At 45.4% G+C, this 288,358-nt stretch overlaps 1 protein-coding gene across 1 annotated transcript; it reads right to left on the bottom strand.

Moving 5' to 3' along the window:
- Positions 1–165,859: 165,859 nt before the first annotated feature.
- On the bottom strand, positions 165,860–287,987 carry ARTN (artemin). The gene is made up of 4 exons (XM_069227821.1): positions 287,882–287,987; positions 197,957–198,045; positions 180,337–180,553; positions 165,860–176,694 (listed from the first exon to the last, which is right to left on the bottom strand). Exons 2-4 carry the CDS (start codon positions 198,029–198,031, stop codon positions 176,261–176,263), a joined length of 726 nt encoding a protein of 241 aa, XP_069083922.1. The 5' UTR covers positions 198,032–198,045; positions 287,882–287,987; the 3' UTR covers positions 165,860–176,260.
- Positions 287,988–288,358: the final 371 nt, after the last annotated feature.

Here is a 288,358-nt window from a genome sequence, read left to right as displayed (position 1 = left end):
AGAGTGGTGCAAAGTATGGAAGTGTAGAGTGGTGCAGAGTAAAGTATAGTGCTGTAGAGTGCAGTGGCATAGTGGAGCTATGCAGAGTAGAGTGGCATAGAGCGCATTGTGTAGAATGCAGTAGTACAGAGTAGAGTGGTGTAGAAGACAGTGGGGGAGAGTAGAGTGCAGTGGCATACAGTGCAGTTGTTTAGAGTGCATTGGCACAGAGTGCAGTGGTTTAGAGTGCAGTGGTATAGAGTGGAGTGGGGCAGAGTAGAGTGGCATAGAGTGCAGTGGAGTAATGGCACACACTAGAATGGCAGAGAGTGCAGTTGTGTAGAGTGGTGTACAGTGCAGAAGTGTGCAGTTCAGAGAAGACTCGAGTGGCAGAGTGCAGTGGCATAGAGTGGTGCAAAGTAGAGAAGTGTAGAGTGGTGCAGAGTAAAGTATAGTGCTGTAGAGTGCAGTGGCATAGTGGAGCTATGCAGAGTAGAGTGGCATAGAGTGCATTGTGCAGAATGCAGTAGTACAGAGTAGAGTGGTGTAGAAGACAATGGTGGAGAGTGTAGTGTTGCAGAGTAGAGTGTCAGAGTGTAGTGGGGTATAGTGGAGTAGAGTGGCATAGAGCAGTGGACTAGAGTACAGTGCTGCAGAGTAGAGTGCAGTCACATATAGTGCAGTTGTTTGGAGTGCATTGGCATAGAGTGTATTGAAGTAGAGGGCAGTGGTTTAGAGTGCAGTGAGGCAGAGTAGCGTTGAGTGCAGTGGGGCAAAGTAGATTGTTTCAGAGTAGAGTGCAGTGGCACAGAGTGGAGAGATGCAGAGTAGAGTGCAGTGGCATAGAGTGCAGTGGTGCAGAGTGCAATGGCTTAAAGTAGATTGTTTCACAGTAGAGGGAAGTGGAGAGGTGCAGGGTAGAGTGCACTTGCATAGAGTGGCATAGAGTGTAATGGCATAGAGTGAAGTAGTGTAGAGTGCCGCGGCATAGAGTGCAGTGGTGCAGAGTAGATAAGAGTGATGTACACTGTATTGATGTAGAGTGCAAGGCCATATAGTTGAGTGTTACAGAGAAAGGTTCATTAGTATAGAGTGAATTAGTGCAGTGGTGTACAGTGCAGTGTTGCAGAGTGGCACAGAGTGGAGTTGTGCAGAGTAATTTGTGTGCCCTAGACTGAAGCAGCGTAGCGTGCAGCGGCACAGAATGCAGTGGTGTACAGAGGCGTTAAGTGCATTGGCATAGACTAGAGTGGTACAGAGTAGAGATGTGTAGCGTGAAGTGGCATAGAGTACAATGGCATAGAGTGGAGTACAGTGCAGAGTTCCAGAGTGCAGTGGCATGGAGTGGTGTAGAGTGGAGTGTTGCAGAGTAGGGTGCAGAGGTGTGGAGTGGTGCAGAGTGGAGTGGAGTATGCATGGTGTGGTAACACATTGCCACTACAAGCAACACGTTTTTTATTGAAATTACCATTACATTTGCACAGACATACAGTTTTTCTAGTAAAACTATACAGTGCACAGACGATGTGTGGAAATTGCATCACTTAATGTAATGATTTGATTTAATAATATTAACGTATTTGTTTCCAGCACAGTTCAGAATTAACAAAAATATGCTTCATTGGTGTTCCTAATTCTGATATATTCTGAAATCTTTGCACAGTTCATTTAAATGTTATTGTGTGCCAGAAAAACCTATTTCCTACCCCCAGTATCTAGCAAGATTGTCCCATAAATCCTCTCATTTTGAAGTCAGAGAAAGAAAACTAAACACCAAGCTCCTACCGAAAACACAGCCTGAAATTTGACCTTGTTCTTTAAATGCACAGCAACTGTGATGAGATAAGAACAAGATTTACAGGCCTGTTTACAGAAAGGGAGCACTCGGAAGGATACTGTAAATAAGGTTTGGGTAAGGGAAGGAAACCACTCAAGTTGGACAACCTAAAACAAATAAAGACAGCAAATTGAAAGCAATTAAATGTGAGTTACAAACCACAAGGCCAATGGCAAGCAACGGGCGGAATGCATTCCAAGGGAAGCTCTATGAATGTAATTAATGTGGCATCCACAGGATACTTTGTGGGGAAAGTCCAGAATTTTAGCCCAGTCCGTATCTTGCAGAGGTTTGGCCACATCAAACTCCCAGTTTGTATGACAAGAAGCCCTGGAGTGGTCTCCATGTTGCAGGAAAGGTCTGTACACTCATCTTATCAGTTTGCCACCAGTCCCTATGGTATAGAGCTTCTGGTACATCTCATGTGGGGTTAGTGCTGGGTGGCAGACATGAAATAGGGCATTTAATGATTGTTTAAGGTGTTTGTAAGTAAGGAGTTGACCCGGGTGAAGATGGTAGTCTGCCAGAAGGATTTGGAAATCTAGTAGCTCACCATCCAGAAAAAAATCTTTCATTTTTAAGATGCCTGCATCATGCCACTGACGGAGTTGCTGAGCGCAACCATCTGAGGGAGGCCTAGCAAAGGTAGTGCAGGAGCACAGGGTTTCTTCATGTCAGTGAGTTTCCAGGTTCTAGCAAGGCAAGAAAAAGCCTTGCAGGATAACCCCAGATGGTGTTCTGTAGAATGGTTAGTAGGAAAAAATGAGTAGTGCGGTAAGCCCTCCTTAAAGTCCTTACAGATAAACCCCAACTCATTCAGAGGGCGATCAGGGAGCCAGCGAGCCACCCATTTGACCTGTGCAGCTAAATAATAGCGTTCTAAGTCTGGAAGGCCTACTCTACACCCAGACACAGGTAGCTTTATAGTGGAAAGAGCTACCCATGGGCACCCCAGCGACCAAATCAGATGTGTGGCATGTCTGAAGAAGGAAAGAGGGATGAGCAGGGGAAGGTTTGCAAATTAATACAATAATCGGGGTAGCACATCTTCTCTAATGCCATTTGGCCCACTACAGAAAGCAGAAGAGAAGACCAAAAAGCTAACTGGGCTCAGAGAGACTGTGTTGCTCTATCGAGATTTCCATACTGCAAATCAGTGGGGAAATGGTAGATATTAATCCCTAGGTATCAAAAGATAACTTGTTCCCAGTTCAATCTGAGGTCTCATTGTATATAAAGGGGAAAACAGTGCCATATGTTAAAGAAACGCGAATTACATTTTTAAAACCTTTCTCATGTTCTTACATTTTGTTTGTGAAATTTACATCCCAAATATTTTGAAGATTCTATGAGTACTTTGACACTTAGGGATAAGTCAGATCACTGGTTTGGCTTTTGCTCAATTGTAAAACCGTTTCAAGACATAATCAAAGTGGACAATTGCCTTGCACAACCTTGCAAGGGGTCTGGCCCCTGCTCACCCTTCACAAGCACGAACATTGGACCATTGCACCAGAAGAGTTTGCCAGGGTGGATGGGTGCTGCTTATTCAACCACTTGACAGTGCCTCTTCTCTTTCCCTCCTGTCTGCAGGGATAACTCCCCAGGTTCGAATAACTCATGATACTCTTGGTGGACCCATCTTGTCTGATTTTAGGAATTGTCCGACCTTGTTCTTCTTTTCCCTATTTATCCAGTTCTTAGCAACAACCCTTTGACTTAGTTGCTATGGATCTCCCATCTGATCTCGATTTCATCCTCCTCTTTTATTATCTTTGGTAGTTCGGGCTCCCAGCTCTGAGATAAATGTAGAGTCTCTGGCATACACTCTAGTGCTGCAAGACTTCAGACAAGCTGTGAGTACCTCACATCCTGACATTAGGTGTGAGACTGTCGCCCACACCATCTGCTCTGCTTCATTAAATGTTTTAGGTTGAAAGTCCATTGGAGGTTGAGGTGAGCCAGATGTTTTTGTTCAACTTGTTTAAGGGAGCATAAGGATACTTGACCTAATGTATACCAGGAGGCAATCACAAAAGACTGCAGTGAATAAATAGTGCTATGAGATTAAATGCACTGATAACGTAATAAGGTAAGGCCTATTTTGGATGTGTCTGTAAAACTGATGTTTCTTGTTGAATTTTGTCCTGAATTTTGAACCTTCACCCTGAATTTTCTGTCCTGAATTTTGACCCTTTGTCCTGAATGTTTTCCAGTCCTGTCCAGAATTTACCTCCATGTCAGGTGGTCACCCTATTTTCACCTCTACAAAGATTGGTTGGCGCCCTGGGCCTGGGCCCAGCAAGCCCATACCACAAGCAGCCCCGATGTGCCCTCTCCTGGAAGTTTGGTTCGTCTTTTTTAGAACGTCAGAGACTCTCCGTAAAACTTTCGAGCTTCTTTTTACGGGGGACCCGTTCACTTGATATTTCTGTCTGTTTTCTAACTGTAGAATTTATTGTAATAGTAAATCGATGTAACTATACATCTTAAAAGTAGTTTATAAAACGATCGGGTGAAATTCCTTAAGATTATCCGTCTCAGGGCCGAGCAACGCTCCCCACCAGCAATCTCTGACACGGTTTGTCATCTATTAGATTCCGCGAAGCTGCATTTCTGCTTGTGAGCACTAGGTGGCAGACGGAGCTCGCATTCAGTGAATAGGTTGTCAATACAAGACGGAAGGTAAAGAAATGAAATATCCAGGAATGCCACGATTTATGAACTTTAGTATCTGTGATTTAAAATCTCAAACATCTGCATCTGGTCTCACACACACTTTTTCAAAACTACCAATTTGTCGATCAATCATGCGATTTTCAGAGGAAATCGGTACCCATGGGTCCTCAAAAATGATTATTCTATCATGGTTACCTGGTGGGGATAATAAAACCCCATCTGTAAATGAAAAGCGCTTAGACTAGTGCTTTGAAGTGCTGTCTTTCCTGGCGCTTCCAATGGGAACTGAGTCACAAAAATAGTTTCCTTGCTATTCAGGTGGGCGATTTGAGATTAAAAATCGTGTCCACTTTTAACAGCAAACAGTGAAAGCAAAAGAACACACCTCCTTTTACCTACACGAACTATATGCACATTACTTTGCAAGTTGTTAGTTATATAAAGGGCACATTCCATCAAACTCAATAGCAACATGACAGACGCCATGCTCCTTTTCCATGTCCTGGAAGTGACGTCTTCTATTGACTCTGACCTGGAAGTGACCTCACCTATGCCTCCTGATCCAGTAATGATGTCCCTCGTGGACTTGACTTTGGTCCGGTGGTGACCTTACCCACAGATCCTGACCCTGAACTGGTGTCTCCTATAGATCCTGACCCGGAAGTTACTTCATCCATGGACCCTGGCCCAGAAGTGACATCACCTAGGAACCTCACCAAGGCATGACCTAACATGTATTTTCTTCCTAAAATGTGCACCAAAAGTGACTCGACAGGAAATGACATAGTAGGCTATGACCCCAACATCTCACCTGACCATGCGGTGCGCAGAAAGTGATGTCATTGTTAGTGCAAGATAAAAAGGGCAGGTCACATTGGACAATAAAGTCCCTTGTTTCAGAGTAGGGAGTGTACCCTTCGAAGGAGCTCGACCATCTACGCCAGGCATGTCAGCAAAGTTTCCAAAAAAGCAACATCTGTTTAAACTTGCCATAAAACTTGAGGTACACGAGAAAGGTGGATGACTACTCCTGTCCTTAGTGCAATGCTGAGTCCATCATAGGAGGGGACCCCAAAACCTTACTGCCAAGACCTGCACTCTTTAACCCACCCCACCATGCAACGTGTAGGAAGTGGTTGTATGAAATGCAGTAGGTGTCTGAACCCCTTGTCTGGAGCCCCGGAAGGATACATAAGGAGTACAGGCCGCAGTCATAGCCCAGTACTCACCACCGGAAACAGAACGTGCCACAGAACAGACACCCTCCTCCCCACCCCCTCTCCCAACCCCCCGTGGAGGGGTGAATACTGTCAGTGATGTTACTGAGACTGATACCTCCGTCACTCTCAATGAAAGAAGAACCCCAGCAGCTGAGGGGGTGATGGGAGCCAGGTTGCCTCACTGAAGACAAGCTCTCCCAGAGGTTACCAAATATGGGCCTTTGTTAGGGTGACCAGGCGTCCCGGATTTGCCAGGACAGTCCCGGTTTTTCACCAGCTGTCCCGGCAGATTTCAGGAAATTTAGCTCATGTCCAGGTTTTTAAAGAGAGTCACCTGAAAACTGTAAGAAGTGATTTTTTTGTTTTCTAAAGCAGAATTACAGAGCAGGTGCCATTGGAAAGCTATTTAATTAACAGGCATTATACTGGCTTTAAAAATGGCATTTGATTTGTGTTCTTAGTGCCTCTTCTATAATTCTGTGGTGATGACCGCTGTCATTCTCGGCGCTCGGTTGAAGAAAACTTGTTTTCCTTCTTCTATTTTTGTGAAAAATCCCGTTTTTTGGCTTTAAAATTCTGGTCACCCTAGCCATACATTCCAGATCATTTTAGAACTATGACAGTAGTTTGGTAAAAACAAAATGATCACAACAAGAAAACCTACTGTTTTCCCAACTACAGTGCAAATGCACAAGTGCAAATTAGCAGTAAAGTGCAGTTTCCATCACACAACAAACCAGGACTTGAAGTGCCGAACATCCACGACCTGTAACACATAGAAGTAGCCCTAAGTAGTTGGCTTTTAAAGTGCAATTTGCTTAGGGGCTAAAATATACCTTAAAATATGTATAAAACATTGCTCAACACATGTTAATAACAATAATTCATCAACAATAATAAATGGATGTTTTACAAAAAACTAAGACAGGCCTTCCAGAGAGGTCCAACGATAGTGCAGGATCAGTAAACAAAACACCTATGCAACAAGAATTTGTGTCATTGACTGCTCTCTAGCTTGGATACATTTAGGGGCAGATTTAAGACAAGTGGTGCTGCATCCAATGACCACCATGTGTGAGCTGTATTAAAGATACAACGCACCGTGGCAGTGGTTAGGGAACTAGCGTAAAAAATGTGGATGCTAATCCTTCAAAGCACATTGAGGCCTATTATAAATAATGGTGCGCCTCCTTTCAATGCCTGCTCTGAGCAAGCCACAAAAATGCCGCAAAAAATGGCGCAAAGAAATCCTTTCGAATTCTTTGCGCCATTTTTGTGGTCCCCCTAACGGGGGATCGCCCCCTTGCACACATTATGCCTGGCGAAGGCGTAATGTGGCACAAGGGATTGCAAAGTGGCACAATGCAAGCATTGCGCCACTTTGTAAATCTGGTGCGGCGATTTTGGCCTCGCTAGGCCACATTTCCTTTAAAAAAATGACACTAATGTGGCGCAAGGAGGGGCTAGGCCCTCTTAATTCTAGGTATTTGATCACCAAATCCAAGCTGACATAAGGTGGCTGCTCTCACTTTCCGATTATTCGCTGTTATGGGTGATCTTTATTTGGCTCATCTGGGAAATTTTTCAAGACAATCAAGGATTGGGGAAGACTTCTAAGTTCTTTCGTGACTGCATATTTCAAGCGAACCAAGTTAAAAACTCTCTGTGTTTATTATTTGGTTTGGTCTAATATCAGGAAACTATGTGGAATTTTTTAGATGCAATAGATGTACTTTAATGGGCTTTGACTATAATCCTCCAGAGTCTTTACACTTAAGCGTTTAATCTTGCTGGCACGTCAGTAACTTTGCTGCTCTGGGCCATAAGTTGGACGAGGGGCATCTTCCTCCTTTCGAAGAACGGCAGAAGGCTTTTGTAATTCCTAAGCAGGGTTTCTTCACATATCTGCAGCTTCGAAATCTTCTCCAGACTATCCCACCAGGAAAAATTGATCAGTAATATGATGGCCTTCTGGACGTTTTTCTGAAGGTACCGAGTCAGGGGTACTTAAGGATGGCGCCTAGAGTCCTCTGCCAGGCAGGGGAGACTAGACTGAATTATTTGGTCCTTAAATGGGGGAGGCATTTAGGTCACGTGGTCACTTGTCAGGATATTCAGAAGAGCAATATGCTGACGCAGAGGGTTCTTGATCTCTCTCGCGTCAGAGTACATCAGTTTAAAATTCTCAGTGACCGATATCACACCCCACTCCGTTTACATAAATCGGGTACAAGAAATGACTCGCGTTGTTTTCTGCAGCATGGTGGAATGAGTTTGTCACCCTCCGTGGCCTGGTATTGTCCATCCTACAAAATCACACAGCAGGGCTAGGGTTTTGCCTATTTGGGATGCATTTAAAACTTGGCTGAATAGGCTTCTTTCTGGCTACTGCCCAGATATGGAAGGCCACAGGGAGTCTCCAGGGGCACAGGCTGTGCTCCAAGGTGATGTGCATTTTATATTTCAAATAATTCAAAATTTGACATGGTTGCCACTGTAGGATTTAATGGACTACTTGACCTGGTTTTCTGAATATATGAGATTTTATATTTTCTAACGCACGATGCACTTTATCATTTTTATTTCCTTTTGCCTCTCTGTATTTATATTTTACTTGTGTAAAGAAAAACAATAAAAAAACAGCTCTCTGGAGGGAGGAGCCATTTTTGAATAAGTCAAATGCTCAAACTTAACCTCACTGAAACTAAGGAGGCTGCAGTGTTCTGTGTTTGCCTGGACACACTCATTTGGTGCATCCAATGGAGGGGGGTTTGTCGCCTGTTTGTTATAACATTCCCTACAGGCGTCCAGACAATGGTATAGTCTGGCATCCTTAGTGCAGGGGTTAATAAATAAGAGGGCTGCACGCTAAGTGTAGTTCAGTTTATTACTCACATACTCACATGACGGAGCTCTCTCTCCTGGCAATACAGCAGTTCAGTGATATGGCCTGAAGCTGTGTTAACTGAACTGCGCATGTCAGATTGGCTGGAGTTTTCACTGTGGCCAACCTGACATGCGCAGTTCTGGCTTTGCCAATTGTCAGCTGAGAAGCAGAGGCAAAGCCCTGTAGGTGTTGGATGGGGCGCTATGTTTGCCTGCTCCGGCCAATCCTAACACTGCTCTTATGCTGTTTTGCATGGTAGGCAGCATGTGAGCAGTGCTTGGATTGGTTTGGATGCTATTGGCCAGCAAACAGCGCAGGCAGGAAGAACTTCCGGTGTGTTTGCAGCCGAACGTGCGCTGCAGAAGAAGATCATCAAGTAAGGTAAAATTATTTTTAAAGGTTTGCTGCATGTTTTGCACCGTTTTTGTTTTCATGGTTCTTCCTGGAGTGTGAGCTTCTTGTGGCTGAATAGCTATCCTGGCTTCGCAGTCAGCATAACATGCCCAAGCAATACTACCCGTTCGGCAAAGGCAGCCCTCTGGAGTTCAAAACTCAGTGGGGCAGAAGCAGCTTTGCGACAGTGTGTCTAGTGACCTTTTTAAGCAGGAAATCATCGAGAAGATCAAGAAACCTCTCTTCAGTGGTGCACAGGCGTACCTGGATCCCACGTGGAATGGCAATAAAGCAGTTGTCAACTGTGACATTCCCCATTCTCCTGACCATGGCTCTAAAAATAAGGCCCATATTTATACTTTTTGATGCAAAGCTGCCTTTGCGCAGTTTTGCGTCAAAAAGTATAGGGCCGGCTTGTGCCATTCCAGCATGTGCCATATTAATGGAATGGCACAATCCGGCGCAAAGGGTAGGCTAGCGTAAAAAAAATGATGTTAGCCGGGTGAGGGTGGCGGTATGAGAGAAGGGGGTTTTGCACCAAAAAATGACATTAGGCTGGTTAGAGGCAAAAAAAATGCCTCTAACCAGCCTAGCGTCATTTTCTGACACAAAACAATCCACACCCCATGACTCCTGCCTTAGAAAACACAGGAGTCATGCCCACCACCCCAAAGGCCAGCACAAGGGACCACGGTCCCTTGGGCATGGCCACTGCACCCTGTGCCATGCAGGGGGCCCCAAGTTGGGCCCCTGAAGGCACTTTAAATTAAAAACAAAAATACTTTCTTCTACTTACCAGGGATGGGTTTCCCCATCCTCTGGTGTTCCTCTGGTGTGGGTGGGTGTGTTCCTGGGGCTTGAGGAGGGCACCTGTGGACCCATTCCATGGTGTTTGACCATGAAATGGGTCCACAGGTCCCCTAACGCCTGGTCTGACGCAGGTGTTAAATAATGGTGCAAAGCAAGCTTTGCACCATTATTTAGCCCCTCCTCCCAACTGTGCGTCATTTTAGCACGGGGGGGGGTTAAATATGGGGCTATGGGGTTAGCACCATTTTTTAGATGAGAACGCCTATCTTGCATCTCATTGACGCAAGGAAGTTTCACGCATCTAAAAAATTGGTGCAAACTCCAATATTTTGACGTTAGACATGGCTAAATATAAATATGGAGTTAGTTTTGCATTAAAAAAATGACACAAATTTGGTGCAAATGTAGTATAAATATATCCCTAAGTCTGGTGACTCTTGTGAAGTGAATGGTATACTGCAAGGACAGACCCTAATCAGCCAAGATGGGAAGATACTTAAGGGCTCAAATGTTCACAAAAAACAACTCTGCCTATGGGAGCTTCCAATGCCAGCTTTCTCTCTTTTTAATGGGTTGAACATATTTTGTTTACGAGCCCCACCACTTTTAAAAGGTAGCAGCCTCCACTGAGGCTCACTGTTAATGCGCTAAGCTAAGGGGCCATTCTAAAGATGCCACACCACACCGAAGACGCCAGTTAATCGGTGTTTGTTTTGCCTACAAAAATTGTGCAATATAACATAATATATATGCCTCTAAAAATGGGAATAAGCACTCATTTCATCTTTCCCATGGCACCGCACCACCTGAAAGAAGAAGCGAGAAGTGAGGAGGTAGAAAGGAGTTGGCTGCACACCAGCCCTTCCAGGATAAACAGGTTTCAGGCTTCAGTGACAGAACAAGCCTCCAATGTTTGAGGCCTAGAGCACTGTTCATCCAGCTGGGAAGTGCCCCAAATAGGACAAAAACCTGTCACAAATTCCAACAAGTAACAACCTCACCTTCTAAGGCAAGGAGGAGCCATCTGAGGTCTTACACATGAGCACGGCATGCACCCGGGGCAGGGGAGGGGACTTCTGAGAAGCAGGAGGAGGTGAAGGTCATAAAATAACAAAGGCATCTTGGGGTTATTAAACTGGTTAACTTTAACACTATGAGCCTAGGGTACTGGGTCAATGAGACTTATCGCCCGTGTGCAGGTTGTATGTTGGACACCAGGGGTGCCAGGTGGACCAGATGTGAAGAGCGCTGCTGTGCCGATCGGGACGTAGTCTGTGCGCAGAGCGAAGTCAGCAACCCCATATGTCAGGAGAGGCTGCCGTAAAGAAGTATTGCAATGCCGAACGAGCCATAGCCCACGTGTGGCGCTAAGTCTGTGATTCCCTATTTTATATAAGGTTGTGCAAAGAGCAGAGTCGGTGACCTTGTACACAGCGGGGGCCCTCCAGGGCAAGAGAAGGAGCGTGGCCTGTTGGCAGCATCGTCATGAGGAGGAGGCTGCAGTTGTGACCTGAGCGGGCCCACACCTCGACTGAGTACCAGCACCAAGGGCGTTGCAATCCCCCACCCCACCTTTGGGGAGGATTTTATGACATGTCTCTGATAGACTAACCCACAGCAGTAGTAACAAGAGCCCACAGTTATTACATATTTTATGCAGCACTCTGATGATGGACTAACCCATAGCAGTAGTAACAACAATCCACTAATAGTACATGCTTTATGCAGCACTCTGGTGTTGGACTAACCCACAGCAGGACTAAAGATACCACTATTATTACATGCTTTATGCAGCACTTTGATGATGGACTAACCCATAGCAGTAGTAACAACAAACCACTGTTACAACATGCTTTATGCAGGACTCTGATGATGGACTAACCCATAGCAGTAGTAATAAGAAACCACTGTTATTACATGTTTTATGCAGCACTCTGATGATGGACGAACCCATAGCAGTAGTAATAAGAAACCACCGTTATTACATACTTTATGCAGCACTCTGATGATGGACGAACCCATAGCAGTAGTAATAAGAAACCACAGTTATTACATGCTTTATGCAGCATTCTGATGATGGACTAACCCATAGCAGTAGTAAAGATACCACTGTTATTACATGCTTTATGCAGCACTCTGATAATGGACTAACCCATAGCACTAGTAATAAGAAACCACCATTATTACATACTTTATGCAGCACTCTGATGTTGGACTAACCCATAGTAGTAGTAAAGAAACCACTGTTATTACATGCTTTATGCAGCACTCTGATGATGGACGAACCCATAGCACTAGTAATAAGAAACCACCATTATTACATACTTTATGCAGCACTCTGATGTTGGACTAACCCATAGTAGTAGTAAAGAAACCACTGTTATTACATGCTTTATGCAGCACTCTGATGATGGGCTAACCCATAGCAGTAGTAACAAAACCACTGTTATTACATGATTTATGCACCACTCTGATGATGGACTAGCCCACAGCAGTAGTAACAACAAACCACTGTTATTACATGCTTTATGCAGCACTCTGATGACGGATTAACCCACAGCAGTAGTAACAAAACCACTGTTATTACATGCTTTATGCACCACTCTGAAGATGGACTAGCCCACAGCAGTGGTAACAACAAACCACTGTTGTTACATGCTTTATGAAGCACTCTGATGATGGACTAACCCATAGCAGTAGTAATAAGAACCACTGTTATTACATGCTTTATGCAGAACTCTGATCTGCGATTAACCCATAGCAGTAGTAAAGAAACCACTGTTATTACATGCCGTAGGCAGCACTCTGATGATGGACTAACCCATAGCAGTAGTAAAGATACCACTGTTATTACATGCTTTATACAGCACTCTGATGATGGACTAACCCGCAGCAGTAGTAACAAAACCACTGTTATTAACTGCTTTATGCAGCACTCTGATGATGGAATAACCCATAGCAGTAGTAAAGAAACCACTGTTATTACATCCTTTATGCAGCACTCTGATGATGGGCTAACCCATAGCATTAGTAACAAGAACCCACTGTTATTGTAATAACAGCACACTGATGATGGACTAACCCATAGCAGCAGCAATAAGAACCCATTGTTATTACATGCTTTATACAGCACTCTGATGATGGACTAACCCACAGCAGTAGAAAATAAACCACTGTTATTACATGCTTTATGCAGCACTCTGATGATGGACTAACCCACAGCAGTAGTAACAACAAACCACTGTTATTACATGCTTTATGCAGCACTCTGATGATGGACTAACCCATGGCAGTAGTAATAAAAAACCACTGATATTACATACTTTATGCAGCACTCTGATGTTCGACTAACCCATAGCGGTAGTAAAGATACCACTGACATTACATACTTTATGCAGGACTCTGATGTTGGACTGAACAGTAGTAGTAGTAATGAGATTACTGTAATTACATGCTTTATGCAGCACTCTGATGTTGGACTAACTCACAGCAGTAGTAACAACAAACCACTGTTATTACATGCTTTATGCAGCACTCTGATGATGGACTAACCCACAGCAGTAGTAATAAAAAACCACTGATATTACATACTTTATGCAGCACTCTGATGTTCGACTAACCCATAGCGGTAGTAAAGATACCACTGTTATTACATACTTTATGCAGCACTCTGATGTTGGACGGACCCATAGTAGTAGTAAAGAAACCACTGCCATTACATGCTTTATGCACCACTCTGATGATGGACTACCCCACAGCAGTAGTAACAAGAGCCCACAGTTATTACATATTTTATGCAGCACTCTGATGATGGACTAACCCATAGCAGTAGTAACAACAATCCACTAATAGTACATGCTTTATGCAGCACTCTGATGTTGGACTAACCCACAGCAGGACTAAAGATACCACTATTATTACATGCTTTATGCAGCACTCTGATGATGGACTAACCCATAGCAGTAGTAACAACAAACCACTGTTACAACATGCTTTATGCAGGACTCTGATGATGGACTAACCCATAGCAGTAGTAATAAGAAACCACTGTTATTACATGTTTTATGCAGCACTCTGATGATGGACGAACCCATAGCAGTAGTAATAAGAAACCACCGTTATTACATACTTTATGCAGCACTCTGATGATGGACGAACCCATAGCAGTAGTAATAAGAAACCACAGTTATTACATGCTTTATGCAGCATTCTGATGATGGACTAACCCATAGCAGTAGTAAAGATACCACTGTTATTACATGCTTTATGCAGCACTCTGATAATGGACTAACCCATAGCACTAGTAATAAGAAACCACCATTATTACATACTTTATGCAGCACTCTGATGTTGGACTAACCCATAGTAGTAGTAAAGAAACCACTGTTATTACATGCTTTATGCAGCACTCTGATGATGGACGAACCCATAGCACTAGTAATAAGAAACCACCATTATTACATACTTTATGCAGCACTCTGATGTTGGACTAACCCATAGTAGTAGTAAAGAAACCACTGTTATTACATGCTTTATGCAGCACTCTGATGATGGGCTAACCCATAGCAGTAGTAACAAAACCACTGTTATTACATGATTTATGCACCACTCTGATGATGGACTAGCCCACAGCAGTAGTAACAACAAACCACTGTTATTACATGCTTTATGCAGCACTCTGATGACGGATTAACCCACAGCAGTAGTAACAAAACCACTGTTATTACATGCTTTATGCACCACTCTGAAGATGGACTAGCCCACAGCAGTGGTAACAACAAACCACTGTTGTTACATGCTTTATGAAGCACTCTGATGATGGACTAACCCATAGCAGTAGTAATAAGAACCACTGTTATTACATGCTTTATGCAGAACTCTGATCTGCGATTAACCCATAGCAGTAGTAAAGAAACCACTGTTATTACATGCCGTAGGCAGCACTCTGATGATGGACTAACCCATAGCAGTAGTAAAGATACCACTGTTATTACATGCTTTATACAGCACTCTGATGATGGACTAACCCGCAGCAGTAGTAACAAAACCACTGTTATTAACTGCTTTATGCAGCACTCTGATGATGGAATAACCCATAGCAGTAGTAAAGGAACCACTGTTATTACATCCTTTATGCAGCACTCTGATGATGGGCTAACCCATAGCATTAGTAACAAGAACCCACTGTTATTGTAATAACAGCACACTGATGATGGACTAACCCATAGCAGCAGCAATAAGAACCCATTGTTATTACATGCTTTATACAGCACTCTGATGATGGACTAACCCACAGCAGTAGAAAATAAACCACTGTTATTACATGCTTTATGCAGCACTCTGATGATGGACTAACCCACAGCAGTAGTAACAACAAACCACTGTTATTACATGCTTTATGCAGCACTCTGATGATGGACTAACCCATGGCAGTAGTAATAAAAAACCACTGATATTACATACTTTATGCAGCACTCTGATGTTCGACTAACCCATAGCGGTAGTAAAGATACCACTGACATTACATACTTTATGCAGGACTCTGATGTTGGACTGAACAGTAGTAGTAGTAATGAGATTACTGTAATTACATGCTTTATGCAGCACTCTGATGTTGGACTAACTCACAGCAGTAGTAACAACAAACCACTGTTATTACATGCCTAATGCAGCACTCTGATGATGGACTAACCCACAGCAGTAGTAATAAGAAACCACCGTTATTACATACTTTATGCAGCACTCTGATGATGGACGAACCCATAGCAGTAGTAATAAGAAACCACAGTTATTACATGCTTTATGCAGCATTCTGATGATGGACTAACCCATAGCAGTAGTAAAGATACCACTGTTATTACATGCTTTATGCAGCACTCTGATAATGGACTAACCCATAGCACTAGTAATAAGAAACCACCATTATTACATACTTTATGCAGCACTCTGATGTTGGACTAACCCTTAGTAGTAGTAAAGAAACCACTGTTATTACATGCTTTATGCAGCACTCTGATGATGGACGAACCCATAGCACTAGTAATAAGAAACCACCATTATTACATACTTTATGCAGCACTCTGATGTTGGACTAACCCATAGTAGTAGTAAAGAAACCACTGTTATTACATGCTTTATGCAGCACTCTGATGATGGGCTAACCCATAGCAGTAGTAACAAAACCACTGTTATTACATGATTTATGCACCACTCTGATGATGGACTAGCCCACAGCAGTAGTAACAACAAACCACTGTTATTACATGCTTTATGCAGCACTCTGATGACGGATTAACCCACAGCAGTAGTAACAAAACCACTGTTATTACATGCATTATGCACCACTCTGAAGATGGACTAGCCCACAGCAGTGGTAACAACAAACCACTGTTGTTACATGCTTTATGAAGCACTCTGATGATGGACTAACCCATAGCAGTAGTAATAAGAACCACTGTTATTACATGCTTTATGCAGAACTCTGATCTGCGATTAACCCATAGCAGTAGTAAAGAAACCACTGTTATTACATGCCGTAGGCAGCACTCTGATGATGGACTAACCCATAGCAGTAGTAAAGATACCACTGTTATTACATGCTTTATACAGCACTCTGATGATGGACTAACCCGCAGCAGTAGTAACAAAACCACTGTTATTAACTGCTTTATGCAGCACTCTGATGATGGAATAACCCATAGCAGTAGTAAAGAAACCACTGTTATTACATCCTTTATGCAGCACTCTGATGATGGGCTAACCCATAGCATTAGTAACAAGAACCCACTGTTATTGTAATAACAGCACACTGATGATGGACTAACCCATAGCAGCAGCAATAAGAACCCATTGTTATTACATGCTTTATACAGCACTCTGATGATGGACTAACCCACAGCAGTAGAAAATAAACCACTGTTATTACATGCTTTATGCAGCACTCTGATGATGGACTAACCCACAGCAGTAGTAACAACAAACCACTGTTATTACATGCTTTATGCAGCACTCTGATGATGGACTAACCCATGGCAGTAGTAATAAAAAACCACTGATATTACATACTTTATGCAGCACTCTGATGTTCGACTAACCCATAGCGGTAGTAAAGATACCACTGACATTACATACTTTATGCAGGACTCTGATGTTGGACTGAACAGTAGTAGTAGTAATGAGATTACTGTAATTACATGCTTTATGCAGCACTCTGATGTTGGACTAACTCACAGCAGTAGTAACAACAAACCACTGTTATTACATGCCTAATGCAGCACTCTGATGATGGACTAACCCACAGCAGTAGTAATAAGAACCCACTGTTATTACATGCTTTATGCAGCACTCTGATGTTCGACTAACCCATAGCGGTAGTAAAGATACCACTGTTATTACATACTTTATGCAGCACTCTGATGTTGGACGGACCCATAGTAGTAGTAAAGAAACCACTGCCATTACATGCTTTATGCACCACTCTGATGATGGACTACCCCACAGCAGTAGTAACAAAACCACTGTTATTACATGCTTTATGCAGCACTATGATGATGGACTAGCCCACAGCAGTGGTAACAACAAACCACTGTTGTTACATGCTTTATGCAGCACTCTGATGATGGACTAACCCATAGCAGTAGTAATAAGAACCACTGTTATTACATGCTTTATGCAGAACTCTGATGTTCGATTAACCCATAGCAGTTGTAAAGAAACCACTGTTATTACATGCTTTATGCAGCACTCTGATGATGGACTAACCCATAGCAGTAGTAAAGATACCACTGTTCTTACATGCTTTATACAGCACTCTGATGATGGACTAACCCACAGCAGTAGTAACAAAACCACTGTTATTAAATGTTTTATGCAGCACTCTGAGGATGGACTAACCCATAGCAGAAGTAAAGAAACCACTGTTGTTACATGCTTTATGCAGCACTCTGATGATGGACTAACCCATAGCATTAGTAAAAAGACCCCACTGTTATTACACCCTTTATGCAGCACACTGATGATGGACTAACCCATAGCAGCAGCAATAAGAACCCACTGTTATTACATGCTGTATGCAGAACTCTGATGTTCGATTAACCCATAGCAGTTGTAAAGAAACCACTGTTATTACATGCTTTATGCAGCACTCTGATGATGGACTAACCCATAGCAGTAGTAAAGATACCACTGTTCTTACATGCTTTATACAGCACTCTGATGATGGACTAACCCACAGCAGTAGTAACAAAACCACTGTTATTAAATGTTTTATGCAGCACTCTGAGGATGGACTAACCCATAGCAGAAGTAAAGAAACCACTGTTGTTACATGCTTTATGCAGCACTCTGATGATGGACTAACCCATAGCATTAGTAAAAAGACCCCACTGTTATTACACCCTTTATGCAGCACACTGATGATGGACTAACCCATAGCAGCAGCAATAAGAACCCACTGTTATTACATGCTTTATGCAGCACTCTGATGATGGACTAACCCACAGCAGTAGAAAAGAAACCACTGTTATGACATGCTTTATGTAGCACTTTGATGATGGACTAACCCACAGCAGTAGTAACAACAAACCACTGTTATGACATGCTTTATGCAGCACTCTGATGATGGACTAACCCATAGCAGTAGTAATAAAAAAACACTGTTATTACATACTTTATGTAGCACTCTGATGTTGGACTGTACCGTAGTAGTAGTAAAGAAATGGCTGTCATTACATGCTTTATGCAGCACTCTGATGATGGACTAACCCATAGCAGTAGTAACAACAAACCACTGTTACAACATGCTTTATGCAGCACTCTGATGATGGACTAACCCATAGCAGTAGTAAATAAACCACTGCTTTTACATGCTTAATGCAGCATTCTGATGATGGACTAACCCACAGCAGTAGTAACAAGAACCCACTGTTATTACATGCTTTATGCAGCACGCTGATGATGGACTAATCCATAGCAGTAGCAATAAGAAACCACTGTTATTACATACTTTATAAAGCACTCGGATGTTGAACTAACCCATAGCAGTAGTAATAAAAAACACTGTTATTACATACTTTATGCAGCACTCTGATGTTGGACTGACCCAAAGTAGTAGTAAATAAACCACTGTAATTACATCCTTTATGCAGCACTCTGATGGTGGACTAACCCATAGCAGTAGCAATAAGAAACCACTGTTATTACATACTTTATGAAGCACTCGGATGTTGGACTAACCCATAGCAGTAGTAATAAAAAACACTGTTATTACATACTTTATGCAGCACTTTGATGTTGGACTAACCCATAGTAGTAGTAAAGAAACCACTGTAATTACATGCTTTATGCAGCACTCTGATGGTGGACTAACCCATTGAAGTAGTAACAATAAACCACTGTCATTACATGCTTTATGCAACACTCTGATGATGGACTAACCCACAGCAGTAATAAACATACCACTGTCATTACATGCTTTATGCAGCACTCTGATGTTGGACTAAGCCATAGCAGTAGTAAAGAAACTACTGTTATTACATGCTTTATGCAGCACTCTGATGATGGACTAACCCATAGCAGTTGTAAAGAAACCACTGTTATTACATGCTTTATGCAGCACTCTGATGATGGACTAACCCACAGTAGTAGTAAAGAAACCACTGTTATTACATGCTTTATGCAGCACTCTGATGATGGGCTAACCCATAGCAGTAGTAACAAAACCACTGTTATTACATGATTTATGCACCACTCTGATGAGGGACTAGCCCACAGCAGTAGTAACAACAAACCACTGTTATTACATACTTTATGCAGCACTCTGATGACGGATTAACCCACAGCAGTACTAACAAAACCACTGTTATTACATGCTTTATGCACCACTCCGATGATGGACTAGCCCACAGCAGTGGTAACAACAAACCACTGTTGTTACATGCTTTATGAAGCACTCTGATGATGGACTAAGCCATAGAAGTAGTAATAAGAACCACTGTTATTACATTCTTTATGCAGAACTCTGATCTGCGATTAACCCATAGCAGTAGTAAAGATACCACTGTTATTACATGCTTTATACAGCACTCTGATGATGGACTAACCAGCAGCAGTAGTAACAAATCCACTGTTATTAAATGCTTTATGTAGCACTCTGATGATGGAATAACCCATAGCAGTAGTAAAGAAACCACTGTTATTACATCCTTTATGCAGCACTCTGATGATGGACTAACCCACAGCATTAGTAACAAGAACCCACTGTTATTGTAATAACAGCACACTGATGATGGACTAACCCATAGCAGCAGCAATAAGAACCCACTGTTATTACATGCTTTATACAGCACTCTGATGATGGACTAACCCACAGCAGTAGAAAATAAACCACTGTTATTACATGCTTTATGTAGCACTCTGATGATGGACTAACCCACAGCAGTAGTAACAACAAACCACTGGTATTACATGCTTTATGCAGCACTCTGACGATGGACTAACCCATGGCAGTAGTAATAAAAAACCACTGTTATTACATACTTTATGCAGCACTCTGATGTTCGACTAACCCGTAGCGGTAGTAAAGATACCACTGGTATTACATACTTTATGCAGCACTCTGATGTTGGACTGAATGGTAGTAGTAGTAATGAAATTACTGTTATTACATGCTTTATGCAGCACTCTGATGATGGACTAACCCATAGTAGTAGTAACAACAAACCACTGTTACTACATGCTTTATGCAGCACCCTAATGATGGACTAACCCATAGCAGTAGTAACAACAAACCACTGTCATTACATGCTTTATGCAGCACTCTGATGATGGACTAACCCATAGCAGTAGTAAAGAAACCACTGTTATTACATGCTTAATGCAGCATTCTGACGATGGACTAACCCACATCAGTAGTAAAAAGAACCCACTGTTATTACATGCATAATGCAGCACCCTGATGATGGACTAACCCATAGCAGTAGCAATAAGAAACCACTGTTACTACATACTTTATGAAGCACTCAGATGTTGAACTAACCCATAGCAGTAGTTATAAAAAACATTGTTATTACATACTTTATTCAGCACTCTGATGTTGGACTAACCCATAGTAGTAGTAAAGAAACTACTGTAATTACACACTTTATGCAGCACTATGATGGTGGACTAACCCATTGAAGTAGTAACAACAAACCACTGTTATTACACGCTTTATGCAACACTCTGATGATGTACTAACCCACAGCAGTAATAAACATACCACTGCTATTACATGCTTTATGCAGCACTCTGATGTTGGACTAACCCATAGCAGTAGTTAAGAAACTACTGTTATTACATGTTTTATGCAGCACTCTGATGATTGACTAACCCACAGCAGTAGTAATAAGAACCCACTGTTATTACATGCTTTATGCAGCACTCTGATGTTCGACTAACCCATAGCGGTAGTAAAGATACCACTGTTATTACATACTTTATGCAGCACTCTGATGTTGGACGGACCCATAGTAGTAGTAAAGAAACCACTGCCATTACATGCTTTATGCAGCGCTCCGATGATGGACTAACCCATAGCAGTAGTAACAACAAACCACTGTTACTACATGCTTTATGCAGCACCCTGATGATGGACTAACCCATAGCAGTAGTAACAACAAACCACTGCTATTACATACTTTATGCAGCACTCTGATGATGGACTAACCCATAGCAGTAGTAAAGAAACCACTGTTATTACATGCTTAATGCAGCACTTTTATGTTCGACTAACCCATAGCGGTAGTAAAGAAACCACTGCCATTACATGCTTTATGCACCACTTTGATGATGGACTACCCCACAGCAGTAGTAACAACAAACCACTGTTATTACATGCTTTATGCAGCACTATGATGACGGATTAACCCACAGCAGTAGTAACAAAACCACTGTTGTTACATGCTTTATGCACCACTCTGATGATGGACTAGCCCACAGCAGTGGTAACAACAAACAACTGTTGTTACATGCTTTATGCAGCACTCTGATGATGGACTAACCCATAGCAGTAGTAAAGATACCACTGTTATTACATGCTTTATACAGCACTCTGACGATGGACTAACCCATAGCAGTAGTAAAGAAACCACTGTTATTACATGCTTTATGCAGCACTCTGATAATGGACTAACCCATAGCATTAGTAACAAGAACCCACTGTTATTACACCCTTTATGCAGCACACTGATGATGGACCAACCCATAGCAGCAGCAATAAGAACCCACTGTTATTACATGCTTTATGCAGCACTCTGATGATGGACTAACTCACAGCAGTAGAATATAAACCACTGTTATTACATGCTTTATGTAGCACTTTGATGATGGACTAACCCACAGCAGTAGTAACAACAAACCACTGTTATTGCATGCTTTATGCAGCACTCTGATGATGGACTAACCCATAGCAGTAGTAATAAAAAAACACTGTTATTACATACTTTATGCAGCACTCTGATGTTGGACTGTACCGTAGTAGTAGTAAAGAAATGACTGTCATTACATGCTTTATGCAGCACTCTGGTGATGGACTAACCCATAGCAGTAGTAACAACAAACCACTGTTACTACATGCTTTATGCAGCACTCTGATGATGGACTAACCCATAGCAGTAGTAAAGAAACCACTGTTTTTACATGCTTAATGCAGCATTCTGATGATGGACTAACCCACAGCAGTAGTAACAAGAACCCACTGTTATTACATGCTTTATGCAGCACGCTGATGATGGACTAACCCATAGCAGTAGCAATAAGAAACCACTGTTATTACATACTTTATGAAGCACTCGGATGTTGAACTAACCCATAGCAGTAGTAATAAAAAACACTGTTATTACATACTTTATGCAGCACTTTGATGTTGGACTAACCCATAGTAGTAGTAAAGAAACCACTGTAATTACATGCTTTATGCAGCACTCTGATGTTGGACTAACCCATAGTAGTAGTAAAGAAACCACTGTAATTACATGCTTTATGCAGCACTCTGATGGTGGACTAACCCATTGAAGTAGTAACAACAAACCACTGTCATTACATGCTTTATGCAACACTCTGATGATGCACTAACCCACAGCAGTAATAAACATACCAGTCTTATTACATTCTTTATGCAGCACTCTGATGTTGGACTAACCCATAGCAGTAGTAAAGAAACTACTGTTATTACATGCTTTATGCAGCACTCTGATGATGGACTAACCTATAGCAGTTGTAAAGAAACCACTGTTATTACATGCTTTATGCAGCACTCTGATGATTGACTAACCCACAGTAGTAGTAACAACAAACCACTGTTATTACATGCTTTATGCAGCACTCTGATGATGGACTAACCCACAGCAGTAGTAATAAGAACCCACTGTTTTTGCATGCTTTATGCAGCACTCTGATGTTCGACTAACCCATAGCGGTAGTAAAGATACCACTGTTATTACATAGTTTATGCAGCACTCTGATGTTGGACGGACCCATAGTAGTAGCAAAGAAAGCACTGTCAATACATGCTTTATGCAGCACCCTGATGATGGACTAACCCATAGCGGTAGTAACAACAAACCACTGCTATTACATGCTTTATGCAGAACTCTGATGATGGACTAACCCATAGCAGTAGTAAAGAAACCACTGTTATTACATGCTTAATGCAGCATTATGATGATAGACTAACCCATAGCAGTAGTAACAAGAACCCACTGTTATTACATGCTTTATGCAGCACGCTGATGATGGACTAACCCATAGCAGTAGCAATAAGAAACCACTGTTATTACATACTTTATGAAGCACTCAGATGTTGGACTAACCCATAGCAGTAGTAATAAGAAACCACTGTTATTACATACTTTATGCAGCACTCTGATGTTGGACTAACCCATAGTAGTAGTAAAGAAACCACTGTAATTACATGCTTTATGCAGCACTCTGATGATGGACTAACCCACAGTAGTAGTAACAAGAACCCACTGTTATTACATGCTTTATGCAGCACCCTGATGTTGGACTAACCCATAGCAGTAGTAATGAAACCACTGTTATTACATGCTTTATGCAGCATTCTGATGATGGACTAACCCATTGCAGTAGTAAGAACCAACCACTGTTATTAAATGCTTTATGCAGCACTCTGATGTTCGATTACCCCATAGCAGTAGTAAAGAAACCGCTGTTATTACATGCTTTATGCAGCACTCTGATGATGGACTAACCCACAGCAGTAGTAACAACAAACCACTGTTATTACATGCTTTATGCAGCACTCTGATGATGGACTAACCCACAGCAGTAGTAATAAGAACCCACTGTTTTTGCATGCTTTATGCAGCACTCTGATGTTCGACTAACCCATAGCGGTAGTAAAGATACCACTGTTATTACATAGTTTATGTAGCACTCTGATGTTGGACGGACCCATAGTAGTAGCAAAGAAAGCACTGTCAATACATGCTTTATGCAGCACCCTGATGATGGACTAACCCATAGCGGTAGTAACAACAAACCACTGCTATTACATGCTTTATGCAGAACTCTGATGATGGACTAACCCATAGCAGTAGTAAAGAAACCACTGTTATTACATGCTTAATGCAGCATTATGATGATAGACTAACCCATAGCAGTAGTAACAAGAACCCACTGTTATTACATGCTTTATGCAGCACGCTGATGATGGACTAACCCATAGCAGTAGCAATAAGAAACCACTGTTATTACATACTTTATGAAGCACTCAGATGTTGGACTAACCCATGGCAGTAGTAATAAGAAACCACTGTTATTACATACTTTATGCAGCACTCTGATGTTGGACTAACCCATAGTAGTAGTAAAGAAACCACTGTAATTACATGCTTTATGCAGCACTCTGATGATGGACTAACCCACAGTAGTAGTAACAAGAACCCACTGTTATTACATGCTTTATGCAGCACCCTGATGTTGGACTAACCCATAGCAGTAGTAATGAAACCACTGTTATTACATGCTTTATGCAGCATTCTGATGATGGTCTAACCCATAGCAGTAGTAAGAACCAACCACTGTTATTACATGGTTTATGCAGCACTCTGATGTTCGATTACCCCATAGCAGTAGTAAAGAAACCGCTGTTATTACATGCTTTATGCAGCACTCTGATGATGGACTAACCCACAGCAGTAGTAACAACAAATCACTGTTATTACATGCTTTATGCAGCACTCTGATGATGGACTAACCCACAGCAGTAGTAATAAGAACCCACTGTTTTTGCATGCTTTATGCAGCACTCTGATGTTCGACTAACCCATAGCGGTAGTAAAGATACCACTGTTATTACATAGTTTATGCAGCACTCTGATGTTGGACGGACCCATAGTAGTAGCAAAGAAAGCACTGTCAATACATGCTTTATGCAGCACCCTGATGATGGACTAACCCATAGCGGTAGTAACAACAAACCACTGCTATTACATGCTTTATGCAGAACTCTGATGATGGACTAACCCATAGCAGTAGTAAAGAAACCACTGTTATTACATGCTTAATGCAGCATTATGATGATAGACTAACCCATAGCAGTAGTAACAAGAACCCACTGTTATTACATGCTTTATGCAGCACGCTGATGATGGACTAACCCATAGCAGTAGCAATAAGAAACCACTGTTATTACATACTTTATGAAGCACTCAGATGTTGGACTAACCCATAGCAGTAGTAATAAGAAACCACTGTTTTTACATACTTTATGCAGCACTCTGATGTTGGACTAACCCATAGTAGTAGTAAAGAAACCACTGTAATTACATGCTTTATGCAGCACTCTGATGATGGACTAACCCACAGTAGTAGTAACAAGAACCCACTGTTATTACATGCTTTATGCAGCACCCTGATGTTGGACTAACCCATAGCAGTAGTAATGAAACCACTGTTATTACATGCTTTATGCAGCATTCTGATGATGGACTAACCCATAGCAGTAGTAAGAACCAACCACTGTTATTACATGCTTTATGCAGCACTCTGATGTTCGATGACCCCATAGCAGTAGTAAAGAAACCGCTGTTATTACATGCTTTATGCAGCACTCTGATGATGGACTAACCCACAGCAGTAGTAACAACAAACCACTGTTATTACATGCTTTATGCAGCACTCTGATGATGGACTAACCCACAGCAGTAGTAATAAGAACCCACTATGTTTGCATGCTTTATGCAGCACTCTGATGTTCCACTAACCCATAGCGGTAGTAAAGATACCACTGTTATTACATAGTTTATGCAGCACTCTGATGTTGGACGGACCCATAGTAGTAGCAAAAAAAGCACTGTCAATACATGCTTTATGCAGCACCCTGATGATGGACTAACCCATAGCGGTATTAACAACAAACCACTGCTATTACATGGTTTATGCAGAACTCTGATGATGGACTAACCCATAGCAGTAGTAAAGAAACCACTGTTATTACATGCTTAATGCAGCATTATGATGATAGACTAACCCATAGCAGTAGTAACAAGAACCCACTGTTATTACATGCTTTATGCAGCACGCTGATGATGGACTAACCCATAGCAGTAGCAATAAGAAACCACTGTTATTACATACTTTATGAAGCACTCAGATGTTGGACTAACCCATAGCAGTAGTAATAAGAAACCACTGTTATTACATACTTTATGCAGCACTCTGACGTTGGACTAACCCATAGTAGTAGTAAAGAAACCACTGTAATTACATGCTTTATGCAGCACTTGATGATGGACTAACCCACAGTAGTAGTAACAAGAACCCACTGTTATTACATGCTTTATGCAGCACCCTGATGTTGGACTAACCCATAGCAGTAGTAATGAAACCACTGTTATTACATGCTTTATGCAGCATTCTGATGATGGACTAACCCATAGCAGTAGTAAGAACCAACCACTGTTATTACATGCTTTATGCAGCACTCTGATGTTCGATTACCCCATAGCAGTAGTAAAGAAACCGCTGTTATTACATGCTTTATGCAGCACTCTGACGATGGACTAACCCATAGCAGTAGTAACAAGAAACCAGTGTTGTTAAATGCTTTACGCAGGACTCTGATGATGGACTAACCCACAGCAGTAGTAAAGATACAGCTGGTATTACATACTTTAGGCAGGACTCTGGTGTTGGACTAACCCATAGCAGTAGTAAGGAAACCACTGCTATTACATGCTTTATGCAGCACTCTGGTGATGGACTAACCCATAGCAGTAGTAATGAAACCACTGTTATTACATGCTCTATGCAGAACTCTGATGATGGACTAACCCATAGCAGTAGTAACAAGAAACCACTGTTGTTAAATGCTTTACGCAGGACTCTGATGATGGACTAACCCACAGCAGTAGTAAAGATACAGCTGGTATTACATACTTTAGGCAGGACTCTGGTGTTGGACTAACCCATAGCAGTAGTAAGGAAACCACTGCTATTACATGCTTTATGCAGCACTCTGGTGATGGACTAACCCATAGCAGTAGTAATAAGAAACCACTGTTATTACATACTTTATGCAGCACTCTGATGTTCGACTAAACCATAGCAGTAGTAAAGATATCGCTGTTATTACATACTTTAGGCAGCACTCTGGTGTTGGACTAACCCATAGCAGTAGTAAGGAAACCACTGCTATTACATGCTTTATGTAGCACTCTGATGTTGGACTGACCCATAGTAGTAGTAAAGAAACCACTGGTATTACATGCTTTATGCAGCACTCTGATGATGGACTAACCCACAGCAGTAGTAACAACAAACCACTGTTATTACACACTTTATGCAGCACTCTGATAATGGACTAACCCATAGCAGTGGTAACAAAAAACACTGTTATTATGTGCTTTATGCAGCACTCTGATGATGGACTAACCCACAGCAGTAATAAACATACGACTGTTATTACATACTTTATGCAGCACTCTGATGATGGACTAACCCATAGCAATAGTAATAAGAAACCACTGTTATTACATACTTTATGCAGCACTCTGATATTGGACTAACCCATAGCAGTAGTAACAACAAACCACTATTATTACATACTTTATGCAGCACTCTGATATTGGACTAACCCATAGCAGTAATAAAGAAACCACTGTTATTACATGCTTTATGCAACACTCTGATGATGAACTAACCCATAGCCATACACGCAACAGCCAATGGGCTGAAAGGGCTTCAGCCCCCCATCAGCTGTCATGGTCTGGCCTGGGGTTGCCGGATGCTAAGTCGGCTTATGGCACTGACCGTACTAGAGGCCGAGCATTTATAGCATAGGAAACTACACCCTGCAGTTATCTTTATTTTTTTCTTTGTTTTGTAGCTTCCCTGCTGAGCCCTTTCATGACTCAACCGCTGCATCTGCAAGACAACAGTGATGGACGAAAGACTGCTGACTTCAATGCTAGGAGCTCTATGATTGCGCTTGAACCTTTTACATGCATCCACAAATGACACAGGAGGCAATTCTAGTAGTGGAAACGAATTATGTCTGTGATAGTTTAGATAGAGATTCGTATAGACCACTCTCTATGCTGAACTTAGACAATAAAATCCTTGGAAAGGTGCTGGCAAATAGATTTTGCCAAATAGATTTTTTTTGGCATTTACCTACATATTGTATTCATCATTGTAAATATAGCTTTATTTTAGGCGGGTCCTTCCTGAACTTGGAGAGACTGATCCACTTGATGATAGCCCTCCGATGCCGACCGCATGTTTGCAGTAGCACCTTCAGACACAGAAAAATAATTCAGCTGCCTGAGATCGGAGCATTTACATCAGGTCCTAGAATCTATTGATTCTGGCCAGGAATGTGTGGGATGGATCAACCGCTATTGACGGAACCCACTGAGAGATTCAAGATGGGGGAGGTCATCTAACACCAGTGGTAGTTGGGTGGAGGAGTGGGACAGGGGTGCCCTATGATTGGTTGCTGATGGTGTTATCTTAGGTGTAGGGGTGCTTGCCCGGAGCCAGTGGGTGTTGGGGTTTTTGCTCAGTGCTGTAGGCACTGGGGTGATTGCCTTGGTGCGGCGAGTATGGGACGCTCCTAACTGGGTGCAGTGGGTGGTGGGAGATGCTGTCTGGATGCAATGGACTCTGTGGATGATTGGGTGCAGGGTGTGCTTCTATGAGTGCAGAGGGTGCTTGTCTGGGTTCCGCAGGCGCTTGGAGTCCCTGCCTTGGTTCCGTGGCCACTGGGAGTGATTGCCTGAGTGCTTTGGGTACTGGGAGTGCTTCTCTGGTCAGTGGGTGCTGGTGGAGATTACCCTTGCACAGTGGATTTTGGAAGTGATTGCCTGGTTCAGAGGGGGCTGAGAAGGCTTTCCTGGTTGCAGTGGGTGTTGAGAGGGCTTGCCTGGGTGCATAGGGTCCTGGGAGCGCTTGTCTGGGTGCAGTGTGTGATTTGTGTGCTTGCCTGTATACAATATGTGGTAAGACTGTTTGCCAAGGTGAAGTGGATGCTTGGTGCGCTTGCCTGGTTGCAGTGGGTGCTGGGAGTGCTTCTCTGGTCAGTGGGTGGTGGTGGTGGTGATAGTCCTTGCGCAGTGGGTGCGGGAACATCTTGCCTGGGTGCAGTGGAAGCTGGGAGGTCCTACCTGGGTACAGATGGCGCTGTGGGGTCTTGTCTGGGTATAGATGGCGCGGTGGAGTCTTGCCTGTGTGCAGTGGGCGATGGGAGGTCTTGCCTGGGTGGGTGCGGTGGGCGCTGGGAGGTCTTGCCTAGGTGCAGTGGGAGCTTAGAAGCCTTGCCTGGGTGTGGATGGCGCTGTGGGGTGTTGCATGGGTGCAGTGGTTGCTGGGAGGTGTTGCCTGAGTGCAGTGGGCACTTGGAGGTCCTTCCTGGATGTGAGCACTGGGTCTTGCTGGGTGCAGTGGGCGCTGGGAGGTTCTGCCTGGGTGCAGTGGGTGCTGGGCGGTTCTCCTTGGGTGCAGTGGGTGCTGGGAGGTCTTGCCTGGGTTCTGTGGGTGCTGGGCGGTTCTCCTTGGGTGTAGTGGGTGCTGGGAGGTCTTGCCTGGGTTCCGTGGGTGCTGGGCGGTCCTCCTCGGGTGCAGTGGGTGCTGGGAGTTCTTGCCTAGGTGCAGGGGGCTCTTAGAGGTCTTCCCTGGGTGTAGATGGCGCTGGGAGGTCTTGCCTGGGTGCATGAGGTGTGTGAGATCGTCTACGTTTTCACTGCCTTATTTTTCTCTATGTGCCCGTCTCTTGTTACCTGTTCCCGGGGCTTGGTTCCCATCCTCTGCTGAAGTTTCTTTGTTGCTTGGCACACGATGAAATCCCATGATCCTGGGATACAAAGCGCTTTCATGCTCCTGGGCCTGGACGTCTTCAGCCTTCACCTCATTAAGTGGAGCTGTCAGAGGCGCTTGTAAGTATGCCAGGTCTACATGGCAACCTTGCCAGGGAGAATTGGGCAGGGGCCATGCCAATGACAGCCAGCTTGGTTCACACAGTGAAAAAATATGCTCTGAAGTCACCTCTTTAGATTAGAAGTGTGCACATTTTTTTGCATTGGAACTCTGTGAAGTTTGTTGTCAAACTTTGCACTTTGCAGTCTCTGAAGCACTGTGACGGTTGAAAAGTTGAAAAACGTGCCCACAAAGTAGGTTTATCTTTTAAAAAACTTTCTTGTAGTGGACATGGATGAACTGTGGAAAGTTAGAAAACTTTGGAACTTTCCTGCAGTTTAACCACTTCACCCGACTTTGCGAGCAAAATTAAAACGTGTCACTGCCCTGCTTTCCACGTGTAATTTGGGGTATCCTAGGATCTATTTTCCTTCCCGAGCTGGTGAGTACCACTGAACTGGGGCACAGTAATGCTGGAACAATTTTCAGTGTGGGGGTCTTGCCATCAATGTTACATTGCAGAACTAATGGGGATTGTAAAAAATCCAAGTGTCACCCGAAGAACAAGTGCAGTAAATGAGCCACGCCCATTCCGAGGGAGTGTGGAGGGGGCATGGTTTGTATGTGGTGGTGCTTTTTGGAGCACATTGTTGCAAATATATTGCTAAAGCATTGTGTGGTTGCACACTACTGTTTACAGACAGCACAGTTTCCATTGACATTCCCACTAAGTTTGTACAGACCCGCAGAGTGAAAAAACACACTTTTTTTGCGGGTTCACTCCCACTTTTTGCCCCCATCTGGACTACTAGGCACTGGTGTAATGGCTCTGAAATGCCCTGAGCACGGCTAATCAGGACTCAGTGCATGTGCTGTGACCCATTTAAAAAGGTAATTGCTAATTGGCATATCCCCAATTGGCATAAAGTGACTTACTTGTAAGTCCCTAGTATATGGTATCAGGGGTACCTAGGGCCTGTAAGACAGAGTGTGCCTTTGGGCTGCGGCACTAGCTGTGCCACAACGAGGGAGACACAGCAAACAAACGACTCCCAGCGTGCACTGCTGGCTGGCAGAGCAGTGTTACACGGCTAACTCAAGTTTGCAATTGCAAAGCACAAGCCTTCCTTTTCAATATTTGTAAGTCGCCCCTAATGCGGGCCTACTGAGCACTAAAGGCAGGGTGCATTACATTGCAAGGCTGGGCCTGTAGTTTCATGTCTTTATGGTTCTAAAAGTGAAGACCAGTATTGTCCTATTTACTGTTGAAATGATGGTAGCCCCATCAGTGGGTGCAGAGTTACAGGCTGACAACTCAGCCCTGCTAAGTTCTCAATGGGACCACTAACGTCTGTACTTCAAAGTATGAAAAGGAACAGTGCATTAAATCCGATTCAATGGTTAAATCTAATTTAATGTCTCAGGTGGGCAAAGTGCAACCTAAATAACTTGCCACTTTCTTGCCCAAGGTTTCCAGTGCCCATTTACGGTTGCACACAAAGACAGCCTTCTGGCCTTCTGAAGAGAAGTGTAAATGACTCCCAGGAAAGCCTACAAAAGGTCTGCTGGGAAGGAGATGTTATATCTTCCTGGCACAACAAGGTGTGAGTCAGAAAAGGCAAGCTTCAATGTGCAAGCCACCTTTGTGGGCAAATGGCAAGCACACGCGGAAGGGGCTGCTCCTTTGTTTAGGGAGACAGGAGGGCACCAGGGACAGCCAGGGGGAAATCTGATCAGGCTGGTATTCCTATGAGTATGTAGCCAAGAGGTAGCAACACCTTTAGGGTGGGCTACCAAGCTCCACACACTGAGAGAGGGGTTCGACCATCTTGGGAGTCGGCAGAATAGAGCACTCTGGAATAGCTACATGCCATACTTCATAGGTAGTTGGCTAGTGACTGCAGCCTCCCCTTCAGGGACTTTCTGGGCATAAAAGAGGTACCTCTAGCCCTTAGAACTCAGATCTCATCTGGAATGGAGAAGAGGACTGAAGAAGGACCATCCCCCTGACCTTGGACCTGGCAAAGAGATGCTGCACCAAAGTTGGACTGCACTTTCTGCTCCTTGGGCTACCGAAGAGAGAAGTGTGTTTGGGGTGTCCTGCTTGTGGAGAAGTCATCACTGAGCCCAGACAGGAGCAGAGATACAAAGAGTCAGTTGGCTCACTCCCTGTTCCAACACCAGGGCCACAGAAGCTGGAGAAACTTGCATGGTCATGTTGGTCGCCAAGATCACTGAATCGTGGCTCACCGCCACAGTGCAGCCTTGGAGACAGACTCTAGATACTCAAAAAGTGCATCCAAGTCTGCTAGACCCAGGAGAGTCATAGGAGCGCAGTTTGGTTGCCCAGAAGGAGCGCTATCGCCAGAAGAAGGGAACCACTGATTTAGTTGTGGCTGGACACCAGTCATCCAGTGGTGACTGGACCAATGAGGACTTTGAGGGACATTGGCCCCTGTGGCCAAAGTAGCCTCACCAGGAACCTGGACCAAGGAATAGCCCCAAGAAGACCCCTGTAGACCGTGCAGCATCCTTCAGCATCCTGTATCCCTGAGATCAGGACCAATCCATAGAAGTCAAAAGCAACTTGCCATTAACGCTGGAAGTGGATTAAAGACTGAGACTGCATCTTCTTAGAGGTAACTGTTCTCTGGGACTTGGTTAGCCCTCCTGACCTGCTGCCTGCAGAGTTGGTCACCCAAAGTAACTGGAAGTGACCGCATTCAAATTTGAAAAATGTTTCTTTAAAAGAAGTGTTAACTTTGTTGAATTTACCAATGCTTGTTCGCAGTTAAATGAAAAGTTGTGATTTACTGTTCTTTCAATTGATTGTATTTCTGGAACCCTGAGGTGGATCATTTTCATTTTAGAGTTGATAAATTCATTGGAATACAGTCCTTTTTAATAAGTTGGTGTTGAATTTTTTGAGAGAAGTGTTTCTTTCTTACCCAATTGTTTTGGTTCTGTTTAAATGCTTAACACTTGTTCCTTTGTTTAAGCTAGCTTGACTGCTCGAATCCATAGTTACCCAGGGTTGAGCTAAGGTTTGACAAACCAGGCTGACTGGACCAAAGACAGGGTTGTGAGTTTATTACACGGGTAAGGTCTCACAGCTACACCATATAATAAACCACACGTCCTCACATGCAGTTTAGAATGAAGGACACCAATCACCCTGCCTCTTGACCCTGATTGGCTCAGTATTTCCAGAGAGATTAAAAGGGACAGCAACTGAATTACTGAGGTGTGGCCTAGACTGATGGCAACAGAGTGACCTGCCTACAAAGGTCCTAGCAGGTATCAGCATGGTAAGGCTTGCTGCTCTCCTACACAGCACAGTGGAATCCATGATTTTTGTTTTGCTTCACCAGTTGCCATCACCCAACAGCCCTGGGAACCTTCGGCAGAGGGGTGTTTGAGAATTGAGGTCACACAGAGACGGGTGCTGCACATTCAAACTTAAGCTCATGTGATAACCTAGCAAGAATGAAATCCTAGTGACAAGGGGGTTCAAAAACCCCAGTTCCTCTGAAAATGTCTTATAACTTTGACCACCTTTCTCCCCCAAGATAAACCCCAAGCCCCTGGGTAAGGGTAATCCAGGGAAAGTCTCTGAAATGCTCTCAGGCAACAAACGCACCTGTACTGTACGTATAATCCAATTAGGTATGCACTCATATTGTAATTTTTACCTTATCAGGTAACCCTTTTCAGAGAACTCATGCTTTATACATTTACAGATAAGTAAATAAATATGCAAATGCTTATAGTGGCTGGAATGTCACTCACATTAGCAAAACTAAATTGAACTGACAACCCATTACTTTGCATGAAAGCACGGGGAAGATCTCAGCTAAAGTGGTTGAATAGATGCAAATTTTAGTTGAGTTTGGAAGAAGATCAATACGTCTTAAATGAAAAGCCCACCCGTGAGCCAACAGAGAGCGGTGTAGTAGAGGCCATTGAAAAAGTGTGTGGAAGGACACTGAGGAGTCTCATACTTTTTCAAAATAGAAAGTAGAGAATTTAGCCCATGCTTGATCCATGCACTAGGAGTTGGAGAAGAGGGGTGACTGTGTTAGAGGGTAGAAGATAAGGATATGCTTTCTGGATGATTCCTGTCACATTTCATCAAAGACTCTATTAAGACTGCCTTAGATAGGTGTTCTGAGTGCATCCATCATTAGAACCATAGGGTTGGCCCTCAGTAGCTGACGCCTCATGGCTGTTCCTTGGATAAACACACCAGTCAGACAATCAAAATGGCTTTGATCGAAACCCTGACCACTCAATCCTCCCTCATCAAAGTGAATAAAGGCTAATAATTCATAGAGAGAAGTTAAGATAGAATTTAGATAACCTGAATACACTATTATCCCCCCATCTGAGCATTGCTCTTTTCGTCGCTCTTACCATCTCTTTCTCTCTCTGAGGCTCTCTGAGTTAGGTCCTGAGCTCACTCGCAGATGAAATTCTCAGACAAATCACAGCACAAAGATGGCATATGTCTAAAAAAAATGATATTGTAGAGATGCAAGCCACAAGACACCTTAATCAAAACTTCATGAACAAGGACCAGACTAATGATGCTGTCTCAGAAACAGAAATTCTCATGTCCAGACATTATTTAATAATCTTATTTTACCTTATCTTATGTTATCTTATATATTTCTTTGTATGGGAACCACACAATCATTTCCATTCCACTATTTGGATTATTTTAATCTATAGAATTTATGTATTTCATTTTTTTACTTTATAATTTAATTATTTATTTTCTTTTTATATAATAAATTCCTTATGACAGTTACATTATCCAGAGTTAGAAGTAGCTAACATGTTTTTACACTAGATCAATTACTTCATCTGGGCCCTTATACTTACAAAAATATAAACTCCAGTGTAGCTGCAATTTAGATTTATAAAAGAGTATCAAAAAATATTTTTAAAATTAAACATGTACTCTATTTCAGCAGCATTAACTGAGCTAATTATTTTGAACCCACACACCCACTTTAAAAACATATTTATATTGAAAAAGCATTACATTATTGTTTTTGTAGCAAATCAGTTTCAAAACTTCATTACTTTAGAAGTTGCATAAACAGTAATTTACACATTGAGAACTCAATATAAAGTGATATTCTTAAATGCTATAATTGTATATGTTCTTCAAAGCAATTGTAGCATTATTGTTGTTAATAGGCACTAATATATACTTAACACAGTTAGTTAACCTCACAATACTGATTAGCAATTATTTCAATTTTTTGCCACAGTCACGTATATCTAAATAATGTGAAAAAGTAATCACTGCTTAGTATGACTTAAAAACTACAATATATAGAGGACATAGTCCATTCAAAGTAGTGACTAGGTCCTTGCCTTAGCTTGCGTTTGAGCATCTCTTATCTCATGTATGCCCCTTGTAGTGATGCATTGTGACGCCTGTGGATGAGACTCGCAGCTGATCAGCCTTGGTTCTACCAAGGCAGCGGCGTGGTCCTCTAGTTCTGCAACAGGGTATGATGAAGCAGCGTATCCTTCGGGTGCTTCTCCGCTCTCCAGGAAGTCTTTGCACTCTGCCTGCAGTGAAGGCTCTGGGCTTGCACCACTCAGGTCGATGGTGTAAGCGTAACGGAATCTCATCAGGTCCCTGTTGGTGTTCCTGCCACTGTGGTGGCTTCTGAGGGTTTCCACAAGTGGTGGGCTGCTCCGCGTATACAGCAATTTAATTGTGCAGCATGAGTGAATGAATGATCGAAGATGTCAGAGGGAAAGTAGGCAGGATTTTAAATACACCATTTCTCTCCATGCCCCGCTCCTGTCATACAGAGTCTATGCATTTTTCTGAGACAGTGGGCTTGGGCAGCCTTATAGGAATACCAAGATAGCCATCATTCCAGTATTTGCTGTCAGAGTTTCCCTATCAAAAATGGATTCCCACCAATATTCTTGAATGTCACTTACTGTCTAACTCATGTACATATACTTATCTTTGGGCAATCAAGAATGGAAAAAAGGGAGTCCCTCTGCGTGTCCACCCCTCAACACGCATGCTTTCTTTCATTTACCTGTTTGGCTCACTGGGAGTCAATTGGAAATATTTTAATGTTACGCAAGTATCTTGTTTTTTTCATTGTGTTCACTTAGTTTTAGCCTGACAACATGCTCAACTGCACCAGTTTGCACAATGATGGTGTGCTTTAAGTCTAGCGCCTTCATAGCTAGTGGCTCTGGGAGAGCTTGCTTCATCTGTTCAAAGGTTCACTGACACCAAACTTGAATAGCTTCTAGGAGGTCATGACCTTGGAATGTAACACTATGGAGCTATTGTGCTCTACCATGCTCACCAGTCTTGGAAAGATGGCAGCAGTATTCTTTGATCCAAAAAGTATGATGACAAACTAGAGCAGACCTTATGAATCGAGAACAAGTCTACTCTTTTATGCAAGGGCAATTTGCCAATAACCACTTGTCAAGACATAGGCACTCAAACAGAAGGCAGACTCAATTTGTCTATGAGCTCATCAAGTCTAGGGATGGGGTGGGCATTGTGATTTGGTAAAGGCACTGAATCCTCTCAAATCTATAGAGAAGCTGAGATCAATCGACCTCTGCTTCAGCAAGAGCACCACCGGGTTAATTCATGGTCTCTGCAAGGGTTCAAAACTGATGCACAACATGTGATGATGTTCACCTTGATGGGCTACTGGGCCAATCAGACATCGTGCCGGTCTTGGGCATTCCTAGTACACTAAGATGAGTATTGATGACAGATGACATTGGTGCACTATAACATGAGTCTAGGGGGGTTATTCTAACTTTGGAGGAGGTGTTAATCCGTCCCAAAAGTGACGGAAAAGTGACGGATTTACCACCAGCCGTATTACGAGTCCATTATATCCTATGGAACTCGTAATACGGCTGGTGGTATATCCGTCACTTTACCGTCACTTTTGGGACGGATTAACACTCCTCCAAAGTTAGAATAACCCCCTAGGTGTCACAGAAAACTGGTCAGAGAATTGGTCTAGCAAGACCTTGCAAACCCTTAATATTAAAACCGACATTGCTGGCAGCAAGCGCCAACCCATGCAGTCTCCTATACCTTGCAAAACATTTATACAGCGTGTTTGTACAAGTGCAGAACAGCCTTAATTTGCAAACATGGGCCACTTTTTCAGCTATCTGATTCACTGATGGGGCAAATTTGATTTTGGAGGTCATGCCTATTTTCTGTGGAGTCGAATCCTACCACCTGGCCCTCTTAAAAGATGCTGTGCCCTCTTTGGCACCGATCTCTGAGCCCCTCTGGCATGTTTCGAGGAGAGATGCTAAGAAAAGAAGGTTAAAGGTTAGATCAGCCTGTCAGAAGAGTAAGGAACTGATTGGAATCAAGGGAAATATAATGATAAATTGTCCAGATAATAAATACCTGTCGGGATAATGTGGAATTTGAAGATGAGCTACTTTACAAATTGTTTGCTAAGTTCAGTCATGGCTGAATATTCTAATTATAATCATTGGCATACCTACTTGACATACTAAATGACAACTTTAAATAATAATGTGGTTTTAATTAAGTGTTCTGAAGTAACCAAAAGGTGACACAGAGCGTTAAAGAAGACTGACAAATAATTACACTGAAATTCAAATGTGAGTTAAATTGCCATCTCCACTGTGACTGGTCCTCTGAAATAAATGTTTGTCAATTCCCATCAATCCAAAGATCTTTGGGCGTTCATGTATTTTGAAAGGCGTTCATGTCCTGGAAGAGCAGGATTCACTCCTATATACTATTAGACCCTGCTATTGTGATATTGTATGAGAGTAAATTGATTCAAGAGATTTGAGTACTGCAAACATGAACATACAAGTGTAAATCACTCTATGCACATATTATTTGAGCTTAAGACCCAAAAAGATCTGTGTGCGAATCAGCCGCTTGATGGCCCCACCCTGAAATAGACATGATATTATAGAAGACGCCCCCAGAACTAGACAGTGTACTCCAGGAGAGGCCGTCAGAACTATACTCAACAGTTAATATGTGGCCGGCAAAATTGAATACAGTACACCAGAGGTAGCTTTCAGGGCTGGGCAGAGCACATCAGGGGAGGTCTCTAAGTCTGTGTCCCAGAAAAGGGCTCAGAAAGAACTGGACTCACAACTCTGGATGTGACCTGTAGAAAGGAACACAATGTGCCCAAGGAGAAGGCCAGACATGGACACAAAATCAAGGTGGGGTCACATGATCTAGACAATACTCCAGACTTCAGCCTCAGAGTGGGTTACAGTCCTTTACATGAGGTTCTAGAACTGTACATATGATTCCAGATGATGCCTCCAGAACTGGACACAACATTCAAGGTGGGGCAGCATGACTCTAGACAATTGTATGTATGTATGTATGTATGTATGTATGGTGTATTTATTAAACGCATTCCGGCCCGGGGGCATCGAAGTGCTAACTAAGGTGAGGCAGTGCATTATCTGTAAAGAGAAAGGTGCCGGCTATCGAGGAAACAGCCAGGTCTTAACCCGTTTCCTGAAAATAAGGTAATTGTGCTCTTTCCTGAGATTCAGCGGGAGAGAATTCCAGATCCTGGTGGTAGTAAAAGCTTTGTCCCCCTATTTCACCTTCTTGGCACTAGAATTTGAAAGGTGCTGGCAGAGCGCAGTAGGCGTGTAGGTCGGTGCCACTGTAAATAGGTAGTCAAGTACTTGGAACCAATCCCGTGAGTGGCTTTATGTACGATGCAGAGAGCCTTAAAAGAGATCCGTTGGGCTATAGGAAGCCAATGTAAATTCCTAATGCTCCCCGTAGCGGAGGCTGATTGTGGCAAGTTCAATATTAGTCTGGCAGCTGTGTTCTGCATCAGCTGCAGTTTTTTTAGTGATCCTTTGTCCATATTGAGCAAGAGAGAATTGCCATAATCCAATCTGGACAGGACCAGGGCCAGGGTAGCAGTATTTCTCCATTCTTTTAAAAGGTAGGGGAAGATTTTCTTCGATTTCCTCAAAATCCACATGCAGGATTTAATGGTCTGGTTAACCTGAGGTCGAAAAGATAGATGATCATCAAAAAGAAATCCTAGATTCCTTGACGTGGAACCAGGTAGAGGCAGGGTGCCACACTCTTTAGGCCACCAGTTAGGAGACTACCGTGCCCTATTTATCCCAAAGCAAAAATCCTTGGTCTTATCGCAGTTCAATTTTAGCCAGTTAGCCTTCATCCAGCTGCTTACCGCCAGCATACAAGCATTAAAACGGGCTGCAACTACCTCCATGTCTTTGCTAATAGCGATGATGAGTTGCGTATCATCCGCGTATGAGGTAGGGAGGAAGCCAAAAGAGCGAATTAGTTCTGCCAGAGGAGCCACATAGATATTAAATAAAGTGGGGCTGAGCGACGAGCCCTGAGGAACCCCACAGGGCAAAAGGTAAGCGGGGGATCTAAAATCTCCACAGCTTACCGTGGACCACCTGTTAGAGAGAAAGGATTCAATAAGCTTCAGGGCTAGATCCCTAATGCCTGCCTGATGTAGGCGTTCGAGCACAATGTGGGGAGCAATGGTGTGAAATGCTGCTGATAGGTCCAACAGGACCAAGAAGACACCCTGTCCCTCATCAACCATCCTACGAATAGTGTCTGAAGAGGAGATGAGGGCAGATTCCGTACTATGAGATTTCCGGAATCCATATTGAGAAAGATTGAGCCCCTCTGAGTCTGACAAAAAGCTGACCAATTCTCTATTAATGTATTTTTCAAACATTTTGGCTAGAAAAGGGAGCAAGGCTATGGGGCGAAGATTGGTTCAATCGTCATGTTTCCCCGTTTCCTTCTTCTTTAGGGGAATAATAATAGTTTCTTTCCAGGCAGAAGGGTAAATACTGGAAGTGAGGACCTCCTGAAATATGGGGACCAGCGCAGTTGCCACCAACTCCGGAACCAATTGCAAAATAGCCGGAGGGCAGGGATCTAACGGAGAACCAGATTTACATTCCTGAAGCAGCTTGCAGATTATGTCTTGGGATGGCATGTTGAACTTAGAGAGTAAACTACCATTATTAGACGTGGCTCTAGGAGAGGTGGAGGAGAGCAATACCAACATGTCGGTGGGAAGAGAGTGCCCCTGAGTCTTATCTAAAAATAAAACTTGAATGAATGTTTAAAATTTTACTTTCAAAGAACTTTGCTATTTTGTTGCAGAAATCTTGAGAGTTCTCCAGCTTAGTCGTGCAGAGGGGGGTGGTAAGGGCATTAATAACTCTAAATAACTCTCTAGAAGAATTGGCAGCTTTCCTAATTTTTAGCGTGAAGGAGTCTACTTTAGCTCTGACACAAGCCTCCTTATTGTTATTTAAGGCTAATTTTAAATGAAATTTCTCGCTGGCACCAGAATTGAGTCTCCAGGGACGCTCCTGCTGTCTATATTTCCTCTGGAGTGCTTTAAGGTCCTGGGAAAACCAAGGTTGGATGGGTTTTTTGCCTATACGTGGTGCATAAACCTTCAGAGGGGCTAATGAGTCAATTGCCAGAGTAATTCCATGGTTAAAGCGAGCCAGTGGCGGTAAAACAGACATTTTAGGATCCTTCCAGCTGAGTTTTAGTGCCGTTTCCAGGGATTTGGCTTTGATGGTTTTCCATTGTCTTAATAGTTTATTCGGGGGTGTGTGTGTAAAAAAAGACTGTTTCTCAGTGAACTTAAAAGTCAAAAGCGAATGATCCGTCCAATTTAGCGGGGCAGTAATAAGCTTTATTTCTTCCTCAGGACAGGTAAAGATCCCATCGAGGGTATGACCGGCTATATGAGTAGCCGGACCTTACTTTAGAACCCAGTCTAAAGAGGCCATGAGATTGAGAAATTCAGTAACCAACGGGTTACCACTGTCATCAAAATGAATGTTGAAATCTCCTAGTATGATCGCTTTAGGGGCCATAACAAGAGGTTCCAGCAAATCTGTGCATTCCAAAAGGAACTTAGGGAGGGGACCAGGAGGACGGTAAATTAAAAGGCCTTCAGAGATTATGAAATTGCCATAAAAAAGTTTAAAAGCCATTGTTTCACATACATCTGAAGTAGTGCTCTTGACAGTCCAAGTGCAAGTGAGGTCCAACCTACAGATAATGGCCACCTCCTGTCCCCCTCCTCTGCCCGTTGTCCTGTCTGACCTATAATACGAATATCCTGTGGGGGAAGCCTCAATAAAGTCAGGGTCCGAGTCAGGCCTAGCCCAAGTTTCCGTTATGAAAAGGCAGTCCATGTTAAGGGTGGAAATAAGTTCCCTGATTTCGAATTTGTGCTTGGGAAGGGATCTGGCGTTGATAAGAGCAAAAGACCCCATTTCTCTAAAGCCCCCTGTATCCCTACAATTGGCATAATCCAACTTACTTCCAGCTGCCCTCAAAACTCTGTGCTCCTCCACTGTTAGAGGCCTCGCCGGGGACCATTCACAGCGTGCACATTTCCAGGGGGCAGAGTGACCCGGCATAAACGTATGACGGCAAGGACTACCTGCCAAACTACGAATGTCTGGATAGGCGAGCAGGCCTTCTTTAGGAGAGGATGTAGGGTTCCTGGCCCTCTGGCCCGTCCTGGCGCGGACGGGCGCAGACGGGCTTGCCTTTGGCGCGCCCACTGCGCGGCCGTGTTGCTGCTCCCATTTTATCCCCCAGAGAGACAACTGGACCGCTACCCAGCAGGAAGCGACCCTGCTGGTAGACAGGAAGTGGGCTCTAACAGGCCCAAACTTCCTGCAAGGTTCACCAACAAAGATGGACCCCCGGCTAAGAAATTTAGTAAAAATTTAGTAAAGCAGCCCCCCACAGCCCCTACGCAAAGCGCTAGTGCAGAAAATGGAAGGCGCTTGTAACAGCAGCAAAACGGGTAAGACGGGGTGAGGTTTCAGACTGCCATAAAATATTTAAAATTATGTGCGTTAAAAATTATATTAATTAGAAGGCTAAGAAAGATGCCATAAGAAATAAAATCACGCCTAAGAAGCAACAGTACAAATGTGTCACTCCGTAGTGAAACATAAAATATTTAAAACGAAAATAGAAAACACGGGCACACGTGCTCACCTTAATCGGCGCGGCCGTGTTGCTGCTCCCATTTTATCCCCCAGAGAGACAACTGGATCGCTACCCAGCAGGAAGCGACCCTGCCGGTAGACAGGAAGTGGGCTCTAACAGGCCCAAACTTCCTGCAAGGTTCGCCAGCAAAGATGGACCACCGGCTAAAAAATTGAGTAAAAATTGAGTAAAGCAGCCCCCCACAACCCCTACGCAAAGCGCTAGTGCAGAAAATGGAAGGCGCTTGCAACAGCAGCAAAATGTTCCATTCCTGGGCCCCAGAATGGGACGCAGTCCTCTTGATGGGGCTCTAGAACTGCACATATTGTTGCAGATGATGCATCCAGAACTAGACACATCATTCAAGGTGCGACAGCATGAATCTAGATGATAGGTCTTCAAACTGTGGTACCCGCCCCCCTGGGGTCCGTGGCTGCAATTTCGGGGGGGAAGGCGCAAATGCCTCTGCAAATGTTTGTAAATGAAGAGGGCCTGGAAAGGCGACCTTGTTTATTTGTCACACTTCCAAGCTGCCTTTGCTTACAAGCAGACCTTGAACTGTAGACAAAAAAGCAAATTGAAATAATTCGTGGGAAATGTACCATTTTACGTCATGATATCTCAATTGGATAATGCAATCACTGCAAATGTCTGTGTGTGTCTCTAGAAAGTCACAGAATATAGGGCCAGATGTAGGAACCGGATTGCATGTCGCAAACTGCGAAAAACGTCGTTTGCGCCATGCAAAACGGCCATCGCGATGCTGATTCACATTTTGCGAGTCGGTACCGTCTAGCAAAATGTGAATCCGACTCGCAAATAGGAAGGGGTGTTCTCTTCCTATTTGCGACTCGCACCACGATGCAGAATTGCTTTGTGACTGCGAAAGCGGTCGCAAAGCAATTCGCAGTTAACACCCACTTGAAGTGGGTGGTAACTCATTCGCAAACGGGAAGGGTCCCCATGGGAGCCCTTCCCCTTTGTGAATGTCGCTAAAAATAATTTTTCAGAGCAGGCAGTGGTCCAATGGACCACTGCCTACTCTGAAAAAATTAAACCAAATGGTTTCATTATTTTTTTGTATTGCAACTCGTTTTCCTTTAAGGAAAACGGGCTGCAATTAAAAAAAAAAATACTGCTTTATTAAAAAAGCAGTCACAGACATGGAGGTCTGCTGTCTTCAGCAGGCCACCATCCCTGTGAATGCATGGACTCGCTATGGGGTCGCAAAATGCGACCCACCTCATTAATATTCATGAGGTGGGTCTTTGCGACCCCATAGCGAGTCGCAGAAGGTGTCTGAGACACCTTTCTGCATACAATTTTGCGAGTTGCAAATTGCGAGTCGGTCTGACTCGCAATTTGCAACTCGCAAAATTTTCTTTTGCTACATCTGGCCCTTAGTCCTGGTTGGGGCAGTGTGGAATACTGACTGTGTATTTCTACCTATATATATATATATATATATATATATATATATATATATATATATATATATATATATATATATATATATATGTACATATATATATATATATATATACTCTTAAATTATAAAAATGATATATTTTACTAATAGATAATTACATAGTACCAAGTGCCAAAATGTTTATAGGTGTCTATTAAAAGGCCAAATTGTCAAGCTCTGCTCATAAGGCCATTACGTAAAATCTCAAAAATAATAAATCTTCATCAGCATGAAACTTAGAGTGACTCAGTTAACGCACGTAGTGGCTCCTAAGAAGCCTTTAGTCTTGATGATTAGCCTGTTGCGTGCATTTACACTTCTTCCAGGTAGCAGGCACTGTGGTGAGAAGGCCTGCTTCGTCTTTACTTTCTGCGCCTCCCTTTGGCTTCACGGCACAGGAGACCTTCCCTCCTATTCACTTTCAGTCTGATATGCCACAAGGTCACCATTCTAACAAAAAGTGTGGGGGCTTGTTTAATAAAATGAATGAGTGTGGGCATGTCAGTATCATAGCGTCTGGTTAAATTCAGATTATCCTTCTTAGAATTAGGGCCCATATCACCCATGCTGTACAGGGAACAAGGACATGAGTTTTTTTTTTCTTCTGTTTTTTCTTTACACAAAGGGGCAGGCAGCCTCCTTTGGATCTCAAGCCTAGGTGTGATGTCCCAGTGGGCAGAGCAGGCAGCTTGCAGGGCTGTCGGTGTCATTGGTGATCTTGCTGCAGTGGTACCGTGGCCCACCTCTGTGAGGAGCTAAACCCCACTTATAGCTATTTCACCACCTTTCCTTGCTTGCATTAGGGCCCACCGCGCCCTTGCAGTGCAGTGTTGCATTGGCCCAAGTGAGGTGAAAATTTAAGCAGAGAAGACACCTTTACTTGGTCATCAGAGAGATGGCGGGAATCGGGTATCAGAGAAGATGGGGATCCTATGTTTTAACAAAGGGAATAGGAGGTGAATAAATGAATGAGTCAATGTAGTAGTTTGTGAAGTGAACAGCTACTCCAAGGAGTGTCCCGGCGCTCAGGGCCGGCTTTAGGGCAGTGTGAGCGGTGCAGCCACACAGGGTGCTGACTGGAATTAGGAGGGCCTGACTTCAGGGGGGCACTGTGTTTAGCAATAACTTAGAAACTTGCAATTTAAAAGCATCGGCTGAAAAGTTCCTATTTGCATCCAGCCTTCAGGAAACAGTCAAAATGCCAAGATACCTCTTGTGATTAATGTTCCTACTAGGGAGAGAGATGGGAGTTTTGTCTATCGGCAGCTTTGACTCACCATAAAGTAGCGTAAAAGGTTAACATGCCTGCTGCAAAAAACAGAACTATATTTTATGTGGATAGCTGAGTGGATTAGTAAAACTAGCCTTTACAAGCACTTTAAAACAAATGAATGCATGTGAAATGGGGGCTAAGGAGAGATGAGGGACACATTTGCCTGGTGGTAGTGAGGGAATTCGAGGAGGGAGTCACGGGGTGGAAAGGCGCCAAAAATGTCTGTCGCAGAGGGCGCCACCAGAGCTAAAGCCTGCCCTGCCGTTGCTATAACTGCAAAAGGCCCACTCACTGCTTGCTATCAGCAGAAAGAAAACATATTAGGGCATATTTGTGAGCCCCTTTGTATCACTGTTGCACCACAAATGAAAACTGAGATTTATTAAGCCACACATTGCCACCTTGCGTGGCTTTGCATGGCTTCATAAATCTCGAATAACGTTACACAGCACAAATCACTGCGTTGCATTACTCTGAACCAGGAAGGCGTTTCCATGGGTATTGTGCAGGAGTTCCTAAGCAACATCCATAGACTTTGATGCATTCTCAGATTTACAAGAACAGGTAAACCTGGGAATGTACCAAAAAGATATGCCTCCCTAGGGAGACAGCTGAAGAAGAAATATCTCCATTTCTCCTTGTTCAGCATTCTGCTGCACACACAGAAAGAACAAAAAGGCCTCTCAGGATTGTTTTTGTGCAGTATGGTTCCAATCCTGCATGCAAAGGCAGGCACCCTTGCACCACGGTGCACGGGTCCCTGATTTGGTGCTTGGACGCCCATTGTGCTCCAGAGCAGGAGGAAGGATGGGAATGTGCCATTTTGCTTAAAAACAGCACATTCCTGCCCTTTACCTGTGATGCAGCACAGCAAGGTGACTCGCTGCGCTGCAAGGTGACTCTCTGCACTGCAAGGTGGCTCGCTGCACTGCAAGGTGGCTCGCTGCACTGCACCACCTTTTCATAAATACGGTCCATAGTGTTCTAGCTCTGTCCTAAAAGGTCATTCTAAGGAGATCGAAGTGATGCTGGAAGCTTATTGCATCATAAGCGCAGCAGGTGTGTGGTAGTTGGTCCCTGAAATGTGAGGGGGTCAGCAGACCCTAATTAGGGGTAACAGTATTTTTGGTCATTTTATGTTTTTGCTTCATATATGGATATATGTATCCAAGGACTGGCCCTGGACTGGATCACCTCTTTCCTCTCCAACCGCTCCCAAAGAGTCTACCTCCCTCCATTCCGCTCAGACCCCACCGAGATCATCTGCGGCGTCCCACAAGGCTCCTCGCTCAGCCCGACTCTCTTCAATGTCTACAGGAGCCCCCTCGCCGACATCGTACGCAAACACAACATCATCATCACCTCATACGCCGACGACACTCAGCTGATACTTTCCCTCACCAAGAACCCCACTGGCGCCAAGACCAACCTGCAAGATGGAATGAAAGACGTCGCAGAATGGATGAAACTCAGCCGTCTGAAACGGGACTCAGAAAAAACGGAAGTCCTCATCCTCGGAAACACCCCGTCCGCCTGGGACGACTCTTGGTGGCCCACGGCCCTAGGCACCGCACCAACCCCCTCAGACCACGCACGCAACCTCGGATTCATCCTGGACCCGCTTCTCACCATGACCAAACAAGTCAACGCTGTATCATCTTCCTGCTTCCTCACTCTCCGCATGCTCCGTAAGATCTTCCGCTGGATCCCCGCCGACACCAGAAAAACTGTGACCCACGCCCTCGTCACAAGCCGCCTGGACTACGAAAACACCCTATACGCAGGAACCACCGCTAAACTCCAGAAACGTCTGCAGCGAATACAAAACGCCTCCACCCGCCTCATCCTCGACATACCCCGCAACAGCCACATCTCCGCCCACCTGAGACACCTGCACTGGCTTCCCGTCAACAAAAGGATCACCTTCCGGCTCCTCACCCACGCACACAAAGCCCTCCACAACAAGGGACCCGAATACCTCAACCGTCGCCTCAGTTTCTACACGCCCACCCGTCAACTTCGCTCCGCCAACCTCGCACTCGCCACCGTCCCTCGCATCCGCCGCACCACAGCAGGTGGGAAATCCTTCTCCTACCTGGCGGCCAAGACATGGAACTCCCTCCCCGCCAACCTCAGGACCACCCAGGACCACCCTGCATTCCGGAGGCAGCTCAAAACCTGGCTCTTCGAGCAGCAGTAACCCCCTCCCCCTAGCGCCTTGAGACCCTCACGGGTGAGTAGCGCGCTTTATAAATGTTTTTTAATTTGATTTGATTTGATATACTGTGGTTTATGAGCCACAGAAAAAGTATATTTGAAATGAGCTCATAAGTCCCGCTCCGGTGCTCAGCCCCGACCCGCTTCCTCCACTAATTCTTGCCATAAAGTTTTGAAGGGGGACCCGACTTTAAAATATTTTGTTTAGGGGGGCCTCTGAACAAAAATGTTTGAAGAGCTCTCCCCTAGACAATACTCTAGACATGAGCATCAGAATGGGAAACAATACTCTAGGCGAAGCTCTGGAACTGTAACCCTGATTCCAGGCGATGCCTCCAGAGCTGGACACAACCTTCAGGGTGAGGGGTCACAAGATTCTAGACAACACTCCAGACTTCAGCTTCAGAGTGGGTTACAGTCCTCTAGATGAGGCTTTAGAAATGCACACATTATTCCAGACGCCTCCAGAGCAATACTCCAGGTAAGGCCTCCAGAAATGGACTCAATAGTCTAGATATTGACTCCAGACCAAACACCGTACTCTAGATGAAACATCCACCACTGAGCGCAGAACTCTGGATCCAGCCTCCAGAACACTTGAGATGAAAAATAATAACATTGTAATTCTCCAGTGAAGTCTGGCCAGTGATTAATACTGTACACCGTCTTTATTTTCTGGTCAGACCTCACCTCGTGCACCCCAGCTTCCTGTGCCTCAAGTTCTCACATCCACATATTCAGTGTTGTGCAAAGTGCTTAATTTGAGGCGGGCTTCTGGTGCTCAGCTCCAGCACTCAATTGTCAACACTGGTACTTAGGACAGTCTGCCACATGGTGGTGCTGTCTGTCTAAATTAAAAATGGACATGCCAACAGTTGTTTATTAATTCAAAATTCAATAAAAAGGACTAATACCCGGCGCCCAAGCCATTCTTATAGATTTGGGGGCCTGAAATGTTCTTAATTGTCACACATGTAGGAGCGTGATGGTCAGTGGATGTGTTGGTACGGTCACTGGCAGCGCTTGCAGGAGCAAGGAGTAGTGCAGGCTGCAGTGGCCTCCTGATGAGGGCCCTGGCACTTTTATTTTCATTTTTTTTTTTTTTTTACAAATTAAGCAGTGGTTGTGAATATTTCCTGCTGTCGGTGGAAGGGCCTGGTCATTCATTCCTTTACTGGCCCACTCTTTTCCTGGTTACCTCCGTTCATATATTTTGATGCTCGTACACTCTCTGCAGAGCATGGAAACTTCTCTGTTATTAAGGGGCTTGTGTAAACCCAGGCGTCCCAGGATCTTTTATTAAAATTCGTGTTCAGAGCCCCTGCGCACGAAAAGCCAGCAGCGAATCACGCCCGAAAAATGTTCATTAATAACTTGTAGCTCTCAAGTGAGACCAAGAAAGGCAGGGCCGGCGCAGTCGCGTCTTTTTCCCAGAAGTGCACTTCATTCTGGAGGAGAAATAAACATGGCTGCCTGAGGGGTGCCTCACCCCGGCCGCTGCTCCATCACTGACAGAGGCGCGGGCGGCTCTTGTGGGAAAGCGCTCTCCGGCATCCCAGGAATGGCCCAGTGTAAACTCCGGCCGGCGACCTCACGCGCAGGGGCGCGCGCCTCCAGCGAAGGTGCGCCGCTTTTATTGTCTGGAACAGTGAAACACGGGGCAGGTGTTTGGCAGTGCCGCAGTGGTGTAACAAAACTTGAGGGCCCCCCTGCAAAGTATCTTGAGGGACCCCCTGGACATAGTCAGAGGTCTGCCGCGGTGCACAGTGTACTGTGCTGAGGGCCCCCCTGGAGCTTGGAGACCGCCCCCCACCCCCATCCCCCACAGCCGGGTCTGCGGGGGCCTTTGTTATGCCACTGCAGTACCTCCGCTTTAATATGTAGATCACAACGTCCTTACTCCATTCTTCCCTCAGTGACGCACTTCCTCCCCCCTTCCCGCCATTGCTAATTCGTTCACTCGCTCCCTCCCTCCATTCTTTCCATACTTTCTTGATTCGTCCCTTACTTGTTTCTTCTTCCTCACAAATGCTCCCTCCGTCACCTCTCCAAGCTTTCTACTCCCGTCGCCCCTTCTATCCCGGGCGTACCCCTTCTCTCTCCCTTCCCTCCATCCCACCCTGCTCTCTGCCTTCATTCCTTCTTTATTTCGTTCCCCTTATTCTCGCCCTGTCTTCCTTCCATGCACTGACCCTGCTCCCCCCCCCCCGCCCTTTTCCATTAATTGTATCTCACTTCTCTGCCTTCCTTCTTGGGCCCCTTGGTGTCTTCTCTCGTCCCTTCCTTCCCTGCCATGCATTTGCTCTTCCTTTATAACTAGCCTTTTCTTCCTCCCTTCTCTCGCCCTCCCCCATATCCATCCCATGCCCCCCTCCCACCTGAGTCTACCCCTCACTTATGCATTTTATCTCAGCTTTAGACTATGTCCACTCACATAAGTCTGCATTTTTGCATTGTCTGTTTCTATAGGAAGACAGGTCAGCTGAGGGGCTAGGCTGGGAGTAAATGTCTGCAAATGTACCTCTACAAATGCCTCAAAGCGCTACACGAGTGTGTTTACGCGTCGAATCTTCTTTTCTCTACAGGGATAACCCTCTCCTGCACCGCCACTAAATTTAGGGGTGTTCTACCCCACCCTGGATATGTACTAACTCCTGCCCTAAATGAAAGTATTTGCACACCTAAGTTCATCCACGCACTGGGGTCTCCCTCTGGCACAAGTTGCACGCCAGTATACAATCCTCCGTCGCACAGTTGCCCTTTGGTGTGTTAGACGTATTAAGAACAAAACAATGTAAATTATACAAAAAATATGAGACACTTAGATATATTAAAACCAAAAATAAAGCAAATTATACTAAACTATTAAACACTTAGAAATATTAAAAATAACAAAAATGGAAATTGTTAAAAATTAAATAAAACACAATCATAGTAAACACAACAAAAATGTAAATTATATAACAAAATATAGAAACACATTTTAAAAGGAAAAAAGTTGTGAGTTTAGTAAAAATAGGAAAAACCCGGGAGCGGCTCCCACCAGACGGTGAAATGATGCTATAAACAACATACAGAAATAAGTGATCCAAAGGGGGCGGCCCCAAGACTGAGGAGGAAACTGGTGGACAGTCTCTCTGGTGTTATCTCATTGGTGCATGTGGGCTGGGTCACTAGGCACAAAGGGGCATATGTACAAGAAATTGGCGCATCATAGATGATGCGCCACTTTTCTTGCGCCCCATTGTGTCCCCCTAACAACACCATGTGTGTGCATATTTACAATACGGCGCACCATGGCGCACGTTAGGCCAACGTCGTAAAAACTTCTGACGTTATTGTGGCGCTTTGGTGGATTGGCCCCAAAAATGATGGCGCTAATTTACCAAAGTCAAGGAAGGCCCATTGAATACGATGGGAGCGTCAATTTAAAGCCTGCCTTAAAAATTATGCTAAAAATGGCACAGTGAAATCCTGTAAATATCACCGCACCATTTTTCCGGGCCTCCTAATGGGGAACGCCCCCATTGCTTAAATGATGCCAGGAGCAAGCATAATGTGGTGCAAGGGGTTACAAAGTGGCGCAGCGCAAGCATCGCGCAACTTTGTAAATAAGGCACAACAAAAATGCCTCCTTAACGGCACATTAGTGTAAAAAAAAAAAAAAAAAAACGCTAATGTGGCGCAAAGAGGCGCAACGGGCTTGTACGTATGCCCCAAAGTTCTTTCCACTTAGGTGTTTGGATGCCTAGATGTTAAGGGGTTTTCAAGAAAGCTATTCAATCAATCAATCAATCAATCACAATATTTATAAAGCGCGCTATGTACCCGTCAGGGTTTCGAGGCGCTGGGGGGACGGTGGGGGGCGTGGAGCGCTGCTGTTTAGCGGTCGAAGAGCCAGGTCTTGAGGAGCCTTCTGAATGCGAGGAGGTCCTGGGTCTGGCGTAGAGGTGTGGGGAGAGAGTTCCAGGTCTTGGCGGCGAGGAAGGAGAAGGATCTGCCGCCGGAGGTCTTGCGCTGGATTCGGGGTACGATGGCGAGGGCGAGGTTGGCGGATCGGAGTTGACGTGTTGGAGTGTAGAAGTTAAGTCTGGTGTTGAGGTAGGAGGGTCCGGTGTTGTGAAGCGCCTTGTGAGCGTGGGTGAGGAGTTTGAAGGTGATCCTCTTGTCTACCGGGAGCCAGTGGAGTTCCTTCAGGTGAGGGGAGATGTGACATCGGCGGGGTATGTCGAGAATCAGTCGGGCGGAGGCATTTTGGATACGTTGGAGTCGTTTGATGTCTTTGGTTGGGATGCCTGTGTAGAGTGCGTTGCCGTAGTCAAGTCTGCTGCTGACGAGGGCCTGGGTCACCGTCTTTCTGGTTTCTGTTGGAATCCACTTGAAGATTCTGCGGAGCATTCGAAGGATGTTGAAACAGGAGGAGGAGACGGCGCTGACCTGTTTGGACATGGTGAGGGCGGAGTCCAGGATGAAGCCGAGGTTTCTTGCGTGGTTGGCAGGGGTAGGCGGGGGTCCGAGGTCGGAGGGCCACCATGAGTCGTTCCAGGCCGAGGGAGTGCGCCCGAGGATGAGGACTTCCGTCTTGTCGGAGTTGAGTTTCAGGCGACTGTTGTTCATCCAATCGGCGATGGCTTTTAGTCCCTCGTGGAGGTTTGTTTTGGCGGTGAGCGGGTCTTTGGTCAGGGAGAGGACGAGCTGGGTGTCGTCGGCGTAGGAGATGATGCTGAGATGATGTTGGCGGGCCAGTTTAGCGAGGGGGGCCATGTAGACATTGACATAGCCATGCTTTACACGCTTTGAAGGGAGAAGTAATGAACAGATGTTATGTTTTGTTATGTTACGTTATATTATGCTATGTTATGTTATGCTATGGTATGTTGTGGTATGGTACGTTATGCTATGGTATGATATGTTGTTAAGATATGTTATATTATATATTATGCTATGTTATGTTATGCTATGGTATGATACGTTGTTAAGATATGTTATATTATGCTATGTTATGTTATGGTATGTTATGCTATGGTATGTTATGCTATGGTATGTTATGTTATGCTATTGTATGATACGTTGCTAAGATATGTTATATTATGCTATGTTATTTTATGCTATGGTATGATATGTTATGCTATGGTATGATACGTTGTTAACATATGTTATATTATACTGTGTTATGGGATGCAATACTATGCAAGGCTATGTTATGTTATGCTATGTTATGTGCATTTGTATAGCGCACTGCCACCAGTTGCATGGTTCCAAAGCACTTTTGGAATCAGGGCATCCTTTGCGGCTCTGAAACTCTTGTTGATCAGAGCCAGCTCGGTCTCTTGGTATGGTGTTTGGCTGGGGTTGTATTGTTTACAGGTGAGTCATACTGAATAGTGGCCAGCAAGGATGGAGTTCACTAGTGCAATATGTACTGATGGATTCCATTGGACAGCGGGCAGCTACATCCTGTTATGGGTCTGTGTGGAGTATTATTTTCATGGATGCGTGTGTCGAAGGATATTGTGGTTTATTCCATTCTGCTGGGGTGTAGTGTTACCAGTTGCTTATTTCAAGGGGCTGTTATGTTTTCAGGCATCTCTGTGCATGATGAGGCTATGATGAGGCTTTGATGCCCTTCTATGTGAGTGGGGACACTTTACGTTAACGTCTTCAGGATGGTTGAGGTGGTAACACTCATTGAGGTGATTTGGGGCTGGGTTGAGTGTATCACGATGCATCAGTTGTTTCTAAGGTCTACTGTTGGTGTACATTTTATTTCCAAGGACCTTCCAGGGTTCATGGCTTAGGATCTTGGAGATAATCCTGCTAACAGACTTGTATGGATCTTGCATTTGGGCTGAAATCGTGTGGTAATTTACCAATGACATCTTTTGTTTTGTTGGTGTTATTTTTGTAGGACTTGGACTGGCAGCTGGGGAGGCGATGCTGAGCTGCACTAGTGAGACCTGTGATTTACTGGGCCTTAACTCACAAGAAAGTTTGGTGGCTGCATATATGAGGTCACTGAGCTGTCCTTGCAACACAGGCCAGGAGACCTTAATAATGGCCACAGTTCTGCACAGTGGTCACTTGCCGGAAAATGGAACTGATTTAGAGTTTGGCACATCCCGCCCGCCGTATTAAGGTTCCCGTAGGATATAATGAGATGGTAATACGGTGGACGGGATATCTGTCACATTTGTGATGGAGTAACCGCATCTGCCAAACTCTAAATCTTTGCCTGGGTGAGGCTGGTCCAAAGTAGGGCATTTCAAGTTACTTGTACACTCAGGCCCAGGGATCAAAGTTCAGAAGAGTTGGGGATGCACCAGCTCTTTAGGCCAGCGAAGCACTAGACTCTGGAAGACCCTTATGTAGGGCCAAGAGAACACCAAGGACCATCCAAGACTCAGAAAAGAACTTGAAAACACACTTGCTTAGACTAGTTATTGGACGTATCCTAGAAGTGTGGTCAGGGCGTTGGTTAGGCTGGGTGCCCCCTCATCCAGAAATACAAGGTGCAAAGATAGGAGTGACTTTAGATTAGATTAAATTTCATCCGATTAGATCATCACAATACCACAACGTTTTTTTCAATAAAGGAATTACATGTCTGTGGCTTTCTAGAGCTCTCTCGTGTCCCACTGATATCCTCTATGAATTCACAAACATATTCCTCCCACATTCACTTTGAACATGATGCACATTTAAGTATTTCTTAAAGGTCCTTCAGATTTATTCCATTGCTTTATTACTTCAAATTATCTTCATACTACTTTATTTTCTCACATAATAAATTATTTCTGGTTGTTCTCCCTAAAGTTTATGTTATAGCCCTGCACGACATGCTTCTCTGGAGCAGCATGGGATTACTTGCATAACCAGATGGTTCTGCCCCAGATGATTCTGACACTTTGTAAAGGCATTTATAAGGACACACACTGATTCGTAGTGAAATATCAAATTTGGTCCATCGCTGGATGGATAACAATTGGCTGCCCTGGGATAGAAAGAACACTAAACAAATCCTGGTAGGTTCTCCCAACATGGTCTCCACATTAAAGCCAAACTATGAATTTCTGTGGGTAAGTGATGTCCACGTCCCAAGATCCCATAAAGTGAAAACATTAAGGACACGATTCTGAGTGCATCAACATCAAGCTGCTATTTATCACCCCTCTTGAATAACGATGCCACAGGTTTTGTTATCTATCGGCTCTGAAAATTAACACCATCACGAGTTTTGGGGGAATAACATGCAGGTTTTACATGATACAGTAAGTGTAGGAGGCTAGCCCTCTATGATTGTGAAAAACCAGGCACACTGTGCAGAGGGTCCGGGCAACCACACGTTGGTTTACAGCGGTAAAGACTAAACCGCCTAATGCTCTATTTTTATTGTAGGTTGGTCGAGCAGTTAGGCTAATCTTGGATAAGTGCAAAGCATTTATTGTACTCACCGTATCAATAAAGCAAGGCACACACTCAAAAGATTAACTCGAGGCCAATTTACAAAAAAACTTCAGATTTTTATAACATTTTTATGACCAGAATCATAAAAGTCGGGTAAGTACTTTTTAAGTTATGAATTCTTAAAGTTTAGCAAAAATAGTCTTTCTGTGCGTAATTATGCACTATAGGAATCAATGGAGAAATACTTTAAAAATGCATATAAAATCAGGCGATGCGTTTACCAATGTCTCCTTTTGCAGGTATGTCGAGGTCAACAGTGGGCACTAAGGGCCAGCTGGAGAGGATCGGGTGACTCCCGGGTGCGTCAGGAGTAGCTGCAGAAGGTCGTTGGAGCTGGTGCCAGGCCACTGCGGGGAAACCACTTGAAAAAGGACTCCACAATCCGGTGGGTCCCCTTGGAGTGTCGAGGTTGCAAGTGGTGGGGGACCCATAGGACACAGCTTGTTATTCGGGGCAGGGCACAGAGCGGCCGGGTGCAGAGCGAATCGGTGAGCCAGGAGCTGTGTGCAAAGCTGCCCTTGGAAGCAGGAGGTAGGTCACTTTGAGGGTCACTTGCAGGCCAGCAGGGGCACTTTGGTGGGAGGTCATGGTGGTTTCTGAACTCCTCTTACTGGGGCTTCCTCCTGGTCCTTTTACAGTCCAGAATGGGACGTCCTTCAGGGTGTCCGACAGTAAGTGACCTCCTCCTGGGGCAATGGGGCGGTTCGGCCACTGGAGGGTGCAGTGCCACCAAACATGGCATACTTGCAGGGTTTGTCCTCATGGTCTGACGGGTGGAGTTTGGTTTGGCTGCAGCATCTTTTTTTTTGGTTAACAGTCGGTCAGTAAAGTAGACTTCACTGGGTCTTTGGGCTTTTGTTGCAGGTGAGTTATGCCTTCACTCTGGAGAGAGATCTTTGGCAATTTTCAAAGTGTGTAGGTCCTCTAGGGGTTTGTAGAGTCTGTCTAGCGTCCAAGCAACCCCTCAGCAGCGATCATCAAGTCCTGGGTGCAGCAGACAGAGTTTGGCACCTTTTTCTTGGTGCAGCAGGACTTCAGTTCTTGAGCCTTGGCTCTTCTTTGTTGCTGGTCTTCTTTTGTCCTTTGAATCTGAATCTCTGGTCTGGAGTGCCCACTAAATACTGTATTTAGTGGGCGTTTAGGGGAGTACCTAGTACTGATCAATGGGTCATCTACCTTACGGTGGCTTCACCCATTAAGTGACCTCTTCCTGTGGGCAGAGGTCACTTCCCTACAACTGATTGGCTATTTTCCTTCCATGCAAGCTGGAGGAAAATGGAAATGGAGGGGTCACCTCACATGCAACACCTTTGGGGTGGTGTAATCTGGGGATGGCCACTCCTCCTGTCCTTTGTGTGTTTTCCCACCGTTGCTCCCACCAAAAGTGGGGGTTTGCACCGGGGGCAGCCATCTGCTGCTAGCAGCAGGCCTAGGGGTCTAGTGTCAAGGGTAGTAAGCCCTTGAAGGGCAGTGCACATCCCTGGAGGGGGGGGCTGTGATAGCACCCCTGCCCAGGTAGGGCTTTGTTCTGGGACCCAGAGAGCAGGATCTCTCACCCCAGGGTTCCAGAATCTTGTCTGGTAGTGGCAGGCTGGTTGTAACCAGCCAACAACCATGCCAGGTTAGTTAGCTTTTGCAGGGGACACCTCTAAGGTGACCCCTGGGTACACCTTGGAATAAATCCAGTGCTGGTACCAGATTGGATTTATCATTCTGAGTTGTTTGACACCAAACAACTCAGGGTTCAGAGTAGCCATCATGTAGCTGTGAATCTCGTACTAACCAGTGTCCAGCACATGTATTAAAATGGCTGCTCTGTTCACTTACTATGTCCCAGGTATGGCAAAGACACGGTAGGGGCATATTGCTTATGCATCTATTCCCTCACATACAATATAGTGCACCCTGCCTTATGGATGTAAGGCCTGCTAGATGGGTGACTTACTTATATTGCATGTAGGGTATCATGGACACTGCACACAGGCTATGTGCCAATTCAAGTTTGCTTTTTAGGATTGCACCCGGACACTCAGCTTGCAATGCAGTGCCGGGGATATCTGGGTGCATGGCCCTTCAGGGTGACACAATCTGTGCTGGTGACCTCAGGGGCCTACCCTTACTAGCCAATGCCCTGGGTACCTAAGTACCATTTATTAGGTACTTATAGTGGCAACTAAAGGTGTTACCAATTGTATCAATACCTTTGCAATTTTAGGGAAAGAACACTGGCACTGGGGACCTGGTTAGCAGGATCCCAGTGCACTCCAGTCAAAGTTGCATCCAGAAACCAGGCAAAAAGTGTGTATGTGGGGGTACTGCAACAGGGTGCCAGTTTCCCACAGTAAGTACGTTTTACTTTTTCCCTGTTAAATTACGGCAGGTTTGACCTGCTGAAATTTAAGGAAGGTTAAGTAAGACATGTAGATTCCCTTGGAAATTCTTCACTAGAGTAAACTTGTTTAAGTGCAGAAAGAATGTCTTGAGATCATTTGGGCTTTGACCGTGTTAGGTATCATCTCCACAGTCGTCCACCTGCAGTTTCATGGAGAGCCCAGGAAAGCAATGGCTCCTTGCATCCTAAAAACTTCTTCCTCTGCTCATGTGAGGATGTACTGTTAAAGTGACTAATGACCATGAAAGAGGAAACCCCCCAACTTGCAGCAATGGGTTACTTTACCCACAGGAGCTAGATTTCATGTATACCCCAAGTCCTGAATCTCCCAGATAACATTTCAAGTGTATGGCCTCTGAACATTGTTTGACCATGTTTAACAAGATCATATATATGAAGTACAAAAATAATGAAATGTTAAATATTGAGAGAAGTACATCGCTTTTTAACAATATTATTGATGTTTAAATTACTGTTTATTAACATACCATAGTGTGCAATATAGTTTTTTTATTTTTAGATATATAAATATATAACATTATTGTTTTTAATAATATACATTTTATACATGTTATTAATTTGGAAGGAGGGGCTTATTAGGAAGTGAATTAGTGATTTATAAATATATATATAATTATCTTTAGGGCACAGGACTTAATTACCGCCTTTGTCTGTGTTTCAGATGATACAATCGGATCATGATTTAAATTTCTCCGTCAGTGCATAGAATTGATGTTGATCATAGGATGTTGATTGGTTCCTGCTCAAATTAACATATAGGGCCTGATTACGGCTTTGGGGGAGGGGATTACTCCATCGCAAATGTGACGGATATCCCATCCGCCGTATTACGAGTCCATTATATCCTATGGAACTCGTAATACGGCGGGCGGGATAGCCGTCACATTTGAGACAGTGTAATCCCCTCCGCCAAAGTCGTAATAAGGCCCAAAGTCCCTTTAGGTCCTGGATCTCCAAGTCAGTGTAAAGATCAATGATATCTCTTTGCATGGTTGGGACAAATTTCGATTTAGACTTAAATTCTGTTGGTTCCTCACCATATATATCAATATTTTGATCAATACTTAGTGCTTCTGCAGACACTGGTTCATCAAAGCCAAGAGTTTCATTCTCCAGTTCCTGAAGCGTAGTCAGTAAAGTCATGTCAGCCACTCTTTGCCACATGTTGTGCTGATGTTTTTTTAGGTTGCATCATGAAAAACCTATTTAATTTAATACCTCTGGTGAACATGAAGAGATCTATTCTTGTTTGGGTATAGTCCATGTGATCAGCAGGGCAATATGGCAAGCCCAATTATCTTAACTAAAGAAGAAGAATACATCTTGAATTGGTCAAAATATTGATGAATATGGTGAGGCACCAATGGAACTTAGGCCTACAGCGAAATGGACACCCTGACACCTTAGCCCTGGGCGGTGGGGCTCCCAAGGTGACCCCTCCCCATCCCAAGAGCAAAAAAGCATTTTTGAAAACAATTATCTTGCTGCGGAATTGCAATATTCGTGAATTTGCAGCTACGTTTTTTTAGAAAAAACAAGCGTGGGCTCCCACACTTGTTTTTGATAGGCCTCCAGATGGGCCAGGACCCGGGCGCATTAATGATTTTGAGTGGTGGGGGACTCCAGGCCACCCACAGCCCTGGGCACCACCACCAGTGCAATTTTTGTGATATTTGTGGGTGGGGGCCGCAGCCCCCCCTGCATCCTGGGGCCCACCATCTCCCTGGGGCAAATGTTTTCAGTGTGTGGGGGAGGCCCTTTGTCCTCCCCCCCCCAAGCCCCAGGAACCACCACCTCCCTGGGGCAATTTCTAAATTTGGTGGGGGCCATTGCAGACCCACCCCCCCGCAGCTCCGGGGATGACCGACTCTCCAGGACAAAAAAAATGAAGAAAAGGGGTCCGTTTTGGACCCCTTTAGCACCAGGCACCACCACCTCCCCATGCCTCCGTTTTGGACCCCCTTAGCCCCGGGGACCAACCCCTTCCCAGGCCAATGTGAACATTGGAGGGGGGCCGTGCAGCCCTCCTCAAGGAGCCACTGATGGCCCTGGGGACCACCACCCACCAGGGCCGGCTCCTGCTAGGTCCTGGGTTGCCCACCCTCAGGAGAAAGTTGTCTGCTGTGGCTTGGATGCAAGTCCCAGGCGAAATCAAATCCTCCGGTTTCAGACAGCGGGACCAGCTTCAGCCGAGTCCCAGGAAAAAAAGTTAAAAAATGAGAAAAGGGGCCAGGTTAGAGTCACCCTGACCCCCTTAGCTCCGGTGCTGGGGTCCCAGAGGGAATCTGCCCCCCACCCAGAGTAAGAAAGGATTAAAAACAAAAAATCACAGTGGTTAACGGGGGATCCAGCGAAAATCCAAAAAATAAAAAAGCGCGGGCTCCTGCGCTTGTTTCTGTGAGGCCCCCAGGTGGGCCAGGTCCCAGGGAATTTATATTTTCAATGCAATCCACCGTAGCCCCGGGGACCACCACCTCCCCGGGGCTTCAACATAATCTAATGCAGGGGTCGCCTGGCTCCCCCGCTGCCCCTGGGACCGCCATCTCCCCGGGACTGTTGTTCTAATGGATGTGGAGGGGCTGCCTGGACTTTCCGCAGCCCTGGGGAGTCCCACCTCTCTGAGACACTAATGATAACCAGTGCTGGGGGGGGCAACCCTGCCTCCGCACTGCCGTGGGAACCACCACCTCCCAGGAGCTTTAAAGAATTGTAATGGTTAACCACCCAGCACCCCCCCCCTGCAGCCCAGGGGACCACCACCTCCCCGGTGGGTTACATAAATATGACCCAGGGCCACTCGCCCCCACCAGCCCCAGGGACTGCCACCTCCCGAAGGCTTCCAAGAATATAAGCTGGGGGGGCCTCCCAGCCCCCCTGAATCCCCAGGGATTGTCCCTTCTCTGTTTTTTTTTAAAGAATTGTAACAGGGGCCACTTGGCCCCCCTCTGCAGCTCCAGGGACTGACTTCAGGCTCCCCCCACAGTCCCTAACATTGTGACTAGGTGCCCTAGAAGGCACCCAGGTCACATGGCCACGCTCTGGGAATGGGGTTCCCGGGCTGAGATCAGCCTGGGGAAGAGAGCTTCGTGGCCCCCCTCCTGCAAAAAAAAAAGTTTGGCCGTGCCTGGGGCCAAGATCAGTCAGGCAACCCCACTGGCTACAGTGGAAGGCCATGCGCAGTGCAGGGATGGGTGGTTATAAGGGTTGGCCACAGGGTCTTGCTTTAGGCCAGGCCCTGCGGACTACCCTGCTGCGCGCGACCAAAGGCCATGCACAGCGCATGGTTGGGTGGTTATAGGAGTTGCTGCGTCCAGCCACTGTGGCTATCCCCCACCATGCATGGCTGAACGTAACTATATATATATATTTATATATTTACTATACTTAATACATACCTGTAAAACTTTTACAACAAATATGCCTTTACCAATCATTCCTTTAGAGTGAAATTTGTTATAATGGCATGCGTGGTAAAGACATATTTGTTGTAAAGGCATGTGTGGCAATGTGGCATGTGTGGTTAAAAACTGCAACCACACAAAGTGTGTGGGGTGGTATAGGGGAGAACAAGTCTCTCGTGGCCTGTTCAATGTACGCAGGTTGAGCGCTCGCCATAATGGAAGAGGATGTATGGGTGTGACGGGTGGCTGGACCTTTGAGGAAGTTGCTTTTACGGATTAGGTGGTCTCACACACATTATAGTGTCATGCTTCATCATATGACCACCTAGCCCCACTCAGGTAAGATGATACTACCTGGGCGGACTCAACCTCGTTGCTAAAACAACTACAGAGGGAGTGCTGGGATTAAATCTTGCTTTACAAGGGATCCAGATAAGGGTAGTGAAAGATAAAATTACCAAACAAATCACCTGTTTAGTTAAGAAGTTTTATCGTAGGTGTTCGTAGGTAAGAGTAAAAATGGGGATGGGGACTCCCTAGAGTATGATGACTCAAGGGGTCTAAAAAATGGGGACCAACATGTTTCTGCCCACACTAAGAGCCAAAAAGGTCTGGGGCATTCATCAGGGTCAAGGATCCCGAAAGGCGGGGAGCAGAATTGTATGCTCGTTGGGAAAGATAAGTGCTCTAAGAAAATAGGCCTACGTGGAATATTTGAGGGGGTATGGCCTAGAAAAAGAAATAAGAAAACAAGTAAATGGTCGTGAAATGTCTGTGCCATTTCACTCCAAACCACAGCACACTGATGGTGTCAGAAACATGCTGTGGAAAAACACACATACACATGCAAGAATTTTGAGGTCTTTAGGCAAGGAAAGCCTATTAAAACGGTCTTACCCTGTGAAAAAAGGCAGATAGCCTCTGGTCTGGGAACTAACAGAGGGAGGGTTGCCCCTTGTAGTCACACTCTATGGGGGAGACACGGATACAAATATGGCTAAGGAGATCGAGCTACCACTTGCTAGCAGGCTGGTAATTAAGAGGTGATTGATAATGCGGAAAAAGGCTGCTGAGTGGTTAAGCCTGCATGGTAATGGCATGCAGGGTTCAGCCTTCATTGTAAAGGCTGTTTCCCCTAAAGCACTAACCATAATTTCTATGACAAAATTGACCCCCTTATTTTGATCCTTTCTAAATTAAATGCTTTAAGTTTTACCCATTTGACTCAATCAAAATGGCTTCAGTTGTGCCATACTTTTGTCATAAGTAAGACTGTTAGTGCTTTAGTTGTTGTTTAGACCACTTTGGGAGGCTGCAGTAGAACACAAGGGAATCAATTGACAGGCTGCTCCTGTTGGAAGTACATGTTTTACTGAGAATGTCAGACTTCATTCTCATGTGGCCGATAAAAATAGTGTGAATTTACAGAAAATATGCTCTCATTTTAGCTTCTGGAGCACCTTCTGTGAGGCGTGCGGCACCGTTTAGGTGGCATGCCGGGTGCCGGTCCCTTTAAGGGTGGAGCACATAGCCTTTAAGGCTACGTGTTGCACTGTGACAACTGCCCGTCATCAGTTTTCCCTCCCCTCCATGTATTCACCTGTTGTTCTGGCGTCTTCATCATCCTCTAGCTTTCTTTTGACTCTGCCCGAGCGCTCGGCATTTTTTATTTTTGAACTGTGGCAACCTCGTCTTTGCCGTCGAGTCGGGCTTCTCAACATTTCTATGGATTTACTGATAACCTGCAAAAGAAAAGACAAGAAATAACATTAAAGCTGCAATCTTTTCTGGTAACACTTAAGACTAATACAAAAAACGTTAAGAGGATTACTTATCTGATGGACTCTTCTTTAAAGGCCTGGTGAAGTTAACCAATTTCATTTTTGTTTCTACAAGTGAAAAAGAAGTATATTATTTGTTGTTTGTATGGAATTAATCTAAAAAGTGGAACTGAATTGAACGAATAGACTATTAAGGAGTTCCTCATATAAGGTCATCATATGAGTATGATTTCACTAGATATTGATTATTGAAAAGCAATTTATATGAATGTAATTTATAACCTAATGAATATTTACCATTCCAGGAGATGACCGCTGTTTAAGCTTATGAACTAACATGAGCATATGTTTCATTGCCATTGCTACTTACAACTTTAGAATCTAGACACCTTAGGTAGGTGGTAGAAAGTACTGGTTATCTCCATATATATATGTATATATATTTGTGGACATATCTTTCTTGTGTGTGTGCCTGTGTGTGTCTGTGTGTGTTTGTGAGTGTGTTTTAGGGAGGGGGTTACAATAATTTCATTTGATTTGCTTAGACAGTATTTCAGAAGTACCAAAGCGTCATTTTGAATGATTGTTTATGTTCAAGATGGGACACCTTCCTGCACATAAACAATTGTCAATGGCATTTTGCTTCGTCTATGTGTGCTGCAGAATGCAGCCCACATAGAAAAAGCAAACAACGAGGTGAAATAAAAGTATTCCTCTTCGTTCAGCACTGCCTCAGGTTTACAACAACTCGTAAATCTGAGCCAGCGTCAAAAGCAAAGGGTGTTGCGGTGGAAAACCCACAGCAACACCCATTGCACGCCCCTCTGAATCACAGGGGCCCATATTTACAAGGAGGCTAATGCCACAAAAAAGTGGCGTTACGCCTCCTTGCAAATATGGAGCAGTTCTTAGCGCCACCGAAATATCATGAAAAGTGACGCTCCAGTGGTGCTACAGGCACTTAAATATGCCCCTTAATCTGACAGCGCCCTTCCTAAATATAGGCATATTACACAATGACAGTGGGACTGGAATTAGAATAATAGATCTGCGCTTCCCCAATAATATGGACTTTCCTCAGTATTTGTAGGACTGAGGTTAATATTGTAAAGCTGATCCATCCACCCCTACAAATATAATCACTTTACTCAATTTTTTCTGGAATATAGTTAGATTGGTATATCTGAACCCCTTACTTCCCACATAAATATACTTTCCGCATTACATTATATATTTTTATAACTTGTTTTAATTTTTTTTATTATTTCATATTTCTATATTTTTAAATTATTAACAATGGTTGAAGAAATTTAGAATATGTGCTTAGAGCTATGTATTTTTTATTTAAAGTTGTATATTTTTAACTAATATATGGTTCTATACTGGTGATGTTTTTTAAATTAAAACACTGCTTTCATGATGTAGTTTTCTTTATAATTTTTTATTATGTGTAATATTGTTAAAGTATTAAATGTTATTCATATGGTTTGATTTAAAAAAAATGTTCAATATATTTCTTTTAAAATCTTAATTTTATTTTTATTTTTAATAAATATGAAACACATAATGTATTGCAAAAATAGAAATATAGTTTATGTTTATTAAAAGTTACATATATATTTGATATTATCATCTTTATGACTTTAATTACTTTTAATAAAAAATGTATATATTTAAATATTTTAACAATGTTTTGTAACAGTATATTTCTGTAGCAGGTATTTTCTGTTAATTCTAATGTTATTTTAAAAATAGTATACTATCCTAGTAGATATTTTTATACTTTCTATATAGTGTATTAGAGATAATATTTTGGTAGTAGATGTTTAGACATGACTATTTTGCTACATAGATATTTTGTAGCAAATTAGAAAAACAAACCTTTCAAGGAAGTTCAAATGATTAGATGAACATGAAACTCCTGGAGGAGAACAGATTGTCACTTCATGTCTCATTTTAGAGGGGGAAATGTAAAAAAGCCCACAGCTGCTTTCTTCAGCTAGTCAATCATGCTAATCTTTTCCTTTATCCCCAGAGTTCTCTTATTTTTCCATTCTTTAGCTCTGCTTGAAGTGTCATTAGTTTAATGGGACACCAAACAACAATTCCGAGAACCTTAAGTGGTTTCCCTAGTTGTTGGCTCATGCTGATGTCACCTTAATCCATATACTGCTGGCATTCTGGTTGGTGTCAGTTTTGGGGGGTGGGGGGGACGAAATTGCTGTACCCTAAGAAGAGATGTCTACTGGTATTTGCCATAAAATCTAAGAGCCTTCCTGTGCCTTTTCACCTGCAGCATTGCCTCAGGGGTGTGGAATTTAATAAAATATCTACTTGTCCATGGGACAGGTTGCTTCTTAAATGTACTTGTCCTGTAAAAAAAAATCTACTTGTCCCTTGCCATGTAGTGCTGTGACAAATTATGGCAGCAATTCTATTATGTAAGCACTCTGACAATAGCCTCTCTGATTACTATAGTAGGGCTTGGATACTTGCAGTTTCAATCCCTACTATAGCAATTTCCTTATTTTTCCACCTTTCTGCAGATCTACATACCAAGGCTGGAGGAAGCAGCAGAAGTTCCAGGGCCGGTATGCCTTTGAGTCTGCAAACCTACTAAATTGCATGTTTTAAGGATTTTCACCAGCTCTTCTCTAATCTTAATGAGAAACGTTGGAAGTTTACTCCTGACAATGGAAGAAGTAGAGGTTCTTCCAGGGTTAGGAAAAAAGTGGTTGGAGGAAAAGTGAACTTGCAAATGCTCAATATATTTTCACATGAGCAAATCCACACATGCATATTTGCTTGTGCTAAAATACAGTTAACAAATATTTTCTAGGAGTACGATTTCCTGGTCTACTTCTGTAAGTTCTTCTGCATTCATGAACGCCACTAATTCAAAGACCTACACCATGGGTGCACTTTTGAGACTTTTTTAAAGAATTGGGTCCCTAATTAGGTCTGGCGTTAACAAAGACATTTTGTTTTAATTAAACTTCTATTTCTCTCTCTATTTATCAACTGGCTTTACTGTGAATGATCACATTCTGCTCTTCCACAGGAGCATATTGGCACACAAAGTAGTTTTGTTTAGTGCCAGGAACTACTGTGGCAATCAGTGGCGTAAGAAAACTGGAGGCCCCCCCCTGCAAAGAATATGGAGGGGGCTCACGCAAGGAATATAGAGGGCCCCCCAAAAAACTATAGAGTGGGCTCCCCCCAAAGAATATAGAGCCCCCCTCAAAGAATATAGAGGGGCCCCCCCTACAGACCCACTCAGGGTAGGTGCCTTGCTGAGTGGGGGGGGGGGGGGGCTGCAAGGGGGTGCAGGGCCTTTGTTACACCACTAGTGGCAATGTGTGCTTTTTGGGAACAAAAGCATTTTTCTTTTTGCCAGTGTTTGTTACAATGGTGAGGGCTGACCTCTCCCACAACAATGAAGTGTTACAAAAGCCATGTCAAAACAAGACATGCATTGACGAAACCAAACGACTCACAAATATGTCGGATTGCGTGGCTTTTCCAATGCTTGTTTATTTTCATGCTTCCTAAAATCTTGTCGAAAATGGTTACACTGATTTTCCATTAGGAATATTTTTGGGGAATACTAACATGCATCAACATTTTATTAAATGAGGCTTCAGAGAAATAGCACATAAAATTTCATTGTAGCGAAACATTTTTTTTCCTACTTGCTTTTTTTTCTGAACATTTTATTTTGAAAGCAAAAAATCATGACTCTTGCTTATAACCTTCTGAAAATATTTGCATCTAATCAGAGAGCATTCTGGGAGGCATTATACTTAGCATCATATTGCTAAACTTTTCAAACGTGTGTACACTTTTTTTTTATTTTTTTTACTGGAACCACTGTCAGTAGTGCAGTGTGACCTTAAAACATTTATTTACAGCGCGCACCCTAATAATGAAGGATTTTCATTAATGAACCCTAAATACAAGTTCAAACAGCATTAACATGTGGGCACACATTACCTCAACTGCAGACAGTTCCCTCCTGTAGGGGGCTGGGCCCACCCATCCCAAGAACCAAATAAACATGAAAATGTGTTGCCCTTGACCCCAAACAATATGTCCCAAGCAGTAGGAACTTTTACATCCCTGCTGACTACTCAATTGTCCCAATACCGCCTCTATGCACAGGGAAGGAGGCATGTGTATTTGCATGTCCAGGACACACTAACCATAGTGCAAGAGACAACCCTAAGCAATCTGGAATTGGAAATTCTTCATTGTGACAAATGGTTCAAAAGGTATAGAGTTTTAAATTTAAATCTAGTGACAGATTTATTTGGTTAGCTGAGGCTTCACTGATAGGTTTAGGGTTCAGTTCCCCAACATTTGGCTAGCTGAGTCATACATGATGGAATATTCAGTATTCAGTTCCCCTAGCTCATTTCTTAAAGTCAGTACTTGTGTCTAAAATACAATGTTAAATTATTGCAGTTTTCTGGAGCGCTCTGGAGATATCCATGCTATGGATACTCTATAGGTAGAGTAACATTGGTCTTTACTTTTTAATTTTGCTAGTCCAGACCTCCTTGTAGTAGATTTTAGGATATTGATTCCAGATGTTTAGGTGCCATAGAATAATGTAAGAAACGTATCCACAAACGCCAAAGTCTGCAGTAAAGTCTTTCTATATAATCCAATTTACATCTTAATTATACAGTTTTTCAATTAGGCTTGCTTTGTAAATTATATCCAACAGGGTAAATATCTTGGCATAAGTATGAGTGTTCAGTTCTTTATTGACACTTCTTAAAGTCAAGAACTTTGTATTTGATGTAAGGTACTCGAGGGGTCATTCTTTAGTCACCAAAGGTGCATAATTTCATCACTCTGTACAGCTCTGCAGCTATTGGTTATGATGGCACTTTATAGGATATCACAGTGTGATGGTGCTTTGTGGGAGACAATTATGTACATCCTTTGGGGGTTTGCACATTTGAGTTGCACAATGACAATAGATTTACACACTTACAAGTGTACTCCAATTTACACAAATTTACAATTTGTGCCAGAGGTCGATAAGTGATTTGTCAATAATCAAATCAATTCAATGAAATGCCAGAGCTGGGATTAAAGCACATATCCTAAAACCAGTAACTTAACCACTAGACAGCATCTTATGGCAACAATTGATAAGGAATACAAGTAATAAATTGTTGTGTTGGAGAGTTGTGGTTTTCATTCTTTGTTTTAATTTTTAATGTGTGACAAAAACGTGTTATACATTTTTATTCATGCTCACTGGATAATCCACCTTTATTATGAGTGTAACAATGTTATACTGTATTCATGCCATTTCCCATGAAAAAGGTTTTCACCCGTTGAATAACCTATGCCAGATACTAAAATAGGCTTTGAAGGATATATTTCCATTCCAGACTGAATACACCGCACCCTTGTCAGCAGCGACCACATGCAATCTTGCAATTGGTATTGATGGGCGGGCCCTACATGGGTCTGAAAACAGGCCTCACAAGCTGGCACTCATAGAGACCTCCCTGAATCTTTTAGGTAATATTCCCTTTCCAATCTAGTTTTGTGCAGATGGTTGCATCCTTCATATGACAGAAAAGGAAGACAATCAATTTAAAGACAATACTTGTATTTATCATAATCCTGGTGATGATGTAGTAATTTATGCATGGCCTGAGTTTGTCTACTTTCTTGAGCACAAGAAAAGCTGCAAAGGTAGCAGGAGATGTTCAATGCTGGATAAAACCTCTCACTAGTTTCCCCTTGTGAGCCTTCAAATGCTTCATATTCCTTTTTAGTAATGACACAGAATTGACTGCGTGGAACAGGGAGCAAGACTTCAAGTTTATTCCTCAAAATTACATGATGGGTGTCATGTTCTTACTTAGCCCTGTCAAATACACCCCAGAAGTGTTAATACTGTTCATGTAAGAGAAGCCTTAAATCACAGCTGTAAGCTCCCTTGAGCTTGGCATATGTCTTGGCAGTGATATCTAACTGAGGAGCTGGTATGAGCTGAAAATTAAGGATTTCTTTGTGTCCTTCTGGTAGCATTAAAGTAACAAAGACATCTGTGTGGCCCGATCTTACTTCTGTCCCATCAGTGGGATGCACCAGCTCAAGGGATCACCCTTGCCCTTCTCACATTTATGCTTGGATAGACAATAGATACATTTCTAGTGGATGCTTCTAACTGTAGATTGCTTACCTGTTAAATCCTCCAAGGATCCACACTGAATTTGTAAAAACTTCTGCCATAGTTACCTCATGCGAGTAGATAGCAACATCAGAGTTTATAGCAACATCATCCCACCTACAATAGTGACAACATGGAGCTCCATATAGGTGCCACCCCTACATGCTGACACCAGTTCCTTTTCTGCCAAGTTTTACTAATTTTGACAAAATTGCTCTTTGGCCAAATGGTTTAAGGTAAGAAATAGATGTCAGTCATGGACCCAAATGATGCCTTTCTTTGGTACCTTAGTTTCAAGCTTGACTCTAAGCCCTCTGAAAAATGCTCCCTGGTGCACCTGCGTGATGAGGGGTGAAGCCAAGCTCTATGTTGCTAACCACAAGAAGCAGCCCGGGTCAAAGTCTAGTTGCCCTCATTGGGTAAGTCCAAGACAAAGTCAAAAGACTAGCCTGGACACAAGCACAAAAAGGTCAAATAGGATTTAACCCTATTGCACAGTTCCCACTCCAGGGAGACGTTGGCACTTGAAGGCTTTGACTCTGACAGCATCATACAATTTGGACCAGATTCAGACACTGGAGTCAATGTGCCTCGACTCTCCAGGCCCATCGTCACTACTGCAGCAGATTGAGGTATTTAAAGAGATGAATCTTGATAGTTTCAGGTCAACTCTATTGTGCCTTGGGGCCCCCTGTATCCGTCAGGCCTTCCCCAGTTCCAGCTTACCCCGTTTGGCCTCAGCCAGGACGTGAGCAGGTGCCAGACTGCATCTCAACAACTTTGCCTCAGGCCCTGCAGGTGATGCCCATGTCAGGGAGAGCCTCAGTTCCAAACGTACCATTTGTGAACTCGGGCTGATTCTGTTGATGAATCTGGAGTCGACTTCAGCCAGATCCTTGACTATGTTTTTCTACGAGATAACAAAAAATAGTTTGTGGGCTATGAGGATTCACCTACTGTTCCCATTACTCTTTTTCAGCATTATCGGAGATCAGTGTCTTTTTTGAGTCTGACTCCAATGCCATCCAGAGGCTCTAAAAGGATTGCCTCTGCAAAGAGGATGATATGGAGTCAGAGAGCTTATTTTCACAAAATTAAATTGATTGTTAGACCCTATTCAGGGACCAAGGGGAGGCAGAAGCCATGGGACCACAATTTACCATTTACCACTAATGTCCTCAAGCTCATTTCTCAATGAGTTGTAAGAAATTACACTATTATTTGGGATGGGTGACTACCAACCTCAGGGAGCAATAACAACCTTCTCAGTGTGAACCCACAAAGCCACACAATTCACCAAAGTTCAACCCACTGGTAACTATGGCACAGAGCAAACAGACTAAACTTAGTAGAATCTGTAAAGTATGTATGCAATACCAAAACAGAAATAAAGTCAAAATGCAAAAGAATAAAAAACCCAAACCGAATTGGGAAAAAAGTGTAACATTTAATAAACAAACTTACACCAAATTGGCAAAAATGCAAAAAAGGGAAACCAAGATATTAATTTTGAAATAGAAAAAACATCAAAAAGCACAAAGTACCAATGATAGTCAATGGTCACAGTAGACCAGAACCTAGGTGCAATTTGAGGCTGACCATGATGGAGCATGGATCGGATACACTGACCAGGTTCATATTGAACAAAGATTTTACTTCTGGCTTAGTGTATTCAATTTAGAGTTTGGCAGATGGGTGACTCCCTCACAAATGTGAAGAATATCAAGGCCACCATATGACAAGTGCCATTGGGTATAACGCACTTTTAATAAAGCAGATGTAATGTCCATCATGCTTGTGATGGAGAAGCCCGTTCACCAAACTCAAAATCAGGCCCATAGGGCCAGATGTACAAAGCATTTTTTTGGTCGGAAATTCTATGTGTATCTGGCTTTCTACAAATCGGACCGTTTGCAACCGCAAAAATGCTTTTTCAAATGTACAAAAGCATAAATTGTGATTCAGTAACATGTTACTGAATCCTAATATGTGTTAGAGAGTCAGTATTTGGAAGATGCGTGTTTAGAGCATCCCATCCAAATATCTAATCGGTTAGTATGTTTTGCTGTTTTGCAACCGAATTCCAGTTGCAAGACATCAATACTTTACCACCAGTTTAAAACTGGTGGTAACCCATTCACAAAGGCGAAGGGGTTCCCACAAGACCCCTTCCCCTTTGAAAATGTCAAAAAATATTTTTAAGAGCAGGCAGTGGTCCCACTGACTACTGCTTACTCTTAAAAAATTAAACTTCAAAGTTCCATTTTTAAATGCATCCTGTTTTCATTTAAGGAAAACAAACTGCATTTAAAAAAGAAAAAAGATTGCTTTATCGAAAATCAGTTACATACATGGTGGTCTGCTGACCAGAACAGGACACCATCCATGTGATGGCTGTGATTCGTAATGGGTCGCAAATTGCGACCAGCCTCAAAAATATTCAAACAGTAGGTCAATTTGCAACCTACCAGAAATCCCTCTTTCAGGATGTAAGCTTTCTTACATAAGGAACTGTGATTTACTAATTGTGATTTGTTAAGATATGCAAATAGGAAATCACAGTTCTAGATTTTTGTATATCAGGACCAAAGCCTCTAAATTCCAGTCCACCACATGAGTACACTTCCGAAGCCTCCCAGGACCTCAGGGAGGCACAAAGAGGCACTCAGAGGCTCATAGAGTGTCAGGCAGTGACCAACACCAGGGTCTAGTCCAAGTCCAGTTTCCACTGGTCACCTGGACAGTTGCAGGAAAGGACTCTTGTAGCTTGTTGTATCCCTGAGGCTTGAACAGGACATCAGGCTTCTGATCCCTGGAGTTATCTTCTTTGTCCTGGGTATAAGAGGGAGCGGGTCCAGCCCTTCAGGGCTCCTCTGAGGTCACAGACAGCAGGTCTGGTCCTCTTGTGCTGTTCCTCAGGTCCCACAGTTTTCTGAAGAAGGTGCCTGTCGTGAGCTTGGGTGGGTGTTAGGAGTGGGTGGACCTTGCAGTTTCACTCTGCATAATTTCACAGAGTTATACGAAAACCCTGCGAGATTCTGCGGAGTTCCGCGAGTGGGCGGAAATCAGCATGTCGCGCTGCCTGCCCTGATTTATAGAGTCAGGAGCTTGTTACGTGCTGAGAAATCAGAGCAAACTGCACCACGTGATGTACCAGAGGACGCTGCTGGCTCAAGCTGGTTTTGCTGCCGCTTCAGTAGATTTTCTTCTCGAGCTGCAGCTTTCCCAACGCGAACAGCCTCGACCGCCTACGCTGGGAAAATTTCACCGGGTGCCCTTCTAGCACCCAAAAATCTCGCTGGGAGATGCCAATCCTCACTTGCACATGCCAACTTACTGTTGGCGAGCTGCACATGAGAAAAAGCTCCTCCACGCGGCGGAGTACAGAATTAGGCTGGAACTCTGTGCTACAAGCGTACCACAGAGTGGCCAAAACTTTGCAATCTCTGCAGGCGGAGTGGAATTTATCACTCACCCTTAGTGGGAATGACTCCTAGGCATGCTCTAACAAACGAGATAAAAGTTTCTAGGGACAACCCTACACACCTTGGGTCTTTTCAAGATGGTTAAAGTCTTTTGACACACTAAACATGGGCTCTGGGCTGGGGCTGTGTGGAAGTGTACTGTGGTAATCCTATTGTACTTTCAAATCTAACAGTAAAATCTACCGGCAACCAACTCAAAGACAAAAGTCTGATTGGACAAAAACAGGATTCTTCAGCAACCAGAGAGTGGGTACACAAGACATGTCTTGGCATTGTGTTCTCTTCCTTTCAAGTGTGCCCTCAAGTGTTTTGTGGAAACCCAGCAGAACTGTCAGGCAGAATTTTACACTTAAGTAGGATTTGACACTGCAACATCAAAAAAGATGCTTACAGTCGACACCCTTCTGCTGAGCTCAAAGGAGTTACCCCTGCCTATTAAGTCTGACTTGTCAATCACAGTGGCATATTAAGCAGCTCCTGGGAGGAATCTCTTTCCAAACCTATTCAAATGCTACTCACTGGCTGCGAGAAGTTGGAGAGTGTTGGAAATGGCCCTTTTTGCAGGGTTATCCCCAAACCTTTTGCCTTCTTCCTCCTATTTTTTCAGGTCTGTTTTTGCTGGTTTATTGTCTCTGCGCACTTTACCACTGCTAATCAGTGCCTAAGTGCAACTGCTCCCTATAGAAATTGTAATGTTGACTGATTTATCCATGATTGGCATATTTGGTTTACTGGTAAGCCCCTAGTAAAGTGTACTAGAGGTGCCCAAGGCCTGTAAATCAAATGATACTAGTGGGCCTGCAGCACTGGTTGTGCCACCCACATAAGTAGCTCTGTAATCATGTCTCAGACCTGCCACTGCAGTGTCTGTGTGTGCAGTTTTGACTGTAACTTCGACTTGGCAAGTGTACCCACTTGCCAGGCCTAAACCTTCCCTTTTCTTACATGTCAGACACACCTAGGGTAGGCCCTAGGTAGCCCCAAGGGCAGAGTGCAGTGTATGGTTAAGGTAGGACATATAGTAATGTGTTTTATATGTCCTGAAGTGAAATATTGCTAAATTTGTTTTTCACTGTTGCAAGGCCTGTCCCTCTCATAGGTTAACATAGGGGCTACCTTTAAATCTGATTAAAGTGTTGAGTCCCTTTGGGAGCAGATGGACATATGGAGTTTGGGGTCTCTGAGCTCACAATTTAAAAATACATATTCTAGTAAAGTTGATTTTAAGATTGTGTGTTTGAAAATGCCACTTTTAGAAAGTGAGCATTTACTTGCTTAATCCATTCTGTGACTCTGCCTGTTTGTGGATTCCCTGTCTGGGTCACTTTGACAGTTGGGCTGTTCACACCTCTCCTCTAGACAGTGACACAAAGGGGGCAGGGGTGTAGCCTGCATATCTTGATTAGCCATCTGTGCTGGAGGGGAGGGGAGGAGTGGTCACTCACACTTGAAAGGACTATGCCTGCCCTCACACAATGCCGTCTCCGACCCCCAGGTGAGTGTCTGGGGCCTGGGCTGGACAAGGAAGGATCTTGCAAACACTTGAGACTTTGCTTTGAAGTTTGCAAACTTCAAAGGCAGAACTGGGTATAAGAAGCAGACCCAAAACCCCAGACTTTTAGAATCTTTCTGGAATCAAGAGGAACCTCTGCCAAGGAGAAGAGCTGAAGAGCTGGAGGAAGAATACTGTCCCTTTGCTGTGTTGCTTTGCTGGACTGGCCTGCAGTTGCTACTTCTGCCTGAAAAGAGTGCAAAGGGTGAACTTTGCTGTGTGTCCTGCTTGAGAAAGTGCTCCAAGGGCTTGGAGTAGAGCTTGCCTCCTGTTGGAAGTCTCAGGGACACGAAAGACTTAAGTTTCCTTGACCTGCAGCACTGGGAACTGTGTGTTTTGTGCTGTTCAAGAGGAGAAACCACCGCAACGCCGCCAACGACGCCACTGGCCTGCACCGTGATCTGCGAACGCCGCACAGAGTTGCATTGTCCCGCTTCGTACTGCGACCCTGGTCTCACCGACGCCATCATCGGATGACTTCACCGAGCCGCTGCTCGCACCACGACCTGTGGGCCCGCACTCTGGCATCGCCTGCTCACACTGCAGCCTGGGCATCCCCGGCGACGCCGCACCTGCTGACACCGGTGCCACTGTCTGCACCTTGGCCTGTGGACACCACTCGTGAGGTACACGAAGCACCACCCCGTCCCGCACCGCAGCCCCCTTCCACTGACGCCAGCATCATCGACTCCTGTGTCATCACCAGGCATCCTGCCTGCACCGTGGCCTGTGGACACTGCTTGTGAGGGTCACGAAGCACTGTCCCGTCCCGCACCGCTGGCTTGGGCCTACCGACGACAGGGCTTCTGCAACGACGACGCTGCTGTCTGCACCGTGACCTGTGGACACCGCACGTTGCAACGCCCTGCTTCACACTGCAGCCCTGGTCTCACCGACGCCGCTGGACGCCGTCACCGTGCTGCTGCCTGCACCGTGACCTGTGGGCACCACACGTTGCATCGTCCTACTTCGCACCGCAGCCCCGACGCCATCAACGCCGGCGCACCTGACTTCATCAGCCTGTTCGATCCGCAACGCGTGTGACTTCAAGGGCCCGATGACTCCTGCACCGACTCCAGAACAGACACCGCGACGTCAGTGACGCCGCTCTCCAGAGCTCACTGCAAGGATCACGACGCCCTGCAAACCCAAGGAACTGTTTGTGGGTCTTCCCGACACCGCAGCTACCCGCAATGCCGCGGCCGGCCTGAACTGTTGGTTTTGTTGATCACGACGCCGTGATAGCCCCAGGTGGAGCTATCGACTTCAAGGAACTGTAGTTTTGAGTAAATCTTGCAGAATTAATATTTTTCTTACTGTATGTTGGATTTTTATCGTATTTGGTCTTGTCTTATATAGATAAATAGTGGCTATTTTTCTAAAACTGGTGTGGTGTCCTTTTGTGGTGTTTTCACCTATTACTGTGTGTTATGTGCAAATGCTTTACACATTGCTCCTGAAATAAGCCTGACTGCTCGTGCCAAGCTACCAAGGGGGTGAGCAGGGGTTATCTGAGCGGGTATCTCCCTTATCCTGACTAGAGTGAGGGTCCCTACTTGGACAGGGTGCAAACCAACTGCCATCAAGATACCCCATTTCTAACATTGGTTGTCAGCGGTGAGGATAGGACTTGCATTTGCACTTGACCTACAGTGATTGGTGTACACTACTACCATATCGCAGACCATTACGTGCCACATACATTTTTTTGTTTCAGATTTTTTTCTCTTTGACCTATTTTTTATCTTGAGTTCAAGTGAACCCCAACGACATCATGTCTCAATCAAGAGCATCTTCAGTTGCATCCCAGGATTTGGTTTTTGAGGAGGATAGGTTGGAAACATATTCCATGAAAGAACTGAAGGCAGTTTGTAAAAACCTCAAAGTTCAGATCAGAGGCCTCACCAAAAAGGAGGCGTTACAGAAGGCGCTGAAGGCCTGGGTAGCAGCAAGAACTGCCAGTGGGCAGTCTGAGGATCCAAATTGAGAGTCTACTGACAGAAATTCTAGGGAAGATGTACTGAGGGTGCAGGAGCGGCCGGGGGGGGGAGGTACCCTCTGTGCCAAGCAGCAGTGGTAGATCAAAAGGATTGACTCCAGAGGAGCTGAAGGACAGGAGAGAAGCCAGGAGGCACCAGATTGAGTTGGAGAGATTAAAAATGGAGGCTCAGAGGGAGTAGCGAGCCATGGAGGAAAGAAAGATGCTTTTGGACCATGAGCTTAAAATAAAAGAGCTGGATGTGAGGAGCAGGTCCAGCCAGGATGGTGGCAGCAATTCCTCGGTGCAGTCAGACAGAATTGTGCACATTCCTAAAAACGTAGGGAGAGAGTACAAGAAGGGAGATGACATACAGAGGTGGTTTCAGGGACATGAGGCATCCATCCACATGAATGGGGTCCCTGAGAAGAATTGGGGAGCAGGATCGTGGAACCACTTCACAGAGGAGGGGAGGGACACTTTGCTAGCTTTGGGTAAGGGGTACAACCTCACCTACGCTGACATGAAGGAGGCCCTTCTCACTCGGTATGGTCTCACTCCTGACAAGTACAGGCATCAGTTTAGGCAGAGTAAGAAAACTGAGTCCCAGACCTGGTTAGAGTGTGTAGATTTGTTTTGCAGAGCACTGGATGGTTGGGTGAAGGGCAGTAATGTGACAGATTTTCAGGGGCTGTACAACTTAATTGCGTGGGAGCACTTGTCTAGTCTGTGTTTTGCAGAGCTGCGCCAGCACTTGACTGATAGTAAGCTGACCCCAGGAAGCTTGCTATGGAGGCGGACTGCTGGATGAGTACCAGGGTCCACAAGAAGGTTTATGGGGGAGACTCCTCCAAAGGTGGGCAGGGTTCCCAGAAGAAGGAGAGGGAACTCAAGGGAGACGCAGACAGGTCCCAGGATAAGGAGGGAGAAAAAGAGTCCCAGGCCCCTTCTGACAGGAAGGAGGGAGGTTCTGGTAGGCGGTGGCCCAGGGAACCCCATTTTCAACCCCGGTGCTTTGAGTGTTCCCAGTTAGGACACATGAAAGGGGACTCTGTCTGTCCTAAGACAACCCACATTGGTGGCCCCTCTACCGAGGTAGCTAATGTGGCCTTAGGGGGAGGTAGCCCCCAGGGGCAGGTCATAGACCATGCCATGATATCCCTTAGTTGGGAGGTTGACTCAGAGGGTGAGTTGGTGATCCCTGAGGGTGGGAGTCGTCACTTCCACCAGGTAACAGTGAATGGGGTCACAGTCACTGCTCTGAGGGACAGTGGGGCTAGCCATACAATGATGGTGGAAAGGCTTTCTCCCCAGAACAGTACACCTGCCAAGTGTGTAGGGTGACACCAACCCATGGGCAGGACTTCTTCCGTCCTATGGCCCTGGTATCCCTAGATTGGGGTGGGGAGGTGACCCAGAGGCGGGTCATAGTCAGTCCCCAGATGCCCATAGACTGCCTTCTGGGGAATGAGTTGCCCCAGGTGTCAGGGCAAATGGGAGGGGTGGCCCCCAGAGGCACCCTCACTGTTCAGTTGTGTGGGGGTACCACTCCAAAGCAGAGCGTACCGGATCCCAGTAAGAGGGATAGGAGGAGGGAGAGCCCATCCCTGTCCCTTGCTCAGCCTGAGGGTACAGACCCAAGGGTGAGTGACCAGTCTCAGGACACCACTCCTGAACTGGTGGGAAGGGAGGTGGAAAAATGGTGCAAGTCACCTGGGGTTACTGCCCCCCACTTTTTAAAACCACAGAGGCTAGAGACCCTAGCATGGCCTGGGGCCTGGCTCTTGACACTGACAGCGGTCAGTCACCTCTGTTGGTTGTTATGCTTGTGGTCAGAGTTTTCCCTGGGAGGGGAACTGAAGTCAGACCATAGGGGTGGAATGGGCCACATCACACTGTTGGCTCTGGTGGTACTGTCTGCCTACTGGGATGCATCTGTGGGCAAGGTAAGGTTAGGTGCTGCACAGTTGGAGTTCTCAGATGAGGAGAAGAGGTCCCCCAAGGTTAGTTCAGTGGGCCCTGAAAATGTTGACCCAGGGATCAACCATGGTTCAGAGAGGCGTAGAACTGGCAAGAGCTCCTGCAGTGGTGGGCCGTTGTCCAGGTTCTATCGCCCTGAGCAGGGAAGTCCAGCAAGGTATTGATTGGCCTACCCTGGCTTTAGGCTGGGAGGGGGTTGTGTTGGAAATGGCCCTTTTTGCAGGGTTATCCCCAAACTTTTTGCCTTCTTCCTCCTATTTTTTCAGGTCTGTTTTTGCTGGTTTATTGTCTCTGCGCACTTTACCACTGCAAATCAGTTCTAAAGTGCAAGTGCTCCCTATAGAAATTGTACTGTTGATTGGTTTATCCATGATTGGCATATTTGATTTACTGGTAAGTCCACAGGAAAAGTGCACTAGAGGTGCCCAGGGCCTGTAAATCAAATGCTACTAGTGGGCCTGCAGCACTGGTTGTGCCACCCACATAAGTAGCTCTGTAATCATGTCTGAGACCTGCCACTGCAGTGTCTGTGAGTGCAGTGTTGACTGTAACTTCGACTTGGCAAGTGTACCCACTTGCCAGGCCTAAAGCTTCCCTTTTCTTACATGTAAGGCACCCCTAAGGTAGGCCCTGGGTAGCCCCAAGGGCAGGGTGCAGTGTATGGTTAAGGTAGGACATATAGTAATGTGTTTTATATGTCTTGACAGTGAAATATTGCTAAATTCATTTTTCACTGTTGCATGGCCTGTCCCTCTCATAGGTTAACATAGGGGCTACCTTTAAATCTGATTAAAGTGTAGATTCCCTTTGGGAGCGGATGGACATATGGAGTTTGGGGTCTCTGAGCTCACAATTTAAAAATACATCTTTTAGTAAAGTTGATTTTAAGATTGTGCGTTTGAAAATGCCACTTTTAGAAAGTAGGCATTTTCTTGCTTAATCCATTCTGTGACTCTGCCTGTTTGTGGATTCCCTGTCTGGGTCAGTTTGACAGTTGGGTTGTTCACACCTCTCCTCTAGACAGTGACACAAAGGGGGATGGGGTGTAGCCTGCATATCTTGATTAGCCATCTGTGCTGGAGGGGAGGGGAGGAGTGGTCACTCACACCTGAAAGGATTGTGCCTGCCCTCACACAATGCTGTCTCCGACCCCCTGGTGAGTGTCTGGGGCCTGGCCTGGACAGGCCTGAGCAGGGGTTATCTGAGCGGGTATCTCCCTTATCCTGACTAGAGTGAGGGTTCCTACTTGGACAGGGTGCAAACCAACTGCCATCTAGAGACCCCATTTCTAACAGAGAGCAAGTGCAAAGTAGCCTACAGAAACTTCAGGCGGGGAAAAGGTAACTCTTTAAAGGTTACTCTTCCTTAATATTTATTAAAATCCAATACCATTAAACTGAATTTGTAACACTTATTAAAATAGTTGTTTATTTTATTTCTAGCTAGTCCCATTCCCAAGATACAGCACTAGGTTTTTAATCTCTACTCCAGTTTTTGACATGGGACAACTAGGCCCGACACAGTGAATACTAGCTTTTGGGTGTTTGTCACTGTAAGGACATATCAACGTGAAATTTCTACATGCCTTAGTTTTAAATACCATGCAGACTGCCTTGTGGGCTAAAAGGCCTACTTAGGGAAGACATTAATATTCAAAAGGGAGGTTTCCACCTGTCAAATGAGTTTATTTTGACAGGTCAAGGTGCAGTTTTTACACTGCTACTGTCAGGGTACACAGGGTAGACCTGAAGACCATGTTTGCAGTGCCAGTGTAGTGGATGGCACAATAGGTGCTGCAGTCCACTGATGGCATTCAACTTCCAGCGCCTGGGTATACTTTGTACTGTATACTAGAGACATATAGGCAAGAATATGCTAATTTGACCATGTTTAAAGAAGGAGTACGGGTACTTTAACTCTGGTTAGCAGGGGTAAAGTGCACACAATTCTAGGGTCCTGCAAAAGGTAAAAAGTCAGTGGTAAACACACAGAAAAGGTGGATTTCCTACAAGAATCATCAGAGTTTTCCCTTCAGTTAACCCTTTAAAAATAGACAGAGGTTTTGTCTTTAAGCAACGTAGTTGTAATTTTCCTTATATATTTTGGTGCAGTGATGCTAATTCGTATGAATACATGTTTTACATAATCAACTACCAATTAACTATTATTACTCTCTTGAGTTAATTAAGCACGAAAATTGATCCAAGCAATCACTCTCTTCTACCTAAGGGCTCAAAGTTCTTGTTTCAGGCGTATTGATTAGATACCTATCTCTACTAATACACTCTGGTTGCCTCAAAGTCCAACCCTCAAATTTCTTAAAGTCTAGCCCTGGTTCTGCAACAACACTGGAGTCCCTGCTGGCATTCACACTGCTGACTTGTAGCAAATTGGTGGTTTTGCTTAGAATGGTGTTCAAAGGTTTGTTAGAGTAGCCAGTTCGTTAACTAATGCTACTTCTAATGAGATGGTATATTCCTTCGGGGGACTGGGTGCACATAATATGCTGTTCAACTTTGTAGCTGAATGAAGATTCCGTAAGTTTAACCTCCTATAGATTTGGATGCACAAGTCTCTGTGGAGCAGATATGGGTGGGTGAAAATGTTGTCTCCTATGCATTCCCCATTATCCTCTCCACCGTAATGCAGAGTTCTCTGCACTTTTATGTGATATGATATACTCTTAAAAGGCATGTGAATGCCCAGAGGCGTCTTGGCACTAGCAACTGTGAGAACAAATAATAAACTTAGTTGGCCCAATACTGGTTGGAACACAGCTAAGTTTTTAGTGCCTTCCTAAAGTGAAGTAAATTGGTCAAGGATTTTAGATGTAAAGGAAGGCTATTCCAAATTCTGGCAGTGCAGCAAATAAAACTGCTACTGCCCCGGGATGTAGGCTTAAATTTAGGGACAACTGCATTTTTAGTAGAGGTGGATCGAAACATCCAAATAGGAGTGTACCACTTGAAGCTGCGCTTTAGGCATCCTGGGCCACCCTCGTGAATTGCCAAGCGGTCATGGAATGTTGCCAGAAATGTGATTAACCGGAACAGCAAAGGAAAGCGAAGTCATGGGAAGGATTGTTCTTTGATGAATATTCAGGTGATACATCCAGAGGCAGAGGAAAGGCAGCGGAGGGCCTCCCTCCACACCATAATCCCATAAAGTTAGTGGGAGGGCTGTTGAAACAAACCCAAATCCCAAAATGAAGGGCCTGATTTAGAGTGACAGATATCCCGTCCGCCATATTACGATCTACGTGGCCTATAATGGGATCATAATAGGGCGGGCGGGATATCCGTCACGTTGTAACAGAGTAACCCCCTCTGCCAAACTCTAAATCAGGCCCTTAGTTTTTGCCCTATTGGGGTGCCATTTCTGAAGGAAAGGGAAGGAGGGGCAATATTCTGACTGTTGAAGTACATATATATATATATATATATACATATCCACATGTATGAACCTATTGATATGATACTTTAGTTCCAATTCTCTCCTCCATTATCTGAATCCCAGTAAGCTATTTATTCTTTTTTCTTACCAACATGCTTGCTCCTCTCATTCACAGAACGATTCCATTCATCCACATTACTGTTTTAGCACTGCCCACGACTTCCCTGCTGACCTCTCTGACACCTATGCCAGCTCTGCAAACAAACCTCTCCAAGCCATGTTGTAAAGTTTAGCTCGGTCTCACAATTTAAGTTCAGCCAGCCAGCAACCCAGACCCCTTTTTCTTAGGGTCCACCTGTTGCCTGTTCTGTTCACTTGTTCATGCTCACACTGCATTATGTATATTTGTACTCTGTGGGCTTGAAGTTTTGTGTATGCAGCATTTCTTTTGTGTATGTATGCCCATGCTTGGACTATATCCCCTTTTGGGGTTTTGCTGTGACAGCACTTATTAACATATGTAACTGCCTGACTTATATTCTTCAGGGCAGAAGATGCCAGCTTGTAAGACGTAACACTGGGATGTGCGTCTGCCTTCTGCCTTGGCCTGCCAATAAACCTTGGTACCTCAACAAACATTTCATCTGTTCCAGAGCCTTGCCTGATGTTTGTGTTTTCTTTGCGTGACTCTGAGGAGGGTTGGAAAAGTGGTTTCCCTAACACTGACCATAGATAAGGGTCTTCCACTGTCATATTGGTGTTTCTCGTAGTTACCTGTAACCTTCCTATAAGCCTCCTTATTGGAACCCTTGGAGAAAACCTTTTCCTCCACCTCCTACACTCATCCTTATTAGTTGGATCGTAACCAGATCAAAGCGCCACAAAAGGTGATGGAGTGAAGTGAGATGCAGCATAACACAAACCAGAAGGACTATATAATAAATGCCATTTCCCATCCAGAGATATTTAATTAGAATAAAATATATTGAACTTTGATAAATAAGCCACTTATTCAAAATAATACAAAAAGTCAATTAACTATTGTGTGGATGCTACATGAGATAGATGAGGTGTTAAATGGGGGTGATGGGTGCAATGGGAAATTATTTAAAAAAGACCACTGGCTGCTCTTAAAAAATGTTTTTGCATACATTCACACAGTGAAAGTGGTCCCTTTGCGAACGGGTTAGCACCAATTTGAAATTGGTGTTAACTGCAATTGTTTTGCGACCGCATCACGGTCACTAAACAATCATACATACCTCTGCGATTCCGTATTAGGAAGGGATGCCCTTGACACGCCCCTTCCTAATACCAAATCGGTATGTAGTCGCAAATCCAATTTACGATGCAGTAACAAATTATACATACCAAAATGCATTTTTGCGATCGCAAACGGCCCCATCGCAAAAATGTTTGATACATCTGGCCCTAAGCTAGGAATGTTACTTCCCAGGGTGCTGGGACATAAGGTATATATCACGGATGTTAGGAGCCAAAGGAACCTTAAGCCTCTTATACTGCAATGTTACAGTCACAAACCCTTTGATTCGCAAAATCACAGAATTTGCAACCGCAAAATTACATTTTTTAATGTATCAAACCCCTTTTATAATTCGGAAAAGCCTTTCTGAATCACAAAGAGATTTTGTGACTCATTCCACATGGCAACTAGGTGAGAGCATGAAAAGGTCACCCCTTCTAATTTGGATTTTGCAGTCGTATGTAGCAATGGTTTGCAAACACAGTGTCTCCTGAAAGGGGTCTGTTTGAAACCTCCCCATTTGGGACTTGTATTTGTCATCCTATTGTGAGCAGAGTGGTCCAGGGAGCCACTGCTTGCTGTCTCTGATGTGTTCTTAATTAGGAAACATCTTTATTTTTAAAACAGCACCTGTACCTTTAAGGAACATATCATCAGCTATTTGTAAAATAATAAGTGACGGAGCCACAACGGCTGCTCAGACACACGCAGCTGGTACTATAAAAATGTCAGAGCGCAAAACGCAAGGGTGTGCAGTTCCGAAGTCTGCCTCAGGCCTCTTTAATTCGCTGCCAGGCGCTCCCTGGCCCGCTATCTCACTCTTACAGATGTCTGCTTTCTCTCCTGGTGATAGATTTTCTGTATTTCTGTTGGCCTCAGTAAATGCCCCTCCTCCATCCCCCGCAACCACCTGCTCAAATTAAGCACTGGGAGCACTGCCTGCTTGCAAAGAAGCAGCCCTGTACTTTTCAATATACATCACCAGTAGAGGAAATCTCCTCTGATTCTGTTGTGCTGAGTGACATATATATGAATTCCTCTTGCTGAAAGGAGGGAGGCCCTACTTGCCTGTGACTTGCATTTCTGGAAAGGCCCCATAAACTGTGTAATTGGCCGTTTAGGCTAAATTGGCCGCTGTAATGTGCAGACTAAGTACAGCCATTTTTTTCTGGGGTAGGCAGAACTAATAAATAGATTAATTAACATTCCTCTGTCTGGGGAACATTCGGGCCTTTTACTTTTCCTCTGAACTCCAGCAGGAAGTGTCTTGGCTGAGATCCAGAGCCCTGTTTGAGTTTGTGACAGGCGGCTGACAGATCCAACTTGTAAATAGTTCTTTTTTAGGCCACATCAACGCTCAGAAATTACCAGAAAATGAGAGGCATTTATATAATGCATCTTTCATTTCAGGCTTTTGACCTCCAAGTTTTTAAATGGGATTTTAAGTTGAAACATGTGATACTTAGTTACAGAATACAGCTTTCAATTTCAAGATGTGATCTACAGTTTGTGTTTTAAGGGCCTTGTTTGTAATAGTAATGCAGTAGGCCTGCAAGGTCTGAAAATAAGTAAGGGACTACGCCCTCTAGAGTTTACATATATTGTTACCCTGCATTAGTTTCTGCCATTCTGTCTTCATGCCCTCTAGGGACTGACTATATGGTTACATGACCATATTTCTTACAAATGCTATTTTTATTATGGTGTCCTCTATGGGCTATTCTGAGCAATACAATCAAGATACTACAATAGTCACTGCACTCGGAAACTTACCCCATAATGTTTTGCAGGGCATTCCTTTTACAAAATATTTTTGCCCATAACTCACCGTGTGGTGGTCCTCGGACAATGGGACCACCATTAAAATGTTCAGCACGACGCGCTCTTTCTGTCTATGTCATCTCTGGGGTCCCCACACTATGTTGGGGGGGTTCTAAAATAGTAACCTCTCCTACCATTCAATGTCTTTTTAAGCTCTCTCATGGCTGAAACTTTTGTTTTAAAGGTGGGAGTAGTTTGTGTTTCAAGGGCCTTGTTTTCAATAGTATCGCAGAAGGTCTGCTAGGCCTGAAAATGTGTAAGACACTTTGGGCCTGATTACAACTTTGGAGGAGGTGTTAATCCGTCCCAAATGTACGAATATACCACCAGCCGTATTATGAGTTCCATAGGATATAATGGACTCGTAATATGGCTGGTGGTATATCCGTCACTTTTGGGACGGATTAACATCTCCTCCAAAGTTGTAATCAGGCCCTTTGTGCTATAGAGGGTACATATATTATTACATTGCATTACTTTCTGCAATTCTGTTTTCATGCCATGTAAAGGCTGACTATATGGTTACATGACCATGTTTCTTACAAATGCTATTTTTTATCACAATATCCTCTAGGGGCTATTCTGAGCATTATAATCAGCTATTACAATATTCGCTGCACTTAGAAACTTGCTCCATAATGCTTTGTGGGGCATTCCTTTTACAAAATATTGTTGCCCATAACTCAGAGTGTGGTGGTCCTAGGACAATGGAACCACCATCAAAATGTTCAGTGCGTCAGACCCTTTCTCTCCAGGGCAACTCTGGGTCCCCACACTAGGTTGGGGGCCTGCAAAATAATTACAGCTCACACCATTCAGTGTCTTTTTAGGTTCTCTCATGGCTGGAAGTTTTTTTTTCCAGCTGGGAGTAGTTTGTATTTTAAGGGCCTTGTTTGTTATATTATTCTAGTAGGCCTGCTAGGCCTGAAAATGTGCAATGCACTACGACCTCTAGCGGCTAAATATATGGTTACACTGCATTACGTTCTGCCATTCTGTTTTCATGTGGTTATGCTCTCTAAGGGCTGGCTGAATGGTTTCATGACAATGCTTATTACAAATGTTATTTTTATAGTGGTGCCCTCTAGGGGCTGTTCTGAGCATTACAGTCAAAATACTACAATATTTGCTGCACTCGGAAACACGCCCCATAATGCTTTGCAGGGCATTCCTTTTCCAAAACATTTTGCCCATAACTCACCGGGGACCCCAAAATAATATTATAAAAAATATAATCAATAAAGGCAATATTTTCATTTTTTGCTGCAGATAGAGGAAGTAGGTAAATGGAAGTGCTTTAGTTATATGCATGACCACTGGAATTATGTGGCAGAGAGGACCAAACTATGTGGCAGGGTTGACCAATTTATGTAGCAAGAAAAGTCCAGTTATGCATTTACAACGTCAATAGCTTTAACTCAAGCAAATGTGAGACCTATTGCACTGCAAATTCTTGTTCTCCATTTCGTGCAGCCTGGCAGCCCGGCAGAATGGGGTTGGATTTTGCCTGCTCGAATAGCCTTCTTGTCTCCTGCTTTTACTCTTCTTTATCTTTCTTTTTGATGGTTTTAATCTCACTGTCCCCGTTTAATCTAGCCTGTAATGGGCATTCCATTGCAGTTGCTCTTTACTTGCTAGTTTTGTGTGCCTCTTTCCTGTTGCATTTTACAAGGCTAGTGGAGCTATTGCGTGCATCTGTGCAAGTGCCTCACTATCCAAGCATCCCTTGCATCAGTGTGGCGCTAACTGATGCACTGCCACACCCCCTTCCATCACGTGGTTAACCTTTGACTGCTAGCCCTACAGGTCTCAGGAGAGCTCCAATGTCCTTGGGACCTGGCATCCATTTTACTTTGGGCTTACTCCAGAAAGTCTTTAGTGGACTTTTTACATTGGTCAAGTGCACTCACATTCTTGAAGCCTCACTGTACTGCTGTTGTTCCGTATTGGTGTATTAAACAAGCCCGAGCACCAAAAGAGAAGAGAATTTATGGGAACTTCTTTTGGTCAGAGTAATGTATTTTCAAACATATTTTTGCTTCAACACAAAGTTTATTAAATCCTTGTCTTATACTAAATTTGTTGGGCGCAAACACAATAAAGTAAAAAATTTGAGCTTTCAGGTTTTCTGTTTATTTCTAACATATCATAGTTAAAATATTTTCACATATACGGTCAGACGATTGTCTTAAGTATTTCCATGAGATCATGCCAATATAAAGCAAATAACCAACTAAACATCATTGTATTCTAAAATAATAGCTTGATAGTTTTCAGCCAACACTTACAATGCAGTTTCTTCAGGGCTTCAAGAGCACAAATTATGAGCATTGATCAATAATAGGACCATGTGAGTTATCAAACCTAATCTTCATCAATCCGTTAGGGTAGAAGAGGCTTTCTAAGGCATTGGATTAGTACGGACGTGCAGCACGGGATCTTCCTGCGGTACTATGGATGAATTGTGATGGAGGAATGTATTTGGAGATTTGGCGTGTGGCAAACACCAGTTATAATTGGTATCTATAATGTTCTCTGGTTTGTACTGATGAGAATTAGGTTTGATTTCACCAGATATGTTAGAAATAAAAAGGAAAAACTGAAAGTAAAAATTTAGTATAAGACTGTTAAATTTTAAGTGAGATAGGGCAACTGGTGTTGTAGGCGGATGCTCAGGGCCACTTTCATCTTTTTGCCTTGAGTTTATTAGATCCTTGTTAACACAAAAACATGTAGTTGGAAACCTTTGCTATACAAATTGAGTAATACCGCAACAGTTGAGAATATCTGGTAATGTCCTTCTTCATTTAAAATATACATTTACATATTGCTTGAGAGAATATTTGGTAGTCAATGAAAAATCAGAACAACAGGAGGCAATTCAAGTAATTTATCAGGTCAAATTCAAGGTTTTAGAGGTGCCCTGTAAACGATTTAATCAAAAACTTCTAAGTATCTGGACCATGTAACAGTGAACCCAGTTTCATAATTCCCAAGACAGCATGTGACCTGCTGTAAAGATCCCTGCGTGATTAACACTCTGGCCCGCTCATCATTATGTACCTGCCGTGCTGATTTTCAATGACTTCAAAAATATTATTTTTGCATCTGCTGGACGTTTAGCTATCCAAAGTTGACACAAGTTATCTGGACGGTGATGGAGGAGAGGTCATTCAGCGTTAGGCTCAAAGGTAACATCTGGATCTCCATGTTGGTGACTATTTTGATTCTATTCTGGATTTCTTTCCACCTGGTCTGGACTGTGAAGCATGCAGAAAACATGTAGAGATATCTGATATTTTCTTTCTTCCAAATCCAAAATTGTAAAGTCGCTTTTTTCCAGATGTTAACATTTCAGTGGTGACCAATAAATCCTAGGAAATACTTTGGTTTAATAATGTGAAGTTGACATTCATGGCAGAGTTGTTGTAAAAGGCTAGAGTTTCGATAAATTATGGACAGCTGTCCAAAGCTTCGTGGTTGTCCTTGATGTTTGAAAGTATGTGTTGCATGTCCATCCTCCCCTGAGGCACAGGGTTAGGGAGAGATAATATGTGTAGCTAGGTGTGATGATCACAGTGTAGATGACAGACATGTAATTCAAGCATTAATGTGTTCAAAACTACAATGCCCCCTCATGATTACCAACTGCATACCGTCCTAGCAGTTCCATATACAAATCACAGGTCTTGTGTGCCTTGATTTTTATCTTGAAGATAGTTATTAGTTGGCCTGGCACATGTGGAGTACTTGCAGCATTTGTTATGTGACTAATAGCAGTACAAATATGCACAGACCATTTAATTAGGTGCACACCTTGTTGTTCATTGCTGCGCTGTTAGATAGTTGATGGGTAGGCTGCGTTGGCATGTCATTCCTCAGGGATATTCTATCATCTGTACTGTGATTTGGACTGTATGTGCTATTTTTGATGAAGTGTTAGAATATCATCTTTAGAAGTATCACACAATGATGTCACTAATGTTTGGCTGTCTCTATTTTTACAGCTGCCAACATAAATGCTCAGGAGATACAGGAGATACGGGAATTTCAGAAGCGGGCAGTGTGGTACCGCCACATACTCGATGTGGAGGCTGGGTTCCGCAATATGGCACGGAGATATCCCCATGAGAGAGTCACAGGGGTATGGAGGGCATTTGCTCAAGGGGGGCCAGCATTGCCCACAACTGCAACCACTACCACAACTCAGACCACAGTGGCCCCAGAGATGACAGCCACTCTAGCAGGTCCCTCGACTTCATCAGCCCAGGGCCCACAAGCAGCACCCCCTGCACCTCCCCCTCCAACCATGGCACCAGCACCAGCTTCTACAGGTAGTACCCAGACAACCCCAGCTGCTGTAATGGACATTCAAGATTTCCAGACACTAAAACGTGACATGCAACGTATGTTGCACCAGATGGACAGGCTGCAGCAGGAGGTGGCCCGCAATAGCAGGCGACTGCGGGATATTAAGAAGATCCTGCGGAGGGCCAATTTGTGACTTTTGGATCCTCACCCATGATTCCCTTCCCTCCCTCGTCTTTCCTCATTCTTTTCTTTAGTGGGTTTAGGGGGCTTAGTGTTAGGTTAGAGTAGGCTGTTAGTTTAGCTAGTATAAATGGGTTGGGGGGGTGGTGGGTGTTATATTATTACATGTTTTTTTGCGGGTGGGTGGGGGATGATGTTGGGGTTTATGTGTATAAAAAAAAAAATATATATATATATATATATATATATATATATATATATATATATTTGTTTAGGATAAGTTAGTATGTGTTTAGGTTAGTATATGTTGTCCTACACGTGTCCCGTCATATAAGGGGGTGGGTGATTGATGTTTACCGTGTTTAGTTAAATGTGGTAAGTAAGTTTAGCTTAGGGTAGTTAGGGCCAGTTGTGGGCAATGTATAGTTAGGATAGGTTAGGTTAGTTAAGGTGTTTCCGCTAGTTTAAGTTTCCTTTAATACTGTATAATAAAGTTTTAGGTACTCCTTTACAGTATGTGTCATATGCTTGGGGATCAGGTTCTTTGCATGGGTGTACAGTGTCAATTTAGTATTTGCATTTGTGTTCCATCCTGCATCCAAATCCCATTCTTGACATGGTTATTCCCACTTCCAAATGAGCTGTCACATTGGCAGCCACAACAAAGCTACTTCTCTATGCATCTGCCATCCATTGCACCCACCACTCAAGGCAACTATGGTTCCCAATGTGTTGTAAAGGTTGGTGTGTTTTTAAATTTGTCATCGTTTGAGTCCTGTATTGGAATTTTGGGCACTGTGGGACGTCTGCCTGCAGCCTGATATTCATGTGAACCCTGATAAGCTGAGTGATGTTATAATCTTATGACGTTCTGTATAAATAACTCACACCTATGATTTCTTACATTGTACTCCCAGGTGACTTTATTGTCCACAAACTCATACACATCCATTCCTGCTGTATGATGTGGGTGTGTGATTAAAGTTTAGAGTCAGATGTCACATACATAATGATTGTCTTGAAGGGAACGTGGGCCACATTGAGTTTCATCTTGTACATACTTTGGAACTGACATATTTAGTTCTACACAGCATTATACTGCTTGTGATCTATTAACTTGAGAAATAAGCCTAAGGAAGCACAGATGATGATAAAATCCAGACCCTTGTGCATAGTTATCATCCCACATTCTTTCTACACTATTGTATTGACATTCTGTGGCCATTGACATGTTACATGCATCACAAATCTCCTACACAGTTGATGCGTCACATTACACAGAGACAAAGGGGTTGTGTAAGTGCTATTTATTTTAAAGTGCTGTAGTGCAATATTTACATAGTCCAGGATTGTAAGTCCATTAGTGTGGCACCTTCTATTGTGACGCAACACAAGTGCAATGGGGAGGGACATGTCATTGGACATGCTGTAGTGAAGTGTCATTCAGTGCAGAGGAACATGATTTGCCAATGAGGTAGTGAGAGACAATTGCAGTGCATAGTGTTAAGATAAACAGTGTGCTGGAGAACAGTGCATGTTACCAACTGTAGCAAGACTTGCATGTTAACAAGCACAGGACCTAGGAAATCAGTGCCCACGTGGCATGGACTGGTGCTACTGGGTACTCCTACGGGTTAAGGTGATCTGTTTCACGTCTTCATCTTCTGATGTGTGTGTTGTCTCCTCTGCCCTTGGTTGTGGTGGGTTTGACGAGGAAACACACACTTCAGTGTTTAACAATGTGGAGTCAGAATTCCCGGTAGCTGCCAACTGTGGGGCTATTAAGGGCAGTACTGCAGCAAGGAGGAGCTGCTGGTTCCTGAGTATAGCAGCTACATCACTGTGGTAGGCAGCCAGGTCGGCCCTGAGGGGGTCATGATTGTAGTCGTGCACGCAGTGAAATGTTTGGGATGCCAGGTGTTGTGGCAACCCCCTAACTGCTGTGGTCAAATCCCTCACACACTGTTGTAGTCCTTCCAGTAGGGATTGTTGCACTTGCGTGGCTCCTGACTGTTCTGCAGATGACATCATGCACATGTGCATCCCCTCAAGGCTGACTCCATATTTTGCATCCCCACCGCACCTCCTTGGCCAGCTCTCGCTGTACTCCCACTACGGTCCTCTCAAAGGTGGTACCAGTGTCATCAGTCTCCTCAGCTGGGTTAGAGCTGGCAGGTCATACTATTGGGGTGTGTGAGAAAGTAGCCTCTTTCTAGCCTTGTTACCCCCACTTTTGGCCTGTTTGTGAGTGTATGTCAGGGTGTTTTCACTGCCTCACTGGGATCCTGCTAGCCAGGGCCCAGTGCTCATAGTGAAAAGCCTATGTTGTCAGTATGTTTGTTATGTGTCACTGGGACCTTGCTAGCCAGGACCCCAGTGCTCATAAGTTTGTGGCCTATATGTGTTCCGTGTGTGATGCCTAACTGTCTCACTGAGGCTCTGCTAACCAGAACCTCAGTGGTTATGCTCTCTCTTTACTTTAAAATTTGTCACTAACAGGCTAGTGAATAAATTTACCAATTCACATAGGCATACTGGTACACCCATATAATTCCCTAGTATATGGTACTGAGGTTCCCAGGGTATTGGGGTTCCAGGAGATCCCTATGGGCTGAAGCATTTCTTTTGCCACCCATAGGGAGCTCTGACAATTCTTACACAGGCCTGCCAGTGCAGCCTGCGTGAAATAACGTCCACGTTATTTCACAGCCATTTACCACTGCACTTAAGTAACTTATAAGTCACCTATATGTCTAACCTTCACTTGGTGAAGGTTGGGTGCAAAGTTACTTAGTGTGTGGGCACCCTGGCACTAGCCAAGGTGCCCCCACATCGTTCAGGGCAAATTCCCCGGACTTTGTGAGTGAGGGACACCATTACACGCGTGCACTATACATAGGTCACTACCGAACATGGCCATGTAACATGTCTAAGATCATGGAATTGTCACCTCAATACCATTCTGGTATTGAGGTGACAATTCCATGATCCCCCGGGTCTCTAGCACAGTACCCGGGTACTGCCAAACTGCCTTTCCGGGGTCTCCACTGCAGCTGCTGCTGCCAACCCCTCAGACAGGTTTCTGCCCTCCTGGGGTCCAGGCAGCCCTGGCCCAGGAAGGCAGAACAAAGGACTTCCTCTGAGAGAGGGTGTAACACCCGCTCCCTTTGGAAATAGGTGTGAGGGCTGGGGAGGAGTAGTCTCAGAAAATGCTTTGATGGGCACAGATGGTGCCCATCTCTGCATAAGCCAGTCTACACTGGTTCAGAGATCCCCCAGCCCTGCTCTGGCGCGAAACTGGACAAAGGAAAGCAGAGTGACCACTCCCCTGACCTGCACCTCCCAGGGGAGGTGCCCAGAGCTCCTCCTGTGTGTCCCAGACCTCTGCCATCTTGGAAACAGAGGTGTTGGGGGCATACTGGACTGCTCTGAGTGGCCAGTGCCAGCAGGTGATGTCAGAGGCTCCTTCTGATAGTCTCTTACCGCTCTTGGTAGCCAATTCTCCTTCCTAGGTAGCCAAACCTCCTTTTCTGGCTATTTAGGTTCTCTGCTTTGGGGAATTCTTTAGATAACAAATGCAAGAGCTCATCAGAGTTCCTCTGCATCTCCCTCTTCACCTTCTACCAAAGGATCGACCGCTGACTGCTCAGGACGCCTGCAAAACCGCAACAAAGTAGCAAGATGACTACTAGCAACATTGTAGCGCCTCATCCTGATGGCTTTCTCAACTGTTTCCAGGTGGTGCATGCTCTGGGGGTAGCCTGCCTTCACCCTGCACCAGAAGCTCCGAATAAATCTCCTGTGGGTCGACGGAATCTTCCCCCTGCTAACACAGGCACCAAAAGACTGCAACACTGGTCCTCTGGGTTCCCTCTCATCCTGACGAACGTGGTCCCTGGAACTCAGCAACTCTGTCCAAGTGACTCCCACAGTCCAGTGACTCTTCAGTCCAAGTTTGGTGGAGGTAAGTCCTTGCCTCCCCACGCTAGACTGCATTGCTGGGTACCACGTGATTTGCAGCTGCTCCGGGTCCTGTGCACTCTTCCAGGATTTCCTTCGTGCAGAGCCAAGCCTGGGTCCCTGACACTCCTTCCTGCAGTGCACAACCTTCTGAGTTGTCCTCCGGCATCGTGGGATTCCTTTTTGTGACTTCGCGTGGACTCTGGTTCACTTTCCTTCCAAGTGCCTGTTCAGGTACTTCTGTGGGTGCTGCCTGCTTCTGTGAGGGCTCCCTGAGTTGCTGGGCACCCCCTCTGTCTCCTCCTCCAAGTGGCGACATTCTGGTCCCTCCTGGGCCACAGCAGCACCCAAAAACCTCTGCAGCTAGCAATGCTTGTTTGCGGTCTTTCTGCGTGGGAACACCTCTGCAAGCTTCATCGCGACGTGGGACATCCATCTTCCAAAGGAGAAGTCCCTAGCTGTCTTCTTTCTTGCAGACCTCCAAACTTCTTCCATCCGGTGGCAGCTTCCTTGCACCCTCAGCTGGCATTTACTGGGCTCCTGCCCACTCTCGACACTGTCGCGACTATTGAACTTGGTCCCCTTGTCTTACAGGTACTCAGGTCCGGAAATCCACTGTTGTTGCATTGCTGGTGTTTGTTCTTCCTGCAGAATCCCCTTATCACGACTTCTGTGCTCTCTGGGGGTAGTAGGTGCACTTTACACCTACTTTTCAGGGTCTTGGGGTGGACTATTTTTCTAACCCTCACTGTTTTCTAACAGTCCCAGCGACCCTCTACAAGCTCACATAGGTTCGGGGTCCATTCGTGGTTCGCATTCCACTTTTGGAGTATATGGTTTGTGTTGCCCCTATATCTATGTGCTCCTATTGCAAACTATTGTAATTCTACACTGTTTGCATTACTTTTTTTGCTATTACTTACCTAATTTTGGTTTGTGTACATATATCTTGTGTATATATCTTATCCTCATTCTGAGGGTACTCACTAAGAGACTTTTGGTATATTCTCATAAAAGTAAAGTATCTTTATTTTTAGTAACTCTGTGTATTGTGTTTTCTTATGATATTGTGCATATGACACCAGTGGTATAGTAGGAGCTTTACATGTCTCCTAGTTCAGCCTAAGCTGCTTTGCCATAGCTACCTTCTATCAGTCTAAGCTGCTAGAAACACCTCTTCTACACTAATAAGGGATAACTGGACCTGGCACAAGGTGTAAGTACCTCTGGTACCCACTACAAGCCAGGCCAGCCTCCTACAGGGTGGTGGGTGGGTCCTCTGTGACGGCTGCTGCATCTGTGCTCCTCCTTGCGACTGAAGGTGGGGTCTGGAGGGTTCCAAGGACATCTTGGAGGGTTTGCTGGCTAATGGTTGTCAGCTCGTCATCCATGTCATCAGGGAAGTCCAGGACAGACATATCCATAGGAGAGCCATCGTCCTCTGCAATGAGATATTGTACAATTAGTGTGTCTGTGTTGTGGCAGTTGTAATGTGACGTCACTGACTTCCTATTAGTGAGACATTGTAATCTTGGTTCCTGTTTATTGTTCCTGTCATTAATATTAGCATTCTCACAGGCCTATGCCCCACCTGTATGTCACATGTAGTGTGGGCAGTTTGGGGAATTGTCTGCGTCACATCTTCTAGGTGTAGGTTCTGTCCAAATTGTGTGTTGCCACCTTCTATCCTACTCAACCCTCCCTCTACTTCCATTATCATGGTGAGGCCTTGCAATGGCTGTGGGTGATCTGATGCCACTTGCACCACACTTAACAATATGGGACTGACCCAGTCCCTGAAATTTCACATACACCTATACGTTTCTGAGACCAAGCACATACTATGTATAGCATTGGCATGGCACAATACAGGTGTCAGCATTGGTAGTGTGTCATGTTGATGTTGGGGAATGTGTGCTACATTGGATTGTACTGATGGTCCTAGCAGTGTTCCATTTCCTCTTCTGACTGTGCGGGTGTGTTTAACTAGCTAGACACATATGTCCTCCCCCTCAATGCTGTTGTCTTAGCAGTATGACAGTTGGGATGTTGCATGGTGGCATTGCAGCTTTTGTAACACAGGCACGGGGTGGACCCTGGAATGGGCAGCAGGAGTATGACATTACTGCTGTGTACTTCATAATGTAAGTAACAATACCTGATGTTTATTGTGCCTGTAGACATGAGCATTTGACAGGATTTACACTTTGTTAGGAAATACAGGGGATTGATCACGTCGTCACCCTGAACCCCTTTATTTTGGGTGTGTTTGATCCATGGACACCTAACTGCCATTGGCTACTTGACCTGCACACCCAGAACAGGTGGTAGTGGCAACTGTTGTCAATGGTACTTGGCCCTTGCGGATATGGCCTGAGACTGGAAATTGAGCCCTAGTTCATGTTGTGACAATACCAGCTGTCCTGTGACAGCAGGCCAGTTTTATGTTCTACCCTACCCTCCTGGACTGGCTTGGCCTTTCCAGCAGGCTTGGCATGGCAGAGTACCCCCATGCAAAGGTTGTTGATGTAGTTTTGTGCTGTGCTTCTGGTTTCCCCTGCACAGCACATGCACCCGTGCCGTGCCCCTTTCCCCTTTCCTCTGCCTGATTTCAATGGCTGACATGCATTGTGTAGTAAGTATGTACATCCCCCTGCTTTCAGTTAACATTTAGGCATTTTTGTCCCCCATGCAACTTACCCTGCATCTGTGTTATTTCCTGGTTGTCTGCGCTGTCCTGTCCTTGAATTCCTGTGACGATCTCCTCTGGGATGACGGCTGCCACCATCTCCTCCATGTGGTCCAGGGCCTCCTGTTGTGCTGGACTCCCACCTCCAGTCTGCAGTGCTGCCTTCCTGTTCCTTGCCATTTTTTCCTTTGTCCTGCACTTGCAGTCATGCCAGCGTTTCTTTCACTCAGTGATTGTTCTCCATACCTCTGACACACTGTTTATCTTGTCCACAATTTGTTGCCAAATTGCCTCTCTCCTCCCAATTGGCAATTTTGAGGTGACAAAAAGTTGGTGCTGGTGTTCCGTCACCTCTTTCACCAGTATTTCCTGCTCCTCTGCACTGAAACAACACTTCCTTATCTTCTTCTCCCTCTCCTGGGTCTTGTCTGGGTCCTCCTGGCTGGTTCCTGGTCGATTGGGGTCTCCCTGGGGTCTCTCCTGGCTTCTGGGATCCATTTTGGGGCTCCATAGCACATTTTGCTGTGTTTGCGCCGCTTTTTGACACTATTGAGGGGGAAAATGGCGCTTATCCGGTTTGCGACGTCGTAAACCGGATTAGAGTAATTTTCTCCACATTAACGTCATTTTGCTTTACGACATGGCGCAATGGTTAGAGTAAAAAAAATGACTCTAACCCGTGGTTTGCGCCACAGAGCGTCAAAGTATAAATCTGAGGCACGGGTGGCGCAAAAAATGGCGTTAGCCAGCGTTAAACTTTTAGACGCAAAACTGCGTTGGCGCAATTTTGCGTCAAAAAGTATAAATATGGCCCTCAATGTTTCCCACGAGAGCTTGGATTTTCATCCTTGTCTCCAAATAAAGGATGCACACAATTTCTAACACTGAGAGTAAATACTTCTAGGACCACTATTAGGTTAATTTGAGAATGTATAAAGGTACTTGAGAAGTAGACATACTTTTAATTGCTTTAAGTGTTGCTCATAGTAACAGTCCCAGGTTGCTGCATCTGTCAGTTTCCTCTTTACCCTTGTTCATTACCAGCCTTACACTGGATGGAGCCAAATTCATTACACTGGTTCCAAAGACAATGCCCATTTACTTACTGAGACGGTATGTTGTCCACTGTAAACATGTCTTCCTACCTTCCTCGTTCATCGACAGAGGCTGGGCCTGTTTTGCTCACTGACAGACACTGGGCCTACCTTGTTTACCAACAGATCCTTGGCCTGGCTTGTAATCCTTCGAAGCTTGGGCCTGTCTTGTTTGCTGACAGAGGCTGGGGCTGCTTTGTTCCCTTGCAGAAGCTGGGCCTGCCCTGTCAACCTTTAGAAGATGGGCCTGTCTAGTTCACTGACAGAGGCAGGGCCTGTCTTGTCAACCTGCAAAAGCTGGGCCTGTCTTGTTCACTGACAAGGGTTAGGCGTGCCTTGTTCACTAACAGAGGTTGGGCCTGCCTTGATAATCTGCAGAGGCTGGACCTGCCTTTTTTCTGTCAGTGGCTGGGCTTGCCTTGCCAACCTGAAAATGCTGGACTTGCCTCGTTCACCAAGAAATGTTGGGCCTGTCTTGTTCACCTGCAGAGGCTGGGATTGTCTTGTTCACTAACAAAGGTTGGGCCTGTCTTGTTCATGAAAAGAAGCTAGGCCTGCCTTGTTCACCTGCAGAGGCTGGGGCTGTCTTGTTCACAGCTTGAGGTTGGGCCTGCCTTGTTCTTTAACAGAAGCTGAGCCTGCCTTGTTCACCTGCGGAAGCTGGGCTTGTCTCATTCACTGACAGGAGTCAAGCATGCCTTGTTTACTGGCAGAAGCTGGGCCAGCCCTGTCAACCTGCAGAAACTGGGCTTGTCCTCCTCTTTACCTGCAGGAGTAGAATAATGAAAGGGTTATTCGTCTTGAGGCCACATTGGGTAAGGTCCAAATCTTCTCAGAAGGGAGATGTACATGGAATTGATTTAATGTGCTGACTATTGCCAGAGATCTATATCAGATGGTCCTTCAAGCTAAATATTTCATCCATCATCAGTGATGCGGACCAGGCCGTCTGCTACAGATCTGCATCTGAACTATATTAGCAGAAAAAGAACAACACAAAGCTGGGAAGAGTTCCTGCAGATCCCAGGCTGCTGTCACGCCAGCCTAGTGTGCATAGGCTGCATTTCTGGGATCCAGGTTTGTGTTTTACCGCGTCCGGGGCTGCAACACAAACCCAGTAAAACACAGAAACATGGATTATTTCTAGGCTTTGTTTTAAGGTTGTCTCTTTTTCTCCACCCATCTGGAGCCATAGCTCATCATTCTTAAGTATTGTAGAAACCCCATTTTTTAGTTGTGTTTTTTTGGATTTTTTTGTCTTTGTTTTTCATATCACTTAGCTCATAGAGATTTGTTACATCAGATCAACCTTTGCAGAAGACCAGGTTGAACCAGGAGGGGAAGGGATATGCCCTGTTGCCACTGATCCAAGAGGTAGGTAAAGCGGTCAGCTGAGGGCCCTCAAACATCAGCTGGGTCTGAAGACCCACGCGTCTCATTTTGGAAAAATACGTGGCGAGGTAAATCAGCGCTGGAGGTTGGGTTCTGGAGGGACACAACTACCCTCCTCGTACACCACACCCTCTCAGTCTGACTCCCAAGAAATCCTTTGTCAAGAGTCAACAACATCACCAGAGAAAATTATTGGTTAGAGAATGGAGTGTGGAGGAAAGACCTCTGACAGTCATGGGCTCCAGGCACCACAGCGACACCACTAGGAGGAGTTGGAAAGGACCTCTCAGTGATGTGGCTTTGTCCAGGCTCTGGGACAGATAGCTGGCCAGAAAAGTAAGCTTTCATTATTCAAAGTTTAGTAAGCAGTAAGGAACATGGATGAGGTTGATGGTTTATCAGAAATACATGATTGGTATCTGCTGGGTGGGATATGAAATCCAGTTACTAGGGTACCGGAGAGGGACACAGAACTGTTCCTACGACCTACATTGTGTCTTCGGCTAACAATTTTTAAGTATTTAGGGGCATTTGGCAGGTCATGTCCTGGCTCCATGATGCCTAGGAAGTTGAGTGGGAATTAGAAGGCCTTTTGAAGATCTTTGCCCCATATCAGCGGGTAGTGAACCCCTACAGTTTCTGGTCTCTGACGGACAGAAGCAGAAGCAGAAGGCAGAACATTCTAGTGGGTCATGTTTATGGACCATGAAACCAAGTACTGCTGTCTCCAGTTCCATCAGCAAAACATCTACAGCTGAGGCTACAGTGCAGCTCTTATCATGAGTATTTTTTCCACACAAGTGACTTCTGACCTGGAAACAGTTCATGAGAGCTGCTACTCACAGCTTGTGACACTGATGGGAGGATTATCCCCAGCCCCATGCAAGCAATACCCACAGGAGAGGCAGTGCCTCTGACAAACTTAATGCAACTCTCCTCAACCTACTGGCATACATAAGGGAAATTTATTTACTTGCTTTTATATGTGTATACGCCACGCTCTACAATACAGTTATCATGAGGTATGCTGCAGGCAAAAGTAAACATAAATAATAAAATTCACAGACCTATCTGTCCACTGAACTAAATCAGGTCTAGATAGAAAGAGGTGGGTTCTAGCAGCTTTTATGGAGCTCATATAGTTAGGTTTGGATTCTACAAAAGCTGGAAGATCATTCAATTGGACAACAATCGAAAACCTACAGTCACTTTCCCAGTCTATTTGGGCCTTTGGGATCATTAAAAAGTCCTGATTAGCAGATCTCAGAAACCCAACAGTTCAATGTTTACTTTCTCCTGGAGATAAAAAGGGTCTGGGTTGATTTAAGGAAAACCAATGTTATTTTACACCAATAGCCAGTGTCAAGATCTAACTCTCCGTGAAGAGCTATCCTCTTGATGATCAGGCTCAGATGTGCTCTGGTGTTTTGGACATCTTGCACTCCATCAATTTGATATTGGAGGAGCGCGCACCCACCTATTACCATAGTCCACTTTGGAGTTTATAAGCGCTCTGACAATTATCTTAGGGTGTTTCTTGTCAATAAAAGTTGGGGTCTATTTGAAATGCTCTAGATAAAAGAATCTTGATTTATCCACCAAATTGAAAGGTGGCTCAAGGTTTATTAGGCCTCTCAGTCCACCCAACTGGTCCATGCCTTCTGCTCCACAGATGTTGGTAGGTCAAACCGATCATGGGACGATGGGTGGGTCTTCAGACCCCTTGAGTTTAAGTTGCCACCCAGGAGAAGAACCATTGTCTTTGCTCCATTGAGTCTATGCTCACTGTGGTTCATCTCTGACAGTACTTCTTCTCACTCTTGTTCTGGGTCACAGAAGCCTTCCTGAGGCTTTTGGCAAGTGAATCAATGAGTTGAACTTCTGCAGTAGATCTTTAGCCCACGCTGGTCCATTCAGGCCCACCCACTCTTTCGCTAAGGTGATATCCTAAGGAGAGGAACTGGATTTTGCCACCTCGTGCTGTTTGTTGCGATCAAACTGAAAGCTTGCATAGGAGGCGCTAAGATGAGAAGGTGTCCATTGTTCTCTAAGAGGTCACCCATGTGCAACCCTTAGATGAATATCAGACTCTGGGACTGATCCGGCAGAACACTTCTTATACGTGGCAGTCAAACTGGTAATGGCCTGCCTAACACAGCTCCTAAGAGGCAGAGCACGGAGGTGCACTATCAGTCTTGGCGCTTCAGGACCAATCACAGACCATCTGAAGTGTCCTCCACCAGCCGATGCAGAAGGTGAGGCATCACCTGTACTATGCAGTTGGGACCACAATCATTTCACAGTCGTGCAGCGGTGGTGCTGTCTGCTTGAAGCTTTGATGAACCCAAGTAGGACAGGAATGCCAAACCTGATCTGTTGGAGAACTACCATACGAAACACAGCGCTGCGACACCATGGAACGGTCTGCAACGCAGAGTCCCCGAAGGAAGGAAGGAGGCTGATGAGTGAGTTCAGAGTCCATTTCTCCAGATGCCTAGGATCAGTCCTGTGGCTGGAGCTTAAGGTGGAAACAAAGGATACCACGGTCCAGCATGCATCCTCTTCCCATACGGTGGTGCCGCAGTGGTAAACATTCACAGGATCAGGAAGATGCTAGAGTTAGGAGAGATAAAGCGATACAAGGGTCTGCAGATGCAGAACTTAGATGGCCCTCTGTGGCATCCGTGGGGTTCCACTGCAGCTCAGGTCCAGCACTCAATGCCTCACTTGTGGGATGTGGCTTATTGGGTGGCGCCAGGTACCATGTAAATAAAAGCAGGTTATCCTCCTAAATGGAAATGTGTACTCAGAGTTGTTGTTTATAGGAGCAAACCTTGTATAATACCTGTTTAGCTACAGAAAAGAGGTGAAGTAATGATCTCCAGTAAAATCCATAGGTTACTGCCTCATATAGGTCAAAGGTTATAACTCAAAGCAGGTTTGACACAAAGGTCGGAGCTCCCGCTTCTGGGGGACACACAACTCATCTGAGCGTAGCATTGGGAGACACACAACTCATCTGAGTGTACTGGGGGACACACAACTCATCTGAGTGTAGCACTGGAGGACACACAACTCATCTGAGTGTAGCACTGGGGGACACACAACTCATCTGAGTGTAGCACTGGAGGACACATATCTCATCTGAGTGTACTACTGGAAGACACAATTTATCTGAGCGTAGCACTGGGACACACACAACTCATCTGAGCGTAGCACTGGAGGACACATAACTCATCTGAGCATAGCACTGGGGGACACACAACTCATCTGAGTGTAGCACTGGAGGACACACAACTCATCTGAGTGTAGCACTGGGGGACACACAACTCATCTGAGTGTACTGGGGGACACACAACTCATCTGAGTATAGCACTGGAGGACACACAACTCATCTGAGTGTAGCACTGGGGGACAAACAACTCATCTGAGTGTAGCACTGGAGGACACACAACTCATCTGAGTGTAGCACTGGGGGACAAACAACTCATCTGAGTGTACTGGGGGACACACAACTCATCTGAGTGTAGCACTGGAGGACACACAACTCATCTGAGTGTAGCACTGGGGGACAAACAACTCATCTGAGTGTACTGGGGGACACACAACTCATCTGAGTGTAGCACTGGAGGACACATATCTCATCTGAGTGTAGCACTGGAGGACACACAACTCATCTGAGTGTAGCACTGGGGGGCAAACAACTCATCTGAGTGTACTGGGGGACACACAACTCATCTGAGTGTAGCACTGGAGGACACATATCTCCTCTGAGTCTAGCACTGGAGGACACACAACTCATCTGAGTGTAGCACTGGGGGACAAACAACTCATCCGAGTGTACTGGGGGACACACAACTCATCTGAGTGTAGCACTGGGGGACAAACAACTCATCTGAGTGTACTGGGGGACACACAACTCATCTGAGTGTAGCACTGGAGGACACATATCTCATCTGAGTGTAGTACTGGAAGACACAATTCATCTGAGCGTAGCACTGGATGACACACAACTCATCTGAGCGTAGCACCGGAGGACACAAAACTCATCTGAGTGTAGCACTGGGGGACACACAATTCATCTGGGAGTACTGGGGGACAAACAACTCATCTGAGCGTAGCACTGGGACACACACAACTCATCTGAGTGTACTGGGGGACACACAACTCATCTGAGTGTACTGGGGGACACACAACTCATCTGAGTGTAGCACTGGAGGACACACAACTCATCTGAGTGTAGCACTGGGGGACAAACAACTCATCTGAGTGTACTGGGGACACACAACTCATCTGAGTGTAGCACTGGAGGACACATATCTCATCTGAGTGTACTACTGGAAGACACAATTTATCTGAGCGTAGCACTGGGACACACACAACTCATCTGAGCGTAGCACTGGAGGACACATAACTCATCTGAGCGTAGCACTGGGGGACACACAACTCATCTGAGTGTAGCACTGGGGGACAAACAACTCATCTGAGTGTACTGGGGGACACACAACTCATCTGAGTGTAGCACTGGAGGACACACAACTCATCTGAGTGTAGCACTGGAGGACACATATCTCATCTGAGTGTAGCACTGGAGGACACACAACTCATCTGAGTGTAGCACTGGAGGACACACAACTCATCTGAGTGTACTGGGGTACACACAACTCATCTGAGTGTAGCACTGGAGGACACACAACTCATCTGAGTGTAGCACTGGGGGACAAACAACTCATCTGAGTGTAGCATTGGAGGACACACAACTCATCTGAGTGTAGCACTGGGGGACAAACAACTCATCTGAGTGTACTGGGGGACACACAACTCATCTGAGTGTAGCACTGGGGGACAAACAACTCATCTGAGTGTACTGGGGGACACACAACTCATCTGAGTGTAGCACTGGAGGACACATATCTCATCTGAGTGTACTACTGGAAGACACAATTTATCTGAGCGTAGCACTGGGACACACACAACTCATCCGGGTGTAGCACCGGGGGACACACAGTTCATCTGACTGTGGCACTGGGTGGAAGCAGGGGCGTAGCTACCAGTGATGCAGCTGGTGCAATGCACCAGGCCCAGAAGTGGGAGGGGCCCCCTACAACTGCCCCTTAAGCCATGAGAGGGCACTGGGGCTCTTACAGCTCTGGGAGCCTGCTGGTAGCCCCTTCCGATTTCCCCATCTGCAGGTGTCAGATTCTGCGAGCAGAAACCACTGAATCACCTGTGGGGGCACCGCAAAAGCTTCATTGTGTGTGCACTGAGTGACTGAGCCATGTGCATGCTCACTTGTGTAACTGCTGAATGTGCCATTCGGCCCTGACTGCCTGCCGATGCTGCAGCATGGCTTCTGGAGACAACCCAGCTTGGTGGTTGGAGGGCTGGCGCCCTGGTTACTAAAAGAGCACAGATTTATTTAAGACAGCGTACTGGAACTGAGAAAATGAATAATTTGAGCTTTGTTTGTTTCACTTTATGCTAAAAATGCACAGATAACTTTGAAACAGCTTTCTGTGGTCGCTAATGCACAATTCTTCCTTATTAAAACCAGAAGTTGGAATAGTTATCCTTCTGAGACCTGTGGAAACCGGCCAGAATGTCATAAAACAACATGCTGCTCCCCAGAGCGAGACACAGAGAGGGGAGCTTGTAGTAACTGTTATACACAGTATCGTAGTAGAGGTGGGCGAGCCAACAAATTGACAGACAGAGTCGAGCCGAGGGTCTTTCTTAGCTCTAAGAGCCCATCTTGTGACCAGGCTGAGCCATGGGAACATTTGGAAACTGTGCAACAAAAATCATGTAAAAATATGATAATGTGTCTGCAAAATTCAAAAAAGTAAATTCTTTTAACAAGCCTTTCACTTTTAGTACATCAGATTATATCACTGCATTGAGAAGCATTTATTAAGAGTCATAGTTTTTACACATGAACTTAGAAACATTCATGCCCCCACCCTGACAACGATACTATTAGTGAACTAAGTCAGCTGTCATATACACGGAGCAGCATCATAGTCCATTTTGTCAAACACTAAGAGATTTTTGTGCAGCAAACATCCTCACGTTATTCAAGATTTTCCCATATGTAATAATGAAAAAACTAGGAGGCACGATAAAATAAAATAATTGGCTAGTGTCACACAATTTGGTCAAGTGGTCATGCTGGGACTGAACTCAGGTTTTATGGTTTCACATCAGGTAATTCAGCCACTAGATTGGTGTCCTTTTCTCAAACCTGTTTGACTTCAAAGTTTAACACTTTGTCCTTCATTCCTTGTGCATGAAGTTAGAGTGTGGCTTACAGGCAGAAGTCACTTGAAAGTCGAGGTCATATTGGAGTTGTAGGCTCAAGAGGCCCTCGAGCTGAACCAGAACCAGAACCAGGTACCTGGCTTGAACCTTTAGTGGCTCACCCAGTGCAATACCTGTTTTGTATGTGATGATATCTTAGCTTGCACTGCTGCAGACCATCTTATACCAACGCTGTGTGTAAGGGGAACTTACACTGCTGTGAAATGCTGCACATTGTGTGTGTGTGTGTGTTTACACAGGCCTGGACTGCTGCTGCAGATGCTGCCTATGTTCTGTGCATGCGAGGGAAGCTTGCATTGTTTCTGACCAGATCTGTAGTTATTCTGAGTGTGAGGGAAGCTTGTACTCCTGCCCAGTTTTGCGTGTGGAATCTTGCTACACGTGTGAGTCGAGCTTGCACTCATACACCCCAATGTCTGGCCCTGCCGTAGCACACATTTTCCATGTCTTTGAAGAAACCTTGCAGTGGCCCAGCAGTATCACACCTGTTCCATGTCTTTAAAGGAAGCTTGCGCTGACTGGCACTGCAGTACCTCAGTTGTTCTATCTCTTTCAAGGAAACTTTTGGTGCCAATGACCAGTGCTGTGTGTCTTACGCATGTGCGCCAAGGACCTGCTGCACTCCTGGTCCCTGTGCTCTATCTGTTGCCGTGTGCTTTAGTTCTGACCAAAAAGACTATTTTAACTATCTCACCAGCCTCATGTTTTCTCAAAATAATACATAATCTTGTTTAGGAAAAAGGGGCTTTGGGTAAGCCCACTTCAGTTATTTATCAGACGGAGTATTATGCACACACTGATTCAGCTCTTCAAACCATCACACATACAATTGGACAGTGGATCAGCCCACTTCATCCATTGGCTTTATTACCAATGTTTGGCTCTGCCAAGTAGACAACAGCTGGTCTTTAGGATGTCAGGTAGCCTGAGTAACAGTATTTGCCAGCTTACTCTGTGTTACTCTGCATCAGCTCACCTGCAAATGCACACTAGTGCTGATTGAGTAATGAGAGTACCCGCAGCTCTGGACCACAACATTTCTTATGCAGGGGACCAGGCATCACTGCTGCAAGCTTCAAAACCATGCCACATCTTGAAAATTATTCTGTAACCTCTGTTGTTTATACTGTTCGAGGATGGCAGACCAGTGCAAAACTTTACTTTTAAATGTTTTATTAAAGCGCATGCCCTCCGCATTTTTTGGCATATGTTTTTCTTTATTTTAGCATATCCTTAGGCTACAAAGCAAACCATCACTTTGGGGGTTATTCCAACTTTGGAGGAGGTGGTAATCCGTCCCAATTTACCACCAGCCGTATTACGAGTTCCATAGGATATAATGGACTTGTAATACGGCTGGTGGTATATCCGTCACTTTACCGTCACTTTTGGGACGGATTACCACTTCCTCCAAAGTTGGAATAACCCCCTTTGTTTTTTAGAAGGCAAATGGGCCTTTTTTTGATGGCAAGAGTCTCCCCTGCAAAAGTCCACAAAGGTCAGACTCACATAGCCTGCAGTGCTGGTCAACGTGAGGCTGAAGGGAGATTAAATTACGTCAGTGGACATTTGGTCTTCAGTGTAGGTTCCCTCCACAGCTTTGAATTGTACTAGCGGACCGATGTACCAAATTCTCAAGCTGCGCCTCCGAGGTCACCATCAGTCTAAACTTTGACCCTTCCTAGTGAGCGGTGTACGTGTGTGAGCAGTGTGCTTGTGTGAGTGCAGGACAGCCAGCATGTTTTGTAGTACATTGTGAGGGGTGTGCCTTTGTGAATACAGGATTAACACTGTATTTTGCGAGTGCAGGGTAAGTGGTCTACTGGTTGAAAACTGTGTCTGCGTGAGTACAGAGTGAGGCATATACCTGCGTGAGTACAGAGTGAGGCATATACCTGTGTGAGTACAGAGTGACGCATATACCTGCGTGAGTACAGAGTGAGGCATATAGATATACCTGCGTGAGTACAGAGTGAGGCATATACCTGCGTGAGTACAGAGTGAGGCATATACCTGTGTGAGTACAGAGTGAGGCATATACCTGTGTGAGTACAGCGTAAACTTTGTGCCTCTGCGAGGGCAGCAGTGTAAATGTGGGACCCCTGCATGTTTTGTCTTTGAGTGCATGCACTTTACAAGGGCCGAACCTATCGGATTCGGTAATGCGTTTTGGGTTCGTGGCTTCACCTTGCAGAATTGTAGTTCAGGGAGTGGAAATGCAACACTGGGTGCATGAGAATAGTAGTGAGTTTTGATATGGCAGAGCCAGACACCGTCAACGGAAGTTGAGAAGTAGGGCCCACGGCCACTTAACTATGCCACTGGGTAAAAGTCAATTCATTCGAGTTTAGCACTGACTGAATGCAATTAATCTGATCATAGCCCTAAGTGACACGCAAGTTGTCTGTGCATACCTCTGTGCTAAATACAACTCATCTGGTTTTAGCACTGGGTGAAAGTTTGTTCATCTGAGTATGGCACTGGTTAAAATGCAATTCTTCTGAGTGTAGCACTTGTTGAACACAATTCATCTGAGTGTAGCACTGAGCTAAGCACAATTCAGCTGATTGTAGCATGAAGCTAAGCACTATTCAGCTGAATGTAGCATGAAGCTAAGCACAATTCAGCTGATTGTAGCATGAAGCTAAGCACAATTCAGCTGATTGTAGCATGAAGCTAAGCACAATTCAGCTGATTGTAGCATGAAGCTAAGCACAATTCGTCAGAGTGTGCCGCTGGATGACACGCAATTCGTCCGAGTGCAGCACTGCGCTAAACACAATTCATCCAAGTGTCGCACTGGGTCAAACACAATGCTTCTGAGTTTAACACTGAGCTATATAGACCCAGGTTGTCAAAACTATTTATTTTGAACTTATGCTCATCAACCAATCCCATATCTCAATTACCAGCAATTTATGTGGACCGGCGACCTCAGGGCGTGAGCCTGAAGACTTGGTAGTCAATGGTTGAGATCTTGTGACCTACATCGACTTAACCATAATCACCTATCACCTGCCGGTAACCTCCATCCTACGTAGACCTGTGATCTCAGGGCGTGAGCCTGGAGACTTGAGAAGCTCCTCAAGGACAGGGATCTCTCGTTCCCAATTACACAAAACTCACACTGTCCTACACATCCTGCCAGAAAAGCCTGCCAAGACAGAGGGGAAAAACGTGAAAAAGTCCCAGGCGAGGAGGTACTATTTGTTTAAGTCTGTTCCAGAAATAGCTCATAGTAGCAAAATATCTTCTTTCGTCTGCCAATGTTTCCACAATGTAAATGGGAGCCGGGCCGCGAGCTCCCGGGGCGGGCTCCTTAACTCACTGCGCACACCATACATAACTCTAGATTAGGCCCTCGTCTCTCAGCGCCTGCGAGTCATGCGTCCGAACTCACTCATCCGTCGCGACAGACGTCTATGGGACCTCATTTGTAAGCTGACCCATCTGTCCACTACACGTCTGATTTAAAATGGCCTCCTACTAGCGCCGCGTCTTTGGCTTGAAGCCACAGCACTCCTCAGTCTGTGTTTAATGTGTACTTGCGCAGTGCCTGGTTTGCTGTCTATGCCGGCGCATTGTGTCTATCTGTGCATCTGTGCACTGACATTCTACCCCGAGTAGGCTGGGGGCGGGGGGAGGGGGTGTTTACAACACCCAGTAAATAGCACAAACCCAGGGTGAGGTATTTCCCGGATGCAGTAAGTGCTGGGTACTCCTAATAGTTCCCTTTTAAATTAGAAATAACATTCATAAACGCAGTGCTGGCTTCTCATTAGGGTCTGCAATGGAGAGTGACAGCCTTAAGAGGGACACAGTCTGTGAACTGGGCCCAATGGCTCTTTAACAAACATCTGGTTAGCGGGGGACAGGCATTTACCCTCAGCAGGGCACTGGGCAATGTCCAGGGGCAGCGCCAATGGTGGGCCGAGCTTGAGCTCCCTGGGAACCCACTGCATCCCACCTCAGGAGCAGGGCTTCATTGCCCGAGGCAAGAGGATAGACTCTGGCACTCCCCCTCTGACTCCACCCTTTCCAAAGTCGCAGGTGTGGGTGGAGTTACAAAGGTGTGCTTTACAACAGTGCTTAAGTTGTGCTTGTTGTTTCTGGTGCGGCGCACCAGCACTTATTTTTGAGGGCCGCGGCTTATTCTTCTGCCTCAAGCATTTACTGCGAGCAAAAGACACATATGGGAAAGACGGAGCAAGAAAAAAACGAAAAGGCGACACAAAGTGAGAAAGCAGGAAGCTGCAAGAGTGAGCTGAAGGGGCAGGGAGTGGTTGTAAATGGATTGAAGAGGCCCGAGGTGGCTTCAGGATCACGCTGCCTCAGTATTCCGTGATCTCATATTTAATTGCAGCAGCCGCATGTTTAAGAGGAGGACTTTTGGCACAGGCCGGTTTTCCTTTCCAAATTAAGCCCAGCTTTACAACTGCCAACCAACCTTAATGCAGGGAAGGGGGAAGCCATGAAAGACTGGGTGGAGCCATATTGAAACCCGTATATTTCTATATTTATTTATTCATATGACCAAGGCGTTGGAGCTCTTTCCATAAGAAGCAGTATGTTGCATGCGTATAAAACTTTACATACGCAGTACACATGCAGAGTAAAAAGTTACACAAACTTTACGAGATGTAAAAAAGCAGAAGGGTGAGCAGCATAAACACAGCAGAGCGCACCCCGTTACTCAGCAGTAAATCTCTAGTAGCCTCATGAAAATGAAAGATGGGAGGCAGCTTCCCAGGGTGGGGGCGGCGTGTGAAGGCGGGGGGCAGGGAATCTGACAGCGAGGGGGCAGGAGTCTGTACAGGTGGAGCCATCTCTTGCAGCATGGTCTGGACAGGAAGGAGGGGTTCACAGCAAAGCCAGTCCAGGAAGGAGCCGGCTGAGGGGTGGGCAGAAGAGGGACTTTTTAAAATATCTGGAAAAAAGGGGTCGTAAGCAATGAAGTACTTATTTGTAGGCAAAGTTGCAAAGGGTTGCAGATTCTGGTAGCACCGCCAGGAAAAGATTGGGCCATTTTGTTTTCCTTCTTAGATGTCGTGGTTTGAAGAATCAACTCTCAGCACTGGCCGTGATGTGGGCCTGCCAGATTCCTGTTGCTTTGATGCCAGGTACCAGGGGATGGAGGTGTATAGAGCTGTACGAGTGAGGCAGGTCATTTTATATATAGGTCTAGTTTCAGTGGGAAGCCATCAGAGAGTCAGAAGTACCGGTGAGATGTGGTCAGGCCTTTCGGGGCCAGAAACAGAGCTTGCCCACCTGGGTGCACTGCAGTCAAAGAGCAGGATTCACTGAGGGAAGTCGGGGCAGGAGAGAGCTGCAGTAGTCAGTCATTGACAGCAGTAGTGATTGGGCCAGGGTCTTACGATTTTGTTTAGTGATGAAATATGGACTCTCCCAGAGCAGTCACCATTTAAAGTGTGCATTTCTGGCCATGTTGTTGATGTGTAGTGAAGGCAATGACGTCCAGGAGTTTGGTGCAGTCCACGATGATCCGTTTGTAGTCACTGAATGAACTAGTAGTGATGGCTGGGAAGATAAGATGAGCTGAAATTCTGATTTAGATGGATTGTGTTTTCAGTGATGAGTGTTCATCAGGTCTCCAACAGGTTTTCGAGTTTGAGCAAGACTGGAAACGTCACTGGAAGAGAAGACATTAAGATGCACCTGTGCACCCCACGCAACTTGGCACTAAAGGATCCCTAAGTTCTTTAATATGACTCGAAGAGGTTTAATGTATAGAGAGAGTAGGGGCCACAACAGAGCCCTTGAGTTAAGGCAACTGAGCTTGAAAGACAGGAGTCACTTTGTATCCTTTGTGACCTTTTTGTTAAGATGTGAACCACTTGAGGGCCGGGCCATTAATGCCAATCTATTCCTTGAGGGATTCAGTGAGCGTAAAGTGCTTCCCCGTATCAAATGCAGCAGATAGGTCGAGAAGGATGCGGTTATGGCCCTACCATCCCAAAGACATGGCACAAGGACCAGTGATGCTGTCCAGCATGTGCTGAATGAAAAAATGACAGTGGCATGGATGGAGTACGACAAACTTTTGCTCTTGTTATAAACAAACTAAAACAGTTTCTTATTTTTTTCACTACAAACATAAGTTCTCAGCAAGGGCCCTTGTTTTCTGGGACCCTTGCACCCCCTGGCTTGCATCAGATGCGTTTGATTTGTGCAGATTACAAGATTTGACTTTAGGACTATCAGTCACACTTAGGGGACCCCAGAGGTGGCGTTAGCATGGCGCAACGATGCCATGGAAAGAGCAAATCACCATTGAAGATTGTTTTTGTGCAGGAAGGTATCTCTTTTTGCACTAAAACAATCTCCCGCAAAGCAGCCATCTTTGCACCATGCCGCAAGGGTGGCTGCGTTGGTGCTTGGCAGCTAATTTAGTACCTGCACAGGGGGAAACACAGAAATGCGCCATATTCTAGAAAATATGGCACATCCCTGGATTTTAGAAGTGCTGCAGCGCTGCCAATTTTGCGCCACTTTTTGTAAATATGCCCCTTAGAGCCCTGTACATCCCTTCAGTATTTGACTCTGACGATAGCGAGGCCGAGCGGTTGTACGCCACAGTGTCCAGTTCAGGAATAGTGACCTGCATGTATATCAATTACACAATATCAGATACCACCAATGTGCTGGTCACTAGCAGCTCCTAAAAACACCCATTATGGCCCATCCCGGAATGACTTACCGGGGGTCCCGGAAATTCGGAGAAGGGGGAAATAGCAGTGATTACATCCTTTGGGGGAATAACAGGCGGGAATCAGATTTACACTGCAGATTACTGCATGCTTTTGGTCGGTATTTCATCCAGAGATTTTGCCTACTTGCAGGAAATCAAATCTCCAAATCGCACACCATTGAGCCAGTGGTTAGGAGGGGCATAAAGAATAAGTGCTGGTTTAGTAGGTTGTGCAGACCCGACGTCACTCCCCGGAAGGAACCCCAGGTTTCTAAATAATCGAGCACCGGGGAACGCCTGTAGGGTCCATGGGCGAGTCCCCATACGGCTATGAAGGCAGTGGGAAAGCTGCCGGTATTGCCAGGAATAGTGTCTGGGTAGCCCAAATTCAACTGGTAATGCCGGGAACGGCTTCAGCGTCCCATTATCCAAGAGTTGATTGATAGATAAGATGCCCTTAGTCCCCCAATCCTCCCAGTCAACCACTTTCCCCCCAATTAGTAAACCAGCATTGGCCTAGAGTGGCACATGAGTATGAATCCGAGGGTCCACTCTTAGCAGATGGTGAGCCCGGCACCAGGAGTGCAGCATTGTCTGCAAAACTTGTAATTTCAATGGGGCCGGTAACTTGAAACTGACTGTACTAGAACGATTGGGCCACTGACAATGAGTGAGGAAAATGGTGAAAGCAAACATATAAAGTGAGGTATAAAAATACTATTCTAACCCCAAATTACTCACTGTCGAGAGAAGATACTAAGGGAACTATAGATTTACTATACTTAACTCCACATCTACTCATCTACACGAGGGAAGCAGACATGGGAACGTGCAGACTTACTCTACTTAACTCATCATTTGCCTACCTAGATGAGTGTAGAGTTCATAGGGAAGTGTAAATGTACTATTCTTAACTTCACTTCCACCCACCTGGACGAGGAAAGCATAGATTGATTATTCTTAACTCCTCACCTGCACACCTTGATGAGAGAAGCATACCAAGGGAAGTACAGATTTATTTTTTATTTTTTTAATCTATTTATTAACATTTTCAATTTTTGTTCAGTGATCACATTATTTCGTCAAGCTGTCTTCCAGGTTATATCACTTGAGAGTTACAATTCTTATGTTGTTCAGTTTAATATTCTATACATTTGGTGTTTACTATAATTTACATCACTCATCATAGTTTAATATAGAAGGAGGAGAAAATTGGAATAGAGATGGGGAAGATTAGAGGGAGGTTCCTCAAGAGGTTGTGGTCAGGGGAGATGCTCTGTGAAGGCTTTTGGAGTCACTTTTTTTGAGGATTAAGGAAGTAGGTGGGTACGTGGGGGCGTTGGTGGCGAGGTGGAGGAGATATGTGATATGTGTTCTAGTCTTGGAAGAGGGTGGTGTGTGAGGAGAAAGGGGTCTCCCAGATGTGGTGTCTTGTATCTTTAATTTTTTGCATGAGTGTTATGTCCACGGTCTAAGGTGGACGTGTGTCGTCTTTTTTCCTGTATCTGGTCTAGGAAAGTGTCCCATATGTCCGCATTCTTGACTTCAATTCCAAAGTCGCGAAGTGTATGTAGCACTTGTATCTCTGCTTTGACCCAGTGAGCCAGATCTTTGGTCCATTTACGTATCTCTGGAGCGACAGGAGACTTCTAATGTGTTGCGATGAGTCGCTTAAGTATGATGAACGCTAAATCCGCACATCTATGTTTTTGTTTTCTTTAAAGGGAAGTACAGATTTACTAATCCAATGTTTGGTCTCACTTACGGGAGTCAGTGCGCAATGAGGCCTAGAGATAAACCTGAGCCTGTTCACCAGGATTCCTGGCCTTTTCAGGGATTACAGATGAAAAGCACTGCAGCGTAGACCTCACAACCCTCCCAGAAAACCTTGGAAGCCGTTGGGCTGTTGGCCTCCTCTTCTAGGCCGTCTCTCCTCTGCAGTGGACCTTCGAGCACCCCTCTCCACGGCAGGCATGGGTCTTGTTTCCTCGAGGCAGCCACCTGCATTTCTACAATGGATTTTATGGGACATATTTATGAGCCCCTTGTGCTGCCATTGCGTACATTTTTGTGACACAACGGAGACACAAACCTTGCACTCATATCTATGAGGTCACGCAAAGCTACTTTGTGTGGCTTTGAATTGCCTCATAGAAAATCGAGTAAGGCAGTGCAAGTCGCTGTGTTGCCACACTTTGCGCTCAGGAGGCGTTCCATGGGTGTTGTGTTGGGTGTTCCTCCACAATACCCATGGATTTTGACACATCCTCATATTTACAAGAGCTTGTAAACCTGGGGATGTTCCAAAACCTTACGCCTCCCCGGGGAGGCGCACAAGGGGAAATAGTTTTATTTCTCCATGTTTTTTCCCCTTTGTATGTGTGCTGCAATCGGCAGCACACATAGAAAGATAGAAACACCTCTCAGGATTGTTTTTGTGCAGGAAGGTCTCCCTTCCTGCACAAATCAATCCTACCTTTAACGCAGACACCCTGCATCATGGTGCAAGGGTGTCTGCGCTGGCGCTAGGCAGCCCACTGTACGCCGGCACAGGGGAAAGATCAGGAATGCGCGGTATTGCATAGATACAGTGCATTTCTGCCCTTTCCCTTTGACACAGGGCTGCACAGCAAGGTGACTAGCTGCACTGCCCTGCGTCAAAAGCCCATAAATATGGGCCTTGGTCTCCTTCCAGCAGGGATCTTGGTCCTGGCTCTGCCCCAGTCTCGCAGCAGTCAGGCTAACTCCTCACCTAGACCTCAGTATCTTCTCAAGTACGCAGGTGTCCTTGCAGAGTGAGAAATCCTGAAACACTGAACTGTCCAGAGAAGTCAGAAGTTCTCCAAAGGTCTGCTAGTCACCTCCTCTGCTGTGTTTACATTCTAGGGCTCTCCTCCAATCAGATCCTGTGTGCACACTGCATGAATGGTGCATGGAAAGACGATGACATGCTTTCCTGAGATGGTTTCAACCACTTCACGTATCAATGTCTATCGGAAATAGATCAGAACTTCAGACAGGAACATTTCTGCCTGGCACAGATGAGGAATAAAGAAGGACAGGGCTAGAAACACTGGCAGGGAAAAATATGTGGCAAACACATCAGTCTAACCAGGAGATATCTTAGTGAGCACACACCATTGTCATACACCCTGAGGGAAAAATCAAAACTTCAAAAAGAAATAACAGAGAGGGGTGTGGGAGTCCCCAGAGCCTTGCCGGGGACCTTTCTGACCCAACAAGGCCACTGTCTAGTCTCATTCTATGGACCTAACTAGTCCATTGTTACACTTTCCACCCACCTGCCACATGACTAAAATAAACATTTCTACTTTTAGGTCAGTGGACAAAGTCCTAGAAAAAAGACACAAATACAATGAAATAACGTTTTGCAATTGGGAAGTGGCTTGAACTTCCCCATCCTTATTGGAGTAGGGAACAGCTATTTTAGGAGGAAAAAACTACACATTCAGAAGAAGTGCATACCTTCCTGTGCCTCCTTCGGAGTACATGCCAGGTGTGCAGGAGAGTGTACTTTGTTAGTTAATACATTCAATTGGGGTCTTCGCACCTAGTTTTCGGGGGCCAAGGACCGGCCACATATATTGACTGGTCTCCCAGCTCTTCGAAGCAGCATATTTACGTAAAAGACTCTTCAGTGCCAGAGGCATTCTTCTCTATCCCAACTTCTCCCTGGTGCCCTCAGCAGAAACACCCAACCCTGAAGAAGCACCAAGCAACATCACCAAGGATTAAGGTTGTCACCTTCCCAGTTTTTTCCAGCCTGGCCTGTATTTTTAAGTCTACGGTGGCAAAAATATTGGAAACGGTACTAAAATACTGTATTTTTTTGCCTTCTGAAACTTAAACTTAGAACAGAAAACACATGGGGAAAATAGTTGAAATGTACTTGAAAGCTGTCTAAATTGTTTCAGAATGATTATTAGAGCAAACAGGTGGATAATTGTCGAGCTACAAAAGAATCTCAACAATTGTATACATATTCTGTTTCTTCTACCTGTTCTTGATTGTTCCTGAATAGCAAAACTAAAACAATTGGCTGGTAATTTTTCTAATAAAGGTAGGAACCCTACCACGGATATATATATATATATTTTTGCAATGTCCCCTCACTGCATTGCAACTGGAGCGCAAATAGAGAGCAAGTCAAGATACTGTAGAAAAAGACATCTTCAAATCCACCCAAAGACCCTACCACCAGCAGATACAGAACACCAAGTGCATAGTTTTTGAAGATCGCATTGACATTGGCACTAGCAGCAGCCAGGAAATCTTTGCCATCATCAAAGATTTCAATGTGCCAACTGCTGCCTCCAGCAACATTGCGCCATGCAGGGCTAGGAACACACACCTACTCAGCACCAGGACACCCTTGCAGGTGATACTGCACTGTGCAAATACATAAATACAATTACATAACAATCTTACACTGTTTTTTTTTACTCAAAGATTTTTTTAAAAACTATTACAGGAAACTGAACACCAGATCCACTGAAATTTCCAGTTTGCATGTGGCGCCAGGGATATGGAAGCACAGGGGCCAGGCATTGTTTCTTTCTGTCTGATATCTCTGTCCCATTGACTGGAGCGTTCTACAAACAGTAGCATAAAGCCTGAGGAGACAGTGGGTTATCAAGGGCACCTGAGTCCTACGAGGGGCAGAGGGCCCAGTGCTATTCAAACATACAGCCAAGGCACTCTCTCCGGTGAACCCCAGTGACCCCCTTCTTTGGAGCAGTTTCACCTTCACTTTAGCAGACCTCTCCGACTCTTTCCCTGTTGTTCCATTGTGGGATTTGCCACATTCACTACATAACCCACCATCTACTGCATAATCTGCAGATTATTTTAAAAAAAGGAGTTTCTAGCTCATATGGATCAAAAGTTATTTTGATTGTGACAGCCTATTTTGCTACCAGTATCAGTCTGCGCTATAGGGCATCTGACTGTGTCCAAAATGCTAGTGTGATAGGTGAGCATGTGGGCCAGATTTTTCGCCATTTGTGGGCATGTTTTGTAGTCTGCTGTGACAGTTGTTACTGCTGATTTCCCTTGTATTAAAACAAACATTGCTGGCAGCAGCTCAAATCCATGCAGTTTTCCACAGTTTGCAAAACACTCATAGAGATATCATTGGATGTTCAAAACTGACCCCATTTTCAAATTTGGCCCACCCTTTTAGCTCTCTCATTCGCTAAGGGGGGGAGGCGCTTTTATTTTAAGGCCGGTCCTGTTTTCTGTTCCAGTCCAATCCTGGATGCTGTTTGCCGGAAGGCCCTATGCAAAAGTTGACTGGTCATCTTTTGGTTGCTTATTGCTGTATTTGGATGGCAATGGGGAGGGTGAAGTGAATCCTATTTAGTTTTAATGGGAAGCAGGAGTTAGTTTAGCCTTCTGGATTGCAGACCTGTGCCCCCATCACCCAGTGACGTTTACCCTACTTAGCTTGCTCTGTTTTAGCACAATTATTTAATTATATCTTTCCAAGACGGCTGCATTGTTTTTAGTTAGGACAATGTTTTAGTTTCATGCTATCAGTGCTACTCTGCTAAGATGTCACTATCAGCGCCAAAGATAGATAAGATGTAGGTAATCACAGTAGGTACTTCCCCACTTTGTGCTTTCGAGGGAATTGTTTATATAATTGCCACCCCAAGCATGTCTTGTTACCTATTGTTTGGGAACAGACCTACATCAAGGGTCCGATCAGATCTGTACTAATGCACCTCACACAGACAGTTAGAGGGATTCCTACCAGAAGCCATCGACGCTATCCATGCTGCACGTAGCTTTGATGCTGACCCAGTCTACGTGTCCCCATGGAGTCTGATCCAGAGACCTCATTCCAAAGTAACGATGGTTGGGGGGCTCTTCTCATGGACATGGTACTGACAGATTAGGTCTAACACACCTAGCTCCTTTTAGGTTAGGGGTTAGGTACATCATGCTAGAGTACTAGGACATATTTCATATCTCATGTCATTTCATGTTGTTGCAAGATGGTGGGGGTCTTTGTATTCATGACTCTTTTTCACAATTCTCTTTCTTGCATTATTCATTATCCTAATCATTGCAGCCCATGCAACTTAACAAAGATTGCAGTTTTGTTAAAAAAACTATTGAAAACTTTACTGCATAGCCTTCGTTGTCTGTGTTTGATTGAGACATGTTGTTCATGTGAGAAAGGGGTAATCTCCATTTAACCACAACACTCCCTGAGATGTCGCACTCTTGAGTCCATGCGTAAAGGCTGCCACAAATCACCTTTTACCATTTGGGTTTTTTGGTGAGGTGCTGCTTGTGAGCCGGGAGGGTTGGGACAACAGTTGCGACTTGTAGGATTGGCATAGTCGCCTACAAACATAAGTACTGCCATCCTTAAACCAGCAGTCTTGCCTAGAGCAAGAGTCAAACTACAACAGGTGGAGGTAAGTCGCAGTTTCTTAACATTGTCTCTTCGTGACCTCATCAACGGCACCTGGGCACTGCTGCCCACACCAAACCTCTTTGTGGTGTGAAACCTGACCAAGCCAACTCTCCTCCCAACAGCCAGCCTCCCCTGATTGGAGTATCCTGTGCTCTGGCTGGGTTGCACCCTATGAGCACCACTGTGCTGGGTGCAGGTGCTTCTAAGAAGCACCTGTGCGCCTACTGAGTGGTACAAAAACCTGAGAATACGTTTAGATGGCATTTCAAGGAACCCCGTCTGGCACACTTTGCTCTCCGCTGATGACGGCCGAAAGCCAGAAACACGTGTCTGGAGATACGACATTCACCGCACCAACTTATGGTGAAAAACTTTCTACAACGTTACAGCACTTGCTGCACCCATTTATGGTGAAAGACTTTTTGAAGTGTTATTCGAATTCATTCTAATGACTGCATTTATCATTATGCTTTGGGGCTATTCGAGCTGAAATGTAAGACAGGGTGCTCCCTTTATGGATTGTGCTTCTAAGATGCTTGTAACTCTGGCTACACTGTCCTCGTTGTTGCTGACTGTAGGAAGAACCACACCTTTAGCTCTTCACCTAAAAGGGAAGGGGCTAAGTTACAGGCTTCTTTGGGTTCAGGTTGCCTGTCTGCTGTATTAGAGTGGGGGGTTACCACATCTTGTAGTAAACACCCTTCTTCCACTCTTTCTTCTGTTAGCTGAGGAGCCACCCACTCAGGTTTAACAGTTGCCTGACTAGCCAGGACTTCTTGTGGGTCAGGTTGGACTTTATCAGGGCCATTTTTGGAGTTCTCCCCTACTGGAGCAGAATCTCCTTGGCTTGCTGTAACCTTGGCTAAAGGTTGTCCACCCTTCCTACTCTGTTTTCTTTTCTTCTTCTTCTGGGGCCTGCTTGCATTTACTGCAGAGGCAGGACTTCCAGAATCCTTGGGAGAGGACTGGCACTGGACCAGTTCCTCTCTTGGGCTCTGACTAACCTCTGGGTAGTCATTTCCAAGGAGACAATCAAGGGGGAGGTCTGTACTGACTACTACCCTTCTCCAGCTAAGAGTGCCACCCACTTCTATGGGCACTAAAGCCACAGGCCTCTTAGTGACCCTGTCTAGGCTAACTCTTACCCTGGCAGTCTCACCTGGGATGTACTGGTTTGAGAGCACCAGCCTGTCATGCACAATAGTGTGACTGGCACAAGTGTCTCTCAGGGCAGTGGTTGGGATTCCATTCACCAGTAGGTGGTGGAAGTGTCTACTTCCCTCTGGAATCTCCAACTCACCTGTTGGGCCCTGTTTCCAGTTGAAGGCTAGGAAGACCTCCTCATCTGAGGAGTCATCTCCCATGGCTACACTGGTTACCCCTGGAATTTTGTTCTGGGGTTTGTTTTTGGGACAAGAAGTGTCCTTGGTGTGGTGCCCAGACTGTTTACAGTTGTGGCACCATGCCTTAGTGGCATCCCAGTTCTTACCCTGGTACCCACCTTTGTTTTGGGTTGTGTCTTGGGGCCCACCCACCTGTTCTGGTTTTTGGGGGCCTACAGAGGACTCTTTTTCTTTGTTTCTAGTGTCACCCACTTTCTCCTGGGGAGTTTTTGTAACCCCTTTCTTTTGGTCACCCCCAGTGGAAGTTTTGGTTACCCTAGACTTGACCCAGTGGTCTGCCTTCTTTCCCAATTCTTGGGGAGAAATTGGACCTAGGTCTACCAGATACTGATGCAACTTTTCATTGAAGCAGTTACTTAAAATGTGTTCTTTCATAAACAAATTATAAAGCCCAACATAGTCACACACTTCATTTCCAGTTAACCAACCATCTAGTGTTTTTACTGAGTAGTCTACAAAATCAACCCAGGTCTGGCTCGAGGATTTTTGAGCCCCCCTGAATCTAATTCTATACTCCTCAGTGGAGAATCCAAAGCCCTCAATCAGGGTACCCTTCATGAGGTCATAAGATTCTGCATCTTTTCCAGAGAGTGTGAGGAGTCTATCCCTACACTTTCCAGTGAACATTTCCCAAAGGAGAGCACCCCAGTGAGATCTGTTCACTCTTCTGGTTACACAAGCCCTCTCAAAAGCTGTGAACCATTTGGTGATGTCATCACCATCTTCATATTTTGTTACAATCCCTTTGGGGATTTTTAGGATGTCAGGAAAATCTCTGACCCTATTTAAGTTGCTGCCACCATTGATGGGACCTAGGCCCATCTCTTTTCTTTCCCTTTCTATGGCTAGGAGCTGCTTTTCCAAAGCCAATCTTTTGACCATCCTGGCTAATAGGGGGTCATCTTCACTGAGAGCATCCTCAGTGATTTCAGAAATGCTGGACCCTCCTGTGAGGGAAGCAACATTTCTGACTATCATTTTTGGAGACAGGGCTTGAGAGGCCCTGGTCTCCCTATTTAGGACTGGAAGGGGGGAATTGCCCTCCAAGTCACTAATTTCTTCCTCTGTGAAGTCATCCTCAGAGGGGTTGGCTTTTTCAAACTCTGCCAACAGCTCCTGGAGCTGAATTTTGGTAGGTCTGGAGCCAATGGTTATTTTCTTTATATTACAGAGAGACCTTAGCTCCCTCATCTTAAGATGGAGGTAAGGTGTGGTGTCGAGTTCCACCACATTCATCTCTGTATCAGACATTATTTTGCTAAAAGTTGGAAGACTTTTTAAAGAATCTAAAACTGTTTCTAGAATCTAATTTCAAACTTTTAACAAACTTTTAAACTCTAAAAGACAATGCTAAACAGGGACTTAACACATAAGGCCCTAGCAGGACTTTTAAGAATTTAGAAAAATTTCAAATTGCAAAAATGAATTTCTAATGACAATTTTGGAATTTGTCGTGTGATCAGGTATTGGCTGAGTAGTCCAGCAAATGCAAAGTCTTGTACCCCACCGCTGATCCACCAATGTAGGAAGTTGGCTCTGTATGCACTATTTCAAAGTAAGGAATAGTATGCACAGAGTCCAAGGGTTCCCCTTAGAGGTAAGATAGTGGCAAAAAGAGATAATACTAATGCTCTATTTTGTGGTAGTGTGGTCGAGCAATAGGCTTATCCAAGGAGTAGTGTTAAGCACTTGTTGTACATACACATAGACAATAAATGAGGTACACACACTCAGAGACAAATCCAGCCAATAGGTTTTTATATAGAAAAATATATTTTCTTAGTTTATTTTAAGAACCACAGGTTCAAATTCTACATGTAATATCTCATTCGAAAGGTATTGCAGGTAAGTACTTTAGGAACTTCAAATCATCAAAATTGCATGTATACTTTTCAAGTTATTCACAAATAGCTGTTTTAAAAGTGGACACGGTGCAATTTTCACAGTTCCTAGGGGAGGTAAGTATTTGTTAGGTTAACCAGGTAAGTAAGACACTTACAGGGCTTAGTTCTTGGTCCAAGGTAGCCCACCGTTGGGGGTTCAGAGCAACCCCAAAGTCACCACACCAGCAGCTCAGGGCCGGTCAGGTGCAGACTTCAAAGTGGTGCCCAAAACACATAGGCTAGAATGGAGAAAAGGGGGTGCCCCGGTTCCGGTCTGCTTGCAGGTAAGTACCCGCGTCTTCGGAGGGCAGACCAGGGGGGTTTTGTAGGGCACCGGGGGGGACACAAGCCCACACAGAAATTTCACCCTCAGCGGCGCGGGGGCGGCCGGGTGCAGTGTAGAAACAAGCGTTGGGTTCGTAATGGAAGTCAATGGGAGATCTAGGGATCTCTTCAGCGCTGCAGGCAGGCAAGGGGGGGGTTCCTCGGGGAAACCTCCACTTGGTCAAGGGAGAGGGACTCCTGGGGGTCACTTCTGCGGTGAAAGTCCGGTCCTTCAGGTCCTGGGGGCTGCGGGTGCAGGGTCTCTCCCAGGCGTCGGGACTTAGGTTTCAGAGAGTCGCAGTCAGGGGAAGCCTCGGGATTCCCTCTGCAGGCGGCGCTGTGGGGGCTCAGGGGGGACAGGTTTTGGTACTCACAGTAGTAGAGTAGTCCTGGGGTCCCTCCTGAGGTGTTGGATCTCCACCAGCCGAGTCGGGGTCGCCGGGTGCAGTGTTGCAAGTCTCACGCTTCTTGCGGGGAGCTTGCAGGGTTCTTTAAAGCTGCTGGAAACAAAGTTGCAACTTTTCTTGGAGCAGGTCCGCTGTCCTCTGGAGTTTCTTGTCTTTTCGAAGCAGGGGCAGTCCTCAGAGGATGTCGAGGTCGCTGGTCCCTTTGGAAGGCGTCGCTGGAGCAGGATCTTTGGAAGGCAGGAGACAGGCCGGTGAGTTTCTGGAGCCAAGGCAGTTGTCGTCTTCTGGTCTTCCTCTGCAGGGGTTTTCAGCTAGGCAGTCCTTCTTCTTGTAGTTGCAGGAATCTAATTTTCTAGGGTTCAGGGTAGCCCTTAAATACTAAATTTAAGGGCGTGTTTAGGTCTGGGGGGTTAGTAGCCAATGGCTACTAGCCCTGAGGGTGGGTACACCCTCTTTGTGCCTCCTCCCAAGGGGAGGGGGTCACAATCCTAACCCTATTGGGGGAATCCTCCATCTGCAAGATGGAGGATTTCTAAAAGTTAGAGGCACTTCAGCTCAGGACACCTTAGGGGCTGTCCTGACTGGCCAGTGACTCCTCCTTGTTGCTTTCTTTGTTCCCTCCAGCCTTGCCGCCAAAAGTGGGGGCCGTGGCCGGAGGGGGCGGGCAACTCCACTAAGCTGGAGTGCCCTGCTGGGCTGTGACAAAGGGGTGAGCCTTTGAGGCTCACCGCCAGGTGTCACAGCTCCTGCCTGGGGGAGGTGTTAGCATCTCCACCCAGTGCAAGCTTTGTTACTGGCCTCAGAGTGACAAAGGCACTCTCCCCATGGGGCCAGCAACATGTCTCTGGTGTGGCAGGCTGCTGGAACTAGTCAGCCTACACAGACAGTCGGTTAAGTTTCAGGGGGCACCTCTAAGGTGCCCTCTGGGGTGTATTTTACAATAAAATGTACACTGGCATCAGTGTGCATTTATTGTGCTGAGAAGTTTGATACCAAACTTCCCAGTTTTCAGTGTAGCCATTATGGTGCTGTGGAGTTCGTGTAAAACAGACTCCCAGACCATATACTCTTATGGCGACCCTGCACTTACAATGTCTAAGGTTTTGTTTAGACACTGTAGGGGCACAGTGCTCATGCACTGGTACCCTCACCTATGGTATAGTGCACCCTGCCTTAGGGCTGTAAGGCCTGCTAGAGGGGTGTCTTACCTATACTGCATAGGCAGTGAGAGGCTGGCATGGCACCCTGAGGGGAGTGCCATGTCGACTTACTCATTTTGTTCTCACTAGCACACACAGGCTTGTAAGCAGTGTGTCTGTGCTGAGTGAGGGGTCTCTAGGGTGGCATAAGACATGCTGCAGCCCTTAGAGACCTTTCTTGGCATCAGGGCCCTTGGTACTAGAAGTACCAGTTACAAGGGACTTATCTGAATGCCAGGGTGTGCCAATTGGGGATACAATGGTACATTTTAGGTGAAGGAACACTGGTGCTGGGGCCTGGTTAGCAGGGTCCCAGCACACTTCTCAGTCAAGTCAGCATCAGTATTAGGCAAAAAGTGGGGGGTAACTGCAACAGGGAGCCATTTCTTTACACTGACGTAGCTAGGCCCCTGCCGCCACTTCCTAGGAATCGCCTCCTGGCTGCAGCCCCCGGAATGGAGGGCCAGGTGGGCTCACACGAACGTCGCTGTTCATGCTCTTCCAGCAATACCTTGCTTGTTGCCAACTTACGTCATGTTCACGATTCCTTTGCTGGTGACCCAAGGGAGCCGGCCTCTGTCCATGGCTCTCTCAGCGCACACAGTAACTCTCCTGGAAGTTCTCAGGATCATCAAGAACCAATACCAACGTATTCGCCATCCATTAACAAAAGAGACAAAAAAAACATAAGTATAATACCAAGTACTGGTCATGTAATTATTTACTCCAAAAGATGGTTACAATAGGTCCAGAATTTATGTTTCACAAAACACTCATTGTCCCAAATCCTTATAGTTTGGTGTATTTCCTTTGTAAGTGAGTTGCACAATATTCTTTACGATGAAAATTGTCAGCCGACACTTGTTTTGTCTCCTTCTCTGGATTTCCTCAAGGCTGAACAAATCATTAATAAATGAAAATGAAAGAACATATGATTATAGATGGAGCTTTTGTCACAGCTATAATTATATTAAAATAATAAAAACCAGTACAAAGCAGTGCTTAATTTGTAAAGGAAAAAGTGGCGGTGCCCAAAGCTCTCCTCTGAAACACGCGGCTGCTGCAATAAAATATGCCAGCACTGAATACTGCGGCAGCATAATCCTAAAGTCATTGCGGGCCTCTTTAATCCATTTACAGCCACTCCCTACCCCTTCAACTCAATCTTGCAGCTTTCTGCTTTCATCCTTTGTGACATGTTTTTGTTTTTCTCTTTCTCTGTCTTTCCCATATTTTCTTTTGCTCGCAGTAAAAAAATAAGTGCTGCCCCTTAAAAATAAGTGCTGGTGTCCCACACCAGAAACTACCAGCTCAAATTAAGCACTGGTACCAAGTGAAAAAACCTAGGTGTCAACATTAGGTGATTGGTGTGATAAAAAGAACAGCCCTTTGGGGCTGAAAAAATTGTCCCACGCTTGTGAAAAACGACCAAAAAGAATATATATAACCATTAGAATCTAAGAAACCCTTGAGTAAAGCAACCAGTGGTTGAAGAAATAGGAAGCTCAGAACCCATATGTAGGAGGCTGGACTGGCTTGTAGTGAGTACCAAGGGGTACTTGCACCTTGCACCAGGCCCAGTTATCCCTTATTAGTGTATAGGGTGTCTAGCAGCTTAGGCTGATAGATAATGGTAGCTTAGCAGAGCAGCTTAGGCTGAACTAGGAGACGTGTGAAGCTACTACAGTACCACTTAGTGTCATATGCACAATATCATAAGAAAACACAATACACAGTTATACTAAAAACAAAGGTACTTTATTTTTATGACAATATGCCAAAGTATCTTAGAGTGTACCCTCAGTGAGAGGATAGGAACTATACACAAGATATATATACACAATAGCAAAAATATGCAGTATAGTCTTAGAAAACAGTGCAAACAATGTACAGTTACAATAGGATGCAATGGGGAAACATAGGGATAGGGGCAACACAAACCATATACTCCAAAAGTGGAATGTGAACCACGAATGGACCCCAAACCTATGTGACCTTGTAGAGGGTCGCTGGGACTATCAGAAAATAGTGAGAGTTAGAAAAATAACCCTCCCCAAGACCCTGAAAAGTGAGTGCAAAGTGCACTAAAGTTCCCCTAAGGACAAAATAGTCGTGTTAGAGGGAAAATGCAAGGAAAACACAAATCAGCAATGCAACAACGATGGATTCCTGACTGAGGGTACCTGTGGAACAAGGGGACCAAGTCCAAAAGTCACAAGCAGCTCGGAGATGGGCAGATGCCCAAGAAATGCCAGCGGTTGGTGCAAAGAAGCTCTTACTAGGCTGAAGAACTGTGAATACTGCAGGAACGACAAGGGCTAGAGACTTCCCCTTTGGAGGATGGATCCCCCACGCCTTGGAGAGTCGTGCAGAAGTGTTTTCCCGCCGGATGGACGCCAACAAGCCTTGCTACACGCAAATCGTGCGTTTGGCGTTTTTGGACGCTGCTGGGGCCCAAGAGGGACCAGGAGGCCGCAAATTGGACCTGCAGAGAGAGGGGACGTGGAGCAAGACAAAGAGCCCTCACTGAAGCAGGTAGCACCCGGAGAAGAGCCAGAAAGAGGCACTACGAGGATGCGTGAAACGGTGCTCGCCGAAGTTGCACAAAGGAGTCCCACGTCGCCGGAGACCAACTTAGAAAGTCGTGCAATGCAGGTTAGAGTGCCGTGGACCCAGGCTTGGCTGTGCACGAAGGATTTCCGCCGGAAGTGCACAGGGGCCGGAGTAGCTTGCAAAGTCGCGGTTCCCAGCAATGCAGCCCAGCGAGGTGAGGCAAGGACTTACCTCCACCAAACTTGGGCTGAAGAGTCACTGGACTGTGGGGGTCACTTGGACGGTGTCGCTAGATTCGAGGGACCTCGCTCGTCGTGCTGAGAGGAGACCCAAGGGACCGGTAATGCAGCTTTTTGGTGCCTGCGGTTGCAGGGGGAAGATTCCGTCGACCCACGGGAGATTTCTTCGGAGCTTCTGGTGCAGAGAGGAGGCAGGCTACCCCCACAGCATGCACAAGCAGGAAAACAGTCGAGAAGGCGGCAGGATCAGCGTTACAGAGTTGCAGTAGTCGTCTTTGCTACTATGTTGCAGGTTTGCAGGCTTCCAGCGCGGTCAGCGGTCGATTCCTTATCAGAAGGTGAAGAGGGAGATGCAGAGGAACTCGGCTGAGCTCATGCATTCGTTATCTAAAGTTTCCCCAGAGACAGAGACCCTAAATAGCCAGAAAAGAGGGTTTGGCTACCTAGGAGAGAGGAAAGGCTACTAACACCTGAAGGAGCCTATCACAAGGAGTCTCTGACGTCACCTGGTGGCACTGGCCACTCAGAGCAGTCCAGTGTGCCAGCAGCACCTCTGTTTCCAAGATGGCAGAGGTCTGGAGCACACTGGAGGAGCTCTGGACACCTCCCAGGGGAGGTGCAGGTCAGGGGAGTGGTCACTCCCCTTTCCTTTGTCCAGTTTCGCGCCAGAGCAGGGGCTAAGGGGTCCCTGAACCGGTGTAGACTGGCTTATGCAGAACTGGGCACATCTGTGCCCAACAAAGCATTTCCAGAGGCTGGGGGAGGCTACTCCTCCCCTGCCTTCACACCATTTTCCAAAGGGAGAGGGTGTCACACCCTCTCTCAGAGGAAGTTCTTTGTTCTGCCATCCTGGGCCAGGCCTGGCTGGACCCCAGGAGGGCAGCTGCCTGTCTGAGGGGTTGGCAGCAGCAGCAGCTGCAGAGAAACCCCAGGAAGGGCAGTCTGGCAGTACCAGGGTCTGTGCTACAGACCACTGGGATCATGGAATTGTACCAACAATGCCAGGATGGCATAGAGGGGGCAATTCCATGATCATAGACATGTTACATGGCCATATTCGGAGTTACCATGGTGAAGCTACATATAGGTAGTGACCTATATGTAGTGCACGCGTGTAATGGTGTCCCCGCACTCACAAAGTTCAGTGAATTGGCTCTGAACAATGTGGGGGCACCTTGGCTAGTGCCAGGGTGCCCTCACACTAAGTAACTTTGCACCTAAACTTTACCAGGTAAAGGTTAGACATATAGGTGACTTATAAGTTACTTAAGTGCAGTGTAAAATGGCTGTGAAATAACGTGGACGTTATTTCACTCAGGCTGCAGTGGCAGGCCTGTGTAAGAATTGTCAGAGCTCCCTATGGGTGGCAAAAGAAATGCTGCAGCCCATAGGGATCTCCTGGAACCCCAATACCCTGGGTACCTTAGTACCATATACTAGGGAATTATAAGGGTGTTCCAGTAAGCCAATGTAAATTGGTAAAAATGGTCACTAGCCTGTTAGTGACAATTTGAAAGTAATGAGAGAGCATAACCACTGAGGTTCTGGTTAGCAGAGCCTCAGTGAGACAGTTAGGCACCACACAGGGAACATATACATGCACACCTATGAGCACTGGGGCCCTGTGTGACAGGGTCCCAGTGACACATACATATAGGCCACAAACCTATGAGCACTGGGGTCCTGACCAGCAGGATCCCAGTGACACATAACAACCATACTGAAAACATAGTGTTTTCACTATGAGCACTGAGGCCTGGCTATCAGGATCCCAGTGAGACAGTGAAAACAGTGACAAACACCCTGACATACACTCACAAACAGGCCAAAAGTGGGGGTAACAAGGCTAGAAAGAGGCTACCTTCTCACACAACCCCCCCCCAAACGAAGGACAATAAGGCTAACCTTGGCCAGTTGAGACTTTATTGTCTAAGTGGTGATAAGTAGAGAGTAGCTCTGCAATAGACTGGTTACTCCCTTTATCATCCACTATATGGTTACTTCCCTGTGGGGATGTAAACCACCCTGTTTGAAGTTTTTTAGCTAAGCAACAATGTGAAGATGTATTTTCAGAGTTTCTATCAGTAAGTTTTAGTTTAGAGCAGTGGGAATTGTCCACTGAACCTATTTGTAGTGATGGAAATGCCAGACAGGGATGCTGTCTCAGAAAAGCCATAGCTGGGCAAAAACTTTGTCCATCTGGCTGGAAGAGAGAACAGGGATGCTGTTTCTCTTGAGTTGGAGCAGGGCAGGGATGCTGTCCTATGAGCTCCACACTAGGGCAGGGATGCTGTCCTAAGTGTTGTGAGGCAGTGCAGAGTTTCTGCACTAAAGTTTCTCTGGGAGGGTTGGAGGGATGCTCCATGTTAACTAAAATGGTGCTCTTTTTCTCACCAATGTTAGTTATCCCACAGAGAGGTACTTCCACCTCAGGGAGTCCAGCTTTGCCAGCTGATGATTCCCTTGGAACAGGTGCCACCCCAGGAGAGGTTTCTCCCACCACAGGAATAGTATCCTGAATGGTAGGGTGGTTAGGGGATACTGTGATACCCTTTTTACCTGTTGATGGAGAGGGATCCTGAGTTTTCAGGCCTTCTCTCCTTTGCTTTTTCATTTCACTTGAAATGAGAGGGAACAATTCCTCAGGGATGCCCAGCATGGCTGCATGGGCATAAAACTCTACATCAGCCCAACCTGAGGCCTCTAGGTCATTACCTAAGAGACAGTCTACAGGTAAGCTAGGTGATACCACCACCTGCTTAGGGCCAGTAACTCCACCCCAACTAAACTGAATTATAGCTAAGGGAAGAAACTTAGTGGAGTTATGGACATCAATAATCTTATACTGTTGTCCAATGATGTGTTGATCAGGGTGCACTAGGTTGTCAGTCACCAAAGTGAAACTGGCACCTGTGTCCCTGTAGGCCAAGGCCTCAACACCATTTATTGAAACTGTCTGCCTGTACTTATCCATTGTAAGGGGACAAGCAGCCAGTGTGGCAAGGCCAATGCCACTAGGTGTGACAGAAACTGTCTTGGGACTGATTACATCAGTTTCCACTATGGACCCATAAGTGAACCCAACTACACCCTTTGCTTGACTGTTGCCAGCAGTCCCACCACTAGTACCACTACTGCTAGGGGCACTAGAGCTTGATGTATTAGTGGTGGTAGGCTCAGGGGGTTTACCTGGACAGGACTTATCCCCTGGCCTATGGCCTCTGTTTTTACACACAAAGCACCAAGGCTTTTTAATGTGTGCAGGTTGGGAAGAAGAGGAAGAATTAGTTTTATCCCCACCCTCTGAAGAGTGTTTAAGATTTGAAGTGGGATCTTTGGTTTTACCCTTATCCCCATGCTTATCTTGAGATTTTTCACCATCTTTCTTCTTATTGCCATCTTTGTCACCCCCTGTATGAACTTTTCTGTTCACCCTTGTTCTGACCCATTTGTCTGCCTTCTTTCCCAATTCTTGGGGAGAGGTCAGATCAGAGTCTACCAGGTACTGGTGCAACAAATCAGACACACAATTATTAAGAATATGCTCTCTCAGGATCAAGTTATACAGGCTGTCATAATCAGTAACTTTACTGCCATGTAACCACCCCTCCAAGGCCTTCACTGCCTGGTCAATGAAATCAACCCAGTCTTGTGAAGACTCCTTTTTGGTATCTCTGAACTTTATCCTGTACTGTTCAGTGGTTAAGCCATAACCATCCAGGAGTGCATTGTTAAGAACTTGGAAATTATTAGCATCATTTTCTTTTACAGTAAGGAGCCTATCCCTACCTTTTCCAGTGAATGATAGCCATAGGATAGCAGCCCACTGCTTTTGAGGGACATCCTGTACAGCACAGGCCCTCTCAAGTGCAGCAAACCACTTGTTAATGTCATCCCCCTCCTTATAAGGGGGAACTATCTTGTGCAGATTCCTGGAATCATGCTCTTTTGCAGGATGACTATGGGGAATACTGCTGCTGCCACCATGGGTATCTAAACCCATCTTCTGTCTTTCCCTCTCTATTTCTAAAGACTGTCTATCCAAATCCAGCTGTTGCTTCTTGAGCTTCAGTCTGGTTTGCTCCACTCTCAATCTATTGAGCTCCCTTTCTAACAATCTGTCATCAGGGTGGGTGGGAGGGACATTTCTAGATACAGAGGTATGATGGGAATGAACAGAAGGAGACCTGTCCCTTACAGAGGGCACCCTAACAGCTTGGCTACCAGCATAATGTGAGAGCACACCATCAGTATGGTGTGATTCAACCTCTGTACCAACTATGCTAGACTGTCTAGTAATGGGCAGGCTGAGAAGTTTCTTTCCTGAACCTTTTCCTGGGGGAGTCCCTGGATCAGATTGAGAACCATTAGCTACTTTTTCTACAGATTGGGCACTTATGACCTTATCCTGTACTCTAAGCATATTAATTAACAGTTCTAAAGAAGGATTCTTCCCTACACTCAAACCTCTCTCTATGCAGAGACTCCTTGCTCCTTTCCAGCTAAGGTGATCATATGCAAGTTTGGACAGTTCAACATTTTTTCCTGTGCCAGACATTTTTAGAGAGAGTTAAAGTGATAGTAAAAGATAAAAAGTTTGTCAGAGCTTTTAGAAAGACAGAGAAAAAAACTTTTTCAACTTTTTAGAACTTTTTAGAAAGTTTATAAGTACTTTTCAGCACTTAGAAAAGAGTGAAAAGAGGAAATGCAAAACTTTTTGGCTATGTGTATATACACTGACCTTGTTTTGTATATTTTTCTCTTATGAAAAGTACAATGACAAGAGTGGTAAGTAGTCTCAAAGCACTTATCCCACCACTGCACAACCAATGTAGGAGGCTGGACTGGCTTGTAGTGAGTACCAAGGGGTACTTGCACCTTGCACCAGGCCCAGTTATCCCTTATTAGTGTATAGGGTGTCTAGCAGCTTAGGCTGATAGATAATGGTAGCTTAGCAGAGCAGCTTAGGCTGAACTAGGAGACGTGTGAAGCTACTACAGTACCACTTAGTGTCATATGCACAATATCATAAGAAAACACAATACACAGTTATACTAAAAACAAAGGTACTTTATTTTTATGACAATATGCCAAAGTATCTTAGAGTGTACCCTCAGTGAGAGGATAGGAAATATACACAAGATATATATACACAATAGCAAAAATATGCAGTATAGTCTTAGAAAACAGTGCAAACAATGTACAGTTACAATAGGATGCAATGGGGAAACATAGGGATAGGGGCAACACAAACCATATACTCCAAAAGTGGAATGTGAACCACGAATGGACCCCAAACCTATGTGACCTTGTAGAGGGTCGCTGGGACTATCAGAAAATAGTGAGAGTTAGAAAAATAACCCTCCCCAAGACCCTGAAAAGTGAGTGCAAAGTGCACTAAAGTTCCCCTAAGGACAAAATAGTCGTGTTAGAGGGAAAATGCAAGGAAAACACAAATCAGCAATGCAACAACGATGGATTCCTGACTGAGGGTACCTGTGGAACAAGGGGACCAAGTCCAAAAGTCACAAGCAGCTCGGAGATGGGCAGATGCCCAAGAAATGCCAGCGGTTGGTGCAAAGAAGCTCTTACTAGGCTGAAGAACTGTGAATACTGCAGGAACGACAAGGGCTAGAGACTTCCCCTTTGGAGGATGGATCCCCCACGCCTTGGAGAGTCGTGCAGAAGTGTTTTCTCGCCGGATGGACGCCAACAAGCCTTGCTACACGCAAATCGTGCGTTTGGCGTTTTTGGACGCTGCTGGGGCCCAGGAGGGACCAGGAGGTCGCAAATTGGACCTGCAGAGAGAGGGGACGTCGAGCAAGACAAAGAGCCCTCACTGAAGCAGGTAGCACCCGGAGAAGTGCCAGAAAGAGGCACTACGAGGATGCGTGAAACGGTGCTCGCCGAAGTTGCACAAAGGAGTCCCACGTCGCCAGAGACCAACTTAGAAAGTCGTGCAATGCAGGTTAGAGTGCCGTGGACCCAGGCTTGGCTGTGCACGAAGGATTTCCGCCGGAGGTCCACAGGGGCCGGAGTAGCTTGCAAAGTCGCGGTTCCCAGCAATGCAGCCCAGCGAGGTGAGGCAAGGACTTACCTCCACCAAACTTGGGCTGAAGAGTCACTGGACTGTGGGGGTCACTTGGACGGTGTCGCTGGATTCGAGGGACCTCGCTCGTCGTGCTGAGAGGAGACCCAAGGGACCGGTAATGCAGCTTTTTGGTGCCTGCGGTTGCAGGGGGAAGATTCCGTCGACCCACGGGAGATTTCTTCGGAGCTTCTGGTGCAGAGAGGAGGCAGGCTACCCCCACAGCATGCACAAGCAGGAAAACAGTCGAGAAGGCGGCAGGATCAGCGTTACAGAGTTGCAGTAGTCGTCTTTGCTACTATGTTGCAGGTTTGCAGGCTTCCAGCGCGGTCAGCGGTCGATTCCTTATCAGAAGGTGAAGAGGGAGATGCAGAGGAACTCGGCTGAGCTCATGCATTCGTTATCTAAAGTTTCCCCAGAGACAGAGACCCTAAATAGCCAGAAAAGAGGGTTTGGCTACCTAGGAGAGAGGAAAGGCTACTAACACCTGAAGGAGCCTATCACAAGGAGTCTCTGACGTCACCTGGTGGCACTGGCCACTCAGAGCAGTCCAGTGTGCCAGCAGCACCTCTGTTTCCAAGATGGCAGAGGTCTGGAGCACACTGGAGGAGCTCTGGACACCTCCCAGGGGAGGTGCAGGTCAGGGGAGTGGTCACTCCCCTTTCCTTTGTCCAGTTTCGCACCAGAGCAGGGGCTAAGGGGTCCCTGAACCGGTGTAGACTGGCTTATGCAGAACTGGGCACATCTGTGCCCAACAAAGCATTTCCAGAGGCTGGGGGAGGCTACTCCTCCCCTGCCTTCACACCATTTTCCAAAGGGAGAGGGTGTCACACCCTCTCTCAGAGGAAGTTCTTTGTTCTGCCATCCTGGGCCAGGCCTGGCTGGACCCCAGGAGGGCAGCTGCCTGTCTGAGGGGTTGGCAGCAGCAGCAGCTGCAGAGAAACCCCAGGAAGGGCAGTCTGGCAGTACCAGGGTCTGTGCTACAGACCACTGGGATCATGGAATTGTACCAACAATGCCAGGATGGCATAGAGGGGGCAATTCCATGATCATAGAGATGTTACATGGCCATATTCGGAGTTACCATGGTGAAGCTACATATAGGTAGTGACCTATATGTAGTGCACGCGTGTAATGGTGTCCCCGCACTCACAAAGTTCAGTGAATTGGCTCTGAACAATGTGGGGGCACCTTGGCTAGTGCCAGGGTGCCCTCACACTAAGTAACTTTGCACCTAAACTTTACCAGGTAAAGGTTAGACATATAGGTGACTTATAAGTTACTTAAGTGCAGTGTAAAATGGCTGTGAAATAACGTGGACGTTATTTCACTCAGGCTGCAGTGGCAGGCCTGTGTAAGAATTGTCAGAGCTCCCTATGGGTGGCAAAAGAAATGCTGCAGCCCATAGGGATCTCCTGGAACCCCAATACCCTGGGTACCTTAGTACCATATACTAGGGAATTATAAGGGTGTTCCAGTAAGCCAATGTAAATTGGTAAAAATGGTCACTAGCCTGTTAGTGACAATTTGAAAGTAATGAGAGAGCATAACCACTGAGGTTCTGGTTAGCAGAGCCTCAGTGAGACAGTTAGGCACCACACAGGGAACATATACATGCACACCTATGAGCACTGGGGCCCTGTGTGACAGGGTCCCAGTGACACATACATATAGGCCACAAACCTATGAGCACTGGGGTCCTGACCAGCAGGATCCCAGTGACACATAACAACCATACTGAAAACATAGTGTTTTCACTATGAGCACTGAGGCCTGGCTATCAGGATCCCAGTGAGACAGTGAAAACAGTGACAAACACCCTGACATACACTCACAAACAGGCCAAAAGTGGAGGTAACAAGGCTAGAAAGAGGCTACCTTCTCACACCATACAAAAGTAATACAAAAATAAAGCCTCAAAAAGTATGGCAATAATCCATACTGCTAAAAAGCAGTAAACCTCAGTTTGAGGAAGGGATAGGCAAGGAGATTACCTCATATAAGTGTGAGTAAGTTTAGGTCACTTTTAATAGTCCAAAAGATGAGCTGACTTCCCAAAGGTCAAATACTGTTTAGGGAAAAACATTATTGTATGGCTGTCTTTGGTCCAAAAAAAGAAAGTAGGCAAAGGAAAGAAAAAGAGAGAAGAGAAAAAGCCCATACACATTAGGTAAAGGACTAACACAAGATGATTGAAGTCATCAAGTGAAATTATAAAAGAGACTGTGACAACAGTCAAGTTGTGTATCTAGAATATGCACCTGGGTTAGGCCATTCTCAATCGATAGTCCCATGATATATTGGTGCCATATAGTAGATAGGTGTATTGGAATTTTTTTTTAGTGCAAGTACAAGGGCAAGTGTACGCCATTTTCTTGGTGCAGCCGGTCTTCTGTTCTCGAGCCTTGATTCCTCTTTGTAGCTGGCCTTCTTGTGTCCGTCAAATCTGACCTGCAGATCTAGGGATGCCCACTAAATACTGCATTTAGTGGGCGTTTAGTGTACTACTGGTAGTGGCCAATGGGCCACTTACCTTAGGGTAGCTACACCCACTATGTGACCACTTCCTGTGGAAAGAGGTCACATCCCTAACCGTGATAGGCTATTTCCTCACATCCAAGATGGAGGAAGATGAAATGGAGTGGTCACCTCATCTGCCACACCTGAGGGGTAGTGCAGGCTGAAGGTGGCCACTCCTAGTCTTTGTGCATTTTCCCGCCATTTCTCCCACCAAACGTGGGGGGTTTAAAAAGGAAGTGGCCATCTGCTGCTAGCAGCAGGGCTGGGGGTTGAATTTCAAGGGCGGCAAGCCCTCTGAAGCTCGCTAGCTGGGTAGTGCACATTCCTGGGGGAGGAGGTGTTACACCTCTGCCCAGGAAGGGCTTTGTTTTCTGGTCCCAGAGAGCAGAGGCTCTCTCCCCAGGGATCAGACTCCTGTCTGGTGGTGGCAAGCTGGTTTGAATTAGCCAGCAACCGTGCCAGGGTAGGTGTAGGCTTTGCAGGGGCACCTCAAAGGTGCCCCCTAGGTACATTTTATAGTAAATCCAACACTGATACCAGTGAGGATGTATTACTCTGAGTTGTTTGATATCAAACAACCCTGGGTTAAGAGTAGCCATCATGTAGCTGGGAAACTTGTAAAGACCAGTGCCCAGCACATGTACTTGCTATGGCTCCCCTGTAAACTTACTATGCCTTAAGGTTTTGTAAAGACACAGTAGGGGCACATTTGCTCATGCAAGTAAATATACCCTATATGCACTATATGCCCTCACATGCACCCTGCCTGCCAGAGGGGTGACTTAACTATAATGCATGCGGCGATAGTGGACAGGGCACTCTTGGTGAGTGCCATGTTGAGTGTGCAACTTATAAAGACACCCTTTAATGCACTTGCAATGGCAGTCTGCATGAGACTGGTGTGGGGGTCTCTCAGAGTGGCACAATTGGTGCTGCAGCTCTGGGGACCTTCTTCAGCACCCATGCCCAGGGTGCCAGGGTTCCATTTACTAAGGACTTACAGGGGTGACTAAGGTGCCAATACATGGCACAGTTTTGGGGGTAGAGATCTGGCCCTGGGAACCTATTTAGCAGGGGCCCAGGACACTTACAATTTTGAAACCACATCATTTTCCAGGCCAAACGTAGGGGGCTAACCAGGCAAAAAGAGGCCTCTCTCACATATGTTGATGTAGAGATGTGCTTATTTTTATGTGGTTGTCAAGATCATCTTTGGGTGGGCAGGTTTCTTCTCCTGAGGAGTCCATCTCCTGTGGCATCTCAGGCAGTGGTGGCAACAACGTTCACGGTCAATAACATTTCTGTCCTGCAACTGACCGCTGACTTCTGTCTCGGCGTTTTGGCTTCAGGAGGGGGGTCACACCCTCCTACTGGTACTGGTTCCTTTAAAAGGACCATGGCCAATCATGCACATGGGTTTTCCCGGGTCAAGGTACGGCTACCAGGGGACAAGAAAGCGGAGGGGGTAGATGCATATGTTCTCTGCTTCCACGCCCCATGCGCCCCCTTTCTCCTGTCCTGGAGCCCTCAGGGTCCCCTCATGGTCCGGTTTTGGTTCCCCAGCCCTGTCTTCAGTGCCAGTGGCCCTGCCTATAAGAGGTCTGGAAAGAAACATGAAACCAAGCTGCCTTTAGGAGATCCTGTGTGTTACCTCATCGATCTCCGGGGCTCAGCATCGCACCTGCAGCTCATGCGTCACGAACTTGTGACAATTTAACCAGTGGAATTAATGTAGTTATTTATAATTATTGCGTCATCCCTAATGCTGGGAATAATCCCTGTGAATTAATTGATGTAGTATTTTAAGAGTTTAATTACCTTACTGCACCGTAATGAGCGTCACTTCTATTTTTAAATTAGTTTGTTTATGTTGTCCGTTTCCGCGCAGCGTGGGTGACGTCACTGCGATGACGTCACTTGGCGTGCCTGTCCGGCAGAGGCGGTCAGAGCCGAGATCTAGGCGCTAGGGTTCGGAGCCTGTTACCCGGAGAGTATTCAGCTTGTTATTACGGTTAATAGGGCAGGACTGCAAGGATTTCTAAATATGAGATTTGGGCTACTTTTAGCACTGAATCACTCTGGAAGTATGTGTCGGGCTCCCTGATGAGCTTGAGGTGTTTATACAGCATTTCACTCGCTTTACAGTAACGGATTACTCACTAGCTGCTTTGCCGCGTAACACAGCTTCCTGTTTCCGACCAACGCGACCATTTATTCTTGGAGACTTGATTTCAAACTACAAATGTGTATATCAAAGAGAGGAAGCAGAAAAAACAGCTGAGTGACAAAAATGCCACGTAATTTCAGTTACATATGCCCATTGATAGTGCTCGCAGGTAAGGGTGTGCAGCCCTGCCAAGTGTCACGCACCTCGCGTTACTATAACGCATTTCCGGTCATTTTCCAGCATTACCGATTTGCAATGCCTGAGATTGTCACGCAAGTCCTTAAGTGCGGTAAAACCTTCTTGTTCCAGTTTCTCACTTTTCTAGGTAAGCTCCACGTAGTGTTTATCAAAGGCCACAAGGTGGCGCTGGTGTACATCGGGAGGTATAGGATCCTAATATATTACGATTTCCATATAGGGTTCCCTCTCTTCATCACTTGATCATGCTTGCAAGAAATTGTCACTTATAGTCATTGAAATGTCACTCATAATTACACTGAAATTTTGAAAACGTCACACATAGCAATCTGAAACCATGACAGCTATGGGTGTGGTGTACAGCCACCCCTGCAATTTGGAGCACACTGTTGCAACTATATTACAAAGCATGGCGTGGTAGTGCGCTGTCATTTACAGACATCATATTTCCCATTCAAATGGGCACTAAATTTGCACAGGCATACCGTTTTACTGATAAAACTATATAATCAGAAAAAAAATGTATTTCACAAATATTCATAATCTCCGCATAGCCAAGAAAAGTATCTTGACTTGTTTAGATCCAATTAAAATCTTTGCTTCCATCATACTTCGAAACAACAGTGTGCTTCATTTGTGCTTTCTTAACTGTTGATATATTGTGAATAATGTGCACAGAGCATTTAGAGATATTTAAATTTTGTTCTATGTTTAAAAAAAATGATAACACCCTACAGCCTTTTCTTCCACTCTCAGTAGAAAGCAAAACTGCCACACAGTTCGGGGCATATTTATACTCCGTTTGCGCCTGAATTGCGTCGTTTTTTTTTACGCAATTTCGACGCAAAACTAACTCCATATTTATACTTTGGCGTTAGACGCGTCTAGCGCCAAAGTCCATGGAGTTAGCGTCATTTTTTAGCGTGGACACCTACTTTGCGTTAATTATATGCAAGGTAGGCGTTCCCGTCTAAAAAATCGACTCCGAGGCATGTGCGTCGGATTTATACTCCCGGGCAAAATTCACGCCCGGGAGTGGGCGGGTCAAAAAAAATGACGTACGGCTGCTTTTGCGCCGTTTTTTAGCGCCTGCAAAAGGCAGGCGTTAAGCGACCTGTGGGCTCTGAAGGAGCCCAGAGGTGCCCTCCCATGCCCCCAGGGACACCCCCTGTCACCCTTGCCCACCCCAGGAGGACACCCAAGGCTGGAGGGACCCATCCCAGGGACATTAAGGTAAGTTCAGGTAAGTGTTTTTTTTATTTTATTTTGTGGCATAGGGGGGCCTGATTTGTGCCCCCCTACATGCCACTATGCCCAATGACCATGCCCAGGGGACATAAGTCCCCTGGGCATGGCCATTGGGCAAGGGGGCATGACTCCTGTCTTTGCTAAGACAGGAGTCATTTCTATGGGGGTTGGGAGTGAAAAAAAATGGCGCAAATCGGGTTGAGGCGAAAAAATTGCCTCAACCTGACTTGCACCATTTCTTGACGCCCAAGCCCCATATCCCCCTACGCCGGCGCTGCCTGGTGTACGTCGTTTTTTTAACGCTCACCAGACGGCGCCGGCGGCTAACGCCGGCTAACGTCATTCAATAAATACGGCGCCCGCATGGTGCTTCAGAATGGCGTTAGCCGGCGCTAATTTTTTTGACGCAAAACTGCGTTAGCGCAGTTTTGCGTCAAAAAGTATAAATATGGGCATTCATTTTTATGAAATTCTCTAATCTTGCAGCCAGAGAAAGAACAGTAAACACCAATCTACATGCTAAAAGAATAAGCAGCAATTTGTTAGACAACATAGACTGACATTTGATCTCAGGCTTTGAACACACGGCAAATGTGATAAAAAACAAACCTTCAAGGCTTATTTATTGCTCATTCTCCTTCTGAACTCTATTATGGTTATTCTGAGAGTGCTGCAGGACCCCAGCATCCCTACTTTCTGCACTGATGACTCCTCCCCAGATTGCCTCAATCCACGTATTTCAGAATTACAGATAAGAGTTGAAAACTCAAGGTTCCATCCAAATCTGTAATCTCAGATATGGAGTATTCTCACATGTGGTGGATGTTTCATGGATTTTAGTGCTAATAGAGGCCATATATAATGCATAACTATATGCAGTGGACTCATATAACATTAGCATGTTAGTATGCCTGAACAAATGCAACTGTTTAAAGATTCATTAGGAAAATATGTCTCTTTTTTAACTACCCTGAGTGATAGTCTACACAATTATTGGTTTAGCAATCGTGAGTGACGGCATCAAAAATCTCTCAAAAGAAGACTTAGGATCTGAGTTAAAGGTCGGCAGACAGGTAGTCCATCACAAGAGTGAGGGATATCCCACCCACTTTCTTATAAGAGCGTTAGGATATAATGCACTTGTAATAAGGCAAATGAGATATCCGTCACAATTGTGACGGAGTAAACCATCCACAAAACTCTAAATCAGAACCTTATTCTCCTTAGATTTACATATTTAAAAATAAACATGGATGGGTTTCTTTCCATATTTGTCTGTATAAATCGGTAAAAATGGAAATCTGGAGCCTTAATTATGTTTAAGATTCATTTCTGTCTTTGCTTTTGCATCATGGTTACTCTCCCCCTCTTTGCTTTCACAAGGATGATGCTCAAGCTCTGTCCTTGCTTTCACAAAGGTCGGTTTCCAGCTCTGTTTTTGCTTTTGTGCTCTGGTTAATCTCTTACTCTGTTTTTCCTTTTGCTCTATGATCAGTCTCTAGTTCTGCTTTTGCCTTCACGAGGATCAGTCTCCAGCTCTGTCTTTGCTCTCACACCATGACCCATCAGAAGGCGAGTCTTTGCTTTTCCACTAGGTCAGTCTTCAGCTGTTTCTGTGCTTCCCCTCTACATCACTACATCACAAATGCATAAACAGTGCACTTCTGTTTCCAAATTCCAGCTGCTTTTTCTAGCACTTGCTGACTCTATGTGTGGTTTTGACCATGTACAGTGTTCTGCTACCTTTTGGATAGGTTTGCACTATAGAAATACTGTATACTTACATATATACACTAGGACCTGTCTCCTGGGCCTCCAGCTATTCTCTAACTGCTACACCACCATTAGCCTCTAACTCTGTCTTTGTCCATGCTGTCATTAGCCTCAGCTCTGTCTTTGCTGTCAGACTAGGATTAATCTCCAACTCTGTCTATGCTTTTGCACTAGGACCAGTCTCTTTTCTTATGCTCTACAATTACTCTCCAGCCCTCTCCTAGCTTTTGCACTAGGACAGGTCTCAAATCCTTGTTATTCCTTTGCACTAGCGTGAGTCTCCAGCCTTGTATTTTTTACATGGACACAATGAGCCTGATTCTCAGAAAAACGTGGACATCTGCACTCTCTGGTTTAAATCCTTTATAAGTGTTTCTTTGCACTTTTTATGCACTTTTAGTCTCCCACTTCATTTTTCTTGCTATGGGGAAATCCCTTCCTCTACAGCAGGGGTCTTCAAACTGGGGGGCCTCTGGTGATAGAGGGTGAGGAGGGGGTGGCAAGCTCTGGCCAAATGAAGCAGTATGCTGGTAACAGTCCTTTGTTTTAAGTGGAAAAAAATGAGTGCCAGTAAACCACTCGGTAATGGGTCATTACTCACATATTTTGTAATTTACAATCTAGCTGTGAGTATGTGTCAAAAGGGAAGGGACTCCAAATATTCTTCAAAACTCCCACCCCATATCTATTAATCACACTGTGAATACTTTTACACATTAGTAGGATCTGTCTGACCAGAATAGTATGTTTGGTAATCATGTATTTGATTGCATTAAAAAAAAGTAACATAGTTTAAGTTTATTCTTTAAATAAGTCTAGACATATTTAAACATTGGAAACTTCATAGCATAATTGTGAAAAAATCATATACGATATTACTGTATGCAGCTTTACCACTGCCAAGGGTTCCCTTTGGGAAATTGCTGGTGGAATGTGTCCCTGGAAAAGAGGCATAATATGTCAATTCATTGCAGAAAGGCCAATTCCTATGGTAATTCTGCACTCGAAAGGGGACATCCCTGACCACTTCTCGAGTGGGAATGATTCGAAAAAAGTTTGTTAATTCACACAAACGAGTATGTTTGTGGATGTTACTAAAGCATTAGGGCTAGTCCTGCTCTAAAAAGTATATTTGGGTGGAACCGAGTTTCTGACCGAGTCCCTATTCTTACACGTGCAGTATTACCATAAGCACTGACACTGCATCCAGAGGTATTCATGTCTCTGGAACTAAACCTACTGACATGAAAATCAGTGTGACTGAAAGTTTTTACAAATGTAAACCAGCTTTTGTGAATTGAAAAATAGTTTTTACACTAGTAAAACAAATGTAATTTACAGATGGCAGCTAAATGCTTTGTGACCCTGGCCATATGATTATTTCAGCACACTCTTCGCTTTCGCAATGGGATGAAGCCCCCTTTTCTGTGGAAGTCCTTTTACAAGCCTCCTCCTGTGTTAAGCCAGCTGAGTGTATGCTTTTCTGTACTGTCTTACATTTAAAAGTTTTTTTTTTCCACTTGCTAAGGTTCATTTTGAATTTGTTGGAGTACAGAACTAAATTGGCCGTACTTCTGCCGTTCCTTTGCCCTATTTCGAGTTGGAGAAAACACTGGGCTTATGTTTGCAGAGTCTCAGCTTGCTCTGCCGGCCTAAACCTTTGACCCGACGCACGGATGCCACGGGGCCGTCGGGTCAAAGGTTTACGTCGGCAGAGGCAGTGGAGCTGCAGCGGCTCGGCTCAAGGCAGGGAGATGGTAAATATGGCAGGAGGTGCTCCGCTAGGTGTGTAGAGGCCAGAAACCAAAACCTGGGATGACCTGGACGACCAAAAGGCTGGCCTCTAGCTTTTAAACGATGCAATATTTCGTTGACTGCGGCTTATTTGTGCCTAAAGGCTTGTACAGGAGAGATCTTCATGAAATGTTCCCCACACCTGCTCTGGGTGCCTAAGTTTCACTTTTTGTGGTGAGAAGTGAAAACCTGGAATGGGCATTCTCGATACACTTACCTAGCGAGCAGAGGCGGGCCTTGGAAGCCTGCATTCACACTATTGTTCTGACACATCATCATTACAAGGCTATAATTTAGCAACAAGTTTCGACTTCAGATTTCTTTTGCTCGCAATCACCACACAAATGCCTCTGTGTTTATAGCACTCATTGTAGGCTTCCCCGAGAGCACTTTTAGAAAACCATAAAGCCTATTTTTGGATTTCAGCAAGGCAATTTCCTGGCCATATGTTCACAAGCAAGCCATGCTGATAATCCACGGTTGAATACACATGGCTAACGAAGCACTGTATAGCTCTGTGTTAACATTCGTTTAGCCTCGCAGCGCTGCCAGAGTTCGGGTACCTTCACTCCCCTGGTCTCCAGGATTCTATCACAGTCTGGAGTCTGTTTCTCTTTCGTGGGGTTGGATCTTCAGTAGTTTGGCTGTCATTAACATCGTTGCTTTTGTGTATTTGTTTGGTTCTGTTTCTGTCTAATGGTTGGCAGTGTTTGGTGCCTGCAGCCAGAGGTCTTTTGCAATTCAGGTATGTCCCATCTTGGTGGAGAGGTATGTTTGTAGTCCTGCTTGAAGCCCCATAAACCAGGCCAGTTGTGGGGTTGTTGGTTTAGTGTGTTATGAGTTGTCATGGGAAAGTGAATTGTTTTTCTGTAGATGGGCGTGCCGCTGTCAGCAGAGCATTGCAAGCTGCTGCCTTTAAGCTTTAGGTCAGTGGGGAGTGAGCGGTGGGGTAGCGTTGCTGGCACAGGGCACCTCAGCGATAGTGCTTAGTTGAGAAGCGTGACATTGTGGCAGCGCAGCACATGTGGCCACTAGATGGCCTCGCGGCGGATAGTTCTTAGGTGTGTGGGTCATGCACCAAGCATCATAATAACGGGGTAGCAATGCACTTACCTATCACCCTTTAGTCACTGGTATTGAAAAGCATACACCCCAGGTGTCACTCACTGGGTGTGCATCTCACGCCTTGGAGCGCAGTTTCACTCGAGCAGTCTCAAGGACCGGCAGCCCTACACCTGGGAATCATTTTCCGTTCAAACACCACCTTTTGGGCATTAAGGCCCAAACTCTCCACCTGTGTAGTGCAAGGCGTTTGCTCAGCCCCCAGGCAATATGATATATTGATATAATTTGTTTGGCACTCACCTTCTCCAAGCAACAAGAAAATATTTACAGCAATTTTTGGCAAGACAAAATGCAACAATTTCTAATTAATGATCACAGCAGAGCAATGAGGGTAAAGTGCAGCAGTCATCCGTGAGCAGTGTGGACGTGTTTGTATACTCCTTTTGGTGGCTGCAGGAAGCATGTTACAGCCCTCTCTCAGTCTGGTGCTTGGCATTTATTCCTTGCATGCAACCTATGAGAGGGCAGACATTCTGGATGAACATAATATAGAGCGAGCCAGGGAGAGAAGGTGAAAAGAAAGAGAGAGGAGAGAAGGACAGAGGCAGAGAGAGAGAGCCAAACAGAAAGAAAGAGAGAAACCAAAAGAGAGAAAGTTAGTCAAGAATTTCACACGATACTGAAGTTCATTGACTTGTCCTGGCGAAGCATGTCACGATGCTCATACTGTCGGGTCCATGTGTGATAGTACAAATATGATATAATGCAGATACACTCTGAGGTTAATGTGTGCTTCTATAAACATGCCATGAGGCTAACACTGTCATAGGTTTATCTGAGCTGGTACAAACATGTCATGATGATGATAGTGTGAGTTTCATGTGTGCTGGTGCAAAAATGTCGCGATACAGATACTGTCCAAAATTCATGTGAGCTGATGAGGACAGGTCATAATGACAGTACGGCTTGGGGTACATGGGAGCTGATGCGAATGTGTATTGATGCAAATACTGTGAGGTTCAGGTGAGCTGTTGCAGACATGCCATGGTGCACAGACAGTAAGGTCCATGTGAGCTGGGGCAGATATGTCATGGTGCACATACAGTGAGGTTTAACTGAGATGGAGCATACATGTCATGACGCAGATCCTGTGAGGTTCAAGTGAGCTGATGCAAATACCATGAGGTTTATGTGAGCTGGCGCAGACATGTCAGGATGTGGTGACCATGAGGTTCAAGTGAGCTAGTGCAGACATGTCATGATGTTGGCAGTGTGAGGTTAACATGAGCTGGTGCAGACATGTTGCACATACTGTGAGGTTCATGTGAGATGGTGCAGACATGTCATGATGCAGATACTGTGAGGTTAATGTCAGCTGGTGCAGACATCTCATGATGCAGATACCATGAGGTTCACGTGTGCTGGGGCAGACATGTCGTGATGCAGATACCATGACGTTCACCTGAGGTGGTGCAAACATGTCATGATGCAGATACCATGAGGTTCAAGTGAGTGGGTGCAGACATGTCATTATGTTGGCACTGTGAGGTTAACATGAGCTGGTGCAGACATGTCATAATGCAGATACTATAAGGTTCATGTGAGCTGTTGCAGACATGTCATGATGCAGATACTCTGAGGTCCACATGAGTTGGTGCAGGCATTTCAGGATGTAGATACTGTAAGGTTCGAGTGAGCTGGTGCAGGCATGTTGTGATGCAGACACTGTGGTTCATGTGAGCTGGTGCAGACTTCTCATGGTGCAGATACTGTGAGGTTGACCTGAGCTAGTGCATACATGTCATAATGCAGATACGGTGTGGTTCTAGTGAGCCGGTGCAGACACGTCATGTTGAAGACATTGTGAGGTTCATATGAGCCGGCCAGACATGTGATGATGCAAATACCGTGAGGTTTATGTGAGCTGGTGCAGACATATCATGATGGAGATACGATGTGGGTCCACTGAGCTGTGAGGGTCATGTGAATGGTGCAGACATGTCATGATGCACATACTGTGAGGTTCATGTGAGTTGGCGCAGACATGTCATGATGCACATACTGTGAGGTTCATGTGAGCTGGAGCAGTCATATCATCATGCAGATACTGTGGGCTTCCAATGAGCCGATGATTACAATTAATATCATTTTCGCACAGGACATTGGAACAAGACTCCGTTTGGTCTGTTTCAGTCAAAGTGTCACTGATAGAATTAGTCGTGTAAAACAGACCTTCATTTGTTAAAAAAATAAAATAAAATAAAAAGTGACTGGGCGCAAACTTTTGTTGAGAAGAATACCAGGGCTGTTTTATCTTGAATCCACGTCCTGCCTGTTAAACCACCCCCAGACATCCCCCAGCCCCCTTACCTCACTCACGCAGTTTCTTTTTCATCTCTGCTGTTTCACGTTGTCAGTGTTTTCTGTTGTTCTCTTCCTTCTTCTGCCCTCCTTTTTATGTTTTTCTCTCTCTTGCTCTCAGTCAAAATTTGTTGAAGAAAAACAAGTGCCGATCCCCAAAAATGAGTGCTGGTGGGCCCCACCTGCAGCCATGAGCTCAAATGGAAGTGGCGAAAACTACGTCATAAGATATCCAAGAAAACGTATTCCAGAAAGACACAATAGAAAGAACTTCACTAAACTTTGCCACATTTTTCTTTAGACATGCAGCTTATTTCTGATTGAAGTTGGTTTGTTTCGGAAACAGATATAAGGAAATATTTTATTAATGTACAGAAGCAGTTGAAGATGAGGTAAGATATTGAACTTTTAATTCTGGTCAGGTTCCAGTAGCCGTCACGCACAGAGTCACAAAATTGGAAACGCAATGATTTTAGAGGCGCACATATTACATCCTACGGACTAAGGTCCAGATGTACAAAGCCACTTAGTGATTGCAAACCCTGCGATTCAAACCACACAATGGCTTTTAGGTATTTATTACACCTATGGCCAGATTTACAAGGCCCTAGTGCCTCCTTGTGCCACACTAGCGTAATTCTTCTGACGCTAATGTGTCTCAAGGAGTCAATTTTCACCGCTCCATATTTACAAAGTGGCGCAATGCACGCATTCCGCCACTTTGCGACCCCTTGCGCCACATTATGCCTGCGTCAGGGATAATGTATGCAAGTGGGGTGTTTCGGTGTTAGGAGGTCTGCAAAATTATATTTTTGGTGTAATTTTTAACACCTGCTCAAAGCAGGCATTAAAGTGACGCACCCATTTTGGTGGTTTGAGACCGATGGATCTGTTACTGACACCTCAAAGGAGATGGTCAAATGATTTGCAGGCACCATGGACCACTGCCTGCTCCCCCCAAAGTTTTTCCCAATAGATTTTTTTTCAAAGCAGCTCTGATTCCTGCAAGGAGCTGTTATCTACTTTTAAAATAAAAAAGTTTTCAATTTTGTATGCAACCACAAGGAACTTGTTCTGTTGTTCCTTGCATGCTGCTGTCTCTGTGTCTTCAACCAGACATAAGGATCACAAATACCAAACTGCCTAATCAATATTCATTAGGCAAGTCATTCCGCAACCATTTGCAACTGGAGATTTTGAGATGAACCCTATTTGCACATAGATCTCATATTGCAAAATCAGAGGCAGGTAAAAAAAAGTCAGTGTGCAATTTGCTCCCACTTTCACCACTACCATCATTGACAATTTGCCACTGTATCTTAGTACTTAGGGTCATATTTACAAGGAACTGGCACATCAGCTCCAATGCGCCAGTTTCCTTGCGTCGCCCTGCACCTCCTAACAACACAATTGTAGTGCTGTATTTACAATACAGTGCACCATGGTGCATACAACAGCATCAACATTTTTGACGCTATGGGGGCACTTTGCTGGACTAACGCCAAAAATGTTGGTGCTAGTCCAGCAAAGCTCAGTGAGGCCCATAGAATATAGCACTAGCTCAGTTTCACGCGTGCCCTGAGCAGGCGTTAAATAATGATGCTAGAATGGCGCAGTGAAATCTTGTAAATTCCACTGCGCAATAGTTTTGGGCCTTCCTGCGGGGGAACGCCTCCCTTGCATACATTATACCTGGCGCAGGTATAATGTGGCGCAATGGTACCATTTTGTAAATACGGTGCAGGGTGAGGACCTGTTTGGCACCGACGTAGTGTAAAAAAAAGTGATATTAAGGTGGAGCTAAATGGCTTGTAAATGTGCCCCCTAGAGTTTTGTCCATTGGAGATACATAAGGCATTGCACCCAGATTTCACCTGTGAGACAGTGCCATATAAGTACTACATCGATTTCAAATGCAAGAAGGTGGTGCACATATGGTGCTTAACCTACCTCTAACGTGCCCATCCCCTGCATCTCACTCTAAGCAGGAATTGCTGCCCTACTGTCTGGATCTGGGCACCCAGGCTATTAAATCTGGAACCCTGTGAATCTGTCTCTGCTAGTCAGGAATGTAAAAGGAATAGACCACTAATTGCAAATTGGACTCCTGCCCGCTCCCCAATAAGAAATATTTACTAGGCTTTGTACACTTGGACTTGTTTTTGTATTTTGAATTTATAAAGTGCAATGACCAACCAACTAGTGCACCAAGGCGCTGATAAAACCAAGAAAAATATTACCAGAAAGGCAGAGCCTGTGATGGAAAGAGGGAAAGAGGGGACATACATAAAAGACCTCACTAGCTCCAAGCTAGATGAAAACAGTCAAGTCTTTAATAGTTTATGAAGCTTTATAAATAGGACTCTGGATGCTGATGTAATGGCACTGATTTCCATTTTTGAGCTGCAGCAGTAAAAAAGCCAGATCTCCAATTGTTTTATTATAAAATCTGGGGGAAATGAGAATTTTTTTTTGACTTGAGCAATCAATTGAGACTTTATCATTCGAACTGCTGAGTCTATTGAGGTGACTAAACGGAGTAGACATCCTTATGCACCAAACACATTATTGTAAATATGATCCTCTCCTTAGGGAGCCACTGTTGTTCAGCCAGACTAATATAGTCTCAAAGGCAAAGTTTCAGACCCAGTCTGGCAGCAAAATTCTGAATTAACTTTATTCTCTCGAGTTGATGAACTGGCAAGTCAAGATCTACAGAATAACAGTATATAATCTGAGCATTAAGATGAAAATGCTCAGATTATATCTTATGTGGAATGAAAATAACTGAAGCAAAAAAACAGTGGAATACTCGAAGCTGGGAACAATAGATTTAACCACAAAAGACATTTGGTTAGCCAGAGTCAAAGATGAATTCTGACGCCCAAGTTCATTACACATGAAGATGGTGATAGAGGATAATGGAGGGCAGTAGGTTAAAAATAATATATAGACGATGGTCGCTGATAGTTTTCAGTTTAAACACATTTGTTGAACTTTCAGAAGACATTCATGGACTTTTGAGGCAATGTTACTAGCATTACCTGTAACCAGTCGATCAAGGGGAGTGAAACCACTAAACCAGGAAGCAGCCAATATTGAGTGTTTCCCCAGAAAGTTCTCAACCACAGTATTGCTGTCTATCAGCTGTGATAAATATCGCACCTAACACCCGGCCACTTTGATTTCTCAAGCGACATGCCTCATCATTGAGTCCACGCCCAGGTACAAGAAACTGTCTAGGCAGGCTCAACCTTGAAAATTCAAGGGAGCTCTTTGTTATTTTTTAGGGAGGGTCCCAGAATTATAATTGCTTCAAGGTGCCTCTCAACATCTCTCCACATTTTTTATTTGATAATATTGAGACTTCTGGCACGGTTAAAAACATTGTCCGATGCTGTAGAAGGATAATATGCACTCCTGCATCTAAAATAGGTCTACATGTTTCAGCCCAAGTGTGCCTAATAGGGTTGGTTGGCTTTCATCAGGACAAGGCAGTTGCAGCACTATATTCATTCCTATATTAAAATTCATAAGTCAGTAAGGTATACTCTGTGCCATTGCATTCATACTCATGCAGTCATTCTAGCACTCTCCACATCTTACGAAAAATGTCTGAAGGTCTTTCTCAGTGTAGTTATTCTCACATTCTTGTACTCATGCCTCATCGGGCTATGGGTAGGGATCAGCCTTGTCGTCACATATTCATCAAGGTCCTGATCCGCATTTACACCTACACACACTCCCTGTTGAAGATACTGGCAAAAATGAGGCATGATTGGAAGAATGTGAGATCATAATTTGTTGGTAGTGCTGGGCCTAGAAAGCCAGTATATGAGCCTACCCCAGCAAGACACATTGCAAGGTCTCAAGGATTCTTTTCCAAGAGACTTGGGTGTATAGAACACCTCAACATTTCATATTAGAATGTGCAAAATTAGCTTTGACCAGAACCTTTTTCTGAATTAATCAGGGTACTTTATTTCAATAAATCCAATCCAATTAATCCATGGTACATCTATGGGGAGTACATTTGCCCCGAGTGTAGCTAATCTCTATGTCCACAGTTTTGAAATGAAATTCATATTGAGTGACTAGATCATTCCGACAGCAGATTGAATTCCTGAGAAGATACAAAGATGTTGTTCTCCTTATTTAGGAAGGGGGTGATGATTCTACCTCACTATTTTTTCTATGACTGAACAATTCTGATCAATTCTTGAAGTTTAACCACACATTCAGTAGAAATGAGATCAAACATTTGAATGTTAAGATTTTCCCAGAATCAGGGGCTCTGTGCACAGACGTGTCATAAACCTACTGATAAGAATACACTTGAGAAATTATACTGTATGAAAGTCCATACAAAAAAATCATGAGGGTTTCCTGGGGGAACTCTCAGTAGTGGTTGCTCCCTGGTTTAATGGATTCACTCCCCTTGATCGCTTGGTTTTGGAAGCAGAGTGAACTCACCATAAAAGCTTCTGTCCCCCCTCCCCATTCTTGATTTTCTAGCATCATCTGTAAGCCTCATGATGATTTGTGTATCATCTATGAACAGGTACAGACTAAAATCAAAACTCTAAATACGGTGTCCAGTGGAATCTTACAAATTAAACAGCAACAACCAAACAAAGGAATCTTGAGGAACTCCACAAAGACAGGGCCCGATAGAAGAGACAAAATGGCACTGAGATTTAAAACACTCTTTGACAGTTTCACAACCATGCCATTGTTCAAACGTTCAACCCTAGATCAGACAATCTGGATAGGAGAATTGTATGCCTCAATGTGTTAAAGTCTCCAGTGAGGTCTAACAAAATCAGGAAAGCTGGAACATTAGAGTCTGCTGAAGGACACAACGCATCTTAAGCAGAAGAGACTGTCAACTCTCTACTCCATCTGGGTGGGGTGGAAAAGATTGTTGGGCTTCACAAACTTCAGAAGCTGCTGAGAAACCAGCCTTCTGCAACAATATACCCAAATATGGAAGCCTAGAAATAGGCAGATAGGTGGTCAGATTGTCCACATTAGGGGGGGAGGGTCAATAGTGGAATAACGCTAGCGGCCTAGGATCCTTGCCTGAGGCATTAATAATAATACAAGGTCAACTTGAATCTAATAACACATAGGGCCGGATGTAGCAAACCATCTGCGAGTCGCAAACGGCGAAAATCGCCGTTTGCGAGTCGCAAACGTGTGTTTGCTATGCAGAAATGCATTTTGCGAGTCGGAACCGACTCGCAAAATGCATTTCCGACTTGCAAATAGGAAGGGGTGTTCCCTTCCTATTTGCAACTCGCAGTGGTATGCAAATCCATTTGCGACCGCGTACGGAGTCGCAGTTACCGTCCACTTGAAGTGGATGGTAACCCACTCGCAAACTGGAAGGGGTCCCCAAAATATTTTTTCAGGGCAGGCAGTGGTCCAAGGGACCACTACCTGCCCTGAAAAAATCCGAAACAAAAGGTTTCGTTTTTTTTTCTAAGTGCAGCTCGTTTTCCTTTAAGGAAAACGGGCTACACTTGGAAAAAAAAAACTGCTTTATTTAAAAGCAGTCACGGACATGGAGGTCTGCTGTTCCCAGCAGGCCTCCATCCCGTGAGTGCCCATAGTCGCTATGGGGGCACAAATTAATATTAATGAGGTGGGTCTTTGCGACCCCATAGCGACTCGCAGACGGTGTCTGAGACACCGTTCTGCATAGCAAATTGCGAGTTACAATTTGCCGGCTTCCTACATCTGGCCCATAGTCCTTGTGTAACCTGGGAGGCAGAGGGCCTAAAGGGGAACCAGTCAATTTATTGGTTGCAATTAGCAATGTAAATTCATCAGAACTTAAAGGATGAACCCGTGGCTGAGAATCGGCAGCTTGAAGGAAGAGAACATCGAAAGAGGAGTCTAAACAAACAAGTTTAGTCCTAAAAGGATAACTGAAGACAAGAAACCTTATGTTCAAAAGCACCAGCAATACTATAACACCTTTATACTAAACCAGAGGGATCAGACTGCCTAGGAGAGCCTCTCATCGCCATGATAACTGCAAACATTTCTGCAGAAAAGCTGGAAGAGTTGACCATTCTGTATGAAAAATACCTGCATCTGGCTGTTTTAATGGAGCTTTTATAAACACAGTTCATTTTTTGCCTCTCAGCTTTGGTGGTAGGATCATAATTAAGCATCAGCGTGAAGACAATGTCTTAGTGCTGGTACATCTTGGGATCACTCCTGGAGGGGTGACTCTTTTTACTAGGATTGCCAGTCAGCAGGGCTTAGTGGTGTAGTTGCTGAACTCAGCAAGTCATCTTAAAATCTATTGGAAAGCATCTGCGGCTCAGCTGAAAAGACTGTCTCAAGCCCTTTATCCAAAAATACAATTAGTTACGGATTCTGTAGAAATGGACAACAGGTACTTTAAGTCACTTCCAGGCAGGATGCGCCTTCAGTCTCAGTAACTCTCCTAAATTCGCAGGAGAAAGGGCAAGAATAATGTTCTGACCAGTGCTTTGGGAAAGGATAGTAGGGTTGATAGATGGTTGATTTAAAATGTGAAGCATGTCATTTTACAGGAGTAGGGAGTGATATATTAAGTTGATGTTGGTAACCTTAAATTGATCTGTGTGCCTTGTGGTGGCACTCCTCAGAAAGTGGATCAGAAACTTTGCTCCTCGTTAGAAGTTGGCTGACAAATTCTGGTCTGTGCAGTAACTCCTGTTGCTGTACAAACTGAATGATACATTTTGCAGTGAAATGGCCCCTGATAAATTTTGGTAGGTCAAGCTTGCCATATTTATCAGGACAAAAATGCCCAGTAAATACCGAGACATGCAGATTTTGTTATGGTAAGCACCAAAATCAATGCTATGCTCCATTTTAGGGGATAAACATCTAACAGGTACTGTTTATTATACCTGATAAATAGTGTATGTCACTGTATTGTTATTTATCAGATGTGCTGAATATTGCACCTAATACCAGGCCACTTGAAATGAGGCTCTTTGTGCCTTGTTTGCTTCCATCTGGAGTGACGCGCTGCCCAGATGGACTAGTTCCTGTCCGTCTGCCCCACTGAAGAAGGTGGCTGAAGACCAAGGAGCCCTCAGCACCAAGTGCTAGCAGGAAGCCCAAGGTCTCTGGTCTGTTCTGCCCCCAAAACCAAAGATGATGCCTGATGACCAAGGTCAACCCATAGTGAAGGACTTGTTGGCCACTAGTGGGATACTCTGGGACAAAGTACTGGTGAAGCAGCAGTCAGTGATGGCCCATCCAAATCCGCTTGCTGTTCCCTCCAGTATCAGACACCACTTTCTTTAGCATGTGGAACGTCTCATCCTTTTCCAAGGTCCTACTATCTGTGACCTGCCCTGCTAGACAGAGGCCAGGGGTACGCTGCCATCTTTATGAGCTGTTATGGTGCCATTAGGTGCACAGGGACTCCCTCTGTTGCAAATGAAATTGTCACCACATTCTGACCTAAACAATTTTACCAACTAGTGAGCTTTGAAAAAGTTATTGACAAGGAGTGAAACATTTGTCAACTATCTGAAACTTTTTTAAGATATGTCTATAAACTGAACAGAGAATCTTACTTGGGATGGAAATATTTCCTGTATGGTCTGGATAGCATGTGTCCTGCTCTCTGTTTGCCTATTCGGAAACAGATGGGGCCTCATCTACAAGGACTGGTGCATCGGCACAAGGGGCTTGTAAATGAGCCCCATGGTATGTCTCTGCAGGTTTTTTGAATTTATTTTCACATCAATGACCGCCATGAATGCCCACCAAGGGGCTCTTAGATAATGCTTTGAGAACCCAGAAAATAGCTGGGACCAGGAGGGGCACACAAAGTGCTCATTCTTTTGAGTTAATGCTGTCCTGTCACCTGGCTGAGAGTGACTGACTGTGGTGGCAGCAAAATATTATAATAGGAGTTTTAGGCTCTTATCTTCAAGGAGAGGTGCTGACTGACCTCTCCCTGCAATAGTTCTTCCTAGCCCCTTCTACTGGATATATCAGGGTGGGGCATGGATGGACTGTCCATATATACTCTGCGTGGACATGTTACGGTGGGATTGTAGTGTGTGTGCTGCGTTTTGTTGTACACAAGTAGGAATGCTTCCTGGGACCCCTGCTTGTGGATGGATCACAAGATGGAAAGTGCAAATGACACCTCTGACCTTTCATGGTTTCTCTCGCCCAACCAGTGTCACTGCAGACAGGCTTGTGTGGTGGCAGGCGACAATGCCTCCCGCCGCTGTGTGCCTTTGTTATCCACTTCTCAGGGCACTCCCAATTCAATACACTTCTCCTGAAACCGTCCAGGACCCTAAAAACTAGAAGTTACCCAAAACAAAGAGGAGCTCTAGAATTCACATCTAACCCTCCCAGCCAGGAATAAGTGATCAATTTAAATCCCAAGTCCCAAGTTAAAGTTTTAGGGATTTCTTACTAACCATTGTGAGTATACAGGTGTGTTGAGGAACATTTCTGAGTTCCACGGCTGGTCTCTGAGCTCCATTGCGCTAGAAGCACTGACGCGGTGTGCCTTGAAGGAGGATGTCCACTTGCCGACCAGAAGAGATTTTGGATTTTGGTATCTCTAAAAGAAGAGTGTTGTCTTCACAGCCTAATGACTTGGAAAAGTGAAGCTGTGCAAGAGAGAAATCTACAGCATCGAGCACAGTGTATGACCCAAGGGACGTAAGACCACCAATGGGCTGCTGGAGGGACATTTCTCAATGCCAGTACTGCCTGCAGGCTGTTGAGCTTGTGCAGGAGGATTGCATGATATGGACAATGCAGTGGCAGGGGTGATTTATTGCAGGCACATATAATGCAGGATACCAATGGTTCCCGGTTCCCTACATTTTGACTCTTGAGGACCCCCACTGAATCACTACTGGAAGCCGGGGACCTCCAAGCAATTTGTATGATTTAAATTTGAAACAGTAATTCGCCAAAAATACACAAACACGTTCACACTAAACAAATACTGGAATTACTAAAGATACAATTATTTTATATTGAACAAATATGCAAAAAATCAAAAGGTTTTAACAGGAAGGTTGATGTTACATCTCGGCGACTAACTTTTCAACGTTTGGTTTTATTTAGGAAAGCTGAATCCTCAGGTCAGGTTCTACATTTCCCAGACAATTTCTATTTTTATTTTTTAGGTACGTAAGATCTGAGAAAGCTTTCTCACATAAATATGTGGTGGGTAAAAGAACTAAAACCATAACTGCCTCTCATCTCTCTATAGCCTCTCTGTCACATGTAATTAATTTGTTTTATAGCACCTCCCATACTAGTGTACGAGGCTGGAGCAATTTGCAGGGGACTACAAGGTGTGGGATTCACGTCTTCAATACTGGCAGGCATTTTCTAAGAGTCCTTGGTCTGCAGAAGCACAAACTCAGGGTTCAGAACATAGCACAGTGGTTAGCATTGACTTGAATAATAAGAATGTATTTCTACGCAAACAAACCTTTTTTAGCAGCATAAGGAAAGACTGGGGAAAAAACATACCTTTCTAATTTGTGCCATGCAGGTTGCATGCAGCTCTTTGATCGCAGTACCTCACTGTGTTAGATTACAATCGTAACTTATGAACTGCACAGTAACAAAAGAATCTGTGTGACAAAAGCAGTAACACACTGCGCTATGCATATAAAATACTGTTCTTGGCATGATAGACATTCTTTGCAGCAGGCATATTAACCATCTGCGCTACCTTAGATGAGTCAAAACTCCCACTGGACAAAACACACATCTCTCTCCAGCAGGTACATTAATCACCAGAGGTATTTTGACAATTGTATTTCTACCGGAAAGCTGCTGGATGTATAAGGAACTTTGCAGTACTTTTAAAACTGTCCCACAAATGAAGTAATAAATATAAAAACACACAGCTAGAGGGCCCAGCTGGAGAAGTGCCTTCCTGCCGGCCCAGGCCTGCAGACCCCCTGGGAATGTGTCACGGACCCCTTGGGGTCCGCGGACCAAATGTTGAGAACTGCTGCAGTATGCCCTTCCAACCGATGAAAGACAGCAGAGAGGCAGTCAGTTCTAGGACTGCTCATAGAGCCAAATGATTTGGCTGCTGTTGTGATATAAAGTATTAACATTATGTAATGTATTGACCTTTCGGAGCACCGTACGGTGAACCGAAGATCACGGGTGAGAATGTTCTGTTTTCAAATGGAGAAAGGGAAACCCGTCGGAGGTGGTTTCATGTCTCCTCCACTTATTTGTTGGGGCTTATGGAATAAAGAAAAGTAATCTACAGAGAAGAACCTGTGCGACATTCTACTGGCAGTATGCTGATGAAACATTAATTTCTTCCATTAACTTAATAGCGGCAAACATATATATAACATATACAACTAGTGTTACCTTTAAGCTGCGCGCCTGGGCGGCCTCGCATATTGTGAATTTTCACCACGCAGGGGGCTTTAAGGGACGCACAAAACAAAGGGATCTCCTGCTGACAGGAGAAGAGCTGTCAATGAGCTGTCAATGACAGCAAAGAGAGGGCCTTGATATTTGTATTACTCCCTCCTGATTTTTATTTTTTAAGGTGTGACTCCCTCACCCCACAATTCTTGGAGGAGCTGTTTTTGAAACTACATCAGCAGCCTATAAGATTTACCCACTTTGAAAGTGTGAAAACGGGGGACATTTGGGCGGGTGCTACAATTTTTTATAATAAAAGCACAGCAAATGAACAAGCTGTTTTGGTAAAACTATATTATATTTGAAATACGATGAATATAAAAGTCCAAGATGTTCCAAGAAAACAGTGTTCTAGTCAAGCTAACTTGTTTAGGGAGGTAGAGAAATGCAGAGATGAATAAAAAAAGTGAACTCAGCTGAATATAAAGGTAATAAAAAATCTGCATTTCTGACACGCTGGCCGAGGCTAGGGGGAACATTTCCCTAGTTACATTCTTGATGTGAATTAAATGGGCCAAGTTATTATTCTCTATATGCAATTTGAAAGCTGGACTCCTGTTCTTTTAAGCACATAGTGATTTCTCCACAAGCACTTTGTGAAAACAAATCACATAAAACTAAAGATGGGTGAGCCTACAATTAAGAGGGAGAGTTGAGCTAGAGCCAAGCTAAGAGTCCTGCTCGGATCTTAGAGTCCATGCACCAACCGAACCCTGAAAATGTTTGCTATGTAAATCATACAACAAACACACAAAGTAAAATGTAGCCACGTCAACATTCAAAAACGTGTACTGTGTATTTCTTTAACATATGGAACCTTTGACATTAATGGTGACATAATAACACTTCATTGAGACGTACTTATTAAAAGTGATGGTTTTTAAACATGGGCCATTAGTGAACTATGAGGCAATAACTGTTGTGTTGTAATCCCTGTAACTGGGTAAGATTATTGTAGAGAAACATTGTAGTCTGATAAATCAAACAAAATAGATTTTTGTGCAACTGGTAGTCAGAACTCACATATTTTAAAGTGTTTGCAAACGCAATAATGAAGAAAAAATGTTTGATAAAATTAAATATTTGCCTAAGATCACACAGGAAGGCGTGATTTATCCAGGTTTTCTGGTTCACTTTGTACAAATCAGCCAAAAAATGGGTATCTATTTGTCTTTCCTTATGTTAAAGATTTGTTTTTACCTCTTTGTGCATTTTTCTGCACTTCTTATATAGCGGCCTCCACCCAAATGCATGGGAGCACTTTACATGAGCACCAGTTCACATTTATTGTTTATAAACTCAGGCAAATTAAGTGATTTGTCCAGAATTATAGGCTGTTGAGCCAGCACGGAGACTCAAACCTGGTTTCCTAGTTCCACAGTCAGCAGCTCTGGCCATAATGCCACATCCTAGGAAGAGGGAGGCATGCAGAAGTCACATGAAAGCTCGGCTCATTATGGGCTACAACAGGTTCTAGTGCTCAGCCAGGCTTTAGACTCGGGCCTGGCTTGAGCTTTCAGTGGCTTGCCCACCTCTACATAAAACAAATACTTGAAAAACAGTTATCAAGACCAAGGCCCATATTTATACTTTTTAGCGCATCATTTGCTCCGCTTTTTGATGCAAAAACAGTGCAAACTTACAAAATACAATTGTAATTTGCAAGTTTGCGCCACTTTTGCATAAAAAAATTACGCAAATGCGGCGCTAAAAAAGTATAAATATGGGTCCAAGATTGCTGAATAGGAGCAGAAGTGAATCTGAGTAGTAATTAAAAATAAGGCCCCAAAGCAAAATAAATAAAGTGAGGAGAATAGGGTACTACTGAGTTTGGAAACAAGCATCTGTAATATAGCGCCAGCAAACTCTTGGACTAAAGCTTGTTTCAGAAATACATGTATAATTCTCTATCTGGTACACATTCTCCTATGTGAATGGCCCGAAACACTGGCGTACTTGTCTGATGTGCTTTGAATCTGCATTCTGCCCATTCCTTCTTCCCACTATCCTCTTTGTTTCCCCACTTTATAGAGGACCGTGCTTGCTGCAGACAGCACAGTGTTATATTTCAAGATGCCTGGGTTGCAGAGTGATGTTGGTCTAGGAGTGGGTTTCTGCGCAGTACTGGAATGAAAGTACTGAAGGAATGGTGGCTCCCGACTGCACGAGTCATGATTCAAGGAAAGAAGGATTCCAGGTATACCAGAAGTCAACAAGCGAGAATAGGAACTAGCTTCAGATTGGCAAAAACAGGCACCTGCCCCACAACACTGCACTGCATGTTTATTCAGTATTGTGCCATTTGCTGCAAATCAGTTATTGTGAGGTGGGTAGTTCTTAAATTGCTGGGTTAGGAAGACACTCTTTTCTTCCACGCAGCACTCTCTCTGTCACTGTTACTTCGCTGGCATGGTTTTTTCCTTTGCCGCCTCATTTTCTTTGTGCAACAGCCTCCCACAGCTAAAGCTCTCTTATCTTCAGTTCTCCCGTCACCGCAGACTACTGGGACAGTTATACACTCAGGACAGTCTCTTTCTTCTCTGCGCAGCTCTCAGCCCCAATTCCCTCTGTCACTGCTGTCCCACCAGGCAGTCTCCCTCCCAGTACAGTCTCTTCATTTGTGTAATGTTTTCTTCCCATAGATTGGTGGGTTTTCTTCAAATTTCCTGCTTGCCTCGCTGACATTGTGCTTCCTAATGCCTGCTATATCGAACTGCCCCATGTTTTCATTTCAAGGGGTGATATTGGCACCTTCTCCTTGGCAGCTCTTCAGCTCCTACAGGTTGGGCTTTACAGGTCCTATTCTGTCTAGTTCTTACCAAAAACTTTGCCTGGGTGCCAGGTGAGGTCTGTGCCTCGGAGTACATAGGGGCGGAGTATGTCCATATTAGTGTATAAAAAGAGTTGTTTCTTGGTGAGGGCACGTGAGCAGTGTGCATGTTTGAGAGCAGGGTGAGCAGTATACCTGTTTGAGTATAGGGTAAGGGATGCAACTGGTTGGGTATAGAGTGAGGGTGTGCCTTTGTCAATCTAGAGCGCGTGCAGGGTTAGTGATGTGTATAGTGCATGCTGGAGGATTAGTGGGTCAGTAGAACTGCATGGTGAAGGGGTTGTCTGTATGCCTGCAGGGTAAGCTGTGTGAGTTTAGGGTCAGCAGTCTGCCTATGTGAGCATGAAAAGTGTTCAGTCTATAAGCAAGGTGTATTTTGAGTGCAGGTTGAATGGTGTGCACTGTGAGTGCAGGCTTGAGGTGTACCTTTGTGAGTATAAAATTAGTGGCTTGCCTATATGAATGAAGTGTGAGTAATGTTAGTGCAGGGTGAGTGGTTGTATTGGGAGTTCATGGTGAGGGGATGGATTGTGTAGTGTAGAATGAGTGGCATGTGTGTGTGTGTGTATGGCGAGTCGGATCTGTGTGAGAGTAGAATGAGTGGTGTGTCTCTGTGTGTGTACAGTGAAAAATGTGCCTGAATGCAGAGTTTCAGTGTGTTTATGAGTACATCTGTGCAAGGTAAACAAGTGCCTAAATAGGGTAAACAATGTTTCTGTGTGAGTCTAGGGTGAGTGATGTGCTGTGAGTGCAGGGTGAGTGTTGTGCTTGAGTCAAGTTCTCAGAGTGTATTGCCAGTGCAGGATAAGTGGTGTGCCTGTATAAATGCAGGGTGCAACACATTAAAGCCAGACCTATTTCAATTCGTAACTTGATTTTTAAATGTTTGGGCACATGTCCGTTCTGGTCTCCATAGAAAGTAGGATCATTTTTTATAGTTTCACTCGATTGTGCACACAAACTCAAAATATGTGCACAGAAACAAGTCACTGCTGCACAAACACTAAAATAATTAGAGGGAACACTGTATACAACTTGCAGCAAGTGTATTTTTACACTAAAATAGAGGAAAGCGGATACATTTACATTAAAAAATCAATAAATAAATAAACAATGGTCACATGAAACATTTGGAACCTTTCACCTTCACAAGCTTTTCTATCTACTTCAAGAGAACCAACATTAAAATTGGAGGAGTGGTGTGAATATTTAGTTAATTACATATCAACTTTTGAAGACAACAATGAATTAACTCCTGAAAAGAGAAAGAGAATACTCCTCCACTGCTTAGGACAACAGTATAGAAAAAATAAAAACAGACCAACGGGTCAAGGAGATGTATTTAATAATGCGTTGGAAGACCTGGATGCATATTTTAAACCCACAGTATGTGTAGCTGTGGATACATTTTAATTTTTTCATGGAAAGCAAGCTAAGGATGAGTTGATAGAAGACTATGGTGCAGCCTTGAAGAACTTAGCTCTTACTTGCCGTTTCGGAGTACTGCATGATGAACTGATCCGCGATCAGATAGTGATGCAAGCAGCGCCTATTCCAGGTACATTATGGGCTAAAGGAGAATCACCCTTGCAAGACATTATTGATACAGTAAAAAGAATGGTATTAACAGAGAGGTGTACAAAATCAGTACTTTCCGAAGAAAAGAAAAAGGAGGAGGAGAATACAATAGTGGCAAGAGTGAAAAGAACGAAGCCTCATCAAAGGCAGAGTGATAAGAAGACAGAAAAACAAATGGAAAAAAGAGAATGGACACATGTTTAGCAGTGAAAAAATGCTACAGATGTGGAAGCAACGCACACTTAGCTAATGACTGGAAATGTCCTGTTCGGAAACAAAGATGTTCAAATTGTGGGGTGATAGGGCATTTTTACTAAGTATGTCAGAAGAAAAAAGGCAAGAAAAAGAATGTTTTAATGTTATATTCAGATAACGAGGCAACATCTGAGAAATCCAATGTGGAGGAGGATTTAAACTTATGCATGCTAAGTATTGATAAAGATGTTTTAAATGTAGATAATCAATGCAAGAACCTGTCAACATCAGGACAGTGCGTGCTCTACGGGCAACAAAAATGCAAAAACCCAGTCTTTATGCAAGAGCATAATTCATGCATTGTGTTTATATGCAGTATGTTAACCTTTTGCATTGCAGAGTTTAACCTTGAAAAGCACTATTAATGATGTTTGCAATAACTGCTCATTTGCAAAGTATTGCTGCAGGCTTACTGAGTGTGTTAGGGTGTGGTCCCTTTCTAGGACCTTCTAGAAGCTTTCCCTGCAGCATGAATGGGTGTGGTTTGTAGGCTGGGCTTGACTCTATATAAGGGAGCCAGCCCAGCTCCACGTGCTCACTATTCAGAGGTCCTGGTGCAGAGCAGCAGCAACTTCCTGAGCTCCTGTTCCGGAGGCCTACCTTGCTATTCAAGGCCTGCCCTCATTATATTGGTGATCCTTGAGCAGGGCGGTAAGGCGGAGTTCGGGCTGGGCCCCCGACCTCCGTTCTCAAAGACATTTGAGTTTTGGGCCTAGTTGTGAAACTCTCTGTGTGCGTGAGTGTGATTTCATGGCACTTGCATATTCTTGTTCGAATCGGCACTGTGCGCGATTCATTTCTAGCATGTAAACCTTGGCATTCAGATCGGCAACAGTGTGCACGATCATTTCATGGCATGTGCATATTCTTGTTCGAATCAGCAGTGTGCGCGATTCATTTCTAACATGTAAACTGTGGCATTCAGATCGGCAACAGTGTGCGTAATAATTTCATGGCATTTGCATATTCTTGTTCGAATCAGGAGAGTGCGCAATTCATTTCTAGCATGTAAACCTTGGCATTCAGATCGGCAACAGTGTGCGCGATCATTTCATGGCATTTGCATATTCTTGTTCGAATCGGCAGTGTGCGCGATTAATTTCTAACATGTAAACCTTGGCATTCAGATCGGCAACAGTGTGCGCAATCATTTCATGGGATTTGAATATTCTTGTTTGAATCAGCAGAGTGCGCGATTCAACCCTGGCATAAAATGCTTGCCTTTTAGATCGGCAGTGTGCGCGATCATTTCATGACCTGAAAACTTTGATGTGCTGTGTTTGTTGAGGTGCACACATTTATCCAGAGCTTTTGGATTTCTTTGAAACGCTTAATTCAAAGTGAGACATTCTTTGTGCATATTAAGTTCCTAATACAGTTCCTGTTGTTTCCAGGGAATGTTCAGATAGCCTTTGTCCTCATGTAAAAAAATGCAATGTTTATTCTGAAACATTATTGATGAAGGTTGTTGTATTCTAGACAGTACGTGATATTTTCCTGAAAAGCTCATATGAAACATTGTATTAACCCATTCTTGATTTTTCCAGGTATCTAGATTTCTTGAGGTCTAGCTATAGTCATTTCTTAGGTTATCCATGATTACAGTATAATAACTCTTAGAACCATAGTCTATTGAAAGTCAATGTGATTATATCTTGACATTGTGTTGTTTAACCTCTTGCTTCCTACAGGGCTCCTTCCCAGCTGTTCCCTACCTAATCCCCTTTTCACCCACTTGGACTCTCTCAGGCTCTGTGGTATATCTATCGAAGCTTTGGAGCTGTCTAGTGGTGGACATGTTGGGAACGTGCGCAGGCCCTGAGGATCTGGTCTCCCTGACAGAACCCGATATGCAATATGAACACTGGTGGAGTAAACATATCAATTATAGCAGATTCTGGATCGCCATGTACTGTTGTCAACAAGAATGTCTGGTATGCCCAATTCGCTCCTATTTTGGAGAGTAATTTAGAGCAACCTGATATTTCACTTAACTTGTTTACGGGGGAAAGCATAGGCATGGAGGGATATAAAGAATTTCATTTCAAGTTTAAGAATAGGGAGGCTGTAAGTAAACTGTATGTTTCGCATGAAGGTCCATCAGTGCTGGGTGGATCAAGGAAAACGTGGTATTACACTAAACCGGAATAGCCCTGAACCTGTACTATTGTTTCAACCTGGTGAAGAGTATGGACAGTACATATTGGAGAAGTTTGCTATGGTCTTTTCAGTAAAAATAGGTGAACTCAAGGGATTTCAACACAAGACTGTGTTAAAATCTAACGTACAACCGAAGATACACAAAGCCAGGAATATTCCCATTGGCTTAAGGGAAAGTGTAGAAATTGAACTTGAAAAGTTGTTGTCAGTGGGTGTGATTGAGCAAGTAGAATTTGCAGAATGGGTAGCACCCCTAGTAGTAACAAAGAAAGTGAATGCTAAAATCAGATTATGTGTGGACCTCAGAGATTTTAACAGGAATATTCTGGTGGATCAATTTCCATTGCCAAAAATTAATGAGATGTTATCCCGCACTAAGGGCATGAAATGGTTCACCACAATAGATCTAAAAGTAGCTTAACATCAAGTTCTCCTACACCGTAAAAGTAGGAGTTTAACAACATTTGTGACCCCTTTTGGTTGTTTCAGATTTCCATTCGGATTGGCCTCTGCTGCTGCCATGTTTCAAAGACTGATGTATAAAATATTCAAGGGCATAAAGAACTTAGGCCCATATTTATACTTTTTTGCACCGCATTTGTGTCACTTTTTGATGCAAAAGCAGCGGAAACTTATAAAATACAATTGTATTTTTTAAGTTTGCGCCGCTTTTGCGTCAAAAAGCAGCGCAAATATGGCGCTAAAAAGGTATAAATATGGGCCTTAATGTTCTTTCAAGATGACATACTAATAATAGGCATGAACAAAACCTGAAATTAACACAAGAAATGCACATTTTGGAAAAAAAGGCTTAACAGCTGAGTATAGCAAATTCAAATTTGATAGTAACCAGGTTACATATTTGGGACATGAGATTACAGGGGAAGGAATTAAACCAAAGGAGGAATTACTGGAAGCCATTAGAGATTCTCCCACACCGAAACATAAGGATCAGGTGAGAGCATTTTGTGGATTAGCAGAATTTTATTCCAAATTTGTGAGTAATTTTCCATCAAAAAGCTATCATTTGCGTCACTTATTAAAACTTAAGAATACATTTGAATAGTTTGACAAGTTTAAAGAGGCATGGTTAACGATAAAGAATGATATATGTAATGCACCTCCTTTACAAGAGTATGACCCTACATTGAAAAGTGTGATGCAAGTGGTAAAGGTATTGGTGTGGTTTTGACCCAGATTGGGGTAGATGGTAAGGAATGTACAATTGCATTTGCTTCCCGCTCATTAACACCTACAGAGGAGAAGTATTCTGTTATTGAGCGAGACGCACTCGATTGTGTGTGGGGCCTAGGACATTTTAGGCAATACATTTGTAGTGTCAAAGTCATCTTACTGAGCGATCACAAACCCCTCAAAAAGGTTTTAACCACGAATGGGCTATATATTGCATCTCCCAGGCTAGTCCACGTGTCAAATAAGTTAATGGAGTAACTACTAAAAATGTAGTTGCAGATTTCTTAAGCAGAATGCCTCTACCTCTGATAGAGGCTAATGAGATTGATTATGATGAGTGGTGTGTAGCCAATGTTCTGAATGAAATACCTGGTGTCACATATGACTAGTGGGATACGGCAGAAAGAAGTGATGAAATAATTATGGAAGTTTGCAAAATGGTACAGGAAGGATGGCCTGCAAAAAACTTTTTTTTTTAAAAACACAATTGTTGACATTTTGGGAAATTAAACACAAATTATCCCTAGAAGGAGTATTGATACTGAGAAATGGAAAGGTCATCCTGCCTGAATCATTAAGGTCAAGATTTTTAGATACTTAGGAATCGGTAAACCTAAAGGTACAATGAAGAGCTTTTATTGGCGGCCGGGTCTAGACAAGGATATAGAGAGGAAAGTGAGGAATTGTATTCTATGAGAGAATGCTGGAAAAATACAAATTACTCTTAAACCACCATTACATTCTATCAACAGTCCCTATATGTCTTGGGAAAGAATAGGCGTTGACATTATGGGACCTATTTGTGAGAACACTAAACAATGGTATGTAATTGGTATTATAGATTATTTTTCAAAGTGGGCAGAGGCTGAATATGTACGCAATACAAATGCTAGTGTAGTTATAAGTGTACTGGATAAGTTATTTCTGAAAGAAGGGTTGCAGAAGATGGTGGTGAGTGATAACGGACCACAATTTACTTCAGATGTATTTAAATCCTTTTTTAATAGGAATGGTATCGAACATAAAACCTCCTCAGTGTACCACCAGGCAAGTAATGGTGCTGTGGAAAGGTTCAACAGAGTTATTAAGGGCATTATTGAACTGGCGAGGAGTAACCGACTAGAGTGGAGGAAGGATCTTTCAAAGGCAGTGTGGTCATATAGAATCACGCCAAATACTACCACAGAATGTAGTCTCTTTGAACTAATGAAGGGACAGACACCTTTTTCTAAAGAAAATGAGGGTTGGATGGAGTCTAAGAGAGTGATGTGGTGCCCTAAAAGGGTTAGAGAAAAAGTAAGTCAAACTCAAAGTAAGTTTAAGAAATACTATGATAAAAAACATAGGTGTAAACCTTATAATGTAAAGTGGATGATTGGGTGAGAGTGAAGAAAAGTGGGATTGTGAGGAAGGGTCAAAGCAAATATTCTGATCCTTTAGGAATAGAAAAAAAATTGAAACTCCGCTCTACTGAGAGACGATAGGGTGTGGCATCTAAGTTCATTATCTGTGTGCAAGGGAGAAAGGAAGTATGCAACCTTCCTAAAAGATAATACTGAAGTAAGGAGATGAATTGAATGGATGGAGTATGCTAGCAAGGATGCAGAGGATATGCATAAACAAAGGCAGTTGGATGCTAGTCAACAAACAAACCATCAGGGAAATGATGAATCAAGAATACCAACCAGGCCTGAATCAAGAGGTTGTGAGGAATGTGAACATTCCGGACTACATCCTGAACCATCTAATTAAAGTGTGCCAGATCGAGGTGCAGGAAGTAAAATCATTAAATGGGGGCAAGCAATAAATAGACCAAAGAAATTGGATAACTTTCTTTGTGAGTACATACAAATATAAGCAACAACTTTGTTAATTGATCATTTAGGTATCAAAACATAAGATGTTATTAGGTTAATCCATTAGTAAATGTAACAAAGAATTTTATTTTGTTTAACGAGGGAAAATGTGTTGGGAAGTAATGTATTAATGTTATGTAATTTATTGACCTTTCAGAGCACCGTACGGTGAACCTCTTGAGGCACCGTACAGTGAACCGAAGATCACGGGTGAGAATGTTATGTTTTCGAATGGAGAATGGGAAACCCGTCGGAGGTGGATGAAACGCTTCACGTCTCCTCCACTTATTTGTCGGGGCTTATGGAATAGAGAAAATTAATTGTAGTGAGGAACTTCCTTACGGACGCCATCTTGAAAGACCTTTACGCAAGCTACTAGTCACTAGGAGCCATATTTATAGCCCAGTGATGCAGCAGAGCAGTTCACTGTGCAGTGTTGAGTCACAGCGAAAGAACAAGAATGTGCCACATTTTAAAGAAAATAGCACATACCTACCTTTGTCCCTGTGCTGATGCAGTTTTGGCAGCCTAGCACCAACACAAGTCACCCTTGCACCATGATGAAAGTGTGCCTCCATTGTATGGAGGATTGTTTTAGTGCAGGAAGGGACACCTTCCTGCACAAAAACAATCCTTTGAGACATATTCCTCTTTCTGTGTGTGCTGCACAGTGCAGCACACATAGAAAGAAGAAGTAATGAGGAAAAATAAAGATATTTCTCCGTGTTACGCCTCACCTAGAGAGGCGTAGGTTTTAGGCACATTCCCAGGTCTACCACTTCTGGTAAGTCTGGGAATGAGTCAAAATCCATTGATGTTGTGTGGGAACACCCACGCAACACTCGTGGAACGCACCCCGGGGGAACAGTAATGCAACACATCGATTTGCGCTGCATTGTTTTACTCCTGATTTATGAAGCTACTCAGAGCCACGCAGGGTGGCCTTGCGTGGCTACATAAATTGCATTTTGGGCTTGCATCGCTCTTCCACCGCACTGCAATGTGGAAGAGCGACACAAAGGCCCTCATAAATAAGCCCCCTGATCTCTGCATCACTGTCTCTGTCTTTCATTCTTCTTAGGTCAAAATATAGAGGCCATTTAGTTGGGTAAAATTAACATCTATTATTCAAGGTGAGGAGGCAACACAGGTTGTAGTTTCTGTAGTAAAAATGTTGAAATCACAGGCGGAGCTGAGAAAGAGAGAGCAAGACAACATCACATTTCACAAACTTTATTTTTACAGTAACAATAATGCTGTACAAAAATAGAGTTTTGGCGAACACTTTAGAAAAGTAAATAAGGTTAAGAATATATAATTATATATATATATTTATAAACATATGGTAAAAAAAATCAATTTTTGGTGTCACACAATGCGTGGAAATACTGCATTTTAAGACAGAATTTTCATCTGAAGCCGCCCAATGAGGTTCTGTTGTCCCCCTATTGGGTGTGAGGGGGTGGGCGTGTACTCGCATTGTTAATATTAAAGACAGAAGGTGTGATATCCACTTCACAATAAATACAATACGAGGGAGAAGGAGAACACACTAATATTAATAAAATGAATAAATAAATAATTTACATGAAATAAATAGAAGGCACCTGAGAAGTACAGCCTATGGTGGGGCTAACCAGGGGATTGGAAGCCCCGTGTGTGGTTGTGCGATGCATTTGTGCGTCCAGTAACAGAAGGACACCATTATTATTAATATTTATTTTTTTAAAGCACTATTGCCATATGGTGGTGGTGTGGTGGATAAATGAATACAAACAACTAACAGAGTATATATTTCATGTAGCACAAACTGTGAGCTGAATCACCTTTAGGCACTTGGGACTTAGCATTGGTTATATATGACGAATAGAGAGCAATGTTGGCTAAAGGGCGTTCCAAGCTTCTTACGCTGTTTTCATATGTATCACAGCTTGTGACACTGTTGATGTATCCCTAGCCTCTCGCACTGGATGTTCGTGGCCCCCAGGTGACACCCATTGCCTGTCCAGGAGCACCAACCACCTCCCACGTCCTGTCCAGGAGCTTCAAACTTCCCCCACTGCATGTCCAGGATCCTCAAACTCCTCCCACTGCCTGTCCGTATGTCCCAAACTCCTTGCACAGTCTGTCCATGGGCTCCAAGTGTCACCCATGGCCTGCCCATGAGCCTCACACTCTTTGCACTGCCTGTTCAGGAGCCCCAAACTTTTCCACTCCTTGGTCCTGAGCCTCAATCTCTTGCCATTGCCTTTCCAGTTCCACAACCCTTCCCAATATCCAGGCAGCCACAACCTCCTCCCTATTGCTTCATGTGCCGCAAGCTCCTCCCATCCTGTCTATGTGGTCCAGTCTCTTCCTTTTCGATAAATGCACTGCAAACTTCTCCCACCATCTGTCTGTGTGCCCAAAGCTCCTCCTACTGTCTATTTATGGGCCCCACTCTCTACATATTGTCTGTCCATGTATGATAACGTCTGTGGGTAACCTAGCCCCTAGCACTCTGCCTATGTGCTAAAAACTCTTTCACACTTTCTATGTGCCCCACCTCTTCACAGACTCTCACACAGACTGTTCCAGCTCCTCACACTAATCAGGTCACATCTGCCACAGCTCTACACATGTTTCATGTGTCGCAGACTCTCACACAGACTATCTGTCCCAGCTCATCACACGTTTCATGTGTCAAAGACCCTCACACAGACTATCTGTCCCAGCTCCCCCCAATGTCCATGTGTCTTAGACCATCACACGGACTATCAGTCCCAGCTGTTCACACTATTCATGTGTCACAGACTCTCACACGGACAATCTGTCCCAGCTGTTCACAATGTTCATGTGTCAGACTCTCACACAGACTATCTGCCCCAGTTCCTCACACTGTTCATGTCTTAGACCCTCACACAGACTATCTCTTCCAGCTCCTCACACTGTCCATGTGTCATAGCTCCGTACACAGACCCTGCTCCAGGCCCAGTTTCTCACTTGGTTCATGTGCCACAGCTCCACACAGTACCTGCCCCAACTCCTTACACTGTGTGCCACAGCTCCTCTTGGTGTGTATGTGGCCCAGTTCCTCACAATGCCTATGTGCTCCCAATGCACACAGATGTTTGAACAACATGGAACAGCAAGAACAGGGCCCTGGAAGCCACTATTTACCCTTTTGAAGGGGGTTGCAACCAGGTTGTTTTGACGAATGAGTATGCCTTAAGGAAATCCGGAATGGAGGCTCTTGGTGTTTGACTTCTGTATGGTATTACAGATCTTTGGTGATATGCAGTATATATGGTTGCTGCTCCATGGACATCTAAGGTAAACATCAAAACGAGGAAGGGCAAAAAGAATCCTTAACACAAATCTTCTATCCTGAAATAAAAGTGCTGTTTGTGAGAGGGTTAGGCTGGGACGGTAACCTTCCACAGACATCAGCCTGTCCTAAAATATACCTGGCTCTCCCTGACCACCACCAACAGACCCAAATGTGTCATGACCTACGACTGGTTCTGCCCCAGCCGTACCAAACTTTCAGACACACTGGCCTTTCCTGACAAGTGTCGCAATCTTCCGCAGCCAGATGGCCTTTCACTAGTGGCCTATCAATGCCAAAGTCACCACAGGCTAGGTCGCATCTGCACTACCAACGCCCCCTCCTTACTACATGCGATACACACAGTGGCGTAGCGTGGGGGGTACAGGGGGGGGCGGCCGCACCGGGCGCAACATCTTGGAAGAGACTCGAGTGCTAAAATCCACGGGTTAGGGGGCGCAAATTACTTGCCTTGCCCCGGGTGCTGACAACCCACGCTACGCCACTGGATACACAAGGCTCTCCTCCTGATCGCAGATGTGCCTCAGCCATGGGTACTGTACAGAAAAACCTGCGGAAATCAACAATGCAGGCTCTTAATCCATTTAATCTTCAGGAAATGTAATATTTAGTTGGCAGGACAGGTCTCCCCCTAGAGGAGCCCCCCTCCCCCACATACACCTAGTAAGAGCCCCGAAGGCCTATTGGCTGCATTCCTCCAAACCGCTCTGAGCCAGGAAGCCACACTTGTGGGAAAACAAAACGCTCTTTGGCTGTCTGTGAAAACCAATAAGCGTTCCCGCCAAGCGATGTGCGCATGCCAGACCATCAGTGCTTTCAGCATGCTCTGTCGTGCAATGGATACTTTTCTTGTATCCAAACCGTGGAACAGGAAATCCATCAACAGATTTTAGATACGTACATAACTCCAGTAAGACATTTAGACACATCTGAAGCAACAACAGAAGAAACCACATAGTCCATTAAGTTGGAGTTTATATTTTTTGTGGGACATGTGGTAACCCACAGTGTTCCCTAGAACAAATCTGACAGTCTAAAAGATGGCTGAGAGATGATGGCCATAATCATTGCTAAAGAGCCTTATTTTTAGTTTCTTTCTAAAAATAAGATGATTCTGGAGTTTAGGACAATGTTTCTAACTTTGATAATGTTAGATATTGGAGGATGCTACAAGAACTATATTTCAACAATACACCTGGTAACTAGCTTCTCAGTTTAACATAAAGTCTGTGCTAACTTTGGGTATGGCTCGACATGCCATACAAATGTCCTCAATAAAGATCTCCTCGGAAATCAGCAGCCAGTGAAGACTTGATAGCTGTTTAGACCCGAGTTGCCTATGTAGCACTTGGAAGCACTTGCTGCTGTACTTTGAATTACCTCCTGACTTTGAAGTATTTGGGAAGTCCCCTGTGCAGGGAAAATTACCCTTGTTGGAACAGGACGATATCAGCTTTTGCCGACGACTGATTTTTAAGTTTCAAGATGGGGCAGGTAGAGAAGTTTCCGCGTGGCACACAAGAGGGCACAACATGGATCAGCTGTAGTAATGATCAGAGCGGGTCATGGGAAACACAAGAAAAGCCAAGACTGCACAGCTAAGGAACAGAGGAAGAGAAGAACCCACACTGAATGGCAGGAGGGTAACATTTGATGGATTAAGACAGAAACCAACAATTGGAACTTAAGGTTTTCACAAGTTCATTTCTAGGGAACTGTTTGCAATCTGGCTAGCAAGCTCAAGCAAGCAACCTCTGAATTTGGTAGCTGGATCTACCTGCTTCCTTATTTGTAAAGTGTTGTTTCACCCTGAGGGTTTTTGGGCTGTGTTCAGGTTCAAGTGACAGAATACTTTCAAAGAAAACTGATTAAGGCAGGTATTTAACTTTTCTATGAATCTGAAGTAATGTCTCTCAATTCTCAGAGCCCCGGGGTAAGTGATTCACATTTTCGATGTTTAAACTCACAAGGACCTACCTCCCTACTTCTCCAAGTCAAATGTTGATGCAGAACATTGAGCGGTTTGATATTTCTAAACTAGAAGACATGGACCCCTTGGTGTGAAATGCTTCACATAAAATATTGAAATAAGTACAGTTGTGTGTGGTGACCTCCTCCCCCTTAGAGATGGTAAAGGTAGAGAAAAAATAGAATGGACTATCTTTAATAATAAACAAAATCCAGGATCATCATTTTGCATGTGTGGCTGAAGTTGAAAAGCCAAGCTGGATCCCACTGTCATAAATTGGAACAAAGGCATTTATCCTAGCCCCTGGCTAAAGAAACAAAAGGCAAGCAATGTCTCAAAACCTTCAGTTAATAAATGAATCCTGTTAGAGAAGGCTGACAATCAAGGAAAAGGGAACCCACTGAAACACCAACATCTCTCATCTTTGAGGTGGGTGCCAGACATGTTACCAAAGCAAGAGGCCATAGTCCTTAAATTCTTTCTGGCTAAGTAAAATCATTGATTTAGGGACTCTGTTTAGATAAACTACTGGATATATAGCAGCAGACTTCAAGGAGAGAGAAAGTAATGTTTGTTGGATTTACACCTGCCCTCTTCTTCATGAGGAAAATATATATGAGCATCACTGTGGTACGTAAAGCAGAAGTGACGAAAATGATAAGCTTTGAAAGTGTAGAGCCCTGCGGGACTGCCCGTTTAACAGGAACATTAGTGAACGCAATCAGTGTTCAACGAGTCCAGCAGGAAAGAGAAGACTTAAACTAAAACACAAATCCAGAGTCCAACCTTTGAATGGCTCTGGAGAAAAGTGGGTATTTGGAGGGCAAATCTGATGATGTCACTGCTTCAACACCATTTGCCTACATTCCAGGATCAATGGAAAATGCAAGAACCCTGGACAGAGCCCTGCTGGATAAGGATCCACCGTGGCATGGTGGTCAGTATGTTGTCTCTGGGCCATCACTACTTGTTCATGTGTCAGGGGAGCAGGAGGGACATGGGGTCAAAGTTATCAGGATCAGTTGGGTGCAAATGATTCTTCTTTGGGGGGTATCTCTAAAGCTATTACGGACGATCGGGCCTGTTCAAAGACTGACTGTTTTTGGACTGACTACATAGACTCGGGCTTTATGCCGACTGTACCTACGCGCCCATTATGTATCTGTGTGGGATTCTTCACCCTCAGTGGGCCTCCGGGAGGTTTAGGCCAGTAGCATCCTAGAGTTTTCTGCCATGAAGCTGCCCTCTGGCCTGCCAAGCAGTCTGGGGCATACCTATGCCAGTCCAACTAAAGTCTGACCTGCGGCTTCTCCGCCAGCCAAGAAACTGACCCAAGACGAATCACAGCTCCGTTACCTACACCACCCTGGAAGATCTTTGTATCTTCTGATTTTTCTATTTTGGCACTAGCTGCTAATAACAGTATGCCTAGCTTCACTATCTGTGTGACAAGACAATGGCATTCCTGGGGGGATCACTAATATGCCTGCTTAATTTGGTGACATTTTATTGTGTTGTTGGATGCAAATGTGAGCAGCTTCTTTTGTGGCTGCCCCAGGATCCCAGCTTAGCCTTTTTGTAAACTTATCAGAACTTTCCCTGTTTTTGGTTCTACATCCTTGTTAGAGTTGAGTGTTTAATGGTCCTTTTTAGTTTGTTGTTCTAGGTTATAAAGCTTTATCAATTGCTTGTATAAGTGTTCTTGGCCCTGAAGCCATTGCAACCAGATAATTCTTAATCAAAGATTGGGAATAATGGAGCTAGAACACTTGGGAAACAGAATATTTTTTTCAGATGGCGCCTAAGAAACACTTAGGCAAGAAATTTGTCCTGGATGTACCTGAGGAACGGTCCACAATTTAGCAGTGTAAATAGAGAAACGACATTGTTCAGTCCTATTTTTGTGATTTTGGCAGTCACCACCATGTTTTCTATGATGGTCCGAAGATCTCTATCAGGCTGGTAGGAGCTGATCTCTTTGCATATGAAACAGGGGGAGGACCCATATACAGCTCTATGTACAATTCTGAATGTCAAACTGAATATGCTATTTGACGGGAAGTCCATGTAGAGATTTTCCGGAGAGAACATGTGTGGCTAATTCTGTAGCTGAGTTGCAAAATTCTGGCTCACCTGAAGTTTCTGAAGTAAGTAATCAAGCAGACCAACTTAGAGGTAATTTACGTGGCCTAGTCTAAAGAAGACAACTTCTGATAAGGCCCATCTTTTACTATCTTCACAATAGAAAGTCAACATTTTCCTTAATGTTTTCAGATGAAATGACCTAAAGATACTACAGCATATACCTGTTTGGAAGGAGAGGATTTTAATCAGTCTTTGCTCTAAGACGTATAATAGTCTATATAAGGGCCAGAAACAGGACCCCTTTCCAGAGGTCGATAAGGGTCTAGCCAAAGGTCAACTTTGGTGTTCACAACTATCATCTTGGTTTCAACATTTAGTTTGAGCCAGCTGCTATCCATCCATTCCCAGATACTTCTCATGCACTGTTAGAACCAAACTCTAGAAGCCAGATCTCCACCCAGTCTTTCTATCAACCGGATGGCATCCGCCTAAGCGATGTGGAGGAATGTAGCTAGCTGCCTCACATAAAAACCCAAGAGATGACTTAAAGGAGCGAATGCAGAGGAATACCACATTTCAAAGGCAGATCTTGGGCCCTTATTGGTTAAAGTCTACCTGATTAAGTGCTCTTTCATAAATGAGAGCTAGACCAAGACAGAATCAATAATATCCTCTACCTTTAAAGGATGGAAGAAGATACCATGATCTACAATATCTAGCGCAGAAGAGAGATTTAATAGTATCAGCGCGCTGATCCCACCATGGTCAGCCTCCATCCTCAGCTCATCGACTATGGCTAACACGACACATTCAGTACTTCGTGCCGAACAAAAATCAGTTTGGGTATCACCAAGTATTTCACTGGATTGCAGGCAATTGCCTAGTTGTTTGCCATGTAACTGCCTAATATTTTAGTGCCACGGGTAAGATGCAGATCTGACTAAACGTCTTTGTTATCGAGGATTCAGCTTCTGATAACTTTTTTAAGAACTGCATTAATTAAGACAACATCTTGTCCTACGAAGGTGTTAAACATTAGTCTCAGGTTCTTGACTAAGCTGCTCTGGAGTAGTGTTTAGATGTCAATATGACAGCCATGGGAGGGTAACCTATTTTTAAATTAGTTAAGGCTACATATAATTTTTTTAGAAAGTAAAGTGAGATTAAAAAGAGTTTTTGCAGCCTCGTGTTCTGTTACAAATATTTGGAAGTGTTGAGAATCACATAGCTGATGTATTTTATGAATAAAATAAACTTTTAGTGAATTACAGAACTGTTGCTAGGAATAGATTTCGGGTATTTCAGAATTATCTGAGAGATTTTCTAAGGTTTTCCAGGGGGGGTTGTAAGACAATGTCACTTTGTCTGTGCCTATTTAGTAGACTGAATTACTAGTTTATATATGTTTATAGCTGTTTGAATTTGGTTGTGGAGGTGTCATTATAGCTGCATCTCTATGCTTGCCTCAGCGTTGTTTTGGTAAGTCGTTCTTCCCTAGTGAGCCAAGGTGCAGACTTTCTGTGGTTGCTTATATGTTTAGACTTTACTGGAACCTGGATATGCCACACAGAGTTATCCATTTTTTGTAGTTTAGGTATCCCTCCTCTACAGACTCCAACCTTGTTTGAGTGGCATTTCTTTAGTCACACTGGAACCTCTTTAGATCAATCTTGTAAGAATTACAAACCTGGATATACTCTTTTTTTTTAGTTAAAGTTTTTTGTGTGGTGGAAAGGAATGGGAAATGTAATGATGAAATGATCTGACCAGCAGTTAGATTTAGCCTGTATGATTTTAAAATGGAGGCCTAAAGTCCACTATGATCTAAAAGGTGACATTTAATGTGGGGGGTGTTGATTTGTTTGTGCTAGGTTCTAGGAAGGGAGTGAATTGCAGAATCCCTTTGATTTTCATTGCCCAATAATTGAAATCTTCAATGATAAAAAGTTGGTTAGTTCTTGATAACAATGAGTAGAGTACCTCAAAATGTAGAATAGGAAAAGCAGTCATAGAGGACAATATGTGAGGAACAAAGTAATGTAATGGCCGGGTGGGACATACACAGAGAAGGAGGTTGCCTACATTTTAAGACCTGGCAGAGATCCTACAGACATAGAAAGGTGACATTTCTAAATGTGGGTAGCTTGCCTCCGCATTTACCTCCAGGTCTATTTCTTTTAAAAATATGATGACCTGCTGAAACAGCCTGACGAATCTCAGGATTGGCTGTTTCTGTAAGCCACATTTTGGTAACTTGTAGTATATTTAGCTCCAGTAAGTAAAAAAGTTTGACCCACACAGAGTGACTTGGACAGGATTTTGCTTCCCTGGAGTAATGACCTCAGCTCCCTGATCTGACCTCAAAATCTTGAAAGTTTTGTCAGAGTGAAAGAAAAAGATGGTGGACATCAATCCTTGTGCAAGGATATGACATAACTCCAGGAATAAGACAGCATTTTCTAGCATCATTCCAAAGACCTGAAATTAGCCTGTGACATCACTTCAGGAATACAGACTTAAGTTGTAATAGCACTCAGTGGACCTGAGATGGGAGTGTGACATTGACCTGTAAACCCGCCTTAGCGTTGAGTGATCAATCCATGTGCCCAACGTGCTCCTACCACCCTCAACCTCAATACAAGCAGCCTGCAAGACTCTGACCTCAGTGCATGGACCGATATGAGACTGCACCATAATCCCTGCAGACCGTCATCAGAAGAAGTCGGAGGTTAAGTCTTTGGATCACTTTAACATCTTTGCAATATTAAAACTATGAAAAATTCCACTTCAACATCTAAACAAAATGAAATCTTGAAACACAACTTCAAGAAACACAATTAGTAAGTAATAGAGAAAAAAACATTAGGCTACTTCTTCAGATGCTAACTTTGCTGTGCTGGCTGCTTAAATACACACAATGAATATAAAATAGTTAAATTCTCAATTTCTCACTGAATTTGCAAACTATCAACAGAAGAGGCTGCACAATCGTCCTGTCTTAAGATAGGCTCACCTTCAAGAACTTTGTCATTTAAAAATGTCCTCTGGGATAAAGATCTCAGAGGAGTTCAGAAATCAATCAGTTGTGCCAGTCACAGGTCCACCAGTCCATAGTGCAGACAGATTTGAAATATAGTGTTGATGCAACATCCTGCATTGTGGAATTGATCCACAGAAGTGGACTGCAGCCCAGAGCACAGCAGATTCTCATGGACCAGGCTCCCTTCATGACACAGTCTTCACCCCTCTTGATAGTCCCATCCCACTCCTGAATGGGGAAACAGGACCACTGGTGACCCTGTTTCTAGTGAGTGGGCTGAAAAGGGCTTAAACAACCTTGCTGTAATTAGGGCTGGAAACACCACCTTGGATTCTGAAGAAGCGCAATCCATAAAGTAGACCCCAAGTCCAGATTCTTTGGAAGCGTACAGTTTCGAATGAAAAAATGAAAGTGTAATAACAGTGTAAACATGTCAAACCACACTATTCCTGCATTTGTAATATCTCCTGGATGCAAAAGGCACATGATGGAAACCCCACCTCCGTTGCTTGCTTGGAAAAGGTATTCGACTGTGTTGCCTTCTTTCGTCTGGGTCGTGTTGGTGAAGACTCAACCAACACCATAGTTAACTTGTGCTCCTTGACCAGAGTTCTGCTCTAAAGACTCCTACCCCTCATGTTTTTCTTTGCAGCTCCTTTCTCGATGTCTAGAAATGAAAAAAACTGTGGGGAAAGCATTCTGGCTTTGGCATGTAAACTAAACTGAGTTTGTAAAGTGCTTTGCAATCCTTGCTAATGGACTGAAGAGCTTCAACTATAAAACAGAAGCATTTGGACCCTATGTGAACTTTTTGAGGGTTATAACATCCTTCTTCTTTGGAAATAAAGATGGTGGAAAGCACTTGCCACCCTTTTACAACCCACTTATACTCCAACATGGAGAAACAGTCTTGGCAGGTTCTTTCGGGAGCTTCCCTTCTCTTGGACATGGCTGAACCTCGGTTGGTTGCTGACCAGCTCCACTGATGCTCTGCTCCAATATTCCTCCACGCGCCGGACTACCTGTCACACCATTATGGTGGGCCGCTTCTTCAAAGCTTAGGAGCCCATTATTCGGCACAGCGCACCCTGCTTGATTTCAGGTCTACGTGCCATCCTCCTCCCTGGCACGTGAGTTGAGCTCCAGCGCTACCTGCATGCCCACGTTCTCTAGTTATTCAAGATGCAACATCTACCTCACCCGACGCAGCTGCACTCTGCCGCTGAGAGCTTGTCCACGGTTTGCCACATGTTCTTGATATCCATGAAGGACACAGGCTCAAACTTGGTGGGCCTGCAGCATGGGTGGCTGCTGACCTTGTCAGGTGGGCCCCCTGAGATGGCCTTCTGCTTGAGAAGGTGGGAGAGAGTGAGATCATAGTTGTTCCTGGAGCGGTGGCAGGCTCCGCTGCAGTACTTGAAAAGTACTATCTCGTCAGAGTTGTAGCCGAGCCCCAAGTCCCGCACTTTGACCATGAGACTGCGGATGCGGCAGCCGCGGCCTCCGCGCTGGTTCTTTTTGTTGTTCTTGCTCTTGGACTTGGTAAGCCCGGCAGGAGAGCGCTCAGCCCGCAGCAACAGGTCATCCGCGAAGTCCGCATGGCTATGTCCATTTGAAGTAACATTGTCCACTGTGTAAAAATAAGAGAGAAGGAATTAACAGGTACAAAGTAGAAAAGAGAGAATCCTAACTTAACCAACTCTGATACATAAGTTACTACAACCCAAGGCAGACACCAATGGCCTGATTTAGATTTTATCGGATAGGTTACTCCATCACAAAGGTGACGGATATCCTGTCAGTCGAAATTTAAATCCCATAGGACAGTGGTTCCCAATCTGTGGTCCGGGGACCCCTGGGGGTCCTCAAAGCCTCCTCAGGGGGTCCGCGACTGCTTAGAAATGTATATAATATTAACAGATTTGTCCCCCAGCTTTCAATAATGACTCATTGAGGGGACCCCAGATTCCAGTAGCGATTCAGTGGGGGTCCCCGGTTTCCAGTAATGATAAAATAGGGGTCCACAGAAGTCAAAAGGTTGGGAACCAATGCCATAGGATATAATGGGATTTATATTTTGGTGAACTGGAATCTGGCACCATTGTGACAGAGTAACTCATCCGCTAAGATGTAAATCAGGCCCCCAAGTCTCCTTTCAATAAAAGGATCCAGCTTGAAATCCCTAACTCAAGTATTAGGAAAGCAAAACAAGAAGCCTGGGCAAGCACAGGAAGGTACCATTACAGTCTGGTATTTACACTTCTGCCCAAAGACTGGCTTGCCACTGGTATGTACACTCCTGCCCAAAGAGACCTGTCCGTAGCTATAACCCACGCCTAATAGGCACACTCCTGCCCAAAGACGACTCACCACTAATATGCACACTCCTGCCCAAAGGCAGGCTCACCACTGGTGTGTACACTCATACCCAAAGATGACTCACGACTGGTATGCACACTCCTGCCCAAAGGCAGGCTCACCACTGGTGTGTACACTCCTACCCAAAGATGACTCAACACTGGTATATACACACCTACTCGAAAACTGCCCACAGCTGGTGTGTACACTCTTAAGACTGACCCGCCACTAGTATGTACACTATCCAATGACTCCCCTCTGGTGTGCACACTCCTGCCCAAGAATGGCTCCCCTCTGGTGTGTACACTCCTGCACAAGAATGGCCCTCTGGTGTGTACACTCCAGTCTAAGAATGTCTCGCCTCACGTGTGTACACTCTTGCCCAAGAATGGACAACTTCAAGTGTGCACACTCCTGCCCTAGAATGGCCCTCCTCAGGTGTGTACACTCCTGCCCAGGAATGGCCATCTCTGGTGAGTACACTCCTGCTGTAGAACGGCCCACTTCTAGTGTGTACATTCCTGCCCTAGAATGTACCTCCTCTGGTGTGTACACTCCTAAGAATAGCCCACCTCTAGTGTCTACACTCCTACCCAAGAATGACCCACCTCTCGAGTGTAGACTCCTGCCCAAGAACGGCCCACCTCTGGTGTGTACATTTCTGCCCTAGAATGGCCCACCTCTAGTGTGTACCCTCCTGTCCAAGGATGGTCCACCTCTGCTGTGTACACTCCTGCCCAAGGATTGCCCACCTCTGGTGTGTACACTCCTGCCTAAAGATGGCCCACCTCTGCTGTGTACACTCCTGCTCAAAAGGGCCCAACTCTGCTGTGTACACTCCTGCCCAAGAATGGCCCATCTCTGCTGTGTGCACTCTTGCCCAAGAATGACCCACCTGTGGTGTGTACACTTCTGTCCTAGAATGGCCCACCTCTAGTGGGTACCCTCCTGTCCAAGGATGGCCCACCTCTGGTGTGTACACTCCTGCTCAAAAGGGCCCACCTCTGCTGTGTACACTCCTGCCCAAGGATGGCCCACCTCTGCTGTGTACACTCCTGCTCAAAAGGGCCCACCTCTGCTGAGTACACTCCTGCCCAAGAATGGCCTATCTCTGCTGTGTACACTCCTGCCCAAGAAGGGCCCACCTCTGCTCTGTACACTCCTGCCCAAGAAGTGCCCACCTCTGGTGTGTACACTCCTGCCCAAGAAGGGCTGTCATCACCCCCTTCCCACCATTGGTGTTGCTGCCCAAAGAGAGGCATCCAGAATGTCTTCTGTCCAAGGATGGCCCAACTCTGCTGTGTACACTCCTGCCCAAGAATGGCCTATCTCTGCTGTGTACACTCCTGCCCAAGAATGGCCCATCTCTGCTGTGTACACTCCTGCCCAAGGATTGCCCTTCTCTGTTGTGTACACTCCTGCCCAAGGATTACCCATCTCTGCTGTGTACACTCCTGCCCAAGGATTGCCCATCGCTGGTGTGTACACTCCTGCCCAAGGATTGCCCATCTCTGCTGTGTACACTCCTGCCCAAGGATTGCCCTTCTCTGTTGTGTACACTCCTGCCCTAGAATGGCCCATCTCTGCTGTGTACACTCCTGCCCAAGGATTGCCCTTCTCTGTTGTGTACACTCCTGCCCTAGAATGGCCCATCTCTGGTGTGTACACTCCTGCCCAAGAATGGCCTATCTCTGCTGTGTACACTCCTGCCCAAGGATTGCCCACCTCTGCTGTGTACACTCCTGCCCAAGGATTGCCCTTCTCTGTTGTGTACACTCCTGCCCTAGAATGGCCCACCTCTGCTGTGTACACTCCTGCCCAAGGATTGCCCACCTCTGGTGTGTACACTCCTGCTCAAAAGGGGCCAACTCTGCTGTGTACACTCCTGCCCAAGAATGGCCCATCTCTGCTGTGTGCACTCTTGCCCAAGAATGACCCACCTGTGGTGTGTACACTTCTGTCCTAGAATGGCCCACCTCTAGTGTGTACCCTCCTGTCCAAGGATGGCCCACCTCTGGTGTGTACACTCCTGCTCAAAAGGGCCCACCTCTGCTGTGTACACTCCTGCCCAAGGATGGCCCACCTCTGCTGTGTACACTCCTGCTCAAAAGGGCCCACCTCTGCTGAGTACACTCCTGCCCAAGAATGGCCTATCTCTGCTGTGTACACTCCTGCCCAAGAAGGGCCCACCTCTGCTCTGTACACTCCTGCCCAAGAAGTGCCCACCTCTGGTGTGTACACTCCTGCCCAAGAAGGGCTGTCATCACCCCCTTCCCACCATTGGTGTTGCTGCCCAAAGAGAGGCATCCAGAATGTCTCCTGTCCAAGGATGGCCCAACTCTGCTGTGTACACTCCTGCCCAAGAATGGCCTATCTCTGCTGTGTACACTCCTGCCCAAGAATGGCCCATCTCTGCTGTGTACACTCCTGCCCAAGGATTGCCCTTCTCTGTTGTGTACACTCCTGCCCAAGGATTGCCCATCTCTGCTGTGTACACTCCTGCCCAAGGATTGCCCATCTCTGGTGTGTACACTCCTGCCCAAGGATTGCCCATCTCTGCTGTGTACACTCCTGCCCAAGGATTGCCCATCTCTGCTGTGTACACTCCTGCGCAAGGATTGCCCTTCTCTGTTGTGTACACTCCTGCCCAAGGATTGCCCTTCTCTGTTGTGTACACTCCTGCCCTAGAATGGCCCATCTCTGCTGTGTACACTCCTGCCCAAGGATTGCCCATCTCTGGTGTGTACACTCCTGCCCAAGAAGGCCTGGCATCACCCCTTCCCACCATTGGTGTAGTGGGCAGACAGCTGCCCAAAGAGAGGCGTCCAGAATGTCAGGCGCAGCGCTCAGACGCGCGCCCTGCCCCACCGCTGCTGCCATCCCCGCAGAGCCCCGTCCCTGTGCGGTCACTCACCGGAGAGCGGGATCCAGGTGCCCCTCAGTGGGGCCTCCATGCTGTCGTCCCCCATGGCCTCCAGCAGCGCAGGGTTGGCGGTGCCCATGCTGTCGTCGTCACCCGTGGTCAGCTGGTCCCCCAGGCTGGCGTCCTGCTGCCAGCTCTCTGGCGAGGGCGATCCGGCCACCAGCCCGGCGAGGAGGGACAGGCAGGTGAGGGCGGCCCAGAGCGACACCTGAGGGCGAGAAGGCAGGGTCATGACCGGTGCGCAGGCAGCAGGCGAGGCGCGCAGCGGGCCCTTGGAGTGTGCGCGCCCTGTGCGCGCAGCATGCCCATCCGGGGCGCCCTGGCTACAAGACGGGAATACCGAGGGCCATGACGTGTGCGGGAGGCGCACACCCTGGCAGGCCTCTGCCCACGCTCACCGGGGCACCGCCGAGGCATCCCTGCCCTTAGATTTGCCCCTGACCCCAGGGGCGCGCTGCCACCTGCCCAAGGGCACACATTTCAGCCAGGGTGTCAGTAGCCCATGCTGGGACGGGGCGAGGAGCAGGTGGGAGGTCTGCCGAGCAGCCAATGGCTGCGCAGAGAAAGTGCCATTCCTTTCTACTCCGTCACGGCTGTCAGAGCTGGCCGACCTGCATTCCAGGTGAGCGGGAGGCTCCTGCGGGGGCCGGGCGGCCAGGTGAGGCCTGGCAGGTGCTGCCGACGCGCGTGGAGGTGCAGGGAGGCTGGGGAGGACGCGCCGGGACCCTGACCCACCCAGGCCCCTCATCCACCCCCACCCAGGCACGTCCTCGTGAGGTGACCGATGCTCGGCTGTCTGGGGGGTTAAGGGACGAAGACAGGGCTCTGGGGCGTGGTGCTGGAAGCAGAAAGGACGCAGGGGTGGGGTACGGTCTAAACGTGTGAACTGGGGCTGTGTGGGGCAGGAAGAAGGGGGGGCATGACTGAGGCAATGGCTTATGGTTTTACCCCTAGGCCTGGACTCCCAAGAGGCGGGCTGTATGAAGTCGCTGAAGGATGCCGGCTGCAGGGGCAGCCTCTATATTTACAGCTGTGGGGGTCGGCTAGGTTCTTGCGCCGAGGCCTGGATGCCCAAGAGGGCCAGCATGCTGCGAGGGGGGGACCCTGGTACCGAGCCTGCCCCGGGGCATCGGATGCCACAGGGCAAGGGTGCAGTGGGAGGGGACGTGAAGGGGTGCAGGCAGGGGTGTAGCTTCAGAGGGGGAGTTTGGGGTGTTACAGTCCTCTAATAAATGTGTTTTCTGGTAAATAGTTGGGTGCAGGTGCTTTCCGTCGGGTACTGTGAGGTGTCTGTCCGATTTCACCAGGAGTTTTTACATAAACACAGACAAAAGGCCAGAATCTCTCTCTCTCTCTCAAAAACTTTGGTTATTTTACAAACATTTGTGCTTCTTCTCTTAGTACCGTGACCAATCCGCATTCCTCCCCCTTTCCACTGCCCCTCTCATTCACCCGACCCTGCTTGTTGTCTAATGTGTTTTAACATTATGGCCCTCATTACAACTTCGGCAGTCTTATAGAAAGACCGCCGAAGCTGCGAGCGCCACTATACCGTCATGCTGGCGGTATTCCTAGCTCCCTATTATGACTTTTCCGCTGGCCCAGCAGAAAAGTCACATCAGCATTGCTGCCAGCTCATAATAGAGCCGGCGGCAATGTTGATGTGCAGCGAGTGCAGCAGCACCCGTCGCGCATTTCACTGCCCGTAATTCGGGCAGTGAAATGCGCAATGGGGCTGTGCCTGGGGGCCCCTGCACTGCCCATGCCAAGAGCATGGGCAGTGCAGGGGCCCCAAGGGGCACCCTGAGTCCCCCTTACTGCCAGCCTTTCCATGGCGGTGTTTACCGCAATTGGACAGGATGGCGGTTGGGGATTATGACCGCCTGGCGGAAGCTTGGCGGTCACTTGGAGGGGCCGGCGGTATGGCCGTGGCTAATGCGCCACGGTCATAATACGCTGGCGGTACACCGCCAGCCTGTTGGCAGTGTTACGCCAGCTTACCGCCAGCTGCCAGGGTCGTAATGAGGCCCTACATGTCAGCCTGTTCCTTGGAAAATCTGAATCCCTCCCCCACCTCCTCCAATCTTACTAACCAAGCTACGCCCCTGATTTCAGGGACTGAGGTGATGGGCTAATGTCTGGTTAAAGGATCAGATATATGTATAGCGCCCTGTACAAACTGAGCAGCCTTAAGGCGCAGTTAACAGATGCTGCCTTACCTACGTGTACAGGGGGGGTTTCTAAAATTAGCCTACATGCATTGCAAACCACAAACGAGGCTGTCATTTGGCACACAAAAATGCTAATATTCTGTTTTGCTTGGCGTTTGCTACCACAGCTTTTGCGTATCACTGTTCCATTTAATTGTACCAAGTTTCTTTCGGTCGGCAGAATGAAAGGCAGAGTTTGCCCTACCCGAGTTCGAACTTGGTGTCGTTCGCACCAGCAGTAGCGTAGCAAGGATGCCAGGGGCCTGGTGCAAGCAAGGTATAGCGCTCCTTTGCTTGCTGTTGATGTAGTAAATATCAGGAGTAATTATCAGGGTTGAATGGGCCCTGGTGCCACTGCACCTACTGCACCAGGTGTAGCTATCCCCCTGCACACCCGCTGGCAGCAACGATCTGGGTCGCTAGCATGGTGCTCGCTTCTCCAAAGGGGTGGAAGGTTACAAGGCTGGACCTCTTGACCCAGATGCAAACCTGCAGTTTACAAATAACTTCTTGATAGGGTGCAGGTGGCAACTTAGGCCCCCATTACGAGTTCCCTGTTCACTCAGAGGGGACATAAGGTGGATGCGTTAAAGAATGGGGCAAACCAGCCGGATCCAGGATTACCAGGTCCTTAATGCAGGTTTTTTCCAGTTCTGGGAAGTGTAATGCTGATATGCACCACCTGTTGCGAACCGGAAGTAAATATATGAGGGGGTCACGTGATGGGTGGGTGTCATGGAAGGCATGTGCAGGAGGAGAGGCTGTGGGCTCTCTAAGGTGAGCATTGTCCGCTCCCCAGTGTCCCCCATTGGCGCTCAAGGCGGTTGGGTGGTACCTCTGCCCTGCAGCGCCTGCCCCCCTACCCATGGGTTTCCCAGGCTGTGACCTGACTGGTACAAGGAGTTTAAGGTGGACTTGGGGGAGAGACTGTTCAAGATCTTGACTGACAGGGCAGACCCCGGTTCCACAGGGGAGGTAGTGTCTGTGCCAGGGCAGGCTTTAGGGCAGTGCGACCTGTGCAGTCGCACTGGGTGCTGACCTGGAGGGTGGCACTGAGCTCCAATAATTTAGGATTTAAAAGCACCTGCTGCAGAGGTCCTTGTGTGTCCAAATTTCAAGCAACAATACAAATGTCAAGACAACGCTTGTGTTTACTGTACCTGCTAGAGAGAGAGAGCGACTGAAGTTTTGTCTAGAGACAGCTTTGACTCGCCATAAAGTAACACCGAGGGATAATGTGCCTGCTGCAAATAACAGATCTGTATTCTATGTGGATAGTTGAGTGGATTAGTAAAGTCAGCTTTTGCCAGAGCTTTAAAGCAAATGAAATGCATGTGAGAGAGGGACTGTGGCGAGAGCTGAGGGCAACTTTTACCGGGTCTAGTGAGGGAATCCAAGGAGGAAGGCATGGGGGTGCGCCCCAAAAAAACAATTGTTGCACCGAGCGCCACCAGCACTAAAGATTGTACTACTGAATGTCGACCCCCAGAATATAGTGCTCCAAGACTATCAAGCGACAAAATATTGAAAGGTAACTGTGTATAGGGAATTATATAGATTTACTGGTCTTAACTTCACTTCTACGTACCTTGAAGATATTTGTACTGCGTCTGAACACATGTGGAATTAGGTATAGAAAATCTAGACTTGCATGTCAATATTTTTTTAGAGATTTCTTTCCTTGATATTGTGTCCCATTGCCATTGTGGGGTTGATATTCAGGGCGTACTCTCTGTAGAACAAGTTCTTTCTTAAATAGCTGAGACTGTCTCCATCTCAGCATCGGTTCAGGGCAGACCTCACAACTATCCTCAAACAATAGTTCTGTCTTCCTGACTAACTCTCAGCCTGCCACAGGGAATGCCCCCCCTCCCATCATAATAGTCACAAATTATGTTTATATAGTGCTTCCTACTGCACTTCTTCCATTTCTAAGGACTGTGGTGGTATTTAAAGCAAATTGAATGTTATTCAGTTTACTGGCTTCAGAAGCATGTAAGGCTGAGGTGGCCCTGCAGGATTTGAACTTGTGATGTGCAAATCACGGCAGATGTCAGGGTAAGCATAACTCAGTGAGTCATCTCACGCGCTGTAAACAGTCTTGTGCACTGTATGTTAGGCTGCACTCTGGTCGTGCCATCACTTCCTGTGCGCGTTTTCAATGTACAGGGGGGCGGGGAGCGGCTGACAGACAGGGGTGGGTGAGTAGGGTAAATAATGCAGTGTAGAGACCCCAGACTGTCCCATGTCAGACATGAGTAGCTCAACCTGTCTTGATATCTCCTGCTGTCCCACATCAGGTGAGAGCACCTCAAACAATCCCGAGGCCTTCAGCTCTCCTTGCCAGGGGCTGTGTTATGCAAAGTGCCCTGCGGGCGCAACGGACATGAGCACCTGTTTTTTGCACCCCGGGGCACTTTGGTGTTACAAAAGGGGCTACGAACATTTGCACGGCCTCTTCTGTGATACTGGTAGCACTGGTGCACATGTAGCTCTAGAGCTCTCTGAAGTGGCGTTTTGCTCATTTATATGGCGGTGTAACCCACGCAAAGGAAGGAATCATTTTGCCGCTGCACCGAGGCATATTATAGATGCGGGGCAGACGCACACATGACCTTAGGTGGTGCATTAATAGTGCCACAAAAAGGTGGCACACTCTCAGTTTGCTCCGCCTTTGGGCACAGCGTTAGGGGGGGAAGAGGGTCTCATGGACCCCTGAGACATACCCCTTCAGGTGTCTGCAGTCATTCATTGCACCTGCGTGGGGGATCTCACTACGCTCTTTGAAGTGCAGGTGGGCACAGAGAAACCTGGAGTGCCTTGAAACAGCCGCTCTGTACTTCACTGAATGCACTGCCCCAAGAACAGCAGGAGCTTGCAGCTGAGGGCTGAGATCTTAAGTTATCCCACATCAGGTGGAGTAGCTCACTGAGGCCAGAGCTCTCACGCTGGTCCACCTTAGGTGTGAATAGCTCCCCTGCTTCAGATATCTCAAGCTCACCCATGTCAGGAGCGAGTAGCCCACAGAGGCCAGAAATCTCAGGTCTTCCCATGTCACGTGGGAGTAGTTTAAAGAGGCTGGAGATCCCAAGGGATCTCACACTGCCATATGTCAGGTGTGAGCAGCTCACAGATGCCAGAGATGTCTTGCTGCCCAGCATCAGCTGTGAGCAGCTCACAGAAGGCGGGAATGTGGCGCTGTCCCACGCCAGGTGTGAGTAGCTCGAGCTGCACCAGGGCAGGTGTAAGTACCTCAGCCAGTCCAGCTGTCTCGAGCTCTTTAACGTCAGGTGCGAGAAGCGCATGGAGGCCAAAGACACCTTACACAGATGCTGTTTTCTTTTAAGTGCGTCTGAGCTGTAGTCTTGCATTTATTACTAGTGGGAGTGTGTGTGTGTGTGTAAGTGGTGGGGGTTGCTGCTTGCAAGGTCCAGGATGCAAAGACACAGACTAGACTCTGGGACAGGGTCACAGCTCACACGGGCCACCCTGACATGCATAGAGACATCCAAGACTGGGTTGGAGTCTCACGCCTCACACGGGCCACCCTGAGATGCAAAGAGACACCCAGGACTTGGCGAGGTGCTCACACCTCACACAGGCCACCCTGAGATGCAAAGAGACACTTTAGCCTCTGTGACAGGCTCACGCATCACACGGGCCACCCTGACATGCATAGAGACATCCAAGACTGGGTGGGAGTCTCACGCCTCACACGGGCCACCCTGAGATGCAAAGAGACATCCAGGACTGGGCAAGGTGCTTGCGCCTCACACGGGCCAACTTGAGTTGCAAAGAGACATCCAGGACTGAGCAAGGCGCTCACACCTCACATGGGCCACCTTAAGATGTAAAGAGACATCCAGGACTAGGTGAGAGTCTCACGCCTCACACGGGCCACCTTGAGATGCAAAGAGACATCCAGGAATGGACGAGGCGCTCACATGGGACACCTTGAGATGCACAGAGACATCTAAGCCTCTGTTACAGGCTCACGCCTCACATGGGCCATCTTGAGATGCAAAGAGACAGCCAAGGCAGGGTGGGAGTCTCACCCCTCACACTGGCCACCTTGAGATGCAAAGAGACATCCAGGTTTGGATGGTGGCGCTAACACGTGCTACCTTGAGGTCTCGGCGCTGTGTGGCGGGAGCAGGCCTGTCTAGGAGAGACACCACTTTCCGGAGAGTGAGGCTCCAGCCCTCGAGTGAGCCTTCAGGTGCCTGGAGGTGCATGCCATTCCACGGGCACACGTCATCCCTTCCGGAACGGCTGCTCTTGTGATCTTGGGCCTCGGCCAGGGACTCATCCGTGGCGAGGTCACGGGCGGCCAGGTTCGAGGATTGTGGGAAGATAGTTGGAAGCCGGAGGCTGGCAGCAGAGCCAGGCCGGATGGGCACGCGGCCAAGGTTTAAGAACCAGCACGTTCCAGTGCCCTGATTAAAAGCACCGAGAAGTCCCCGGGGTGGGGCAGGAGGAGCTGCCTGGCTCTGCGCGTCACGTCACGAGACTGCCCGAGGACATTCCCACAGTGAGTGAGACATGGACACCGACTCCCAGGGAATCTCGTGAGACCCAAATAATATATCCTGGGGATTTGGGGGGACGGGGCGGCGTGAGAGCCCCTGATGGAGTGAGAATCTGGTCTGTGCTCCCATAAACTGTTTGTGAGGCTCAGACTGGGGCAGCCTCAGAGACACCACAGCTTAAACCTGCTCAAGAACCCACCGACCCTGCCATCGCCACAGGACAATGCAATGCCAATTTGGGGGTGCCCTTGATCTGTGGGGCCCTCTGCCACTAAAAAATCTTGTCTGCTGAGTTGCACAGAGACTGACAAGTGGCTGCTGGGTACAGGCCACTGCTCCTTTAAGAGCAGGGACAGGGCTTCGAGGGTGAACTGGCATCCGAGAGAATCCCATTGTCCAATGACAGAATCACTTCCGGAGCATACCTAGACGCTAAGCCCCCTCTGAGCCCCCAATCGCCACCTCCAAACTTTCTGTAAGGCTGGTGCTTCGTTTCTTTGGGATGGCCGCTTTTCTGGGGCTCCTAGTGTCAGAGCAGGTGCAGAGGGGTGCGGTCCCTGGTGCATTCTTCAAAAACAGGCACAATCCAAGCCAGTGATATAGCATTGTGACCCCAAGACACGATGGGTAAATGAGAGCACCCCCACAGTTATGGCCCAGCAACCCCAGGAGAAGGTCTCAGAGGCCCCACCTGGGCTGTGAAAGAACCTCCCCCATAGAGGGAGACTGACATATTGTTTCCAGTGGGAACGTGTAAGAGCTGCACATGAGGTGAGGCTCTGATATGAGCTCACTCAGGTGAGTGAGACTTTCCTCCATAGTGTGAGACTCGCATATGGACATCAGTGTTTGGGGGAGGTCGGGCTGTGTGTGTGTGAACTCTGTGGATGGAGCGACACTCAGCACTGGCTCCTTTAGGAGTGCACAATGGAGTGAGACCCTGGGAGCTCAGTGTCAGAGTCCCTGCCAGAGACTAAGGCTCAGCTGTGGGAGCCTTCAGGTGCTGACGTCACTGGCCTCAAAAGAACCCGGATTTTCTTCCTACTTTGAACTCTGGACGAAACACACCCAAAGGGGGAGGGATGCAAAGTAAACATTGCTTTTTTTCAGTACTACAGTCCTTTGGTTGAAGGAATAAAAGTTTGTTTTTCTTCAAAAGGACATGTTGCCACGCAACCACACCCAACCAAAACACAAAAGAACACAAAAGGGTACATGACAGAAGGCCAAAACGAGTTGGCCAGCTTGGCTGCAAGGAGACCGTGTGGGTATGTGGTATTTGTGTAGCGCAAACCCAGCTGAAATGCGGTGTCAATGGGAGGGATATAGTCGACAACTGACTGTGGGAGTATCTGGGTTCTAAGAGTGGAAGGGGAGCCCTACTTCATCGTGGTGTCATTTTCTCAAGAGAGGTGTCTCCAGCTCTATCCTAAACTACTCTCTAGCCAGAGTACAGTATTGTAACTCTATGACTTGCTCCTCTAACATGCACAGTTTTCGCATAAATGACGTCACTTCAGATGCTGTGAGTGTAATTATAGATACTCTGTTTTAACATGCTACATGTGATGTAATATGATAGGGTATAAGCTGTGCATGTGGTAGGCGCGAGTTATAATGAATTTAGTTTGGCTAGCGAGTTCACACCACCGTACGGAGGTGCGCCAGTTATATTGATTTTACGGCGGGCGTTGATTATAACTTTAAGTTATAAATGTAAAGTTATAATTATAACTTTAGAATTATCAAACTTTGTGTACTTTACGTTGGTTTTGAATAGAAATATTAAATTACGTTTTTCTAACTATAAACACTAGCCTGTGTTTTTCATTAAATTGTAATTGTTTTTGTTAATAAAAATGTGTTTCAGATCGTAGAGTGGAGTGCCATTGGATGAAGTGTCATCGAGTGAAGTGTCATAGAGTACAGTGGAGGCTCCGCAAATAAAACGATAGGTCAGTCCTATATTTTTATGTGCGGACACTCTACAGTCGTAAAGATTCTGCAAGGACAATGCCTTTGCGTCTAGCAAAATGAGTTTACCATTGTGAATCAGGGCCAGAGGGCACAACAAGTTAGTGATATATTGGGCCGCAGTATAAAGCGGTAATTTCCCGGTATAGCACGGTACACGATGATGACAAAAAATTATATGATTGGGTAATGACTGCCCTTACCAAATTAAAAGGCAGTCATATTGTTTAGACCACACTTTGGAGGTGTTTTGGTTTTAAGTGTAAAAATACTGTCCTCCTGTGTTATAAGTGTATAGCAAGGGTTGAGTCAGTTTTTATAAGTGTGTAAAGGTAAGTAAAAGATGTTTTGTTACTCTAAATATTTCAAATAAAGTTTGTGGAGTATCAAAGTACTACCATATTGTGTAGACCGCACTTACTATACTTTGTGGTTTCTAGTGGTGAATATAGTGTAGAACAGTGTTTTTACATTTTTAAAAACATTTTTGTAACTCCACTTTACTACAGTATATTTACCCTTAAAACTCAGAACGCAGTCTAAGTGTAGTGGAAACAATAGTTTGCCCTTCTGAAATTGAAAGCTTGAAATATTGTCCAGGCCACACTTTTGTGTGTGTTCTGGGCTGTAAGTAGAAATATAGTGTAATACAGTGTTTTTTTCGATTTTGGCATATTTAAATTGTTTACAAAGTTTTTAAGAACACTGTAATACACTATATTTCAAGTTCAAATCCAGAAAGCACACTATGGCCTGATTTAGGTCTTGGCGGATGGGGTTACTCTGTCCACAAACGTTACTGATATCCTGTCCGCCATATTACGATTCCATTATATTCTATGGAAATCATAGTATGGCGGAAGGAATAGCCATCACGTTTGTAACAGTGTAACCCGTGTGCCAAGATCCAAATCAGGCCCTATGTGAACAATTCTAAAAGAAAAAGATTAAATCTGTAATAACTTTTAAAAAACAACACTGTAATACACTATATTTCCTCTTAAAAATAGTGTAGTAGTGTTGTTTGTAAATATTTAAAATTATTTAATTAGTTTTATTTTTTTTAGGTAGCGCTGTAGTTTCTAGGTATTACCGCAGTACTATATACACTTTAAAAAAAAACAATTAAATACATAAAAATTTGAAAATACACTGTCCTACACTAAATATGTGAAATATAGTGTAGTGCAGTGTATTTTTGTTTACATTTTTTACATATGTATTTATGTATTTTTTTAAAGTACGCCAGTACTTCCTAGGTCATAGCACAGTACTCCATAAACTTAAAAAAAAAATATATAGAAAAATATAAATAGTGTTACCTACCTAGGACCACATTAATAAAGTGGTAATAGGTAGGGGAAAACATAAAAACTACAACTTACCTATATTTAAGGCCCTAACCCAGAATACAGCCAAAGTGTGGTAAACGCAACGTGGATGCCTTTAACTTTTGTAAAGCCAGCCATTAGTCAATCATATGCTACCTTGTCATCAGCCAGTACCTCGATACACCACAATATTACGGCATGATAACACAGCCTGAGATATAACTACGTTTTAGTGCCTTATAAGTCCAAAACGGCTGAATGAATGTGTTTTCATGAAATCCCAAACAAGATCCTCTTCCAGACCATAATATATATTTGTGCCACATTTCATTAAAAATCGTTTAGCCCTTTTGCCGCAGTCTAAAAGTAAAAAAAAAAAGAAAAAAAAATCCATTGAAAATGCATTGGCTGGAAAACAACTTTTGGGACCCCCTTTTTTTCTTGGCAACACCTTGATGTATTACCACAAAACTTTGCATTGTCCCCTTATGTAGAAAAAATGATAAGACTACAAAGTTTTGTGGAGCTTCGTCAAAAGGTAGCAAAGTTTATTAGCAAGAGGAATTCCTAGCTCTGGGAATCCTAACTATAACTACAGAGTGGATTAGATAGATAGATAGATAGACAGACAGACAGCTAGATAGATAAATAGACAGATAGATAGACAGACAGACAGACAGACAGATAGACAGACAGACAGACAGACAGACAGACAGACAGACAGACAGACAGACAGACAGACAGACAGACAGATAGATAGATAGACAGACAGACAGACAGACAGACAGACAGACAGACAGATAGATAGATAGATAGATAGATAGATAGATAGATAGATAGATAGATAGATAGATAGATAGATAGATAGGAAGAAGCAAGCAGGGAACCCTCGGTAGTTCCCAAGTTTAGGTGGAGAGCAGCTCCTATATAGAGCACCCTACTACACCAGCGACACTCTGAATCTGCTTATCCCAAATGTCTGTTTTTCTAGCAAAGACTTTAAGCATAGGATTGGCCGGTGCCACTCACACAGAGATAGAAAGGGACAAAGGGCCTCATTACGGGTTTGGTGGTCGGACGAGCCCACAGCCAAACTCGCGGGGAGGACGCCACTGTCATACCAGCGGCATCTCCTCCCCCCAAGCATATTACAATGTTCCCACTAGGCTGACCGGCGAGAACATTGTATCACGTGTTCCTGATGGGCTGACCGGCGGGAACAGTGCTACGATACTGGTCTCGGCTCCATTATGGAAGTTGAGGCCAATACCGTAGCACACCAACACCATCTGAATGCACACTCTCTACAAGGCAGCAGTGCGCATTCCGATGGTGTTGGGCAGGGGGGGGCCTGCCCTGTCCATGCCATGGGTTTGGGCAATGCAGGGGCCCCCCTGTGGCCCCCAGCACTGGCTTTCCTCCAGCCTTTCCGTGGGGGGGGTGACCACCACGAAAAGGCTGACAGAAAGCTGAGTTGTAATTAGCCAGGCGGCGCTGAGATCAGCACCTCTGTGGCAGAGTGCAACTCAGATCGCCATCAGCCAGTCAGGAACGATGTTTCTGGCGGTGACGGAGGTCCCCTGACGGGTCCGCCCGCTAGGGTGGTAATGTGGCGGTCAGACCGCCTGGAGTGCAGCGGTCTGCTCGTCACCACAAGGGTGGCTCATAATGAGGCCCAAAATCCTTCGCTATTTTTACAGGAAAGTCTTTAAGCACAAGATTAGCAAGTGCCCTCCATGCTTAGCGGTAAAATAAGAAAAACCTTTCACCACTCAGGCTTGGAATTGGTAAAATACCATCCAAGCCAACCTGGGCTTAACAAAAGCAACCCCAGACACGTGTCTCACTCTCATTATTTTTATTCAGAGAAGTATAGCTGTGTAAATATTGGAAGATGTGTCTCATTGAAGGTAAGAATATTTGAGAAAAATGTCAGCTTTTGGATGTGTCTGTACTGGAGTTAATTCTAAAGCAACAAGTCACCCAGAGGAAAGGTGAGCAGTTAAGAGCTGAAAAGCTGCGTGTATCAGTGTCTCTTCGTTAAGAATTAATGGAAAGTTAAGATCAGGTGTTCAATCAGCCTCCTATTGACCCTGCTTTAAGGTGTGTGATCAAGCAGAGTGAATTATTAATGTTGTTCATCCCAAGAGCTGATAACTTAAAACCTGTAGTAGTAAAGGCATTAAACTTTAACCGTGTTTTATAATCTGTAAATGGATAAGACGCTTGATAGTACACGTGCACCTGGAACATTCAGTGTTTAATGGGGAGGGGAAATATGATTTCTTTATTAAGACCCCACAGTCTATCAGTGAGGACCCAGGACCTAGGGTTGTGCTCCTGGACTCCTCATTCATTGGCTAACAAAATCCTTCTTAAGTTCCTAAGCATGGGTCACATTCACAGAGGACATCACTTGCCACAGAACTATACACTTCTCGTGCCCTCAGAGACTATGCAATCGTATACCATCACCACCGCCTAGTGGATTCACTATAAAAGGTGCCCTCCTATCGTCATGCTCATTGATCACCCGATGCCCTGGTGATGGTTTACTTTTGTGGATAACGTGTCGTACTACGTCCCTTGTCTCTTCACGTGCTCCGAGTATCCACGCCGCCTTGTGTTGCACACTTTACGTTTCTCTGCGTAAGTGCCCCTAAATGCATTTTCTATATTCATGTATTGTATGCACATTTCTCATTCATAAACCTGTGTTTGTATTTTCTGGCTCTTGACAGTTTTCCTCATCCCTGCCGCTGTGTCCCCTGCGGCCCCGCCCCCCTCGCGCCCCCATTCGCCACTCCCTCCCACCTCCCAGCTGCTCCTCCCTCCCACCTCCCCTTCTTAATGGCGGCCGCTGCGCGGTGCCGAGTGTGACCCCCTGACCTGCCTTAAGGCCAGGAGTACACTCAACACGGCAGACAGCTCCACAATCCTGCCTCCGTGACCCAGACCCTGCCCCTGGTGTTGTGAAGAGTTCGTGGCCCTCCACCACCCGCAGGCACCCGGCTGCCCCTCATCCCCGGTGCCTAGTGGTAGGCGTATCTTGCATTTACTGTATTTTTGTAATCTGTTTTGCACTCTGTTTCCCCGTACTTTAGTAATTTTCTGTGCCCATTGCTGCTGCTCCGCTTTTCTGCCCGTTTTTTTCTGCCTGGTTTGTACTTTCCGGCTCTTGCCAGTTTTCCTCGTCCCTGCCGCTGTGTCCCCTGGGGCCCCGCCCCCCTCGCACCTCCATTCGCCACTCCCTCCCACCTCCCAGCTGCACCTCCCTCCCACCTCACATTCTTAATGGCGGCTGTGCCGCACCGTAGGCGCGCCAGAGGCAAGCCCGTCTGCACCCGTCCACGCCTGGACCACGCCCAGCGCCCGTCCCCCTGGTCCACGCACCGCCTGCATCCCCAAGTGCCTCTATCCCTCACAGAGCTCCTTGCTCTCAACCCCGGACTACACACCGCCTACACCCAAGCTGACCCCAGACACACCCACGGACCTTTCACATGTCACTCATGCCACTTCTCCTGCAGTCACACCAACAAGCACCACAACAACACCAAACACCCCAATCACTTCAGCTGCATCCTCCTTAACACCCGCTCTGTCCACAAGCACGCCATCGAGCTTTGGGGCCTACTCACCACAACCTCTCACGACATCGGCTTCCACACTGAAACATGGATGAACCCCTCATCGGAACCCGACATCGCCATAGCCATCCCAGAGGGATATAAAATCACCCGAAGAGACCGTATCAACAAACCAGGAGGAGGAATTTCCATAATACACAGAGATTCCATCAGGATTTCCACCAACAACACCCTGGACGCCGCAGAGCACCTACACTTTCAGATACACATCAACACCAACACCACCTTGAGAGGAACCCCCGTCTATAGATCACCAGGACCCCAACCCCCATTCTGTGACACCATCGCCACCGCTATCAGCTCCCACGCCCTCGCCTCCACGGACTACCTACTCCTCGGTGACCTAAACTTCCACCTAGAGAACACTAACGACTGCAACTCGACTGCCCTGCTGGACAACCTCACAAACCTCGGCCTCAAGCAACTGGTCTCCTCACCCACCCACTCAGCTGGTCACACGCTTGATGCCATTTTCTCCTCCAGCAACCACATCGCCTTCACACACACCACTGAACTGCATTGGACTGACCACCACTGCATCCACTTCTCCTTCCTGAAGCCTACCACCCACCACCAACAACATCCTATCCCTTACCGCAAATGGAACAAGATCTCCAAGGAACAACTGATCTCCAACCTCGCCCAAGCTCCACCACCCATTACCAACGACTCCAACGCCGCCGCCCTCAACCTCACAAGATGGCTCGACGTATGCACGAACTCCCTCGCCCCTCTCAAAAAAAACAACAACACCCGCACCAACAAGACAGCTCCCTGGTTCACCACAGAACTTCGGACTTCCAAACAAGAATGCTGGAAATGTAAGAAAGCCTGGCGACAAGAACCATCAGCGAGCAACTTCTCCGCCCTCAAGTCAGCCATGCGCAAACACCACCAGCTCATCCGGACCACCAAACGTTCCTTCTACAAAGAACGTATATACGACAACGCACACAACAGCAAGGAACTTTTCACCATCATTAAAGAACTCACCAAACCCATATCCTGCACCATCGACGCTCCGCACTCTCAAGACCTCTGCGACTCCCTCTCCAGCTACTTCCACTGCAAGATCGCAGACATACATGAAAGCTTCATATCATCGCCACCCACCACCACCGAAGCAGCACCCTGCTGCACCATCTTGCAGAACACCTGGACCCCCACCAACAATGAAGAAACCAGCAAAACCATGAGCTCCATCCACTCAGGCTCCCCAACGGACCCCTGCCCCCACCACGTCTTCAACAAGGCTAGCCAAATCATCGCTCACCAGCTCCGGGCCATCATCAACAGTTACTTCAAGACCGCAACCTTCCCAGATATTTGGAAACACGCCGAAGTCAACGCCCTGCTCAAAAAACCCAAAGCAGACCCCGAAGACCTCACAAACTAATGACCCATCTCTCTACCCTCCTTCCCTGCAAAGGTCATAGAGAAGATAGTAAACAAACAACTGTCCCGCTTCCTGGAGGACAACAACATACTCGACGTCTCCCAGTCTGGATCCCGCAAAAACCGCAGCACTGAGACCACCCTCATCACCTGCACAGACGACATCAGGACCAGACTGGACAGGCGTGAAACTGTCGCCCTCATCCTTCTAGACCACTCTGCAGCATTCGACACCGTATGCCATCAAACCCTTCGTACACACCTTTTCTATGCCGGACTTTGCCACAAAGCCCTGGACTGACTCACCTCCTTCCTTTCCGAAAGAACCCAAAGAGTTCGCCTCCCCCATTCCAGTCCAAAGCCACCAAGACCATTTGTGGGGTCCCCCAAGGATCCTCACTCAGCTGCACCCTCTTCAATATCTACATGGCTCCACTCATCAGCGTCGTCCGCCCCCACGTCCTCAACATCATTTCATATGCCGACGACACCCAGCTCATCCTCTCCCTCACGAGAAACCCATCTACCGCCAAGAACAGCCTACACGCTGGACTCCTCGCCATTGCTAGCTGACAGCAAGCCACCTCAAATTGAACTGAGGAAAAACCGAGATCATCATCTTCGGACCCAACAAGACAGCATGGAATGACTCTTGGTGGCCTACCACCCTAGGACCTCCCCGACACCCACCATCCACGCACGCAATCTCGGCATCATACTTGACTCGTCCCTCTCCATGATCAGCAAATCAACGCCATATCGTCCTCATGCTTCAACACCCTCTGCATGCTACGCAAGACCTTCAAATGGATTCCAATTAAAACCAGAAGAACGGTCACCCACGCCCTCATCAGCAGCAGACTGGACTACGGCAACGCCCTCTATGCAGGGACCACAGCCAAGCTTCAGAGAAAACTCCAGCGCATCCAGAACGCCGCCGCACATTTCATCCTCAACCTCCCTCGCCACGAGCACTTCTCTGACCACCTCAGATCCCTACACTGGCTGCCCATCAACAAAAGGATCATCTTCAAAATCCTAATCCATGCGCACAAAGCCAACCACGAGACCGGACCGGCCTACCTCAACGAACGAATCAACTTTCACATCCCAACCCGCCAGCTCCACGCCGACCTCGCAACAGTCCCCCGCATCCAATGCACAACCTCTGGCGGCAGATCCTTCTCCCACCTCGCCACCAAAACCTGGAACTCCCTCCCCACCAACCTACGCAAGACACAGGACCTCCTAACTTTCAGAAAGCGCCTCAAAACTTGGCTGTTTGAGCAGTAACAGCCACCCACCCACAGCGCCTTGAGACCCTACCGGGTGAGTAGCGCACTTAAGAAATGTGATTGCTTGATTGATTGCTTTATTTAGTATTAATTGCATATGTTTATTATAATGTTTGCCTTATTATAGGTTGATAGTGCAGCAATTGCTTATATATTATGCTTTTATGTAAATTATACTGTAGCAGATTTTAGTAAATGTGCAACAGAATTCAGAGGGTAATTCTTGCATTTTACATCAATAATTACGAGGTGTGGACTACTCATAAGAACAAGAAAAGGGTAGCTCCTAGCTGAATGCCATTGGCTCACTGAGCCAGCCTTATCTATACCTTTCAGGGCTTAGAAGGCCATGGTTGAGCCAATGTTCATCCTTCTCACAACGAGGTAGCTGTTTGAAAACAAATGTATTATCCAACAAAGGTATGCATGTTAGATGCCATCTGAGAAACTCATACAGCAAATTTAGTGCGAGGAAGAATTTTTTTAGAGGCTAGGAAAGGAGGGTTACCATAGGGTGGTTTCTTCGTTCAATGCTTTGATTTGATGAATAACATCTTAGCACCATCTCATATGTAATAGTTTTAAAATATACTGTTTAATATAGTCTGTACTAGATCAAGGTATTAATTTTATTAAAGCCTTTTAAATACACAGGGGCCGATTCTGAGTTTGGTGGACGGAAAACTCCGTCCGACAAACTCCAGACAGGGTGGCCGCTGCCTACGTGGCACCTTCTCCACCAGAGTTATTAAGAGTTTCCCACTAGGCGGAAACCTGAGTTTCCGCCTGCTGGCCTAGCGGGAAACAGGCTACAGCATTGTCTACAGCTCGTAATCAAGCCTGCGGCAATGCTGAAGCCAGCAGGGTGCACGAGCACCCTCGCAATGTTCGCTGTCTGCAAACCTGCAAAAACATGTCACTTAGTCCACCTGCATGGTCATCTTTGGGCACAATCATGCATTCATAATGTACAATTTTCTCAAGGGATTGTGCTTTGTGTGTAACTTTCAGCCCTGGGCCTCCTAGTCATGGGGCTGCTACTTTCAGAGATGACATATCTTATTATAGAACTGTGCTCTTCACAGCCAGATGGCCATAGACTGCCTAAACCTCTTTTCTTTGCCCCCCCAGCCCTGCATTCACAATGCACATGCATCTCACTCTGAGGTCTCCTAGGTGCAAATACCCAATGAGCATCCTTCTTCCTCCATTGCACCCCATGCTCACCTTACAGCCCTGGCGCTGGTTCTTCCCGGATGGAGATCCTGTTCCCATGAATTGCAATTCCAGCTCCTTGGTCATCGACTCCTTCCAATCTAGAAACACAAAGCAAGGTGTCACGAGGGCGACTCTTGTGCTGTGACTAGCAAAGTCAGGCATCAAATGCAAGGAAGGAGACTCTTCTGCCAATAGCAATGTAATATACAGGTTAAGGGGCAGCTATATGATTTTCTGGAATCCGATGATCTTCTTGACCAGTCTCAACCAGGCTTTCACCCTTTACATAGTGCAGAGACAGCTTTTCCAGCCGCCACAGATAACACTGGAATGATCTGGGTCAGAGGAGTCTCCGCCACCCTGATCTCACTCTCAGCCATACTGCACACTGCCACACATGCCCAGAATTCAACACCTAAGAATGGAAAATAGAGGAAGCGTGTGTGTTGTTGACCCCACACTCCCTGACAGTTACAGGAAATGACAATGGCTCAGACACAAAGGAGCATATTTACAAAAAAAAGTGATTGCGCGTGGCCTTGTAGATGTGGGTCTGCACTCTGCGATGCCGGAGCCCCAAAAAAAGTGATTGACCGGCGGCGCAAGGGACTTATAAATATACCCCAAAGCTTCCAACCCAGTGAGCGACAGTACAGAATGTGACGATAAAGAAATGATGTAAGCTGATGAGGCAATTTTGGATTTTTGGCTGTGCCTACAGTTTGTGCCACTACATAGCACTCTCTGGGTGTTTTCATTCTAATAAAAAAATAAAAGGCGTGCCCCAGGAGGAGGTACAGTTATTATCATAAGGCGAGATCTCACGTCGACGGGAATAACACCAGCAAACATTGCCACATATCCACACCTTACGTAATATGTCGATTTGTGTTCACTGAAACAGAAGTTCCTTACATTGATCACAGCAAGTGCCACAAAGCGATAATATAGAAGAGGATTTATTATTCCTTTCTTCCACTCCAGGGGAACTTCACCAAGAGATGGTGAATAGTTCACTGTGTTCAAAGGTGATGACTTCCATGCAGGATTGTAGGAAAGAAACAGGGCAAATATCATCTGGGGGGCCTGAGGTAAGGGTGTTTGGGGTCAGTATGGTTTCTTTTAAGTTAATAGAGCAAACCTTATCCCAGTTTACTGCTGACATGTTTGCTTCAGTGGGGAGGGAATCATAAAAAGAGGTGGATGAGAATTTCTTGTTTCTAAGTGCATTTTCTGGATTTTAGAGACAAAGCAGGCCAATTCTTCATAGACTAATTCTTCACATAACTTTTGTAAGGAAAGGGACTGTGATAACAAACTGTGGTTCTAAAATAAGGTCAGTGTTTTAAATATTTCCCTGGTAAGATAAGAAGTCTCTCAAATTTGCTTCCAAATGTAGCCAGATTTAACTATAAATATTTGTTCTTGTATAGTTTCAATGAAAATCTGAGACTACTGGGCCCTGTATATTATCCATGTGAACACTGAAGTCACCTTGTGCTTAGCAAATCAGTATTTGGAAGAGACATATTTAGGGCGGCCCTTCCAAATACTGGATTGCAGTGCTAAGTATGAATGTTTTGTAACCGAATTACTATCCCAGAACATCCATTTTTTACAGACACTTCAAGGATAGTGGTAACCATTTCCAAATGGGGAGGGATCCCCATGGGACCCATTCCGCTTTGTGAATGCTGAAACAAATATTTTTAAGAGCAAGCAGTGGTCCAAGGGACCTCTACCTCCGCTTAAAAAAATGAAACTTATGACGTTTAATTTTATTTTGTTGAAACTCATCCTGTTCTGCTTTAAGGGAAACTGGCCGCATTTATAAAACATTTCTTTATTAAAAAGCAGTTACAGACACAGTGGTCTGCTGACCTCAGGTGGCCGCCATCCCTGTGATGGCTTCAATTCCTAATGGTTGCATATTGTGACCTACCTCATTAATATTTGTCTGGTAGGTCTATTTACGACCCGGTTAGGAATCTCTATCTGTAGTTTGTATGTTTTCTTACATTAGGAATTGCAATATCCTAATTGCAATTCAGTAAAAATCACAATTAGGGAATCGCTGTTCCTATTTTATGTACATATGGCCCAAGATCTTGGCTGACTATCAGCACGACATGCGGACTCAGTGTGGACAGACACTGAAGGGCTTGCCTTTGGTGTGGGTTCAGCACAGCATGTGCGCTGCAGTGGGTTTGTTGCCCTTACACAGTCCACAGGACTCCTGGTCTTCAAGAGACTAGAGGGCTGCCTCTCAAATTGTGAGATCAAAATAACTCTACTAGTTCTTATCGCTAGATGTTAGATAACTGCTCCAAACTCCCTACACAAAACAGACCCTTGGACCAGGGAGAAAGTATGAAATGCAGCAGGTATATTAAAACGAAGTTAATTACAATATTAAAAAACCTAAAATGCCTATCAAGCCAGTTGCAAAGAGCAATGTACCAGCATAGCAAGCGCAATGAAAAGTTAGGTGATATTACAGCGAGGCACACACAAGTACGTTCAAGGAAATACGGTAGTCCCAAGAACCTTTACCTCAGAGGGCTAAGGTAAAGGTCCTTAAATGATATAATATTCTTTAAAAATATATTCTCCAATAGTAATATTATATTTCGTATGTTGAAAATCCAACAACAGTCAAAATTTTAGGGATATTTAAAAGTTGAGGTATCAATGCAACCTTAGTTCACTCTCACTAATAATTAAGGGTCAGATGTAGAAAGCATGTTTGAGTTCACCAAGGGCCTGATTCGCAGAATCGAGGTGTTTGTGAGCACAAAAATGTTTTTTTAAAAGGCAGTCACCAAACTGAGATTCTACAGAATTGCAGTTTGGATTTGCGATTCGGTGTTCGGAAGGAGCGTGTCAAATACCGAATCGAAGTGGTATATATTAATGTTTAGCACCCATAATGCAGTCGCAAAGCATTAATATTTTACTGACAACTCAAAGCACATGGTAACTCTTTCACAAAATAGAAGGGATCCCTAAGAGACCCTTCCCTTTTGCGAACGTAAAAAAAATGTTTTCAAGAGCAGGCAGTGGTCCCACAGACCAGTGCCTAATCTTAAAAAATGAAACTTAAACAATTCATATTTTTCTTTTGAAACACAGCCTGTTCTCCTTTATGGTAAAAGGGCTGAGTTTCAAAGAAAAAAAGACTACTTTAGTTAAAATCATTTTCACAGATATGGTGATATCAGGCCAAGGAGGCCACCACACCTGTGACGGCCATCATTCCTAATGAGGGGCAAACTGCAACCTATCTCATTAATATTCATGTGGGAGGTCAATTTGCAACCCACTAAGAATTGCTAATTCAAAATGTAAAGTTTCATACATTACGAATAGTGATTACTAAAAAGCGATTTGGTAAAAATTGCTATTTTGAAATCACTATTCTTAATATTCGTACACCTGGTCCTTGAGTCACTGGCAAACACCAGTCATCTCAATGCACTGCATAAAACCACACCCTGCTGGAAAAATATAAACATAACACTAGAGTAAACAGGCGTGGGAAAATATTATTCATTTAACAAGCATAAAACATAACACACAATTAGCAATGATCTCATTCAGCGCTGTGTAAACCCTACATATAACAAAGGTTCTGTAATTGATCTCATCCTCTCTAAGGGGCTGTCTGGAGTTGGAAGTATATATAGTCTGATCTCCTTCATAGTCCTTCCCCGCTGACTCCCTACATAATCTCAGTCAGTAGTCAACACAAAAATATTCAGTTTAAATATCTGACATCAAAACCTGGCCAATGAGGAGTTTAGCTGCCTTAGCACAGACTGAGTGAGTGGATTATTACCGCACATGTTACTCTTGCGTGAACCTGGGTGGGATGGACACAGGTGGACTGCCCACCTTTCCTGGTACATGTAAATCTTCTCACATCCTGATCTAACCAAGATGTTTTATTATGTCCTAGATGAGTTTGTTCCTTAAAGTAAAAAGATCTCATAAACTTAGCCCTTGTCTCTTAAAGACAACAGGAAAACTGTGAGGGCTGTTGAAAGAACAGGAACCCTTACCCAATAAGAAACCCTCCTGTCTACTCGCCGAGCCAACAGAAGATCTTAGAAGAAACTTATCCACAACTCCACAGCCTCCTATCTAAGACTGCAGATAGACATGGATAGGACCTTCCCAAGAAAACTTTCAGTTGTCAAGGATTTGCAGTCTTCCTCCTAGAAACATGAGCTCCATAAGATCAGGTGTGCTCCCCCCACAGTTCTCTTTAGAGCAGTGCTTAATTTGTAAAAAAAAAGTTTTAAAGCTGCGGTCCTCATCGGGAGTCCACTTCCACCGCCCATTTCCACTCCCAATTACATTATCAACACAGCTACTAATCATCACACTCCTTCAAGTGTGACAATTCTGATTACTCCAGGCCCCCAAATCTATAAGAATGGCTCTGGCAGCAGATATCAGTCATTTTAATTATGCTGACTTACCAAACAACTGTTTACAAATAGCACCACCATGTGGCTGTGCCTGTTATAAGTGCTGGTGTTGATAATTAGGTGCTGGTGCTGAGCACTTTAAATTAGGCACTGCTTTATACGTACCCCATATTGTCCAAAACATCTCTATCCAACTGGCAGGTCCTTCACGCACTTGACCCAAAATACATCCTGCGGTTAATTTCTAATGCCAAGCCTCCTGGTTACTCTATGGATCCCATCACAGCCTCTGTTGCTTCTTGCTAAACCTTTCAGGACAGAGCTTGTAAATAACTCCCTGTCGCAGACTATGTTCCCAGATTACCTCAAAGTCGGTGACGCAAAACCACTCCTTGAGAAATCCAATGCTGACCCCAACAGGCTCAACACTTACTGCCCCATAACTATTCTTCTCCTTCGAACCACGTTAACCAATCCCAGATGAACCATCAAACTTCAGACCATGACCTTGTGATGTCTTTCAGTCCACCTCCAGACAAGCCCGCAGGTCTGAAGCCACCATGTTAAGAAGCACTGCATCTTTCACAAAGGAGACAGACATTCTGGGATGCACCAGGATAGTCTGCCGCTTGTCACACGTTAGATCATCAAGTCCTCCTTTGTACCATAAACCTTTGTGTAGGCTTTGAAGGACAGTGTTGACCTTGTTCTTTTCCAGATTTGAAAATTGTTCCCAAAAGAAGGAGATTGAAGGCTCCCTCTTCTGTCCTGTCGCTCTGTCTCCTGGAGCCCCCCCAAGGGTATGTACTACCCCAAGGGCTCCCAGTATTCACACAGGACCTTTTGTTGAGCTGTTGCGGGACTTAGCAGGGTCCCATCATGGACACGCCAATGTCACACAACTATATCCTCAGGCTCTTTGAAGTCCTGGACCCTTAATAAACATGGATGACTCCACACAACCTCAGATGCAACCCTCGAAGGGCCAGCATTCTTCTGCATGCCTTCACCCTTCCAACCTCCCCTTATAACCCACTTGTCCTCTTGAAGGAAGCTGACAGGACGTTTCAGTTCCAGATACCTCTAGTACTGGTCCTTAATACCTCCTTTCAGCATAACTTGACCAGATTACACCAACTCTAGCGGTCATATTTATGGCCTGGTTTGCGTTGCGTTTGTACTATGCAATGTGGTGCAAGACCAACGCAAACCTTAAGTGAGAATAATGAAGCCACGCAAGGCCACCTTGCATGGCCCTGTGTGGCTTCATAAATCTTGAGTAATGTACAATAACACAAACTGCTGTGTTACATTACTCTGTGCCAGGGAGGCGTTTCCTTGGGTGTTGTGTGGGAGTCTAATGCATTCTCAGATTTACAAGAACTTGCAAACCTTGGAATGCACCAAAAAGATACGCCTCCCCGGGAGAGGCGTAACGAGGAGAAAATAAATATGTTTATTTCTCCTTGTTTTTTTTCTCTTTCTATTAGTGCCACATTCTACAGCACACAAAGAAAGAGAAGATAGACTTTTCGGATTGTTTCTGGATTGTTTTTATGCAGGAAGGTGTCCCTTCCTGCACAACAACAGTCCTGCCTAAAATGGAGGCACCCTTGCACCATCATGCAAGAGTGCCCGCAAAGGCGCTAGGCTGCAAGCGCAGGGGGAACGGACAGGAATGCACCGTGTTAGATAAATACGCCCTGCGCCACACAGCCCATAAATATGGGCCTTGGTTTTAAGTGTGACTCCTCGAGAGGGTCAAAGGCTCCAGCTCAGAGGCAGCTTTCCAGAGGAGGAGTCGAGTTCTGGTCCTGTCCAGGTTAGACTATGTCAGAGCCCTTCTGGGCAGGTATTTAAGATGAGCCTTGCCCCACTCAATGCCACCCTTTGCGATGTGCATCTTCAATCCTGCCTTCCTAGTGAACAGAATACTTTATTGCTCTGGGTATTTGGCCTTAATGTGCTCTCTAAACCACATGTGGCTTCTCGGCGCTAGCGGGGTTCGTCATTCCTTCTCCCTCTAACCCCGTAACTTCACTCCAGTGCAACTTGAGTTGCTTAACACACCTGCTGACGTCACAATTTTACTGTGTTTGTTTAGGTCTCTTTAAATATACCCTTCTGGTTTTATGTAAATCCCCACTCACGCTCTCCTTTTAAACCTAAAACTTCACTGTAATTTCAAAGCGACGAAGCCTGTTTTTTTTGTCTCTTGCTGGGAATCTTCTGTTCTACCTTTGTTTGTTTTGCAGTTCCCCTTTGTTTTGTTACTTTTGTTTTGCACCTGTTTTCGGCTCTTTGTAAAGCGCTTCGGTGCTATCTTTGCCTAGTTCGTGCGTAAGTCATTAAGGCAGGAGGCACAGGAATGATACGAGAAAATTCAAAGAAACAATAAGCCTTCATAACAAAAGACAAAATTAGAGTGTGCACAGAAATAACTACACACAACATTCCAACATAGCATAAAGGTGGGGAGAGGATGTGGCGTTAGGGCCAGAGCTGCCGACTTTGGAGCTGAGGAACCAACCTTGAGTCTCTGCGTCAGCTTACCACCCTGTGATTCTGGGCAAATCACCTAGGGCCTCATTTACGAGGCCCCAGCGGCACACTGCACCACCAGAGCTATGGTGGCACAGTGTGCCGGCCCATATTTAGAAGGCCACGCAAAGCTGTCTTGTAAATATGGACCCCTTTCATGCATAACACTGCGTGAAATGGACGTTCCATGGGCATTGCTTGGGGTGTTCCCACGCAACACCTATGGAACCTGAAGGAATCTGACGCATTCCTCGATTTACAAGTCTGGGAGTTCGTCAGATTAATACGCCTGCTCAGGGGTGGCATTAAAGTGGTGATGAAGCAGAAATGAAGGTTTTACATTTATTAGCGCATAAACGTAGTGTTGAAATAATCGTGTGTGACTCTAACCGAACTAATAAAGATTGTACGGGGACAAAATGTGCCCTTAGAGTAGTTTGCCAACATTTATAAGCGTGCTTTATATAACGTGGTGTATTAGAATTGCACTAATCCGACATAATCGTAAACGTGTGCTATGATTTGCTTGTTTGAAATGCGTTAGCTTAGCATTACTTTAGTGGAGGCTTTGGCCTAGTTGCCTGGTCTCACGGTTTAGATGCTCGTATTTTTCCAATGTGCTAATAAACGTGTATTTTTGCTTGAAGCTGTACTTTTCCACTGAGATCGTTCACATGCTTATCTTAAAGTTTCGTGCCAGCTTGGCATTTTTCTCTTTACTCCAAGGTCGATCTGCAGGTGCGGACAATGGAGGCTCTGAAAGTGAGTTAATTGGTATAAAATGTTGCAACTTGCGTACCCATCTCCAAGGATAATGTATGCTTAAGTAAAAGCTTGAGAACTGTTGTTTTTGATTGGACAATTTGAAGCTAACCTATGAACCCTCCAATGGAAGACCCTACTGGATTTGAACTGTTGTCTATAAAAACCAGGTGCACGAGAGGAAAGTAGCCATTATTGGACGTCTCGCCATTTTGCAGACTTCGTAGCTATTATGGCCAACCTTGCTGCGACGCCATTTTGAAAGAGACTTTGATTCTTTCTCTAATCGAGAGAAAGAGACTTTAAATGATTTTTTTTGCCCTAGAGACCTTAACTTTGATTTGTCCCTTTGCATGAAGTAGTAGTTTTATTTTGCCGCCGTGAGGCAATTGCCCCGTCCACTTTGCCCCTTTGCCCCGTCCCATGCTGATCGAAACGGTACCCACGCTGATCGAGAAACGGTACCTGTGAGACGAAGACTTCCTTGTATGCTGATCGTAATTGGTAAATATGAAAGGAAATTGTACAATTGCATTGTGTTTCTTTAGGTAACCAACTGCTGATTTTTGATAAGAGCCCTAGCTAGGAGTTTTTTCTAAATTTATGTTGCTAAATTGTTTTCGCATGAAGCCCCACATGCCGATGCTAATTTGAGGTTAGATGAGGATTCTTTTGTCGCACGATGCAATTTGAGATCTTGTTATGCTGACTAAATGTATGCAATTAGTTCGCTACAGATCATAGTATTAGTGATTTGCATTGCTATTATCGAATGCCTTGTTATTCAAATGCTTCATAGATTGCACTTGTTTCGCCGCTATGGACAGTTATTAATGTTCATTTACGTTTATCATTTGGTGCTGAGACACATCTATATTGTGCTAGCTTTGTTAATATAGGGAAATAAATTCACTAACTTTGCAATAAACTGGTGTGGTTATTCCTGACTGAAAGGTCAGGGTTCGCCGAAATGTATTCTGGATTAATTGTTAAGTGTTATGTTGATCAGGGTATTGCTTATGTTCGTTATTGATTATTGATTTGATAAATTGCTCGACATAGAGTACGGAGAGTCCCACTTAGTCAAAAGATTCATCGGCCTAAAGAGCGTTCAATCACAGGTAAATTATTAGTACGGAACGCTCTATCAGTGGTGCAACTAACATTATTTCTCCCTGTTTTTCCTTTATGCGTGCTGCATTCTACAGCACACACAGCAAGAGGAAAACGCAATTAATGATTGTTTAAGGAAGGCGTCCCTATCTGGACTTAACCAATCATCTGTGCAGTGCAGACACTCTTACACCATGGCACAAGGGTGCCTGTGTTGCTGCTAGGCAGCAGTTTGGGCGCCAGCTCAGAGGAAAGTGCAGGGATGTGTTGTATTTCTGTAAATACGACGCATCCCTACACTTTCAAAATGACGCAGCGCAGCAAGCTGGCTTGTAGTACCACAATGCCTCATTTTATTGTAAATGAGGCCCTCAATCTCCCCATGCCTACAAAAATGAATGTACCCTTCTGTAATCTAACTGGTGCTCATCTAATGAGCTCCAATGCTTTCGGGTCTAGTTCCCGCTATATATAACTGCAAAAATAATACGTTCACCAGGTTGCAGGGCCTCTCAGTTTTTACTAGTTCCATATTTTTTACTTTTTTTCGCAGCAATGTTCGGGCTGTTGTTCGTCTCCTCAGAAATGTGTATTCCCACCAGTATATCTATAGTATTGCTAGAAACTTTTGAGAGATCACCCTTTTAAGGGGCCTCCTAGAGTTAAACAGTTAAATTAGGTTTACTTTGAAAAGAAATAACGCACCATCTCTCTAGCGCCTAGGTTATTTTATCATGTCAAGCACTGTTGATTTAAATTACAAAGTGGTTTGCTGATATGTTTTCGATCCTTCATAGGACCAGCGTCTTAAACCTGCATTTACACATCTGTAGCAAAAACGCAGCACACGTGTGAGAAAATGTTAACTTATTCTAGAAGGAACTGACGTACACCCCACCTCACTGAGGCATCAGAAGGCGTGTCGTTCCCACCCACAGCGTGAAAGGGAAATGTGCACTGCAGTTGTGTGCGTGGAGACGTGGTTACTTGCACTGGATGGAGAGGGCAGTGGCGTAACGAAACCTGAGGGCCCCCCTGCAAAGTACATGAAGGGATCCCTCCTCAGAACTCACTCAGGCGCTCTCACGCCAGGGTACTGTGCTGAAGGGGTCACCTGGAGCGCAGCCCCCAACCGCACCGCTTGGGCTGCAGGGGCCTTTGTTAGGTCACTGGGAGAGGGTTCACGCCAGTGCTTAATTTGTAAGGTAATAAGGGGCAGATTTATGAAAAGTGGTGTTGCACCGAGTGTAGTGTCACTTTCCCTGCGCCCCTTAGCGCCCCCCTACCGCCACCATGTGTGCGCTGTATTTAAAGTACAGCGCACCGTGGCGCAGGGTAGGGGGCAATAGCATAATTTCTCATGACGCTATTGATGTACTCTGCAGGAGTAGCCGCAAAATATTGGTGCTACTCCTGCAGAGTACACAGGGGCCCATTCATAATAAAGGAAGACCCATTTTAACGCCTGCACTGAGCAGACGTTAAAAGTGTCGTAACAAATTGCGCAACGAAATCTCAGAGATTTCCTTCTGCCATTTTTTTGGCTCCCGTAAACGGGGGCATGCCCCCTATGCATACATTATGCCTGGCCCAGGTAACATATAAATAAATCCTTAAGTGCCTGCCATCGGCTCAAATTAAGCACTGGCTCATGGTTGCATGGATGAATGAGGAGCCCTTTTATTTGCAGTACTGGGCTGAGCTGTAGCAACTGCTCCGAGAATAGTTGAGCACCAAGGATACTTCGATCAGGAGTTGACTAAGATGTTTAATAGGACCTGGGCAGCCTTGAACTTCAAGTGACATAAGTACTGTATTGAAGTCAGCTTTTTCCTCCTGCATGTGCTGTAAATTGATGGCATAGGGCCAGGGCCACTGGAATTATGCGGCGGGTGAATGTGATAAGAAAAGGAAACTATGCAGCATAATGCTGCACATTTTGTGATAGTATTACTCCATTATTTTCTCATTTTTAGGGTCGAGCCTGTGTTGCATGCGCTTGCGCATGCTTTTCGCAGCGAGACTCTTTTGTATTTATAAAAGGGCTCGGAGCCCTGTCAACTTCATGTCAGTGTTTTTTATTGGTTCGTGGGCTTACCTAATAAAATCTGCTTGCTTTCATTAGTCGAAGGCACACATATGGCATGCCCTTTCCGGTGGCTAGCCCTCCTCGAGCGCAGCGACCAAGTACAGAAAACATGCGAGGCTCGCTGTTTTCCATCGGGCTCGTGGACTTTTTTTTCTTTAATTTACGAGCGCGATCTCGCTTGGCAGAAGTCGAGCACTTTACGTACTTGATTTCACTTTTTCGGGTTATGTACATAAATGCACTTTTGCCCGATAGGTGAAAAGTCGGGTTAGGAGTTTACAACGCGATCAGCTCTAACATGAGCAAACGCGAGACCCGATGCATTGTAAATGCTTGTTACACTTGGTAATACTGTCTGGGCATAGGTTGCACCTCATTAGCACTGGTTTAATACCCAAACATAGCAATGAGCAACAGATAGGTGATAGCCAAGATTTGCAAAATATGTGTTTGTTAAAATTTGCAACAGATGATGGATTATGTGGCAAATGTGGCAAATCTACAATCATGCGAAAACACCACAGCCACACAATCGCATAATTCCAGGGGCCCTGAATATGGTACAGAATAACTTCTTGTAAATAAGACATGTTCAGAAATGTATCATTTACTTAGGAGTGAGCGTCAAGGTTAATGTGCTTGCCAATAAAGTTTTTTGTTCTTCAAAAACAATCTCTCAAAGCAGGAATTATTGAAAAAATAAAAAAAAGTGTTTCTGGCACACTTTGTTTTACTCCAGCATATTGTGAAACATATTGTGTGCCTTTGTTTCCCGTTAAGGCCCACCAAGGCTTTCCCAGGACATGGAAAGAAGTTAATTCCTGTGATGTCACCGGAAGAGGTCAAAGGACATGTGAAGTCACTTCCACACCTTTTTATTTAAGTAGAATAGGCAACCACTGCCATGGTACGTACCCACACACACTATTTTGTGGGGTCCGGGAGCCTAGTTTGGGGATGACCTCTGCCCCGCACCTTCTGGCTACCCACGTAATATCACATTCTGAGGGTACGAAGGACCCAGCAAGTGTGCATTCTGTGCAGGATAAATGAATTATCTCTCTTTTTAGAGACCTAAAACAGGTTACTGCTGAGAGCACAAGTCTCCCTGAACATCCGTGAGTATCTCTGCCTGACAGTTTTCATGACATGGACATAGCAAACTAAATAACGCCTTGAAAATTGACTTGCATTTTTGGGCTCAAATATATGCACTAATTAAAACAATATGAAAATTGGGTCATACACTGCTGTGGTCCCCACTTTACAGGTGTGTTGCTCTTATCATCTATTACCAAAGTATCTAATGAGACAGAATACCACCTGGGAGACTGATTATTTCAGGATCACATACAGAACGTGCCTCAGGATATATTGATGTTTATTCGGCTCCCTGTGTTTGCACTTCACCTGCATACATCAAGGATGCCAAAGATTTTTTGAGACACATGACAGACATCACATAGCATTCAGAGTATCTACTAGTGACTATGGATGTTAATAGTTTATACAAATGCTTTGACCATCTAATAGTTTTGGAAGCAATCAGATCCATTCCATTCATTGATTCAGCTAATTACTTACAACATTCTTTAATGATCATGGATTTATCAGAATGTGTGTTAACCAATATTTTTTTCTTATGTCAAAATGAATTGTTTCAACAGAAGAAACAAACAGCGATGGGTTCCAGGTTTGCCCCCTCTAATGCAAACCTTTATATAGGTCTCTATGAGAGTGAGCATGCCTGGACTGCAAAATGGAAAAACAGTGGCAAACTAGTGTATTGAAAACATTACATTGACAATATTGTCATCAGTTGGAAAGGAACTGTTGAAGAATTAAAAACATTTCATAGCCATTTGAACACTAATATATTTAATGTCACTATGGGTTTTGAATACATACCCTAGAAAGACAAAGAAATGTTTGCTATATTTAGAACTGTATACTAATGATGGGAAATTGGTATCAAGACTCTACAGTAAGATGACTTCCACTAATGATATTTACATGCTAGATCAGACCATCTCAAATAAACACATTCTCAGTCTTTTGTTTGGAGGTTTTTTAAGAGCCAAGAGAACTGCACCCTACAAACTGAATATGAATAACAGGCTGCGGTGATTACAGAAAGATTTCTGCAGAGAGGTTATAATGTTGGGACCTTGACCCAGACAAAAGAACGAATGAACCAAATTGATATAAATGATCTATTAAAAGACAAGATGATGTCAGAAATATTACTATATATATCAATGGCAATAAATTAATCTATAGAAGTCTTTTGAAACATTGGGAGGTTCTCTCCATTGATCCAGATATGTCAGCGATTCTAACTAAGAAACCAATGATTATGTTCGGGAAGACACCAACATTGATGACATTACTCACTCCCAGTGATACAATTTGTTATAAGGAGCAGTTACATTCCAATTTTGATTCTGAGAACTGGTCACCATTGCTTCCGTGGGGCGGTTACAAATGTGGTCTATGCCAGTGGTTCCCAACCTTTTGACTTCTGTGGACCCCCACTTTACCATTACTGGAGCCTGGGGACCCCCACTGAATCTTTATAGGACTCTGGGGACCCCCTACTGAGTCATTACTGAAAGGTGAGGACCTAATCTGTTGATGTTATTTAGTTTTCTAAGCAGTCGCGGACCCCCTTAGGAGGCTTCGTGGACCCCCAGGGGTCCCCGGACCACAGGTTGGGAACCACTGGTCTATGCCACAAAGAGCTTTACACATATCATTAAGGAACATGTTTTTAAATCATGTCTTTCATAAATTGCAATACTATGAACTGTTTGTTTATAGATGGTAATATATATGTGTAATAAACAGTATGTTGGTTCTATCATGAGGAAATTGAAGGAACAATGGAAAGAACATATCAGTGCTATCAAGAACAATCACCCTAAATATTCTATGCCTTTACATTTTAGAAAAAACATGGTTTGAAGGAAATGGAAAAAATAAAATGTGTTGGTCTTGGACATATTGTCCCTAACAGGAGAGGAGGAAGAAAGGTTTGGTCAAGGGAGACCTCCTGGATTTACAAATTACAAGTGGTATAATTTGGGTTGAACATATACCAGGAGTTATATACTTTAGTATAAGTAACAGTTCCAGTTGTAAAAATTCTGTTTGGATAGTATGTCATCACGAACAACGGAATGATTGGCAATGGATAATAAAACAGATAAGATTTTCACATTGCCGCTCGAGATAGGCCCATATTTATACTTTTTTAGCGCCGCATTTGCGCCACTTTTTGACGCAAAAGCGGCGCAAGCTTACCAAATACAATAGTATTTTGTAAGTTTGCGTCGCTTTTGCGTCAAAAAGCGGCGCAAATGCGGTGCTAAAAAAAGTATAAATATGGGCCTTAATCTTTCATAAAATGGGTATTAGCGGAGTTTTGTTCTTCTTTTTTGATGACTATTAGCGCACTGCACATTTTCAAATTTGGCATTACTTATTAGTCCATCTGTGAGGCGAGACAAAAGGATTAGTAATCTGATCAGGTAGTAGACATCTATTTCAGACTTAGGGCCTGATTACGACTTCGACGGAGAGGGTTAATCCGTCCCAAATGTGACAGATATCCCGCCGGCCGAATTATGAGTCCATTACATCCTATGGAACTCGTAATAGGGCTGGCGGGATATCTGTCACATTTGGGGCGGATTGACCCTCTCCGCCGAAGTCGTAATCAGGCCCATAGTGTGAAGGTAACAGTGCGGTTCAATTATGTCATTGGAACATATGGTTGGAATAGCGACCATTACACTTTAATTTTATTTCCATTCATTTTTATTGAAGATAGAATATATTCAATTTATTAATATTCATGTTGTATTGAGGTTTTGGCAATTAATAGAAATGCTGCCTTCAAATATGAGATTATATTTTAGAAGTTAATCAATTGAGTTAGATGTAATGTCATATCCATATTTAGCATCATCTATTTAGTATCCAAAGAAGTATTAGATTAGAGGTTAGAAGATGGAAAATACAAAGCTGAGAGCATGGAGCTCGATTGGAGCCCATCTGGTGCATTGATATACATTTTTTCTCCTTTATGTGTTTTTTTATGGTACTGTTGATTTTCACCTTCAGGTTTACATAATTATTCTGTTACATTTAGGACTAACTATTTTGAATGATTATTTTTGGAGGTCAGATCAGGACCTTAAATCCTAATGAGACATAGATATTAGGTGTGCACCAGTATCATCTGGGTAGTTTGCTTGACAGTTGTAAAGAGAAGTATTGGGTTTAGAGCATCTTCGATAATTTTGCTTTCTTACTATATTGGTTCTATATTCCCTCATCACATGGTTTTGGAAAGATTGTTGGGATGAGAAGCACATTCTTGGTTATTGATGATTTTTTCTTATTTTTTACATTAATATACATTAAGTGAGTGGAAGCTTGGTGACTGTTTTGGGGTAATCTGGTGTTCATAATGGGTTCGACATTGGGATATATTAGGATTCTAGAAATTTGCAATACATCATTGGGAGGACTAATGAGGTATAGTCAGAAGTGCTTGTTCTAATTGAAAGATTATTGGGTGAGCAGGGATGTCGTTTCATTTGAATCATATGGGATAAGGTGGGAGTATTTTTAGAGACTAGATCATGGCCGTCACGAGTCATGATTATCTGAACAGATCACCAATTCCCGTTGAGAACTTATTTTGAATCTGAGTTAGGATAAGAAGGACGTTTCCTGAGATCAAGCTATAGAGACATTTGGAAACAGGAGAATATTGTAATTATTTATTTTCTTGACATCAAAGTATGTAGTTTTATGTGACTGTGATATTTATGAAATTTGGACACAAAATAGTGTTTGATTCACGATATTGAGTTGATTTATCAATTTTAATTAGTAATTACTTTTGGTAATCTAAGGTATGGACGAAGAATAAAATATTTGATAGAAATTGATCAATTACCAGGAATTTGGATTGTAGGAATTTTTTCAAGATAACTGTTTTTGTCGCCTTTCTGAATTTTTAGTAGAACTGATTGAGTTCTTTCAAAGACTGACACTATATGTAACAAGGATTCTACTTTATTACATGGTGTTTATTGATGTTGTGAGCGTTGATTTTCTGCCAATAAAAATAGCATTGGCTTTTGAGCTTATGATAACATTAGCTTGTGTTTACACTGACCTCCATCTTGCCTTAATGTCACAATATATCACTTGATGACAGCTGTTGATTCCGGTTCTAAAGAAAACTCAACCAGACTCACTTGAGGAAGCAGAAAGTTTTCTTAGAGAAACGTCCTTGTTCCTGTGAATCAAGGGCGGTTCTTACTGTCTCAGGCTATGTTAACAATGTATCATCAGCTCAACTGTGCAGCCGTGACTGTGAGCATGGTCCACTACGCTGAAAACATCTTCGACTGTATTCTGTAGTAAAATGTTTCTTCTAGAATGACTCCTATCAGTCGAATCCCTGAGAATCATGTATTGCCACAGAATGCATGAACTTCTTTGTCTAAATCCTATATAAGAGTGTGGATTTTGCTAGCAAGACATACCTCTATTGCCCATCGTAAAAGGCAAATCTATGCCAGATTTCATTTAAAACTGTACTGGGTTCATTGTACTCGTCACTTGTATGCTTTGCTGCTACATTTGCTCAAGTCACTTTTTCTGTATTTTGCCAATGCTTATATAAAGCATTGAAATGAGAATCTCTGTCTGTCATTCTTATGAGAATGTTTCAGCATCATTGTATTTTTCTTTCTAATTGAAGAGACGGTTCCAGGCGGGGAGTACCGAAGGCTATATCAGAAGTAATTGCACCTCTCCTGGTCCTAAATGTTGGCGTGCCCATGAGCTAGAATTTGCTATAGATTTTCACGCCGTTAATGTATTATTGTGATAATTGATGTATTTGTTTTCAATAATGGAATTATTCTTGTGCTGTTAATCATATCTCAAATGTTGATTTTGCGCAAGTAGTTGCTTTTTATTTGACAGCCCTGAAGAAGCATCTGTGTTGCGAAATACGTGTTGGCTGTTCTTTATTTACCATTCAGTTGATGACCATCACTGCGTTTACTCTTTTGATGTGATGTTGATATTGAAATAAGTAAGACTTATTGATACACATGGAGTGATTATTTTGAGGAATTAACACTTATCTCACACCTGCAAGATTAAGGGCTTGATTTAGAGTTTGAAAGAGGGGGTTACTCCATCACAAATGTGACGGATATCCCGTCTGCCGTATCACAATTCCATTATATCCTATAGAACTTGCAGTACGGCAGGCAGGTTATCCATCATGTTTGTGACAGAGTAACCCATCCGCAAAACTCTAAACAAGCCCTAAATCTCCATACCTACAGAAGATGTCCATGTCGATGTCCGCCCTGCGTGTTTCACAAAAGCGAACTTTATCCTAAATAAAATCGAAGGGTGTGGCACTTCATTGGACATTTCATATGTAAACCTGATCATGTGATGGTTCATATGTGAGTGAAACCCACAGTGAGGTGGTGCAACCCATTGCCTGCAATGTCACACACAAACCAGTTCTGTTACATTCCTGGTCAGCCTTGTTTCACCACAGTCACTACAGTACTAACAACTATAGACTCTAATTCAATAGAAATGGGCACTGCAGCATTGTGTGAAGACCAACTAGCTGCGTTTCTTGACAGGTTCAAATTATACAGCCCTATATTTTCAAAGACCCGCATGTCGATTTTTTAATTTACAATGTTTTTACTAAATAAATGCTGTTTATAAGGTGCTAACTTTAGCGCCTTAGTCTATATGCAAGCAAGTGGTCCCTTGTGTGAGATTTTCACTTGCGGAGTATCCTGCAGTACAAATGTCTACGCACACATAAGTGATAAAGTGTAAGATGTATAAATGTGCAATTTAACTACATTTATACTGATAGCAAGAGCTATTCCATTCACCCATTGTTTCCTCCTGCTTCACAAGGCGCTAGGATTCCTCACAAAGCTGGGCACATGGCATTACTAGAACTGGCGCTGTGTGGAATTCTGGAGGTATTTGCGCTCTTTCCACCTCGTTATGCCATATTTGCACAGGTTGGCAGAGGTCTGGCACTACGCAATACAGACGCACCGTGCGCTGCCCTTTCTTCAACTTCAGACACAGAAATTACTTTATCTAGCAAGAGCTGAATGGCATGTTAGCCATGTAAGAGCCAGCACTAAGGTTTTGTAAATCTGGGCCAAAGAGTATTGAGGAAAATACTCTTTTTGTTTCCCTTATCAGGTGACGTGGCTCATTCATGTGGTTTAATAAAAGGCCTACAGGTATAAAGGCCTTTCCAAAAAAAAAGAACATTTTGGGGGATTTTTTTTAAAAATGTCATTAGTTTTTTGATGCTATAAAAGGACTTTCTGAAACAGTGTGGTGTGATCAAAACTAAGGCCCTACTTTAGAGTTTGGGGGCAGAGGTCGTCAGTATGGTGGAGAACTTTACTCTCGCCATAGCAAGGGTCGTCCACCTGCCAAATTGAGAGATGTCGACCGGCCCAGTGGACATCTTTTAACATTGGGAGGAACCGCCGTCATAACAATTCCTGTCAATGTATTAAAGGTTTGACGGACAGCTCTGCAACAACACGGTCCCGTCCATCAAACTTTTAACATGTGTTTGTATTTTCAAAAACAAAATCCCAAAGTGGGATTGTGTGTATGAAATACAAAAAACGTATGACCCCCATACCATGGGAGCGGCCTCTCATGGTGTGGATTCATTATGCAGTTTTCAGTGCCTTTTACCTCCAGGTTTTACCCGGTGGCGAAGGAGAGTGAAACTGTCCATTTGGCCACCCAATCCTAATCTGGGGGCGTGGTCAAATGGCCAAAAAAACACTTACTCCGTCGGGCAGTTGGAGGAATATGTCAGCGATGCACAAGGAGTGCTCTCCGTCGCTGACATACTGTTGGTCGAATGTGAATTTACCTTAAAAAACAAAAGACAGGAGGTGTTTGGCAAAACAGGAATGGTTAATTTGACTAAACATTACAGTCAGGAGAACAGTTACAGAAACGGGGTCTGTGGACTGTCTCAAAGTACAATTGATCTGCATGGTGTTTTATACATTTCTCTGAGTACCATTAAACAAATACAACATTCTTTTTTGAGTAAAGAATGTGAGCAGTTGTCTTGGAGTCATAAATAAGGTCTCTGATAACTAATGCAGGTGGGCCTTGACCTTGCGTGGACACATTTAGGTCCAGTAGGTAACATGTTCAGCTGTCCGGCATGAGGGGCAGATGATTGCGGCGTGTTACTGTGCCTGCTGGGTTCTGATTGGCTGAGTGTTCCTTACTTCATGTGGCATCTGACTTTATGGTGTTTTAGCGATGTGTGTACCCCTCCAGCCATGTGTGCTTCATTGGGGCCAATCTCCTGGGACCATTGTGGGTCTCTGCTCCTATCTGTGGGATTGATCTGCGTTTCCTGGTTGCACATGTGTCTGCAGGCTGTGTGCTGAGTGCTGCCCCATCTGTGACCTGTCAATTCGAAACCTCAGGCCTCGGTTTCAGAGCCTACCTGACCACGTATGTCTGAGTTGGGGTTGATGGAGGGTCCATGACGGGTGAATTTGATAATAGTGGTGTGATTTCGTTTTTATATGTGAACGTATCACGGTGCACATCGACATCGACTTTTCCAATATTAACAATACGTAAGATCCGCAAGTCTGTAAATCAGGCAGGCGTGCCATCAGTTTGGCGGAGAGGGTACTCCATTGCAGTTACAATGAAGTACACTCTTTGCCAAACTTTAAATCAATTGGTAAGGTCTCATTTGTAAGGGTTTGATTGACCATGTTGCTTTGGACAGGATGGACACCAACCAACGTCAGGATAGGAGAACCACATTAGTCATCAGACACAACATAAAAACATTTCCTGCACAGGCCACAGCACAGCTCACTATTCTTCCAGCCCAACACTCCCTATGATGTGACACGCCACCCGGCCATTCATGTGATTCGGCACTGGTCAGATGTGTAAAGCAGGTTACAAATCCAAGCACATTACAATGCAATACACTTTTGGACTGATGTACCATTGGGCAGATGGCATGTAGGTGGCTCAAACTGAGCATAGACTTTTTGCGAACTGAACAGCATTTTGAGATGTGAATTATGAACTAACTGTTCGCAAAATTAATATTTGCAGGTCACAAATCCTCCTGCTTCATTAACATTAATGAGACAGTGTGCATTGTGTGATCCTCTACGAATGGCTGTAGAATTAAAATAAAACAAGGCATTACTTCCCTAATGGCATCGGAACGTGGGAGCAGTGACATATTCAATGATAAAGTACAGTCCGGGTGGCTAACGTCAGTTCTAAGCACCAAGCACTGTAAAATTGAATGGGTGGCTTGCCACACTCCTTGTATGGTAGTTGTGACATTTTAAATTTAATTAAGTGACATCTTGCTTAAACAAAAGAGCTATGACACGGCCATCGTTGACTGCATCAGGGCGCCTATTTTTTCTTAAGCCATGTCGCACTGCTGTGTAATGTTAAAAGAAGCAGCAAGAAACAACAAGTGATGGAGGGCTAATGACGGAGGAAACAACAATAAAAAGACAGGGGAAGGGTGGGTGTACATGCAAGCGACGAGGGCGCAGATTGGTAGCAGGACGAGGAAACAAGAAACATGAGCAACAAGTTAAATGAGCAACGGCAGACACAAGAATGGAAACAAAAAAATAGACCCCCAAAACAAGTTAGAACTATTAGCGGTGTAAATTCTTAACTTGTCTTTTCTTGCCACATAAATTGAAAATGAAAAGTAAAACAGTTGACGTAAGCAAGCGGATTCAAAGCGCCACAGTCACCATGAGCGTGAAGGAGAAACACAAAAGGAAAAAGAAGGCAAACATGCAATTCCATGTAACAGGGTCAATGGCCAAACCTGCCCCAAAGAGGTACAAACGTAAAGCATTTACCAATGATAACAAATGATTTTTGAAAGGCAAGCCCATGAACGAGTGATAGTGATGGGAGTGTGGTGGGCAGGGTTAAAAGCCCACAGATAGATTCCAACAGGCTAGAGAGCTTCTGCGTTTGACCTAAAAAGGAGAGACAAAGGCGAAGGATTAACCTCTAGCAAGCAAGCATTTTTGAACGAAAAAGGACAAAAATTAAAGGCAATGGGCGGGCTGTAATCCCACAGAGTGGATACAGCATGTCTCAAATGGAAAGCGCATGCGCTGCCGCGGCTCAACCTTAAATACAAATTAAATCCAATGGCTCAAGGGCACTGACCAAAAACTCACCCTCTCTCTCTGTAATTCTTCTTACTGTACGTTTATATCAAATTGATAACATGAGATAATTAAACAACCAATGCTTCTTCAGCCAGACCTAACTAGATCTTAGACTCTGGGGCTTTGAGTGAGATTTAATAATATCAGTTTAAAAAGGCTGGAGCGCTAAGGATTAAGAGGTTGTTAAATGAGATGGGGTGGGCACAAGAGCAAAAGCTCACACAATGAGAAGGCAGATAAAGGCACAGGAAAACGAGCATTGACAAAGCCAATAGGTCTAAAAAATGAGAGCTATCGACTTTGGCAATGGCCTCTTTGCAGTGTGGCTAAAACTAATTTAAAATATCGCTATGAAGCAGCTAGGACTATTGGAATTTTTTTTAAGTCCTTTTTTTTTACTATTATTATTATTTTTAGCTATGCTGCTCAGCAGCCACACAGCTATACAGCAATGCTACAAATCATTGCCCAATGCATCTGGGGCATAGTAAAACACAGCTACAAATGGCAGGAGGTTCAACAAGGACGACAGGAAGAAGAAAAAGTAAAAGTAGTACCTCAATTACATCATGATCAGCAGAAGGACAGCAATCAAGTTGAAGCAATCAGTACTTAGTGCATGCTCAAGCTGAAAGAAGAGGAAATTAAGCCAGCAAGCGCTGGCCAATAAGAAGGCAGAAAATAAGAGTGACAATGAAGCCAATGGATGCTAAGCAGTGGGCGGGCTGCAGGCCCTTCATTGTATACAATACCGCTCGCAAAGGGAATGCGTATGCAGTGCATGCACTGTCAGAGGTGAGACCTACAAAGGATGCACTCTGAGACTGCCGGTGGAGGCTGACGAGCAAGAGGTCAGAATATGAGACCGCAGGTGGAGGCCCAGGTATATGATGTCAGAATGTGAGATTACTGGTGGAGACTGAGGAGTATGAATGTCACAGTACATGAGCGAGAGTGGAGGCTCAGCAGTATAAAGTCCAAAATGTGAAATTACTGGGGGAGAATGAGTATGGAATTAGAATATGAGTCTAGGCTACAGACACTCTGGAGTACGAAGTCACAAAATGAGATTACTGGTGAAGGCTGAGGATTATGAATCAAATATCACTGTTCATGAACGGGGGGTCTAAGCACAACAGATGCTAACATCGCTGTGTGCCCCAATCAAACCTGCTTTGGTGGGACACAAAGGAGTTTAGGCTTAATGCCCATTCATTCTGTGGCCTCTCTGTTGAGACAAACGTAAAGCCTGCTGTGTAGCTACATCTGCCAGGTAGTTCATGTGACTTTATTGGACGCCGATCACCTTGGGTCTAATGGGCTGACTACTCCTTGCCCAGACCACTCCCTTCCTGGCCCACACGATTGATAACCAGATTGAAAGAACTTGTGGAGATCACCAACCCGGGCAACTAGCATTCTTGACACTCAATCCTCCAGCTGATGCATCATTTGCAGATTTTAACAAAATGCATTTGTTCCTAACCCAAACAGATCCAAAGTTATTAGGGTTGAGCCTGCGTTGCATGCGCTCGCGCATGCGTATCGCAGCGAGACTCTTTTGTATTTAGAAAAGGGCTCGGAGCCCTGTCAACTTCACGTCAGTGTTTTTTATTGGTTCGTGGGCTTGCCTATTAAAATCTGCTTGCTTTCATTAGTCGAAGGCAGGCATAACTCATTCCTTTTCCGGTGGCTGGCCCTCCTCGAGCGCAGCGACCAAGTACAGAAAACATGCAAGGCTCGCTGTTTTCTGTCCGGCTCAGGGACTTCTTTTTCTCTAATTTACAAGCGCGATCTCACTTGGCAGAAGTCGAGCGCTTTACATAGTTAATTTCCCTTTTTCGGCTTATGTACATAAATGTACTTTTGCCCGATAGGTGAAAAGTCGGGTTAGGAGTTTACAACGCGATCAGCTCCAACATGAGCAAACGCGAGACCCGTTGCATTGTAAATGCTTGTTAAAATTGCTACTAATTCAAAGTTAACGTGGCCTCTTGCAGCTTGTCTTCAGCGTTCAGGCAATTCCAAGAGAAGAGAATGCAGTTTTGTTAGATGGTTTAGACACCCTCTAGTGTGAGATAGGGAAGGGGCGTGGTGGGAGTGAATGACATTTGCTTGCAGCCGGAAACACAAACCTAAGCTCTTAAATGGAATTGAAAAAGACTGGAAAGAATGATTCCTTATTTCCCATGAAAATGTTTTGTTTCACCAGTCACACAAACTCATGTTTACATCCCAGATACCGTTCTCAAAGCAGCATTTTTTCAAGAGAGCACTCAGAGTTTAAAAGAATCCCAAGTATGTATTTAGGTCTGATGCTTTGAATCCGGAAATAGCTTCTAGCACTGGGTTTCTCTGTAGGGCAGGTTCTTAATGGAAAGAGCTTCCGGGACCCCATAGCATGAGCACAAAACTGTGGTTCACCTAATAGGTGAGATGCAAATGTTCTTAAAATAAATGTGTACATATAGGCTGATATTCAGTATATGGCAGCACTGTATGTTTTTAGCACAGCAGACCGTGCTCCTGGCGCTAGAAAGCCCTACATTCACAAAATGGCCTCTCGGCGCTACTATGCAAGACAAAATCATAAATTGCTTGTGAAAAAAGTTTGAATGGGCTCAGCAGAATGTGAAGCTTCTTTCTTTAGACATCCATGTCTTTTAATACTTTTGGAACCTCTCATGTAAAACTTAGTATCAACATTTCAAAATTGGTACCTGATTATGCCACAGAGTATGCTGCGTGATTTGCGTTTAGTTGCGTAATATGATACATTCTCTTTCCTTTCTGTACAATTTGCCTTTCCTTCCTATATCATTTAGGTACCGAGGTTCTACCACATAATTTAGTCTTCATTTACCGCATAATTCCAGTAGCGATTGCTATAGATAATAGCCAGGGCACAGGAAAGGCGCGCAGAGGCGCTCCACCCTGGAAAGAACTCTATGGTCCAGACAAGATCCTCAGACTTAGGCCGCTGTCCAGATGCGCTCCAAGGGCTATTAATGAACAAGCTCAAATAGTAATTTAAAATCTGGCTCAAAGACCAGCATATATTAAATAAACTCAATAAAAGGCTTAAAAATTCAGGCTGTGTCCCAGGAAAAGAACGTTTAACTGAGGCAGAGCGGTAGGGGCAGCGTCCCAGGACCTTTCAATAATAGGAAACAGGTCATGTGCAGCTTAACTGCAAATATTTATAAATGAACGGGCTACATGCGAAACGAGACCACCCCCGGGGCGATGTTGTGTTGCAACCAATGGCACTAACAGCACAAGAGCGCCACCATCTGGATGATGATGGGACTGCAGCTGTCTGTAACCATTTTGAAGAAAGAATGCCACCAGCCGGAGGAGGCTGGGACTGCTCCTGCCTATAACCACACTGAAGAAAATACGCCACCTGCTGGACGAGGCAGGAACTGCGAGTATCTGCAACCTCTCTGAAGACAAGAACGCCACCAGCTGGATGAAACTGGGACTGCTGCTGAGTTTAACCACTCTGAACACAAAAAGGACACCAGCTGGACGAAGCTGGGACGGGAGCTGGCAGCTGGATGAGGCTGGAACTGCTGCTGTCTGCAACTACTCTGAACAGAAGAACTTCTCAAGCTGTTCTACCGATGTATGCAGCCAATGTCAGGGACAGCACAAGAGCGCCACCCACTGGGCAAGACTGCAACTGCTGCTGAATGTAACCATTCTGAAGAAAAGAGCGCCACCCACTGGACAAGACTGGGACTGCTGCTGTTTGCAAACACCGAAGAAAGAACACCACCATCTGGACTATGACGTGACTGTGAACACAAGAACGCTACCAGCTGGGCGAGACTGGGACTGCAGCTGTATATACACTCTCTGAACACAATTAATATCTACAGCCTTGCTAGGATGGAACTGTTTGCCGCCATTGAGGGGACAAGAGTGCAAGCAGCTATGCAAAGATAGAGCTGCACCTCCAGCAGCCACTCTGGCGCACCATCAGCAGCGGTGGCTTAACTGTGGCATTCTGAAACCACAACAGTGCCCCCAGCAGGGTGAGGTTGGGACTGCACAGTCTGCAGCCACTCTGCACATAAGCGCACCACCAGCAGGGCAAGCTAGTGACTCCGCTGTCTGTGGCCCCACTGATCACCAGAGCACCAACAGCGAGGTGAGGTATAGACTGCTGTTCTCTGCACCCACTGAGGACACCAGCTGTGTGAGGCTGGGACTGCCACTTATTGTAACCACTCTGAACACAAGGACACCACCAGTTGGGAAGTGTAGGTATTTCAGCAATCTGCATCTACTGCGACAAGAGTGACATCAAAGTAAGGACTGGTGCAGTCTGCAGGCCTTGATAACCCTAGATAGCTATTAGCTGGAGGGGTGGACATTGCAGGTTATCTGCAGCCACTGATAGCACAACAGCCTCAAAAGCTGGATAGGGCTGTAGCTGTGGCAAGAGCAACACCTGCTGTGCGCAGCGGGGACTGCAACTGTTTTCAGCTACTAATAACACTAGAGCAGCTCCAGGCAGCTCAGTGAAGGCACTGGTAACACAAACATGCCACCTGGAGGGAGAGGCTGGGACTGCACACTGTCTAAAACCATAAATAGATCAAGAGTGCCACCAGCTGGGCTAGGCTGTGACTGTGGAATATCTGCATTCACTAACACCAAACTTTGCCACCCCTCGGGGTAAGGGGCCCACTTCTGCTGCAGAGCGCCACCAGCTGGGTGAGGCTGGGACTGCACACTATCTGCAACCATACATAGATCAAGAGCGCCACCAGTTGGGCTAAGGTCAGACTGCATGCCATCTACAACCATGTACAGATCAAGAGCACCACCTGCTGGGTAGGCTGGGACTGCTGAATGTCTGCCATCAATAACAGCAAACTAGGCCACCAGTCGGGGCAAGGGCTCCACTTATGCCGCAGAACGCCATCAACAGGGATAGGTTGGGACTGCACGCTATCTACAGCCTTATATAAATCAACAGCGCCATCCGCTGGGCTAGGTTGCGACTGCTGAATATATGCATTCACTAACAGAAAACTAGGCAATCAATCGGGGCAAGGGCTCCACCTATGCCACAGAGCGCCACCAGCTGGGAAAGTATGGGACTGCTGAATTTGTGATTTTGGTAAAAGCAAATCTCCATTTATACAACAGAGAGCTACCAGCTGCTGAGGGTGAGTCTGCAAGCTGCCCAAAGTCACTGGTGAGATAACAGCGCCACCAGGTGGGACACGGATGGCACTGCGGCCATCTGCAGCAACCGGGATCTCTCGAGCATCATGTGGGAGAGTCTGGGCACCCCACCGCCCACAGCTGTATCAGCTAGAGGCATTAAAGTCTGAAGCAGCAGGTCTGGTAATTCGGCAGCCCCTGGGCCCCTTCCCCAGATAATCCCGGGCGCATAAACACTCCAGCACTTCAGCAAGCACAGGGCCCCGCATCCATCAGTCAAGACGTCCTCGTGTGGGAGCTATAGATGGATGGCGCAGGGTGCAGCCCTCTGGAATGCATTCCCTCAACACTCTCTCCCCTTCTGCACAACTCTGCAAACTTGTCTCTGCAACCTCCTTTTTACTGGCCTCATCCGCGGACATTTTGGTAAAATTATTGAGGCTTTTAAGAAATAAATTCCTTACACGTTTTGGATAATGAAGTAAACCGCCGCCAGATCTCCGCAGCAGGAACCCAACCAACGGCTCTGTCTGGCCAACTGGGTTTCACACACATTGCAAAGATAATCCATTATTTTACATTACTCTGTCAGCCTATCTTCTTTTCCCATCTCCAAATCACGTGTTTATCATTCCAAAAAGTGCGAGTGTTTATTTTTCTCAATTGCTGAACATTAAGCTCTGCGTTTCCCTGCCTCCCGGCAGTCGCTGCTGAGAAGGCAGGCATTCCTGGCTGCATAGCTCTCCGCCCTCGCCATAAATCAGAGTGAGAGATGTGCTCCGAGGTTTCACTCAACAAAATACTTTCCTTATCTCCCCGTAAATCGGCGTTTTCAGAGTGCGGCGCAGCGTCCTCGCCTGTTTGAAAAGCAGGCTCCCCGCGCACTGCTTTCGGCGCGTACCTCAGATACATACAGTGCTTAATTTGTGCTTGTTGTTTCCGGAGCGGCGAACCGGCACTTATTTCTGAGGGCCGGCGCTTAGATTTCTGTCTCAAGCATTTACTGCGAGCAAAAGGCATGTGGGAAAGACGGAGAAAGAGAAAAACGAAAAAGTGTCACAAAGGGAGAAAGCAGAAAGCTGCAAGAGTGAGCCGAAGGGGCAGGAAGTGTCTGTAAATGAATTGAAGAGGCCCGAGATGGCTTCAGGATTACCCTGGCTCAGTATTATGTGCTCGCACTTTTAACTGCAGCAGCCGCGTGTTTGAGAGGAGGGCTTTGGGCACCAGCACCTTTTTATTTACAAATTAAGCACTGGATACATGTCAAGAGGCCAGGGAGGGAGGGAGACACTGGGGCCACACGGGCACCAGGCTTTGTCTCTGCGTCAGCAGCACCCCGTTTACTTAGCCTCATGCTCTGCGTTTGCTCTTACATTATGATTGGATTAAATATTGATTAAGGAGGACAGACAGACGGACAAACATAGGCTGCCAAGCCCCTGCGGCCCCCATATTCCTGGCCTACTGTCACAACACTGAGTGAACATAGGCCCGAGCTCAGTCTTTGCTCCTGCATTATTATTCCATTATACATTGATAGACAGAGAAGGACAGACAGACAGACAGTAGATAAAGGCTGTCAGGCTCTTCTAGCCTCCAGATCCCTGGCTCACTGTCACACCTCTGTCTGTACATAGGCTCCAGCTCTTTTTCGTTCTTGCATTATTATTACATTATAAATAGATAGAGGGCGGAAGGACAGACAGGCGGACAGATGAAGGCTGCCAGCCCCTTCAGTCTTGTAGCACCATTCACTGCTCTTCATCAGCAGCCCCGTCCTCCTCTTGCACTGTGAGTACATTTTGGCCCATATTTATACTTTTTGACGCTAAACTGCGCTAACGCAGTTTAGCGTCATAAATTTTTGCGCCGTCTAACGCCATTCTGAAGCGCCATGCGGGCGCCGTATTTATGGAATGGCGTTAGCCGGCGCAAGCAGACCGGCGCTGCCTGGTTTGCGTGGAAAAAAACCACGTACACCAGACAGCGCCGGCGTAGGGGGAAAATGGCGTATGGGCGTCTTAAAATGGGGCAAGTCAGGTTACGTCGAAAAAATCGTCGTAACTCGACTTGCGCCATTTTTTTCCGACGCCCATCCCCCATCAACATGACTCCTATCATTGTAAAGATAGGAGTCATGCCCCCTTGCCCAATGGCCATGCCCAGGGGACTTATGTCCCCTGGGCATGGTCATTGGACATAGTGGCATGTAGGGGGGCACAAATAAGGCCCCCCTATGCCACAAAAAAAAATTGAAAAATAACAAAAATTATACTTACCTGAACTTACCTGTACTTCACTGGGATGGGTCCCTCCATCCTTGGGTGTCCTCCTGGGGTGGGCAGGGGTGGCAGGGGGGGTCCCTGGGGGCAGGGGAGGGCACTGTGGGCTCATTTTGAGCCCACTTGTCCCTTAACGCCATCCCTGACCCAGGCGTTAAAAAGCGGCGCAAATGCGCCGTTTTTGGCCACGCCCACTCCCGGGCGTCATTTTTGCCCGGGAGTATAAATACCACGTAAAGGCCTGGGAGTCATTTTTTTAGACGGGAACGCCTCCCTTGCATCTCATTAACGCAAGGAAGGGGTTCACGCTAAAAAATGACGCTCACTCCGGGCACTTTGGCGCCCGAAGCGTCTAACGCCATAGTATAAATATGGCGTTAGTTGGCGTTAGTTTAGCGTCGAATTTGCGTCGAAAAAAATGACGCAAATTCGGCGCAACCAGAGTATAAATACGGCCCTTTATGCGCAGGGATTATATATTATATGGGCAGATAATGAGAGAGGACAAGATGCACCTAGACTTCATAGTCTGTTTATATCCGACAGTACTCAGTCAGTCAGTCAGTCAAACATATGTTTATTTAGACCTTAGTCTTTAAAACAATTCCTTAAAACACAATAACACAATAAAAAGTCCAATACAAACAAATAAAATAAGTAAGATATAAAATACAATAAAACACGGCCCGTTCAACAATAAAATCTAGATTTTTTAAAACATTGTTATATATTAAGGGCTGGCTCCACCTAACTTGATTAATTCGTCTCAATTTGACTTTAAAAGAATGTCAACAGAAACTAAAAATCACCCCATGGCACACGTCACATCTAGAAATCTCATATCAACCAGAAATGTAATTGCTTGTCCCCTATCCCCGATACCATAGTTTACAAAAATAGGCTTTAAAAAGATCTTATGTTGAGGTAAAAAACACAATCTACAATGACATGCACTGAATTCCCTTTTACGTTGCGGCCACATTGACAGATTTTCCCTTCATTTAACAAGATATCATGATTCCCGGACATTAAAACTAGGCTTAACCCACACCGAATTCTTAAAAGACTTCGATGCATCATACTATTTGGAAGTCTCTCCAGATAGGGAAAGGTGTCACCGTTTATCCATGAACTTAATAAACTGTAAACTTCATACTTGTATAGCACACTACTCACCCGTTAGGGTCTCAAGGCACTGTACGCATACCACTGTGGAACCCCTCCTGGCTTTTCCCTGTGAGGTGCCCACTCCTGGGCAACCTCCAAGGTGAAGCCAGGCATCCCAGCGCTGTTGGGGCCGTTGTGGAGATTAAGCAAGCTATTGCCCAGAGTTACAGAGTGGGACCCATGAATTAGATTAGGCACCAATGCAAGAATGATCAGGTCAGAGGAAATTGAGCCCAAGACCCGCCAAGACAGGAATTGAACCCTGGTCCCAGGCCAGATTTCTGCATCAGGGTCTGTCGCTCTAACCATTGAGCCACACTTCTCCAGAAATTCTCCAGGAACTTAATAGGTGAGAAACTGATTGCTTCTTCGACAAGTAGATGCAATTCTCATCCCTAGAAACCTGCCTAATGTTATTTTCAGTTCCACTTTACTCGCTGCCATCAAATCGCTGCCCACTACAACATTTATTTTTAATTCGCTGGCGCATGTTTGGATCCTTCCTCTGACTCCCTGGGACCAGGATAGCTTGTTTTGCAATATCTCCTTTTTAATAGCAGGGAGATTTCCAATGTTTCCACACTATCCTTATCCAAAATGTTATTATCTCCGCATGTGCTAAGGGCATCCACGCCGGTAGGCCCGTTTCCACTCAAAATGCCTGCAACATGGAGGAGGATGGGAGAGAGAGTAACCTTTTAAGGCACCTTCCTTCTTCAAGGTCCCAGCACTTTTTACGTCCTATGCTGAACACTTCAGCCCCATACATGAACTGTGGCCCTATTATAGCCTGATAGGCCATCAGCACTGGCCGGAGGGAGGATCCCCCATAGCGGTTGCCAAATTTCTTTAATCCCCCTACTGACAAGAGTGCCTTGGCTTGTGACGAAGCAAGGTGATCCTTCCAACCTAAATTATGGGAGAACCATACCCCTAAGTATTTATATTTGTTAACACTCTCTAGTTTGACTTTGTTTATAACCCAACTCATACTTTTTCTATGTTTCCCTATTTGTAGCACTTTAGTCTTTTCCATATTTATTTTCAATTTTTTCATTTTACAATAGTTCCCAAATATATCTAATTTTCTTCGAAGTCCGATTCCTGTCAAGTCGAAGATCACTAAGTCGTTCGCATACAAGAGACAACTGATGTGTGTTCCATTCATGTTTGGGCTAAACATATTTGGTTGGCTTAGGGCCTTGGGGAGATAAACCAGGAACGAAGGGAACAAGGATGGCACCAACACGCACCCTTGCCTGAGGCCATTTCTTATATTAATTCTCCTAGAGAGGGAACCATCACCGACCAGTTCGACTTGGGCCCACTTGTCCCTGTTGAGTTCCTGTAGAATTAAAAGCAAATCCTTAGGAATCCCATATTCCTTTAACGCTTCCCACAACAATATTCGATCAATGGAGTCAAATGCGGAGCTAAAATCAACAAGCAACAATAAAATACTCAGCCCTGCTCTATAGATTTATTTACAATAGCCCACAAAGTAAAGCAGTGGTCAGTCTTCAAGTGGTTCTCCTTAAATCCACCCTGTTCCTTGGTTATAATGGAATTTACTTCTGCCCACTCCTTTACCATCCTCAAAAGGATTTTAGAGAAAACTATCGCCACTGACATCCAACAGGTTGATTGGCCAGTAGTTTCCCAGGAGGGCATAATTGCTTTTTTAATGTATTGGCTTGATCACCGCTCCCTTCCAACTATCCGGAAATCTTCCTTTCGAAAGTGTTTCCTGAAAAAGGAATAAAACAACCTGGACCACCAGGTGGACAGTACCTAGTCTCTGCCTCTTCAATATACCACAATCAGAACCACTGAATTATGGTTTCGCCACATTTGCCACATAATCCACCATCTGATTCATAATCTCCAGATTTCAACCAAAAAAGCTGTTTCTTTCTCAAACCGTTCAAAAGTTACTAAAAGTGCAGCAAAGTATTGCTGTACAGTGGAAGGCCCTTTGCAGACTCTGACTGGTCACCTTTCTGTTGCTTATTTCTGTGTCCAGCAATCCAAGTGGTGCTAATAAGGTGAAAACTTTGAAGACAGAGGGTAACGTGTGTAAATATTCCAAAACAATGAGGTAATAGTAACACTAAATGCTTCACACTACGCTGCATAATTTGCCTTGGCTTGATGCATAATTTAGCGAGCTGTTCCGCATAATTTGTTCCTTCCTTGCTGCATAACTCAGTGGCTCTTGCCCTCACTATACTCTAGAGGTGGTTATACAGATGTATCGATATATAGATATTGACATCTGATACTGACTAGTATGCTCTTCGGGTATTTCCATTTGCCACTACCAGCCTTGCCATAGACTCCAGGGCCCAGATTTACGAGATTCTCACGCAGCACAGCAGCCCACAAATCTGTGCTGCGCTGCACGAGGAGAGAGCAGGAGAACACCATATTTACAGAAATCTGTCACTCTCTTCCCCTCTCCCTAGCGCCAGCGCAGAAATCTGCTGCAGTGCGCCACGCACACACCTTTGTGCCATAGTGCAAGGATGTGAGTCTAGCATAGGTTTTGTATGTAAGGGTACCCTTCCAGTACAAAATGCTATGCTTAGACACACTCTAAAACCTTTCCTATGGAGAAATAAAAACATTTCTCCTTTTAACCCTTGCTTTAACATGACATTAACTTTTGAGGCAAAACCCTGTCTACTATTGTTTGTGGATACAGTTTTACAGCAACAGGCATGAGTGGTTACATGGGGTACCACCCATGTAACATCCCCTTGGCACTAAGTAACGCAAAGCAGTGCTGCTTTGCGTTACTTTTAGGGTACTTTCCAGCTGCGCCGATTTGAGTCACTTTTGTGACGCGAACACTGCATAAAATCTTAGTAAATATACCCACAAGTGTGCTGCCCTCTCTTTGACGTTACACATTTACTCCATTATACGGATAGACAGGGATGTGTGGCAGGTAAAGGCCACGAGGCCCCCAAGGGCTCTTCATGTCCCATATTACTGTCGCACAATAGATTCGACCGCATTGCAGCCCTTTCTTAGCCTTTGCACTTTAATTATATTATATGGACGCAAATTCTTGATAAATATGAGCCTTAGTGTATGGGGCTCGGCATTTCAACCTTCAGACGCCTTTTCAGCTGTGGACACAATTACTATGGATCTGTTATTGCGAGCTGCACCAGGCAATGTTTGTCCTGGCGACTATGAGGTCTGCCAGGCGATGCTTATGCTGGCGAAGGGCCACGTTTTATAATTAAAAAATAATATTGACCATGTGCACAGCGTGCAACACAAGCTGAACTGTTTCTTGGTATTTAAATAATAGATGTTATTGTTACCCAACTCAATGGTACTTATTGTATCTTCTGCAAAAGGTTGAGAGTATGTAACCTGCAGGTTAGATGCATAACTGAGTATGGATGGCCCCTGATGGGACCGCAGAGGCCCATTTTTGCACATCTTAATCTCTGTTTACTCTGATGTCCTTGGAGTACACCTCACCATGTGGATTAGACTATGCTCCAGGTGACTCCTGAAGACCAGTGGGACTCGATCTGCTGCTCCAAACCATGGACTCTGGCTATCAGGCCTCAGGCAGGTCTGCGAGGGCCGGGGAGAAGGGTCTTTGGCGCATGGACACCAGAGAACACCCATCTGCAAGAAAACAGGAAAGTCTACAGCTTAAAAAAAAAACTCCCTGGTACCAACGTGGACCCCAAGATTGCTAGGCCTACCCTGGTGTTGGGCGACAGCAGGGAAGGAGGACTGGCTGCCTGCTCGGGATTGGCGGCTGGTGTCAGGTGGAGTTTTGACCTGATGTTAATCTTCTGGAAAGAAGGATAGAGGTGTGTCTGGACTAACAATGAGGCCTAGCTGCCTGCTCTGGTTTGGCCTATGGTGTCAACTGGACTTATGACCTCATGTTAATCTTCTTGGAAGAAATATGAAGATGTATGTGAATATGAAAGGAGGCCTAGCTGCTACCTCTAGATTGGCCTACGGAGTCAGGTGGACTTATGATCTCATGTTTATTATCTGGAATGTAGGATGTAACTGTGTGCGATGTTTAGACCCGCTGAATTATAAAGCCTGTCTTCCTTTGGAACCAGATGTTCCTGCTAATAGTCGTCTTGTGGAAAAGAGGCTGCACGGAGACCCTGCATGAAGCCCTGCATGGAGACCCTGCATGGATACCCTGCACGGAGACCCTGCATGAAGACCCTGCATGGAGACCCTGCATGAAGACCCTGCTGCCAAGAGTTTACTCTCGCTTTCCAGCTGCAGGTGCACCTGAGTGAATATATAAAGATGTGTCTGCCCAACCTGGTGAGGTCCCACCACCTGCAGCAGCACTGATCATCTCAGGGGTGCCCCTGTGATGACAGACCTTTGAGGTGGGGCATTTCTTCAAGCATCATCACCCCCTTGGTACTGGGATCTTGGAACCACAGATTCGCCAGTGAACTGTGGGCCAGACGTCTGAAAAAGTGGCGCAGTGAAGCACAGCAAATCACTTTGTTGTGCTGCACTGTGCCACTTGGAAAGGGCAGGAATGCACAGTATTTAAAGAATATGGCACATTCCTGTCCTTTCCTTCTGTACTGGCACACAGTGGACTGCCTAGCATCAATGCAGGTACCATGGTGCAAGGGTGCCTGCGATGCATGCTGGAAGGGACACCTTCCTGCACAAGAACAATCCTGGGAGGCTTATTCCTCTTTCTATGAATGCAGCACACATAAAAAAGAGGAAAAACAGGACCTCACCTGGGGAAGCATAAGGTGTGGACTCATCCTCCGATTTACCAGGGTTGGTAAATCTGGGGATGCGTCAAAATCTATGGGTGTTGCGTGGGAACACCCACCTCAATTCCCATGGAATGCCTCCCTTGCGCAGAGTAAGGCAGCGCAACAACTTGCTCTGCCTTGCCTTACTCCATATCGATGAGGCCATTCAAAGTCATGATAAGTGGCTTTGCATTGTTAGATATGGTTGCAAGGAATATGCCACCATTGTGTTACAACAAGTGATGTAACTGTATGTTGGAAATGGCCATTTTTGCAGGGTTATCCCCCAAACATTTTGCCTTCTTCCTCCTATTTTTCTGATCTGTTTTTGCTAGTTTATTGTCTCTGCGCACTTTACCACTGCTGATCAGTGCTAAAGTGCAAGTGCTCCCTATGTAAATTGTATTAGTGATTGGTTTATCCGTGATTGGCATATTTAATTTACTGTTAAGTTCCTAGTAAAGTGTACCATAGGTGACCAGAGCCTGTAAATTAAATGATACTAGTGAGCCTGCAGCACTGATTGTGCCACCAACATGAGTAGCCCTGTGAACATGTCTCAGACCTGCCACTGCAGTGTCTGTGTGTGCAATTTTAAACTGCCAATTCGACTTGGCAAGTGTACCCACTTGCCAGGCCCAAACCTTCCTTTTTGCTACATGTAAGGCACCCCTAATTTAGGCCCCAGGCAGCCCCATGGGAAGGGTGCAGTGTACTTAGAAGGTAGAACATGTACTGATGTGTGTTACATGTCCTAACAGTGAAATACTGCCAAATTGGTTTTCACTGTTACAAGGCCTATCCCTCTCATAGGTTAACATGGGGGCTGCCTTTAAATAACTTTTAAGTGCAGTTCCCCTTTGAGAGTAGATAGCGATATGGAGTTTGGGGTCTCCAAACTCACAATTTAAAAATACATCTTTTAGTGAAGTTGGTTTTTAGATTGTCAGTTTGAAAATGCCACTTTTAGAAAGTAGGCATTTTCTTACTTAAACCATTCTGTGACTGTTTGTGCATTCCCTGTCTGGGTCAGTTTTACATTTGGGCTGTTTGCACTTCTCCTCTAGACAGTGACACAGAGGGAGCTGGGTGTAGACTGCATATCTTGATGAACCACCTGAGCTAGAGTGGAGGGAGGAGGGGTCCCTTTCACCTGACAGGACTGTGCCTGCCCTCACACAATGCAATCTCCAACCCCCTGGTGTGTGTCTGGGGCTTGGCCTGGGCAAGGCAGTATCTTGTGAACAGCAGAGACTTTCCTTTGAAGTTGGGAAACTTCAATGGCAGAAAGGGGTACAATAGGGGAACCAAAACCCCTGACTTTTAGAATCTTTCTGGAATCAAGAGGAACCTCTGTCAAAGAAAATAGCTGAAGAGCTGTAGGAGGAGTACTCCCCCTTTGCTGTGTTGCTTTGCTGGGTTGGCCTGCAGTTGCTGTTTATGCCTTAAAAGAGAGCAAAGGGTGAACTTTGCTGTGTATCCTGCTTGAGAAAGTTCTCCAGGGGCTTGGAGTAGAGCTTGCCTCCTGTTGGAAGTCTCAGGGACACCAAAGACTTCAGTGTCATCGCCTACAGCACTGGGAACTGAGTGTTTTGTGCTGTTCAGGAAGAAAAACCACTACGACGCCAGGAACGATGACGCTGGCCTGCACCGTTACCTACCGATGCCACACAGAACTGCTCTGCTTCGCACCGTAACCATGATCTTATCTGATGCCACCACCGAGCCGCTGCTTGCACCATGACCTATGGGCCCCGCACTCCGGTATTGCCTTGGTCACACCGCAGCTTGGGCATCCCCGATGACGCCACTCCAGCTGACACTGACGTCACTGCCTGCACCGTGGCCTGTGGACACAGCTCGTGAGGTACACAAAGCTCCGTCCTGTCCCACACCGCAGCCCTGGCCTACCAATGCCAGCACCATTGACTCCAGTGTCGTCAACAGATGTCCCTGTCTGCACCGCGACACGTGGATGCTGCGCGGAGCCCGTCCCGTGCTGCACCACTGTCTTGGGCCTACTGACAACAGCGCTTCAGCAACAACAACGCTGCTGCCTGCACCATGACCTGGTGACACCACACATCACCCGGCCCGCTTCACACCACAGCCCTGGTCTCACCAACGCCGCTGGAGGCCGTCACCAAGCCACTGCCTGCACCGTGACCTGTGGGCACTGCAAGTCGCTTCGTCCCGCTTTTCACCGCAGCCCCAATGCCATCCACGCCAGCGCTCCTGACTTCATCAGCCCTGAACACGATCTGCAAAGCATTTGGCTTCAAGGTCCCGACGACCCCCGCACCGACCTCCAGAACCGACGCCTGCAACACCGCTCTCCGGATCTCATTGTGAGGATCACGACGGTGCGGCCAGCCTAAACTGTTGATATTGTTGATCACGACGCCGTGATAGCCCAAGGTGGAGCTATTGACTTCAAGGATCATTGCATTTTTAAGTTAATTCTTGCAAAATCCATATCTTTATTACTATATGTTGGATTTTTATCGTAATTGGTCTTGTTTTATATAGCTAAATATTGGCTATTTTTCTAAAACTGGTGTGGTGTCCTTTTGTAGAGTTTTCACTGTATTATTGTGTGTTATGTGCAAATGCTTTACACATTGCTTCTGAGATAAGCCTGACTGCTCATGCCAAGGGTGTGAGCAGGGGTTATCTGAGCTGGTATCTCCCTTATCCTGACTAGAGTGAGGGTTCCTACTTGGACAGGGTGCAAACAACCTCCCAACTAAAGACCCCATTTCTAGCACTGTGGCACAAGGGGATCATAAATATGCCCCTGTAAGCCTTCTTCACTCGCTTACCCTGAGCCCTCTCAGCAGAGTCCTGCGACATATGGGACAAGTAGAAAGACTGCTCTTCTCCTCATCCACCTCATGGGAGGGTTCAGGGGGTTCAAATGCACTCCTCAGTCCTCAGGCAAAGGCCTCACAGCTGGATGGGGCTCCCTCAAAACATTCAGACTCTGCCCCAGAGACCTTTCATGTTATTCTCTAGTTCATAAGATCATGGCACCCGGTGGTCGTGGTCGCCGGCACTGTCAGCTGTTGTGAAGTGGGACGATGGATGCCCTTCCAGAGATCACTGCATCCCCTGGCTTCACAAAGCAGTGACACCAGGTTATGTTGCTGACACCTCCCTATATTAGGTTGAGTATTACCTGCCATTTACCTCCATATCCATGTTCAGGGCCACTGGAATTATGTGGCAGGAGAGGGCCAAATTATGCGGCAAGGTTGAGTAAATTATGGATCAAGAAACGGCAAAATATAAAGCATAACGCAGCATATTTTGTAATAGTATTACTTAATTATTTTGGCATTTTTAAACTTGGTAACACTGCCTGGGCATTTGTTGCACCTCATTAGTACCTTTTTAATACCCAAATACAGCAAGAAGCAACAAAAAAATGACCAGACCAACTTCGCAAAGGGCCTTTCCGCACGTGGCAACACATGTTGCTGCATTTTTAATAACTTTTGAACAGTTTGAGCTGGAAACATTTTTTTGAGGTGAAATCTGCAGATTATGCCACAGATAATGGATTGTGTGGCAAATCTATAATCATGCAAAAATCACAACAGCCACATAAATGCATAATTCCAATGGCCCTGAACATTGCTATATCCATTCACCTTCATCTGCACTTTTGCTATTTATTTAATTACACACATGCCAGTTTTGGGAAAGTTATTTTCCCATAACACATTTCTATGTCCATGTCTTCCCCCTAAATACTTTCTTTTCACCGTCTTCCGTAAGCTTCCCTCATCCAGAGAATGAATAGACATAGATGGAGGACTTCTGTTAGACAACTGCTTTGTTTAAAGCTGCAAGGAAATCCATCTGCCAGACGAGGCAGGAAGTTTTCCAGCTTTCTGTAGTTTAAAAGAACATCCTTTCCTAACCTTTGCCTCTTTGGTCCACATGTTACTTCCAATCCTTGAGCTCATCAGCTAACTTGGCTGGAGCAGTGCTCTAGCAAAGCAGACATCCAGATTCTTGTGCCAGTCAGAAATACCTAATCTAGAATTGCCTTCACATGCAAATAATGTTGTTTCTTTCCACCGTTTTGCATCCTCAAATTGCATGTTATCTCAAAACTTGTTCTCTAAGGGCCAGATGTACTAAAACATTTTTCCATAGACACAGAATGGGTAAAACCCTTTGAAACATCTGGCCCTAAATCCCTAAAAACTGACCTTTACTTAAAACGTCTTATTGTCGCCTCTCCTCTCCTCTCATATTAGCCGCTTCTCTCCCCTTCCATCCTCTGACCTCCTCTTTCCGACCACAACCTCTCTAAGTCACAGGCATCCTTGCCTTAATGTTGAGTAATGTATTCCTGGAAATTGTCCAGAACTCGTTCACAGGATTACTTCTCTTCTAAAAGTCACACCCCTGCAATCCAGCAATACTTGACCTACTCTAGCTCATTTATAAATCCCACAAATTATGTGGACGTGTCACATACCTTTCCACTTATGATCATAAATACACCCTGGTAATTTAATCCACCACAAAGAAACTGGAGTGAATGCATGGAACATTTTGCTTGGGCGCACAAGTCTAATCCCAAGAGTCAACAATAACCAATAATACTGGACTAACCACTAACCAGCTTACTGCCTGGTTCAATACCTCCTCAGGGGTAGGAAGCACTATATAAATGCAATTACATTTTTTTTAGCTCACAATCACTGAAGCTTCTTGGTTGTGAACTATTTGAATCACCTTCAGGGTCACCTTGCTTTTGGGGAGGGAGAAGGCGGGGGGGACAGATAGTGGGGAGATGGACAGCACAGTCCAGTCACCACTCTGACCTTGGACTATGATAGTTTCCGTCCCTGTGCATCCTCAGCCCCTTTCTGAAAGTGTCACCCATGCCTCTGACTCGTCCCCTTGGTCGATACCGGGCACCGGGCAGTGGTGCACTACTTCATTGGGGTTTGTCTGGTCTGCCATTCCGAAACACCTGCTGTTCCAGCTCACTCGAACTGCCCCTTTGTTGCTGAGTTTGGAACCAGACTGCTCCTCTGTCCACTCACTATACCGTTGTACAAGGGCCCAGACCACCAATGTGCCTACACTACTAAAAGGTGCGTGCTCCTCGGAAGGACACAGAGTTTTCAGGACACTGTAATTTTGTACAAGGTCTGTCCCACACACTATGATTACATGCAAGCTGGACTATGGGAACACCCTGTTTTCCAGGATTGACAAAAAACTTGCGGGAAGGCTGCAGACCATTTAGAACTGGGCCGCCAGAATCACTCTCAACCTTCCACACCTCACTCACATCGCACCACATCTGAACGAGCTTCACTGGCTCCCTATTCACAAATGAGCTCAATTCAAATTTCTAACCCACACTTTAAAGGCACAACGTAACTTTGGCCCAGCATACTTCAACAATCATACCTGCTTTCCCAAACCTTCCAGATACCTCAGCTCGTCCGGACTCCACCTTGCACAAATCGCACGCATACGGAAAACCAGAGGTCAAGTCTACACTTACATCACTCCTAAAGCATGGAACTACCTCCCGCAACACATAAGGACGTCCTCCTCAATTCCACAAGAAGATAAAGACCTGTTTTGTTTAATAGTCCCACTAGGTCCTAGGTGTGCCTAGACTCACACCTGCTTAGTGCCAGGATGCCGTCCCGGGTGATAGTGCACTCTACAAAGCTGCATAACATAATGAGGCCCAGACCAGTGTGCCTGGACACTAGATGGTGTGAGCTCCTCATAAGAGCACAGAGTCATATGGACACTATACCTTGGTACAAGGTCCCATACCAACAATGTTTCTGGACACTACAAGCGAGTGCCTGCACCTCGGAAGGGCACAGAGCCCTCGGGGCATTATACCTATGCACAAGGCCCCAGTACAGTGTGCCTAGACACTATAAGAGGACTACACTCCACAGAAGAGCCCGGATACCTCAGGACACTATGGCGGTCATTCTGACCGCGGCGGGCGGCGGTCGCCGCCCGCCATGCGGTCACCTGTCGCCACCCGCCATGCGGTCACCGCCGAATAGCCGCTCCGCGGTCAGGAGACCGCGGATGCCATTCTGGCTTTCCCGCTGGGCCGGCGGGCGACCGCCAAAAGGCCGCCCGCCGGCCCAGCGGGAAAGCCCCTGCAACATAGAAGCCGGCTCCGAATGGAGCCGGCGGTGTTGCAAGGGTGCGACGGGTGCAGTAGCACCCGTCGCGATTTTCACTGTCTGCAAAGCAGACAGTGAAAATCTTCATGGGGCCCTATTAGGGGGCCCCTGCACTGCCCATGCCAGTGGCATGGGCAATGCAGGGGCCCCCAGGGGCCCCACGACACCCGTTCCCACCATCCTGGTTCTGGCGGTGTAAACCGCCAGAAACAGGCTGGCGGGAAGGGGGTCGGAATCACCATGGCGGCGCTGCAAGCAGCGCCGCCATGGAGGATTCCCTGGGCCAGGGGAAAACCGGCAGGAAACCGCCGGTTCCCCTTTTCTGACCGTGGCTTTACCGCCGTGGTCAGAATGGCCCTGGAAGCACCGCCAGCCTGTTGGCGGTGCTTCCGTTGCCCTCCACCCTGGCGGTCATAGACCGCCAGGGTTGGAATGAGGGCCTATACCTCTATACAAGGGCCCAAACCAGCAATGTGTCTGGACACTGCAAGAGAGTGTGCACTCCTAAGAGGGGCACAGAGTCCTTGGGACTTGCTTAGTGCAAGGGCCTAGACCAGGGTTCTGCAAAGTCAGTCCTGGAGAACCGGGTCCATGCCAGATTTTTAGCATATCCACATTTAGAAAAAAGATGTTTCAGAAATCTACATTTTTCTAAATGTGGATATGCTAAAAATCTGGCATGGACCCGGCTCTCCAGGACCGACTTTGCAGAACCCTGGCCTAGACCAGCAAAGTACCAAGACACTACAAAAGGGTGTGTGTACCTCCGAAGGGCCCAGAGTCCCTGGGGACACTGCATCTTTGTACAAGGACCCAGACCAGCAATGTGCCTGGATGCTACCAGAGGGTGTGTGCTCCTCGAAAGGGCCAAGAGTCCTTGTACACTACACCTATGTTCTAGGGCCCGACCACCAATGTACTAGGAAACTACAAGAGGGCCCTTCAAAGAGCACAGAGTGCTCGGGACCCCTAGACGGGCTTGTGTATAGTTTATTGCATTATTGCTCTAACCTTTGCTACAGCTCTGGTGGATGCAGTAAATGTGTCTTTGTTATTCGCTGGCAGCTTTCTCCATTGGGTTTCTCCCATACACCTTCTTCTTCTGTATTTATCCAGTGGTTTACCCAGCCAGGTGTTGCCTTCCCTTCCCTAAGGCTGCTGATTCATTCTTCGCCAGCTAGGCGCTACATTAGGTACTGACGTCTGCTCTCCGGCACAAACTCTGCTAGCGGCGCAGTTTGTTACTCCATGATTCAAGACCCCTATCACACGCTGCTTACCAGGTATCCCCGGGGGCAGTGCAGGAAATGATGGGAAACCAGCCCGATCTTGGATCCGATAGCTATTATTGAGCCAGATCCGGGTTCTGGGATCCAGGTTGGACCCAGTGAAATATGCAGAATTTGTCCTGGTGTAATTTGCCAACACATTCTAAAGTTCTGCATGTTGTCTGCTTTCTGTTATGAGCAGCAAACTGCAGGCAGTGAAGGGGCTTTCTCATTTTCAGTTCCAGCTGGGCCCAAAACAAAGGCTGAATTTAATGGGCCATCAGCCCACCTTTTGTTTGCGTATGATTCTGGATGGCAGCTATCTGGAGGGTCAACACACATGGAGAGAGTATAAGGGAGAAGAAGGTACGTTTTAGAAGGAACGCAACCGTACTTAGCTCCCTATTTCTATAACCAAAAACACATAAAGAAGTATGGGGTTCTATAGAGAAAGACGTAAAGGGCACAATTTGTGCCCTTGGTTGTACGTGTTCCTATTTGGATAGGTAGGGTTAGTGAGAGGTCAGTAAGTAGCTGTGAGGTGTGGGGGGGAAGCGGGGGAATTTCCTTTACGGACTAGGTGGTCTCACAAACTATATAGTGTCATGCTTCATCATTTGACCACCTAGCCCCACCCAGGTAGGACAGTGCCATCTGGGCGGACTCAACCTCGCTGTTAAAGGAACAGGAGGGAGTGCGTAAATCAACTTTTGTTCTGGAAAAATCGGGATCCAGCTAATCTAGTCAAAAATTAAAAACACCTAAACAGACACCTGTAAGAAGTAACAATTTTAATGATGGTGCCTGATTGGTGTGGTTAAAACAAGGGTTGGGACACCTTTGTGAGAACAAGGACTCACAGGGTCACCTATCTATCAAACAGTAGCCAACATGTTTCTGCCCTCAGGAGTGAGCCAAGGAAGGTCTCGGGCATTCATCAGGGCCTAGGATCCCTAAACTTCACGTTAGAGGAGTTTAAGAAGGAAAACTCTACTTAAATATTTAAGAGGTGTAATGTAAAAGGTCTACCTTACCCAAGGGATTACCTTGAGGCAGCCTGTAGAGGATAAACAGATAATTAGAGCAATCGTGACACACGACATTGCAAAAGCAAACCAACCACACACGTGTCAGGGGGATGCACTCATGCACAAAATACATATGCTCATAGTAGGCAATATTCATGCACAGAGTGAATAAGTGGGCACATAAATCTAAAGAAACAGGTAGGCAATCCTACCACTGCAGGGAATTACATAGTCTTACCCTTTCCCTAGAGGCTACTGGCCTCTGGTATCCAGGAGGAAGAGTGTCCCCTTCTAGTCAAACACTAAGGAAAAACACAGAAGGAAACAAACAGGGAGGAAAGGTGAGGAAGATCATATATGGGAGGGGAGTATAACCCAAGGATAGGGTTGATAGAAAGAGGAAAAGAGTCAATAAGAAAGGTTCCCACTAGGAACCCACAATAAATAATAAATAAATAAAGAGATACTGCATTGAGAGGATGGCAGTCACAAGAAATGAATACAATTATTTGTAAAAACAGATAATAAATATAAAGGAAAAAGGGTGGGGGAAGGAAGAAGAGGAAGGGGAGGGATGAGTGGGGGGAACAAAAGGGTGAAGGACGAAAGAAGGGGAAGGGGAGCATAGAAGGAGAAAGGAAAGAAATCTTAAGGACTCATTTATTGAGAGCGAACCAAGGGATCTTGTCATTCAGACCGTCAATGTCTGAGTGTAATCTCCAGACCCAACGCTGTTCGGTCTGGAACAGTCTCTGTGTCATATTAGAAGTGGATGGAGGTAATTGCTCTATGACCGTCCAGTTTAAGTCATCTGAGGAATGTTTATTCAGAAGGAAGTGGTTGGTCAGTTTGGTTGCTTCTCGCTTGCAACGGATCGTGCTCCTATGCTCACAGATCCTTGTGCTGACCTTCCTGGTGGTCATTCCCACATATTTAAGGTCACAGGGACATTTGATCAGGTAAATCACGTTCTTACTATTGCAGTTGGTAAGGGATTTTTGTACCCATGGGGTCTTCAGGTCTAGGTCTATAGTTGTAGATTTTTGAGTAAAACGACAGGCACTACAATTGCCACAAGGATAGTGTAGTCTGTCTGGTGAGGGAATTGTCTTTTTCTTTGGGTCTTGTGTGGACTACCATGTCCCGTATGTTCATGGCTCTCTTGTAGGCATGTAATGGCTGCTGGAAAGGTAAGCCACCAGATGTAAGGATTTTCCACTCCTCTTTAATGATTCTCTGATTCCTGTTGGAAAGCGGGTTAAAAGTAGTCACGCACACTATTTTTCCACGTCAGGTTTTATTGCGTGTGGTTGCAGTAACTGGTCCCTGTTGTTGTTGCGCGCTCTTTTGTAGGCTCTTTTGACCAGATGTGTAGGGTAGTCCTTGGCTTGTAGCTTAATAGCCAGTTTATCAGCATGCTTGCGATAATCTGTTAGGGTTGAGCAGTTCCGTCGAAGATGCAGAAATTGTCCCACAGGGAGGTTCTCCTTCAAAGACCGTGGGTGGAAGCTCTGAAACTGGAGTAGGTTATTCCGGTCCGTTGGTTTATAATATACCTCCGTGGCCAAGGCTCCATCGTTTTCATAGATGAGTAGGTCAAGGAACGGCAGCCGGTTGTCACCTATAGTCATGGTGAAATTCAGGAACGGATTGGCTGCATTCAGCCAACTCAAAAAAGTGAGTACCTCCTCTCTGGTTCCTGTCCAGACCAGTAGGATATCGTCTATATATCGTTTCCAGAGCTCGATCTGCTGGAGGAACGGGTTGTCATCATGGACAACCACCTGTCTTTCAAAGTGGTCGACACAGAGGCATGCCAGACTAGGTGCAAATGTGCTACCCATGGATGTTCCTTGTATTTGTGAGAAAAAACGATCTTCAAACTTGAAATAATTCCTCGTGAGTGCCAGATGTGCCAAGTCCAGTATGAAGTCAGGGGGCGTGCGTGACTCTCCTCTATTGGCTTCCAGGAGATTACTTATAACCTGCAGGGTGGCCTCCTGGGGGATATTGGTGTAAAGGGATTCCATGTCCAGGGTGATCAAGAGTTCTCTGGTCTTGTCAAAGGACACAGAATCTAGCAGTACATCAGTAGTATCCTTGAGATAAGTTGGAATTCTTTTAACCAGTGGCTGAAGGAAAAAGTCCACGAATTGAGAGAAAGGTTCTAATATAGCCTTAGAACCCGCCGTAGCGGGCTCTACTGGCTATTAAAGGCCCGCTCCCCGCGTTAAATGCCCGAGCCGAAGGCGAGGGCATTTAACAAGGGAGAGGGACTTTAATAGCCGGTAGAGCCCGCTACGGCGGGTTCTAAGGCTATTAGAACATTCTGCCACTCAGGGCAGAATGTTCTATTAAAAAAAAAAAAATCACGGAGCCTGAGGGGATTAAAATCCCCTCGGGCTCCGCAGCTGTGAACAAAGCGAACATTGGAATGCTGGCGCTGCGGGCTTTTACCGGCCAGTAAAAGCCTGCAGCACTCCATTGTTTTCAATGGAGCCCCCAGCATTCCAATGTTCTAATATTGAACCAATACCGGACACTATTGGTCTGCCTGGCGGGGGGATCTTCCCTGTATGCACCTTAGCAAGAATATAGAAATAGGGAATCCTGGGGTTCGCTTGTACCAGGAAATCTGCTTTATGTTAGGTGATCCAGTCATTCTCCATACCTTTTGTCACAAGGAAGGAGATCTCATCTTGAATGTCAGGTGTGGGGTCTCGAGACAAGCGTTTGTAATGTTGGGTGTTACCCAGCAGACATTCACATTCATCTCTGTACATGTTTTGTGGAGAAATTACCGTTGCTCCACCTTTATCAGCTGGTTTGATGATTATGGTGGGGTAGGATGTTAGACCTTTCAGGGCCGTGAGCTCGTCCGCACTCATGTTATGGTATGTTTTATTAGGTGTCTCAGTGAGTCCGTTTATCTTTAGAGATACTGACTTCTCAAACGCCAGGACCTCAGGAGACATCTGTCCTGTTGTTGGACAAAAGGTGGACTTAGGGCGTAGTCCTGTATTTTGTTCTGGAGTCTCAAAATGCTTGCCCAAGAAGAAAGTCTTTAGGCGGATTTTGCGGAACAGACCTGCTAGTTCTGTTCTAGTTTTAAATAGATCGATTTTGGGCGTGGGAACGAAATTAAGGCCCTTGTTCAGTGCTCTAGTTTCAAGTTCACTCACTACCCAGTTGCTCAGATTGATAATGTTATTTGTTTTATTATCTACCAGGCTAGTTATTGTGTTTTGCGCGTCCCTGGGAAGGGTTCCCTATGTGTCACATTCTCTGGGGCGTCCTCTCTTGGCTGCCAGTGCACCTCTTTCCTTTTCCCTTTTCCCCTCCCGTGGCCTCTGTCTAAAAACATATAGGGCCTGATTACAACTTTGGAGGAGGTGTTAATCCGTCCCAAATGTGACGGTAAAGTGACGGATATACCACCAGCCGTATTACGAGTTCCATAGGATATAATGGACTCGTAATACGGCTGGTGGTATATCCGTCACTTTACCGTCACTTTTGGGACGGAAAAACACCTCCTCCAAAGTTGTAATCAGGCCCATAGTGCTAATCATCCATATGTAGGGTGTCAGAGCGCTTTACGTCATACACACACATTATACATTGACAATAAATCATGCAAATGTGTAAATCAATGTACAGGATGTGTTGCATAAGACAACAAGGGCTGCAAGGTGTAGAAGTTACAGGCCGTTGTAGGAGGCTGGCCTGGCTTGTAGTGGGTACCAAGGGGTACTTACACTCTGTACCAGGTCCAGTTATCCCTTATTAGTGTAGAAGAGGTGTTTCTAGCAGCTTGGGCTGGTAGAAGGTAGCTATAGCAGAGCAGCCTAGGCTGAACTAGGAGAAATGCAAAGCTCCTACTATACCACTGGTGTCATATGCACAATATCATAAGAAAACACAATACACAGATATACTAAAAATAAAGGTACTTTATTTTTATGACAATATGCCAAAAGTATCTCAGTGAGTACCCACAGTATGAGGATGCCAAATATACACAAGATATATGTACACAATACCAAAAATATGCAGTAATAGCAAAAGGAAGTAATGCAAGCAGTGTATAGTTACAATAGATTGCAATAGGAGCACATAGGTATAGGGGCAACACAAACCATATACTCCAAAAGTGGAATGCGAATAACGTATGGACCCCAAACCTATGTGAGCTTGTAGAGGGTCGTTGGGACTGTAAGAAAACAGTGAGGGTTAGAAAAATAGCCCACCCCAAGACCCTGAAAAGTAGGTGTAAAGTACACCTATATTCCCCAGAGAGCACAGAAGTCGTGATAGGGGAATTCTGCAAGAAAGAACAACACCAGCAATGCAACCAAAGTGGATTTCCGGACGAGAGTACCTGTGGAACAAGAGGACCAAGTCCAAGAGTCGCGACAAAGTCGAGATTGGGCAGATGCCCAGGAAATGCCAGCTGAGGGTGCAAAGAAGCTGCCACCGGATGGTAGACGCTGTGGATTCTGCAAGAACGAAGAGGGCTAGAAACTTCCCCTTTGGAGGATGGATGTCCCACGTCGTGAAGAAGCTTTGAGAGGTGTTCCCACGCAGAAAGACCGCAAACAAGCCTTGCTAGCTGCAAGGGTCGCGGTTAGGGTTTTTGGATGCTGCTGTGGCCCAGGAGGGACCAGGATGTTGCCACTTGCGTGAGGAGACAGAGGGGGCACCCAGCAAGACAGGGAGCCCTCACAAAAGCAGGCAGCACACGCAGAAGTGCAGGAACAGGCACTATGAAGAAGAGTGAACCGGAGCTCACCCGAAGTCACAAAAGGAGATCCCACGACGCCGGAGGACAACTCAGGAGGTTGTGCACTGCAGGTTAGAGTGTCGGAGACCCAGGCTTGGCTGTGCACAAAGGAAATCCTGGAAGAGTGCACAGGAGCCGGAGCAGCTGCAAATCACGCGGTACCCAGCAATGCAGTCTAGCGTGGGGAGGCAAGGACTTACCTCCACCAAACTTGGACTGAAGAGTCACGGGACTGTGGGAGTCACTTGGACAGAGTTGCTGAGTTCCAGGGACCACGCTCGTCGTGCTGAGAGGGGACCCAGAGGACCGGTTATGCAGTCTTTTGTTGCCTGCGGTTGCAGGGGGAAGATTCCGTCGACCCACGGGAGATTTCTTCAGAGCTCCTAGTGCAGAGAGGAGGCAGACTACCCCCACAGCATGCACCACCAGGAAAACAGTTGAGAAGGCGGCAGGATCAGCGATACAAGGTTGCAGTAGTCATCTTTGCTACTTTGTTGCGGTTTTGCAGGCATCCTGAGCAGTCAGCAGTCGATTCCTTGGCAGAAGGTGAAGAGAGAGATGCAGAGGAACTCTGATGAGCTCTTGCATTCGTTATCTAAAGAATTCCCCAAAGCAGAGACCCTAAATAGCCAGAAAAGGAGGTTTGGCTACCTAGGAAGGAGGATAGGCTAGCAACACAGGTAAGAGCCTATCAGGAGGAGTCTCTGACGTCACCTGCTGGCACTGGCCACTCAGAGCAGTCCAGTGTGCCAGCAGCACCTCTGTTTCCAAGATGGCAGAGGTCTGGAGCACACTGGAGGAGCTCTGGGCACCTCCCAGGGAGGTGCAGGTCAGAGGAGTGGTCACTCCCCTTTCCTTGTCCAGTTTCGCGCCAGAGCAAGGCTGGGGAATCCCTGAACTGGTGTAGACTGGCTTATGCAGAGATGGGCACCATCTGTGCCCATCAAAGCATTTCCAGAGGCTGGGGGAGGCTACTCCTCCCCAGCCCTGACACCTTTTTCCAAAGGGAGAGGGTGTAACACCCTCTCTCTGAGGAAGTCCTTTGTTCTGCCTTCCTGGGCCAAGCCTGGCTGGACCCCAGGAGGACAGAAACCTGTCTGAGGGGTTGGCAGCAGCAGCAGCTGCAGTGAAACCCCGGGAAAGGTAGTTTGGCAGTACCCGGGTCTGTGCTAGAGACTCGGGGGATCATGGAATTGTCTCCCCAATGCCATGGCAGTGGGGTGACAATTCCATGATCTTAGACATGTTACATGGCCATGTTCAGAGTTACCATTGTGACGCTGTACATAGGTAGTGACCTATGTATAGTGCACGCGTGTAATGGTGTCCCAGCACTCACAAAGTCCGGGGAATTTGCCCTGAACGATGTGGGGGCACCTTGGCTAGTGCCAGGGTGCCCACACACTAAGTAACTTAGCACCCAACCTTTACCAGGTAAAGGTTAGACATATAGGTGACTTATAAGTTACTTAAGTGCAGTGGTAAATGGCTGTGAAATAACGTGGACGTTATTTCACTCAGGCTGCAGTGGCAGGCCTGTGTAAGAATTGTCAGAGCTCCCTATGGGTGGCAAAAGAAATGCTGCAGCCCATAGGGATCTCCTGGAACCCCAATACCCTGGGTACCTCAGTACCATATACTAGGGAATTATAAGGGTGTTCCAGTATGCCAATGTGAATTGGTGAAATTGGTCACTAGCCTGTTAGTGACAATTTGGAAAGCAAAGAGAGAGCATAACCACTGAGGTTCTGGTTAGCAGAGCTTCAGTGAGACAGTTAGTCATCACATAGGGAACACATACAGGGCACACTTATGAGCACTGGGGCCCTGGCTGGCAGGGTCCCAGTGACACATACACTAAAACAACATATATACAGTGAAATATGGGGGTAACATGCCAGGCAAGATGGTACTTTCCTACAGCCGTCCTCACTGCTGGAATATTTAGGGATATTCATAATGGTAACTCACACTTGTGAGTAGTTTACATATGTGATATACTCATACACTTTTGAGTAACTTTCCTACTTTTTACATTTCACAAAATCCAAGGCTAAAGTTACTCAAAAGTTTAGCCTTACACGTCTCACCCACTGAAAAAGGGAGTGGAACCAAATTTACAATCGTAACTAACTACTACCACAAAACAAATTGTAAGTCAAGAACAAAAGATGGCCAACCACTGATAGGGTAACACCCTCCCATAGAAAATAATAGATTTAGGGACTTAAAATAAAATCCCCATAGGAAATAAAGTTAAACTAAATAAAATTATTTAAAGTAATTAAAAATATGAATAAATATAACTTAATGTTAAAAATATCTAAATATAAAATAAGTTTTATTTAATTATAAAGTATTGTGAATATATAAATTAATCTAACATTATCCTTTTTGTTAAAACATATTTAAATCACTTTTAATTCATTCTTTACATCAGTTCTTATAATTAATAATGCATGATTAAAAAAATATTTACTTTGGGGTGGGAATTTATTTTTATTTTAAACTTACGAAAAATATTTGTTATTTATTTAAATATATTAAGGGATATCTCCCCCAACTGTGGAGTCCCCCTATTGTAAGGTACAGGAAAAAGTAAAATGTTTATGTTAATCAAAAAATAATTAGTGAAAATAGCTTTATGTTACATATTATTGTACACTAACATTATATATTTATTTTAAACTTAAAGTTACAGCACAATTCGTTTAATTTTAAATTAAATCTTTAATCAATTTACATACACTTAGTATGTTTTTTCTAGCTTAAAAAAAAATCCCACCTAAATTAAAAAATATTATGTATTAATAAATATTGAAAGTGAGGTATTTTATTCATTGAAAGTAATTTAATTATATTGAAAAACGTTACTGTTATGTTAATTTATAAATGTAAAAAACCTTATTAAAATATTTTCATAGAAATATTTGTGAAGAGTCCAAACAGGTTTGAGAATAGCATTTTGTAGCATTATATTATACGTATCATCTTAGTGAAATTAAAAGCTGTTTGTTATTTGACAACAAACCTAAAAAGATGCCGGGAAAAAAGTCACACCACCATGAAAAGAAACTTGTATGCACTTGATCTAATATTAAGAACATGTTTTTGTACTGCAACGTGTGCCGTTTTAAACAACAGTAAATTGCAGAATAGCAAGGTAACTGTCAGCAATTTATTGACCTCAAAAAAATGACAAGCTGAGTTGGCCCTGCCTGAATCGGAGCACTTGATTCATCTTAGCAGCGAATATCAGTCAGTCTGTGTGGCACAGACTAAAAAAGGGAACTCAGTGTAGAAAATATACCTTCCCCATAAATGTACTTATTGCAGCCTCACTGCTCCCCCCTTGGGGAGGGGTTCAGCTCAGAAGTCTCTGGCCACGCAGAGTCTCAGCAGGCAAACCTGACTGCCATATTCAGCACATCAGTGACGAGGAAAGTCTCAAGGTGATGTCATAACCCGCAGCATTTGTGTCCCCAAAGGCATGAGAAAGGCAGGCATCCCTCAGAGTTGTTCAGCAATCATAGGCAGGTGTATTCCTGCTTGCTGGCCCTCCACGCGAGGCAGCTGAAGTGTTGCACAATATATAAAGTGTGATGGACAGCGCGTCAGTGGTCATGTTATTTTGCGTTTGTATGGTGGGCACATGTTCCTAGTGGCATGATGGCTTTTCCTCTGAGTGGCTTCAGGTGAACCGGTCGGGATGACCACCACATTCCAGGTCAACATGGACACCGTCTTCAGTAGGGCTGGGCTGAGTTTCAATTACACTGGAGTAATTAGAGTCATTTAGTTAATTCTGTGATTACTCCTGCCCGCGTAATGATAAGTAATGTCCTGCAAGAGCACATTTAGGAAGCATGAGCGGCCGCTAATGCTTGGTATTCGTGTTCCTCTGATGTAAGCAAACTGCGCTAAATGCTGGGAGAACGTTGAGGGGAAATCCCACCCCAGGAGCACATTTAGTGAGCGCAAGCGGCTGCTCGCACACATTTTTTGTTTTATGTTGCATTTAGCAATATTGCTTAGCACAAAATACATTTTCCATTCATTTTGAATGTGAGGCGCCATTTTTGCGCTAAAAAATCATGCTAAATGCAGGATTGCTCTTCTTGTATAAATGAGCACATTCTTGGGTAATTCTGCGTGGTTACACTACACTGAATTACGCGAGTTACTCCCACCCTTACTCTTCAGTGTCGAACTTTTGATGTGGCTTGGGAGGTCGGTCACAAGTTCTGGTCGTGTCAGTACACAGGTGATGCTAAGGGTGCACATTCCAATGACTAAAGAGGTATAGAAGGCGTGTCACGTGCTTCATGCAGTATTTACCCCATGTACCTTGAGAATGAATCCTCGCAGGGTGTGTGCGCTGCCCCCTCGAGGTTAGATGTGGTGGTGCAACCCAAGCCAACCAAACACTACCCGGAAATCAACACATAACACCCATCTTAGCATTCACCAGAGGTTGCTCGACACATGACTGAGTGCACGCTGCTTCCTGGGGGGTGTCACCCCGGAATCACAAGCGGTGAGGTACGCGGACTCCCCTGAAGTAAAATGCACCGAGTCCAGGGCTAGACTAAACACTGAGGAGGATTTATTGAGGAAGGCAGGAGAGCAGGAAAGCTGCCAAAACTGTATTTATTTAAGCTAACATATAGTGCTACCGTCCTTCCAGCTGTCTGCTCAGAGAGGGTCCGAAACAAGCGCTAAAGCTCATGGGACAGAAGGGTGATGGCCTCTTTAGCATAATGCATTCACCCCCGGAGGTAGGCTGGGTAAAGGCGTCTATTTCAAGGTGTTTGGGTAAATGTTTTACTCAGAACGTATTGTATAGCGCCTCCTGTCGCAGCACTATAACTTCACGGATTTGTAAACTAGGGTCCCCGTTACCACGGACGATAAAATTGAAATAAGTTCAATAACTATGCGGGGGAGGGGGGAATGCCTAGTATGCACTGGGACATACATATTTTAGCATGGGCGGCTGCAGAGAAGGGGGGCAAGTGGGGGTGCTTGGCCCCCCCCCCCCCCCCCCTAGATACAGCCTGGCGTGAAGGCTCACAGTGCAGCATAACACTACAGGTGCTGTTGTGATACGTTGCCTACACCAGTACGCGTTGCCTCTCCACCCCTCCCCCCAGACCCCCCAAAAACATCTTTGTAGGTGCCCATGGATTTTGGTGCATTAATTGCACACTTTTACCCAAAAACTAGCAGTTTGGTGGTTTTTATCACACCCGCTCAGGCGCTATAACTACCCAACTCAATTATCTTCATTTAATCACCTGGTTAAAGGCTGCAGCGGATGAGTAAAAGCCTGCGATGATTCAGTTATTTTTATTTCTTGTGTGACAGCATTTTTCTGACTTCTATGTTACTATGACATAATGATGTGTTTTCTTTGAGCGACATGTGGCCGTATATAATCTTTCCTACTGTTTTGGTGCAATCGGAGAGATCCACATGTTCAAAAGTTAGAGGCCTGATGTACGTAGCTTTAGGTTTGCGATTTTCTAATAACTCATTTTTGAAATTCGCTTGCAAACTGCTACATACTACACTGTGTTTAACACTGTATACGATTGCAAATGGGTCATAATGGACCTCCCTCATCAATATTCATGAGGCAGGTCGCAATGTGCAACACATTGGGAATGCCAGCACTCACGGGGATGGTGGCCTGCGGGGGTCACCAGATCACCATGTCTGTGACTGCTTTTTCAATAAAGGATGTTTTTTTTGTAATGTTGACCGTTTATTAAGGGAAAACGGGATGCATTGCAAAAGAAGAAAAATGAAAAGTTTTCTTTCATTTTTTAAGAGTAGGCAGTGGTCTGTGGGACCCCTTCCTGTTTGCAAATGGCTTCTCACCAACTTGAAGTTGATGATAATCTGTGAATGTCTTGCGACTGCATTCCCAGTCGCAAAACATTCCTACATTCCAGTGCGACTCGCTATTATGAAGGGTCGCCCTTTGCACGCCCCTTCCTAATAGCGATTCGCAAACCCTATTTTGCGACACGGCAATAGGGTACTGACTCGCAAAATAGGGTTGGTACACGCCAAAAAGCATTTTACCACTCCAGACATTTGCGACCGGTAAAAGGCTTCGTACATCTGGCCGTAGGAAAGCTCGGCCTGTAATAAATGGAGAATTGTGCTCTACTTTAACAAAAATTAGATAAAAACAGGTACGCTCTGGAAACGCGTTATAATCTCTGCAGCATGGACAGAACCCGCCGAGCTGCCTCGCCTGCTGGTACTCGTCTCTTACAGCGCATTCGCTGCCCCTTGGCTGGGAGGTCCCCTCTTTCACCGCCGCCAGGATTTAAATTGGCTGAAAATGAATGTATTCCGCTTTAAACTAAACTGGAAATAGAACCTCAAATCTACTGCAGATTGCCGGAAATGACTGCAGTTCTCCGGAGGTTTAAGGGTGGACGGCCAGCCAGAGCTTGAAGCTTCCCAGGACTGGGTTGTGGGGGGTGGGGGAGCCCCCGCCAGCCAGGCATTAATCCACAGATACCCACGTGTGATGGGGTCCACGATAGCGCCAGGCGAGGACTCCCAAGACACAGGACTCACCCGTGAGTGAGAACTGTCCGAGCCCAGCTTCCTTCCCTCGGGAAACACCACAGTCAGGTAGCTCGGTGGGTTAATGCAGACACTGCGCGCCGCGTGGTAATGGCGGGCACGGGTTCGAGCCGTGCTTAAAATGGAAATATGAGTGTTGGTACCCACTTCCCTAGAGTACCTGCCTGCTGCTGAGAAGTGCCGGTACTCTCCCGTTATAGGTACCGCAACCCTGCTGAGAAGTGCAGGTACTCTCCGTTATAAGTACTGCAACCCTGCTGAGAAGTGCCAGTACTCTTCCATTATAAGTACTGCAAGCCTGCTGAGAAGTGCCAGTACTCTCCGTTATAAGTACTGCAACCCTGTTGAGAAGTGTCAGTACTCTCCCGTTAGAAGTTTAGCTACCCTGCTGAGAAGTGCCGTACTCTCCCATTATAAGTACTGCAACCCTGCTGAGAAGTGCCGATACTCTCCCTTTATAAGTACTGCAACCCTGCTGAGAAGTGCCGATACTCTCCCTTTATCAGCCCTGCAAGCGTGCTAAGAAGTGCTCGTACTCACCGTTAAAAGTACTGCAACCCTGCTGAGAAGTGCTGTACTCTCCCATTATAAGTACTGCAACCCTGCTGAGAAGTGCCGTACTCTCCCATTATAAGTACTGCAACCCTGCTGAGAAGTGCGAGTACTCTCCCGTTATAAGTACTGAAAGCCTGCTGAGAAGTGCTGGTACTTTCCCGTTATAAGTACTGCAACCCTGCTGAGAAGTGCTGGTACTTTCCCATTATAAGTACTGCAAGCCTGCTAAGAAGTGCCAGTACTCTCCCCTTATAAGTAATGTAATCCAGCTGAGAAGTGCCAGTACTCTCCCGTTATAAGTACTGCAACCCTGCTGAGAACTGCATGTACTCTCCCGTTAGAAGTACTGCTGAAAAGTGTGAGTACTCCCCTTTGAAGGTAATCAGCACCTACCATTTAAAAACAGTCAGGGCCAGATGTACTGAGGCATTTTGAGGCAAAAATGGACACTGGGCGACAGCAAACTAAGCTTTCCATATGTATCAAACCCAAAATGTGATTCAGTACCACCTTACTTAGCCAAAGTGTGGGTCTGTGAGTAAATATGGAATCACTATTTGGAAGGAGCATTCATGGGGCATCCCTTCCAAATAGTGAGTTGGAATGGGATGCATTAATGTTTTGCAACGGAAATCAGTATTTTACTGAGTACTGAAAGGTGGTGGTCACCCGTTCATCAAAGGGAGAGATTCCAACAATGCCTTCCCCCTTTGTGAATGTTGAAAAAACAGTTTTTAAGACTAGGCGGGTCCCATGGATCACTTTCTAGTCTTAAAAGATGTTTGTAATCCTTTAAAGAAAAATGTCTACATTTTTTTTAAAGTGCTTTATTTAAAAGCAATCACAGGCATGAAGGCTGCTGACAACAGTGTGTTGCTTTTTGAGACCTACCATATTAATATTCATGAGGTAGCTCAGATTGCAAACCTCTATGATTCGGTAGCCAGCAAACCGACCTATTTGTACATAGGTTGGTTTGCAAAATGCCACACTGGTTGCAAAAGTACTGGTCCCAAATTGACACCAGTATTTTGTGATCAGTGTTTAGTACACCCGGCCCTCAGTTCGAACTACAGAGAATTTCACTAATACTTTTGTCGCTAAAATGAGTATCAAACCCGGTAAAGCAGGCATACCCCCGGGTGCTCTCTTGCAGAACAGCCTAACTCTTCATGAAGGTTCTCCTGGGGACCAGGAGATCGGTGGATCCAGATTCCTTCAGACATGGAGCCCAGTTGCGGACCCCTGGATTGTATGATGTGTGTTTACTTCTGACCAGAGTCCCTACCCAGAGAGCCAGCGGGCACCGTGCCCACAGCTATCAGTTATAGCTCTGCATTCACTCACCCAGCCAGGCCACTGGTATGTTCTGACCTCCAGGGATCATGCTGTTGTTGTACTGACAGCAAGTGTGGCTGTGGAGAGCACAGATGTATGTTATGTTGTGGTTTGAACATGTGTATGGCGCTTTCTGTCATTAGTACGGCATCATAGCGCTTTCTTAACCTAACATCTTTTTTTATGCTTCTGGGATTTCTATTAATTGTGCATGGTTGTTTGTGCATAGAGGTAAATTTAAATGATAAATTTATAGAGCGCAACAATGCCCCAAGGCGTCTAGGCGCTGAATGCAGACCCTGAGATAATCTATCGAATCCACCCGAACCCTTTAGAAGAGGCAGACTATGACGACTTGCTAACATGACGTAGAGACGAATTCTAGCTAGGTAAACCTAGAGGTCTTCTGCTCAGAGCCTTCACGGATGGGTGCACCAAAGTATTTGTTGTTCTTGATTGAGCTGGGTGGTTGGTACTCCATGGCCCAGCCTCTGGAGATTGCTTTTGAGACCTCTCGCTATCTGGGTAAACAGCTCTGATGTGATGTGTGGCAGAGAGGTGTGCTATGTTCACGATAACTTTACTTGAATGGTTCTAAGATGTGTGTTGGACTGGTGCAGTTTATAACAGTCCTTAGCTTTTTTAAATTTTTCAATGTATCCTATGAAAATCCTTGGGCTAAAAATCCTATGTGTAAGATACACAGGGCTTCCAAATTTACAAAACAGCATGCCATGTTCGTTTTTATTTGAGTAAAAGATAAACACAAACATGAACTTTAAAGAAGGGATCTTTTCATTCCAGGAAAGCCACATCCATAGAGACAGTCACAAAACGTTATAGTCACTAGACAGTCACGAACTAGAGACTCACAACGCTATATTTAAATTCAGGATAACTACTATGTAAATTGGTTTTATTTTTATTCAGGGTAAACACCATGTATATGAGCTATATTTAAATTTAGGATATCCACTATGTAAATTAGTTTTATTTAGATTCGGGATAACCCCTATGTAAATTAACTTTATTTAAGATTCAGGATAACCACTATTTGGATCCAGGGTATCTACTATGAAAATGAGTTTTATTGAGATTCAGGATAATCACTTTGTAAATGACATCTATTTAGATTTGCTGCGTGCAAGCACATCTGTTGTAGATATCCTGACTATGTGGCATGGATCATCCCTACAGCACCTACATTAGACATCACGGTAGAGAACATCCGGACCCAAATTTACAAAGACATTATGCAACGCAGTGCAGCGCGTAAAGTTGCAGCGGTGCGTTGCATGAACTGGAGATAGCAGAACAGCACCATATCTACTAAAATGCGGCGCTGTTCTCTCTGCCTGCACGGGGGCACTTTTGGCTACCATGCGCAAACGCAGACTCGCTTGTGCCATAGTACATGGGCCTCTACATTATAGATAGTAGTTTCTGTACAGAAATGAGTCCCTTCCTGTACAAAAATGACACTTTAGGGCATTCCCTCCTTGTATGGCTACCGTAGTTTGCACCACAGGTGCAAATGGGGGAAAGCGAGGAATAATGAAACCATTTATCCTTCTGGGCCTGCTTCAAGGAGGTGCATGGTTTTGGTGCAAATCCCTGCCTATACTTCTTAGTAGATAGTGATGTGTATCAAAACCCATGTGTGGCTGCATGGGAATACACATGCACCACCCACAGAACATCCCCTTGATGCAAAGTAACGCAAAGAGTGCACTGCCTTGCATTAGTGTGGGTTACAATCGAACACAAGTTTCAATTTGCATTGGATTGTAAATCCAACCAGCAGATTTTGAAATGGGTTTGCAATAAAAAAAACACAACACAGACCAGATGCAAATTCTTGGTAAATATGGACCTTGGTTTAATTCAGTGCCCTGTTATGCTCATACTGTGACTGAATTTACCAAGGACTAGTCGGCAAAAAACTCCTAGACTATAACTTCTAAAGGAAAAACTGTACTGTAATATAGTGAACCAGATGACAGTAAGAGATCACTGAATATATTTTCCAGAGCTACCTGCAAAGGCAGTCTTCCATGGCAAGAGCTGGCAAACTCTGATGGTGTCTGCCCCCTCCTGTAGTGGGTGTGACAACTATTCAGGCATTTCTGAATGCATGTTTTTTTTATTACATAGTCCCAGTAAGTGAAATGCCTGGATTAGATTGCTTATCTCTAGTATTACAAGGTGCGCCCAGACACCAGATAGTTTGGGCATCTTTGTGCTCTTGGCACCAAGCCTCCCATACCTTGCCACCTGACTCTATGATGCACGATTGGGCAGCAGGTCATAAACTAATGAAAACTTCAAAAACACAGCACACAGCTCTGTAGTGGTTCCCTCCACAATCTCTGAGTCAACACTGAACCTCACACCCAGTCAGACACAGCCCCCTCAAAATTCACAGCAATCACACATGACAAACTTTCTGTATTAAACATGAGTGATGTAATGGTAACTATAATATCTTAGTCACTTATCAGTGTTAACAGAAAATCACAAAAACGCAAAAAGTCTAATTTTTCATTTAAACCTTTGGGAAATATAGCTTAAAGCAGTTCAATCCAGTGTGCTTCTCTTTTCAGTCATATGTTCTCTAGTTTATGCAAAATGTAGACTCCTTAATTTCTTCAAGAACTTGAAATTACATTTGATTTGCATTATGTCCTCGCCCCACATAATGTCAGTCTAATGGAGATTTCTTGTTCTTCATTTTTATGTTACCTTTGTGTTTTATTCAAATAATTCTAACGTCATGGTGACTTTTTCCAATGTATAGAAGACCACATGATCCCTTAACTGAGTACAATGATCCATGCTACAATTGGCATAACTGACTGATCCATGTTACAATTGGCATAACTGACTGATCCATGTTACAATTGGCATAACTGACTGATGCATGTTACAATTGGCATAACTGATCCATGTTACAATTGGAATTACAGTTTTTCCTGCGAGGGGGCGGACCACGATATAGCTTTCTCACCCCTTACAACAACGTTTACAGTCCATCAAAAAGAATTACATCCCATACTTAAGTCATTCACAATCTAACACTTTACTCATACCCAGTGCCCTGCACTAGCCCTCTGAAGAAAGGCCAAAGCCTGGAACATGGAGATGACACAACAGAGGGAATCAATAGATAAGTATATAGATGAAAACATTCATGTTTTTTGTATAATGCAAAGTTGACAATACTTTAGCCTTCATGGCTGTTGTGATGTCGGACCTGGTATTTTGAGAAAGCAGACAGGGCCTAATGGGTCACTCATTCCACGAACCTGTGCACCAAGTGTGCCACCACGGAGGTTAGGGTGACCCATCTGTTGGGCAGAGGATCTCCTTGTTCAGGACTTAGGGCCTGAGTGTGATCTGAACAGATGGGGATGCTCCGTCACAAATATGACGGATAGCCCGTCCATGGTATTACAATTTTATTATATTCTATGGAGATAGAAATACAGCGGATTGACTATCCGTCATGTTTGTGACAGAGTATTCCATCCGCCAAGATCGTAATCAGACCCTTATTATTGCAAGCGAAGTCACTGGAGGGACATGCACGGGGGGTAGAGGTGGATCGTCCCAGCATGGCTGCCAAAAAGAAGTCCACCTCATGGGCTAGCGAATTAAGGCCCATATTTATAATTTTAGCGCTACATTTGCGCCGCTTTTTGACACAAAAGCGGCACAAACTTACAAAATACAATTTTATTTTGCAAGTTTGCGCCGCTTTTGCATCAAAAAATGACCAAATGCGGCGCTAAGAAAACACAAATATGGGCCTAAATGCCAACTGAGAGGGGTGGGCGAAGCAGGTCTTTCGAATGGGAGTGAGGCAGACTGCAGCATCAGCCAATAGGAAAGTAGAGTTCAATGGCAGGGAGGGGCCACCATACTGGGGAGAACATGGAATCCACCGGGAACTGGGACACCATACTGAGAAGAATGGGGGATGCATTGGGACCTGGTACACCATATTGGGAGAAAGGGGGATCCGCCAGGAACTGGGACACCATACTGGAGAGAAAGGGGACGCTCTGAGACTTGGGGCACCATACTGAAGCCTCCTCCTTTGCATGTGAGAGGATGTCCTGGGCACAGAACCCACATCTGAGCATACCTGGTGCACATTGGGCATCTACTGTAACAAACTACAAAATGATACAACTAATGCTTGGATTACTCTCTGCCACATTCCATGATTCCAGTCCATCGTTTTATGCCTACTGTGCCACTCTAAATAGAGATCAACAATATGCAAATCAGCCTTGGTTCTTCTCCATTAGGAACAGTCAACAGTGAACTGGCAGGGCTGGTCAATAATGTTTTTAGCAACTGTTCAATAATGAAACCAAATCATTCTTTTTACTTAAAGAAACTGCACACAGTTGGATCCCTGGATTGGAAGATAAAACATGTCAGAATTACTAAGGATGGGCACATTGAAATAGTTGCAGGCAAAGCTTTGCAAAGATTTGTTTGCACTTTGCAAACCTTTGCCTGCAAGCTTGAGATTCTGATTTAAAAAAAAACATTAAAATGTGGGGTTAAGTAATGTTATAAAGTGTCAGTTGGATTACGTCCGGGGGCACTCAAGTGTTCATTTAAAACAAAAAAGGATTACTCAACAGACATGGCGAAAACTGCCCCTGCCCCAGCCTTTCAAGGATACCAATCTGAACAAGCTTTTGCAATGCAATAGGTCTCGCATTTTCTTGAGTTAGAGCTATTGGCATTGTAAATTCAGAACTGGACTTTTCTTGCCACATAAATTGGTCAACCCTGTCTCATAATGTTGTTTTTTCCTGCCATGTTTTGGTGGTCACTGGCGGCTACTGACATCAGAAATCACAAGCCCTTGAGGAGAGACAAGATGACTGCACTACTGGAAAAGTATTTTATTTTTATTTTAACAGATTGAAAAGTCTTGCAAGCATTCTTGCCTCGCATTACAACACAGCTCTGAAGAAGTTAACCATAGCAGAGCAGCCTGAGAAGATTTATGGTCCCAATAAAGGAGATAAGCAATGCCCTGTGCACGATGTCCTGAGCACAGGCAGGAAGGGACCCTGGATAGAGAGACTCCAGATGCGATGCTAAGCAAATTTCAAATCATTGTTTCTAGGTATAGCTACATTCTACCAGAAAGGGCATATTATGGCTTTCGTGAACAGTGAGCTAAACAACCAGGTGTTTCTTTTGTAAAATAAGCTTATTTTAGGAGCCAGAGGTAAACCAGGACAGCACTGGAATAAAGACAAAACAAATATCAGCAACATGGGAGGAGAGGGGAGGAACGGAATGCTGCAATAAAATGCAGGCAGCTACCAGCCTAAAACACCAGCAGTGAAAGGGGACCACCAAAGAAATAACAAAAATAGTCCGTCACAGCAACAGATAAAGAAACCAAAGTGGAATACTACAGTAGTTTGTCACTGCTCTGAAACAGAAAAAGGAGGGAGAAAAAGGCAGAACTTACCACTAGCGAGCAAGAATTCTTAAAAGACACTGCAACCAACAAACAAAATTGCTTTAAGCCATAAGAAGTATACTAAACGTATACACAAGGTCAAATGCTTACCCTCGACCTCAAAATATATCTATATCTCCCATCATTATGTGTGCTATTCTCATAAATAAAATTTTAATACCTCAGGACAAACTACAGACAAGAAAGAGGCTCTAAGATACCCAGGTGTTCCCATAGAAGAGAGGAAAGGGGCATGAGCCAAGATTTAAATACCCTGTGGGTCTTAATAGTGAACAAGATAATACCTCATGGTGAAACCAAACTACAGAATAAAGACACACAAGAGAGAAATAGTGCTGTAGAAGTGAGGAATGGAGGCACAAGAGCGGAATTCTTTGGTGCCTAAATGCAACAGCTTAAGGAGACATGAAAAGAATATTTTGCACCGCAGAGAATAAATATAATACAGATGAGACAGGGGGAAATTAACAAATGAGTTCACTAATTGAGGGGTAAAAGAACAGGATGGTGGGGAGATAATAGTAAAACCTTTAAATACCAACAGGCCATCCAGACAGTGGGGGAAGCCAGCACATCCAGTGAGGCGCCAGAACAAGCTGCCATGACATCAGACTTGCAGAGGCTTCTGGGTAACAAAGAATAGAAGATCTATGAGATCTATTGGCTTTGGCAATGTTTTGGAGCTATACTGTGCAGCAGTGCAGATGCTCCGTAGAGTGGCTAAAACAAATTTAAATAAGCACTGTGATGCAGCCATTACTAATGAGCTTTTTTTTTAAAGGGCATTAATGCTGGATGCATCATAGTCCTTTTTTCATTATTTTTTTTTAGCTATACTGCACAGCAGCCGCACTGCTATACAGCATGGCCACAAATCATTGCCAAAGTCGGCAATGCCCATGCTCTCAGCATGAACCAAAAGCAATGGCAGAGCCATTAATCTCAAAGGTGAGAACTTTTTGTTTGTTAGGTCTCGGTACAGCACCCCTGTGATTCTGAGCAAATCAGTTAATATTCCCGTTGCGTGAAAAACAAAAAACATATGCCATTTGGCAAAAAAATCCTATCACATAAAGAAAGCAAATGAACTCATGTCTTAGTGAAAATACATTTGGAAGCAGATAGCATCTGTTGTCACAGTGAAAGCAGACATCTGTTGTAACAATAAACATCCATTTCAAAGCAGAAAAGGGCTCCTGTGAAGTATGTGGCACAGTGAAACATAGCTACAAATGGCAAGAGGTTAAACAAAGACGACAGGGAAGGAGAATACAACTGGTACCTCGATCACAGCATGATCAGCAGAAGGCCAGCAATCAAGCCGAATCAATCAGTACTTGGTCCATGCTTCAGCCGAAAGAAGAGGAAGTGAAGCCAGCATGTGCAGGGCAATTACAGGCCAGGAAACAAGAGTGACAATGATGCCATCTAATGTCAAGCAATGATCGGCCACAGGCCCCTTTGGTATACAGCATCGCTCGCTAGTGAGAGTGCATGCAGTGCATGTGCAGTCACAAGTGAGACCTAAAATTGACCGTTATAGGCGTAACTCGCGTAATTCCGTGAAGTGGAATCAAACAGAATTACTTAAAATTTCTGTGAGATTTTACAGATTTACCGAAGAAGAGTAATTCTGCATTTAGCGCTATATTCTTAGCCCAAAAATGTCCCCTAGCGTCCAAAATGTGTGCGAGTACTCATTTTGCACAAACAAGTTCCGCTAAATGCAACATAACATGAATAACAAGTTCGAACAGGCGTTCTCGCTCGCTAAATGTGCACTTGGAGTAGAATTTCCACCCAAATTACTCCTGGCATTTAGCTCTAGTTTCTTAGTGCAAGATGCACCCTTGCGTCCAAATTGGACGTGAGGATGAATTTCGCGCACAGTAAATAGTATTAAATGCAATATGCGTAAACAACCACACGAGCAGCCGCTCGTGCTCGCTAAATGTGCTTTTGCAGTAGGATTTATTCCCCCTATTCTGAATTACGCAAGCAGGCATAATCGCATTATTACCAGAAATTCAGTGTCAAAGAGTAGCGAGGAATATAACCAGGGCTTAATTTGTGCTTGTTGTTTCCGGTGCTGAGCACCAGCACTTATTTTTGAGGGCCGGCGCTTATTCTTGTGCCTCAAGCATTTGCTGCGCGCAAAAGACACATATGGGAAAGACGGAGGAAGAGAAAAACGAAAAAGCGTCACAAAGGGAGAAAATAGAAAGCTGCAAGAGTGAGCTGGAGGGGCAGGGAGTGGCTGTAAATGGATTGAAGAGGCCCGAGATGGCTTCAGGATTACGCTGCCTCATTATTCCGTGTTCACACATTTAATTGCAGCAGCTGCGTGTTTAAAAGGAGGGCTTTGAGCACCTTTTTATTCACAAATTAAGCACTGGGAATAACCAAAATTACTAGAATTACTCCAGAATAATTAAAATTACTCCCAGGCCTAGATAGTACGAAAACACCTTCTAGCAGTAGAGGGGGGACCACAGATGGGAGCGAGCACGTAAAACCAAGAAGTCGATTAAAAAACCGTTGGGATGCATATGTGTGAATAATGCCTGTCTGAGGGCAAAGACAGAGCAGAGGACCAGGCTAGTGCAACAAGGAGGAACACAATTGGTGGTAGAAACTGTACACGCTGGCTGTGCTGACGTTTGTCCAAGAGCACACGTGGTGTGTGGCACCAGGTGCGTCTGCCGTGCTAGGCCTCTGCTGGCCCGGAGCATCCTCTGGCGGCATAGGGTTATAGATGGCTGCATTCCTGCCCAAAAACAGCAGCAACTCCCTCCTCCACCCGCCGACCGCCCGGGGCCCGGTAGGAATCCTGCCAGGGCACGTGCTGATGAGAGAACTAGGCTCAGTGAATAACAAAGCACCGGTGCAACAATGGCACCTGAAAGCACCGGTATAGCTGGAGGCCATGCGGCAGGTTCGTGATCCCGTCTCGGGCGGGGAGTGGGACACGCACTGACTAGCAGGGCCCAGTCCTCTTTTTCCTGTATTTATTTGGAGTTTTTGTACAGTGCTCAAGTACAGATTACACTTTCAGAGCCCGGGGATGGGGTGCGGGGATGGGTCTACATATACAGTTAATAACGTCACTGGAATGACCTGCAGGGAATGCAGAAACAACACAGCATAAATCCCGCCCAAAACACTTTGCAAAGCATTATGCAACTAAACAAGCATTGGCAAAGACAGTGGCTCAATTTTTCACAGGCAAGGTATATTGGCTTTGCCGATGTTGGCCTCTTTTGAGGTCCTGATGGTATATTTTTAAAAAAAATGTCCCAAAGACCTAGCAGAGGACTGAAATACCCACAAAAGAAGATTAGGGGTTCACCATGGCTTTGAGGAACGCTCACATCCTGGGGATCAGAGAGCTGTAGTCAAAATATTGAGCTTCACTTTACTACTGCAAGGTACATAGATGTGGAGTTAAGAGCAGTAAATCTGCATTTCCTATATATAAACATGCAATTGTGGCCACCGGGAATAGCGCCCGGTGCCCTAATTCTCCGCTCACTGGTACCCAACCAGTGTTAATAACAAAATAAAAACCCATTGGATACTGAGAACAAGTAACAATATCAAAAAGTTGGATCTTGTTTGTCGACTTCTTTTAGTTTCAAACAACATTGTTTCCAAACAGTGAAACAGCCAACACGCGTTTCGTGCTCTCTGTGCTTCTTCAGGGCTTATATTTCAATTGTCTTACTCCTGCTTATTTCCTGGTAAGCAGGCCTCATGTAACGCTTCCTATTTATCAACTCCTAGGTACTAATTTCTCTAATAGTGAGGTAACTTAAAATTTTTCATCAAACACACTTCAGCTGGAGTTCTACTTAGAATAGTCCTTCATTTTTATTGTACTTGCCTTTTTTTAGTGATTTCAGAACAACGTCCACTTATTTTTTCTAAAATATATTGTGTCATACGGGAGTGAATATGGCCGATTTATGTAGTTTTGTCACCTTCCTGTATTTCATAAAAGCTCCATGACACAGGAATTTCTGAGTTGGAACCTCCAGCCCTTTTTGTCTCTCTCTTTTGTTACGCCTAGTGGTACTCAGCTGTTCTGGTTTTTGTGTATGTGTAGAGTAAAATAAAAAAACACAATAACGTGGCGAAGAACCATCACAAAGCCAGACCTGGCTCTTTGGCTGAACTACTGGACCCAGCCAGCGCCTGGATACCCTCACAGGTGACAAGCAGAGCTCTATAGATCGAATGATTGAAAAGTGACCTTTTTAGACTCCTTGGCCTGGGCCCTCCATCAGCTGGTCCTTGGTGAGCCACGTGCCTGACTCTCACCTCTCGAAGGGGCCACCTTCAGGGTCTCTGGTCCCAGTAGAAGGGGCGCAATGGGCCCTCACCGGCACCGCCCCTTCCTGCAGAACTCACCAAGGAACTGGTAAATATTTGGGCACAGCATCTCCTGTGGCACCGCCATCTTCCTTCTCGTCACCCAGGAGCATATTAACAAGCCCTGCGTGCTGTCGGAGTGTCACTTTTTTTTACCTTCAGGTGGCGCCTCTCGGGATTGTTTTTGTGCAGGAAGGTGTCCATTCCTACAACAAAACAATCCTGCCAACTTAGCAGGCACCCCTGCATTATGGTGCAAGAGTGTCAGCGCTGGTGCTAGGGACCAAATTGTGCGCGGCGCTGGCTGAAAGGACAAGAATTCGCTCTATCTTGTAAATGCGGTGCATTTCTGCCCTTTCAAATTGGCATCGGGCTGCACAGCAAAAAGACTTGCGGTGCTGCCCTGCGTCTGTTTTTTGTAAATATGCCCCCGTGTTGTAAATATGCCCCCCAGTGTTGCTAGCAGCTCAGCATTTACTGACACTGACATTACTGGTTGGGAAAGTGTCAACTTTCTGCTTCAAAGCACTTGCCATTTCACTTCCCCTGACCTCATTTCCTGCAGCCGGCAGTCCCACCCAAGACTGACGGGGTTCCAGGCGGCAGGGAGGACAGAATGTTATAAACTACCACAAAGTGTGCAATTGTTAAACTTTCAACACGCCTATAAAAAACTTTATAGACTGTACAATAGATAATTTCCCCTAAGTCACTTCAAAGCCCCCCTGGGGAAGGCACACTAGCACAGATAGCTTGCTTTGTGAAAAGAGGATATTGTTCACGCCCCCTCCACCCCACTCTCTATCCAGTTCTGGGTGAGTGAAGCCTCTTAGACAAGCAGCCAGGGATATATGATCTAATCTCAGCTAGGGCTAAGTGGGGGGGCTTTGATATCAAGTCTTCTGTGGCCCCTCACAGGTCTCTCTGAGCCTGGAATAGCTTCCATCTCAACACCGTTACAGACAAGGGGTGGGTGAGTGTATGTCTTTCATATATGTGTAGCTCTCAGAAGTGGCTTAGTGCCATGTTCAAGCGCTATATTTAAAAAAAAGCTTTCAATAAATGTAGGCTTTGTCTTGTAGGGGATATCCCAGGATGTGTAATTTGTTATCGCCAGACCCTCAACTTGAATTTACTTTCTTCAGTGTCATGTGAAACAAGATGGCTGCCAAGCCCGCTGCCACCAGGAGGGCCCTGGGAGTTAAACGCTCACCCTGAAACATGCAGTGATTTGAAGGTCTCAGGTTTGAATGTTGGTAAGGCTGACTCCGCCCTCCAACCTGACATCAGTAACTAGGCAATAAAAACACCTGTCATTCACAGCACTTCCAAATGCAAAAAAAAGTGCCATAAAAAGCATTTTATTATTATTAGATATCTGTTCTCCAAGCAACGGAAATCCTCAGAAGGCTGCTTGCTTCTGAGTTTCGGCAGGGTATGCTTTAAGGGGCATATTTATCAAAGTTTTGCATCGCCCCATGCAAGGTAGCGCAAATGTTAAACAAAAACCTAAAATGATATTTACCAAACCAGGCAAGGCTATCTTGCGTGGCCCTGCGTTGCTTGGTAAATCTGGAGTAACAAGCAAGTCGCTGTCTTGCGTTACTGTGCCCCAGAGCCTTCCATGGCCAGAGCGGAGGCGTTCCCACACTTCCACCCATGGATTCTGAAGCATTCAGTGCTTAATTTGTGCTTGTTGTTTCCAGTGCTGAGCACCAGCACTTATTTTTGAGGGACGGGGCTTATTCTTCTGCCTCAAGCATTTGCTGCGAGCAAAAGACACATATGGGAGAGACGGATGAAGGGAAAAACAAAAATGCTTCACAAAGAGAGAAAGTAGAAAGCTGCAAGAGTGAGCAGAAGGGGCAGGGAGTGGCTTTTCATGGATTGAAGAGGCCCGAGATGGCTTCAGGATTACGCTTCCTCAGTATTCCCTGATCACACATCTAATTGCAGCAGCCGCGTGTTTGAGGAGGGCTTTGAGCACCGGCACCTTTTTATTTACAAATTAAGCACTGGAAGCATTCCCAGATTTACCAAGGCTGTTAAACATGGGAATGCTTCAAAATGCTACACGTACCTTTGGGAGGCGTAAAGAGGAGAAATATGGTTTTTGGCCTCATTTTTCCTCTTTCTACGTGAGTTGCTTTCTGCAGCACTTGTCAAAAGAGGAAAATGCCTTAGAGGATTGCTTTTGTGCAGGAAGGTGTCCCTTCTTGCACAAAAGCAATCCTGCATTCAATGCAGGCACCCATGCACCACGGTGCACCATTCTGCGAGGGTGCCAGCATTGACGCTAGGCTGCATATGGGGCACCAGTGCTAGGAAAGGATATTAATGCGTTGAATAATGTCAGACATAGTGCATTCTGGCCCTCTCCCGTCACGCAATGCAGAGCAACATGGTGTCTTGCTGGGCTGAGTGCCATTTTGATAAATCTGACCCTTAACGTTTACCAGTTGGAATCGGCTACTCTTTCAACCAATTTAAGTAATCCATGAACTATCACTCTCTAAAGAAATCCCTTAGTAGCGCCATAAAGGTTCTTATACCTCCAACATTACCTGAAAATACATGTATGTAATTGTCTGAGGGCCCTGAGATCCATAACAATGCATCAAATCACTGGTTCTGAATGTTGTTTTTAAATGCTTACACATATATATGATATATAATGCTGCTATGTAATTATCGGTAAGTAAATATATGCAAATATATGCAAACCGTCATTTGACTTTCTCACCTTTAAATTATTTTATCCTAACTTCAGCTGTTAAGTTAACCCCCAAGGCCCCTACACTTACTGGAAGCTCTTATATTTCTACTTAATTTGATCCATTTCTTTCTTCATTAGCTTCCCAGATGGTGTCAAAAACCCATAAACCATTGCACAAGGCTATCTCCCAAATCTCTCGACTCCCACATCTACTGTGTATTTATATGTCTCGCCAACAGCTTCAGTTTTTTTTCTCTTCTCAATCAAACAGGATTCTTATAAAGCGCGACTACTCACCCGTAGGGGTCCCAAGGGGCTGAGTGTGGGGGTTAGTGGGGAGTGGTGGATCTGCGGTTTAGTTGAAGAGTCAGGTCTTGAGGTCCTTTTTGAATTATGGCAGCGATGGAGATTGCCTGAGGTGCCGAGGCAGGGAGTTCCAGGTCTCCGCAGCGGGGTAGGCAGAGGATCTTCCTCCAGCTCTGGTCCTGCGAATCCGTGGGATGGTGGCCGGGGCCTTTTGGGCGGAGTGGAGATGTCTGGTGGGAGTGTAGAAGGAGAGGCAGTGGTTGAGGTATGCAGGTCTGGTGTTGTGGAGGGCTTTGTAGGCGTATGCGAGGAGTTTGAAGGCAATTATTTATTCGATAGGTAGCCAGTGAAGGTCTCTCAGGTGGCTGGTGTTGTGGCTGCGGCGTGGGATGCTCAGGTGAGTCCGGTGGAGGCGTTCTGGATGCTCTGCAGTTTCTTTAGGAGTTTCTGGGTGGTGCCGGCGCAGAGTATTTTAAATATGCAGATCGCTGCCCCCTCTCTCTGCTGCTGTTTTTATACCCTACTGAATGACCTTACATGCCCCCCTTGCGTTCTTCTACTGAACCTGTTCCCTTAACGTACCTGTGTGTCTCCCATAGCGCCAATCTCCCTCATCTACTGGTTATATCCCGCGTATGTTTATAGGTCTCTTGGATTTCTTCTGCTTCTTTCCTCTTCTATAATTACACTCCCCTGTGCATCCAAATATCCACTTAATATCAGTCTCTGAGTCTGATCTGTGTCATAAGATCCCAGGTCTTATTAGACTTGAGGTCAGGTGCTTTGCATCCTGACATCAGTCACTTGATCCCATGCGTTCTCCCAACCTGATATCAGTCACTTGATTCCAGGCACGCTGCTGTCATATCAGTCACTTGATCCCAGGTGTGCTTCCACCCTGATTCCGGTCACTTGATCCCTTTTCTACTGGAACTCGGATATCAGTCACTTGATCCTTGGGGTGCTCCAATGCTGACAGCATCACTTAAGCCCAGGTGCGCTCCCATCTTGACATCAATCACTTGTTCCGGGTGCACTGCCACCCCGATTTCAGGCACTTGATCCCAGGTGTGTGCTCATCGTGATATCAGTCACTTGATCCCAAATGCACTCCCACACTGAGATCATTCATTTTATCCCATGTACACTCCCTCCCTGATATTTCAATAGAAACCTGGGGAGCGCCCTCTCTGATACGATTCTTTAGATCCCAGGTGTGTTCTTCTTCACACACTGATATCGCTCACTGAATCCCAGGTGTGCTTCCACTTTCCAGCTCAATACCAGTCACTTGATCCAAGGTGAGCCGTCATTCTGAAATCAGTCACTTGATCTAAGTGTGCTACTATCCTGGTCTCTTGTCACTTGATCCCAGCTGTGCTTTCACCTTCTGCCCTGATATCAGTCACTTGATCCCAGGTGCACTCTCACCCTGATATCAGTCACTTGATCCCAGGTGCACTCTCAGCCTGATACCTGATATCAGTCACTTGATCAATGATGAACTCTCACCCTGATATCAGTCACATGATCCCAGCTGAACTCTCACCTTGATATCAGTCACTTGATCCCAGGTGCACTCTCACCCTGATATCAGTCACATTATCCCAGGTGCACTCATGCTCTGTTATCAGTCACTTGATCCCAGTTGTGCTCCCTTCCTTACATCTATTACTTGATCTCTGCTGTGCCCCCACCCTGATACCAGTCACTCGATCCCAGGTGTACAGGGATCCTGATATCAGTCACATGCTCCTAGGGCCCATATTTATGGAATGTTAGCGTTGCCTTAGTGTCATTTTTTGTTCCGCTAAAGAGGTGCTAACTTAACTCTATATTTACATTTTGACGTTAGATGGGTCTAGCGTCAAAATATCTGAGTTAACGACATTTTTAGGAAGCGCCAACCCACCTTGCATCGAATTGCGACAATGATATGCAAGGTAGGCGTTCCCTTCCTAAAAATGACGCTAACCCCCCAGCGCCATATTTAAAACCCGATGCTAAAACGACGCACACTAAGGAGGCAGACCTAAAGAATGATGCTAAGGCCAATTATCATCAAAATTTAACGCCTGGTCAGACCAGGCGTTAAAGTGCTGTTAGACACATTTCCATGAGGAAACACCACGGAGTCACCACAATGGGCATATAGATGCCCACCCCAACCCCCAGGATCACCACCACCCACACCACAGTGACAGTACAGGAGAAGGGAGCCCATCATAGGTAAGTATACATGCTTGTTTGTTGTGTGCCACTGGGGCCCACTTACATGGCTGGCACTGGTTATGTTGGGGTTGTCCTGGGGACACTGGTCCCCTGTGGTGGACTTTGGGGTTGTGGTAATGTCTCCTGTCTATACTTAGACAGGGAGTAATTTTTTTCTGCTTGTGAGACAAAAAATTACGCTAGGCTGACTAGCAACAGAAGTTTTGCCGCTAATCAGTCTAGCGTCATTTTTGGCCCACTAGTGCCATTTTCCCTAATGCCACCCATCACCGGCTAGCGTCTTTTTTTTTTTTTAGATGCTCACCATTCCTTAGCACCGTCGTGCGTCTTCTCTTAAATATGGCGCATGGATGACGCTAGGGAATGGCGTCATCTCATGGTAACATTTTTTACGCACAACTGCGCTAGCACAGTTGCGCGTCATTTTTCATAAATATGGGCCTAGGTATGTTCCCATCAAGATAACTGTCACTATATCCCAAGCGTGCTCCCCACCTGATAATTTAAACATTTTCCCGGTCACAGGGGCAAGTGCTTGTGGCCCCCGGTCATGTATCTACCCTGTTATTGGCTGGAATGGAATCGCTCCCAGCCTCTGCTGCACCGGGACGGGGGTGATCCCCAGAGATCAAACCTCTCTCGGGGATCCCCATGGCAACCCACCAGGCTCAGGACCAAACACCGCAGGGGGTGATGGGAAGGCAAGATTGAAAACAAAGAAAATCAAATGTGTTGAGCTGCAGGAGAGCCCAGGGGGAGGCCCAGAGTGAAGTAAAATGAATGTATTAATAGACGCCGCTCTTGGCAAAAAGATGCAATAACTTCCCGCGCGGGATCAAAACCACACAGCTGCCAGAGGGAATTCAGCATTAAATCACCGGAATGGGAGGTTATTCTAGGCTTCTGTCGCCGTGATCAGGCCGTGGAGAGGGGGCCTGACATGTTCACGGAGGGCTGAGCAGGGAAGGGCAACCGGGGGAAGATTCCACTTTCGCAACTTTTCATTTTTCGTGAAGTTCTCAAAGCTTTAAAATGTACTGAAAATGCTGCTAATATTAGTTTTACTGAGTTAAAACCGTCCTGGAAGAGTCTCTTCCAAACGTGTTTTTATCATTTTTTTCGGATACATCTTCAAGCAAATGTTGCCGAAATTTAAAACAACCTGGCAAACTTTTCAAACTGTTAAGTGCAAAGTTTGCCAACTTTGCTGAAGTGTGAGGATTAATTTGGGGCCTTTTTGTCGGTGGGGTCCTGTGGTGAAGCTTCGGGGCTGAGCTGGGTGGAGATGGGACATTGAAAGGAAGGGGCAGAGGTTGGGGGGACGGATAACATTCTTGTAGGAGTCACCTGGTGCAGGGAAGCACCCCCGTGCCACCAAATAGGAGCAGGGGCTTCAGGGAGCCCAGTCTGCCAGACCGCTGTTACAGGCCATACATTGTTCTTAGTCTGAAATCTAAATCCTGGCTCTGCTCTGGCCTGTTCCTGCACTTGGAAGGAACATAGTAGTGAAGTTCCTGCTTGATTTCTTGTGAGTTGTGCTAAGCACTAAAGGCCATAGTTATGTAGCTGTACCCCTGTACTAACGCACAATGTGCAGCCTTGCACCAATGCAGGCACCATGGTGTAAAGGTGCCTGATTTGCAAACAGGAATGTTTTTCTGCAGGAAAGGGACACCTTCCTGCGCAAAAACAATCCCCTGAGGCTTTTTCCTCCTGGGTGCTGCAGAATGCAGCACGCAAACAAAGAGGAAGAAATGAGGAGACATAAAGATATTTCTCAACCAGTTACATCTCCCTTGGGGAGGCAAAAGGTTTTGACAGATTCTCATGGTAAATCTGGGAATGCACTAAAATCCAAGGGTAACACCCATGCTCCACTCATGGAACACCTTCCTGGGGCAGAGAAATGCAGAGTAATGCAATGCAGTGATTTGTGCTAACTTGCATTCCTCTGCATTTATGAAGCCATGCAGGGCCACACAAGGTGGCCTAGCGTGGCTTGATAAATCCAACTTAGGTTTTGCGTCGCCCTTGCGGGACGCAAGAGTGATGCAAAACCTACATAAATTTGCCCCATAGTGCTCACAACCATAAGACACTGGAGAGAGATCCTTCCCTACCCAGGGCCCAAACCTGTACCGATCAGCTCTTACCTGGCGTGCAGAAGTCACATCACTGCCAGCAAAATGACAAAACAGTTGATCTTGGGCAGAAACACTTGACAACAGGTGAGTCCATGGTCAACACTTTTCTGGCATGTGCACTTACAGCCTGAAAGCTTCTAGGAGCTACAGAAAGAATTCTCCTGGGATGATGCGTGACTCGGGCTCCCCTTCTTGCGGCACTGGGGTGGCTGGCAGGCACCTTACCTAAAGCCCTGTTGCATCACTGAAAATGAGCAGGACGTACGGTTTCAGTGAGGTTTCCTTGGGCTAGGCCCAGATGCCTCTGTCCTGGGATACTCTGAGCCCCAACAAGAGGGACTGCAGTGGCTTGTGCCGTACAAAGGGATCAGAGATCCACAATGATCTGTTGTGTGAGCACCAGGCCTGGCACAACAGCACGCCTGAGCTGGTGAGGGGGGCAAGCATCACACGGGCTTTCAATGTCCCTGAAATGGACCAGGCTATCAAGGACAGACGGGCTGAAAATATATGATCACCCAAAAAGATCTCAACCGCGGTTCTCAAAGAGGATGTATGACAAAATATTGAGGTCAATATTATCACCCTACAATGACATCACATCCGGGTCATTGCCTAGCCCTCCATCCTCATGGTCACTGCATTATTCTATGTTCACCTTTTTATTGTCTACCAATTGTATCTATCCACTATACTTACCTTTCCATACAGTGTAAGAGTTACAACCCTCATGTATATAATGCATTCCCTACAGTGGAGGTATAGCCTCTAAGATGGCCACACTGCTTCAGTCTGTAGTTCCACCGAAGTCGGTGCTTAAGCCCTGCAGGGTGTGATGGGAATATAAAGTTCAGTCTATCATGTGCCTCAAAGCAGCCTTCTAGGCACCTCAGCACTTCCCATCACTGGAGCCTGGTGAAGGGTACCCTGGAAGATGTAGACTTCCATTCACTTCTTCCCCTCGACTTCATATCAGAACGTCCTGCCTCCAAGTGTGAGGTGAAACTTGGCATGCAAGTGTTGGGTGTGAAGATATCACTTGGTTGGCACTGGCTCCACTAGAATGCATTAGCTGGTTGGTACCTGTACAAGCCATTACTTGGTTGGCTCTGCGTCCTGCAGAAATTATTATTTGGTTTGTGCTGGCTCCCGCGGAAGCCATTACTTGGTTGGCACTGACTCCATAAAATGCTTTCATTTGGTTGAGTCTGACTCTGGTAGAAACCCCTACTTGGTTGGCGTTGGCTCCTCTAGGAGCCATTATTTGGTTGGCACTAGCTCCTGTAGAAGCCATTACTTGGTTGGCACTGACTCTTTTAGATGCCTTTATTTAGTTGAAGCTGATTTTGGTAGAAGCCAATATTTGGTTGGAACTGGCTCCAGTAAAAGCTATCACTTAATTGGCAGTGGCTTTGGTAGAAGAAATTATTTGGCTGGCGCTAGAGCCTTGAGAAGTGATTACTTGGTTGGCGTTGTTCCTGAAGAAGCCATTACTTGAGTGGTACCATTATTTGGTTGGCATTGGTTCCTGCAGAAGTAATGTTTTGGTTGGCAATGGCTTCTGCAGAAACCATTACTTGGTTGGTGCTAGGAGCTGAAGAAGTAATTACTTGTTTGGCACTCTCTTTTAGATGGCATTATTTACTTGGCACTGGCTCTGCTAGAATTCATTATTTCATTGGACCAGATCCTGTAGAAGCATTTACTTGGTTTAAGTTGGCTTCTGTAGAAGCCATTACTTGGATGGCAGTAGCTTTGGCTGAAGCCAATACTTGGGTGGTGCTGGCCCCTGCAGAAGTCATTACATCGTTGGCGCTGGCTCAAGCCAAAACCACTATCTCGTTGACTTTGGCTCTAGTAGAAGTAAAATATAGTTGGGGTTGTCTTCTACAGAAGTCATTATCTGGTTGGCACTGGCTCCTGCAGAAGCCATTGACTGGTTAGTGCAGGCTCTGGTAGAAGCCATTATTTTATTTGGCACTAGTTCCTGCAGAAGCCATCACTTAGTGGCCCAGGCTCTTACGGACACCATTACTTGGTGGTGCTGGCTCTCGCAGAAGCCACTACTTGGTGGTGCTCTCTTACAAAAGCCAATAGTTGGTGGTGCTGGCCATTATTTGGTTGGCACCATATCTTGCAGAAGCCATTATTTGGTTGGCATTGCCTCCTTTAGGAGCCAATTCTTTGGTTGTGCTTGCTCTTACAGAAGCCGTAACTTAGGGGTGTTGGCTCTTACAGAAGACGTTATTTGGTTGGCTCCTGCAGAAGCCATTAGTTGGTTGGCGCTGGCTCCTGCAGAAGCCATTAGTTGGTTGGCGCTGGCTCCTGCAGAAGCCATTACTTGGTTGGCACCAGCTCCTACAGAAGCCATTACTTGGTGGTTCTGGCTTTTCCAGAAGCCATTGTCTGGTTGGTGGTGGCTCTAGTAGAAGCCCTTACTTGGTGGTGTTCGCTCTTTCAGAAGCCATTATTTGGTTGGCACCAGATCTTGCAGAAGCCAATGTTTGGTTGGCTGTGGCTCCTGCAGGAGCCATTACTTGGTTGCTTCTGGCTCCTACAGAAGCCGTAACTTGGTTGGCCGTGCCTCTTGTGAACAGCAAGAGGCCTGGTTTGGGGAGGGAGCTTCCTCTGCACTCTATCCTGCAAGTTCTGAGGGGTCAATCATGTGAACATGAGACCTCTCCCAGTGGAGACACTATTGCAGGCCAGTCTACTATCATATGTGTGTCTGTCAACCACAAAAACACAACCTCTCACAATCCTCCCTTCACGCCTGGATTTCAGGAACACGAAGAATATGCTTATGGAATTAACATATTAGTGATTATCAAAATGAGAGTGGTCCGATTAGGGTTACAGATCATTTTATCTGGCACCAAGTATGACTGTTTTAAAGTAATATCTGATGGCCACAGACATAAACAAGCTTCTTCCCCCTTGTGGCTTTGGATGCACATTACTTTGAACAGCACAATACAGCGAGGATCACCTGCAGGCAGGACACCTTCGGCCTGGAGACAGAGAAGTGCAAAAAAGGATAAAAACACAGGCACCAGGCCTTCTCCACCAATGCACACAGGATCTGGAAAAGCATCTCCCTCTCCATCAGGACCGCCCCAACCCTGGCGCAATTCAGGATAGAATGGAAGCAGTGATATTGTAAAGCCCGCTACACCATGACGCTGTAACAGTCCACTTCCACTGGTAAGCACCAAGGGGTCTATTTACGAGTTTGTGACGCTATGCAGCGAAACAGAGAAAGGGCAGGGATGTACCATATTTATTCCAATGTGGAGCATTCCCGTCCTTAGCCCAGCGCTGGCGCACAATGGGCTGCCTAGCGCAAACACGGGCACCATGGTGCAAGGGTGCCTGCGTTGCAGGCAGGATTGTTTTTGTGCAGGAAGGGACACCTTCATGATCAAAAACACTCCACTGAGGCATATTCCTCTATCTATGGCTGCAGAATGCAGCACACTTAGAAAAAGCAATTAACAAGGAGAAATGAAGACATTTCCCCTTGTTTCACCCTTCCTGGAGAGGGGTGTCTTTTAGGCGCATTCCCAGGTTCACCAGTTCTGGTACATCTGGAAATGCATAAAAATCCATAGGTGTTGCGTGGGAACACCCACACAGCACCTATGGAATGCCTCCCTTCCACAGATTAAGGCAATGCACTGATTTGCGCTGCATTACTTTACTCCAGATTTATGGAGCCACTCCTGGCCACGCGAAGTGTCCTTGCGTGGCTTCATGAATTGCATTTATGGTTTCTGTCACTCTTCCACCACCTTGCCTGGTGCAGGATTGACACAAACCACCTCGTCAAAAGGCTCCTAACTATCCATCCGATCCATAATGACTGTGTCAAGACACCAAGGCCCATATTTATACTTTTTTAGCGCTGCATTTGCGCTGCTTTTTGATGCTAAAGGGGTGCAAACTTACAAAATACAATTGTATTTTGTAAGTTTGCGCTGATTTTGCATAAAAAAATGACGCAAATGCGGCACTAAAAAGGTATAAATATGGGCCCAACTATCTGTCCAATTAGACATTAACTGTGCCAGAACACCAACTATCTGTCCAATCAGACGTTAACTGTGCCAGGACACCAACTATCTGTCCAATCAGACGTTAAATGTGCCAAGACACCAACTCTCTGTCCAATCAGACGTTAACTGTGCCAGGACACCAACTCTCTGTCCAATCAGACGTTAACTGAGCCAAGACACCAACTCTCTGTCCAATCACACATCGACTGTCCCTTTTCCTTGGACCCTGCACATCGCCCCACTGCCCTTATAGATAGGTTTCCACTATACAAATATCACATAGATGTAGTTACAGACCCAGAGACACAGCACGTCTGATTCCCATGAATGGAAAAACAAAGAACCATTCTATATGCTCCACCTGTCTATGGGTTACCTTAATATGTTGAGAAAAGCTGAGGCTGTAAAACATGTTAGGAACAGGTAAGTGCTCTTTTGTTTGTGAGAGGCAGATAAGCCTCTTATTCTAGCTGTGATTTCCAGAGAGATGCCTCAGCCAACACTCGACAGATCTAAAATCTCAAAAAGAAAGCCCCCTCTTCGGTTACTCGGATCAATATATACATCCACCCCCTCCCCCCCCCCCCCCCCACCCACCATCACCCCTCCCTCCACTGGTGAAGGCTGGTGACGGATGTCTGAAGTGAAACAGTCCCAGTTTCATCAAGAGGGTTGGACCATGATGAAAATATTGCACAGTGATTTAAAAATGTATTTCTATTGTCTGTGTGTCACTTGCAGGTCACCAAGTTTGAATCTCGGCAGAGGCTGCTCGGGTTCTCATTCTTGTGATTTTGATAAGAGGAACACCGAAATGGAGTAAAAATCCCACTTTTTACAGCACTACCATACTGCAAATCTGTGGAAGCTGGGCAATGTGGATAAAAAGTACTTGTAAAACTATAAAGCCTGCTATGCAGTGTGGATTGGAGTTGACTGTGGGGGATGAGCAAACAGCTTTCAATTCTTCACCTGAGTCTGATGAGTCTGTGGACCAATGCATCAGCTCCAGTTTGACCTTATGGACACAGGTTCAGGTCATAGCAGGTCCACTCAGCCTTTCATCCTTCAGAAGTCAATAAAATGTGTGCCATTGAGTTGTGTTAACAACAGACATTTGTTGTTCAGTCCCAAGAGATGAGCATGCACTTTACAAATGTACATTTGGCCAGATTTATCAACACTTTGCTCTGATGCAAACTGGCCCACAGTTGTGATTTGGGATTTATGTTCCAGTACAAAGCATATTTTGCACTAAAACATTGCTTATGTGCCATCTAACATTACTTTGCATCAAGGGGCATCCCTTGGTTGCAATGCTTAATTTGTAAAAGAATCACTGGCGGTGCCCAAAGCTCTGCTGAGAACCGCGGCGGGCACCAGCGGGCCAAACACCAAGGCTGCATAGTCTTGGATTCACATCAGGCCTCTTTAATCCGCTACAAGGCACTTCTCGTTCTGTGTCTTTTCACTTTGTGTGTGTGTGTGTTGTTTTTCCCTCCTTTGCTCCCTGTCAATATTTGATGAGGAAAGATTTGATGAGGGAGAAGTGTGGCTCAATGGTTAGAGCGGCAGACCCTGATGCAGAAATCTGGCCCAGGACCAGGGTTCAATTCCTGCCTTGGTGGGTCTTGGGCTCAATTTCCTCAGACCTGATAATTCTCACATTGGTGCCTAATCTAATTCATGGGTCCAACTCTGGGCAATAGCTTTCTTAATCTCCACAACAGCACTGGGATGCCTGGCTTCACCCTAGAGGTTGCCCAGGAGTGGGCACCTCACAGGGAAAAGCCAGGAGGGGTTCTACAGCAGTATGCGTACAGTGCCTTGAGACACTAACGGGTGAGTAGTGTGCTATACAAGTACGAAGTTTACTTGGAAAGATAAGTGCCTGTCCCCAAAAATGAGTACCAGTGGCCCCCATCGTCAACCACTGGCTCAAATGAAGCACTGCATGGGTGATATGTAGGCGTTCTCCCTCTTCCACACATTGATTCAGATGTACAGACCTATCTTTTCACATTTGTAAAACAGAAAATACTATTCCCACTTGAGGCAGATGGAAATTAGGAGAAAATATTGTTTTTACCCCAGAGTGTTCCCAGTTTGCACGTGTGCAACACATACAAACCGGGAAACGTTTAAAAATTAGTCTAATTGTGTGTTCTAGAATCTTGGGGCCAAGTGTATAAGGGAGTTGCATCACTCTTCCACGACGCAACGTGGTGCATGTGCGGCACAAAACTTAAATGTGTTTTATCAAGCCACGCAAGGCCACCTTGCATGGCCTTGAGTGGCTTGCTAAATACAGACTAAAGGAACACAGTTCAAATCGCTGGGATGCGTTACTCTGAACCAGGGAGGCGTTCTATGGGTGCTGCATGGGTGTTCCCAAGCGACTCCAATGGATTTTGATGCATTCCCAGATTTACCAAAAGACGTAGGAGTTTCTTCCTCTTTCTACATGTGTAGCACAAATAGAAAGAAGAAAATGCCTCAGGGGATTGGTTTTTGTGCAGGGAGGTACCCCTTCCTGCACAAAAACAATCCTGCATGCAACCGAGACACCCTTGCACCATGGTGCAAGGGCGCCTGCATTGATGCTAGATAGCCAAAAGGGCACCAGCGCAGGGAAAAGGCAGGAATGCCCCGTATTATATTAAATACGGCGCATTCCTGCCCTTTACCTGTCACAGTGCTGTGCTGCGTGACTTTCTTATAAATAGGCCCCTTACAGTATAATAGTGTGTTCTAGACTCACACAGGCTCCTCTGCAGCATGGTTGCGTGGCGCGAGGCATCCTGGGAGTGCTGAAGAGCGCAGCAGCACCTTGTGTTAGTAACTGACCTACTCTCGGCCTTTCACACAAAGTAGAGCAGCAGCTGTGCACTGCTGTGTGAAATAATGGCAAGTGCGCCCCTTTGTGTTAATGAAGAGGGTGTAATACCGAGGGCACTGGAATTATGTGGCAGGGGAGGGCCAAATTATGCGGCAGTTGCGTACATCAAGCAACAAGAAGAGCCAAGTCATGCAACATGATGCAGCACATTTTGTGATAGTATTACTTCATTATTTTGTCATTTTCAAACATTTTAACACTGTATGGGCATTGTTGGATCTCATTAATACCAATTTAGCACCCAAATATAGCAACAAAGACCAGTGGCGGCTTCTTAGCTATGGTGGAGGAGCGTCTCTCCCCGCCAGCAGCAGCAGCTGCAAAACTTTAAAAATAAAACAATAATAAACTATGTTTATTAAATAACTGTTTTATTTTTAAACGGACGGGGCCGGGGGAGTGATGAGCAGCATGCATGTGTCTTTGGCCGGCTGTCTCGGGCCGGCCAAAGACACATGCGCACTAAGCTCTCTCCAACACTGCACTGTGTTGCCGAGTTCGAGAGAGCAGACAAAGGCTCCCGGCTTGGGAACGCCAAGCCATGGCGCTCCGGCCAATCCTAACTCTGCTTTCATGCTGCCAGCAGCATGAGAGCAGCATTAGGATTAGCCACAGGGCACGCCGAGAGCCTGTGCCTGCACAGTGGAGCCAGAAGAGCGGCGCAGCGGCGAGGAGTCAGGTAAGTTGGGTTTTTTCATTTATTTTTTCTGTTTGTTTTGTTGTCGTTCCCCCGCCAACCCCGGCCCCACCCCCCCACCACACCGGCCCTTTTCTGTGCCGTGAGTCGCGACTGACAAAAAATGTAACTTTGCAAAGGGCCTTCCACTGAGCAGCAGTGCATGCACTGCATTTTTTGTAATTTTTGAACCGCTTGACCTAGAAACAATTTATTTTTGTTAAAATCTGCAGATTATGCATCAGATGGTGGATTATGTGGAAAATGCGTCAAATCTGTAATTATGCGAAAATTGCAGCGGACACACAATCGCATAATTCCAGGGGCCCTGGTAATGCCTCTTACTTCACCCTGCTCCAATTCAGCACCCCCAGAACTTTTTCACTGCCCGTGCACCACCCTGAGACATCCCAGGGGGCTTTCCTTATCCAGAGATTTACTGAGGCTGCGCATCCTCACCCTTGTAGTGCGACCCTACAGGCTGCATTCCTAAACTAGTAAAGGGTTAATTATATCTCTTGTCTTCAAACGTCAGCACGCGCACCCCTGCTGAGTGAATCTGATGTATGCAGGATCACACATTGGGAAAGGGAGGTATGCCAAGACCCTGTAACCACTAAACAGGTGCGTGGTTCACGTGTTTCTGGGAAGGTTTTTACTGAGAGTAAACAGGGAACGGGGGCATAAGGGGTGATCTCACTGACAGAGGGACAGAAAGAGCGGACAGAGGCTGGTGGGTGATCTCACGTGCCTCTCAAGGTGCCTTGGAGCAGGCTCGAGGTGTGATGTCTCCCTCAAAGAGGAGGCCTAGGGAGCCGACAGGGCGGAGGTGTATCTCACTCCCAGAAGAGACAGGGTCCGAGAAGTGATCTCACACTGAGTGAGCAGGCTCGAGTTGAGATGTCACTCTGAGAGAGCAGGCGATAGGGCAGGCTCGAGGTGTGATCTCACTCTGAGAGATAAAAATGCTATCACACCCACCGAGTGAGCAGACAACACTGGGCCGTGATTTCACCTTTAGAGAAATCAGGTGTGGGGGCAGACATTGCCTGAGACTTGACCTCTCTCTCAGAGAGCCGACCTGGTCTGAGATGTGATGTCACTCTCAGACACCAGGCAGGACTGAGATCTGATCTGTCAGGCAGCAGAAGTGGTCTAAGCTGTGATCTCACTCTCTGACAGGAGACAGGCGCTAAGCTGTGATCTCACTCTCTGACAGGAGATAGGCGCTAAGCTGTGATCTCACTCTCTGACAGGAGACAGGCTCTAAACTGTGATCTCACTCTCTGACAGGAGACAGGCTCTAAGCTGTGATCTCACTCTCTGACAGGAGATAGGCGCTAAGCTGTGATCTCACTCTCTGACAGGAGATAGGCGCTAAGCTGTGATCTCACTGTCAGAAAGGAGACAAGCTCTAAGCTGTGATCTCACTCTCTGACAGGAGACAGGCGCTAAGCTGTGATCTCACTCTCTGACAGGAGATAGGCTCTAAGCTGTGATCTCACTCTCTGACAGGAGACAGGCTCTAAACTATGATCTCACTCTCAGAGAGGAGACAAGCTCTAAGCTGTGATCTCACTCTCTGACAGGAGATAGGCGCTAAGCTGTGATCTCACTCTCTGACAGGAGATAGGCGCTAAGCTGTGATCTCACTCTCAGAGAGGAGACAAGCTCTAAGCTGTGATCTCACTCTCTGACAGGAGACAGGCGCTAAGCTGTGATCTCACCCTCTGACAGGAGACAGGCTCTAAGCTATGATCTCACTCTCTGACAGGAGACAGGCTCTAAGCTATGATCTCACTCTCAGAGAGGAGACAAGCTCTAAGCTATGATCTCACTCTCTGACAGGAGAAAGGCGCTAAGCTGTGATCTCACTCTCAGAGAGGAGACAGGCTCTAAGCTGTGATCTCACCCTCTGACAGGAGACAGGCTCTAAGCTGTGATCTCACTCTCTGACAGGAGATAGGCGCTAAGCTGTGATCTCACTCTCTGACAGGAGATAGGCGCTAAGCTGTGATCTCACTCTCAGAGAGGAGACAAGCTCTAAGCTGTGATCTCACCCTCTGACAGGAGACAGGCTCTAAGCTGTGATCTCACTCTCTGACAGGAGATAGGCGCTAAGCTGTGATCTCACTCTCTGACAGGAGATAGGCGCTAAGCTGTGATCTCACTCTCAGATAGGAGACAGGCTCCAAGCTGTGATCTCACTCTCAAAGAGGAGACAGGCTCTAAGCTGTGATCTCACTCTCAGAGAGGAGACAGGCTCTAAGCTGTGATCTCACTCTCAGAGAGGAGACAGGCTCTAAGCTGTGATCTCACTCTCAAAGAGGAGACAGGCTCTAAGCTGTGATCTCACTCTCTGACAAGGAGACAGGCTCCAAGCTGTGATCTCACTCTCAAAGAGGAGACAGGCTCTAAGCTGTGATCTCACTCTCTGACAGGAGATAGCCGCTAAGCTGTGATCTCACTCTCTGACAAGGAGACAGGCTCTAAGCTGTGATCTCACTCTCTGACAAGGAGACAGGCTCTAAGCTGTGATCTCACTCTCAGAGAGGAGACAGGCTCCAAGCTGTGATCTCACTCTCAAAGAGGAGACAGGCTCTAAACTGTGATCTCATTCTCTGACAAGGAGACAGGCTCTAAGCTGTGATCTCACTCTCTGACAGGAGATAGCCGCTAAGCTGTGATCTCACTCTCTGACAAGGAGACAGGCTCTAAGCTGTGATCTCACTCGGAGAGCACAAAGGGTCTAACGTGATCTCATTGTCACAGAGCAGGCCTGGGAGCAGACAGGGGCTGAGAAGGTATCTCACTATCAGAGAGCAGGCAGGGGCTGAGGTGTGATCTCACCCCATTCCCCTTCGAGGCCCTGAGATGTGCCCCCCCCCCCCCCTTCCAGGCCCTGAGAAGTCATCTACCCTCCTTCCCCCCCCCCACGAGATGTGATCTCCCCCCTCTCTCTCCAGGCCATGAGATGTGATGTGATCTCACCCCCCCAGCCCCTGAGATCTCACCCCCCCCAGACCCTGAGATGTGATCTCCTCACTCTCCCCCTCTAGTCCCTGAGATGTTATCTCACCCTGTTCTGAGAGCAGACAGGGCCTGAGATGTGCCCCCCAGCCCCTAAGATGGGATCTCACCCCTCCTTTGGGGGCGCCTGACAGCAGACAGGCTCAGAAGTGCTTTTTCTTCGCCTCTGGAAAATGCCACTTGTTGAAGTATTTCACGAGGCTCCTGGAATGAGGAGTATGCGTGAAATGTCGGCTCTGCTGATGTCACACGCACATAACTCTATACCACAGCCATATAACATGCCGGGGGCACTGGAAACTGTAACCACAATGAATCACTGGGCAATAAATCACACCCCGGTGGCCCTCCCACCCACTGGCAGCGATACAGGAGGTCAGACCCCAGCAGCAGGCGAGTGGGCTAGCAGGTCGCCCCCAAATGTTCCCCATCCCTCAACCTCCTCCCCTCCCGCACCATAACCCGACAACCCCCCGCAGACTGTCCTGAAGCTAAGAAGACCCCCAAATCCTGCCTTGAGGCTGGCCACTCCACTCTGTGACCTCCATCGCACAGCGCTTAGAATACGCACAGAAGGGCAGCTCTGAGACAGACTTCCTGTGGGAAAGACCACACTCGGGTCCAGCAGGCAAAGGAGCAGCAGGTGCAGTGACATCAGGGCCTACGACACCCCATCCACCCTGTAGTGCCCCGAAGCTGTCTGAAGTCCATCGTCCTCCCTCCCCCGATGAGCCCACCCATCCTCAAGTCCTGCTGCACTGTCCACAAAGTCCTCTCTCCACCTTTGAACACAGAGCTCGGAGTGAAGCTGCCAGTCACTGATTGCCACACCGGAAGCCAAGGTCATGACCTTTTCAAACACCGGGCGGCAAACCTTCCCCTGCTCTCTAAACCTGCAAACATTCACTTTTCGGGGAAAGGCACAGGAATTATGCGGTTCTGCAGGCGCGGTACTGTCCGCATAATTACGGATTTAACACACATCTCCTGCAGAACCTGCAGATATCAACAATATTTTTTTTAGTTCAATAGGTTCAAAAGCTATTAAAATATGTCACAAGTGGGGCTGTTTAGGAGCGGAACCCAAACGAAGAACTACAGGTACTGATTGCTGCACTCAAGTCTTAAACTGGCACTGATGAGATGAAGCCCAGTGCTTAATTTGAGCCGGTGCTTGCACTCTGTGACACTCATTTTTGGGGAGCGACACTTATCTTCCGCATCAGACTTTCAGCCAAAGCAAGAGATAAAAAAAACATAACGGAGAAAGGAAGAGAAAGACAGACCAACAGTGGCAACAGTAAAAGCAAGATTAAAAAGAACCTGGCGGATTGAGAAAAAGATGCGGGGAGAGTCTGAAAGAGGCACGGGGTTGGATTAAGACTACCAAACCTTGGTATTCTGCACACCGATAATCGCAGTGCCCCGGCACATTTCCTTTCACAAATTAAGCCCTGCCCATACAGTAATACCAGGTGATGAAATGACAAAACAGCAAAATAAAACTGACAGGTCTTGAAAAATTATGCAGCATAATTTGCTTTTTCTGGTGACATAATTTAGTGAAACCTGCCTCATAATTTGATTTTATGTTGCCACATCTGTGGTCCTGAGTATGTTTCCAGCTCCATCTGCCTGTCCAGGGGGCTGGCCTCGCCTCCTTCAGTGCCTGTCAGGGGAGGACCAGATCACACAACCCTCTCTCAACATCTCTCCTCCTCTGCCCTCTCCTGCCTTCTGCTGGGCCCTCTCGAGCTCAGCCTCTCTCCGACTCTCAGCCGCCCTGTTGATGTCTCGCCCTCTCTATTCACCCCCTCTCTGCCTCCATCTATCTATTTAATCTTTCCTCTCTATGTTTCACTCACTACCTCCCACTGTCGGCATCTCTAGGTCTCTTTCTCTCTAGAACGTTCTCCGTGTGGGCCTACGTCACTCTCGCTCCACCTCTAGGGTTCTATATGTCTCTCTCTCTGTCTCACTCCCTATCCCCTCTCTCTCCTCTCTGTATGTCTCTCCTCTCTGTCTCCAGGCCCGGTCCTAGCAGGTGGGCCACCCCCACCCAAACATGACCTTTGCCCCTCCCAGTAACAGCAAAAGAGGCCACAGAGGAAGCACCTGTTAAGTGCTCCCTTCATGTCCGCAAATGTGATTTTTTTGTTTCACTTTTGTTCCCTTTAATTATCAGTCAGGGGGCAATAAAAAATCTCTAGAATATATTTTATAGTACATTTTTTATAACAATAGCTGTTTTACCTGTGTCCTGATAGGGAGAAAAATACCGCTTTTAGATGATGTTCCCTATTTTTCTACAATCCGAGGCAAAACTGGGTATGCCCGTGAAAAGCAAACAGCCCGGAGGCGACCTGAGTTCACGTCCGAGGCGACCTGCAGTGGGAGGCGGGGGCTTACCTGCCAACGATGCAGCAGGTGCAGTGGCACCAGAGCCCAGGTTGTAGTCTACCTCCAGAGCTGTCGAAAATTGGGCACACATTGGCCCACCCGAACACACCCTTGACCCCCATCCAGGTGTAAATTCCTGGAACCGGGCCTGTCCGTCTAGCTCTGTCTGTCTGTGTTTATTTTTTTATTTTTTATTTATTTTTTTCTCTCTCTATCAGCAGTTCTTTTCCTTTCTCTGTTGCTGCCCCCATCACCTCTCCTTATAGTTCCTTTCATCATTCTGCCATCTGTCTCTCAACTCCTCTTCATGTCTCTGTGTCTTTTTAACCCTCTCTTACCCGTCTCTTTATCTTTTCGGCAGTATCCCCCTCTCGCGCGCTTTCTCTGCCCTTATCTTTCCTTTGTTTTTCCTCCTCCCGTTCTCTTCCCACCGTTTTCTATCACACACCCACCTCTCTCATCGTCAGGAGGGAATATTTAGCGATTAACAAACCCAAAGATGGCCTCGCGGCGCTAGAGTTCAAGGGAACTTTCCGGGCCCCCTCTCTCGCCCCCCCCACCCACCCCGTCAGCTCTATCCCCTGTCCCTACCGCTGCTCATCCTCTCTTCTTTTCTTCCTCTCTTCTGTCTCCTTCTCTCTTCCTTTCTTCTCCTCTCCTCTTCCTTTCCTCCGCTGTCCTCCTTTCTTTCCTTCCTGCTCTCTCCTCATCTCTTCCTCTCTTCCCCTCTTCTCACTTCCCCTCCGCTCTTCCTAATTCCTTCATTCTCCCCCTTGAACCCCCCGGCCCCTCCTCTCCTCTCTGGCGTTCCCCAGGTTCTCTCACCTTCAGTCTGTGTCCCACCCCCACTTGTGTCCGACCCCTCCAGCCCCCCCTTTCCGTCTCCTCTCTTCTCACGTCTTCTCTCCTCTCGTCCTCCTTCCTTTTTTCTTCCTTTTCACTTTGTTTCTTCTTGTTCGTGTCTCAGCTTCAGTTCCCACGCGCTCATTCTTTCACTTTCTAAGTTTTCCTTTCCTAGACTTTTTCCCGTGTTCTCTTTTGCGTCTCTTCATTTCCTCTGCCTTTTTATTGTATTTAGCTTTGTTTCCTTCTTATTTTTTTAGCTCTTTCTTTTTCCTTACCCTTTCTCATTTCTATCCACTTTCTTTATCTCCTCGTCCGTTTATTTCTTCCTTTCTTACCCGTACTTTCCGTTCTCTCTCTCCTAGCTTCTCTCCGGTGCTCGGTTATGCTTCCCTCTTCTGTCCCTTCCACATCCTACCCCGCCCCCCCCCCCACCCCCCCAATCGCCCTTCCTCTCTGCTGCTCTCTTAACCCCCGTAGGTGTGTAAGCACCTCAGAACAAGGCATACATGTAAAGGGGGTGCTAGCAATGAGGGGTTTATTTGTTAAAAAAAAAAAAAAAAAGCTGAGGGGGGGGGAGATTTTGCCAGGACCTGCTGTGGCACCTTAGAGCCCCGCTGTGGATGAGCACTGAGGCTCCTGGTGTGATCAGTCTCACCCCCCACCCAACTTCCTGCCTCTTTACTTCCCTCTCGCGGGCTCTTCCTCGTTCCCACTTTCTCTCTCTGCCGCGTGTCTCTTTCCCCGCTTTATCTCTCTCTCTCTTCTGGATCAAAGCTTGATGGTGAAAGATAATCCATGATCCCAAAAACGAGTGCTGGTGCGCACCACCGGCACAAGTGAAGCAGCGCCTCGAGGCATGCATACACGCCGAACTGTGGGAAAAAGGCGCGCGCGCTACGGGCTGTAAACACTGATGTGTTGGACTGAGGTGCAGGGCCCGGGGGTGAAGACAGCGCGCTGTAAGCGGGGGCACAGGCCGCCGTGTGTGTGTAAATAAAGGTGTAAACAACCAGGTATCGGAGTGAGTAGCAAAGCACTCCGAGGCGCTGTAATGAGGCCTACTTTTTGAGTTGCACGCGCGCGCTGCGGCGCCTCCGAGGAGTAAATACTGAGGTATGCACATGAGGTGCAGGGGTGTGCGAGCGGAGCGCGCTGCACACCCCGCGCGCAGGTGTTAAAGCGCCTTGTAAACAAGGCGCTGCACGGAAGCTGCGTTAACATTGAGGTACAGACAGGCACGTGCACTGCCAGGGGTAAGCGGTGGGTACGGAGAAGTCTCGGGGCACACACACGAGGGGCACACACGAGGCAGACATCTGATATGCAAATGTGCTGAACACCGGGCTACTTAAGTCGGGTGTATGGTACATATACGAGGGACAGGTGTTGGTGCAAAAACGCTGCGGCTATTGTAGCTGTAAACGAGATGTACACACTGAGGTATATCACTAAGGGGTATACAAGAGATAGGAATAGTGACACATACACATCCCGAGGCGCGTAAATATAATGCACTTTTCGAGGCGTGTACACGAGATACGAATAATTAGGTACATTAATAAGATTATATATATATATATATATATATATATATATATATATATATATATATATATATATATATATATATATTGTGGACAGTGAGATAGACGCTATTGAGACGTGTGAGCAAGCGGCACATATTGAGGGATGTTAATAAGAGGTATGTGAGACATATGAATATTGACACCTGCAAATACCGAGGCGTGTGAATATAATGCACATTTCGAGGTGTGTACACGTGACAGGAATAGTATGAGGCATATCTATCTATACACACACACACTATCTATCTATATTATTATTATAAATATATATATATATATATAGGATGGCTGGTGATATATACAGATCTTGAAGCGTGTACACGAGATACGAATAGTACGGTACATTAATTATTTTATATATATATATATATATATATACACACACACACACATAGTATGGATGTGAAATATACAGATCTTGAGGCGTGTACACGGGGTACGAATGGTGAGGTACATTAATGAGGTATGTATATACGAGGTAAGGTACATTAATGAGGTATGTATATACGAGGTATGGGTGTGAGATATACAGCTCTTGAGGCGTGTACACGAGGTATGCATGTTGCACTGAGACACGTAAGTGAGGCAGCACATCTGATCGGGATTTTGAGGTATGTAAATTAAGTGTAGGCATTGGGTAGATAAATGAGGCGTGCAGATGAGGTGTGTATATTGAGGTATGTAAGCGGGGGTGGTGGGTGTATATTCAGAAGAGACTCACCCAGACTGCGCCTTCCTGGGCCGCCCGGATCTGGCCGTCAATCCGCTCAGAGTGAAAACCAAGCGCTACCGGACAGGAAACTGGGAGGGTCCAGTGCGGAGGGAGGGGGCCTCACAGCACTAGGCCCGCACTGATGGGAACTCCTGCGCCCCTCCCTGGGGTGCTGAGAGACAGGGGTCCGCCGCCACAATCCTGGCACCTTCGGGAGCTTGGAGAAGGACGTCAGACCGTGTGATCCTGGCCTCCCGGGGGCCGACAGACGGCCGCCCCGCTGTGATCCAGCCCTCCTGGTGCTTAGAGACGGGCTTAGAGACTGGTTCCTGCCCCCTTGAGGGCTGACAGACGGTGGGTGCCCTGCTGAGATCCTGGCACGCTGCTGGGATACCAGCAGTATGGTGTGATCCTCGTCCTGTCGGTGCTGAAAGACTTGTGCCTCTTGGCCTGGGGTGCTCGGAGCGGCGCACAAGTGTGAAGAGG

The sequence above is a fragment of the Pleurodeles waltl genome, chromosome 4_1 (genome assembly GCF_031143425.1).
Source record: "Pleurodeles waltl isolate 20211129_DDA chromosome 4_1, aPleWal1.hap1.20221129, whole genome shotgun sequence".
NCBI classification, from domain to species: Eukaryota; Metazoa; Chordata; class Amphibia; order Caudata; family Salamandridae; genus Pleurodeles; species Pleurodeles waltl.
The sequence above is the reverse complement of the archived record's forward strand: the minus strand, read 5'-3'. Positions and strand labels throughout refer to the sequence as shown.

What these genes read in the sequence shown, in the direction of transcription:
- ARTN (XM_069227821.1), bottom strand. Translation starts at nt 198,031, where the DNA reads ATGACCAAGGAGCTGGAATTGCAATTCATGGGAACAGGATCTCCATCC. An exon ending in ACCAGCGCCAGGGCTGTAAG is followed by an intron (nt 180,554 to 197,956) that starts GTGAGCATGGGG and finishes TCTCGCCCTCAG; the next exon opens with GTGTCGCTCTGGGCCGCCCT. An exon ending in CACCTGGATCCCGCTCTCCG is followed by an intron (nt 176,695 to 180,336) that starts GTGAGTGACCGC and finishes ATTTTTACACAG; the next exon opens with TGGACAATGTTACTTCAAAT.